The 258312-nt window shown below is 50.2% G+C and overlaps 8 protein-coding genes, 2 long non-coding RNA genes and 1 other non-coding gene across 27 annotated transcripts; 5 read left to right on the top strand and 6 right to left on the bottom strand.

Moving 5' to 3' along the window:
- Positions 1-2985: 2985 nt before the first annotated feature.
- On the top strand, positions 2986-3118 carry LOC131810689 (small nucleolar RNA SNORA70). The gene has a single exon (XR_009345668.1). It is a non-coding gene; the product is annotated as a small nucleolar RNA SNORA70 (small nucleolar RNA).
- A 27698-nt stretch (positions 3119-30816) lies between these two features.
- On the bottom strand, positions 30817-53588 carry FBLIM1 (filamin binding LIM protein 1). Of its 6 annotated transcripts, none has more exons than XM_059136661.1 (10): positions 53444-53588; positions 51857-51983; positions 47561-47616; positions 46863-47132; positions 41642-41811; positions 40995-41112; positions 38798-38967; positions 36448-36626; positions 35530-35647; positions 30817-32345 (listed from the first exon to the last, which is right to left on the bottom strand). In XM_059136661.1, the coding sequence occupies exons 4-10, from the start codon at positions 47110-47112 to the stop codon at positions 32232-32234; spliced, it is 1119 nt and encodes a 372-aa protein (XP_058992644.1). In that variant the 5' UTR covers positions 47113-47132; positions 47561-47616; positions 51857-51983; positions 53444-53588; the 3' UTR covers positions 30817-32231. The 6 variants fall into 6 exon arrangements, with proteins under 6 accessions (XP_058992644.1, XP_058992645.1, XP_058992648.1 ...); XM_059136662.1 differs by having other exon boundaries at positions 47561-47613; XM_059136665.1 differs by lacking the exon at positions 47561-47616.
- Positions 50403-59362, top strand: LOC131809512 (uncharacterized). Its single transcript, XR_009345216.1, has 3 exons — positions 50403-50705; positions 55177-55263; positions 57543-59362. It is a non-coding gene; the product is annotated as an uncharacterized LOC131809512 (long non-coding RNA).
- A 2738-nt stretch (positions 59363-62100) lies between these two features.
- On the bottom strand, positions 62101-66953 carry TMEM82 (transmembrane protein 82). Of its 2 annotated transcripts, none has more exons than XM_059135022.1 (7): positions 66508-66953; positions 65950-66077; positions 65722-65794; positions 65354-65528; positions 64255-64669; positions 62854-63035; positions 62101-62566 (listed from the first exon to the last, which is right to left on the bottom strand). In XM_059135022.1, the coding sequence occupies exons 2-7, from the start codon at positions 66035-66037 to the stop codon at positions 62453-62455; spliced, it is 1047 nt and encodes a 348-aa protein (XP_058991005.1). In that variant the 5' UTR covers positions 66038-66077; positions 66508-66953; the 3' UTR covers positions 62101-62452. The 2 variants fall into 2 exon arrangements, with proteins under 2 accessions (XP_058991005.1, XP_058991007.1); XM_059135024.1 differs by having other exon boundaries at positions 66552-66953.
- A 130-nt stretch (positions 66954-67083) lies between these two features.
- On the bottom strand, positions 67084-71594 carry SLC25A34 (solute carrier family 25 member 34). The gene is made up of 5 exons (XM_059135025.1): positions 70522-71594; positions 69868-69933; positions 69632-69784; positions 69118-69252; positions 67084-68533 (listed from the first exon to the last, which is right to left on the bottom strand). The coding sequence occupies exons 1-5, from the start codon at positions 70897-70899 to the stop codon at positions 68351-68353; spliced, it is 915 nt and encodes a 304-aa protein (XP_058991008.1). The 5' UTR covers positions 70900-71594; the 3' UTR covers positions 67084-68350.
- A 1702-nt stretch (positions 71595-73296) lies between these two features.
- PLEKHM2 (pleckstrin homology and RUN domain containing M2) lies at positions 73297-111478 on the bottom strand. Of its 2 annotated transcripts, XM_059135020.1 has the most exons (20): positions 110708-111478; positions 87645-87751; positions 87211-87320; positions 86622-86721; positions 86016-86103; positions 85013-85199; positions 83624-83683; positions 80300-80528; positions 78394-79239; positions 78043-78112; positions 77849-77939; positions 77485-77549; positions 77033-77121; positions 76309-76441; positions 75860-76050; positions 75415-75480; positions 74580-74739; positions 74074-74253; positions 73856-73972; positions 73297-73571 (listed from the first exon to the last, which is right to left on the bottom strand). In XM_059135020.1, the coding sequence occupies exons 1-20, from the start codon at positions 111461-111463 to the stop codon at positions 73437-73439; spliced, it is 3780 nt and encodes a 1259-aa protein (XP_058991003.1). In that variant the 5' UTR covers positions 111464-111478; the 3' UTR covers positions 73297-73436. The 2 variants fall into 2 exon arrangements, with proteins under 2 accessions (XP_058991003.1, XP_058991004.1); XM_059135021.1 differs by lacking the exon at positions 83624-83683.
- A 14324-nt stretch (positions 111479-125802) lies between these two features.
- Positions 125803-171137, bottom strand: DDI2 (DNA damage inducible 1 homolog 2). Of its 6 annotated transcripts, none has more exons than XM_059137639.1 (9): positions 170812-171135; positions 162885-163014; positions 159811-160041; positions 157758-157884; positions 153267-153394; positions 149719-149847; positions 141692-141795; positions 139558-139747; positions 125803-134327 (listed from the first exon to the last, which is right to left on the bottom strand). In XM_059137639.1, the coding sequence occupies exons 1-9, from the start codon at positions 170947-170949 to the stop codon at positions 132451-132453; spliced, it is 3054 nt and encodes a 1017-aa protein (XP_058993622.1). In that variant the 5' UTR covers positions 170950-171135; the 3' UTR covers positions 125803-132450. The 6 variants fall into 6 exon arrangements, with proteins under 6 accessions (XP_058993622.1, XP_058993623.1, XP_058993624.1 ...); XM_059137640.1 differs by lacking the exon at positions 170812-171135 and adding an exon at positions 161240-161357 and having other exon boundaries at positions 162885-163011; XM_059137644.1 differs by lacking the exon at positions 125803-134327 and adding an exon at positions 136814-136876 and having other exon boundaries at positions 170812-171137.
- On the top strand, positions 170805-190804 carry LOC131810055 (uncharacterized). Its single transcript, XR_009345386.1, has 3 exons — positions 170805-170938; positions 179058-179238; positions 190696-190804. It is a non-coding gene; the product is annotated as an uncharacterized LOC131810055 (long non-coding RNA).
- A 263-nt stretch (positions 190805-191067) lies between these two features.
- AGMAT (agmatinase) lies at positions 191068-201507 on the top strand. 2 transcript variants are annotated; one of them, XM_059137651.1, is made up of 7 exons: positions 191068-191447; positions 192967-193169; positions 196620-196668; positions 197862-198057; positions 198758-198937; positions 200273-200357; positions 201105-201507. In XM_059137651.1, the coding sequence occupies exons 1-7, from the start codon at positions 191176-191178 to the stop codon at positions 201143-201145; spliced, it is 1026 nt and encodes a 341-aa protein (XP_058993634.1). In that variant the 5' UTR covers positions 191068-191175; the 3' UTR covers positions 201146-201507. The 2 variants fall into 2 exon arrangements, with proteins under 2 accessions (XP_058993634.1, XP_058993633.1); XM_059137650.1 differs by having other exon boundaries at positions 191071-191447; positions 201121-201504.
- Positions 201508-202127: 620 nt separating this feature from the next.
- Positions 202128-235997, bottom strand: DNAJC16 (DnaJ heat shock protein family (Hsp40) member C16). Of its 3 annotated transcripts, none has more exons than XM_059137647.1 (15): positions 235896-235997; positions 233612-233796; positions 229834-229900; positions 228270-228609; positions 223190-223374; positions 221147-221251; positions 220301-220459; positions 211287-211417; positions 209734-209917; positions 208686-208868; positions 208463-208539; positions 207011-207091; positions 206807-206905; positions 206065-206235; positions 202128-205593 (listed from the first exon to the last, which is right to left on the bottom strand). In XM_059137647.1, exons 2-15 carry the CDS (start codon positions 233776-233778, stop codon positions 205194-205196), a joined length of 2349 nt encoding a protein of 782 aa, XP_058993630.1. In that variant the 5' UTR covers positions 233779-233796; positions 235896-235997; the 3' UTR covers positions 202128-205193. The 3 variants fall into 3 exon arrangements, with proteins under 3 accessions (XP_058993630.1, XP_058993631.1, XP_058993632.1); XM_059137648.1 differs by lacking the exon at positions 235896-235997 and adding an exon at positions 235736-235850; XM_059137649.1 differs by lacking the exons at positions 233612-233796; positions 235896-235997 and adding an exon at positions 235736-235843.
- Positions 235998-237835: 1838 nt separating this feature from the next.
- CASP9 (caspase 9) lies at positions 237836-257539 on the top strand. Of its 2 annotated transcripts, none has more exons than XM_059136679.1 (9): positions 237836-238063; positions 241261-241654; positions 244252-244286; positions 245187-245363; positions 245805-245894; positions 247063-247210; positions 252556-252735; positions 253363-253472; positions 254678-255030. In XM_059136679.1, the coding sequence occupies exons 1-9, from the start codon at positions 237932-237934 to the stop codon at positions 254723-254725; spliced, it is 1314 nt and encodes a 437-aa protein (XP_058992662.1). In that variant the 5' UTR covers positions 237836-237931; the 3' UTR covers positions 254726-255030. The 2 variants fall into 2 exon arrangements, with proteins under 2 accessions (XP_058992662.1, XP_058992661.1); XM_059136678.1 differs by lacking the exon at positions 254678-255030 and adding an exon at positions 255043-257539 and having other exon boundaries at positions 237838-238063.
- Positions 257540-258312: the final 773 nt, after the last annotated feature.

Raw genomic sequence — 258312 nt, 5'->3', positions numbered from 1 at the left:
GTTTTTATTATGTTCAGTTAGCCACTGTATAGTACCTTAGTTTTTTTTTTTTTTTTTTAAGTTTTTATTTATCTATTTGACAGAGATCACAAGTAGGCAGAGAGGCAGGCAGAGAGAGAGAGGTGGAAGCAGGCTCCCTGCTGAGCAGAGAGCCCGATGCTGGGCTCGATCCCAGGACCTTGAGACCATGACGTGAGCCAAAGGCAGAGGCTTAACCCACTGAGCCACCCAGGCACCCCATACTTAGTTTTTGATGTAGTGTTCAACTGATTCATTAGTTACATGTAACACCTAATGCTGATCACAGCACGTGCCCTCCTTAATGCCCATCACCCTGTTACCCTCTCCCCCCCACACCCCTCCCCTCTGAAACCCTCACTTTGTTTCCCAGGGTCCGCAGTCTCTCATGGTTCGTCTCTCTCTCTCTGATACACTCTGCAAATTCTGAACGTGGAGTTTAGTCGGTACTTGGAAGAATTTGGTCAGTAGGACAAAGAATGTAGCAGAGAGCTTTTCCTGGAATTTATATAACCATCAGTGCTCACAAGTAGTCTCAGGTGATTCAGCCAGTCATGCAATGCTTAGAGATGCAACAAAGCAGACTTTGCCCTGGTTTCTCAAGTGTATACCCCAATAATCCCTGATGACTCTGCAGATTTTGTTGGACTTCCTGTAAATGATGGCAAATTGGCTCTGTCACAGGAATGGTAATGTCTTAAGAGCGAACTGCCCTGGTGTTTCCTTTCAATAGGTTTCCCTGCACCTGTCTTCTCTGAATCTGCTCTAGTCACAGCAGTCCCCAGCGAATGACAGTTAACTAGACTGGCTGCTTTATTTGAAGACGTATTTATCATCCTGGGCTTGAGCTCCACTGTTAGAATCCTGTCCATGGATAAACATAGATCAGTTAAAAAAATTTTTTTTAAGATTTTATTCATTTACTTGACAGAGAGCAAGAAGGGAGAGCAGCAGGCAGAGGGAGAGGGAGAAGCAGGCTCCCGCTGAGCAAGGAGCCCAATGCGGGGCTCCATCCCAGGACCCTGGGATCAGAACCCAGGCCAAAAGCAGCGGCCTAACCAACTGAACCACACAGGTGCCCCAAATTTTTTATTTTCAATCACATTACCTTATTTCTTAGAGGCGCATGTGATAAAATACAGATATAAAGTATTATGTGTACTTTATTCTGAACTATTTATGCTGAATAGTCACTGAGACCATCTCTATTAGGAAGTATTTCTCAATTTGGGTGGCTCAGTTGGTTAAGCATCTGCCTTCGGCTCAGGTTCTCATCCCAGGGTCTTGGGACTAAGTCCCCAGATTGGGCTCCGTGATCGGCTAAGAGCCCAGAGCCTCTGCAGGCCCCCTTCCTTGAACTCTCTCTCTCTCTCTCTGTCAAATAAATAAAATCTTAAAATGGAAGTATTTTTTAATTTGGATGCAGCCTAGAATATCATACAGTTGTTTGTGTTTCCTAATACTCATGAAATGATGCACTGGCTAGCTTATGTAGTCTTAAACTGTTTTTCCCTTGTCCCAGAACACAATGTGCTTCTGTCAGTTACCCTGATTTTTTCTGTAGTGATTCATTTGGCGCCTGACATTCTCCCTACAGCAGAATGTCAGAATCCTAGGGCATTCTGGTACATCTACCTTGTGGAACTTTCTCACACCTCCTGAAACTCACTGATGTAGAACTTAAATATAGCTGAGGAACAAAAGGCCATTTCCTTCGAAAACCAGTTATTTGACGTGAGATTTATTTCCGGCGATATGAGGGCATCAGTAGCTGGCACAGAGGATATATCATGAATATTTGACTTCCTTCAGAGGTCCAAGAGTACTACATTTTTAAAAAGACATATCTCTTTTCTTCTTATTTATTTATTCTTTAGTAGGCTCTATGCCCCATGTGGGGCTTGAACTCATGACCCCAAGATCAAGAGTTACGTGCTCAACCATAGGGAGCCAGCCAGGCACCCCCATATCTCCTTTCTTATTTTGAAAAAGTGTAACATCTATTATATTGGAGATATTGAAATTATTTGCACAAATATCATGGTAGATGTTGTTTTGTTTTTTAAAGATTTCATTTGTTTATTAAAGAACGCACATGAGAGAGCATGAGCAGGGGAGGGGGAGGATGCAGAAGGGCAGAGGGAGAGGAAGATGCAGACTCCCCTTGGAGCAGGGAGCCCGATGTGGGACTCAACCCCAGGACCCTGGGATCATGACCTGAGCCGAAGGCAGAGGCTTTAACCCACTGAGCCACCCAGGCGCCCGTCATGCTGAATGTTTCTTTTTTTTTTTTTTTTTTTCTTTTTTTTTTTTTAAGATTTTATTTATTTATTTGACAGAGAGAGATCACAAGCAGGCAGAGAGGCAGGCAGAGAGAGAGGAGGAAGCAGGCTCCCCGCTGAGCAGAGAGCCCGACGTGGGACTCGATCCCAGCACCCTGAGATCATGACCTGAGCCGAAGGCAGCGGCTCAACCCACTGAGCCACCCAGGCGCCCATGCTGAATGTTTCTAACCATTGGTCATATTTCTACCTTTTGGAGAAAAACAGAACAAGTTTTTGGGTTTTTGTTTTTCTTGACAAATCCTCTGAATATTTGAACTTTTTATTAAAAAAAAAAAAGACTTTATTTCTTTATTTGGCACAGAGAAAGTGTGCACGAGCAGAGAGCAGCAGCCAGAGGGAAAGAGAGAAGCAGCCTCCCAGCTGAGCAGAGAGCCCAACATGGGGCTTGAACCCACGACCCTGAGATCATGACCTGGGCCAAAACCAAGAGTTGGACGCTTAACCAACTAAGCCACCAAGGCACTCCTACAATACCTTTTTATAACTCTGCTTATACAGTAGACAATTGATGTGGGCAGGAGAGTTTGACTGGATCTATGTTCTTAAGTAGGGGAGAAGGAATGCAGTGCCTGCATACAGGAAGGAACTGGCTTTGGATGAGCATATAAAATGGTTCATCTGTCTGCAGCCAATTAAGCCGAATGTGCTCTTTCCCCATGGGGCCCAGTGTGCAATGGCTGTAAACAGTGCCCTCCTTGGTAGTATGTGCAGCCTGTTGCCTGTATGAGTTGCTTCAAGGGACCTTGGAGACAGTGGACATTCGTATCTGACCTCATGCTCTCCCCCGTCCAGGCCCCAGACAGTAAAGCAGGTGCCTTTGGAAAGCCTTAGGGCACAGTGATCAGGGTCCACATCCACCAGGTCATCACGTCCATCCGTGTCAACCTGCAGAACAAGTGACTGAGCTACCAAGAGGCATGTGATTGAGGCTCTAACCAGGGCAAAGTTCAAATTCCCTGGCCACAGCAGGAAGAGCCACATCTTCAAGAAGTGGGGTTTTACTGGGTTTATTGTAAATGGATGTACAGACATGGTGGCTGAAAAGCCCATCCTGGGTGGCCGTGGAGTCAAATACACCACTAATGGTGGCCCCTCTGAATAAACGGCATGCCCTGAGCTCATGAGAACCTCGGCATCACCCCCTGCTTATTCATGCCCATCAATAAATCCTACTTCTGGTCCAAAAACAATAGATAGCTAGATCGCTAGGTAGAAAGAAATAGTTCACCCAGTGGAAGACCAGAAGCCAGGATACAGGCACGCAAATGCCACGAGCTATGGTTGAACGAGTGTGTCCAAGAGATGCCACTTAGGCTGAGATACCATCAGGAAACACAAGTGATCCACGCTACATTTTTCCAACTTAATAGGAGACTGATGACAGAGTACACCGGCCGAAAGGTTTGGATTTACTTCCTGTGTTCTTGGGCATGTCCTTTAAACGTTTTTGGCAGGATCTTGGTGTGGTTTATGTGCCACCAAATGGTCATTACCTAAAATAGTGCCTGGCAAACAGTAGTTGTTCAATAAACATTCACCAAATTGGTTTCAGGAACTATCTATCAAATATCCATACCGCACATGCCACATCTATCCCACAGGGCTGTTTTGAAGATCCCATAAAAGGAGAGAACCGATGTGAAAATGCTTTGTCATCTGAGGAAAGCTCTTCACATCGGATGTGTTTTTGTTTGGGAGAGTTAGGATAAAGTCCACAGAGGTTTTTTGTTTGTTTGTTTGTTTGTTTGACTCCTTAAACGAGAAATATATAAATGTGGAAACAGGGTCATTGTTACTTAGGACTTTTTTTTTTTTTCCTCAGCAAGTTATATCAAAACCTACAGGGTCTGTCAACTGACTTAAAACTCAAGGGCAGACACAACATTAATACAGAATAGGATTTGGCTTGTAACCCACATAACATCACAGAACTGACAAAGTAAAAAAACAAACAAAAAAAAACCCACCACCAACAACAAACCATGTAAGTCAGCTACCTTTATATGAATGTCATAAATTAAGTTCCAAGTTACATTTATTTATTTACATATTTTTATTCAAGTGATTGCTGCACCCCACATGGGACTTGAACTCACAACCCTGATGGGGCACCTGGGTGGCTCAGTTGGTTGAGCGTCTGCCTTAGGCTTGGGTCATGATCCCAGGAGCCTGGGATTGAGCCCTGTGTCAGGCTCTCTGCTCAGAGGGGAGCCTGATTTTCCCTCTCTCTCTACCTGCCGCTCCTCCTGCTTGTGCTCTTGTGCTCTCTTTCTCTGTGTCAGATAAATACATCTTAAAAAAACAAAAACAAACAAACAAAAAAACCACCTCATGACCCTGAGAGCAAGAGTTGCACGCTCTTCCCCCTGAGCCAGCCAGGCGCCCCTCCAGCTACAGTTGTAATACTGAGCACATAACTATTATATTATCTCTCCTTTTCTTTCCTTTTTTGCTTTGTTTTCTCGTGGATTATAATATCCAAAGCAAATACTGTATTGGAGATGTGGATTTACTTTGCTAGGTAACAATAAAACTTCAAACATATTGATTTTTTAAAAAGACTTTATTTATTTACTTGACACAGAGAGAGCGAGCACAAGCATGGGGAGCAGCAGAGGGAGACGGAGAAGCAGAGCAGGGAGCCTGAAGCAGCTCTTGATCTCAGGACTCCAGGATCATGACCCAAGCTGAAGGTAGATGCCTAAGAACTGAGCCACCCAGGCGCCCCCATATTGATGTTTTTCCTGAGAATTTCTTTCTTTTTTATTTTTTTTTAAGATTTTATTTATTTAGGGGCACCTGGGTGGCTCAGTTGTTAAGCATCTGCCTTTGGTTCAGGTCATGATCCCGGAGTCCTGGGATTGAGCCCTACATCAGGCTCCCTGCTCAGCGGGAAGGCTGCTTCTCCCTCTCCCACTACTCCTGATTGTGTTCCCTCTCTCACTGTCTCCCTCTCTCTTTTTTAAAAAAATATTTATTTATGTATTTGAGAAAGAGAGAGAGCGAGCTCGTGCGTATGGGGCAGGGGTTGGGGGTGGGGGGCAGAGGGAGAGGGAGAGAATCCCGAGCAGACTCGCTTTGATCAGAGTCCGACGCAGGACTCCATCTCACAACCCTAAGATCATGATCCAAGCAGAAATCGATTCTGTCTCTTAATCAACTGAGCCACCCAACTGCCCTTCCGCTGAGAATTTAACACACCTCAAGTACACCAGACTGTTTATTTTCTTGATAAATCTATATGATCTTCCCACACATTATAGGACTGATCTGGACAAAGTTTTAGCTGATAAGAATAAATAAGAAAAAAAAATCCCACTCAGTGCATTTCCCCTTACTTGCATTCCAGGGACTAGAGTAAGTAATACACTTGACCGTTGAAGTTTGAAAGCAATTTCCCATATGCTAAGATGTTTTTTGTTTTGTTTTGTTTTCTCTTGTTAAGTAAACTCTACCCCCCAACCTAGGGGTCAAACGCATGATCCTGAGATCAAGAGCCACATGCTCTAAACCAGCCAGGCATCCCAGGGAAGGTTTTACTAGGAGTTTTAGAAGGTTTTATTCCTAGAAGCCCTTATCTATGGTTCTGATGACATATCTACAAGGAGAAGTCAAACGACTCATGCCACCATTTTCCATTTTTCATCATTATCGTCAGTGACTCAATATTACATAATTAGCCAAGGTTATACAAGACAATTCAATGGAGCAATTTAGGATTAAATCTAGGAATTAGACATTAGGAACTCTCTGGGATTCCCCCAAGTGTTTTTAAGTATTGTAATGCGGGGAATGCTTAATTAGACTTCCAGTCTAGTTCCTGCTGTTACCCAGCACCGGGGGCCTTGTAGGATTATCTAGAAAAAAATCTTCAGTTCTCAGAAGCTCTCAGAAGTCAAGCTCAGGTTGAGGAAATGCCTGTGCTGAGTAATGTAGCCGAACCCCCTTCCTTGTAAAGCTGGAAGAGCCATCTGTGTTTCTCCAGCTAGCCCCACCACATTTCCTCCAGGCATGATTAGGTGTTGGGAAGCCACCCATTCCACCTCTGGGGATTTGCGCATTCTCCCTGAAATTTCTCTACGTCATCTGATGTGATAGCCTCCCTATACAGGTCTCCTGTTCTGGGTCACGGTGAAGGATTATGCCACATGGGCTTAACCTACTTAGTCCCCTTCTGTCTTAGTAAACAACAGTGGTGACACCCACAGAATGCATCTGCCCTCGACGTAACACCCGTCCATCTTGCACGTTGCACAGGGCACCTTTTAATCCCAGGATCCCCAAACCCGCAGCAAACATTAATTATACTTCATAAATCCCTCCCTGATACTAGGCTGCGAGCCTCACTAGCCCCATTTTATGACTAGCCTTCCTCAAATGAAGAGATGGAACCTCTTCTTCAGCCCACTCAGAACGAGGACAAATCTGGGTCATTAGCACAGCTCCACTCACCTACTTAAAACTGTCCCCAGGGCTGTAGGAGAACTAATTTCCTCTCCACGTTCCCCCAATACTCAGAAAAGTGTGTGTGTGTGTGTGTGTGTGTGTGTGTGTTTAATGTGTGGGAGTTTCGCTCTGAAATGCCTACCTTCTTTCGCTGCTGATTTTGCCTTCCTGTGCCTTCTGTTCTAGCCAGATGTGGGGATTTTTCTTGTGCTCGAATTCTCCTCTGGCAACTGGTTTAAAATAAAAGGAAACTCTCTTAAATTTCTACTCATATGTAAGTAGATCGTTATCAAAACCAATTCAGGCCCTTCTGACCCATTTTCTTTCTTTTGGGTGGGGGTTGAGGGACAGGACAATATAGTGATTGGATTTGAGGTTTTGGTTCTCTCGGATGAGACGGTGCACTTTGGAATGACCTTAGTTAGCCCGGGCTGCCCTCTTGAGGTCAAAGATGCAGCGGGCTCATTCTTAAAGCCTAGATCAGGCCTGTGTGTGAGAAAGCGCGGAGAGAAAAACCGTACAAAAGGACCAAGGACCCAGCGGTCATTGTCATGATAAACCGAGATGCTTCTTAGGCGCTTTGATATGGTAGTAGTTGAAAAGAGCCCTAACAGGGAACCAAAGGGTTCCCATCTGGCCCTTGGCAGACTGTGTGATCTCCAGGTGGTCATTTTCTCTCTCTGTGCCTCAATTCCCCATCAACAGAAGAGGAGCTGCTGGTCTTGTCCAGGGGTCAGCCAATTTCTTCTGTAAAAGGCCGGACCATACCATGTTGGACTGGATGGGCCACATCTTCTCTGGGGTGGCCACTCACCTGCCATTTTAGCTCAAAAGCAGCCACAGACAAAATGGAAGCTGATGAGCATGACGGTGTATCAATAAAACTTTATTATTACACTGCATTTTGAATTCGATGTAATATTCCCATATCATGAAGCATTACTCTTTCTTCAGTTATTTTTTAACTACGTAAATATATAAAAACCATTGTCAGCTCCCAGGTTGTCGAATAACACAGGCAGTGAGCCTGGTCTGTCCCAGGACCGAAGTTTGCTGTCTTCTAGACCACAGAATCTCAGAGAGCCCTTCTAGTTTAATCTTCCACAGTTTTTTTAATTATTTTTTTTTTTATTTTTTAAATATTTTATTTATTTATTTGACAAAGATCACAAGTAGGCAGAGAGGCCGGCAGAGAGAGAGAGGGAAGCAGGCTCCCCGCTGAGCAGAGAACCCAATGTGAGGCTCGATCCCAGGACCCTGGGATCATGACCTGAGCTGAAGGCAGAGGCTTTAACCCACTGAGCTACCCAAGCGCCCCTAATCTTTCACAGTTTTAAAAAAGTCAAGTTAACTATAGCTCGTTTTCATTTCTAGCTCTTGGACAGTACGTGCTCTTGGAGGGTACCGTGTGACGGCAGGGACATTAGAAGACACATTGCCCCCCCAAAAAAGATGTCTACTGTGGCGCCTGAGTAACTCAGTTGTGTGAGCATCAGACTCTTGGCTTTGGTTCAGGTCATGATCTCAGGGTCATGAGATCAAGCCCCACATTGTACTGTGCGCTCAGCCCAGAGCCTGCTTAAAATTCTCTCGCGCCCTCTGCCCATAGTGAACACTCTCTCGCTAGAAAAAGAAAAAGGATGTCTGCCAACTTCACACTGGTCAGCCTCAGACACTAGCAGTTCTCTATTTTTTTTTCTCTTTAAGTCATCTCTACATCCAGTATGGGGCTTGAACCTAAACCCTGAGATCAAGAGTCAGATGCTCCACTGCCTGACCCAGCCAGGCGCCCCTGAACGTTAGCAGTTCAACCCTGAGAGCTCTCCTGCGTGGTGCAGTGGCCACAAGTGGTATTATGCATTTGAAATGTGGCTAGTCCAGACTGGAATGCCCATTAAGTGTAAAATGCGTACCAGGTTTTGAAGACTTAGTTAAAAAAAAAATCTAAACTACATCATTACTATTTTATATGGATTATTTTTTTTTTAAGATTTTATTTATTTATCAGAGAGAGAGGGGGACAGAGAGCAAACACAGGCAGTCAGAATGGCAGGCAGAGGCAGAGGGAGAAGCAGGCTCCCTGCCGAGCAAGGAGCCCGATGTGGGACTCGATCCCAGGATGCTGGGATCATGACCTGAGCCGAAGGCAGCTGCTTAACCAACTGAGCCACCCAGGCGTCCCTATATGGATTATGTTTTAAACAATATTTTTATATGCTGAATAAAATATGTTAAAATGAGCCCTGTCCCCTTAAAAAAAAAAGATTGATTGATTGATTTTGAGAGAGCGCACAGATGCTCTGGGGTGGGGGAGGGGCCGAAGAGAGAGGGAGAGGGAGAATCCCAAGCAGATTCTGTGCTGAGTACAGAGCCGGACACTGGGCTCGATCTCATGACCCTGAGGTCATGACCTGAGCCAAAATCAAGAGTCAGACGCTTAAACGACTGAGTCACCCAGGCGCCCCAACCTTGTCCCTTTTTATGTTTTTCTTTTTTTAAAGATTTATTTATTTATTTGACAGACAGAAATCACAAGGAGGCAGAGAGGCAGACAGAGAGGAGGAAGCAGGCTCCCTGCTGAGCAGAGAGCCCGATGTGGGGCTCCATCCCAGGACCCTGGGATAATGACCTGAGCCGAAGGCAGAGGCTTTAACCCACTGAGCCACCCAGGCAGCCCCCTTTTTATGTTTTGAACGTGGCTACTAGGGAATTTTTAATTACATGTACGGTTCACATTACATTTCTTTGGACACTGCTGCTCCCCCAAAATTACTTGTGTCACTGATTTAAGATTTGTCCTCATGCAAATGCAATATTCTCACATTCGAAATAATACATTTAACTTTGTCATCAGTAATTTTTTTTTAGTAATTTTTTTTTTAAGATTTTATTCATCCATTTGACAGAGAGATACAAGTAGGCAGAGAGGCAGGCAGAGAGAGAGGAGGGGACACAGGCTCCCCACTGAGCAGAGAGCCCGATGCGGGGCTCGATCCCAGGACCCTGAGATCATGACCTGAGCCTAAGGCAGAGGCTTTAACCCACTGAGCCACCCAGGCGCCCCTATCATCAGTAAATATTAATGAGGATGTGAGAGAAAGTTGAACAGATTTGGAGAGGAATAGAGCCCCCAGAAATTGCATCTGGAAATGGAAATGGCATATTTATACTTTAAAATGCAAAGGTGGGCTGAGAGAAGAAAGGAGCAGGCTTCTTCCCACTCAATCGGCTTTTCAGAGTTCTGACCCCAGCATCTTGGGGTCCATGTGGCAATCTTGTTTAAGGAAGGAGCGCTTGATCAGGCATCGGGAGAACTGGGTCTCAGCCTAGCTTGTAGCTTACTGTGACACAGGTCATTTTTCCTTCCGCTTCCTCGCCATGGGATGATGCTGAAGACACCCACGCGGGTCACGCACATCTGAGAATGCGAGCGTGCCAGGGCCCGCGTTCCCGTGGGCCTCGTCAATGTCCAGAATGGAAGGAGAATTTGCCAGGTTGGATTAGCCACCTCCCATGGACCAGCAAACCCTACTCCTCCTTCCCTTAGGCTGCAATGTTGCTGCCCTAAAATCTGTGCATGTCGATTGGCAGTTACAGACCAAGGACCCACCCTTCCTTCAGGGACAGCTGGTCCAAATCCTCCAACTTGAGTTTTCCCCAGTCATGTAGGCTGACCTCTGAAGCCATGCCTATCCAATGGTCAGCTCCAAGGGAGTGCCTTGCTCGGTTAAACCCACATGCTTCACCTGGTTAAAAAAAAAAAAAAAAAGCCAGCATTGCTTGCAGTGCTCATTCAGATACACGATGCTTATTGCTGGCTCCTGGCTTTATCTCCACTGTTTCCTCTGCCTCTGCTGCTTTGCCTGGAGATCTGTGCATGGGAGCTCCCTGCACATCATCGGATCTCAGAAAGTACTTCCTAACCCAAACACAAGTGGGGGAATGGGAGAGGGAGAAGCAGGCTCTCCCGCTGAGCAGAGAGCCCGACATGGAGCTCAATCCCAGGACTCTGAGATCATGATCTGAGCAGAAGGCATATATTTAACTGACTGAACCACCCAGGTGCCCTCCCCTTTTTCTCAAAGTAAACACTACCCCAGTTCAAGTGGGGCTCAAACTCTCCACCCAGCGGTCAGGCGTCTCACGCTCTACCAACTGAGCCTGCCAGGTACCCCGAAATGGAAGTGGTTGTTATGTGGGTAATGGATCGCAAAAGGGTTGCGAGGGCTGGAGGAACAAATGGAGGAATGAGCCCAGAAGCCCACTCCTGTCCCAATGCCAGTGTGCCATCCTTGGGTCAGGGTTCCACCTTCTTCCAGTGGATCGCTGCCCTGAAACAGACAACCACCCACCGCGTTGCCACAGAACCAACCAGTTTCAGCTTGAAGAAGTAGTCATGTGACTGACACCAAGAGGTATTTCAGGATTTCTTCAGGACTGAAATTCCTATTTATGTTTGTATCTGCCTTGGAGATGTGCTAAGTTAAGTGGTGGTTGGATTGGATTCCAGCCTTGGCTAACATGGTCGGTGCCTCATCCCCAACTGTCTTCTCTCCTCCCTTTCTCCCTTCCCAGTCCTACGCCTGTGAGTCAAGATTCACCTCCAGGAATGCATCGCTCTCCAGTCCGCACTGATCTCGGAGGTCTCAGAGTCATTACTTCATTGTCACTCCCGTGGGCCTTTTATCTACACATACTCATGCACTTTTCCGCATCTAACTTCAGAGCTAGAAGGAATCTTGCTGTTAATCCCTTGGTACATCCTCTCGCTAATGCTGAATCACTTTATGACATCTCTGACTTCTGCTTTGGTCTCCTGAGGACCGCTAGTGCTGGGGCCCTCCTTACCTGAAGCATTCTGGCTCAATGTAGGACTATAGGAAAATGCTATATACGGGACACCTGGCAGGTTCGGTCGGAAGAGCGCTCAACTCTTAATCTCAGGGTCATGAGTTCAAGCCCCACGTTGGGTGTGGAGCTTACTTAAAATAAATAAATATACTTTTTAAAAAGGATGTTAAATACAGTGTTGTTGAATTCAAGCTACTTCTCCCTTAAGGCTGAGTCAGTCCTTGGCTGGGTGTGGGACACAGAAGAGGGAGAACATTGAGGAATGAACAATGTTTTGGCTAAAAATGTTGGGGAATGTTTCCAATAATTTTATGTCCAGGCTATAATTCATGTGCTGTGATTCAGCTCTTGCCCTGTGTTATTTAGGGTAAGTGAGTTACAAAATGTCAACTCAAATACCTCTTTTTTTCCTCTCCCTTAGGGGAGGCTGTGAGCAGAACTGTTCCGGTTGACTTTGCATTAGGGGCTAGACGAGCATCTTATCCATCCAGCTAACACTTGGCAGGAGCTGTGCGGCTTACAAGGCCTTTTCCAAGACTTCAGCTCATTAGAATTTTTTTTTTTTTAAGTATCAAAGTTTTATTTATTTATTTATTTTTAAAGATTTTATTTATTTATCAGAGAGAGAGAGGGAGAGAGAGTGAGCTCAGGCAGACAGAATGGCAGGCAGAGGCAGAGGGAGAAGCAGGCTCCCTGCTGAGCAAGGAGCCCGATGTGGGACTTGATCCCAGGACGCTGGGATCATGACCTGAGCAGAAGGCAGCTGCTTAACCAACTGAGCCACCCAGGCGTCCCTCAAAATTTTATTTATTTAAGTAATCTCTACATCCAACATGGGACTCAAACTCAGGACCCCAACATCAAGAGTCACACGTTCTTCAGACTAGAGGCCGCCAGGCGCCCCTTATTAGAACTTTTTGGTGGAGGCAGCATTACCCTAACTTTATAAAGGAGGAAACGGGAGACCTGAATTCAGTTCTGAGGGTGGCAGACAGAGCCAGTGCTCGAACCCTAGTCTTCACGGTCCAGAAAGTCTAGTGCTCTGTTTTCACTAATGTAGACCATCATTCATCTGAAAAAATCCTGACACTCTAATTAGAGTTTACTCTGTCTTCCTTTGGCCCTGGAAAAAGGATCAGGGTCAATGCCGAGGTATGGATGCCGATTTCTCTGATGCCAGAAAGCCCAGATAAGTGGCAGGGGCCAGCCAAATACTCTTCTAACCCTCCTCTCTCCAATATCCCCATCTGTCCCCTTGAGAAGGAAGCAAATTCCTCAAATTCCCCCTGCCCCAGTTCTGTGGAAATGTTTACCCGTGTGCTACGGTTGGCCTATGGGTCCAACAGGGGTTGCTTCGCGGATGTCGTGATGTCGGGGGGCTCCTGGACACTGCTGGCCTCCTCCCCCAGTGCACCCCACTCAATGGCTAGCTCAGCTGAAATGTCACTTGCGAGAGCTTCTCTCCTTTTGCTTGAAGTGTGACGCCTGTTAAATTCAGGACCATGTTGGGAGTGGTGTCATTTTAACACCATTAGCAATCACAGTTGTGGGTGAATGAGTTTCAGAGTCTTCCCTAAGAGTAGTAGGATTGGTTTGTTGGTGTTGTTTTTCATGGAAAAATGAATCAAATCACACCAGTCATAAATATTAATTGCAGAGAAGGAAGCCTACCGGACAGATCAGGAAAGAGTCCCAGGGCAGACCCACACCATGACGAATGGGTGGCAGTGCCGTCTGGCACAAAGGAGGGACTGGCCAGGGAATGGTCCTGGGATCCTCTGCTGCCCATTGGAAAGGCAACAGAGCTTATCTCACTATGCACATATGAAAATCCATCCAGATATTAAGTATGAAAGCAAAACTGTAAAAGTTTCAGAGCTCTTATGAGCTCAGAGTAAAGAGGGTTTCTTTCTTCCTATTTGTTTTTTTTTTAGGATTTTATTTATTGGGGGGGGGGGTGCTTGGGTGGCTCAGTCATTAGGTGTCTGCTTTCGGCTCAGGTCATGACCCAGAGTCCTGGGATCGAGTCCCACATCGGGCTCCTTGCTCAGCAGGGAGCCTGCTTCTCCCTCTCCCACTCTTCCTTGTTTTCCTTCTCTCGCTGTTTCTCTGTCAAATAAATAAATAAAACCATTTTTTTAAAAAAAAAGGTTTTATTTATTTATGAGAGAGAGAGAGAAAAAACACAAGCAGGGGGAGGGGCAGAGGGAGAGGGGGAAGCAGGCTCCCCACCAAGCAGGGAGCCTTAACCAACTGAGCCACCCAGCTCAGAAGCTTTGTAAAACTCCTAGTACCCCATCCCCTCTGGGAGTAGGTCCTGGGTACAACCTCACCCAGTTTGGGTGGCTCTAACTGGCCCTAACATTTGCAGGGCCTAGAGCAAGAGTACCAGTTGGTGGGGGTAGCGGGGATAGCCTGGCTGGCTCAGTCGGTAGAACATGTGACTCTTGATCTTGGGGTCATGAATTTGAGCCCCATGTTAGGAGTAGTGTTGAGTTTACTTTAAAAAAAAAAAAAGAGTACTAGCCAAGATTCACAGAGGTCTAAAATCCTTAACAACTACCAATCAAGCTAACAAACTGTTAAAAGAAATATTTTTCTATGGTCCCATCTTGACAAATATACCAAAAGAATTTGGGTACCTGGAGGGGCACTTGGGTGGCTTAAGTTAAGCTCCTTTCGCTCAGGTCATGATCTCGGGGCCCTGGGAGCCACTGCATGCCAGGTTCTCTCTCTCTCTCTGTCTCAAAAAATAAATAAATATAAATAAATAAATAAATAAAATCTTAAAAAAAATACAAAAACAATTTAGGTACCTGGAGTACTGTAAAGGAATAAGGCTATGCTTTGCGGCGGGGGGTGGTCACAGCCTTTTGGCCGTGTGGATCCCTTACCGAGCAGGGTCTTCTAAAGCAGAACCCAGGGCAGGGGTCCCTCCAACTCTGGTCTTAAAGTGGAACTGCCCAAACACCTGTGCATTTTTTGTTAACTTTTCACTGATGTTCATGCATACAGATACATGTTTAGAAAAGTAGACAGATTACAGGTATACAGCTTGATGAATTTTCACAATTATATTGACTAAGGATATATGTATTTATCGTAAAAAACTTTAAAAAAAAAGATTTTATTTATTTATTTGACAGACAGTGATCACAAGTAGGCAGAGAGGCAGGCAGAGAGAGAGAGAGGAGGAAGCAGGCTTCCTGCTGAGGAGAGAGTCCAATGTGGGGCTCAATCCCATGACCCTGGGATCATTTTCTGAGCTGAAGGCAGAGGCTTTAACCCACTGAGCCACCCAGGTATCCCTATCGTAAAAAACTTTTTAAAAAGTAATTTCTCTACTCAACATGGAGCTCAAACTCACAACTCTGAGATCAAGAGTCTCAAACTCTACAGACTCAGACAACCAGGTGCCCCTCAAAAATAATTTTTAAGGGCGGGACACCTAATGGCTCAGTCAGTTAAGCGTCTGCCTTCAGCTCCGAAAATGATCCTGGGGTCCTGGCATCGAGCCCCATGTCGGTCTCCCTGCTTGGTGGGGAGCCTACTTCTCTATCTCCCTCTGCCTCCTGCTCCCCCTCCTTGGGCTCACTCTCTCTCTGTCAAATGAATAAGTAAGATCTTATTAATTCATTTGACAGAGAGAGAGTTAGATAAAGAGAGAGCATAAGCAGCAGGGAGCATGCTTAACTGACTGAACCACCCAGGCACTGCTAAATAAAATCTTTAAAAAAAAATTTTTAAGGGAAATAGTAATAGAAAGGACTGTTAAATACAATTTAGGATAGTGGTTTCCTCTGGTTGGACCCAGGTGATGGGACAGAGAAAGACACATAATCAGTAACATTGTAACTCCTAAACTGGGCAGCAACTTCCCAGTTGATCATGTCTTCTAACTTAAATATGTTACATATATCCTTTTGTACATGATAAAGTCAACTCAAGGTTCTGTTGTCGTCTAGGGGCATTCAGCTTAAAGACAGGTGAATCCTGCATATTTCAAATGCTCCTGGGAGAATTACTACAACTAATTATCTTGGCTCATCCAAAAAACAAAACAGAACTTTCTACAAAGAAAGGAAGAAGGAGCATGTATAATAAAATTCAAAACAATTAAATGTAGGGGCGCCTGAGTGGCTCAGTTGGTTAGGCATGTGACCTCTGATTTTGGCTCAGGTCACGATCTCAGGGTCATGATCTCAGGGTCATGAGATGGAGCCCCACATCGGGCTCCTTGCTTAGTGGGGAGTCTGCTTCAGAGTCTCTCTCCATCTCCCTCTGCCCCGCCTCTCGCACTGAGCACATGCACAGTCTCTCTCTCTCAAATAAATAAATTAATAAATCCTTTAAAAAACCATACTCAGGGGCATCTGGGTGGCTCAGTGGGTTAAAGCCTTTGCCTTCGGCTCAGGTCATGATCCCAGGGTCCTGGGATTGAGCCCCACATTGGGCTCTCTGCTCATCGGGGAGCCTGTTCCCCTCCTCCTGCCTACTTGTGATCTCTGTCTGTCAAATAAATAAATAAAATCTTAAAAAAAAAAAAGATTTCAGTGGGCACCTGGGTGGCTCAGTCTTTAAGCATCAGCCTTTGGCTCAGACCATGATCCCAGGATCTTGAAGAGATGACATCAGGGTCCCCTCTCGGTGGGGAGTCTGCTTCTCCCTCTGCTCCCCTGTCCACTTACAGGCACCTGTGCACTTTCTCTCGTGCAAAAATAAATAAAATCTTTAAACAAATAAAAACTAAAAAATTAAAAAAACAATTCAATGTAAAGGTTAATTTTTTATCTTGTAAAAAAAAAACTGATTACAAATGAAATGCACAAAACAAAATTTGAGCACTATAAAAATACAAAGCGTGAGACATGAAATACCCTTAAAATGCTTTGCCTTGGAGAGTCAACACATGATTACTGACTTTTGCAAAAATGAGATCTTTCTACATAAATCCTTCTGAACCTCGTGGTGGTCTCTGGAACAGATTTTCCCCTCCTAATGCCACCCTCTAGAGAGATGAGCAGTTGGAGATGGAGAACATCTTCCCCTTTCTACGTACACACTCATCTCTGAAAACCCAGCCCAGTATCACAGCCATGAATCCATAGGATGACAGAGTCATGGGGACCCCGGTGATCTGCCCATCTGTCTCTCCCCCATGTTACCCATAGGGAAACCGAGCCTTGGGGAAGAGCGACATTTGGCTCAAGGTTACTGTGCAGAGAGCAGCTGAGCAGGGACGGGAGCCCTGGTGGAGGGCTCTGTGCTTGGCCCTACGAGCTGCTTCCCTGGGAACCATCACGCACTATTTCTTATCACGAAATTCCACTGCGTTGGTGTGTGCACCTGATCTCACATAAATGAGGATATCATACATGTACTCATGGAACCAACGTTTATGCAGCGTCCCCCATGTGCCAGACAGTGGGGACGTGGCCGGGGAGAAGGCTCCCCTCTCGTGGCACTTACATTCTAAAGGGGACATTCAGCCAATAAAGAGACAAGACGTTTTCTGGCGGGGCTAAACGGAGAGGTGAAAACAAAGCAGGTGTGTGCCGTGACACAGAATGAGCAGACGGGGGTCGGCACCAACCACCACACCTGGTGGCTCACTCACAGTCCCAGACCAGAGAGAGAGGACACACCCATCCAACAACTTTAGCTGTGTGTTCCCTAATGAGGCCACAAATATTTTTATAATTCCCATCTTCTCACTAGCATAATCACATTGTGATCAGTGTGGATCTTAAAAGGGTTAGGTTGCTAGGGTGCCTGGGTGGCTCAGTGGGTTAAGCCTCTGCCTTCGGCTCAGGTCGTGACCCCAGGGTCCTGGGGTCGAGCCCCCCCCCCCCCCCCGCATTGGACTCTCTGCTCAGCAGGGAGCCTGCTTCCTCCTCTGTCTCTGCCTGATGCGCTATCTACTTGTGATCTCTATCTGTCTGTCAAATAAGTAAGTAAAAATCTTTAAAAAAAAAAAGAAGAGGAAATTAAAAAAGGATCAGGTTGCTTAATGGAAACACTTAGAATGTTCTGTACTTTCTGTAAAGCTCTTTTAGCATTACTCGGTTTGGTAGCGTGCTGGGGGCACGCCCCATCCCACCCCCAGTGGAAGCATTCCAGGGTCCCCTTAGTCTCCATGGGACCCTAACTTGGAGGTACTTGTGTCTCCTGGACTTGTAAAGTGATACATTGTCAACTCCTTGAAGGCAGGAGGAAGTCCTAATGTTCCCACAGCTGCATTAATATTTGCTGGCAGATGGTTATCAAAGAGAACTGCACTGCGGTGACCTCTAGCCTGTGTGGGATAATGAGGCGGATAAATCACCCAACAGGCAGAGCTAGACCAGGGACTTAATTTCCCCACGATGCGCGGAAAACATACCCAGCTGTCTGTTTACCCTGTCCAGAGTGCTCCGTCAGTAGGAAGTCCGAGCCCCGGACAGAGACCCCAGCTTCCAGGGACAAGCCCGTGGTATCACTGGGGCTTCTGACCTGTCCCTAAGGAGACTGCAAAGATCAGAGGCCTTCGGTCTCTGAAGCAGATTGCCTATTTTCTGCTGCTGGTCCCCCTTGTCAGACACTGTTTCCACTGCTCATGTGGCACGTGGGAGAAGAAAACCCAGAATAGGCTTGGCCAGGTGCGGAGATACCTGGACCGTGGACCGGAGGGGGCCTCTGGCCGGCTGCTCTGGGTTATACTCCAGCGAGCCTACACGTCGCCCTCTTATCTGCTGTTTGTTTTCAGTTACACAAACACATGTTGGTCTTCGTCTGGGTTGCTGTAACAAAATACCATAGACCGGACGGCTTATAAGCAACAAGAATTTATTTTCTCCCAGTTCTGGACATTGCGAAGCATGAGACCAAGGCACCAGCAGATTCACTGTCTGCGGAGGACCCGCTTCCGAGTTCAGAGACAAGGTTTTTTTTTTTGTTTTTTTTTCTTTTATGCTATAACCTCACATGGCGGAAAGAGTAAGGGATCGCTCTCATATGGGCACACATTCCATCATGAGAACTCTGCCCTTGAGATCTGATCACCTCTAAAATGCCCCACCTCCACACGCTGTCACACGAGAGGTTGGGATTTCAACACATAAATTTGGTGGGGGTGAAGGGGGGATATAACCATTCAGTCCATTGCAATGTTCTTCGTAAAAAAATCAAAACAATTCATATTTTATTTTAATTTTTTAAAACAATGTAAATTTTAAAGTGGGCAAGTAATAATCTCCAATTTTTGCTATGATAAATAATGCTGGAATAAATGTCCTTATATTTCCACCCATCTGTATATACATACTAGAAAGAGGGGCACCTGGGTGGCTCAGTGGGTTAAAGCCTCTGCCTTCGGCTTGGGTCATGATCCCGGGGTCCTGGGATTGAGCCCCGCATCGGGCTCTCTGCTCAGCAGAGACCCTGCTTCCCCCCTCTCTCTGCCTGCCTCTCTGCCTACTTGTGATTTCTGTCAAATAAATAAATAAAATCTTTAATATATATATATATATATATATATATATATATATACATACTAGAAGTGTGGATGATTCTTTTGTTAAGGTTTTTTGTTTTTGTTTTTGTTTTGTTTTGTTTTTTGAGAGAGAGAGAGACAGTGCATGGGCTTATGGGGAGGGGCAGAGGGAGAGAGAATCCCAAACAAGCTCCATGCTCAGTAGAGCCCAACTCGGGACTCGATCCTATGACCCTGAGATCATGAAGTGAGCCAAAACCAAGAGTCGGATGCTTAACAGAGTGAGCCACCCAGGCATCCCAAGATTTGATTTGATTAATTTTTTAAAGATTTTTTATTTATTCATCTGAGAGAGAGAGAGAGAGGGAACACAAGCAGGGGGAGGGGTGAAGGGGAGCCCGATGTAGGGCTTGATCCCAGGAGCTGAAGACAGCTGCTTAACCATCTGAGCCACCCAGGTGCCCCCAAGACTTTATTTTTTAAGCAATCTCTACACCCAATTTGGGCCTCGAACCCCAATTCCAAGATCAAGAGTCACATGCTCCACCAACTGAGCCAGCCAGGTGCCCCCTGGATGATTATTCCTTAAAAAAAAAAAAAAACACTTTTTAGGGCACGTGGGTCGCTCAGTGGGTTAAGCCTCTGCCTTTGGCTCAGGTCATGATCCCAGGGTCCTGGGATCGAGCCCCGCATTGGGCTCTCTGCTCGGCAGGGAGCCTGCTTCCTCCTCTATCTCCGCCTGCCTCTCTGCCTACTTGTGATCTTTCACTGTCAAAAAAAATAAATTAAAAACTTAAAAAAAATTATTACTAAAGAAATTCATGCTCATATAAAAGAGAAAAGAATGAAACAATGGAAAATGAAAATCAGCCACACCGAAACCCCAGTTCCAATCCCTGAGATAATTAATACGCAGCCTTACAGATTGTTCTCTACTTGCGTTCAAACATTTTCTTAACAAAAACGGAGTTGTTCCCTGCATACCATTCTGCAATTTGCTTTTTTACCTGCTATCTCCAAATGTTTCAGTTTATTCATACAACCAATATTTATTGAGCTCCCACTGTGTGCCCAGAAGTTAGGGACCCAGCAATGTCCTTCCCTTCAACAAATTTCCATTCTAGTGGAAGGACAGACATAGAGAAGAAACAAATACACGAAAAGGAGGGATGAAACCCAAGAAAGAAACGGCAGGTAAGAAAAGCTCACAGGAAGTCAGTTTGTATGGTTTTAGGTCATCTTTTAGCAATTCCAGGGTGTAGACAGAAGGAAGAGGGGAGCTCCAGGGCAGCGGAGCCAGCGCCAGGTTTGGAGTCAGACTGGAGGACAAACCACAACTTGGCCATCTGCCTGCCCCTCTGTAACTCTGTAACCCCTGTGCGAAATGGGGATAATCTTCTGATCTCACAGGGTTATCACAAGGATTACATGACATCAATTTTCCCCACGTTCTTCCTCGAACAGGCATAAGCATTTTGTTCTTACGTCCATTGACTCATCAAACAGCGATCAGAATCCACCCAAACACATTCAAGGGGCGGGGGAGCACCTGGGTGGCTCAGTCGGTTAAGCTTCTGACTTGGGCTCAGGTCATGATCTCAGGGTCCTGAGATCCATCGCCCCTGACGCTTAGCGGGGAGTCGGCTTGTCCCTCTCCCTCTGCCCCCCCCTTCTCATGCTGTCTCTCTCTCAAATTAAGAAAGAAAAATATGTTTAATAGCGACTGAGTTCCCTAATGAATAAATGGAGAAATTTGTAAAGTGCTGTTTCCTTCCCATGCATAGGAGGGGTAGAGCCTGGGTATTTAAATTGTGATTCTGGGGCGCCCGGGTGGTTCAGTGGGTTAACCTTCTGCCTTGGGCTCAGGTCATGGTCTAAAGCGATGGAGCCTTGCGTTGGGCTCTCTGCTCAGCAGGGAGCCTGCTTCCCCCTCTGCCTACCTCTCTGCCTACTTGTGATCTCTGTCTCTCTGTCAAATAAACTAATAAAATCTTTAAAAAAAAAAAAAAAGTTGTGATTCTGGGACCAGCTGTGCTGACTTCACCTGGGAGCTTTAGAAGGACACAATCAATGGAGGTCCCGCTTCAGACCCCTTGGTTCAACATTTGCATTTTAATGAGATCCCCAGGATTTTGTAGGCACAATTTAGTTTAAGAAGCATTGGTTTAAAGTGGAAGATTAGGGCGCCTGGGTGGCTCAGTGGGTTAAGCCGCTGCCTTCGGCTCGGGTCGTGATCTCAGGGTCCTGGGATCGAGTCCCGCATCAGGCTCCCTGCTGGGAGCCTGCTTCCTCCTCTCTCTCTCTCTCTGCTTGCCTCTCTGCCTACATGTGATCTCTGTCAAATAAATAAATAAAATCTTTAAAAAAAAAATAAAGTGGAAGATTAAAGGGTGCCTGGGTGGCTCAGTGGGTTAAGGGTCTGACTACTTTGGCTCAGGTCATGATCCCAGGGTCTTGGGATTGAGCCCCATGTCGGGTTCCCTGCTCAGTAGAGAGTCTGCTTTGATCTCTGTTGCTATCTCTGTCTGTCTGTCTCTCTCAAATAAATAAATAAATAAATATTTAAATAAAATCTTAAAAAAAAAAAATAGGGGCACCTGGGTGGCTCAGTGGGTTAAGCATCTGCATTTGGTCAGATTATGATCCCAGGCTCCTGGGATTGAGTCCCTCGTCAGGCTCCCTGCTCAGCGGGGAGTCTGTTTCTCCCTCTCCCTGCCCTTCTCTCTGCTTGTGCTCTCTCTCTCTGTCAAATAAAAAATAAAAATAAATTAAATAAAAATAAAGTGGAAGATAAGTGGCAGATAGAGTTAGCTATCTGCTCACCTTTCAATTAGAGATTGGAAAGGGTGTGACTTAAAACATTCTGCTGGGTTGAATCTGGTCTTTATCTGGACCACCAATTTTAGGGCACTCATCCTTTTAGGAAGAGAACCCACAGATCATTTCCCTGATGTGGTTCTGGAACCGGGTGTGGGAACCTAGGCTGCCTTATGATCTTGAGCTGTCAGGGCAGAGAAGGGCTGGAGATGTCTTCATCCCTGCTCAGCTGCTGCCCCGCCCACCCCTGCCCCACCCCCATGTCCCCATGAGGCCCCAAGAAGGGTGATAATTTGCTCTCAGTTACATGTCCACCTGCTGGTGGCCTCAGTCCTGGCTCCCAGCCAGACCTTCCCTGTCTCAAAGTTTGGTCCACTATTTTTTTCCCTATGAATTCAGCTCATCTTCTTAGAAAAAATAAGTATTAATTAAAAAAATATATTTATATTAATATTAAAAATTAATTTAAAAGATTTTATAAAATTTGTTTGAGAGAGAGAGAGACAGAATCAGGACCTGAGCCAAAGGCAGATGCTTAAAGACTGAGCCACCTAGGCACCCAGTGAAAACTGATTTTTAAAATATTCATTTATTATAAAAGAAGTATGTGCTTATTGGGAAGAATTCAAGCGGCATAAAAATTGCCCCAATAACTCTGCTCACAGGTTTCCTTTCCCAAGAGAAAGGAAAACATGGGTCCCACCTGTACACGAATGTCCCCAGCAGCACTATTTGTGATAGCCAAAAAGGGAAATAACCCAAGGGTCCGCCAGCCCATGAATGGAGAAACAAAAGGGTGTACTCATACAATGAATATTTGCGAATACAAAAGCTCCGGCAGGGGTCCAAGGTGAAAACATGAGGAGGGCAAGAAGTCAGCCATAAAAGACCACATGGGATTCTATTTATAGAAACCTCCAGATTAGGTAAACACAACAAAACAGAAAGTAGATTACTGGTTGGGGACGGGGAGGCTGTGGGTGGGGGAAATGAGAAGTGACTGCTGGGGGGGTGCTATAGGGTTTCCTTTTGGGGGGGTGTTGGGTTTCCTTTTGGGGTGATTAAGATGTTCTGATATTAGACAGCGGGCATGGCTCTACAATTCTGTGAATACACCAAAAACTACTTGTGAAAAAAAAACCTTTAAAAGTGTGAATTTTATGGTATGTGAATTATATCTCAATCAAGCTGTTCTAAAAAAAAAAAAAAAGGTAGACGGAAGAAAGTAAGATACCCTTTAAGTCACCCTGCCCCAAGTAGCTAACTCACTCACGCCATCAGTAGTCACCTCACCGAGGGCCTGTTCCAGCAGCCTGAGAACTTGATGTGAAGGGAACCTCATTCTAAACCCTCATCATGGGCTGCCCCGACAGCCAGAGCCCCACGACCTGAGCACGTAACCGAGAAAGCCGTGGGGCTTTAGGTTCATGACATGGGTCCCCAGCCGGCCCTTGGTGCCGCCGGACACCACGGTCACGCATTGCCCAAGACTGTCGCACAGGCCGTCTGTAAAATGGGGACATGATGGGTCGGCCTCCCAGGGCTGTTGGCTGCATGAGCCCCTGACAGGTGGTAAGGCGCCCAGCCGGGGACGGCCCCCGGGGCGTACCGTCTCTGGTCTGCAGAGACCCTGTCTCTAAGGAGACCCCCCACTGGCTGAGCAGCCACAGGTCCTTCGACTCGTCCCATCAAGCCTCCCGGAAAGACGAGGGGGCAGCGAAACGCGTGGTCAAGCTCAGCAGGAGAAGGGAGGTCAGAGCTTCCGGCCGCCAACGTCCCACATGATGTGTCAAGCCTGAGTCACACCACGGGGCCAAGATGGAAACTGACCAGGGTGTGTGGAGGAGTTGGGGGTGCAGACAGCCGGCGCCCCAGTCCAGAGGGAGAAGGACGGCCGCCCCAGGAATCTGGGCTGCACCTCCCTCCGGGGAGCTGGATGGAAGCCCGGAGGAAGGAGGAAGTGTGAACATGGCTCCCCAGCGACTCACTTCACCCATCTGGGGCAAGTCGATTCTCACCCTTGCCGGAAGCCTGCTCCCGGGGATCATCCCCCTGGGTCTGGGTCAGCCCGTTTGAGACACTAACCCCAGTCCGCCCGTAGTCTTTGTCCATCTGCCGAGGTGTGGAGGTGTGGAGATGAATGCGGGTGCCTGCCTGGGTCCAAAAGGAGGTCTTGGCAGAAATAGAGGTGGGGGGAGCCGCGGGAAAAGCCTGCTCTAGAACTCAAGACACCTGGGGCTCTGCGGCTAACCAGGTGTGGGTCTCACAGCCTCTCTGGGCTCCAACCAGTCTCTGCTTCTTCGAGAACGGGAAGCTGGGCTCCACGTCCTACCTACCTGTCCCTTGGCTCTGGAATTCGGCCGAGGCTCGGGCTTCCTCCGTCCTCAAGGAAAAAGACCCACTGTCTCCACCAAACCAAGAGGCCCTTGCTGATTTGGTCCGACCCTTGGGCACCTCCTCCCCCCTCTCCCCAGGCCCCCAGCAACAGTCAGCTGTGCCCAGTGCAGAGAGCGAGCGCCTGGGAAGCTCTGGGCCCTGCACCCAGGGCTGGCTGACTCCCACTCAGCCTTTGGGATTTTGTGAATGAATGAATGAACTAATGAATGAAGTAGAAGCTCCAGGCAAGGAACCAGGAACCCTGGTTTGCCTCCTCCACCCAGGGCCTCTGGGAGGCCGCCCCAGAGCACGGCCCTGCCGAGGAGGGGTGCTGGTCGGAGGGGCTGCAGATTTTCGAGGGCGGTTCTAGCCGGGCTCGGGCCTTGGCAGAGCCCCAGGTGGCCTGACCCATGACTCAAAGGCTCCAGAGTTTTCTCAACCCTCCCCAGCCTTCTTTCTGATCAGGCCTTCAGGAATAATACTCCTCGGCATCTCTTCCCCGTAGACTTGTGACCTGCACTAGCTTTAAAGGACCAGCTCAAGAGTCCTTGGCTATATTAGGTTTTCCTGAGGAATTCTTGCTTTGTTTATAGAAAGGGCAGCATCTGCACCCACGCTGGCTAAAGGTCACCCTGATTTTCTGGGACCCCTCACTCCCACCCTCTCTTTGACATCTGTCTCCCAGTTGTGGGGGCAGAGGGGAGCCCCAGCACTTTCCCCACCCTACCCTTAGCACTAGGCTCTGGGGGCCTCCCAGGTTAGGGAATGCCAGCTCCAACGCACTTGCTTACACTGGCTGCCCGGCCCTACCCATCTGGGGCCACCTGTGGGGGGCGCAGGGTAGGCTCCAGTCCTGAGAACAACTGGGAATCCACATACTGGATTGTGTCCCCCGCCTCCCCTTCTCTGGCCAGTCCTCCAACAGTGAACGCCCTCTCCCAGCTTAGGACATGCCCCATTGCAGAGCATCTGATGGCCTTTCCGGTCCATCTTATCCGTGGTAGGCAGTGTCCAAGCCCCCTCCCCCAGAACTCACAGGCTCTCCCCCTTTTTTTCACTTACCTTGTCTAAGAAGAAACTTTTATTTCATGAATTAATTTATTTATTTTTAAGATTTTATTTATTGGATGCCTGGGTGGCTCAGTCGTTAAGCATCTGCCTTCAGCTCAGGTCATGATCCCAGGGTCCTGGGATCAAGGCCCGCATCAGGCTCCCTGCCCGGTGGGAAGCCTGCTTCTCCCTCTCCCACTCTCCCTGCTTGTGTTCCCTCTGTCACTGTGTCTCTCTCTGTCAAATAAATAAAAATCTTTTTAAAAAGGCATGTGGCAGAGCAGGGAGCCCAGTGTGGATCTCAATCCCAGGATGCTGGGATCATGACCTGACCCGAAGGCAGACGCTTAACGACTGAGCCCCCCAGGTTCCCCAAGAAGAAACTTTTAATCTGGGAACAGTTTTACATATACAGAAATGCCGCTAAGATCATACAGAGTTTCCTCAACACCTTTCATCAGGTTCTCTTCTGTTAACATCTTACAAAACCACTGCAGGTTTGCTACAGGGAGGAAACCAACCCGGGTTAGATGCTGTTCACCGAACTCCAGACTCGACTCGATTTCACCGGGGTTTCCACTAATGTGTTTTTTCCATCGCAGGATCCCATCCAGGGAACCCCCTCTGCATGTAGTCACGTGCTACTTAATCCCCTTAAAGGTGATGATGAAGGTAGAGTTATCTCCATCCGACAGATGAAGGAAAAAGAGATGGGGGCACTTGGGTGGCTCAGTCAGTTCATCGTCCGACTCTCGATTTCAGCGCAGGTCACGATCTCAGGGTGGTGGGATCGAGCCCAGCATGGGGCTCTGTGCTCAGCGTGGAGTCTGCTTGTCCCTCTCCCTCTGCTCCTCCCCTTGTCCCCTCCTCTCTCTTTCTCAAATAAATAAATAAAATTTTAAAACAAAACAAACAAAACCCCCAAATCTACAACACAGTTATTATTTTTTTTTAAGATTTTATTTATTTATTTGACAGAGAGAAATCACAAGTGGGCAGAGAGGCAGAGAGAGAGAGAGGAGGAAGCAGGCTCCCTGCTGAGCAGAGAGAGCCCGATGCGGGACTCGATCCCAGGACCCCGAGATCATGACCTGAGCCGAAGGCAGCGGCTTAACCCACTGAGCCACCCAGGCGCCCCCAACACAGTTATTATTAACACAAAACAAAACAAAACAACAAAACAAGAACAAAAAACAAAGAACAGAAGAGAAGAGAGTCTGGGGGACTCAGTCACAGAGCCCAGAGACCAATCCAGCGGCTAACAGGGGTTTAAGGCCAGAAGCCACCGGCAGTGAGGCCAGCCATGGGCCCCGTGTCTGGAGGATGGCTACTCACTCACTTGGAGGCAAGAGTGGGGATAGAATGAGATCATGTCTGCAGGCGTCTCCCTGCCCACAAAATGGGAGCTGTTGTTATTATGACCGTCAGCACCGTCATTACGACGGGGCCCAGATCTCCTCAAGAGTCCAGGTTCTCTGGTAAGGGTTATGTTTAGACGAGCTCCTGCCTCTCACCCTCTGGGCGCCTTTATTGGGGAAGAAGTCAGGCCTTCCAGAACTTGCTTTGACTCCACCCTTGAGATGAGCAGAAATCCCAGGGTGCAGCCCTCTGTGGCTGCTGGTTCTGTGACCTTGGACAAGTCATGACATCCCCCTGGGTCTCTGTTTCCTCACCTGTATGATGGGGACCGCAGAGAGGTCAGGAGGACACCATGGGACCGTGCCCGGGCAGCCAGTCATTTGTGCAGATGTCTGGCCCTGGAGGGTAAGGGGCAGGCAGATCACAGCCTGGAGCTCCCAGGCAGGCAGGCCCGGCTCCAGTTCAAGTCCACCTCTGTTCAGGTGTGGCCTGTAGGCCGGCTCCATGACCCCGCTGAACCCCAGCTTCCTGTCAGGGATAATCAATCATCCCAACCTCCCCCGCCTCACCCCAAGCAAGCGGTCAGGAAATAAGTCAGCTTCTACTCTGCCCTTCCTTACCCTCAGGCCTAAAGAGGTTGTGTCTCAAGGTCAAATAGCTGATTAGAGGCTTAGCCAGAGAGGAAGAGAGAGAGATGCTAAGACCTTGTCCCATTCCCCTGGGCAAAGCCCCTTTCTGGGATTCACTCGGAGACTGGAGAGGGCTCCTGGGGGGCGGACAGCTGCCTGTTTCGTCTGAACTCACCCAAGAGAGCTGCCCCCCCCAGCAACCCCCCCTCCCAGCGCCCCAGCCAAACATGCTGTCAGGAAACACCTGACGAAGGAAGTGCTACAGATAATTTTCTAAAAACGGTAAAACCGTGACTCCTGTGCCAATACAGAGTGAACCTGGGTCAGATGTTGTCACGGGCTCGAAGAAGCAACAGAACAGGCACGTTTATTTAGGCCAGGAATATCGAAGTAAATGGGCCCACGGAGGCAAAACCGGTTTTCCACGAGGGGGTGAAGGGGCCTCTGCCGTACAAGACAGAATGGGTCAGTTGCCTACAATTGACAGTTGTAAAAGAATAATGAAAGGCTAAGGGGCGCCTGACTGGCTCCGTCGGGAGAGCCTGCCACTCTTGGGGTGGTGAGTTCAAGCCCCATGTTGGGCGTGGAGCCTCATCCAAATTAAAAAAAAAAAAAAAAAAGAAAGGCTAGAATCGGATACCCCTGAAGGGTGTGCTGGGCGCAGACAGAGTTTTCCACTGAAGTACATGTTTTTTTTCCTGCAGAAGGAAGGCCATGACCAGGGTACGCTCCGTGGTCTCTAATCTGATGATCAGTCACGAGTGGAGTATGATTCACACCCTGCAAATGCAGGTCCTTTCTGAATGAGCTGGGGACGTCGCTTCTCACTTGCATGGGACAGGCTTGGAGCCTAAGAGGTGAGGGGCCCCAGACATTTATGGGTTGGTTTGTTTACGTATAGCTGACATACAAATTTTTCAGCTGGATTTTGGCATCTGTGTTACATCATGGGTTCTGGAACATTCTAGACGGTGGGTGTTTGTGATGTGGGTCTGCAGTTTCTGTGGGCCTGTGGTTTACGCTGGACCTGGTTTGGCACTGACTCTGCGGTGTAGCCCTGGGCAGTTACATGCCTCTCTGCTATGCAGCTTCCTTGTCTGTGAGCTGAGACGCTCCACACCCAAAGTGGGGCTTGAACTCAGGACCTTGAGATCCAGAGCTGCGCGCTCAGGATCCTCTGGGTGGCTTAGTCAGTGAAGCGTGTACCTTTGGCTCAGGTCATGATCCTGGGATCCTGGGATCGAGTCCCACATCAGGCTCCTGAGTCCAGACCCCCAGACATCGACTTGGAGGGGCGGCAGCGCGAGCTCCCAGGTGGGATTCTCCCTCCTTGCAGGTGTGAGTTTGGGCAGAAGAACTGTCTTCCAACGTGGGTCTCCCTCCAAGAGGCTGTGCAGTAATTCCACAGCCCTGTGGCTCACTCCCTACTTGCCCAAATCATTTTTCTCCTCTTCTCCGCACTGGTAGGCAGGGGTTATTCCCATCTTGCGTCTGGAGAGGCTGAGGCTGAGGACCCCGGTAGGGTGAACTGGTGCTCCAGTTCACTAGCCCATGCTGCCCTCTAGTGGCTGGGCCCTGCTCTCAGGACGTCCCCGTGGCTGAGTGGCAGATCCCACTGGGTTTGCAGAAAGCTACTGCCAGGCCTCCTGGGCACCCCCAACAGGAGGATGGTCTCTCAGGATTCCTACATCTTTTTAATCCCTTTGTCAGCCCCTCTCCCCATCTCTGAGCATTAAATATACTTATGTAGATATTTAATTGTAAAATATACATAACATTAAATGAATCCAAATCATTTGAAAGTGTGTCCAGTTCAGGGACTTTTTCATGGTTATTTTTTAAAAAAATCTATTTATTTATTTGATAGAGCGAGAGCTAGAGAGGGAACACAAGCAGGGGGAGTGGGAGAGGGAGAAGCAGGCTTCCCAGTGAGCAGGGAGCCTGATCATGACCTGAGCTGAAGGCAGATGCTTATCAACTGAGCCACCCAGGCACCCCCAGTGGCTTTTTTAAAGCACTTCCTCCAGTCATTTCCAGAACATGCTGTCTTGCAAACTGAAAGCTTGTACTCACCAAACGACTCTCCATTTCCCCCTCCCTCCAGCCCCTAACCAACCACCTTTCTACTTTCTGTCCTTGTGATTTGGGCTATGCCAAGTACCTCACAGAAGGGCAGTCAGAGTATTTGGGGTTTTGTGACGGGCTCATTTCCCATTGCAGAATGTTCCCCAGAAGTCTGTCCCCTTATGGAATGATTCCTACACATGCAGCCTGGAAGACAAAAGCATCCCCAGAATTTCATCCAGATACCATCCCTCCAAACACAACCAGCCAGAAACAGACTGGAACACAGGAATCCCAGCGCATGGTTACATATCCATGATAGGAAACGCCAAACCAAACTGAGTGTGGTGATTAAGAGAGCAAAGTGGCCCCTGGCAGCTGGGGACCAGCAGGGCTGAGTGACTCCGGGCCACCTGCAAAACTGGCCAGCATCCTCTGCCGTAAGCCACTGTTGCCTACCAAGCCTGCTGGATACAAATGCATCACGCCTCTCAGTCGGTCTCCCTGCTTCTTACAGCACATAGGACCAAACCCTCACCTCCCTAAATCCTCCCCCAAATCCCTCAATACCAGCCAGAATCCTGGAGTCCTGGGAGTCCCCACTAACACCCACGTAGGGAGACGCCCCGAGGTTCCCTGCGCCATGTGGCCGCCTGCGCCTCAGCAAGCATGGGACACCCAGGTCTGTCACTGCAGGCATGTCCCCAGCAGTCTCTGATGGGCGTCACAGGGCCAGTGATGAATGCTAAGAGCTGCCGGCCAGCCCTGGGAGTGAATCCTCACCAGCCTGATACTCCTTTCTTTTGGTCACAGCAACCTTCTGTGATAGAGGTCAGCATTATTCCCATTTTACCAATGAGGAAAATCAAGGCTCAGGACTGATCACTTGTCTACACTGTTAAGAGTGGACTAGAGCCAGGTCTGAGCACCCCCAAGGCCACTGCTCCACGCACCCTTCTCTCCAGAGCTACGCTCGCCAAGCGAGCCAGGCTGTCCCTGCGAGGGTGGAGGGGGACGTTCTGTTCGTGTGCAGACAGCACAACCCGCAGGCAGATGTTGACTCTGTGAAAGGATCTGCCGGCCCTGGAGGGCCCCCCAAAACAGAGGCCCCGCTCTGGGCACCCTGCAGCCACTCTTGCTGCTGGTGGCCTGTGTCTGGGAACGGTGCACCAGCATGCCTGGGGGTCAGCTGCTGCAGGCAAGTCTTCGTCACTGGGCAGGGAGAGGGACACGAGTCCCTCCATCTGCTGAGCTGAGCCCCTGTTTGGGGGAACGAGGAACAGGCGCTGTCTGGACACTCGTACCACAGTGAGAAGACAACCAACCCACATTTCTCCAGCTACTGCCGAAGGCCGGCCTTTCTCTAGAGATCTTAGTTGGAACACAGACAGACTTTGAATAGGTACGCGTTTATTTTCACGTGTAATAGGAAAAAACATAACTAGCACATAAGATGTGACGGCAGGATATATTGCTTAGCATGAGACTAAAGTTTGAAATAAGTAAAACAAAAAAAATATGTTGAGTCCAAGAAAATATTAAGGAAGAAGAGAACAGGAGGTTCTTGGTTACAAGAATTGTGGAAATGGTATGTGAACGCCCAGAGGTTGGGTCTCACTCTCCAAGCTTTGAGCCAGAAGCTGGGCTCCGTTCTGAGGCCCCTAAGGGGCTCCAGAAGGAGACCCTCCCAGTACTCGGAGCCCAGGGCATCCGCAGAGGAGAGCGTGGTGCACCCCGAACACTCCAGGGAGGAAAGTTCATTTGTTCATGCCCTACAAGCAGTCTCAGAAGTTACAAAGCATCAAAAGTGATTTTCCTTAAAAAGAAGAATCTTCTAGGTACGGCCTTGCGGAAGCAGTGGTCACAGGGCAGCCTGGGTTGGAGGGTCCGAGTGGGACACAGCGGGGGATAAACGGGTAGGCAGAAGGGACAGCCCAGTCCTGTCCCGTAAGAGTGTGTGCATGCGTTGGGGGTTGCCTACACAGCCCCGGTCAAGGCTGTTGGAAGGACACTCAGAGCTTCTGGACCCTGGTCCCAGCATACAACCGGCACTTAATGGAGAATCACTGTGGCACCGGGAGGTGCACCCGAAGGCAGGGCAGAGGGGTGGCCGGCGTCCCCGGTATGTCAGCCTACACCACCCTCTCCGCCTGCCCCTGCTGGGCGGTTCAGGTTCATACCTGGTCCCCACGTCAGCATGACATGTCCTCCAGGTGAGACGTCCAAGGCTCCCACCGCTAGGCCACATTCTTGTACATTTATGAGATTTTTCCTACCAAGATCCCTACCTCGCCCCAAGTCCAAAGAATGTTTCTCACTGTTTAAATCTCAAATTTGTTAAAAAAAAAAAAAGGGGTGGGGTGGGGCTTTTTAAGGGACCCTGGAGGTTTACCCAAACAGCTCAGTCCTGCAGGCCAGGGCTGGTCTTAGTATCCCCTACGGGGACAGCTAAAGTGTCATTGCTAGGGACATGGTGTGGCATCTAGAGAACTCATGCCGACTCACCCATGGAAGTGGGGGTCAAGGCCAGTGCTTGAGAGGGGCGAGAGCCTCGGAGATGGGAGCCCTGAAAGCCTTCCAGAGCCCAGAGGCTAGAGGAGGAGTGGAAAGTCTGAGAAGCACCGTCCGTCTGCCAACTGCCCACTTCTGAGCGGGGAGGGGGCTCAGCCTGGGGCGGTTCAGCCCCCATGTCCCCGACGAAGGGGGCAGAGCCGGTCCCTGTCCTGGCTCAGAAGGAGAGTGTGCAAGCGTGGGTCAGAAAGGCAAACTGAGTCAGGAGAGGCCCTCCCGCCCCGGCGGGTGCCCTCAGCAGCACCCCGCGGCGCTCCGCTTCACGTGGCACGGCTTACAGAAGAGGCGGTTGTTCAGCGGGTAGCAGCCTTGGTCCGTGGGCTCCACGGACAGGAGGATCCTGCAGTCCTGCGGGAAATAAGGCACGAGCGGATGGACCCCAGACCCGAGCAAGCGGCCCGGAGCCTGCACGGGGCAGACTCCCCCACCCGCGTTTGCTGATGAAATTAACTGACAAATGTACTTCCAGAGGGCCGGGAAGACGAGGCCCATGGGGGCTTCCATCCCCACGGAGGTGTGAGCGATGAGGGCGGAGTCAGCCAAGGGGAGAACTGAGGACACCGAGGGTCACGGACACTGAGGGATCTCAGGAAGAGCTAGAAGGGCCTTAGTGATCACCCAGCAGCAGCCCCTTTAGAACGCAAGCTCTGAGAGGCAGTGACCCCATTTCCTGCTAGATCCCGCCTAGGCCAGACTCTGGTACACCCACGAGCCCACGATAACCGTCTGCTGCGTGAATTACTGAATCGAGTCTCGTCCCATCACTTCACAGCTGGGGAAACTGAGGTCTGGGGAACGACAGGCTCGCCTCAGGCCGGGCAGCTGCTTCTAGACTGGGACAGGACAGGTCTCTAGCCTGAGCCCAGGCATCTTTTTTCTTGCTCCCCTGTCTGCACAGCTTCAACACTGGCACAAACCTCTGATTTTTCAAATCTCCAAAGGATTTCGGACCAAGGAGGTTGGGGATTCGGGGCCTGAAATTTGCCCACTTAACCGTTTTGCCCACACCTCACTGGGAGCCTCCCCTGGACACATGCTGGAGTGCAACAATGGGAACGACTGAATGTCCAGAGACCTGAATCAGGGCTCAGCTGGCAACCTCTGGAAGCTGCATGGCTCGGGCCAGAGCAGCTGGTCCCCACAGAGACAACTTTGGGGTCCCAGCGGCCATCCTAACCCAGCACAGCCAGAGGAGAAGGGCGCCCTCGTTTGTCTGTTCCCTGCAACTGCACCTCAAGTCGTGCAAGGTCACGGATCTGTACTCTTCCTAGAGGCTACTTGCTTGGCATTCCGCAGTATCAAGTGCCAAACCTCACGTCCCAAAAGGGTACATGTGACCTCTCCTCAATTAGAATCAAGGGAGAAAAGCCCTCATCTATGACGGAGTCACAGTCTGTGAGGGAGCTGTGGGATGGCCCAGAGCTGGCTAGAACTAGGTCTAATGGACCAGAGTTGGAGTCACTTTTTTCAGGCTGTTTTTCCCCCATTGTTCCTCATCTGAGATGGCACCTTGGAGCCCATTTCTCTGCCTGGGGAAACAGCACCCCGGATCAGTTCCGGGCCACGGTGTTTCAAGCCTTCCCCTCTAAAATGTAACTGCTAGAGCCAGAGCCCGGACTTAGAGCAGCAGCCTGGGTGATGCTTACAGCTGCCTTCGCCAAGCCGACTAGGGGTACGCAGGGAGGGTTTGTGTGCTCACCAGCCAGGCTCAGGGAAAAGCTAATCACTATGGGGCCTAATGAGGGCTAGGGTGGTGATAACAGCACTTAAATGACATCATTGTTCTGGCAAGATGTATTATCAGCTGGACCTTGAACCACAACCAACGCACAACGTAATATGGAGCAATGTGTCAACTTCTCCACCAAGCCTCCTTGTCACTTGAGCACAAACAGCCTCTTGGCTCCATGCATCTGTTTAAATATGGCAAAGTAAGGTAAATGTTTGGAGTTACTCACTGGCTGGCTAAGAGATGTCCTCTGGGACACCCCACTTAGGTGGCACCATAAAAGTTGCTACGTTGGGGGCGCCTGGGTGGCTCAGTGGGTTAAGCTGCTGCCTTCGGCTCAGGTCGTGATCCCGGGGTCCTGGGATCGAGCCCCGCATCGGGCTCTCTGCTCAGCAGGGAGCCTGCTTCCTCCTCTCTCTCTGCCTGCCTCTCTGCCTGCTTGTGATCTCTCTCTGTCAAATAAATAAATAAAATCTTAAAAAAAAAAAAAATTGCTACGTTGGGGCACCTGGGTGGCTCCGTCGTTAAGTGTCTGCCTTTGGCTCAGGTCATGATGCCGGGGTCCTGGGATCGAGCCCCACATTGGGGTCCTGGGATCAAGCCCCGCATTGGGCTCCTGCTCAGTAGGAAGCCTGCTTATCCCTCTCCCACTCCCCCTGCTTGTGTTCTCTCTCTTGCTGGGTCTCTATCAAATAAATAAAAATCTTAAAAAAAAAAAAAGGGTTGCTACCTTTGTCACCATCACCAGAGAAGACACATCAGCAACATGGGGGTGACAGAGGAAGAGGCAGGGAAGGACTCGGGAGTCTCCCTAGAAGGACTGACTACATAATTGCAGAGCCCAGAGCAAAGGGCAAAGTAGCACCCCTTGTTCGAAGAGGAAGAATTTCAAGACGGTGACAGCAGAGCTTTGAAGCAAGCAGGGGAAGCTGCTGGGGGGGCGGGGGAGGGATGGGGGATGGGTGGGTGCCCTATGCTGGGCAGCTTTTTCCGATCTTCGCTTCCCTACATTCTGCAGCATCCCCTTCTTCTTTCCCAGGCTCGTAGCAACTCCTCCTGTGTCCTGGGGACCTGCTTCCCTGGCCTCAGGGATTGTCCATCATAGCCCCCCGGCCAGTGATTGGCTCAGATTGGCTCATGTGACCCAAGCTGGGCCAATCAGAGGCCTTCTTGAGACTGGGCCAGTTTCCTTGATGGGGTTTCAAGGTTGGAAGGATGACCACGCCTGTATCCCTCTCCTCATAGAGGAGCTAGCCCCCAGGAAGAGAAAATGAAGCGAACATACAAAATGGGCAGAACTGAGAGACGGAGAGATGCCCTGATGATCTCATCAATGAGATTCCCTTTCTTGAGGAAAGCAGGATGAGCATTTTTTTTTTAAAGATTTTATTTATTTGACAGAGAGAGAGATCACAAGTAGGCAGAGAGGCAGGCAGAGAGAGAGGAGGAAGAAGGCTCCCTGCTGAGCAGAGAGCCCGACTCGGGGCTTGATCCCAGGACCCTGAGATCATGACTTGAGCCAAAGGCAGAGGCCTTAACCCACTGAGCCACCCAGGGGCCCTGAGCTTGGTTTTTATCATTAACTCAGAGCTCTGATTAATAGACTGCTTCTAATGATCTCCATTCTTATCTGTCTCTGCTACTGGGTGGTGAACACTTGGCAGCTGAGCCCCTACCCCAACTTGTCCCCATGTCCCGGCACCCAGCACAGTGTTGGCATCCCATGGGTTCTCGGCAGGGCTGGGTTGGGGGCAGCAGGGGGCCACCCGCAGCGTGATCCTGACTCCTGACCACCCCACTCACCTCACACCTGTAGCAGTTTTCATGGAAGTTCCTCCCCATGCACTCGATTTTGAAGGCATCCTTCCCGTCCCGAGGGATGATGGGGTTCTCACAGATGCTGCACACAGGGGCGAATTTCCTAGAGGGAAGGGAACCCACGCTTGAGGCGCTCTGGCCAGGACCGCAGAAATTAGCTGTGGGAGCCGGGGTGGCGCTAGTTCGGCTCCCGGAGCTATTTTGGACGCGTCGCCATGTGACTGCACCTGCAGCCACAGCCACAAAGCCTCTTTCTTCCTGGCAGGAGCGGATGGAGAGGCTGGTGTAATTAGACCCGGCTTCCCAGGGTATAATTAGCTCGAGGCAAGGAAGTGACTGGGGAACTTTTGAATTTTAGAAAGGCAAGAAATCTCATGTGTGTTCAGTGGGGCTGACCCCCCCTTTCGTTTATCTGGTACTGTGGGTCAACGCTTCTTCTTTTTCCCTGTCTTTTGAACAGACACAGCTGTCTCTCCCCTTGGGCAGTGCACAACCCCAGTGTAGGGACTTAGCCAGACAGGTGTCCTAGCTTCGGGCTACGGCTTCATAAGGCTCTAGCTCCAAAGGGAGCCTCTGCAGCCTCAGGGCTTGAATCGGAACTTCCATACCTGCTGCCTGCCTCAGTTTCCACATTTGGTAAAAGAGAATGCTTAATAGTACTTGCCTGACAGGCCAGGCTTGGGGATTAAAGGGCTTAACTCACGTGAAGTGCCTGCCACAGTGCAAGTACGTGGGGTTTCAGCTAGAAGCAGGTGTGTGGTCAAATATAGGGTGTGTGGACCAGGCAGACAGGTTTCTGTGAGCCCAGAGATTGCAGGAATGCTCTGTGCCAGCCCCTAGAGCTTGGGCCAGGCTCCTCTGTTCTGGCTGAGTCCTACCCAGCACGCAGACCCCCTCTCATACCTATAGAAGTCGTCCAGGCAGTACACTTCATCCTGGTTGTCCAGGGCAAAGCTCTCGTCCCCAATGCACCGGGCACAGGTAACGCATGTGAAACAGGCAGGATGGAAGGCCCGGCCCAGGGCTCTGATGATGTGCTCCTGGACCACCTCGCCACACTTGCCACACTTCTCCAGGGTGTCCTGGGACAGAGGGACACTGCCTCAGAGCCATCCCATGGCTGTGCCCGCTCCAAGCAGCAAGGGGTTTCTAGCTGGTAACCCACAGGGGCCTAGAAGCACAGGGCTAGAGAGAAGGGCTCCCGCTCATGCAACTGGCCCGTAACCACCACCCCAAAACCTCTACCATTGGTTAAAGTGAATCAAGCTTAGCATTCTGTCCTGGGCCTAGAGTGAGGAATCCTGCCAAGGAGCTATTACTGTATTTTTCATTACTAGGACCTGCTTATGGCCAGTGTCCACTAGGACCCATGGGGGAAATTTCTCTTAAACCTCACAGTCAGGAAACGGAATTCCAGGAAGAACTGGTGTGCTTTTGATCTTACAGACAATAAATTTCAAAACTCTTTCCCTTTTCCATTTGGCCACTGGGAAGCTCAGAGTCAAATTCTGTGTCCCACTTTAGCGAATGACTATAGGGGTCTTTTAGTCATATATTTTGGGGTACTAAGTTTCCCTATGGCTTCATCCCCCGTTTTACTTTAATTTTCCTCTCTTCTGATTTATCTATCTCTGAAATTTCATTATATGAGATCTATACTCTTAGCAAATTTTTAAGTGTACAACATTATTTACTATAGGTATTTGTGCATTCTTATAAGCTCCTCAGATCCCTTCTGGAATGAGGAGGATGGCGGGGGGGGGGGGTGAAAAGGGGAATGGGAAGGCGGGAGAAGGAAGGGAGGGAGCGGGGAGAGAGAGAGAGAGAGAGAGATTACTGACCCAGAGCAAAGACCTTCCAGCCTGTCCACCTTCTCTTCCAAACCGGTCCCCTCCCTTCCTAGCTGGGCTCCTGTTCATTTAACCTGATTTCATCCCGACAGAAAGGTGTGTTGGTCTCTGCTCCCCCTTGGTGGTAACCCCCTCTCTCCTTGTCCTGGGGGCAGCCCTTCCCTCCCTAGAACACAGCCTAGAGTCTTCCTCCTGCTGTTTCCAGCTGTCAGTACACCCTCGCCCCAGTTTCCCCTCAGTGCCTCACCCGTGCCTGGCTGTGAGCAGGTAAGAGGATAAGGTTATCTCCCCCTGTCATTTGAGGGGGTCAGAGGGATAGGGTGCGGATGGCCTGGCTCCTTGCTGCTCCCACGGTGCCTCCTGACTTTGGTGATGTCTTGAAACGGTCACCAGATTGTCTGGAGTTTACTAGCTAGTCCTCCAAATATTCTAACACTTGGAATCAGTCGCTTTCAAACTGCAGTGTGTGTATCAGAATCACCCGAGAGACCTGTTAAAAACACAGACCCCCAGGTGCTATCGACTCATGAGACCAAGGGGAGGTCCGCACACAGCCAGGGCACACGTCTGAGTGGGCTGCGCACCACACGCCATCAGAAGGTTGCAATTCTAACATCGTGGCAACCAAACCAGCTCTCCCAGATGGCCTCTGGTACTCGGAGGTGACACAGATTCCTCTGTGCACTCAAGCCTGTAGTTTCAGGCAAGAGGCAAGAGCACGGGCTCCAGAACTGGGTGGCACAGTGGGAGAAGCCCTGCTCCCCACCGTCCACCACCTTCCAGAGTGTGACGTGTGACAGGCTGCGTCCATGCCCCCAGGACATGCAGGTCCTAATCCCTGGAACCCATGACTACGGGCTCTAATGGCCAAAGAGCCTACAGATATGATTGAGTTCAGCGTCTCGACATGGGGAGAGGATCCTGGGTGGGCTCGAAGTGCCATCCCCAGTGTCCCCGTAAGAGGGAGGCAGCGGGAGAACTGACAGAGAGGAGGAAGCAGGACACCAAAGCAAGAAGCCACTGTGCTGACTTTGAAGGTGGACAAAGGAACCAAGGGACACAAAGGACGCAGCTACAGAAGCTGGAAAAGGTAAGGAAACATTCTCCCCTAGAGCCTCCAGAGGGGGTGCAGGTCTGCCCACGGACTTCCGACCTCCGGAACCGTAGGATAAATGGGTGCTGTGTGAGGTCATCAAGTTTGTGGGGATTTACCACAGCAGCCACAGAAAACTAATACACCTTGGCTGAGCTCCTTCCCCTCGCTGAGCCTCAATGTCCTCATCTGTGAAATGGGTCCCTGGGCCTGCCTCCCAGGATTACTGTGGGGAACGAAATAATGGGAGACCTTCCAAGGGCCCAGCACGGTGTCTGGTGCCCGGAGGCCACCCGCAGTGGGAGGTTACCTGGTAGCAGGGTTCGCAGAGGGGCCGCCCGTCCTTCTGGTAGAAGCTCTGCCCGGCCAGCTGGCGGCGGCAGGTGCGGCACGTGAAGCACCGGGCGTGGTATTGCCTCTTCATGGCTTCCACGGCCAGCTCTCGGGGGGACACGGCCTTGTGGCAGAAGGCACAGACATCTGGGGTGGAGGAGACACCAGCTGTCAGTCACCCGGCCTGGGAGAACTGCACCCAGGCACCGCCCAGGACAAGCCTAAAGTGCTAGGTCTCGAGCCCCAGGGCGGGGGTAGGGGGTGGGGGGGTGGGGAGGTGGGGGTTGGGAGTGTGGCCTCATTTTAGGAGCAATAAAAAGGAATGTGAAAAGTCCCTGAAAGCCTAAATCGGGGACAGGCGCCCGCCTGGCTCAGTCATTGGAGTGTGCAACTCTTGATCTCAGCGTTGTGGGTTTGAGCCCCCTGTTGGCTGTAGAAATTACTTAAAAATAAAATCTTAAAAAAAAAAAAAAAAAAAAGCCTAAATTAAAGGACACAGCATCGGGACGCATGGGTTACCATCTGTAAAAATTTAAATGAGGGGGTGCCTGGATGGCTCAGTGGGTTAAGCCGCTGCCTTCGGCTCAGGTCATGATCTCAGGGTCCTAGGATCGAGTCCTGCACCGGGCTCTCTGCTCAGCAGGGAGCCTGCTTCCCTTCCTCTCTCCCTGCCTGCCTCTCTGACTACTTGTGATCTCTCTCTGTCAAATAAATAAACAAAATCTTTAAAAAAAAAAAAAAATTTAAAGGAGGCTCCATGGTGACACCTTTATGCCCAGATAATTCCAAATGTATCAAAGATCTAAGTATGACAATTGAAACTATAAGACTAGAAGAAGCCAGAGAATTAGATCATAACTGTGGAGTAGAGAAGGCTTTTGGTGCCTGGTAAGCACTTAGCAGCTGCTAAGTAGATGGCTAAGACATGGGCCTGGGGAGGCGTGGGGGGGGTCATGCCTTCAGACACTGCTGGGGGGCGTGGTACAGATCGGGAGGACCAAATGCATGTACCCGTTGGCCTTGGTATTTTCTCTTCTAGAAATTTCTCTCACAAACTCGCACACAGGCAAAATGACCCACGTGAAAGACAGTTCGTCTCAGTCTTACTTGTTAGAGCAAGAAACCACCTAAGTGTCCATCCACAGGCAGCTGGCTACACATATACAGCAGGGCCCCAGTGGAATACTATACAGCTGTGAAAAAGGAGCCATGTTATGTTCGGGTGTGGTGTGAGCCCTAAGGTGTTTGAAGGAAAGAAAGCAAAGTGCAGAACAGCTGAGAGTTCGCTCCAGTTTGTGGAAAAATGGGCTGGGCCGGGGGGCAGCCCAGACACAGCTTGCATATGCATCAGATGTCTCTGGAAGGATACGGGAGATGTTAAAGAGGCTGCCCATCTGACAGGAAAGCGGGAGACACACAGATGACTTAAAGGGGAGACTTTGCACTGTCTGTCTTTCTGTTCTTTTTATCTTGTCTATGCAAGAACACTATGTGTTCAAAAAATTAAACAGTGAGGGGCACCTTGGTGGCTCAGTGGGTTAAGCCTCTGCCTTCCTCTCAGGTGATGATCTCAGGGTCCTGGGATGGAGTCCCGAATCGGGCTCTCTGCTCAGCAGGGAGCCTGCTTCCTCCTCTCTCTCTGCCTGCCTCTCTGCCTACTTGTGATCCCTCTCTCTGTGACAAATAAAATCTTAAAAAAAAATTAAACATGAAAAAATCCAAGGCATTTTGCTATCATAGCACATTTTGCTGATCGATATTTAAATGGGCTTCAGTTCAGGGCGCCGGGGGGCGCAGTCAGTGGAGCGAGCGTCCAACTCCTGACTTAGGCTCAGATCATGATCTCAGGGTCGTGAGATTGAGCCCTGCATCTGGCTCGGCACTCGGGGAGGAGTCTGCTTGAGATTCTTGCGCTCTGCCCCTCCCCTCCCCTCTCTCTCTCAAATAAAATATAAAAATATTTTAAAAATAGCATAAAAATGGATTTCAGTTACAAAGGGAAAAGATTAAGGTAATAAACATAAAACTGATGTACAGGAATGAGGCGCGTGGCTGAACCATGAGTGGGACAGACGCCGGGGGCCCCGCTTTTCTAGTTCCGGCTCGGAAGCTCCTGCGTGTCCAGTGAGGGCTCCTGGGGACCACCCAGAAGTCTTCCAGCCCCGAGCCCGTACCTGTGGACGCCTCCCTCTCGTGGAAGCCGACTGTTTCTTCTGGGGGAGGCGGCAGCTCGTCCTCCGCAGGCCTGGCGAGACCAGGCCGAGGCTGGGGCGGAGGTGCCTCGGTCAGGGACTGTGGGGTGACAAGGGGAGGGCAGGGGAGCTGTCACCCAGTGGGGACCCCACACAGCCCTCTCAGCTCTGCTCCTCCTCTGATGGCACCAAGCACAATTAGCCCCGCTCTCCAGAGGAGGAAACTGAGGCACAGAGAGGCAAGCGACCAAACGTCGCTCCGCTGGAAGGCTGACGGCAGTGGCTGGGGCCCAAAGCTACTTCCAGCCACTTCTGAAGAATCTTCTGGAATCGCTCTTGCCTGGCCTGGAATCCTGCCCGTTACTACGACGGCCTCTATGAAGGGCAGGGGATTAAAATTATCTTCTCAGAGCTGAAAGGGGGGTAACTGAGGGGGCAAAGGGTCTGGCACCCGTCCTCCAGGGACCTTGAAAAGCAGGATCAGCTTTTACCAGCTTAAAAGTATTGAAGAGGGACAACCCTCAGGCAGGAGCAACCTCCAAGCTTAAATCCCTGAAAGGCGCAGACTCTCCGTCCCCCTCCCCCTCCCTGGGGACCCTGGGGCTCCACAGGGATGGAGGGACCCATACCTGAGGTGGGGGCGGGGGCGGGGGCAGATGCAGCTGTTCTAAGTCTGAAATGAGTGATGCTCCCATCGAGGCAGGGAGCTGCTCATCAGGGGAGGGCGGTGGAGGAGGGAGGAGGTCCAGGTCGGGGAGTGTGTCCTCACCATCCAAGGGAGGAGGAGGGAGAGAACATCCTGCAACCAAAAGGGGAGAGAGGGGTTGGTCTGAGTCTCTGCAGGCGGACAGAAAAGGTGTGCACTTACCCAGAAGGCCATACAACATGGGGGTCAAGAGCTCAGGTCCAGGGCCCCCCAGGCCTGGGTCCCATTTCTGGCTCTGCTTTTGACTTGCTGTGTGTCCTTAGGCAAGACACTTAACCTCTCTGGGTCTGTTTACTCAGTGGAAACATGGGTATCAACCTTTCCGGGCTGAGAACAGGAAGGACTTGGCACGGGAGATGGCACGTGGTGTGGGCTCAGAAAACAGAAGCTGTCAGAACCTTCCATAACAGCCCTCCCTACCTGGACACTCGAGGGCCCCAAATCCTTGCTAGAAGGTCCCTGTTGAAGTACAAGCAAACTCAGCTCCTAAGGTTGCAGCTCTCAAAGTGTGGTTCCTGGCTCAGCAGCCACAGTGCCTGGAACTATGTCTAGGAATGCACCATCTGCGTCTGCCCTGGATCTGGAGAATCGGAACCTGCGGGGGGGGGGGGACGGACGCGGGGGGGTGTGCAGCCACTGACAGCAGGAGAAACCCTCCCAGTGACGATATGCCACTCAAGTGTGGGAGCCACCACCTGGGTTAAATAACGGATTCAGATAATGCCTATCGAGTGTTGAAAGCATCAGGTGAAAGGCAGATGGAGAACTTTCCAGAAAAGGGGTCAGACTGTCACCACCCGAATCCACGGATCAACCCCAGGCAGATACCAGGGATCTTCAGGTTCGTGTTAGGTTGTAGACAGGTAAGGGGACACCCATGGAATGTTCTGACCAGAACAAACCCCAAATATAAGCAAGAACCAAACCCAATCTCATCAGGTTTCTGGAATTAACTCCACTTAATGATAAATTTGGGAGAGGGGATGAGTTGAATAGGTGTGGGAGCCAAGGGAAAAACCAGAGACATTCTACAGAAACTGACCCTACTTTCTGCAAAAAGTCAACGGCATGTGAGAGAAAAAGAAAGGGGAAACTTCCCTGGAATTAAGAGACTTTAGGGACGTGTGGGTGACTCAGTCAGGTAAGCATCTGCCTTTGGCTTGGGTCATGATCCCAGGGTACTGGGATTGGGCCCCATATCAGGCTCCCTGCTTAGAAGAGAGTCTGCTTCTCCCTCTGCTTACTTTCCCTCTGCAAACAGGTCCCCCTGTTTGTGCTTTTTCTCTCTACGATGTAATATATAAGGCGCCTGGGTGGCTCAGTGGATTAAAGCCTCTGCCTTCGGCTCAGGTCACGATCTCAGGGTCCTGGGATCGAGCCCTGCATTGGGCTTTCTGCTCATCGGGGAGCCTGCTTCCTCCTCTCTCTCTGCCTGTCTCTCTGCCTACTTGTGATCTCCATCTCTCAAATAAATAAATAAAATCTTAGGGGGAAAAAAAAAAAAGAACCACCCAACAGCAAACACACGTACATACATAAGAAAAACACTCCCGCATGACATTATTTTCACGGTTAGTGCAAGAGAGCTTAACTTTTTTTTTTTTAAGGATTTATTTGAGAGAGAAAGAGAGCATGTGCCCAAGCAGTGGGGAGCAGCAGGCAGAGGGAGAGGGAGACGCAGACTCCCCGCTGTGCAGAGAGGGGATGCAGGGCTTGATCCCAGGACCCCGGGATCCTGACCTGAGCCACCTGAGACTCAGGCCTCTCCGGGCACCCCAGAAGAGCTTAATTCTTCGTGGGAAAGCTGCAGTCTACAGAGGTTCACAGAAGGGGAGGGGCCTGGATCCGGGGCTCCAGGGAGGACCGAGGGAGGAGGAGGGCTGAGGATCGCCCAGCTCTGGCCACAGCCCCAGGCTCTGCTCTGTCCAGGAACAGCTCCTTATATGCCGTAACTCCCACCCCTGTTCCAAGAAGGCACTGCCCAGCTCCCCCGGAGGAGGGGATTGGGGGTCAGGAGGGAAGCCGGCCTTGAAAAGCCTGATGGGGAACAGAGCTGTTAAAAGTGCCCCGGGGAGGGGCGCCTGGATGGCTCCGTCATTAAGCCTCTGCCTTGGGCTCAGATCAATGATCCCAAGGTCCTGGGATCCAGCTCCTGGCTCGGCGGGGAGCCTGCTTCCCCCTTTCTCACTCCTCCTGCTTGTGTCCCCTCGCTTGCTGTGTCTCTGCCAAATAAATAAAATCTTTTAAAAAAACATAGTGCCTTGGGGAGAAAGGACAGGGAGTCTGGTCTGAATCAGCCTTCGGCTCCCACCTGTCTCTGGGGCACACGGTAGGCCAAGCCTCACAAGGTAGGACTGCCTTAGACACCCCTGGAAAGCAGACCACAAGTGCCCAGGCCCTGCCCCCCCCCAACCCCAATGGGGCTCTGGTCCCATTCGCTGCTGAGTCACTGGGGCACCTCTCTGGGCTTAGAGCTTTCTCATCCATTCGACAAAGATAATGAGGATTATTCTAGACCTGTGAGTAAGCCACAGAATCCTCTGGTGCTGACGGTGGGCCCCACCCCCAGAGGACCTGACTCAGCGGGCTTGGGGGAAGTGCCTGGGAATTGACATTTTTGAAAAGTTCCCAGGTGAAGACGCCGCTGCTGGTTTAAAGACCACACTTGGAAAACGTTTCTTCTGCTCCCCAAGCTTCACTTGCTTAAAGCCTTTAGGCTAGAACAGCAGCTCCCTGACCAGGGTCCCCAGACCAGAGCATCAGCATTATCTGGAAATGCGTAAGAAAATGCACTTTCTCCGGGGTGGGGGGGGCACCACACTGCTGAATCAGAAGCACCCAGGGTGGGGCCTGGCCAGCCGGCTGTGTTTGAACAAGGCCCTCCCGAGGCCGGTGTGAGAACCTTGCTCCAGATGAGCTGAAGGTGAGTCAGGAACCGGATCGCGGAAAGGCAGCCAGAGCCCCCAGGCCTCTCCCAGGACCTGTCTTGAGTCCGGGCCTGGACAGGAACTCCAGCCGGGCAGCAGCAGCAGCGGGAGGCCCGCAGGCAGGGTGCAGAGGGGCCCCAGCTGAACCAGGATCCCCTGGCCAGGAGCAGGAGGAGGAAGCGCAGATTTCCCAAAGAGAAGCCAAGAGAAAAACTGACTTCTGAATACGAGCTGGTGAGGCTTTGTGCATGTGGGCTTCTAGAAGGGAGTGGGGATGGAGGGAGGGAAAGATGGGGATCTCTCTCAGGACGCAAGGGCCAAAAAAAAAAAAAAAAAAACCAACCTGTGTGTGGATTCCCAAGACAAGCACTGGCTGGGGTGTCAGATGACAGCCGGCAGCTGGCGTGGCCCCAGGGCCCGCTTTGTGCTGTGGTCAGACCAGACTCCTGACCAAGATGCTCGCCTAGAACTTGTCTCACTCAGGCGAGACTGAACCCCGAGATTCCCTGAGCTCTGCCCGTGCGCCCCACTGGCAAACAAAATGGCGGACCAGCAGACCAGCCACGGCGAGGTGCTCCCCCTCCCAGGGAAGGTCCACTTTTGTTACCACACTCCCAAGACTTTCTGGTATTCCAGCAATCCAGCAACCCATGAATACGTTGTGGAAATGTTGGCAATGGGGCATCTACACTATAGACTCTGGCTCCCTCTCCTACCCAAAAGGGACGTCATTTTTTTTCCCACTGGATCACACACCCTGCTGTGTGAATTCTGGTCATCGGGGTCTTGGTTCTATAGGAAAGCTCCTGGAGGAGGCCGTGTCCTTGGGATGTGTGGTTAGGAAGGAGAGATCAGTTTACGAGGTGGTGTCAGATGAAGAGGCATGTTACATGAGTGTCTTTGTCTCCTGCCCTTTTCTGGCCCCTGGAACTGGCAGTTCCTATTGGTCTTCAGGGTGTTTCTGTGGTGACGGATGCACGGGGCTACTCTAACTTTGCTCAGGGACAGCAGAACACCCTGGGGGAACTCCAGGAGCTCATCTTTGTCGTCTCTGTGCCTCCTTATTCCACCTGGTGTCCTGTAAGGAGAGCCATCCCCCTGCCCCAAGCCCCCGGGTTGTGCTCCTTCCTTGTTTCTACCCAACCAACAGCTAAGACTCCATGGAGTGGAGGCTCCAATGCTCTCTGGTGTCATGGCAGCAGAGCCGAGCACAAGGCAAAGGAACAGCCCCGTATGAACTATATCCATTCTGTGACAGATGCGTCATATACATGACCAAATTTCCACCTTCCAGAGGTTGAAATCAAGCAAACCAACTGCATGCCTAAGACCACACGGCAAGTGAATGGCAGAGTTCGAGAGAGAATAAAACCACCTTTGAGGTCCTTCAATGTGCACAATTCGTTCCTGCCTCAGGGCCTTTGCACTTGCTGTTCCCATTGGCCAGCTCTATCCTGTCATTCAGGTCTTAGCTAAGCTGAAATGTCACCTGCTGGGAGAAGCCATTCTAATTGTCCCAGAAAGAGTGGTACTTCCTGGGGCGCCTGGGTGGCTCAGTCAGTTAAACGTCTGCCTCCAGCTCAGGTCATGATCCCAGGATCCTGGGATCGAGTCCTGCTCAGGTGGGAGTTTGCTTCTCCCTCTATACCCTCTGCTCATGCTTTCTCTCTCTTGCAATTTCTCTCTCAAATAAATAAAATCTTCAAAAAAAAAAAAATTGGTACCTCCCACCTCCTCTCCGTGTTTTGCTCGTGTAGAGCCCTTGTGTCTCCCCAACATTATGTTTGTGGTCATCTGTTTTCCCACTAAGATTTAAGTTTCATGTAGGCTGAAAGACTGGTCTTTCTTCTCACGGCCCAAGTGTTTGACCCAGAAGAGTAACCGCAGGTAACACATTATTTAACACTTTCTACGTGACAGGCACAGACCCAAACATGTGTATTCATTCCCCTAATCCTTTGAGGAAGGTACTATTGTGATGCCTGTTTTATAGATTAGGAAACGGAGGAACAGAGAGGGTATGTGGCTTGCCAACCTCACACAGCCAAGTGGAAGAGCCAGGGTTCAAACCCGCGCGGGTGGGCTTGAGTCTGCCTGGCACACAGTAGGTGCTCGAGGAATGAATGGACGCCTGAAAGAGCCCAGAGCAGGTCCCTTCCTCCCCGCCTCCGTGTGGCCTCTGACACAGCCTCCTGCCCGGTCCCCTCACCTTCTTACCTCCGTTGGAGAGCTGAGGGGATACCGCTGGCCTGGTGGCTGCCGCCCTGGCAGGGGGGGTCCAGGGGCTGGACCTCCCTGCTGAGCCAGCCCCGGGCGCCTTCCCAGGAGCAGGGGCTTCCCAGGGGCGGCCCGGCCGGGCCTCACAAGCTGCCCGCTTCACTTCCTCGGCCACGGCCATGTTTCGCCGCGGGGGGGCCAGCGTGATAAAGACCGAAGAGGCGACCCTCTTCTCCGGCTTCGAGGCCATTGTCTCCGTTCCTGGTGGGGCTGGGGACAGAGTGTGGCTCAGGCTGGGGCAGGGCTTCAGGCCCAAGGCTGTGTTCCACCTAGACAGACAGACATCCCCAGGCCCGGAGCCTCCCTTCTCCTAATAGACAGGAGCGCCCACTCCCCTGGGCCGGCTCGGGCCCCAGTGGAGACAAAGAAGGGGCTGGGGATGTCCTGCGGGGGAGGGTAGGCGTCCACCAGGTGACTCGGGCCACAGGGAGGGGACCCACAGCAGTCCTGACTGTCCCTCCCCACAACCTGAGCACGGGGGCGGGGGGGGGGGGTTGCAAAGGGCAGCCCTGCCTTGCTCACCTCACAAATGATTAATTTTCCTCCTCCGAGAAGTGTGAGAAGGAGCAGCTCCTCCAGTCCCCACCCACCCACCCACCCACCCTGCCACCGGGCCACACCCCAGTTACCTCCCTCACCTGAGATCCAATTCTCCCCCGGGGGTCAAAGTCCCTGCGGGTCCAGGCCAGCTCTGCTGTGAGAGGGAAACAGCACAACCCGTCAGAGCATCAGGGCTGGGTTCCAGGAGGCGGAGAGGACAGAAGTTCAATCCGAGCTATGGTGGGTCAAAACCTACTATGCACCCACCGTCCTAAGCACTTGCAGCTCACTCACTTCCAAGTCCTCCCAGCCGCTGGGGGACAGGTGCTAGGACTATCCCAGCAGACGCCGAAACCAAGGTTCAGAGAGGTGAAGTCCCTTGTTCAGGGTCACACAGCAGCAGAGCTGGGATTTGAATCCACGCTCTTTCTTTTCTTTTCTTTTCCTTTTTTTTTTTTTTAAAGATTTTATTTATTTATTACAGGGATCAGAAGTAGGCAGGGAGGCAGGCAGAGACAGAGAAAGGGAAACAGGCTCCCTGCTGAGCAGAGAGCCCAATGTGGGGCTCGATCCCAGGACCCCGAGACCATGACCCGAGCCCCAGGTAGAGGCTTAACTCACTGAGCCACCCAGGTGCCCCTAAAAGTTTTTTTTAAAAAGATTTTACTTTGAAGGAATCTCTATGCCCAACATGAGGCTTGAACCCACAGTCCTGAGATCAAGAGTCGCACACTCTTCCAACTGAGCCAACCCGGTGCCCTTCGATTTCTTTTCTGACTACCCTGGACCTCTGCCCCTTTCCCAGCTTTTTCTCTTACCAGCCTTGGAGAGTTCCCCCCCTTGTTTTTCCTCCTCTGCCCCCACAGGGCGAATGTCCATTTTTTCTTAGAGGCCCAGCTTTTCCACGAAGCCTCCCGTGATTCCTGACCCCCTCCCGGGAGCAGCGTCTGCTTCCTCAGGTTGATGACAGCCCATCACGGGACATGTCGGCGCCCTGTCACCACGTCTGCCCCTACCTCCCCACAAGTGATTGCATGTGACTTCAGCTGTGCCTGTAATCTTTGTGACCCCAGTCCAACGTGGGCATCAGAGCACGGATCTGGAAGCCGGACAGCATTCCTGATGTCAAGGAGCCCATTTTCCATTCCCCAGGTGGTGACCCCAAACAGCTGCCTCCAAGGCCAAGGCTGAGGTGGGGGCCCTCAGGTCTCGGGGGAAGGCAAGTCAACCACATTCAGTCAAAGGTTTTCCCTGTGCTCCCAGGGCTGATGCCCCGTTTGAGCTGGGTCTCTAAGCTGGGTCTCCCCTCTTTCTAACCCACTCTCCAGCTAAACCATCTGGATGTAGCTCCGAAGGCGTGTGGAGAGAATAAATAGGAATCCAGTGAGTGATAATCAAGAAGTGGGGTCAGGTGCAGGCACCTGAGTAGCTCAGTCATTAGGTGTCTGCCTTCCGCTTGCGTTGTGATCCCAGCATCCTGGGATCGGAGTCCCGCATCGGGCTCTCTGTTCGGCAGGGAGCCTGCTTCCCCCCCTCTCTCTGCCTGCCTCTCTGCCTACCTGTGATCTCTGTCAAATAAATAAATAAAATCTTAAAAAAAAAAAAAAAAAAAACGAAAGAAAGAAAGAAAGAAAGAAATAAATCAACGTCCGAAGAAAGCTTTAAAAGTTATTTTCCAAAAAAAAAAAGTTATTTTCCAGGTCCTTTCCTTTTGTTTCTTCTTCAGGAAAGGGACATTTAGGAGTATATATGCTTCCTCGTCTCGGCCGCCCTGGTCATACGTCATCCAAAACTGTATGGTTTGACACTTTGGCTTTACACTTTGTTACCAGATTGAGAGTCTGTTGTGGTCAGCAGCTTTCAGAGAGTCACGTCCAAGAAACGACAGCAAGGGCACCGACTGACCAAGGGCCTGCTCTGTGCCAGGCACGGCGGCTCACGCTTTCTGAGCCTCTAAACACACCTTATTTGCAACACATCCCCTGACGTCCCCACTTTACAGGTGGTTCCATGGGATGCCCCGAGAGGTTAAGGGACTTTTCCAGGTCATCTTAGCAGCCTTGGCAGACTCAGAATTCTATCTGAGCATCATTTGACCCGGGTCCCGGAGGAGGGGGGAGTCCTTGGACCTGAGATGACACACTTTTCCTTCCCTGGATGGTACGGGCGCCTCCAAATCCTTGGGGCTGTTCTCATCCAAGAAAAGCCCAATCCAGATAGATTTTCTTGTGGCCAGTACATTCTGGGCTCATCCCCAGAGACTGCTGTGAATGCCCCCTCCACCTCCCTCCGACCCTGCTCTGACCCCCACTCCACCCCAGCCCACCCCTCCGGGAAGTCAGATCTGTGGTTTTCTCGGAAAACATCCAAGGCAAATGTCCTAGCTCTGACGCCAGATGTTCACAGCTGGCCAGCTTCACGCCCCCCCCCCCAATCCCTCCCTGCAGTTCCTTCAGGGACTTCAGGCCCCAGGGGACCCCCACCCCTGGGGATTTTCAAAGCCTGTCAGTCAGGCCCAGGGCTGCTAGGAGAGAGAGCCTCAGCCTCCTTCAGGTCCCACTGCCCCCAGGTCACCCCAGAGGGGGGTATGTGGGAGAAAGCTCCCTGAGAGGCTACCGGCCAGCCGCACCCCGGAGACCCTCTGCCCCCATCCTTCCTCCGGCAGAGGGGGAATCTGAGATCCAGTTGGGTAAGCAGAGAAAGTGGGAACAAAGGGAAAGAAAGTCATTTCCTGTCAAGAGGAAGGAAGGAGGCTGAGATCCAGCCAGCCAGCCACCCAGCCCAGCTTTAGGCAGCAGCCCGGGGCAGGGGACAGGCTGGCTGAGCTGGCGGTCCTCCCGGTAGTGCCCCCCCCTTCCCCTTCCTTCCTACTCCTTCTAACCCCCTCCAAAAACTTCTGGAAGCACCTGTAAGCTTTGTTCTCTAATACTTGGACAAAGCAATCTACGCTTGGTTCAGAATGACACTTCGCTGGAGGTAGGAGGGAGACCATGCAGACCCAGCAGAGGACCCTGCAGCCTTAGGTAGGGGTTCCCTTTCCCTCTCCCCTCAAGGAAGCCAAGGAAACACAGGGAGCTGCAGTCACACCCAGCCCCACCTCTTCCCTGCTGGGTGACCCACAGCAGGTTACTGGCCCTCTCTGGGCCTCAGTTTTTTCCTAAAGTGAGAATAAAAAAGTCTGTCCTGAAAGGTGGTTGGCTCAGAGGATCCAAGGAGAGAGAGCGCTCCAGATCTTGGTACTAGGTAGGTCCAAAGAGAAGGCAAGCTGGTTACCCAGCCCCTGATGGGGAGGAGCCCCCAGGGGCCAGGCTGGCCTGGGGGGGGGGGGGGGACCTGGGAGGACTCGACTTGGCTTCCGACATTAAGAGCAGGATTCTGGGAGCTGCCCGGGCTCTTCCCGGGGTCCCCAGAGTAGGGCTGGGTAGGATCCCCGCCAGATGCCCCACGGCACACCCCTTCCCAGCCCCCGACCGGGATTTAAGGCCCCAGAGAGGGGCGGCCCTGGGGCCCCTCCTTCCCCTCGCCTGACCCGGGCTGGGTGAAGGGGCCCGGAGCTCCCTGGAGCTCCGGAAACCCGGCGCCCTCCCGCAAGCAGCCCAGGCGGGCGGCTGGCCGGGTCACTGTGGGGCGCCGCCAGGGACTTTAATTCGATCCATGTGCGGGACGCTGTCCTCTTTGTGCGGGAGCTTCCGCCCTGCCCACCTCTTCCCCCGGCGATCCGCTCCGGGGCAGGGACACCAGCCCTACCCCCGCTCCAGGGACAGAGACCGGGGGCCGGGACCCAAGGCGGCACCCCCGCCCTCCCGCGGACCCCCTGCAGGAGCGCCGGAATTGGGGTCCCGGCGGGGGGGCGGGGAGGGGCTCCGGCCCGGGGCCGCCCGCGCTGTCACCTGTGTGTGGCCGGGGCTAGGACGGAAGGACGGCCGCCCCGCTCGCCCCGCGCCCCCCGCCCCGCGCCCCGCTTACCTGCGTCGCCCGCGCCCCCAGCGGCTCCGGTCGGACGCCCGAGCGAGCTGAGCCCCGAGCGGCGCGGAGCCTCCCGCCCCCTCCGCCCTCCCCGCCCCCTCGGCTCCCTCCGCCCCGCCGCCCGGGCCGCCTTACCATAAAAGGTGAAGCTTAGGGGGAGGGGGCCCGGGATTCCCGCCGGCGGAAGCGGCCCCTACCTGCCCCCCCCACCTGCCCGGCCGCACCCCGCGCCGCCCCCGGCGCCCGCCCTTTGTTCCCTGGACCCCTCCTCTCGTCCTCTGGGCCCGGGCCTGGGGTGGGAGGCCTCCCCGGCTGCCCACCCCCGGGGGCCTTTGTGTGCCCCGCGCGGTCCTTCCCCCTCCTTCCCTAGGTCTCCTGGGTTGGTGGCCCCACCTGCGCCGTCGGGTGTTGGGGGGGGGGGTACTTACACCTGAGTCTGGCCTGAGATCTCCCAGGGTCCTAGGTGTCAGGTGGACCCGAGTTCCTCGGGCCATTCACTAACAATTCCCTGACCCCGGGGCGGGCACTCCGCCTCCTGGAGTCTCAGGTTCTTATCTGTAAAATGGGGGTAAAGGCTGCTTACCGCTGGGGCTCAGCCGAGATAAAAGACGGCACTGACAGAGAGAAGAGCACTGGTGGTCAGTGGGCCTTCTTAGGGGGTGACCCTGCCTGGAGGTCTCAGATGCCCAGCGGAGTAGGTCATCTCTGCTTGCTGTCCTGACCTGCTATCACTGCCTGGGTGGACCCTTAAGCCCTCCGCAGTGGGGTCCCAGCCCCACCCCAGGGGAAGGAGGTTGCGGGGGCACAGGCTCCCAGGCAGCCTGGTAGACAGGGCCCAGCAGGCAGTCGGGTCACCTGCTTTGCCAACCCTGGTTCCAGTCTCTGCCTCCCTCCCACCTCCTGCACTCCCCGACCCAAGCCAGAGGAGAAGGGGGAGGAGGAAGCAGAGCCTGGGCCCTGGGACAGGAGATGGAGCCGGGATGGGCCGCCTGGGTCCCTGGAGGCCCGGGGAACATTGCTGGGAAAAGGAATCTGGGTCTGATTCAGAGGCAAACAGATTGTTCTTTTGATTAAAGCCTCTGCTGAGGCCAGAGGAGTGTGGGACCCAGCGCCATCTGGGGGCAGGCCAGGCAGGGTCGAGCTCTCCCCCGGGGCCAAAGCTGCAATCACCATGGCTCTGGGGCTGCTGCTCATGGAGGTCGTGAGGCGGGCACCTGGGTACCCCCCTCCTTCCCCCACCCCTCCTCCTCATCCCAACATTTCTCAATCCCTTGCCCACTTTCGAGCCTTTCGGGACTCCATAAGAACGACAACAGTAGCCCCAGGTAGAGGCTTCCCAGGTGGCAGGCCCCTGACCTATAGATCTCTCCATGGAATCTCCGGGACAGCCCTGTGTGGCAGGAATGGTCATGTCTGCTTCTCAGTTGAGGAAACTGAGGCCCAGAGAGGCACAAGGCCATACCCGAGGGCCAAGCCAGCCAGTGTCAGAGGAACCCTCCACCTACCCCCTCCTCCCCAATGTGGAAGCTGAGATGTAGAGCCCTGTGGGGCCCAGGAGACTCAGACCCCAGGCTGCCGGAGCCTTGATCAGGCTCCCTCCCCAGCCTGCACCACTGCTTGGAGCACTCTGCCCCAGGACTTCCCCAGGAAGAAGGAGGGGGCTGCTGACTGCCAGGGATGGGGGGGACCTTAAGGAGGAAGGTGTGATCCAGGGGTTTGCAAATACTCTAAGCTCTAGAACCCCCTTTTCAAGTGCTTGGTGACCCAGAAGCTTATTTAAAACAGATCAAAATGGAGCTGCCCTCCCTCGATGTCGTCATGATATCCCCTGAGCCACTCACCTCACTGCCCTGTAGATGGAACAGTGAGGCACCAAAAGTTGATCTGAGGCCTCATCCAAAGTCACCCTGACTCCCTCTAGGGCCCAGGCCTCCAGGCATCTGCTGGGAGCTAAGACTGGCTGGGAAGCGGGAAGATGGAAGGGCTCTGTGGGGGGTCCAGCTGTCACCACTCACCTGCTGTCCAGCACCCCTGGCTGCCTGTTCCACCTCTGTCGCTGAGCCTGGGTGGAGAGCAGCACTCTGGGAAGGCAGTCCCACACCCCACACCCACCCAGAGGGCGGAGGGGTGTCCGTGTCACCTTGGCAGGTGCCAAGCTTCCTGTAAGGGAAACCCAGGAAGTGCGCTGGATGGGAACACATGCCCTTTGTCTGCGGGCTCAGAGAGCCCCTGCTCCCTCCTCCTGTCCTGCCCGCCTTGGACCAGCTCTCTTCCAAGCAGCTGAGCAAAGTGGTTCAATCTTTTATTAGGGCTGTGGCCGCTGAGATCCGGGGTGGCAGGGAAGGGGTGGGGGGAGAAGTTCGGGGGACAGAACCAGGGTAGTGTGGATGTTTGCTGCTGCCCAGTCTGAGGGGAACATGCCCCTGCTGCCCACAGAAAGCTTAGATCCAGCAAACTTTGTTGAGCACCTCTGTGCTAAAACAAGTCAGGGAGCTCAAGGGAATCAGGTCAGACACAGTCCATCCTTGTCCCCACGGAACTTACGGAAAGGTGGGGGACATCAGCGTTAACACAAACTAATATAATAATGACCGCGTTATCACCGTGACCATAATATAATGGTGATGTGTGCTATGAACGAATGAATCAGGGGTCTACACAGAATAGGAGTTGCAGGGACAGTAGGACAGGCCTCTCCGTGGGGCGGAAAGCGGAGGAGCAGGGGAGGACATTCCAGGGCCAGGGACCCAGTACATAGGCTTTAAGGTCAGATTTCAGGTTAACTCCCAGCATTCTGGTGCTGGCTCTGACCTTGGACAAGCTCTTTCCCTCTCTGAGGCTCTGTTTTCTCACCTATAACATAAGGGAGGGGCACCTGGCTGGCTCAGTGCGGGGGGCATGCAGCTCTTGTTCTTGGGGTCATGGGTTCGAGTCCCACATTGGGTGCAAAGATTACTTAAGAGTAAATTCTTTCAAAAAACAAAAACAAGAACAGGGGGGTTGGATTAGATACCCTCCCCTGGAGACATGAATGCTTCCTTTTGCCAAATTGTTAGGGATGGAGGGGCTGAAAGGACCCCCAGGGCCTGACCCCTGGTCCTTGCCCACTAAGGGTACTGCCTGCTGTTTTCACGTCCCCCTCGCCTCTGTTCACACAGTCCATACGCTTTGCAACTAGACCCAGGAACAGGGACAAGTTTCCCAGAGCCACACAGCCCCCGCTGGCCCCGAGACCTTGAGGAAGGGAAGCATCTGTCTGCTCAGTGGTCCGTCCCCTTGACCCGCTCCGCGGGGGCCAGATCGGAGCCCCAGCCTTTGGTGGGGGTGGGGCCCAGATATAATGCTGCATGAAGTTGTACATCCGGGGTGGGGCTGCACGTCCACTTCTTAGCAAACAGCCTCAGAAGCTTCCCTGGGCCTCGCCGTCCTGGCTCTGTCCCTGCTCCTTCCTCCATCCTCTGCTCTGCCCGTTGGGAGTCAGATCAGCTCAACCCTTATTCCCTGAGCACCTACTGTGTGTCGGGCCAGGCAGGAGGGGGAGCAGTTCTGAGAAGCGGGAGCTCCTCAATACGGCGGCAGGACCAGTGGCCAGTCAAGCACAGATAGGCGTCAAATCAGGATCTGTGAGTCTGGCTCTGCCACTGGTCAGTCGCTTACCTTGGGCAAATCAGTTTCCTCTTGGGGCACCTGGGCTTCACTGTGAGGATTCGATGGACAAATGTGGCTAAATATGCCTGGTGTTTGGCAGGTGTTCGAAGAGGAGTTCCTTTCCTCTCCCCAGCAGGTAGAGGACAGAGGTCTGGGGAGATCCCGCGAGATGAACAAAGGGCAGAAGGTAAGGCAGAGACTTGGTTCCACTGGAGAATCCAAGGGACGTCATGGCTCCTGTCAGCCAGCATCACTTCCCCGGATTCTGGTCACAGTATCTAATTTCTGTTTGAGCAACCCCGCCCCCACTCTTTGTGCCTGGCTGGAACTATTTAAAAAGAGGCAGCATCTTTCCAGGCTACCAGAATGCAAGCTTGGCACCATTTTTTTATGAGCACTCGGACCAACACAGAGGGCAGGGGATAGAGGATCTCATCACTTAGGCTGCTGGATTCAGCTATGCCTGAAGTCTTCCCTCTGGACCTCTGGAGCCCATGAGTTCTCTTTTTTCTTGCCTTGTCTTCGACAAGTTAAAACTGTGTTTCTGTTGCTTAAAGCAAAGTCATGGTGAAGACTGGTGAGGCCCCATGGGGCTGGATCATCTCCACCTCCTCTTCCTGGCAAACTGCATCCCTGTCACCACTTTGGAGGAGCCTGTCCTGATTCCTCCAGACAGGCTTAGGAGTCATGTGCATCTCCTAGATGTAGCCCAAGACTGCTGGGATGCACCACTATGCTTTCCCCCATGACACTAGGAGCAGGGCTGTGTCTCATTGCTTTCTGGGTCTCCAGCACCCAGCATGATGCTTGGCGCATAGTAGGGACCTAGTAATTCCTATGAAACATACGAGTTGGAATTGGAGGTCTTAAGTAGCTTCATAGGCAAATCACATACAAGTAGTGATGGGTGCTGAGCTGTCAAGGGCTTGGGCTTTGGAATCAGACCTCCTCGAATTTGAATCTTGGCTCTCCCACTTATTAGCTCTGTGACCTTGAGCAAGTCATGTGATCTCTCTGTACCTAGGGTTTTCTCCTGAGGAGACAGAGAAAAGTCAACTCCTCCCAGGTTGCTCTGAAGGCTGGAGACAGGTGCATGAAAAAATCCATAGCACAGGGTTGTCATCCCTCCGTAGAGAAGAGTTGACATATTCACAGCTCCTTGCAAGTGAAATGCAAATGTGCTCCTCTAGTGGACAGGATGGGGGGGGAGGTCATCACACCCTTCCTCCCCTGAGATGGGTTCCTGCTTAGGCTGCCTGAATCAGCACTTCCTTCCCCACCACCTGACTCAGGGGCCGGGCTGGGACTGAGTTATCATTCCTTGGTGGGCCGGCAGGAGGGGAATGGAGCCCACAATCAGCCTCCGGGCTACGTGCCCGACCTTCACCATCTGCTCAGGGCACTCAACAAATGAGGAAACTGAGCACAGATGATAACTTGCTCAACGTCACAAGGTTAGTAAATGAACTTCATTCCAAGTGTGTAGGGAAATGTTTAAAAACCAAGGGGGAGGGGCGCCTGGGTGGCTCAGTGGGTTAAGCCTCCATCTTGGGCTCAGGTCATGATCTCAGGGTCCTGGGATCGAGCCGCATTGGGCTCTCTGCTCAGCGGGGAGCCTGCTTCCCCTCTCTCTCTGCCTGCCTCTCTGCCTACCTGTGATCTCTGTCAAATAAGTAAATAAAATCTTAAAAAACAAAACAAAAGCAACAAAGGGGGAGCAGACTGGGCCACATTATAGCCGCATAAATTCCCCTCCTCTCAGGCCCCAAGCCTGCATGCACTTGGGCCACACAGCCTCCCAGACCTGGTTGTGACAACATTGTCTGGGTCTTAATCCCTTCCTGGTCCGGGGGCCGAGCTGACCCTGTCTGGGCTGGTGTGTTCCCACGGTTTGCCATCGCTTAGCAAATCAACACCGGTTCCAGAGCGAGGGCTGGGTCATGGAGGGCTCCCAGTCTTAAAGGTCAGAGCTCCTTCTCAGACAGAGAGGGGGAAATCCTGGTGTCAGTCAGGTCCCTGAGGTCCCTGGGACTGCCCCAAGCCCTCGGCCTCTTGCCAAGGCTGAGCGCCTGGCCAAACACCTCAGCGACCCCGTCCCCCTGCTTGAACCCCCATCCCCACTGGGAGCCTTCATCCTTGGCTTCGTCTGTCTCAGCACCGCAGTCCCTGGGACTCCTCTTTACCCCCAACTGGCCTCCCTACTTCTCTCTTAGCCAAGGTGGGTTTACGGTGACTGCGTGGCCTCCTACTTGTAGGGCCCCTCTGAGGGTTGCTGGGAGTTCCAGAGTGTTCTGGGAGGGGAGGCGGCCAGATCACACTCAGGAAGCATTTTCCATTAAATGCTCCTGGCACACTGCCCAGGGAGATGTCAGAAGAAGGAACCCAGTCCGCAGGCCTCCAGCAATCTCTTACGTCTTCCTTTATCGTTCTATCACTAATACCGATTTTTTATTCTTTTTCCTAAAGGGGAACCTTTAAAGTTGGACTGGCCCTGCTCTCATTCCTTCACAACACATCTCCACTCTGATGGCCAGACCATCTCGCTAGAGAAAGCATGTGATCTTCCCGGGGCCCCCACACAGCCTCTCTGGGGCACCTGCTGCTTGTGGGGGGAACGCGCCAAGCCCTCCTGTGACATTGGGTGATCTGGCCATGGCCAGCCTCCGTGACAGCATCTCCCACTGCTGCGACCCTTGCCCCTCTGCTCAGCCACACGGACCTTTCTGGAGCCCCTCAGACGCCTCAGCGCCCGGGCTTCCCTACCACTCCCTTGGTCTGGGAACTCCCCCGGAAAGCTGAGGATTCAGGGTCAACAGCTCTTTGTCAGTGAGGCCCCTGGAGACCCAGACCTCATCATACACCATGATGCCGACGGTGCCTGCGTGAGAGGGTCCGGTTCTGCCCCCGATGCCTCCTACCTCATTCACCGGGTTCTTCAGGCTGAAAAGCTAAGAGCCCTGGATTCATGTCATTCTCTCAAAGTCACATCTAATTGATCAGGAAGTCCTACGAGCTCTTCACCGTACATCCATGTCCACGCATCCCATCCTCTCCAGCCACTTCCGGCTGCCTCCATGGCTACCATCTTGGTCCAAGCCCTGGGCTATTCCCAGGGTTATTATCATCTCACCTGGGTAATTCTAAATGCTCCTAAAGTGGTTTTCTGTTCCTGCACTATTCTACAAACAGCTAGGAGAGGACTCCTTTAAAAATGTAAGTCACAGGGCGCCTGGGTGGCTCAGTGGGTTAAGCTGCTGCCTTCGGCTCAGGTCATGATCTCAGGGTCCTGAGATCGAGTCCCGCATCGGGCTCTCTGCTCAGCAGGGAGCCTGCTTCCCTCTCTCTCTCTCTCTTTCTCTCTCTGCCTGCCTCTCCATCTACTTGTGATCTCTCTCTATCAAATAAATAAATAAAATCTTTAAAAAAAAATGTAAGTCACATTACATCACTCTCTTGTGCAAACTTTCTGCTGGTTAACCGTCACCACCCCACCTTGGAGTGACATGGTCCCTGCCCACCTCCACGACCTCATTCCTGACACTCCATTCTCTCTGAAGCTCCAGCCACACTAAATTTCCTGTTGTTTCTACAATACTCTCAGCTTGTTGCCACCTCAGGGCCTTTGCTCATGCTGTTCTCTCAGCCAGGCACGCTTTTCCCTCAGCATCTTGCTTAGCTTACTCCCTCTGTCGGTTCAGAGAAGCCCTCTGTGGAAGGCAGCTTTAACGATGGCCCTCAAGGTTCCACACCTTCTGCCCTTCCCGTGTGTAATCCCCTCCTCTCAAGGGTGGGCGAGACTCAGATACTTGCTTCTAATCCATAGAATACAACAAAAACAATGGGTGTTGCCTTTAACATTGGGCTACAAAAGGATTATCACGTCTGTCCTGCTGTCCTCTCTCTTTCTCTCTCCCTCCGTGGCTTGCTCTGAGGGAAGCCAGCTTCCATATTGTGAGCTGTCTGTGGGGAGGCCTTTGTGGCAAGGAACAAAGGACAGACACCTCCACCAACAGCCAGAGAGGAACAGAGACTCTCGGTCCAGTAGCCCACAAGAAACTGAACCCTGCCAACAACCATGTGAGTGAGCTTGGAATTAGATCCTACCTGGGTCAAACCTTAAGATGACACCAGAGCCTTGGGCAACATCCTGACTTGGTCTGTGAGGAGAACCTGAGCCAGAGGACCCTTCCAGGTTGTGGGACCCAACCCATAGAAAAAGATGGTAGGAGCACCTGGGTAGCTCAGATGGTTAAACATCTGACTCTTTTTTTTTTTTTTTTAAGATTTTATTTATTTGGGGCATCTGGGTGGCTCGGTGGGTTTAGCCTCTGCCTTCGGCTCAGGTCATGATCTCAGGATCCTGGGATCAAGTCCCACATTAGGCTCTCTGCTTGGCAGGGAGTCTGCTTCCTTCTCTCTCTCTCTCTCTCTCTCTCTGCCAACTTGTGATCTCAGTCAAATAAATAAATAAAATATTTTTTTTTAAAAAAAGATAAAAAAAGATTTTATTTATTTATTTGACACAGAAAGACACAGTGAGAGAGGGAACACAAGCAGAGAGAGCAGGAGAGGGAGAGGAGAAGCTCCCTGCTCACCTGGGGCTCCATCCCAGGACCCATGACTTGAGCTGAAGGCAGCTGCTTAACAACTGAGCCACCTAGGCGTCCCTAAACATCTGACTCTTGATTTCGGCTCAGGTCATGATCTCAGGGTTGTGAGATAGAGCACCGTGTTGGACTGGGTATGGAGCCTGCTTGAGATTCTCCCTCTCCCTCTCCACACTCCTCTTGCCCCCTACCCTGTTCAAGCACACACACTCTCTCTCTCAAAAAAAAAAAAAAAAAAAAAAAAAAAAAAAAAAAAAAACGAGGGAGACAATTAGTATCTGTTGTTTTAAGCTGCTTAATTTTGGGACTGCTTGTTATGCAGCTGTGGCTAACACACACACTCTCCTTAGCCCGCTCGCCCCAAGCTCCTGCCACTCTATCGCCTTACCCAGCTTTGTTTCTTGGTAGCATGGCTGTTACTTCTGCATCTTTTCTAGCCCAGAGCCTGGCCCCATGCAGATGTTCAGGAATTACTTGTGAATGAGCAAATACGGGAAGGCACACAGGAGGCCCAAAGGGGCAATGCCATAGCTCAGAAGAGCCAGAAGTAGGGGGCTCAGGAGGGAGGAGTCTGGCTCACCCCAATCCCAGCTGGAGGTTACCATTCTCTCTTAGTAGAGACTGGGGAGCCTGGTCTCGCACCTCCTCAGAAGGCTGCTGGTCTGGGCCCAGGATTCGGGAGCTCATGGTCTCTGGAGGAGAATGAGTCCCAGCTGCACACTCCACTCCAGACCAGACCTTCTGTATTTCCTCTGCTCTCTGGACTTCAGGCCTGTTTTTCTTTGTTTGGTATGGAGATTTCCTAAATGCCTCACTTAGAGTGATCTAATTTTTATACCCTTGTCAGACTTTTCACAAAAATAATTTAATAGATAAGAAAAGAATCCTATTCCAACCCACGTGGCTCAGTTTTTGTTTGGAAATGGTCCCTGTGTCCATAAAAAGGAAAGGACCGCCAAATCTAATCCCCTCCCAGCACTGTCCCCACAGGGTCTCTGGCTGCGTTGGGGGCCAGGAGGCCAGGGAACCTTCCAGCAAAAACACTGGGCCTGAGTCGGAACCCAGTGCCCAGTCTGGGTCTGGCAAGGGCTGGCCGTGTGCCCAGCTAACTGAGCCATTTCCTCCCAGACTGGGGCAAGTTTCCTGCCCAGAGGGAACTGAACATGCTCCCAGGCAGAGGGGGGCTCCCCTGGATTGGGGGAGGGGCAACCACAGGCATTTCCCCCCACCTCAGCTACTTTGCAGCTGAGAGGCCTTCCTGGGGGTAGAGCAGGGGGAGTAAGGGATCAGAGATTGGGTTTGAGGTGGCCATTTCTGGAGGAAGGAGCTGAAGCCACCTTGTCCAACTTTGGGGCCAGCCTGCCTCTGTATCCCAGGTGTGCCCCGGGGGGGGGGGGGGAGCAGAGAATCCTATACCAGATGCTGTCTGTCTGGAAGCAGTAACCTTTGGGTGACCATGGTGGCCTTTGCTGAGAAGCAAGGCTCGCCAGAACCTGGAATCCTCCAAGAACCTTCTCGCCTCACCTCCTCCCTGGGTGTCCTCTGTCACTCCCGGACAACCTGACCACCGTAGTCCCCCGGACACCCCCTAGCTAGGAGTCTTCTTTGCCCTGTGGGGCCCCTCCTCGGAAAGGACCCTCAATCCCTATAGCCTCAGGCTACTCTGCTCACAAGGTGACTGGAACCACATTCCAGAACCTTCCAGGAATGGATCGGCCATATTTTTTATGTGCACCTCTGTTGGTTTTCCCTGGCCCCAGTTCTTCAATGAGAAGAGGGTAGCAGGAAGCATGCAAAGCGCTTGCACTTTGCGGGGCAGGCCACCTGGGCTCCAATCCTGGCTTCACCACTAACTAGCTCTGTGACCTTGAGGAAGTTACATAACCTCTCTGGGCTTGTTTCTGAATCTGTTAAAAAGGGATAACAGTAATTGTCTCTTGGGGCTGATGTCAGAACGAAATGAGATTGTAAAAGTGCTTGGCACGTGGTAAGCACCCTACACGTGGCCATTTTTCTTATGATTGGCTCAGAGAGTGGCAGCGACCCACCCAAGGGCACACAGCAAGTAAGCAGAGGAGCTGGTACCCAACCTTTTCCCAGTTACTCTGTGGTCTCCTGGGCTGGGCCCTGCAGGAGAGACAGGGCTGAACGAGGCTGAGATGGCAAGGACCCTCGTGGTCTTGGACAGCCTAGGCTGAGACGGGACAGGGACACTGTCCATCACGACTGCAGGTGGGTGCTGGACCATGAGTCCTCCACTGGGTCCCCGTTGCTTCCTCAGACACATCAATATGGAACTCCTGAACCCCAGGGAACCCAGCCCGCATGTACCCCCGGAACCTGCCCCAGCCAGAAGGGCTGTGTGGCTTCAGAAAAGCCTCTTTCCCTCTCTGTATGTTCATGATTCTAAGCACAGGTTGAGAAAAATCATCTTTATTATTGTTCATGGAGGAGGTGAGGGAAGCCAGTAAAGGGGTCATTCTGAGGACGCAATTCTCCCTCATTCCCCAAACCCCTGGGGAAGGAGGGTCTCAGGGGGTTGTACCCATTGTCCATCCTGAGAAAAACGGGGCTTTACCCACTGGCCTCTGGTGCCCCCCTTCGGAGGCTGCTAACCCCAACCCTCCCTGCCAGGAGCCCCCAGGGCCCAACTCCAGCTCCAGGTGGGGGCCAGCCTTGTCCCTCTGCCTCGGGGCAGTGCCCTGGGGTCAACGCGTCCAGAAACGCCTGGTGGGCCTAAGACAGACTCCGAGTCCTGGCTAAGGCAGGTCAGGAGGGGGCTGGGCCTCGGGGCTGGGCGGCTGCTGAGGGCTGGGCAGCTGCTGAGGGCTGGGGCTGGGACTCCCTTGCAGCAGACACTGTCGGCCTCCGGGATGGAAAATCCTGAGGGAAGGTGTGTTGGGAAAGATGGAGGACACCACTCAGTTCCCCCATCCTCTGGTGGGGGACTTCAGGCCTTCCATTACCCAGGCCCTTCCTCCAACCCGGGACCTCTGAGCGGTCAAAGGTTAACACCAGGAGAAAGAGGGGATTTCAGCTCCTTCTGCCCCACCCCAAGAAAGGTCATCCCAGGTCTTCTTAAACTTGGGGCGTGCTGAGGCTCCTTGAGCTGTCTGGGGCAGGGCTCAGGGTCTGGGGGGGGGCGCTCGGGGAGGAGGGTCCATCTGTACCTGGCAAAGGTCCAGCAGAGTGCGGCTGCCCGCCAGGCACCAGAGCTCGCCCAGCAGGGACAGGACGACTCCCAGGAGGTCTAGCCAGCTGCCCACGGTCAGCAGCAGCACGAAGAGGCCGCCCATGCGCACCAGCAAGGTCTGGGCGTGACTCTGCAGGCCGGGGTGCTGCCGCTGCTCCTCTATGGGGGTGGGGGGAAGGGGGTGCTTGTCCCTGCCTGCCACCATACCTGGAGCCCCAACCTCAGGTCCAGCTGGAGCGGAGCCTGGACCTCCCAGCTCCCCACCCCACCCCCGCACCCCGCAACCCTCCCTCCCCCACCCCCACTCTCTGAGTACCCGCCTCCTAGGCTCATTGCTCACCCCCAAGCCTCCTGCTGTTTTGTGCTCTGCTTGCACTGGGGGTGGGGGAGCACTCCAGCTCCAAGCGGAGGAGTCCCCGGCACCACCACTGCACTCCCACATCTGATGCCTCGGTAAACCCTGGGGACACTTTCTGCTAAGTACATCCCCACCTGAGCCCACCTCCACGCTCCTGCTGCCCTGCCTAGTCCCAGCTCTGGCTTCTGTTTTTGACTTTGTAGGTCAGGTGTCTACTCCATGTCTGTTCAGCAGCTAGTGACCTTCTAAACGGATCAACAAGATGAAATCTCTCCTTTGCTTACATTCTTCCCAGGACTTTCCACTGCGTTGGGGGTAAGCTCCAAACTCCTTACCTTGCCGGTGAGGTCCTGCCTGATAGGATGCCGGCTCTCCAACCCCACCTCACCTCGCCTCTGACCTGCTCCTGTTCCTATCCCAGAGCCTTCCAGGTCTTCTTTTTGTTCAGCAAGCATACCAAGCTCACTCCCACCTCAGGGCCTTTGCACCTGCTGCTCTCTGCCTGACTGCACTTCCCTGTCCTGCCCCATCTCTCCCCTGCAGCCAATGGTGTTTCCTACAGCCCACATCTGACCAGATTGCTCTCCCCTACTGAAAACCTGTAGTGGTTTTTCAGCAGATGGCCAGCCAGGCTGATGAGGGCTCCCCATCAGGCCCCCATGCAGCTGGCCAGCCTCATCCTCTCCCCATTCCCTTGGGGTGACAGCCACACTCCATTTTTTCCAATTGTTTGACAGTGCCATGCCCTCTCTCACCTCTGGGGTTTGGCATGTCTGGTTCCCCCTGCTAGGACCTATACAAGCTCCATCTCCTCAGAGCTCCCACAGCACAACACACCCTTCCCCGAGTTGTTCCCTGTGGCTTCTGTTGCTAGACAGGCGCGCTGGGATGGCAGGGGTGGGGTCTAATCGTGGGTGGCCTCCCCGGGTCCCAGCATGGTGCTGCACCCAGGACAGACCACGGGATGTGAGTGCTGAGTGGCCCAGCTGCCCGCCCCAGGACCCGAGTGGCGGCCCCTACCCTGCATGTAGATGACCAGCAGGGCGTAGCAGATGACGAGCGGCGTCCAGAAGCGCACGGCATCCGAGGTGGTCGGGAAATCCCGGTTGATGAGGGCCACAGCTGCCAGGTCACCCACAGCAAAGGCCACAGCCAGGGCGCGGGCCAGCAGCCTGGGAAGGCCGTGAGCACCGGCCAGCAGGCCCAGGCAGACCCCGCAGTAGTGCTGGCTGCTGTGTAGCTCATACAACTGGCAGACGTGGCGGCAGAGGCGCCTGGCACCGGTGCCCAGCAGGGTGGCCAGCCAGAGGCCCAGCAGTAAGTTCAAGGTGCGGTGAGGGGCACCCTCCTGCAGGAAGCTCAGGCCGCAGGTCAGCCCACAGCCCAGGGAGTACTGGCTTACAAGGTACAGCTGCAGCCTCTCCCTCTCGGAGCCCTGCGCGGGGCGGAAGCAGAAGAGGGGCACAGTGGGGAGGGCTGGGGGTGCTCAGGCCTCCGGCTGCTTCTCACCAGGCACACAGACCACTCTGTAGGAGGCTAGAGCCAGAAGGAACCTTGGGAATCGTTCCCCAAGAAGGAATATTGCCTTCAAGTCAAGCCCTCCTGGGACCATTTCTTTCTGCTTGATTTCCCTCACGAATGTTACTTGGGACCCACTGAAGGTTGGTGGCTCAGAGACTTGAAGACCTGGGTTCAAAGCCTGACTCTACCTCTTGCTGGCTGACCTGGGACAAGTCGCTCACCCTCTCTGAGCCTTAGTCTCCCTACCTGTGAGATGCAGGTCACAGCAGAGCTTTACCCCCTAGGACTGTGAGGACACGCGAGATGACGCACCCAAAGTCGCTGGTGGGCGCCTGCCTGGCACATGGGGGGCGCCACAGCCGGGAGCTGCCACCGCTCTCTTCTTGGACTGGGGCTGCGGCCACTGAGGGCCACTGCGAGAGCGGGTGAGCAGGGGTCTGTGCTCCCAGTCCCAGGAGGCAATCTGTACTCTCCAGTCTCAGTCTTACAGAAAGGGGGTGGCGAGGAGACAGGGTGCTCCCGCTGCCCCCCCCACCCCGCTTCCGGTGAAAACTAGGGCCCAGGGCTCGGAGTGACTCATCACCGCCGGAAGTCTTACCTGGCCCAGGGAGAGCAGTGTGGACAGAGCTCGGAGGGAGAACTCAAGCACCACCAGGGCAGCCACCCGGGCCCCCAGGACGGTCAGGATCAAGGCCAGCCCAGCCAGGTGCACAGTCTCCAGGGAGGCCCACTGGGCCTGCAGCCGCTGCTTCTCCAGCTGCCGCTTGGGCTTGCTGTGGGGCAGAGCGGGCGTGGGCAGGGTCAGAACCATCAGCCTCGGCCCAGGCAGCGGCCCTGGGCCCCCAGAAACACTCTCTGGGGACGGAGTTCTCACCCCTCCAGTCCTCCCCACTGGAGGCCGGATTGGGCTGGGGGGTGGGCGCTCAGGGGAGGGGCCAGGAGTGGGCTGGATTGGCAGACACTCACTTGGCACAGTTCACAAAGAAGTAGACCTTCAGGAGGCTGTTCAGGACCGAGACTCCACTGGCCCCGATGAGGCCTGAGGGCAGGAGGGAGGGCAAGCGAGTTTGGCAGGGTGAGAGAGTTTGGCGGGGTGAGAGGCGGTGGGAGACCCACGTGGGGGGTCCACCCTGTGCTGCCCAAAGCAGGGGGGCCCAGGGGTGGCGCTGCGTGGGAGGAGGAGGCGGCGCTCACCTTGAAGGACAGAGTCGAGGAGGCCGGAGCCCCACTGGAGGGAGGGGAGGCTGGGGAGCCAGGAGGGGAGGGGTGGCAGGGAGAACATGGCCGCTGGGATCAGCCGCAGCCCCAGCCTCCGGCCAGATCTGCACCAGAGAGATCGACGTCATGGGGCAAAGGTGTCCATGGAGGGAAGGGTGGGGCGGGGAGGGGTCAGAACACGGGGAGGGGGGGAGGGGGAGGGTGGAGATGGGGGAGGGGAGCGGCCAGAAGTGGGGGATCAGAAGTCCGGGAAGAGTGGGGTCAGAAGTGGGAGGGGGGGGCGCCTGGGTGGCTCAGTGGGTTAAAGCCTCTGCCTTCGGCTCAGGTCATGGTCCCAGAGTCCTGGGATCGAGCCCCGCATCGGGCTCTCTGCTCGGCAGGGAGCCTGCTTCCTCCTCTCTCTCTCTCTGCCTGCCTCTCTGCCTACTTGTGATCTCTGCCTGTCAAATAAATAAATAAAATCTTTAAAAAAAAAAAAAAAGAAGTGGGAGGGGGGAAGAGGGGAGGAGAGGGGCGGGGAGGGGGGGCAGGGACCTCAGCCTTCAGGGCCCGAGGGTTGTGGGGCCTTGAGAGCCAACCGCTGCTCAGGGGCTCCACATCTGGGCAGCACGACGTGAGGACCGTCCCCAGCACTGGTCCTGGCCTCTGTCCCCGCTCAAGTTGGATGCCCACTGTTTCGCCTTCCTGAAGCCCCAGGTGTCATTGTTGCCCTGGCCCCCAGCCTTGCTTCTGGGCTCTGCCCCTCAGCCCCAGTTCTGGAAGGGGCCGTCGGTGTCCCCACAGTCCGAGGCTCGGCGCCCCTCCGCCTGTGGTCTGGAAGGTGGTCTGTCCCCCGCACAGCCTGAGGTCTGGAGGCAGGGCCCCTCCCACAGCCTGAGGCTGAGATCCCGGTGGGGGGCCCTCCTCTCCCTCAGCCACTGCACGTCCTTCCCCGACGGTCCTCTCCCTGGCCGCTAGGTGGCAGGCCTCCATCGGTTGGACGTGGTGGGGTGCGGCTGGCCTGCCCCAAGACTTCTGGATCCTCCTTCCCCAGATCGAGGAGAGAGAGCTAAGCGTGGGGGTTCAGGGGTGGGGGAGCCGGAGGCTGCCAGCAGAAGGGAGTCGTTGAAGTAAACAAAGTAGAAAACTTTATTGGTTTGGAGTGTGTGCTAGGGGTACCCCTGGGAAGAGCAGACATGGGGTGTGGCGGGGTAGGCGGTTCAGGCTGCTTGACCTGGGCCAATCCTGTCCCGTCCAGGGACTCGGTGTCCATCTCTGAAGCACAAAGGTCAGCGGGGCCCTGAGGAACACGCTCAGCGGCGGGAGTGTGGCTTCAGCTCAGGGAGAGGGCCCCAGATGAGGACACCTGGCTCTGCGACTCCCCTAAGCAAGTCACTTCCTTGCCCCGGGCCTCAGTCTCCTCACCTGAAGAATGGGCATCGCGAGAGCTCCCTTTCAGAACGGTCATGAGGATTTGTGCAAACGCCCACAGTGCTGGGCATCTAGGAGGCCCTCGTAAAAGCTCTCTGTGGATGTCACAGGCTGAATTATGCCTTCCCCTCCCCCACATTTGTACACTGAAGTTCTAACCCCCAGTCTGTGACTGTACTTGGAGATGAGGTCTCTGAAGAGGGAATTATGTTAAAAGGAGGACGTTAGGGCAGGAGCTAGTCCAGCACGACCAGTGTCCCTAGAAGAAGGGATTCGAACATAGACACAGAAGGTAGACCGTGTGAGGACCCTGGGCCGCCAGGGAGAGAGGCCTCAGAGACACCAACCCTGCTGACACCTTGACCTTGGACTTCCAGCCCCCAGAGTGTGGACAGCATCTGTTGTTTGAACCCCTGGCTTGAGGGGCTTTTTGATGGAAGCCTGAGGCATGTGCACAGTGACACGCAGGCTCTCCAGCCGCCATGGTCCTGGCTCTTGCCAGAGGCACCAGTCTGGGCTGGGCAGAGCTAAGTTCCAGTCCTGGTTCTGTCCCTTCAAAGCTGTGTGGCTTCCTACCTGGTGAGCCTCAGCGTCCCCTGCTAAGAGAGGATTTCACCATCTCGCACTGTTTGAGGACCAAGCAAGCCGATGCGTGCGAGTGACCCCACTCGGGGTAACGGTCACGACCCGGAGCGGTTATTATAGTCACGGGTAAGGCTACGGGATGAGGTAACCCAGGCAGAGGGAAGAGAACTTGCCAGAAAACAGAGCAGCTGGTGATCCAGAACAAGCAGCTCCGGCCCCGAGTGGGCCGTGGGTCTGGGTTGACCAGAGCTGCCCACACTCTCCTTGGTCGTGTGGCCGGGGCTGGGCCTGTGGCCTGCTCTGAGACGGCCATTCCCAGCCGGAGTGGGCCGTCGCTCCTGGGTCCCGGGCTGTGTTGGGAGATGGGGACAAGGGATGCCGCCTAGGTGCCCTGGTGCTGGCTCCGCGCGGCCAGTTTCCGGAGCTCATCCCAGAAGAGCATGCTGAGGATGGTGTGGGGACCCAGGCGCAGGTAGGCTGGGCCCAGACCCTTGTAGAGGGCCAGGGGGCCCTCCTGCCTCCAGATCTTCACCAGGCAGTCGGCGAGGCCACCGTACAGCTGGCCCTGGGGACAGAGGCAGGGTGGGGGTCACTGCAGGGGTCATGGGGTTTTGGCTGGTACAAGTGGGCGTGTGTCTGTGTGGAGGGGCCCCTGCCGTACATCAGCAGAGAGACTGTCCCCAAGCTGGCAACGTACATAAAGGTGACCCCTTAGGCTGTGACATTTAAGGTGAGACCTCTTCCTCCAGGTAGCCACAGCCCATGCCCGGCGCCCAAGATTTGGCTAGTGGCATGCGAGTGGAATTCGTCCCCTTCTCAGCCTTTGGAGGGCACCTTTGTGTTGAACACAACCTGCGTGACGGTACGTGGCGGCCGTGGGGTCAGGCCTAGTTGGGTGACCTCAGGCCCGTCACTAGATGGCCCCGATCTTCCGTTTCCTCAGCAGGAAAATGAAGGTGGTTGTGAGGGTAGAATAAAGTGCTTAGCCCGTGCCGGGGACGTGAGTGCTCAGCAAACCGGCCAAATCGGTGTGTCTGCGTGTATGTCACACATCTGCGCGTCCCTGGCTGTGTGTGTGTATGTGCGCGCGTGCACACTGGGGCATGCTCTCCAGCTCCCCGCATCCCCCCTGCACCCTCCCCTGCTCACTCGGCCAGTTCCGTCCACGGGCTGATTGTAGAGCCGCGTGCTGACCACGTCGAAGGGGGTCATGACCACGGCCACAGCGACACTGCTGATCATGCCTCCAGCCAAGGCCACCAGCCAGCTGTCTTCCGGGAGCCACTGTGGGGTTGGGACAGGCTCTGACCCCTGCAGCCGCTGCCATCTCCCCACCCCCCTGGCGCCCACCCTACCCTCCCATACTTGCGGGCTGGAAGAGTTGCGGGAAAGGGAGCAGACCAGGCCCCTCCAGCCACTCCCCCAGCCCAGCTCCTTCACGGCGTCAGGGCTCCGGCCCCCACCCCTGCTGGGCACAAGGGCAGAGCCGGGGTCCTCAGCTCTCTTCAGGGACCCTGTCTGCCCCCCCTCCCACTGGCCTTGCCTAGGTGGGCGTCCAGCTGGAGATGTTGGGATGGGATGAGAGCCCACACAGGGAGAACGGAGGCAGAGGGCCCGATTCTGTCGTGTCTGAGGGTGGGCACGGGTGTCCCTGGCTCCTTACCTGTTGCTTCTGCACCCAGGCCTTGGCAGAGGCGAAGGTGGCCAGCTGGGCGGCTGAGCCGACCATGACCCTGGGCACGGCCCCACCCACGCCCCGCCATAGCCCTGCCAGGCCCTGCTGCCGCCAGATGGTCTCCAAGGCACCCAAAACACTCTGTGGGGAGAAGGCACTGGGTCACTGGGCAGCCCCTGCCAGCCCACCCAGCCCAGGGGGCTCTGGGGAGGGACAGTCCCTACCTGGTGATGGTGTTGGTGCCCCACGGCCATCGCGGCCACTGTCTGGGCCTGCAGCTGCGTTTTGACCTGTGGGAACAGATGTGACAGAGGGACTGGACAAGCAGCGGCCCGACCTCCAGACCTCCACGAGCCCGCACCCACTGTGTAGGGGGCATGGGGAACAGGGTTTGGTGGGGAGGCTCTGCAGTCGGCCTGGGTCTACATCTTGGTGCGACCTGGGGCGAGTCACTTGACCTTCTCCCAGCCTGCCCGCTCCCACTGTTCCGAGGACCAAGTGGGATGGTGACTATTCAGCCTCTGGCCTAGTCCGCGGAGGCCCTGCTTATTCTGAACTTGCTGGGCCACATAGGAAGACGGGCGTCCACACTGGGTCTGAGCCCGCACCCGCCCTGTCACCCTCTATCCCCTCCCCTGACTCAGGCCCAGTGGGGCAGGGACCCCAGGAGAAGGAGCATGGGGCAAGGCTCCGGGGCTTTGCACCCAGGGACAGATTCCAACCCCCACGCAGGGATGTTCCTGGGAACGTCCCCACCCGGCCCGCCCCACCCCGCCTGGTACCAGAGCCAGCCTGGAAGGTTCCAGAGGCGCCCACCCTCCCTTCCCCACTGGAAAGCTGGGTCATGGGGTGGTGGAGGTTGGAGACAAGGCACTCACCAAGTAAGCAGGACTCCCCACGAAGGCTCCCAGTGCCCCAGCCACCGCGCCCGCGACCACCGTGCCACCAGGCTGCTGGGTGAGGCCAGCCTGGCCCGCCAGGCTGTAGCAGTAGAAGCGGACGCCGTTCATGAGGCCCTGGTAAAGGAGGCCAGCGGCCAGCCCCTTCTGCAGGCCACACAGCCCGTCTGCACGGACCACAGCTGCTACCGAGGCCAAAAAGCCCCTGTAGGGCCGTGGGTAGGTGCCGCGGGCCTGCAGCTCCCCCTGCAGCTGCAGTCTCGTCTTCACCACCTCCAGGGGGTTGGTAAAGACGCAGGCCAGGCAACAGGCCGAGGCGCCCAGCACCAGGTCCACAGCTGGTGCAACCGTCTCCATGGCCTCTGTTCCTGAGGCTGGCCGTGCCCAGGTCAGGGGCCTGGGCACAGGCCCTAGGGTGGGGGCGCTTAGGCTCTCTGCACCCCTGCCCCGCCACAGGGCTGGGGATCGAGGGGGCCTGGGGCCATGTCTGGTGGGCAGAGGTCCCAGTCGGTAGGCCCGGTGGCCCCTGGTCTATCTCGGGAGTCCACCTGCTCTGCTCCGCCACTGGGGCTGGCGGAGCCCCGGACACGCCCCCGCTGGCTCGGACCAATCCCAGCTCTCTCTGTTCTCCACACCTCCCAGCAGGGGTGTGCCTGGACCCTGGGATCTGGGGAAAAGGTCACCTGGGACAGGAGGCTGATTGGGGCGGGGGAGAGGGTGCCCGTCAGCAGGGACACCTCCTCCAGCTTTTCTTGTCCTCCTGCCCTTCCTCTGGCCCTGGGGCAAAGGGTACTTCTGGCCTAGTCCACCCTGCTGCAGCTCAGAGCCCAGGGCGGGACCCGGAGCCGCATGCCCGGGCAATGCAGCCACTACCCTCAACCCCCTGCACCGTCTTTGCGGCTGCCCTTCCCCAGCCTCAGTCTTCCAGCCCAGCTCCCAAGGTCTCTGGTTCCACTGTCAGGGAGAGCAGAGGCGGCAAAGGGCTTCTCGAGCCCTGTGGAACTGGTTCTGAATCCCAGGCTCCGCTGTCATGTGTGACCCTGGGCAATCACTCCCCCTGCTAGCTTCAGTCTATTTGTAACTTGGGAATATTAATATCTGTCTCAGAGGTTTTTTGGAGGGCTAGAGATGTATGAACAGCACACCTAGCACACCTAGCACAGGGCTCTTCCCGGTAAAGGATGGCTCGCATTCCCCCCCACTCGCCCCTCTCCCAACTTCTGGCTCCTTTCTCCCCATCCCTGCCTCAGATGACTTCAGGGCCGTTGAGCCGTGTGTCTCAAAGAGTGGCCCGAGGCTTTGGTCATCACCCCATGCGGACTTGCCCCCCAGTCCTGCCCCCCTTCTGGTGGGAGCCCCTTCTGGGCCGTAGGTGTCTGGAGGAGAGGCCCTGGTGTGGAAATGGCTCTGTGTCAGAAGGGACCTCACACCCCTGGAAGCCAGCACCACCCTGGTCTCTGTCCCCAGGGCATCCCTTCTGCCATGGACACCCCGCATCACCGAAGCCGCCATGCTCCACAGCCTCCATGCCCACCCTTCCCAGCACCCACTCCTTTTGTACCAGGGATGAGGGCTGGGGTGGGGTGGGCACTGCCAGGTGCTCGAGTGCCTCAGGCTCCCCTCTCCTCCCTTGCCTGCACCTGTTAAGCTTGGCAGCACCCTCTGGTCAGCCCCCAGGGCAGTAGCTCAACAAGCCGTCTGGGGGCAGCTTGGACTCTCGGGTTTATCCCGGCCCTCGCCCCCAGAGCTGGGGAGGCCGGCCGTGGAGACAGGCCCTGGGACTAGAGGAGTGTCCTCCCCTCCCCTGGGCACTGCAGGAAATAAGAGCAAAAGTCAGGCCAAGAACCCCTCAGGGCCTGAGCTCCAGAGAGCAGCACCGGGGCAGTGGGTGAGCGGGCGCCCAGCGTCAGCACACAGCAGCTGACGGAAGAAAATCAGGAATGAATGGCCGAGCGGCTTTAGACGGGGAGGGGAGAGGCAGCCGGTGGGGGCGGGGGGTGCAGAGATCTCCCACTCCCAGCCCGGTCACAAAGGGCCAGTGACAAGTCCTGGCAATATAACGTGTCTATTTTATTTAAAAAAAAAAAAAAAAAAACAAAACCCAAACCCAGACCATCTGACCCCTTCCCCAGGGGGTCTGGCTCCAGCCAAGCAGGGGACAGTCAGGAGGCACTCGCCGGGATGCCAGACTGGGGGGCTCTGCCCCACTCCGAGCCCTCCCCCCTCTCCTTTGCTCCCGGCAGGAGGAGAGAGCCTGACTCCTGGGTCCTCCTGGCACTGCAGTCTGGGGAGAATGGGTGCCTTGGACACACAGGGCCTCCGGGCAGCCAGGGAGGGGCTGCCCAGCCCCCCACCCCAGCCCCCAGCCGGGCGCCCTCCCTGGAAGACAGCAGGGCGGCTGGGGCGGTGTTAGCGAGGGAGCATGCATGGCGGCCCCAGCGTCCGACTTCCCTGCGCGGCCAGCTGAGTGTTCAAAAGTGAACGAGGATGGTCAGGCCTTGGCTGGGACCCCTGACCCAGGAGAGGAAGAGGGGACTCCTGCCCTCTCAGTCCTTCTGCTCCCCGCAGAGTCGGCCTGACTCTCATCGCCATCCTGGAGAGGCAGACGCATCTGTACATGCCGCGCGCGTACGCAGAGCCCATAGGGCTCAGACCCTCCGCCCCAGCGCTCTCCAGTCACCGCCGGCCGGGCGGGAAGCCCGAGAGTGTGGAGGACCCGTTCTGTATCCCTGCGAGGGCAGAGACCCTGGCTCGAGCCCCCGTCAGTGCTTCTGTCCCCCAGGGCGGGAGTGGGCCATGGAACACAGGGGCAACCCTGGCCCCAAGCCACACGAGGGGATAGTGGGTGCTGCTAGCAGGCCCCTCCTGGCCCCGGGATGCCGACTGGCTCCTCCTCAGCACCAGGGGTCCCGGGAGGCTCTGCCCCGGCATAGGCTGTCGCTCCGCTGCCAGGCGCTGTGGATGAGGCTCAGGGCGTCCTCGAACTTCTTGTTGGAGGCTTCCTGGATGGCCTTGTGGGGGAGGTCCACCTGTGGGGGTTCCGGGGTAATCTGAGGGCTTTGGTCCGGGACCCTACTTTTTCGGGCAGCTGTGGGAACCCCGGGTCCCCCTGCACTGTGGGAACAAGGTCAGCAGCGGCGTTTCCCAAGTTCAACTATGAGCTGTGGCCTCAGGGTCACGGGGGCCGGAGTCTGTCCCAGAGCTATGGATATGGTGCTGTCCCCAGGCCCAATTCCTGCCTCTGTACTGTGCGGGGCTCCCCTCCCCAGGGAGAGCCTCCACTCCCTCCTCGGGGCCCTGGGCAGCTAGGTACCTGGTAGATAGTTTTCCACCCAGAGCTCAGTGCAGACAGGAATCGGTCCAGTTCAGATGTGCAGCTCAAGTAGATGACCCAGGGTGGGAGGGCCTGCTGGCTGTCCTGGGAAAACTCCTGGGGCGAGCAGGTCCCCAGGTGAGCAGAAGCAGCGTCCCTTCTGCAGGGCCTGCCCCCCAGACCCCCTCCCCCACCCCTCCCCCATCCACCCAGCTCACCAAGACACAGTACTCCTTGCCCGGTTCCGTAGCAACAGCACTGACGTCGGCCAGCTTGGCTGTGCCCAGGGAACGGAAGAAGCTGGTCTGGCAGTCCTCGTGGCACGTGAAGAGGCGGTCGGCGGCGATCACTAGGCAGCAGGGGATGCAGGGGCTGGGAGTCACCCCCTGGGGGATGACCTGAAGGGCGTGGGCAGAGGGGAGGGGAGAGGCAAGCTGGAGCTCTTCCGGGCTGGCTGGCACCAGGACACCACACTCCGGCCCGGCCAGCCCTTCAGCCCCTCTGTCCAGGGGTCAGAAGGCTCTGCCCACCTCGGAAGCACAGGTGGGGACAGGGGAGGAGGTGGGGGTGTCCTGAGCTCTAGGGTCCGTTCCTGCGTTGTTCCCTGGATGTCCCCATCTTGGTTCCCAGGAGCTGCTCCCTGAGCGTGAGGGTTTGGGCCAGGGCCCTGGGGATGCCGCAGGGGGTCGGGAGGCCGGGGGACAGTGTAGGCAGGGTCGCTCACCCCTTTGGACACGGCCTGGCAGAGATGCTGCATCCAGTCGGCCATGTCGGCCTCGCTGTCAGCGCTCAGCTCCAGGCACGGCCGGTCGGCGAGGATGACCTGGAAGGCGTGGGGCCGATCCGTGGTGTTGGCTCTCCGACAGCCACCGCACTGCTCCCCCCTGGGCCAGACGAGGAGAGGTGAAAGGGGAGCAAGGAGGCAGGGGCGGCTCAGGGTGTGCGGACACGGCACGCCGGCCCCCGCGTCCCAGAGGTGGGGGAACCTGGGCGGGTGGTGCAGACCCCGGACTCTCAGGAGAGGCTGGTAGCTGCTGGCCAGGCCCACCCCTTTCTGTGGAATAACTTCTGCTTCCAGAATCACCAGGACCCTCCTAGCTATTGTGGCCTGGCCAGGAGAGGGGGGAGGATGGGCTCCAGGCTCTGGCCCTCCCTTTATCGGGGCACACGCACTCACACTCCCTCTTGGGTCCCCAGGCTGTCTCCAAGCCTGTGTGCGTCCGTCTTCCATCAGGTTGGGAACTTTCCTGGGGGAGTGACCCTTTCCTCTGCCTGACCAGATCCTTCCCTCCCTGAGAGGAAACCACCCCTCCTCCCCTGGCTCAGGATCCTGTAGCCCCTCAGAGATCAGCAGACCCCCGGCTACCGGTCAGGGCTGCCAGATGGGGTGTGGCTGAGTGGGGTGGGCTGAACTGACGGACAGGAGCGGGTACCAGCTCAAGCCAGGGAGGACAGGAGTGCTGGGCCACAAGCTTAGCCAGAGTCCTCACCCTGGGGCAGGGTGGGGGGGCGACAGGAGGCCCCACACCTGCCCAGCCCAGCATCGCCAGGGCACTCACCCCATGTTCACCGAGAGCAGCGGGGTGACATCAGTGCGGTCGGGGTACTGGTAGAGGATTCCATTGCTGCAGGGGCACCAAAGAGCAGGGGTGAGGCCTGGCCCTGGTACTGAGAGCCAAGTGGAGCCCAAATCCCAGAGACACCCTGCAAGCTGGGGACTGAAACGGAGGGTGAAGAAGGAACCAGAGGCACAGGAGGGCACACTACCCCCTCTGCAGCCCGGGACAGTGAGAGGCAACAGCCCAGCCCACATCTACACCTGATGCCCCAGGATTCCTTGGGCCCCGAAGATGTCAGCCTTTACACAGAAGCTCTAATATCCCAAGGCAGGTGGGCTCTAAAACCCTCGTGGGGGTGAAGGAGGTCCCCTCAGACTTCTCTCCTCAGCAGTCGGTCCCACAAGCTCCAGGCTGAGCCCGAGGCCGGTGCTGCAGGTGTGCCCACCTGAGTACCACGAAGCATGTCTTCCAGTGCTCTTTGCCCAAGTAGGAGGTGCCCGCCTTGTAATGCAGCATGCCTTCTTTGGTGATGACGCCCTCGGGGGGTGAGCAGTGGCAGGGGATGGGACCCAGGGACTCGTCCATGGGGTCCTCCCAGTGGACAAGCCCATAGAAGCGCACAGTGACAGCAGTGGCCTGGGAGGGGCAGCAGACAGAGCAGTGAGGCCTGGGCCTGGCTCACCGACGGCCCAGCACCAGGAAAGGCCACTGAGGAAGCAAGGGCACACCCCCAGCGGGGTGGGGGACAGGGCCCAGGGGTAGGAGAGCTCCTCCCCGGTGGGGGACAGAGAAAGGCTAAAGACCTCTATTTGCAGCACCTGACTTCATCCTGACACCAGAGTGGGCCTCTCGGGGACTCAGGGACGACCCCTCCCCTCTGCTCCTGGCACTCACCTCACACTTAGACTCCTGGGCCACAAATTTGGCCAGTGCCAGCTTCTCCATGGTGGCATCAGTCAGGACACTGGGGTAAGGTGGTTCCCGGCAGCCTTTGATCATGGCAGACTTTAAAGACGCCAAGAAGAACCTACACAGGGAGTGGGGTTTGCTGTCAGAGGCCTGGGGCGGGGGGCCCACCCCTCAACCAGACAGGATCCTGGCCTGGAGGGTTCCCAGAAACTTTGGGGAGGGAGTTGGCTGGCACCGGAGCTCAGGGCAGCGGGGGAAGGGGGGGGCAGTGACGCGCAGCAGTCTGCTGTCATCTGACAGGGACCTGGGGAAGGCCAAACCGCTCTCAGTGGCCCGGGGGGCCTGTGGTCTGCTGGCAGTGCAGGTGGGACCCGAGTCCATATAATGACGCCTGGTTATTACAAGTCATTTCTATAGGCACCCCGTGGCTCAGGCCCGGCCCAGACCTGTGGCCCAGTGGTGGGGCTCGTGTTTCTTTCCTGTTAGTAACTCACGCCAGCCCCCTTCCTCTCTGGTGGCCACCTCAGGTCTCAGGTCGCCCGAGCAGACGACACGTGTCGCTCAGGGTGTTTGCACACCCCCGCAGGTTCCAGAGGGAACACATTTGTCTGCCACGTCTGTGTGTCCTGCTGCTCCCCCGCCACCCCCAGGCCTCTCTCCAGTCCTACATACATAGGGAGATGGCAGGGGTCGGGGGCGTGTCACTCACTCGGCCAGGGCCACGTCGGCCGTGTCCAGCAGGAACTGCTTCCTGCGGTTGGTGCACACGAGCTTCACGGTCTGCTGGTCCAGGCCCACCTGCCAGAAACGAGACCTTCACATGCACACCGGGCTTGGCGGCTGCCTGGAGGAAGAGGCAGCCGTGGCCGGGCTAAGGTCTGGCTGGGGGGGAGGAAGCACACACCGAAGGTGCCACAGGGTAAAGCCCCAGAGGCCGGGGACCCTGGCATGAGTCGGGGAGGGACGGTCAGAAATGTGGGGGATGAAGGGGCGTCCTCCACTCGGTTCTCCTCCCCAGCACCACAGGCACAAGCTGCTCTAAGAGAAGCTGACGCCTGACGGTGAGGCCCGGCGGGGACAGGCCTCACTCTGCAGCTCTGCAGGTGGGTGGCCGAGGAGACCTGTTCCACGGTGTATGCCCACCGCCGAGCCCGCACTCACCGACACATAGTCAAGTTCGTTGTATGAAACGGCCTCTTCCACCAGGTATGGCTTTTCCGCAGCCCCTGAGAGAGAAGACCCCAAGGCCTGTGACCCACAGGGGTCTCTTTCCCCCTGCTGCCCCACCTTCTAAGACCCCGTCTCTCTCTGAGAGTGGCCCTGTCCTTGCCCTGCCATCCGACACGGAGGAGAGTGATGTGGGGTGTTCGGGTCTCACGGGGCCGCGGAGGTGGCTGGCGGCACAGCCGGGCAGGGTTCTGGCCACCGCACGCCAAGCGGCCGAGAGCCGGGGGCGGGGGCACTGGGAGAGGGCGGCCGGCAGGCCTCACGCTCAGCCTCGGCTGGGCCCAGGGGCGGCAGGCACCTTTCCGCAGCAGGTAGACGTAGCAGTCCGTGAGCAGCACGTAGAGCAGCTGCAGGTTGCCCTCCATGTGCCCTGTGCTCATCCGGATCATCTGCGGGGCCGTGACAGAGGAGGGTCAGGCCTCCCCAGCTCCCACCTGCTGCCCCACTCCGGGCCTGCGCTGTCCCACTAGCCCTGGAGTTCCCGGGACTGACCTTGAAGAGCTGCTCCTCGTTTTCTCGAAACACGTGGATCATCAGCAGAAGCAAGTGATTGTTGTCCACTCTGTGAGAGCGACAGGCGCAAGGGTGTCAGGCAGGGGCAGGGGCGGGAGGTGACACGACACACAGTGACACACAGTGACACACAGGCATGCAGAGGGAGCGTGGCTATCGTGGCGCTGGCTCTGCCCACGAGCCAGACTGTGTGGGGTCCTACACCCCATCCCGCCTCCCAGCCCAGGCTAGGCCTCCCAGGAGCTACACTTTGGAGGACAGACACCCCCGTCCTCAGCTTTCGAGGGTGGGAGCGTCCCTCAGGCCAGCGGCACGGAGAGTCCTGCGCACCTGAACTCTGCCGAGTGGCTCATGTCAGAGGGGCTGCCCTGCCCCTCATCCACCCCGGAGTCCTCTGCGCTGCTCAGACACGGGCTGGGCTGGTCTCGCTTGAGCTGGCACAGAGTCTCGTGGGTCCCAGGCTCCAGCTCCGGCTCAGGTCCCTCCCCGACCAGGGGCAGCTTGGCGTCCGGCTCCTGGGTCCCCGGCTCTGGGGCCTCCCTCGGGGGGGCGTCCTCTAGGGGCCCAGGCGTCTGCCCCTCTCTTCCTCCTCCTCCCTCTTCTTGGCCAGCAGTCGCAGGGCTACCAGGAACATGCAGCGGTTGGCCCGGCCCTGCAGAGTCATGGTTGCTGCCACCTGCCGTAAGAGTGCTTGGACTCTCAATGGTAAAGCGGTAGAAGTCCATTGGGGCTGGAAGCCCCTCACTAAAGTCGCAAAATGGCGGCTTCTCCGGGGCTTCCCCGGGGGAGCCGGTCCGAAAGGACTGGTCTGGGGACTGGACGTGGGAGCACCAGGTGCTGGGGTCCAGCTGCCCGTTGAGCTGGTCGATCACCTTGCTCAGGGGCTGCCCCAAGCGCTCCATGGAGGTGTCCTTCATCTCGGGGATAAGCAGGCCCATCTGGCCGGGCTCCGAGAGCTCGCTGCTCTCCGCCGTGCTGCCGGGCCCCTCTCCCTCCTCCTGGGGGGGCGTAATGGTGGCATCGGGGGAGGCCCGCCCCAGGCCTGGACTGCTGATCAGGCTGTCGCCGTCTCCCCGCCGGGCACCGGTGTCCTGGGTGGAGGCGGGGTGAAGTGGACTGGCTTCCTCATCCGACCTCGTCTTCTTCTTCTTGCCGGTTTTCTTCTTCTTGGTGACCCTGGGACAGTAGGGACAAGGAGAGATTAACCATCTGAGCGCCGCAGAACTGGCGGGGTCAAAGGCGGTGATCCTGGGCGTGTGACCTCCGAGGGCACAGGAGGGAGCTTCGGTGGTCCTGGGCAGTGCCGGGTGGGAGGCCCTAGGCCAGGGGGCAAGAGCAGCTCAGGCCCTGAGGTAGCCCCGCTGCCGGCAGAGGCAGGAACCCCTGAGCAAGGCCTACGAATTCTAGCTGCTGTCACAGCAGCGCGAGCTGCTCTGGAAACACACACAAGCCGTGGCCGGTCAGGATGATGGTGCCTCGAACCCTGCCCTTCCCTTGGGATGTGGCCAGTGGCCCCTGAGCTGACCTCACGTCCCATCAGGTATCACCGCGGATAATTCAACCAGAAACGCACTCGGAGTCTTCTGAGCTCAAACTTCCTTGGGGACAAGTTGGCTGGGATGGGCCCGGCAGGGTGACCCCAGGTCTGAGCCATTTAAGCAACTGAGGCCTTGAACCAGCTTACAGGGTGGGACCCGTCTCCTGCCTCAGGCCAGCAAGCCTTGGAGGGTACAACATGCACATCTGCTTCTTCGGCGCTGAGAGTCTCAGGGGTGGGAGCCGGGGCAGGTGGGGGAGCCCGGAAGGCTCTGGGCCAAGAGCTCCCCAGTCTGTCCTGCACCTCCTCCTTCCCTTCTAGGTAGGTCCCTGTCCCCCTGATGGTGCCACTTTCGAGAAGCCATGCTGAACTAGAATCAGTACACATCTCAGAAACTGTACAGGGACATCCAAGGACTGTTAGAATTCCAGTGTGAAGGGGTTTTCTGGTCCTGGATGAATTGGACAAATGTCCCCGCAGCCCACACGTGGCCCCAGCCACGGCTGTCGTCCGTGCCACACCACCTTCTGGGCTCAGGCCCTCTGTTTCCTCTTGCTCCAAGAACCACTGGAGAACCCCTTAGTCTACAGGAAGATCCCAGTCTGCCCCTGGGGGTGCGGCCCCGGTGCGCAAGGACCAAAACATGATGCTGAGAGCGGACGCGATGGACACCCGGATGTCCCCCCAATGCCCGCTGACCTAATGACTTCGAGCTCTGTGCAGGTGTCTGGCAGGTCGAGAGTGTGGGATTCGCCCTTCTCCTGAGAGGTGGTGTGCACTGGGGTGGTGTCAGAGGAGGACACGGTCTCTGCCGGGTCCTCGCTGAAGGGGTTGTGGCGCTGGGTGGGGCTCTTGGTGGAAGCTTTGCTGCTGGTCGGGTCCGAAGTAGTGGAGCGGGGGCCGCTGACGGTGTCTGTGAGGTCTCCATCTGGGAGAAAAGGAAACAGGAGACAGCCCGTCAGACACCATCTGGCGACCCCAGGCCCCCAAAGCATGCCTTAACTCATGAGGGAGGCAGGTGAGTCCCTCCCAGGGACATCTGATCAGGGTGGCCCTGTTTTAAGAGCAGAAGCCCCACACCAACTGCACACAGGACATGTGCTCTAAGAGTGACCTGGAGGGACGCCATCACCACTCCACTGGGAACCCCTAAGAGCTCAAAGCAATTTGGCTGAGTTCGAGGTAAGAGCCCCAAGGTTAAACAGTCTCCAGGAGGAAGCCCGTCAGGGACGGTGACCTTGATGCCTGGAGAGGACACAGGCCACGGACCTCTCAGGTTAATCTTACGGCCTCCTGTTAGAGGGAGCTGAGGTGGGAGGGGGGTATCCAGCAGGGCTGAGATACCCGAAGTCCTCTGAAGGGTGCCCACTCCGGCCCGCTCCAGAGGCAGATAAAAGCAACAAAGGGAGGGAGAACAGAGGGAGACCACGGGGGTCAGAGAACTTGCGGGGTGCAGAGTACGGTCAGGGGCTGAGAGACAGGGTGGGGAGCCCGGAGGATGAGGGAAAGGCCGTACAAGGGCCCAGAGCACAGTGGGAAGAATGACAGACCAGAGCAACAAGGAGATGCAAAGGCAGAGGAGAGGGGTCCTGAGTGGCTGCCCCCAACCGCTGCCTCCCAGGCCTTTTGGTGGCTGCTTCTCTACCTGACATCGGTACACTCCCAGAGTGGGGGGCGGGACCAGGCACCCCTTTAAGGCGCGAGCTGGGAACTGCATTTCACTCAAGTCTCTGGACCCTTCTGGGTCCCCCTCAGCCTTGGCTCCACCCTGGGGAGAAGGCAGGGCAGGGGGAGGGTGCTGCCTCTCCAGAGAGGGGCTGGTTTGACTGCTCCCCCTACCCCGACCACCCGGCCCAGGTCACCAGAACAGGAGCAGGGAAAGCACACGGGGCGTTTATCTGGTGGCAGATGGGAGCCGGCCCAGCAGAGAACTGAGGCCCAGCCGAGGGAAGAGGTCGGGGGAAGGTCAACGGCACGGGCACGGGAGGCTCACGCCCCATCTGCCAGTGCACACATCGTGTGGGCCATTATCTGCCCAGGGGAGACATGGCAAACATGTTCCTACCCTTGGCCTCCTCTGGAAGGGCCCAACGTGCCGGCCACTTCCTCATGGGTCCTGGAAACCAGCGGGCAACTGTCCACTGATACAGCACACCATCCTTTTTTTCTTTCTTTCTTTTTTTTTTTTTTATAAGTACAGTGTCTTTTAACATAAAAACAAAGGTAGGGGCCAAAGGCAATTGCCAGCCCTTCCAGAAAAACACCAGCAACACGTGAGATGTTCCTTCAGATGTCCTGGGCCCCCACAGCCTTAGTTCTCAGAGGTAGAAAACCTTGCCCTTCTGCCTCAAAGAAGGGTCCCTCGAAGTCGTCTGTTCTTGCTCCAGCCCCTAGAGATCCAGAAGGAGGCTGAGGAGTGAGTGGGCAGGCCCCAGGACGTGGTGGCTATCCAGGCTGCTGACCTGCCAGCTCTGTAATGAACCAAGGACCCCGGAAGGCCGCCTCAGCCCCAACCCCAAGGCCCCGAGTTTGGAGCTGCCCCCAAATCCTGCTTTCCTCCGGGGGAAGAAGACTGAGCTTCCCCAGGGAAGCTGCCTGAACAGGCTTGGGAACTCAGGAAAGCAGGAGATCCCGGTGGGATGAAGCTCACGTTGCCTGGGCACCCAGCCCCAGCCCAGCCCAGCCCAGCCCGAGCAAGCAGTGCGACCAGAGCTGTTAGTTCTCAGGCCACCGGGAGCTCCGAAGGGCTGTGGTGGGAGGTCAGGCCTGCCCGACCGGTGACTGCAGAGGGCAGTGAGGAGCTGGGTCACGAGGGGGTTAGTGGTTAGAATCGGAGGGGGAGAAAAATCAATGCCCAGCATATGCACTGCAAGAAGAGAGGTTCAGAGGATAAATGAGGTTACGATGGAATTCTGGATTTCGAGCTCATCTCAACTAACCTGTGGCACTCTTGAGTGCTACTCTCTTGGCCAGATGACATCATTTCCCCCAAGGCCCTGTCTTATTTCCCTGCAACTAAGCTATTTCATACATTAGTTGGAAAAAGATCAGCTGCCATCCATTACTCAGAGATCACGGCGCTAATAACGAAGCGGGCCGGTGCTCCAGAGCAGTGGAAAGGGCACCTCTGCCTCTGGCCCGATGAGGAGTCGGCACCTCCTTCCCCCGGGGCTGCCTGCCCCCACCCCCACCTGGCCCAGCCGCCCACAGGGCAGGAGGCTCTTTAATGAGGGGGTGGGGGTCATGGCCTCAGATCGACGGAGGAAGCAGTAACCCTCCCCAAAACATGCCCTGTGCTTTGAGTCATCACGGGAACAGGAGGAAGAGCCCCATGGGTTTCCAGAAGCCCGGAAGTGGCGGCATGGGCAGGAGAATGTCCAGGCACGGCTGCCCCCTAGTGGACAGGTGGGAGGGCGGACGGACTTTATTGAAATCTGCCTGAAAACCTCAAAGAGAATCTCCCCGTAGGAGGTTTCAGCTCTGCCTGAGCCATTCTGCCCACCGGGCCCTCAGGCTCTCTGCACGATTCACACCGGAGAGGAAGCCAAGACTGGGCCGCAGGAACCACCCTCCGCCTTTACTTCTTGACACTTCGACACAAGAGCCCACCTGACCTAAAGGAGCTCGCGATCCACAGGTTCAACCCACACTTTCCAGAACAAGCCTCCGCTCGCCGGGCCAGGCCACTAGTGCCCCATGAGCCGGTGGTTCCCTACGCACATCCTGGTGCTTCCACTGGCATTGGAATTGGGAAGGGTGAGCCACGTGTCCCTGAAACACAGTCACTTGGTGACTATGCGGCCACTGCACAAAGGCAGGAGTCCTGTACTAGGAGAAGGGGGTTTGCCTGGATCTAGAGGTCAAGTTCTCCTACTGCAGAATTCCATCTATTAGAATACCAAACTTGGCTTTATTATAATCATTGACATTATTATTATAAATAACGAGCTGATTTCGAATCATGCAGCAAGCTTGGCATGGAAACAGCAAAACAGAAGAGGGTAACAGCGGACTCTGTCCCACCTTCCCAGTCTGTGCTGGGTACAGACGGCACTGCTGGAAACACATCTCCAAAATCATAATCTATAAAAACGAGGGATAAAACTGAAGATTAGAAACAGGTAGTGGAGGGACAGGGAGGGTGGGGGCGGCAGGGGGGAGACAGGGGGAGCAAACAAGAGGAGAAGTTAAACTTCCTGCATTTTCTCTAACAGCCCGGGAATCTTACGATGCTTCTCAGCTCCCACACTGGCCCGGGAGCCTCCAGCCAGCTGGGAACAACCTCGGGGGGCAACCCTTTCCAACCCCAGGACCTGGTTCTGGCTGAGAAGAATGTGGGCACCCTCTACCTAGCCTTTTCCAACCCTCGTCTGCCTTGCCTCTGAACCCAGCATCGGAGGTGGGAGGGCTCAAGGGGACACCTCCGCCTGCAGGCGGCCTGGCTGCCCTCTCAGGACCCGGCCCTGGACTCCTCGGAGGCAGCCCATACGCCCAAGTCAAGGAAACTGAGCTGCCACCTTCCGCTTGTACAAGAGGCAATGCAAGTCTTGCTAACAAGGCTGGAAGTAACTGCCCTCGGGAGCCCTTGGCACAAGAAGACACAAAGAAAGAGGAAGGCCAAGGTCTCGACGCTAATGCACGTCCAGGGAGCCCGGGGGCCGCACTTGTGCTTGGAGTCCCCTTCCCTGGAGGTGAAGCCGGGTACAGTAACCGAAGAGATCTCCTTTCCCATGGGGGATGCACGAAGGCGGAGAATCGGCCAGTTTTATACACGAACACAGAAGCCTAAGGTTTGAAAGAAACCAGGCTGTTCAATCAGCTGTTGGATCCCAATGACAAAGTGAACTACAGACGCGACGACAACCTTTTCCAGTCTTGGTGTGGACAATCATGCTAACAGAGGAGCAAGTGCAGGAGGGACCCAGAAAACAGATGGGCTCCTAAGAATAGGGGGCATGTCTCGCCTCCTCTTCGGACGCTGCCGGCCCTCTCTCCTCTTTCCAGGAGCTGCTCAGTCTCTTTCTGCCTAGAATCAGAGTAGGACGAGCTCCCCAAGCAGGCGGCACTCACCCCTGCAGCGGCAGGAAGAGCTTCCTGGTCTCGCAGCTACTCCCTCGTCACTTAGAAAACCTCCAGCCCACCCCTGCCCCAGGTCTAGGGCCCTAGCCTTCTGGAAAAGGGTCTAACATTCGTAGGATCTCGTTTTGGGTTTTTGTCCCCAGAATCTGTGTTTTACCCACCATGGAGATGCTGAGGAAATGAATGGAGACCTGGGAAATGGTCGGCCCCGGTGAACTTCCAAATGCCCCGGTCAGATCACAACAAGCCCAGACAGACGTCACCCAGCCAGGCGTGAGTGTCCTCACCACCAGGGACACAGCAGAGGCGGGTCCCCAGGCACGGGGCGCTTACCCTCACTGGATGGGGCAATGGCGCTGTCATCCCACTCCAGGTTGGTGGAGGTGACGGAGTTGAAGGAGTTGAGGGACAGGCTGTCCGAGCCTTGCACGGAGCTGGGGAGGCGGTCTTCGAAGTCTAGCAGGTACTGCGGTTTGTAGTAGTCAGGCATGTAGGGGGCCAAGTCTAGGTACGGGGCGTCCTAAGATGAGAGAGCGGAGAGCAGGCTCGGCTGCGGGAGGCCCCGGAGGAGACCTGCCTCCATCAGGCCTCCCCTGCCAGCGCTCCTTCGGGCAGTCAGTGGGCTAAAGGCACAAAATTTGGAAAGAAGCTGCTAAAAGCAGTCATGTGAACGGCCATGGCTCTCAAAGCTCTGGGCTCGAGGCAGACAGAGGGCAGATCCCATCTCAGCCTGCCAAGCCCCCCTTTGACCTCTTCGGCCGTAGAAGTGGCTCATTTTTTCCAGTTCTGACTGCTTATTGGTAGACGGTCTGTGCTGCTGGCGTAGGGACCCAGGAAGGTGACTAGACTAAGACAGGGCAGCTGGGTGCTGGCGAACCCAAGTTCGAGAGACGCTCTGGACCCTCCTTAGCCCTTTCAGGGCCCACGTCCTGGTTCTCTAGGGCGTGACAACAAGGGATGCCAGAGAACAAGGAATTGAGGGCCCTTGTAGGATCCTAAGAGGCACAGGGATGAATGTGCTTTGTCTCTCTAAACACTCACGTCCTAAACACAAAGGAGGGTCCACTAGCCCTAAATACTCCAGGCTGTGTGGCTTGTTGCCCAGTTGGGACAGAGGCAGGAAGGAGTCGCCTGAACTAGGCCCTCTGGCTTAGGGAAGCCGAGAGGATCACGCGCTTCCATCCTGTTCTCCCGTTCTGACCCTGGACTAACAAGGTGCCGCTCAGGCTCCATCACACTGAACAGGCTCCCCGAGACGGACTAGGAGGGTCGGACATCACGTCCAGCCCGCCCAGCCTGCCGCCCCCCAGTGGCAGCGAGAGCGGCCGTGTCTCACCAGATCCAGGTCGAATCGAATGAACTCCAGCCCAGACACCAAGGTCAGGAAGAGAGTCAGGTGATCGTGACTGCAGACCAGGGCATTCCTGCGAGACACGAGGAGGGACGATGGTTACCGGCTTGGTCCCGACCTCCCTGGCAAGCTGTCTGTGTTGAAACTGGACATGGGACGTCCCCACCGTCTGGAGGGCACCCAGCTCGGGGCCGCCTTCAGCCACCCCTTTGCCGTTCTCCTCCTGGCTCTGAAACCGCACAGCACTTTCCGGCCACTGTCCTCAGACATGGGGTCTGCGGCACAAGGCTCATCTAGCTCTTAGCAGCTGCCCCTGACACTTTGTTCCTGCAGGAGCCCGGCCAAGGCAGAGCGCGCTAGTAAGGTCTGAGGCCCGGGGAGCGGACCGGGCAGAGGCGGAGCAGCGGGGGCGCCCGTACTCCTGGCAGGATCGTCAGAGGCAAGGTGCCAAGGGCCCTTCGGCCATCGCTGATGTGTCCACCACGCACCATGCCAGGCTGGGTCTCTGACGCGGCACACCATGGTGTCTGCTTATGACAAGAGTCTTTGGGACGAGGTTCAAGGGGAGCTCCGGGGCTGCGAGACACTCACTTGACATAGTACTTATGCAGGAGGCCCAGGTTCTCCTGGAACAGCCGCAGGTAGCTCTCCAGGGAGTTCTCGTTGAGCGCCAGGTACAGCCAGGCCCTGCCTGCACACGGGGGCGGGAGTTAACTGGAAGGAAGGTCAGGCTCTCTGGGCCGGGCGGCGGCAGGAAGGACAGCGAGAGTCCCTGAAGGGACCAAGCGCTCTGCTAGCCCCCTCCCCTGTAGGTAGGGCCGGGACCCCTGAAACCTGTGGTTTTCTAGTCAGATCAGAGCTGGTAGCAGCCCAGGGAACTGTGACAGAGAGCTCAGGTCATGACCTCCAGGGGGGCTGAAGCTTAAGGACTGGGCACCGAAGCTGCTGGTGCACAGCGATCCCAGCGCAGGGAGAGAAGCCAGGCTCCCCATTCCGGGCTCGGGTTCCCTTCAGCACCCCGCTCCCCTGCCCCCCCCTCGAAGCTCCAGTGACCTGTCGGGCACCGGCCCCTGAACGCCCCTCTGCCGTGGGACAGCACCAGGGGATCCACCTCCCGGGCCGGCCCTGAGGCCACGCCTGAGCCCCCGGCCCCCCGCGGCATCATCCCAGCGCCACTCACTGCGGCCCAGGTTGGTGGCCACATGCTGCAGCACCTCGATCTGTCGGACGGCCTCTCTCCGGGTGAAGTGCACCACGAGCACCCAGTAGCCCGACGAGAGGTCTTGCAGTCTGCGGAAACAGGACAGGGGCTGCCGGGACCGAAACGGGGCCACCCTGGGACGCTGCCGCCCGCCGGCCCAGTGGCCTGTGTGTCGGGCACGAGCTCCAGGCTGAGGGCGAGGGGCTCCCCGCGGGTCCCACAGGCAGGCACTGGGCCTTCCTACCAGCGGCCCGGCTGCCACTGATCCTGTCCACAGGCCGTGTCCGGGGTCGGCTACAGACAGCCTGCGGTCTCCCCGAGTGGGGCACATCTCTGTCTGCCGAGACAGAGGCTCCCTGAGGGCCGTGCCTAGGGGTGCCCTGGGGTCTGTCTGGGGGCTGCCTCTGCCTTACCCGTACAGCAGGGCATGGTCCAGGTGCTCACACAGACGCTGCAGGACCTTGTCGTGGTTCCGGATGGCGGGGGTCTCCTCCTCACAGGCCGCAAAGTAGCTCTGCAACTGGAAGGAAAAGGAATCCGCCCGAAGTGAGAAACAGATAAAGGGACGGGCTACAGCAGCCAGCTAAGACCCCCGGTCAAGGGATGCTGGGCCAGCTCTGTCCGCGGAGCACACGACGCTTGATCTCAGGGTTGTAGGTTCGAGCCCCATGCCGGATGTAGAGATTACTTAAAAATAAAATACTGGGGCGCCTGGGTGGCTCAGTGGGTTGAGTCTCTGCCTTCCGCTCAGGTCATGGGATGAGCCCCACATCGGGCTCTCTGCTCAGCGGGGAGCCTGCTTCCCCCACCCCCTGCCTGCCTCTTTGCCTACTTGTGATCTCTCTCTCTGTCATATAAATAAAAAAAATCTTTTTTTTTTTTTTTTTTTTTTTTAAGATTTTATTTATTTATTTGACAGAGAAATCACAAGTAGATGGAGAGGCAGGCAGAGAGAGAGAGAGGGAAGCAGGCTCCCCGCTGAGCAGAGAGCCCGATGCGGGACTCGATCCCAGGACCCTGAGATCATGACCTGAGCCGAAGGCAGCGGCCTAACCCACTGAGCCACCCAGGCGCCCTAAATAAAAAAAATCTTAAAAAAAATTAAAGAAAAAAGAAAGTATTAAAAAGAAAAAACAAATAAAAGACGACAACCAGTTCAATGACATCACCATGGTGACCACCAGCTCTCACCCTGCAGCCTCAGAGCCCAGGCCCCGGAGAGGCGGCCAGTTTGTGCTCTGCACAGTGACAGCCTGAGGCCGGGATCTGTGTGCAGGTCTCAGTTGACGAGGTATTATCTGTATAAATGGTCCCCCGCTCCAGAGCCCTACAACACGCCTGCTTGGAGCGCCCTCTGCACACACTAAGGGCTGACGGGGGACCCTGGATTTGCCCAAGGAGACGGACAAGGTTGGGTAGGGGTCGGGGTCCAAGCCAGGCTCTTGTCCAGCCCTACACCGAGGACACCTGTTTCCAGGCTGGACAGGTCACAGGGAGGGGGCGGCAGGCGAGCTGAACCGCAGCACGGAGCGAAGGCCGCGGAAGGAGAGAGCGGCTCTCTCTGGACAGCGCAGGCTGCGAGAGCAGGGGCCCTAGGAGACAAGTCTCTCCAACCTCGTTTTTGCCACACTCCGGTCGGCTGTTGCCCTTCTACTGGCCAGACAGGAGACAGACATACAAGAACACTCATCTCAGGTCTAAGCTTGGCACAGGACTGACGTGGTCTCAAGTGTTTTCTGGAGGCCGTGGTCGAGACAGCAGCAGCAGGCCGCATCAGCCGCACCAGCAAGCACGCGCTCCTGGCGGGAGGCCAGCCATTCAGGGCCCACAACAAAAATAGCCTCTCTTCCCCGTGGCCCCGGGTGAGCCCAGCAGCCCTGCTGGCCGGGGATAGACCCCAGTCCTGCGGGGTTGCCCTCCCTCCTGCGAGGCGGGCAAAACGGGCGTGGGAGGAGGGTTCCTAGAGGCAAAAGAAAGCCAGGAGCCCAGGCGAACGGCCCAAGTCCCTCCCAGAGATGGCAGGAGGTGGTCTTGCTCACTTCAGTACTGACAACACGGGTGTCTGGCATTTTCTTCTTCTTTCTGAAATCAGAGAGTCTTAGATGATAGAGCTGGCAGGATATTTCAAGATCTGGTGAACTCCCTTATTAAGAAAGCAAAATGGGGACGCCTGGGTGACTCAGTGGTTAAGCCTCTGCCTTCAGCTCAGGTCATGATCCCAGGATCCTGGGATCGAGCCCCGAGTCGGGCTCCCTGCTCAGTGGGGAGCCTGCTTCTCCCTCTCCCACTCCCCCTGCTTGTGTTCCCTCTCTTGCTGTGTCTCTCTGTCAGATAAATACATAAAATCTTAAAGAAAGAAAGAAAGAAATCTCACCCATTTTCTTGATTTTAAAAGTAGCCACACCTGCCACAATCCCCAAGAGACAGGGAAGAGCGATAAGACTGCACTGGTTTTGTTTAAATAGAGAAGGGGGTTAAAAACCAGTAGAGGTTAAGCTCCTCACTACGAAGGTCAGGGGGGGGCGAGACTTGGGGCTCAGACACCGTTCTCGACTCAAGAGACCTTTACAACAATCACTCCCAAAACAACATTTACTCACCACAGAAACTCAAGCAAGATAGAAGTGTGTGTGAAGTAGAAAGACCTCCTGCCCCCCGCTCCCCACTGTCAACAGCTCGAACGTGTGCCCTCCCAACACGCTTCCTGCATATGCAGACTTAAAATTTTAAAAAACCGAAACCGGGTCACCCTCTACTCATTGTTCCCAAACGTGCTTTTTCTTAACAACGTCTGAAGCATCTATTTCCGTAGCATTACATACCGAGCGACTGCATTTTTCCAGGGCCACACGGCACACTAAAATAGGATGCTGTTAGCTAACGGCTGCTGTTTCCACTTCTCTGATGCCGCACGATACCGCAGTGAACCCCCGTGGGTCCCCGTGTGGCTACGTCTGTGTGGTGAGTGCTTACAACAGACCTGCAGACCTTTTAAAATGCTGGATCGATCTGCACTCTCACGGTGTCGGCTAATCCTGGTATAATGAGTCTAATTCTTGGCAGTCCAACTGGTGAAAAACAGTACCTAATTGTGTGTATGTGTGTTTTTAAGATTTTATTTTAAGTACTCTCTATGCCTAACGCGGGGCTGGGAACTTACAAGCCTGAGATGTGGAGTCTCGTGCTCCTCCCACTGAGCCGGCCAGACGCCCTGGAACCTGATCATTTAAATTAGATTTCTCTCATCACCAGTGCAGCTGAGCATTCCTTTTTTTTTTTTTTTCTTTTAAGATGTATTTATTAGTAAGAGATAGAGAGCAGGGGAAGTGGTAGAGGGAGAAGCAGGCTTCCTGCAGAGCAGTGAGCGCAACTCGAGGCTGGACCTTGGGATCACAACGACCTGAGCCTAAGGCAGGTGCTTCCCTGACTGAGCCATCCAGCCATCCAGCCGAACATTCTTAGCCGTTCCTACCACCTGTTTCTTTTCCCGTGAGCTGCTGGTTCAATCCACTCCGTCTTCATCTACTCGCCTCTTTCCTGATGGTCTGCCAGAGCTCTTTGCTGGTGGAGGATTCAATCCCGTGTGTTGCCTTGAACTATGTATTATTCTTGCCCCGAGTCAACTAAATTTTGCTTTAAATTTTGCTTATAGTGTTTTTTTGTCCCACGGAGAAACGTCTGTGTTTTAGGTAGTCAGATCTGTCAGCCTGGCCTCTCCCGGCTTCCTATCGTCCCCAGGCCAACACTGCAAAAGTACTTCTATCCCTCTATCGCTTTTTCGGCATTTATTTAGATCTTCACTTTTCATGTGGCGTGAGGTCAGGATTGAGCCTTATTACTCTGTGGGTGGAGAACTCATTTCTACGTTTATTAATGGTCACTGATTGGTGCATCTGTCTGTCACCTATCAAGATTATTTTAGCCAGCCCACTGCCAATTCCTGAGGAAGTCTCTGGTTTTTAATTATTTTTACTTTATTCATCATTTTGATTGGGCAGAACAAATCCACCCCACCCCTCCCAACTACTGTTTTTCAAAACTGTTTTGACTATTCTGGCACAATCTTTTAGAATCAAATTTCAATACAGTTCCTTTTTGGATTTGGAGTAGAATTATACTGAGTCCAGAGAAGATCTGGGTGGCGGCGGGAGGGAGGCGGGACACAGTATCTTTACAACAATAAGTCTTCTCGACCAGGGACATGGAATTTTTCTGCATTTAAGCAGGTCTTCTTTTCTGTCATTTGGCAAGTTCCACAGCTCTCTTCCAGCAGGTCTCACACCTGACTGCAGGTGGGTTGCATTCATAGGAGTACACTACGATTTAGGGAACGGTCTGGCAACGAGGTGACCACTCTCGCAGAAAGTACAACAGAAAGAGCGTGTAACACGGTGGTGAGAAGTGGGGGCCGTGGGCATGACGTGGGGGTGCAAAGCTTGGTTCGGCTACAATGGAGTGGAGCGCCTTTGGCAAACTGCACAACTGTCCTAACTCTCATTTTTGCTCATCTGTAAAATGGGAGAGAGCTGAGCGGTCTAGGTTAGCAGCCGCTAGCTTCATGGGACTAGTTACATTTAAATTACTTAAAATTAGACACAATTAACAATTCAGTTCTTCAGTGGCACTAGCCACCTCTCGGATGTTCCATAGCCCCAGGTGGTTGAATGGCTACTGGACAGGACAGTGCAGCTGTAGAACATTCCCTCCTCGTGGAAGTCCTATTGAATGGTGCTATTTTGGGGAAAGGAATGATACAAAGCATGCAAAAGATTTACCATTACGTTCTGGTAAGCATCAAGCATTCAGTAAATATTAGCCAAGCTTATTAAGAATAATGAAACCATTTTTTAAAAAAGATTTATTTATTTAGCGGCGCCTGTGTAGCTCAGTTGACTAAGTATCTGCCTTCAGCACAGGTCATGATCCTGGGGTCCTGGGATAGAGTCTCGTGTTGGGCTCCCTGCTCAGTGGAGAGCCTGCTTCTCTCTCTCCCTCCGCCCCCACCCACCGCCTGCTCTCTCTCAAATAAATAAATAAAAATCTTAAAAAAAAAAAAAAGATTTATTTATTTGAGAGAGAGGGAGGGAGAGAGAGACCGTGAATGGGGGAGGCAAAGAGAATCTCAAGCAAACTCCCCACTGAGTGCGGAGCCTGACACAGGGCTCGATCCCAGGACCTTGAGATCATGACCTGAGCCAAAATCAAGAGTCTGACGCTCAACCGACCGAGCCACCCGGGTGCCCCAAACCCATATTCTTAGGGAACTAGTCACCAGTAACCAGTAACACAGCACTTGGCTGACCCTAACAGCAGAGGCAAGTAAGTGCTCTGCTCTCGGGAACGACCATTCTGTTCACTGGCTCGCTTGCGGGGATTCCAAAGCCTACTCTTTATTTATTTTATTTTTTTTTTAAAGATTTTATTTATTTATTTGACAGAGAGAGAGATCACAAGTAGGTGGAGAGTCAGGCAGAGAGAGAGAGAGAAGCAGGCTCCCGCTGAGCAAAGAGCCCGATGTGGGGCTCGATCCCAGGACACTGAGATCATGACCTGAGCCTAAGGCAGCGGCTTAATCCACTGAGCCACCCAGGCGCCCCCAAAGCCTACTCTTTAAACACCTTCTCACGGCAGCTTGATAAAGATTTGCCATGATCTGGAGCAGCCTGCGGGGGTTCAGTCATTAAGTGTCTGCCTTTGGCTCAGGGCATGATCCTGGGGTCCTGGGATTGAGCCCCGAGTCAGGCTCCCTGCTCAGCGGGAAGCCTGCTTCTCCCTCTCCCACTTCCCTTGCCTGTGTCCCCTCTCTCACTGTGTCTCTCTGTCAAATAAATAAATAAAACCTTAAAAAAAAGCTTTTGCCACGATCTCAGGGGAGAAGGTGTTCTTGATCAGTGCTGCGGCCCAGCTCGGCTCCTGAGAGGAGGAAGAAGGAGAGAGGGAAAGTCTATGAACCTAAGACGAAGAACTTCAGGAGCTGTGTCCACGGCTCAAGCTCAGACTTGGGGAGCTGGGTCAGCAGAACGCGACATAAAGGGGAACAGCGAGGAATTCTTCCTTCCCCGCGGAGAGGCCGTGGCCAGGAGCCCCTCACCGCGCCCTTAAGATCGGCAGGCTTGGGGGCGCCTGGGTGGCTCAGTGGGTTGAGCCGCTGCCTTCGGCTCAGGTCATGATCTCAGTGTCCTGGGATCGAGCCCCGCATCGGGCTCTTTGCTCAGCGGGAGCCTGCTTCTCTCTCTCTCTCTGCCTGACTCTCCACCTACTTGTGATCTCTCTCTCTGTCAAATAAATAAATAAAATCTTAAAAAAAAAAAAAAGATCGGCAGGCTTGGAAAGAACGGGGGAGTGGGAAGGAAGCCAACATCCCATCAACAAGGGCTCTGGGGCAACAGAATGTAGGGAATGAGGATAATGAACGTTTAGGTCGGCCTGAAGCAGTTTCCAACCTGTCTCCCCAAGGACTCCTCATCACGCGCGACACGTGCTGCTGGAGCTGACGCCAGGTAGGGTTAGCACCCGCTTTTATCAAGTGCTTATTACAGACACCGGGAAGCGCAGAGTGGGTAAGAGTATGGGTTCTGGGGTCAGACAACCTGGATCTGGGCGTGGGCTCTGCTGTTCACTCACCACGTAATGCTGGGCAAGTGCTTTCACCTTCCTAAACTCAGTGTCTGCATCTGTGAAATGGGCTTAGCAATGGTACCCTCCCTATAGGCTGCTGTAAGGGTCAGATGATATTTACACTGTTTTTATCCTGTGATGATGACACACTTTACCAACACTCTGCAATCATCACAGCAATTGCATAAAGTAGGTCACAGAGCTAGTAAGTGGCAGAGCCAGATTGCCTCAATCCAGGTCTTTCTACCCGGGCTCAAGATCCCTGAATGAATAATGTGTATAAAATGTCACCCCCCCCCAAAAAAAAAAGTCACGCTCTGATCTAATGTGCTGCGGGAGAACCCAAGAAAGAGCAGTGCGGTCTCTTTTTTTCAAGCCACAGAACTAAGCTTTTTCACCAGGGGGTGGAAATGAGCTCAGCGTCTTCTGCAGGAGCTCTTCTTCTTGGAAGATGGACTAAGGAGAAATGCCAGTGCAACCATTTTTAAGAAAAAAGCTTGCCTCTGACTCTCACCATGCTTTTGCTCCACACTGGCATCTTCCCAGCGGTGAGGAAGCGTGCTGTTTGGCTAACGCAAGCCGCAGTTGCTCCAAGAAGCGATCTTTCCCACTTCTGGGAAGAAATACATCCTGTTCATGAGATTCCCAAGTAGTTCTGAGTATTTCCTTTCTGTCTATGTAGATTTGGGAGAGAGGTGGAAAGCGTCAGAGCAGGGGCCACCAAACTATGGCCAGTGGGTCTGCCTCCTATTTTTATAAATAAAGTTTTATTGGAACACAACCATGTCATGTATTTCTGTATTATCTACAGCTGCCTTTTTTTTTTTTTTTCCCCTAAGTAATCTCTACACCCAACCAAGGGCTTGAACTCACGTCCTCGAGAGATCAAGAGTTACGTGCTCTTCCAGTTGAGCCAGCTTGGCACACAGACCTGCTTTTGTGCTACGCTGGTAGCATTGAGTAGATGCCAGAGACACTGTGTGGCCCAAGGAACCTAAAATGTTATCTGGCCCTTTACAAAAGAAGTTCGCTGACCTTTAGATCTAGAGCCTTGAGAAGAGGTGGCAAGGCGTGCACACCTGTGACGGGCTGGGCTGAGAGGTGTCTCTTGCCCAAAGCAGTTCAGCAGTGACCAGAGGGAAGGTCCAAGCCTTGACGATTCATGTATTTCAACAAGTATCTCCTGAGAACCTACTATGTGTGTATCAGATAATCATCTTACACAGAAGTCCCTGCCCTTGTAAAACTTACATTCTGGTGGCAGATGGAGATAACTATGTGCATATACATAACATCATGTTCAGGAGTAAAAATGTTATAAAAATAGGAAAATGAAAAAAAAATTTTTAAAGGAAAATGCAGGGTCTAGGGACTCTGTTATAAATATGGGGTCTGAGAAGATCTAGCTGAGGAAATGACTGGGGGAGGAGTTATTCTTGTTAGAGGGGCAGGAGGTGCAAAGGTCCTGAGGCAGGGGCAACAGTAAGGAGACAGGTGTGCCTGAAGCTCAGGACGTGATGATGTGAGTGGTTTAAGATGAGGTCAGAGGGCAGCCAAGGGCCACATCGTGTCATACGGGACATAATAAGAACTTCATATTTTATTACCAGTTTGACGGGAAGTTATGGGAGGCTGAAAACAGGGACTTACCATAGTTTAATATATATATTACAAGGCTGCTGTACCTTCCGTGCTGTGTATACACAGACTCTGGGAAGCCATGGTGGGGGCAGGGAGTCTGGCTGTAGATAGATAGTGGAGGCTTGGAGCTGGCTGTAGTGGCAGAAGTGGGAAAGGGTCAGGTTTAAGATCTCATGTGAAGGTGGTGCCCCAGAGATTTATTTATGGATTAGATGTGAGGTATGAGACAAAGGAAGGTGCCAGGACGATTCTAAGGTTTTCGGTCTGAGCAACTGCATGGGGGTGCCATTTCCAGGTCAGGGGGAGTTCTGCTCTGGACATAGTAAGTTCAAAACACGGCTCAGATGTCTACGTGGAGATGTCAAGCAGACGGCTGTGTAAATGGGTCTGGAGCTCAGGGAGAGGTATTTAAAGCCGTGGAATCGGACAAGGTCACCCCAGGAGTGCGGGAAGCACGGCTCCCGAGTGCCGAGCCAGGACACGCCAACGTAAGACCGGGGTCCTCACCCAGTCTGCAAAACAGAACCACTTGGAAAGAGGAGAAAAAGAATCATGCCCAGGCACCTTCCCAGATCAATTAAAGCAGGAACTTTGGAAGTGGAGCCCAGGGACCAGCATTTTTTAACGCTCTCCAGGTAATTCCAAGGTCCAGCCTGGCTTGAGGATCACTGCTTTAGACTGGGAAGGTACAGCCAAGATGCGGGTAGAAAATCTGGACTGTGTGTGCTCCAGAAGCCAAGTGAAGAAAGCTTCCCAAAGGAGGGAATGGTCTTTTTTTTTTTTTGAAGACTTTTGTTTTTTAAAAAATTCTTAAGTAATCTCCACACCCAACATGGGGCTTGAACTCACAACCCTGAGATCAAGAGTCCCATGCTCCTTCAACTGATCCAGCCAGATGCCCCAGGAATGATCCCTTCATCCGGGTCATAGTCCCATGAAAAGGGAGGTGCTGGGAACCCCGAGCAATGTGAATGGGGCGCCTGGGTGGCTCAGTAGGTTGAGCGTCTGACTCTTGGTTTTGGCTAGGGTCATGATCTGAGGGTGGTGACACTGAGTCCCACGCCCAGGGCAGACTGCTCGGGATCCTCTCCCCCTCCCTCTCCCTCCCTCTCTGCTCCTTCCAGGGCTTGCACGTGCATGCTCTCTAAAATAAATATATTTTTAAAAATTTTAAGGTGTGATAGTGGTATTAGGTTATGTGAGAAAAGAATCCTCACCTTTGAGCAATGTTTACAGAAAAATTCATGGATGCGTGGGATCTGCTTCAAAAATAACAGAGGGGGGCGCCTAGGTGGCTCAGTGGGTTAAAGCCTCTGCCTTGGGCTCAGGTCATGACTCCAGGGTCCTGGGATCGAGCCCCATATCGAGCTCTCTGCTCGGCAGGGAGCCTGCTTCCCCCCCACCCTCTCTCTGCCTGCCTCTTTGTCTACTTGTGATCTCTGTCAAATAAATAAATAAAATCTTTTTTAAAAAAGTAACACAGGGGTACAGTTGAGCTGTGGAGAGACTTCAGCTCACCTTACTGCCTACTATTAGTTGGAGGGAAGAACGAGCGGAGGACGAGAAAGGGTGGACGGACGGAGCGGAGGAGACGTTAATACAGAAAGCTCCTTTGACCAGTCTTGTCAAGAGCGGCCAGAAAATGGGAGCGGAGTGCAGGAGAGGAGTCCTCCAGCAGGAAAGACGGGATAGCAGTCACGGCCCCAGGGGAGGGCGGCAGGGATGGGAACCCAGATACAGGTGGGCTGGTGTGCTCGAAGGTGGCAGAATGAACTGTGCCCGTAAGAAGGAAATTTTAAAATAAGCAAGGTCCTTAACGATAGAGAACAAACTTAGGGTTGCCGGAGGGAGGCGGGTGGGGGAGGAGCGAGACGGCTGAAGAGCATTAGAGGAGGCGGTGATGACCACTGCGTGTTGTACAGAAGTGATGAATCACTGAATTCTACTCCTGAAACCAACATTGCCCTGTATGCTAACTAAACTTTAAATTAAAAAAATAAAAATAATAAAAACAAGCAAGGTCAGCTGAGAATGAAGAGAGGCTTGAAGATTTAGAGCAATTTTTTTAAAGCCACGGTCTCCCTAAAGTCCTCTAAGTCAGGCATGTTGCCAGACCACACCCCAGGTCGGCCACGCTGCTTGCCTTTCCCTGCTCCTGATTCTTGGGGTACACCCAGGCACCAGCACAGGGGAGTGCTGGGCTCAGCCCACCCACTCTCTCAAAGCCAGGGGGACGGCGGGCAGGCTGAGCACCCTGGGAAGACCGGCCATCACGAGGCCGTGCCAGCCCCCGTGACTGCTGGGAAATGTGGGTGGCGCACTCCAGCAAGCCAAGAAATGCCTGACTCAGGACATTTTAATTAGGGTTAGTCCCGTGCTCTGCTCTGAGCTGCAGCCGGCCTTCTGCGTCTTCTCTCTCTTACGGACCCATAACCGAGAGACGGTTTCTATTTCTGCGGCTGGTCCCGAGAAAGCCTTCCAGAACTGGTCCCTGATAGGTTAACTCAAAGATGGCTATGAAACATTATAAATGGCCCGAGGAAAATAAAGACGGTCACAGGGGTCCTTCCTCCTCTCTCCCTGGTCAGTCAACCCCAAGGGCGCCGTGATGCTGCCCAGCAGAGGGACGGGAGGTCCAGACTCTAGCAGCTACCTGCTCACAGGCTGCACTGGGCGGGGCGGGGGAAGGACTGCAGGAGGGTCCCCAGCCCTGTATTTACAAAGCAGGATAAACATGCCTGCCCCGACAACGGTAAGGGGGTCCACAGGGTAGGACAGACACAGTGAACTGCCCAACCGCTGCAGGCTCCCTCCCGGCTTAGCACAGAGCGTGCACACGGCTCAGGCGGGAGAGACCGGCCCCTCCGACCCCGGCCGGCCACCCTGCTCTCTGGGAGACAGTGGCAGCCCTGAGGGCTCCTTGGAGACCACGTATATTTAGATCAGGATGTTTAGAACAGCCTCGCACACCACGTCCGGGAGGGGGAAATCCAAAGGCAGGGAAACCCCACGGAACGAAGCGAGGGACTGCCACCTGTCCTCAAATCACCTCTTTTACAAATGAAATCCATCATGGCCCTGGGTTCAGGAGCTGAACTCGAACGCAGAGCCAGCCTGAGCTGCAAGACCCCGCAGGGCCCCCGAATCCTCCGGCTGCCTCTCTCTCTCCCCAGCTGCTGCTGCTGCCGCTGCCGGTGCACTCTCGGGGAGGGATGAGCCTTACAGAAAACGAGGGGGCCCTGCCTGCCTGGCCTTTGGGATTCTAGTCACAGTGAGTCCTGCGGGGTCACACTGGCCCTGGGGGCCTCACGGACATTCACTCTTTGTTCCAAAGCGGAAACTCGGAGCAGAGGCAGAGGTCAAGCCATGAGCAACCATGTATCGCCTTAGCTTTGGGGTTGGAATGGCCCTAAATCCTGATTCCTGAACTCCCCTGGGAGGGGACCCCACCGTGGCTCATCCATAGCAGAGACCGCTGGAAAGGGGTCGATGTGGTCAGAACTACTCAGATCCACCCAGGGAGCCCAGCATCACAGGTCCCCACCGGGACCCTGCGCTAGCAATCCGCACTGGCTTCAGGCACAGACTTGTGGATTTGAGAAGGCCCGTGCTCACCGTCCCTCCCCACAAAATAAACAAGTAAACAAATACACAAACGAGGCAGGCCAGCTGGAGTCTTAGGTCTTAGCAAAACTTCTTAAGAATAATAATGTCTGGGGCGCCTGGGTGGCTCAGTGGTTAAGCCGCTGCCTTCGGCTCAGGTCATGATCTCAGGGTCCTGGGGTCTAGTCCTGCATCGGGCTCTCTGCTCAGCAGGGAGCCTGCTTCCTCCTCTCTCTCTCTCTCTGCCTGCTCTCTCTGCCTACTTGTGATTTCTCTCTGTCAAATAAATAAATAAAAAATCTTAAAAAAAAAAAAAAAGAATAATAATGTCTGATCCAAGGACTAGAAGGTCTGGGCCAAGAGCATGTCTGCAGAGAGGCTCCGCTGGAATCACGACAAGGCTGGGACTGGCCGGGTGGAAGGATTCCAGAATCTAGGAGCAGAAGGACCCCTAGAAATCACCTGGGTACAAAGCGAAGTTTCCTGGGGTGCCCTGCATTGTTGGGGGGAGTCAGAGTGAGGCTAACAGTGAATGCAAGTTTGACTAAAAAAGCAAAAAGAAAGGGGGTACCGGGGGGGGGGGCTCAGTCAGTTAAGTATCTGCCTTTGGATCAGGTCATGATCCCAGGGTCCTGGGATCGAGTCCCGTGCCTCGCTCCTTGCTCAGCGGGGAGCCTGCTTCTGCCTCTGTCTGCCTCTACCTGCTGCTTATGCTTGCTCGCTCTCTGTGTCGAATACATAACTAAATAATTTTTTTAAAAAATTAAAATTAAAAAAAGAAAAAAAGAAAGAAAGTCAGGCTACTGAATGTGCTGAAGATCAGAAGAATGATCTGATCCTTACTTTGCTGGCAGGAGAACGGGGCCCAGGGTGGTGAAGGTGCTTCCTGCCTCTTTTGGCTTCGTGCGGTGGTCCTTGTGCCTTACTGTATCATCTGGGCCCGGAAGGAGCTGTTCTTGGAGCTCCTTCTGCTTCCATCGCCCCCGGGGGTAAGGCAATAGTCAGGGGTGCCTGCTGTAACCATCTGGGAAGTGCTCATCCCCGCGTCTTACTGAGAGGGGCCTTGGGCCATTTCCAGGGCTCTGCAGAAGGGGAGCTGGGGTTGGGGACAAGGGCAGGAACACCCTTGTTGCCTCCCTCCTAGACAACATGAGCGTGTCAGCAGAGGTTTGGGCCCACTGGGTGTCTGCTGCTCCAGCAACCCGGGGCCACCTGCAATGTTTCTGACTTACTCCTCTAACTTTATTTTATTTTATTTCATTCTTTTTTTAAGCAGGCTCCACACCCAGCGTGGAGCCCAACATGGGGGTTGAAATTATGACCCTGAGATCAAGACCCAAGCTGAGATCGAGAAGCTCAACCAACTGAGCCCCTCAGGCGCCCCATGACTTAACTGTCCTAATTTTATTTTATTTATTTAGTTTTTTTAAAAAGTTTATTTATTTATTTATTTGACGGAGACCACAAGTAGGCAGAGAGGCAGGCAGAGAGAGAGGGGGAAGCAGGCTCCCTGCTGAGCAAAGAGCCCGATGTAGGGCTCGATCCCAGGACCCTGGGATCATGACCTGAGCCAAAGGCAGAGGCTTTAACCCACTGAGCCACCCAGGCGCCCCTTAACTGTCCTAATTATAAAATCCCTTAGCCTGAAAAGCACTGCTTTCCCAATGACAATTACGGTAGATTATGGAGCCAGAAATCACTGCTACGTAAGAACCAGAGACACAGCAGCTCAGAAATGCTCGGCCTGGTTTCTTGGAAGGCATGAAAAACCCTGTCCATCTGTCAGCTCCTCTGCCCGGGAGAGGCTCGTGCCCAGGCTGGGTGGCATCCTAGGGCTGACTGGCCCCATCTGAGTCACCATGCGGGGTGTGCTGTTTGTTTACCATGAGCCTGCACTGCTTTGTAAGCAAAAGGAATGAAATCAATGCTTCTTAACCATTTATTTGCAACTAAATACACCCAATTAGAAGGGCTTTCTTTCCTACCGCCCAAATCGCTAACTCACGGCCCCTTTGCTGGAGAGTCGGCAAGCTCTCTGCTTTTTTGGCAGCTCTGTGGAAAGATATGGGCAGGAAGGGGGGGGTGCGGGGAGAAAAGGCTAAAAAAAGCAGGTACTTGCATTATCCCCGGATTTCATCTTTTGTGTGTGCTTTCTCTGTGTGTTGGAACAGTGAGAGCAGAAGGGGACAGGCCTGGCTGGGCAGGGAGCGCGGGGGTAATTTGATGGAATATGGTGTCCAAGAGTAGTTAAGTGCCTCCCCTTCCTGGAGAAGGAGTGTCCCAGCCACAAGGTACTGCAACTGTCCTGCTTCCCAACGCAGTAGGGGGCTCACCCTGTCACGGCGGGACTGAGAGTAGGGGTCCTTTCAAAGTGGGGACGAAAGTGGCAGGTGTCTCTGCTGAGGTGGCTAGGCAAACACCACAGCCCTAGAAGCCGGCCAACGGCCCGGGAGGACGTGGCCCATGCTCTGTGCCGCACTTCGGCCCCTGGGACAGAGGCAGGCCCTGTTGCGTCAGGGGCCGCGTTCCGTGGCATGTGTGGCCCTGACAGGAAGAGGAAGGGAGTTTCTCGAAGACTGGTTCGGTCTTTTAAAGCCTGGGAGCCTCACTGGTTTTGCCTTCAGCTTTCACTTCCCCTCTCCTCAGCTGTACCTGCAACAGGACCTCTCCAACGCGCCCCGCACCCGACGGCCATTTTGTTGCCCCAGAAAATGCCATCAGGTCACCGTCTAAATCACAATACTGGTGATTGTGCGACATGTCAGAGGTTCACGATGTAAATACAGGGTCAGGAAGCATGACAACAACTCCATGGGTTACACACTCATACTGGCCATTAACGGACACGGGGACAGCTGTGTAGACACCCAACCCACTGTGGGTCGCCGACTGTCTTCTCGGTGGGTCCTGCTCACTGCTGGTTCCCAGTGACTGGAGGAGTCACTCAGCCAACAGCTGTCCAATGAACACACGGTTTTAAGGAGGCCTGGCCTACACAACTGACCCGAGAGGATGGATTATCTGTTGTAATTTCAAGACAGACATCATGGGGACGGAAAAGGCCCAGAGTAATGGAAAGAGCAACAGCCAGAAATGTGGGGCAAATCCAGGTCTGCCCCCTTATGGGCATCAGAATCTGGGGCAAGTTTCCTCTCCAAACCTCATTCCACGCCGGTATTCGATCGGGCTCACGGCCTAGCCTGTGAGTGTGCCGCAAGCCGGGCGCGGGAAATGTGTGTAACCAGCAGGGGCTGAAGAAACTCAACGCAGGGATTCGTCGGGTGCTACTACCCTGCTACCTCTCGTGTACTTGGCCATTTCATGTCGCGGTGGTCTGTGACACCCAAAATAAAGAACCTAGGGACAAAGTGTGAACAGAGATTGACTACATACCAAAATTAACTTTAGAGATTTTTGCAGATGTCAAGGTTACACTAGTCCTTTCCTTGTTCTCAAATATCATTGCGTTTCTTAGAATCTCTTAATCCCAACTCTTAAGCACAGTTATCCAGGGAGGAGAGCTGATTCTAGGACCCTTCTTTCCTTCCTTCTTGATTCTTTCCTTCCTTCCTTCCTTCCTTCCTCCCTCCCCCATCACTTATTTCAGTGATCTCTACACCCAGTGTGGGGATGGAGCTCATGACCCAAAGATCAAGAGCTGCATCTCGTGTGACCGAGCCACCCAGGTGCCTCTAATACTTCCTGATGTTTTGGGGGGGGGTTGTTTTTTGAGAGAAAGCATGCATGTGTGCACACACGCACAAGCACTGAGGAGGGGCGGAGGGAGGGAGAGAATCTCAAGCGGACTCCTCACCTAGTGCAGAGCCTGATGCAGGGCTCAATCTCACAACCCTGAAATCATGCCCTGAGCCGAAATCGAGAGTCAGACACTTAATCGACTGAGCCAGCCAGGCGTCCCCTTCCTTATGTATTTCTATAATGCTTGTGAAGCATTCAAGAAAAGGGGGGAACAATAGGCTGCCAATATATAACACAGGGGACCATGGTTGTGTGGCAGGACCAGCTACTGTGCAAGATGGAGGACGTGCTCTCAGGACCCTGGATGGTCATGGTGAGCAACAGAACAATGACCCGAACTTCCAGCTCCTGCCAAAGGCACTCTCCCTGAAACTGCCCTTATTCTCCTGCCTCAAAGGGAAGTTCTAGAATGTTCCCACCTTAAGCAAGCAGCCAGAAGGACAGAGCTGGAGAGGAAAGTTCACCCAAACCAACGAGCCCTGCTGTCTCGTGTGGTCGCTCCCCCCGCACTGCAGGTCCCAAGCTCAGACACCTGCTGCTTGGTTTCTCAGCCAGGCCACCTGGGAGCAGAAACCCACTGCGTTCTCAGACCAAAGGGCCCCGCCAGCTTCAGTAAAGAGAGGGCCCAGGGTATGCCTCGATGGGATGGACGGACCCCCAGTGTCTCAAGGCTTCAAACAGAAACCTAATGTTAGAGAAGCACTTTGTAAAAGGAAAACCATGTCCTCAAACTGAACGGGCAGGCCTTGGGAAGGGCAGCGACCGCTTATTATCCCACGCTGGGCCTGGGCAGGATCACTCATGGGGTCGGGCGCACGTTCCCGGGCTTCCCTGCGGGGAGCCTTCGGTTCCCTCACTGGAAAGGCTCCATTCTGTGAGAGAGGAAAGGAGCACAGAACAGTCAGCGCCAACATTAGGACACAGGCAGGGGGAGAGGGATCGAGGAGAAGCAATCCTGACCCTTAGTACCGCGTGTGCAGGTGTTTTCTCTAGAGCTCGGCCCCGGTGAGTCAGGTCACTGGGGATTTTCAGAGCTCTTAAGACTTTTAAACTCTTCAGAGTTTTTCCATGAAGCCAGAGAGCACAAAACTATTGATTGAAACCCAATCATCAATATATTTCCCACATATACAGAAACACAAGAACCTGTCTAGAAATCACCTGCCCTCGCTAATCTGCAGTGAGCTCTCCAACCTAAGCTATCTGAGGGATGGGAAAATGGTGAGGCGCGCCCACCACCCCTGCCAGCCTCTTCGGCCGCACTCACAGGCCCAGTGGGACAACACAGCTGCGGCTTCTTCTCCAACGTGAGCCGAGCCCCACCAGGAGACCCAGCCTGAGCTGCTGGGGCAGCACGTGTGTGCTGGGCAGGAGACCCGGGTGAGGGGAAGGTCTCCTGACCTACGAACATTCGTTCCCTGGATGGCTACTTTACTAAAACCCAGGGGCGCCTGGAAGGCTCAGTCAGGTCATGATCGCAGGGTCCTGGATGGAGCTGTCAGGCTCCCTACTCAGTGGGTGTCTGTTTGTCCCTCTGCCCCTCCCCCACTCATGAGCTCTCCCTTTCTCAAAAAAATAAAACCTTAAAAAAAAAATCCACATATCTGCCTTATTTAGAGAGAGCCAAACCGGAGCCGAGGAGACAGAAAGCAGAGGTCATTTACTTTTTATTTTACACATTTCTGAGCTCTTTGTGTGCTTTTATTTGTTTATTTATTTTATTTATTAAAAGATTTTCTTTATTTGACAGAGAGGGCGAGAGAAGGAACACAAGCAGGGGGAGTGGGAGAGGGAGAAGCAGGCCTCCCGATGAGCAAGGGGGACTGATGTGGGGCTCCATCTCAGGACTCTGGGATCATGACCCCAGAGGAAGGCAGATGCTTAACTAACTGAGCCACCCAGGTACCCCTGTTTGTGTGCTTTTAAAAATAACTACTCGTATTTTTAAAAAAAGATTTATCTGTCACAGAGAGAGCATGAGGACGAGCAGGGGGAGCAGCAGGCAGAGGGAGAGGGAGACGCAGACTCCCCGCTGAGCAGGGAGCCCAATGTGGGCCTCCATCCCTGAGATTAGGACCCAACCCAAAGGCAGATGCTTCATGACAGAGCCCTCCAGGCTCCTCACAAGTACTCATTTTCTTAGAACACCATCTCATTCTCTTACCCTAGTCAGTGTCCTTTACTGGATGCCACATCACCTCCTTAGGCTGGTCGCCTCTGGTCACCTCCTCCATACAGCAGATCCCCCCTGCCAATTCTCTACCCCAGGAGCTGCCATTATAGTGCCTTCATACCACCAACCAGGATCTGAAATCATCTTTGTATGGTGTGTCTACTAACGCATCACAGCGTCTCTCCCTGAAACACCCGCGGCTCGAGGGCAGGGATCTGATTGGCCTTGCGAACTGCTACCCCTGCCCTCCTAGGGCCTAGGACCCTAGGAACAGATGGGGAGGGGGCAGCGCTCAGTAAATACTTTTGAAAAACAAAACACAAGGACTTGTGATGGGATTTACCAATGTCCATATTCATTCCACAAGCCTGATATGATACACAAAAACACAGCTGCCACAGAGATTTGATTACCTACAGGCCCATCTCACTGATTGCTTGGAAGGTGACCCATAGCCTATGCTGATGAGGATTTTTCTGCTTTTTTTTGTGTGTGTGTGTGTTTTAAAGATTTTATTTATTTATTTGACAGAGAGAAAGAGCACAAGCTGTGGGAGCAGCAGGCAGAGGCAGAGGCAGAAGCAGAAGCAGGCTCCCCATGAAGCAGGGAGCCTGATGCAGAGCTTGAACCCAGGATCCTGGGATCATGACCTGAGCTGAAGGGGGTTGGTTAACCAACTGGGCTGCCCCCGTGCCTCAATGAGACTTTTTACACTCGCTCTCGGGCACATATCCACAGTACAGCCCGCCGAATGCAGCCCGCTCCTGTCCATAAGGGCTTAGGGAACGTAGCCGCTCTCCTGTGTGGGGGAAGGTCTGTGGCTGCACCTGACTAGAAGAGTAGCACTGAGAGGCTGCAACAGAGACCAGGTTGGCTGAAAACCACCTGGATTTTATGGAAAAGTCTGGCAAAGCCTGAGCCCGAAGAAAATGAGAAGAGTCGTCTGAGGTTTTGACTGCAGGGCCCACACAGGCGCTGGCCTGGCAGTAGCTGGTGTCTCAGCCCGGGGGCACGCTTAAGACTGGTCTGTCACCTCAGAAGACCACCCGATGTCCCCACGTCCTCGGGGATGTTTCCGCTGGTCCTTCTATCCTCAATGGCTGCTTCTGCTCTTTCTCCGTAGAAACCAATCTGTCAAGACTCAGATAAGCCCTCCTTGTCTGGGGGTTTCTCCTTGCTCTAGTGATTTTTTTTTTTTTTTTAGATTTTATTTATTTATTTGGCAGAGAAAGAGAGACACAGAGAGAGGGAACACAAGCAGGGGGAGCCGCAGAGGGAGAAGGAGACTCCCCGTTGAGCAGGGAGCCCCATGCTAGGCTCGATCCCAAGACCCTGGGATCATGACCTGAGCCGAAGGCAGATGCTTAATGACTGAGCCACCCAGGCGCCCCACTCTAGCAATTAAAAAATATATATATATTTTATTTATCTATTTGAGAGAGAGAAAGGGAGAGGGAGAGAGAACACGCTTGCACTCAGAAGAGAGGGAGAGGGAGAAGCAGACTCCTGGCTGAGCAGGGAGCCCGATGCATGCCGGGCTCAATCCCAGGACCCTGAGATCATGACCTGAGCCAAAGGCAGATGTTTACCTGACTGAGCCATCCAGGCATCCTGCTCTACAGATTTTTAAAATTCTCCCTCCAACCATCACACAAACCGCTGGGGGACAGAGGCTGCTTCTTACTCATACTCCGCGTGTACGCCTCCAACACACTCCTCCAAAACAAAACAGAACTCTCGTAAAAACCACTGCCTTGGGGCGCCTGGGTGGCTCAGTCGGTTAAGTGTCTGCCTTCTGCTCAGGTCATGATGCCGGGGTCCTGGGATCGAGCCCCGCATGGGGCTCCCTGCTCAACGGGGAGTCTCCTCCCTCTGCCTCTGGCTCTACTTGTGCTCGCAAGGGCGCTCTTTCTCTCTTTCTGTCAAATAAATAAATAAAATCTTAAAAAACCATTGTCTTCCCTCCCCTGGAGAAGACGGTTTAGCAGAACCACATGCCAGCTCAAAATGCCAGCGCGGTCTTGGGCTCGGACAGCTCCCCGCACTGTTAACACGTCGGCAACCGCAGGCTTCGTTATCTGCGCCTGGGACGTTTCTGCCTCCTCTCCCGTTCCAGAACCTATGGAACCGGCTTTTCATTCAACTGTACTATTAAACTCTCCAATTCTCTCTAACCCCCTGAACCCTGCCTCCATATCAAAACACAGGTTCCCCTGGGCCCCGGCGGGCTAACAGCCCTGTCACCTCTCCTGGGTTAGAGCCCCTGCTCCTTATCACAAAACCTGTGAAGATGACTGAACTCAACAAGACTCCTTGGGGAGAGCGGCTACGCCTGGGGGTGTGGTTCCGGAGAGGAGGACAAGGGAAGCTTTTGGGTGACAGTGGCGTTCTGTTTTCCGATGGGCGCTGGGCGTGTACGTGTGTTCACCTGGTGAGAACTCATTCAGCTGCACACTTAGTGTAAATACATTCTATTTTCTGCAGGTATATTCTGCTTCAATAAAAAGTTCTAAAATACCCTTTGCCTGGGCACCTGGGTGGCTCAGTCGTTTACCTGTCTGACTCTTGGTTTAGGCTCAAGTCATGCTCTCAGGGTCAGGGTCATGGGATCAAGCCCCACGTGGGGCTCTGAACTGGGCATGGGACCTGATTGAGATTCTCTCTCCTTTCCTGCTGCCCCTCCCCCTGCTCTCTCTCTCTCTCTAAAAATAAATACATCTTTAAAATACCCTTGGCAAATATAGTAACACACAATGGATCTTTTCTGTTGCAGAAACATACAACTCATTTTCTGCAGGCAACATCTAAAAGGATGGGCAAGACCATTTTACTAGCAGCAGGGCGAATGGAAGAAAAAAAGACAAAGCACTATCCAGGAGCTAAATAACAAATTTCGGTGAGACTGGTGTTCAAGGACAAATGTGACCCCAAGGCCACCAGCCCTCACTGCCCTTGGCCTAAGCCTATCCCATTGGTCTTAGGAGCAGATACTCTGGTTCAGAAAACCAAATGCCCTTCATGATGCAAGAATACAAAACAGTTCCCTGAAACACAGCACACAAAGAAAGAGGGTACCAAGTCCAAATGATGTTGTATAACAGCCCTTAGGTGGTAAGGCACTTAGCCATCTTCAGAACCTTGTAGAAGGAACTGGCTCTCCCACAAACAGAAAAAGCTAGGGCTTGTGCTATGGACTGAATGTCTGTGTCCCTCCCCTCCAAATTCGTAGGCTGAAATCCTACCCTAGGGTGATGGTATTAGGAGGCGGGGCCTTTTGGAGGTGCTGAGGTCACGGGGGTGGAGCCCTAATCAAAGACATTGGGGCGGTCCCCTCTGCTTCCCCCAGGTGGGGTCGCAGGGGAAGTAAGCAGTCTGCAGAGGGAAGAGGGCCCTCATCAGAACCCAACCACGCCAGCCCCCTATTTGCAGACTTCCAGAATTCAGACCGGCCAGTGAACACCTGCTGTTTACAAGCCACTCAGTCCTTGGGAGCTTGTTACAGCAGCTGGAACAGACTCAGACAGCTCAACTAAGGCTGGGTCGAGCGCCCTGCTCAACATTCTATATACACTCTCGTTAAATTTTCACAGCCTTGATTTTATCCCTGCTTTTATAGATGAGAAAAATGAGGCATAGAGAGGTTCAGGAACCTAAGGTTAAAGGGCTGCTAATTGGCAGGACACGCAGCCACGCTCCAGAATCCCTGTTCTTAACCATGAAGCTAGAGTCTAGAGTCATGCCTTTGGTTGTGATTTACCCGGGGATGGCTTCCTGGTTGCTCCTGTGGGACTTCTAGCTTCAAGCGTGCATTACAGCTCAATAAAACGTGCTTAACTGACGCGCAGGATTACAAGAAACTTGACAAGCGCTCTCAACTCCTTCCTAAACGGCAGCCTGATCTACAGAGTGAATCTCTGTTTTGAAAAGATTCATGCTTACAAAAATGGCAGTGTCCGTGTCTACCCGCTTTCTACCAGAACTTTCCCCCATTTATTTGTTGGAAATCCAGAGACAAGACACTTGGCTCACCTGAAGCCTTTATCAGCCCAGATTAGATTAGAAGTGTCAGCAGTCTCCCTTTCTCCTCCATTATGAAAGATCTATCGCTTTTTTTTTTTTTAAGATTTCATTTATTTATTTGGCAGAGATCACAAGTAGGCAGAGAGGCAGGCGGGGGTGGGGGGAGCGGGGGGGGGGGGCGGGAAGCAGGCTCCCTGCTGAGCGGAGAGCCCAACTGGGACCCTGAGATCATGAGCTGAGCAGAAGGCAGAGGCTTTAACGCACTGAGCCGCCCAGATGCCCCAAGGTCTATGGCTTTCAAACAAAGCATTTGCTTAACCTGAACTCCTTAAGTTAGCAAAAACTCTACCCCAATTGCATCAGCAAAGCTCAGGAAAAGTAAATAAACAAAACTTTTGTCCCATGTCTGCAATGTTACTTTTAGTTATGCTTTTAAGAAGAACATTTTAGTAAGCTCATTTTGGATCTACTTTTCTTTTAAGCCACATCGATCTCAATGAAAGCTAAAACTGCCAGTCTATGTCGCTTTTGAGGAATTTACGTGTGTGGCGGGGCTATTTAAATATAATAGCTGATTTAATGAATCATCTTCATGTTGGTTTGTTGAGTTAAAATTATCTGATGACCCTTTCCTCCCCCCTCTAAATCATTCCCAGTTTCTAAAACTATCAGGTGAGAAGGAACTCAAATTGGGGACAGGGAGCAAGATAAATATTTTCATTCAACCGCCTTCCTCAAATAACTGTCAATTCTGGTTTGGTTTAAGAAAATAGGACCAGGGAGCCTGGGTGGCTCAGTGAGTCAAGCTGCCGCCTTCTGTTTGGGTCATGATCTCGGGGTCCTGGGATGGAGCCCCGCATCAGGCTGTCTGCTCAGCGGGGAGCCTGCTTCCCCCTGTCTCTCTGCCTACCTCTCTGCCTACTTGTGATCTCTGTCTGTCAAGTAAATAAAATCTTAAAAAAAGAAAAAAGACAACTGGACCTTTTCCAGATAAGCTGACTTCCTCACACCTACAGTGACACGCTGTTAATAAGCAGGGTTTTTTTCTACCTGGAATTGGGGCAATGATGTCTACTGCAGGAAGCCCCAGACAGCAGCAGAGTGTCTGTGTGCCACCAAGTTCCATGGGTCACCACCCAAACTGCAGTCCCCAGGCACTTGGGGTTCTCGGTCAAAGCCCTGAAACTGCCATCCTTGAGCAAGACCATGCAGGGAACTTCCCGGGGCCAGAGGCGGCGTCACCTAGAACCCCGAGAAGCGGCGGCTGCTCACGCCCCGCCGCCGCCGCGCCCCGAGGAGCCGGGGCCGCGGTGCGGGGACCGGCGGGTCGCGGCGCCACGGAGTGACGCAGGGCCCCCGCCAGCCCCGGGGGAGCTCCGCGGATGCTGACCTCAACTTTGCTCTTTACAAACAGCTCGGAGGCCGCCGCACTCACGTGAGCTGCCCCGCTTCCCCCGCAGCGGTCCCCCGGCCCCCCGAGGTCGCGGAGGCGAAGGGCGGTGTCCCCGAGTCCCGGGGACGCGAGGGACAACCCCCCCCCCCGCCGCCACCTCCCCGGCCCCGGCGAGCGACCCCCGGCGGGGGAAGGAGGGAGTAGGGGGCGCCGGATGTGGGCTCGGCAGGGGTGGGGGGCTCCGGCCGCGGGGCGCAGGCCGCGCTCACCTTCTTCACCGACAGCGAGATGTTCTCCAGGATCCGGTCCTTCACCTCCCGCGGCTCCATGGCGCCGCCGCTGCCGCCGCCGCCCCGCCGCCGCCGCTTCCCGCGCCGGGGGCCCGGGGCCGCCGCCAACCGCTGCCGCCGGCCGTGCGGGGGCTCCGTCGTGCCGGCCGCGGGGCCCGGCGCCCGCCGCCCCGCCCTCGCCTCGCCCGGGCCCTCGCTCCGCCGCGGCCCGGCGGCTCCGGAGCGCGGCCGGCGGGGAGGAGGCCGCGGGCTGTGCGCGGCGGCGGCGGCGGCGGCGGCGGCGGCGGCAGCGGCGGCGGCGGCGGCAGGAACTGATGTCAGGCGGGGCGGCGCCAAGGCCGGCGGTCGGGCTGGGGCGTCCGCGCCCGGAGACCCGCAGCACCTCCGGCTGCCGTCCCCGGGCCCCCCGGCGCCCGTCGGCCCCCAGCCCCTGCGGCCGGGGACCCCGGACTCCCCCACAGAGCCGGGGCCGCCGAGCCCCAGGCCTTGTCGGCTCACAGCCCCTCGGGCCGGGGGCCGCGGAGACCCCCGCAGCCCGCCGACCTCAGGGTCCGCCAGATCCCCGCAGACCTTGGGCCCCTTCGCCTGCTCTTGCCAACCCACAGACCCGGGTCTCCCGAGGCTCCTCCGCGACCCCGAGCCCCTCCACCCGCTCCGGCCGGGGACCTCGGAGGCCCCCACAGATCCCAGGGATCTGGAGAAGCCGCCGCCCCCGTCCCCGCCGGCCAGAGACATCCCCTCAGCCCACAGAGCCCACCTGTGCCTTCCCTTTCCTTGGAGCAGAGGCCCCTGCCATGCCCGGGATCCTGAGACCCCCCTCCCCCGTCAATGCACAGACACTGGCTCCCCTCACCCCCGAGACCCAGGGCCCCCGGCTTTTGGCAGCATAGAGACCCGGGTACCCCCAACCCCGACGGACCCAGAGACCCCAGCCCTCTGGCCCTCACTGGTTGCCCCGGCCCTCACCCGCCCAGAGAAGCCAGCCCCTCTCCTCAGCTCCTTACCCTCCCGGCCCAGTCTTAAACTTTGAGGCCATTTCAGGTCCATGGTGCTCCTCCCTACCTCCAAAACACACCCTCTGCACTTCCCCCTTCAATCGCAACACCCACTCTGACTCTTAGCCATACACAATTCTTCATGGGTCCACTGACCCTGGGGACCCCAACTCCCTCAGTCCTGAAACCCGCCATAACAATTTCCTGTTCCCACATATGCCCCTCTCCAAATTCCCCTAAAGCCCCCTACACTTAAGGAGTTCTGATTCTCCTACCTGGCTCACTTAGCTCATTTGGTCCCCAAATACATCCTGATACATCCATCAGTCCCTCTATTTTATTCTTAAAAATAAAAGGTCCGGGGACGTCTGGGTGGCTCAGTTGGTTAAACATCTGCCTTTGGCTCAGGTCATGACCCAAGGGTCCTGGGATCAAACCCCACGTCGGACTCCCTTCTCAGTGGAGATCCTGCTTCTCCCCCCCTCTCCCTCTGCTGCTCCCCCTGCTTGTGCATGCTCTCTCTCTGTTAAATAAAATCTAAGAAAAAAAAAGGCACTAAATATTTATTTTTTCACTTTATGAAACTTAGCTACATAACAGTTTCAGGTGCACAACATAATGATCCGATATTTATATATATCGTGAAATGATCAGTACTCTTTATTCTTTTTTTTTTTTAAGATTTTATTAATTTGACAGAGAAATCACAAGTAGATTGAGAGGCAGCCAGAGAGAGAGAGAGATAGGGAAGCAGGCTCCCTGCTGAGCAGAGAGCCGGATACAGGACTAGATCCTAGGACCCTGAGATCATGACCTGAGCCGAAGGCAGTGGCTTAACCCACTGAGCCACCCAGGCGCCCAGTACTCTTTATTCTTAAGACATGCCAATTCTCAGGTGCCTGGGTGGCTCGGTGGGTTAGGCCTCTGCCTTCGGCTCAGGTCATGATCTCAGGGTCCTGGGATCAAGCCCCACATCGGGCTCTCTGCTCAGTGGGGAGCCTACTTCCCTCTCTCTGTCTGCCTCTCTACCTGCTTGTGATCTCTCTGTCAAATAAATAAAATCTTAAAAAAAAAAATAAAAAACAAAAAAGACATGCCAATTCTCAACTTGAGCTTCCTATTTTCCCTCTTTTCTGCCCGGCTACCCCTCCCCCAGCCTCCCAGACCTGTCACCTCAGCACCCTTCAGAAACACTGACTCGGGCGCCTGGGTGGCTCAGTGGGTTAAGCCTCTGCCTTCAGCTCAGGTCATGATCTCAGGGTCCTGGGATTGAGCCCCGCATTGGACTCTCTGCTCAGCGGGGAGCCTGCTTCCCCCCCCCGCCCTTCTCTCTCTGCCTGCCTCTGCCTATTTGTGATCTCTATCAAATAAATACATTTTTTTAAAATCTTAAAAAAAAGAAAAAACACTGACTCTACAGCTTATCCTAGGTGAAGCCCACCCCACACACAAGCAAAAGGTCCTTCTCCATCCCTCAGTTCCCCAGCAGAGACCCAAGATGGTGGTAGTTATTTGTTTTGTTTGTTTACGATTTTATTTTAAGTAATCTGTACACCCAGCGTGGGGCTCGAACTTACAACCCCAAGATGAAGCGTCGCACACTCCACTGACTGAGGCAGCTGGGCGCATATTGTTTTGTTTTTATGTGACTGGATAGGTGGACAACATTGTGTGTCAATAAAAGGCAAGAGAACAACTTGAGAAACTGCATTTTATTGGCACTTCCGGATCTGGGTCAGGAGTTTTCGATGCTGATGATGATGGTGATGCTAAGTGTTGCGGACTGACCACGTGCCGGGCGCTGAACTAAGAGCTCTACGGACATTTGTCTCACGTATTGGCACCAGCAGTTCCTCTACAGACGATGGGAGCCGTTTGCATCCTGAGTCCAAGATTCCTTTACATTTCTTCACACTATTCTAGCAGGTGACCCCATAGAGGCTTGGGCTAACCCTTGAGGACAAGAAGCAAAGTCTCTAAACCGAGGGCATTTCCTACTAGTACTGAGGGCAGGAAAACAAGAGGTAATAGGCTCCGTGGCATCGGGCAAGGACAGAATGACAGGGGGGAAGAGGCTCCAGTCACTGGGCGGGGAGAGAAAAGTCTAAGAACAGAGGACGCGCTACGATGAATGAGGAAAGAAATAGTCACATGTCCAAGGGTGTTTGTGGCGAGGAGGAGGGAAGCTGCTCCTTCTGCGCTCCCTGCCCCACGGCACCCAGGCTAGGCTGCCTACAGGCCCTGACCTGTCGGATGCTACTCGGGCTCACGAGAATCCATTCGGCCCAGAGTGGAACCAACCAGCTTTGTGATTCTTCCTTGCTGTTAAACAGTAAGACATCTCCTGGGCAGCATCTCCCCTGGGTGCCACCTTCCTATAAATGGCCACTCCTGGCCTGGGCACATGACAGCTTCAGCGGACTGGATTGCTGGGCCGCATACCTGTGCTGTAAGGTGGTGGCATTTCTGTCATGCTGTTTTCATCTTCACACACTGGGGGACGGGCACAGCCAACTTTTTACAACATTCAGGAGGGACATACAGCCTTACTGCCTACTGGATTCCTCAGGTGAACGCCAGGGTGGCTGAGTGGGTTAAGCGTCTGCCTTTGGTTCAGTTCATGATCTCGGGGCCCTGGGATCGAGCCCTGCATCGGGCTCCCTGCCCAGTGGGAAGTCTGCTTCTCCCTCTCCCACTCCCCCTGCCCCTCAGCTCATGCTCTCTCTCTCTCTCAAACAAATAAACCTTTTTTAAAAATCCCTAAGGGGGCGGCTGGATGGCTCAGTGGGTTAAGCCACTGCCTTCGGCTCAGGTCCTGATCTCAGGGTCCTGGGATCGAGTCCCACATCGGGCTCTTTGCTCAGCGGGGAGCCTGCTTCCCTTCCTATCTCTCTGCCTGCCTCTCTGCCTACTTGTGATCTCTCTCTGAATAAATAAATAAAATCTTTAAAATAAATAAATAAATAATCCCTAAGGTTTGCGTGGGTAAATGGTTGGGAGAAGAGAGGCGTCACGAGACTTCCTGCAGGAAACAGGAGGGGGTCACTTGTGTGTTCATGTGCAGATAAATGCCCCATGCCCAGAGCTCAAATATGGAATTCATCCTTGCCTGCCAAAAACAAGGCAATTCAGGGGGCACCTGGTGGGCTCAGCTGATAGAGCATGTGACTCTTGATCTTGAGGTTGTGAGTTTGAGCTTCAGGTTGGGTGTAGAGATCACTTAAGAAAAAAAATAAATAAATAAGGAAGGGACACCTGGGCGGCTCAGTTAAGGAGCTGCCTTTGGCTCGGGCCGTGATCCCAGGGTCATGGGGTTGAGCCCTGCATGGGGCCTCCTGCTCAGCCGAGAGCCTGCTTCTCCCTCTCCCTCCTACTGCCACTCTGCCTGGTTGTGCACGCTCTCTCTCTGTCGAATAAATAAATAAAATCTTTTTTAAAAGAGGGGGGACAAACCAGAAAAGAACAAAACTAAGATGCCCCAGAATGCCTATCGGTCCAGTTACAGGGAGTCACCAAGGCTCAACCATTCATCTGTTGCACAAGACTTTGGGTCATGTGGCAAGTGCATGAGACTTTGAGGCATCAGGAGTCAAAAGCCTCAGTTGACTCATGCTACGGCCTCAGGCAAATCCCTGTCTTAGTTTCCAAATCAGTGATACAGGAAAAATGACTTCGCTCTTCTTCTTCCTTTAAATAGTATCTCGACCTGTCCCCCACCGCTCGACGCCATCAGGTGAGGGATGAGGTTGGGGACAAACCCATCACGGAGTCCACAGACCCCACCACCTACCAGGTCTTCTCACTCTTCCTTCCAAAGACGTGTGCTGCCTCAGAGAGAAAGGGGATAGGACAAAATTCTGGCACCTTTATCCTGCCACATCCTTAAAAGATCATTGGACAGGATCATTTTTTAAAAAGGGGGAGGGATGGGGCACCTGGGTGGCTCAGTTGGTTGGGCAACTGCCTTCGGCTCAGGTCATGATCCCAGGGTCGTGGGATCGGGCTCCTTGCTCAGTGGAGAGCCGGCTTCTCCCTCTCCCTTTGCCTGCCTGTGCGCTCTCTCTCTCTCTCTCTGTGTCAAATAAATAATAAAACCTTAAAAAAAAAAAAGGGTAAAAGGTGGAGGGAACAAGGGAATGGGTTAAATGGGTGATGGGTTAAGGAGGGCTTGTGATAAGCACTGGTGTTGAATGTAAGTGTTGGATCACTAAATTCTACACCTGAAACTAATATTACAGTCTGTTAACTAACTGGAATTTACATTAAAACTTGGTGGGGGGAAGGTGGAGGATAGTTTAAGAGACTGGTTCCTCCCTTGTCCCTTCATTCAAGGAACTCGAGGTAAATGCATTTGTGTTTCTAGAGGAGGGAGGAAATACTTCCTTGAACATCAGGCTTGTGAAGCTGAACCTCATCTGAGAAGGGGAGATAGCGGGTCTGGTTGTCCATCACAGCAGTGCTCGGGCTCCTATGGCCTCCGGCACCCACAAGTGCAGACAGTCTACAGCTCTAGGACTGGGTAAATCAAAGCAAGGCAGCTGTACTACTGGGTATTTACCCCAAAGATACAAATGTAGGGATCCAAAGGGGCAACTGTACCCCAGTGTTTACAGCAGCAGTGTCCACAACAGCCAAACAGTGGAAGGAGCCCAGATGTCCATCGACAGATGAATAGATAAAGAAAGTGTGGCATGTATATTTATATATTACTCAGCTATCAAAAAAAGAAATCTTCCCATTTACAACAACGTGAGCAACGTGGATGGAACTAGAAGTATTATGCTAAGCGAAATAAGTTGATCAGAGAGAACCAATTATCATATGATTTCCCTCATGTGTGGAATTTTTTTTTTAAAGATTTTATTTATTTATTTGACAGAGAGAGATAACAAGCAAGGAGAGAGGCAGGCAGAGAGAGAGAAACAGGCTCCCTGCTGAGCAGAGAGCCCGATGTGGGGCTCGATCCCAGGACCCTGAGACTATGACCTGAGCCGAAGGCAGAGGCTTTAACCCACTGAGCCACCGGGTGCCCTCATATGTGGAATTTAAGAAACAAAACAGAGTATCAGGGGTGCCAGGGTGGTGCAGTTGTTGGGCACTGCCTTTGGCTTGGGTCATGATCCCAGGGTCCTGGGATCAAGCCCCGCATGGGGCTCCCTGCTCGGTGGGAGGCCTGCTTCTCCCTCTCGCTCTGCTGCTCCCCCGGCTTTGCTCCCATTCTTTCTCTCTCTCTGTCAAAATTAATTAATTAATCAATTAATTAAATATTTAAACAAAACAAAACAAAATGAAACAGAAGATCATTGGTGAAGAGAGAGAAAAAATAAAACAAGGGGCGCCTGGGTGGCTCAGTGGGTTAAGCCGCTGCCTTCGGCTCAGGTCATGATCTCAGGGGCCAGGGATTGAGTCCCGCATCAGGCTCTCTGCTCAGCGGGGAGCCTGCTTCCTCCTCTCTCTCTCTCTCTCTCTGCCTGCCTCTCTGCCTATTTGTGATTTTTCTCTGTCAAATAAATAAATAAAATCTTTTAAAAAATTTAAAAAAAATAAAAAATAAAATAAAAAATAAAACAAGATGAAACCAGAGAGGGAGACAAAGCATAAGAGACTAAATCTTAGGGAAAAAACTGAGGGCTGCTGGAGGCAAGGGAGAGGGTGGGGCATGGGATAGATGATGGGCGTTGAGGAGGCCACGTGATATAATGAGCACTGGGTGTTACATAAGAAGGGTGAATCACTGACCTCTACCTCTGAAACCAGTGATACATTGTATCATTGTATGTTAATTCATTCAAAACATTCAAAACAAAAAATAAGGCAGCTTTAGTCAAGGTAATTTTACTTTATTATTATTTTTTAGAGATTTTTAAGTAATCTCCAACCCCAACATTGGGCTGGAACTCACAACTCCAAGCTCAAATTTGCGCTCTTCACTGACTAAGACATCCAGGTGTGCCTAAGTGATTTTATTTAAAAAAATGTTGAACATTCAGGGGCATCTGGATGGCTCAGTAAGAAGACCACATGCCTCTTGATTTCGGAGTTGTGAGTTCAAGCCCCATGTCGGGTGAAGAGATGACTTAAAAAATCATAATAAGCTATTTTTAAAAAATAGTTCCTTCCTCATGACTGTCCAGTCAGCAAGATGGGTTGGTGAAAATTGGGAAGTCGTTCAACCTTCTAGTTTAAAAGCCTCTGACATCTTTTTTTTTTTTTTTTTTAAGATTTTATTTATTTACTTGACAGACAGAGATCACAAGTAGGCAGAGAGAGAGGAGGAGGAGGCAGACTCCCTGCTGAGCAGAGAGCCCGATGCGGGACTCGATCCCAGGACCCTGGGATCATGACCTAGGCTGAAGGTAGAGGCTTTAACCCACTGAGCCACACAGGCGCTCCAGCCCCTGACAGCTTTGCATCGCAGCATTTGGAATAACATCCAGACTCTTCTCTGGCCTCCAAGGCCATAGCGGATCCGATCCAATCTCTCTCTCTGACTCATCTCCTGATCAGCCCCTCCAACCTTCCGTTTCTCAGACATGTTGGTGCGTTCACGTCTTGGCTGAGGCGCTCTTCCCTAGTGTGGCAGAGGCCCCCATCTGGTCACCCAAGTCTGCTCTCTCCACACTGACAGCATGATAGCCGGTCTCTGTGCAAGATGACGTCTCCCAGCCTCTGTGGTAGGCGTGGCTGCATCAAGCGCTCTCTAAGGGAACAGGAACAGAAACAGAGTGGTCCACTTCTGGGCTGGGCTTCGGAGCGAGTGGGGACTCCTTCTCCGTGCTGTTCCTTCGGATGAAGCCAGGGGATGTCCGACGGACAAGACGCAAAGAGCGTGGGTCCCCACGTCACTGCAGGGAGTAGAGCTGCCCATCAACCAGGAACACTTGTCTTGGACTGTAACATGATCAAGATGAAAAACTTCTTTTGTAACAAATTATTGGAATTTTTGGCCTCTTTTCCCCAGTCTAGCCTAATGTCATCTATCCCCAGCCCTCCCCTGGGAGGCCCCTTCTTGCCAATTAGGTCTCAGTTTATTTTTTTAATTTATTTTAAAAAATATTTATTTATTTATTTATTTGACAGGGAGAGAGGTCACACAAGTAGGCAAAGAGGCAGGCAGAGAGAGCGGGGGAAGCAGGCTCCCCACTGAGCAGAGAGCCCGATGCAGGGCTCGACCCCAGGACCCTGGGATCATGACCTGAGCCAAAGGCAGACACTTCACAGACTAAGCCACCCAGGCGCCCCACAACTACTAAATTTGTGTTGTAGAATTTATTACTACCTGTCATGTTGTTTGTGGTCATCTTCAAAGAGATTGCTACCGTGTGATCTCTCGAAAGGACATACGTTTTTCTCTGTTCATGATGTTGACGTGCTGTGTTCACAGTACCAACTCAGGGCCTGGCACATGATACTCAATGTTTGTTGAATCAATATCTTCTTCTTCTTCTTCTTCTTAAAGATTTTATTTATTTATTTGACAGAGAGAGAGAGAGAGTGAGACACAGAGCACAAGCAGGGGAGTGGCAGGCAGGCGGGAGAGGGGTAGGGAGAAGCAGGCTGTCCACTGAGCAAGGACTCGATTCCAGGACTCTGGGGTCATGACCCGAGCCGAAGGCAGACGCTTCACTGACTGAGCCACCCAAGTGCTCCTGAATCATTATCTTCTGATTAATTTTTAGTTCACTAGGGATGCAGAAAATCTTTGTAGCTGACCGTGGAAATAAAAGGACCGAAGAGAACTAGGACCCAATAGAAAGCTGCCTGCCTCTGTTTTTTTTAATTTTTAAAATTTTTCTTTATTTTTTTGACAGAGAGAGAGTGTAAGCAGGGGGAGAGCAGGCAGAGGGAGAGGGAGAAGGCAGCTGCCACCGAGCCAAGAGCCCAACGTGGGGCTCAATCCCATAACCTTGGGATCATGACCTGAGTGGAAGGCAGATGCTTAAGTGACTGAACCACCCAGGCGCCCCCAAAGCTGCCTCTCTTTACACCTGATTTGGGCCTTTCCATTCCGGAAGGTAAAGATTGAGGAAGTATAGTCAAAGTCCATATGACCATTAACTGAAGGGTGATGTTTGCCAACATCCCCAATTAATTGTATATGTGGGTATAATAAAAAGTACTACCTTGCAGGGAAGGCTGCAAACTTACTAACCCCAGAATATCATCTGTCTTTTAAAATCTTGGGTCCCCTGGGTGGCTCAGCGGGTTAAGCTTCTGCCTTCGGCTCAGGTCATAATCTCAGGGTCCTGGGATCAAGCCCCGCATTGGGCTCTCCGCTCAGGAGGGAGCCTGCTTCCCCTTCTCTCTCTGCCTACTTGTGATCTCTCTCTCTCCATTCAATAAATAAATAAAATCTTAAAAAAAAACCAAAAACTCTTTAAACTCGGGGCCCCTGGGTGGCTCAGAGGCTTAAGCATCTGCCTTCAGTTCAGGTCATGGTTCTAGGGTGCTGGGATCAAGCCCTGCACTGGGCTCCTTGCCCAGCGGGGAGCCTGCTTCTCCCCCTCCCTCTGCCGCTCCCACTGTTTGTACTTTCTCTGTGTCAAATAAATAGATAAAACCTTTTTTTTTTTTTTTTAGATTTTTTCTTTATTTATCTGACAGAGATCACAAGTAGGCAGAGAAGCAGACAGAGAGAGGAGGAAGCAGGCTCCCTGCTGAGCAGAGAGCCCGATGTGGGGCTCGATCCCAGGACCCTGGGATCATGGCCTGAGCCGAAGGCAGAGGCTTTAACCCACTGAGCCACCCAGGTGCCCCAATTTTTTTAAAAAGGTTTTATCTAGGGGCACCTGGGTGGCTCAGTGGGTTAAGCCTCTGCCTTCGGCTCAGGCCATGATCCCAGGGTCCTGGGATTGAGCCCCACATCGGGCTTTCTGCTCTGCAGGTAGCCTGCTTCCTCCTCTCTCTCTGCCTGCCTCTCTGCCTACTTGTGATCTCTGTCTGTCAAATAAATAAATAATCTTTAAAAAAAAAAAAAACCTTTAAAAAAAAATCTATGTTAAGCTCAAACTCAGTAGGCCTCCTGGGCTGGAATCCCTGAGTCTAGGAATCGACCTCAGGGACCTTATTGGATTTCAGACACAGTTCTGCTAGGTCATTCCACTTACAGAACAACCCCTTGGGGCCTTGGAGATGGAAACGGACGCAGCATGATAGTGTTGATGGGTTTACGGACTCCCAACAGTGACTGCTATGCACCAGGCAGAGTTCTAGGCGCTGAGAAGGACGGGCACAAATCCTACCCTCCTGGGGCTTACCTGCTGGCGTGGGGAGAAAGACCGTGAACAGAAGCGAATGCCGGTGCGCTGGGTAGTGCTCGGCGCTCCGGGGAGAGAGGAAGGGGAATGACGCAGAAGGGGTCGGAGGGTTTGAATTTTAGGTGGAGTCGCCAGGGAAGGCCTTTCCGGAGCTGGTATCTGCATACAAGGGACGTGAGAGAAAAAGCCAAGAAGGCGTCTGAGGACAGGGCCCTCCAGAGTAAGGAAATACCCAGGACGGAGGCCCCGCCCGGACTGCTTTTATTCGGACTGGGCTGGGGACCCCGTTGAAGGATGTTAAGGAGAGGTGTGGCCTGCTTCCACAGAATCCTGCTGGCGGTTGTGCTACGGAAGAGCAGAATGGAGGTAGAGGCGCCTGGGTGACAGGCAGTCGGTTGAGTGACCGACTCTTGACTTTCGGCTCAGGTGGTGATCTCAGGGTCCTGGGATCGAGCCCTATGTGGGGGCCCGTGCTCAGCAGGGAGTCCGCTTGATGAGTCTCCCTCTTCCTCTGCCCCTCTCCCCTCAAATAAATAAATCTTTAAAAAAAAAACCAAAGGGACTGTAGGTAGGCAGGAGCAGGAGTCGGGAGACCCAGGGAAGAGATGATGGGCCTGGGAACAGGGCCCTAGAAATGATTGAATTTTTAAAAATTGAATTTTATTCATTTATTTGAGAGAGAGAGAGAGAGAGCGAGCACGGGCAAGGAAGGAGCACAGGGAGAGGGACAAGCAGACTCCGCACAAAGCATGGGGCCTGATTCCTCCGCCCCAAGATCACGACTCCAGTCCAAAGATTTGGAGGCTTAACTGACTGAGGTGCCCCCCCCGGAATGATGGGGTTTTGAATCTCTTTCAAAGTGCAGCTAGTGAGCTTTCGGATGGACGTCCCGCAGGTGGTGAAGGATGAGTCAAGGTGTTAGAGCAGCAGGAAGGATGGGGCCGCCAGCTGCCACTGATTTCTCAGGGAGGTTGGAGAGGAGCAGGTTTTGGGGGCCGGGGGAGGGGGGGCAGTTCTGTTTCAGGCTCTGCAATTTCAGACACCTGGAGTCCAACAGGGAAAATGTTGACTTTGTGTAATTTTCTAGGAGGAAACAAACCACCCTCTCATTTTTTTTAAGGACAAAATCCATGGGTAAGAATTGGTATAGTTGGTTAATCCCATTAGTAACACTAATGGCCCTGAACAAGGAAGCAGGATCTCGTGACAATTTAGCCCTTTTATGTAAGATGGCAATAAGCTCTACTTACCATGTATTTTGAAATTTAGAACTATGTTCTATTTTTTTTTTTTTAAGAATTTTACTTATTTATTTGGTAGAGAGACAACGAGAGAGGGAACACAAGCAGGAGGAGTGGGAGAGGGGGAAGCAGGGTTCCCAGCAGTGCAGGGAGTCTGATGTGGGGCTCGATCCCAGGACCCTGGGATCATGACCCAAGCTGAAGGCAGATGCTTAACGATTGAGCCACCCAGGCGCCCCTAGAACTATGTTCTTTTTTAAATTCTTATTTTTCTTCTATTTCTTTGTATTTCTACTTTTAAATGAATATCCTACCCTTTTTTAACATGTTCCTCCCTCAAGCTATAGAGTACTGTCATAAACTCACAATGCATTTACTTCCCTGATACTTTTTTTTTAAGTTTAATTTTTCTTAGTAATCTCTCCATCCAACATGGGGCTTGAACCCATAATCCCAAGATCGAGAATCACAGACTCTTCCAACTGAGCCAGGCAGACACCCCAATTCCCTGATACTTTCAAAGTTTTGCTTTGTTCTGTTTTTAATAAAAATGCAATGAATTCCCCTTTCTTTGTGTCAAGGACCCATAATTCTCTCCACTAATGATTCTCTCCACTAATGAATGTCTCACAATTTCCATCACTCTATCAAGTACTAGGATTTCATTTCAAATGAAATGATTACCAAAGGATTGAGATCTGGAAAAGGGCAACATAACTCCTGCCTCCAGCTAGACGTAGCCTCTGCTCTCATCATTCTTATTAGATAGGCAAGGGACCCTAACAGAACAAGGGGCGATATGTCTAAGGTCCTCCTATATATGCCAGCTTTTCCAGGTACACTGAAGTCTTCTCAAGTAAATCCCCTCCAATATAAACCACACACAAGGCAATGACTCCACATTGTAACGCCTAAGGTGTTTCCAACTTACTCATTAATCTCAAAATGGTTAATTTTAAGTCACTTAAAATTTTTTTAAGCTTAAGATTTAGAGAGAGAGCGAGAGAGCATGTGCTCAGAGGCAGAGGGAGAGGGAGGAGAGAAGCAGATGCCCTGCTGAGCTTGGAGCCCAACATGGAGCTCCATCCCATGAGATCATGACCTGACCCGAAATCAAGAGTCAGACACTCAAAAGACTGAGCCACCCAGGTGCTCCAAGTCACTTAAATTTAAAAAAAAAAAAAAAAAAAAAAAAAAAAAAAATTTTTTAAAATGGAACACAGTATTTCCAAGCTTTAGGATAGAAAAGAGATAGTCTTGCTACCCTCAACAAGAAACCCACTCTCAAGAGTTCAGAACGAGGGGTCTCAATTTGTGAACAGGTATGAACTGGGAGTCAACACAAGGCTCCGTCTCCACTAGACATTAGAAAACAGACATTTTGTCTCTTTCTGAGACAAAAACTGGGTTACTTGATCTCCTCTTACTGAGCACAGAGCTAGTCTACATTTCTCGGCCTCTCCTTTGGCTAGGTGTGGCCCATTGTTCTGATTTTCATTGATTTTATGTGGGAAGTGAAAGGTACTATTTCCAGGTCTGGCCTGTAAGAACCCCTTGAGTTTGATTCTCTCTTCCATTGTTTTCTAGTTGAATGTTGAAGGCCAGAGCAAGTTTGGAAGCCGGGGAAGAATGACAGGGCTGTATCCAAGCCTGTTTCCTGAATGACAGACCAAACAGGCCTCCTACCTCCACGGACTTGGACACACAGCAGGCTGTTAAGAGAAGGAGAACTAAGGTTCTGTTAAGCAAACCTCAAAGAAGGCCCTGTCTTGGTGGTCAGGAGGGGAACTGGTATGTAGAGGCTGGAAAAATGGAGGTGCCTCTCACCCAGGGGTACGAACTCTCCTGTGGCTCCTTGCATCTTTGACTACATTAACTACATAGCCTAAAACTCGGGTCTACAAGGAAAGCCTGAAAAGTCAGGTTAGTGTGTTGACTTTCACATTATGAGAAAGACCCAAGATTAGGAAGGAACTGGCTTGTTCCAAGCAGAAGTGAAAAGGAATGGGGCCAAGGAACTTGGGGCTTTGAGTTTGGGGTTGTTCAAGTAAAGTTCCTTGTTCTGCACTTCAGATAGTGAGAGCTAAGCTTGAAATAGGCTTTGAATACCAAGGCCCAGTAAGAATCAGCCCGGTAGTAAAAGCCATACTAAGTTTTTCTCATTCAAACCTATGTCAGAGAAACTGTAGATGCCCCCAGGGCAGACCGGGAGTGGGAAAGCGAGCAATGAATCATGCTCGAGGACTGTGTACATGAGGGAACTCGAGAGCGGTTACTGGCAGCAAATAATCAGAAGCCCCTTAAGTGTTAAGCAAATTGTTTTGCCAGAGAAACTACAAAGCCAGAGTTCAAACGCCTTTCCACACCTTTAGACAACCCCCAGTTCTCAGACCTGTGCCAGCGACAAGTTAAGAGAGCTGCGCGACTCCCAAAGAAGGCACACGCAACACCTGCTTCAGCCGTGGACCCAGTTCTTCCACAGAAGGTGATTAGGATTTTAAGCAGAGGAACTTCCCAACCCCTTCACAATGGTGGCATTTCCCCACTCTTTTTGTGGATGGGATTTGCTGTTGTGGCTATTTTCCCCGCGTCGACCCCGTGTATGGGACAGGAGCACAGAACTGATCTCTGTGAAGAGCCACAACCAAGACCTGAAGGACAGGGCATCCCAGGAGCTTCTGGACTGGTCGGCCGAGTGCCGGGATGGGGTATGGGGCCATCTCCTTGGGCGGGGGCGGCTGAAGCACTGCTAGGTGACACGTCACTGCACCACTCACCCCGAGCACACAGGGAGACGAGGTTTCCCAGCCTCCCTTGCACTTCGGTCTGGCCGTGTGATTGAGTGCAGCCAGGGGAACGTGGGTAGGAAAGCGACATACACCACTTCCAGGCCTGGTAGAGAAACTTCCAGGAACAGCCCTCATTCCCTTCGGGTATGTCAATGGGATGCTGGTGTCCAGGGTCATGTTGGAAGCCCCGTGTGGAAGCAAGTAGAGCCCTGGCAGCCTAGGACCCCGAATGACTGCACGGGGCAGAGTCATATCTGACGGCCAGGACTGCCCAACTTCCAGAACAACCGCATTCGGCATTCTCAAATCCTTTGCGTGTCAACGATGATACTAAAGTCTAATGAGCACCTAGCATGGTGCCAGGTACTGTGCTAAACACTTTCCATGTATTAGCTTGTTAACTGACATCCCTACAACCAGCCAGACGGTCCCCATTTTGTAGGTGAGACGGAGGCCCAGAAAGGTTAGGAAACTTACCCAGTCACATAGCCAGCAAGTGGCAAAGCGGCCCACCTCCATAGGCTGGTCTAACCACAACACCCAACCACAACGTCTGTCACTGGGCACCAGCTGCCCACACGGTCACGGACGCGCATCTCTGACAGGAGCAGGTGGCCATGCCCCTGCATCGGTCGTCTGGATGTCAACTTTCATGGCTTAGAGATACCCATTTCTCGTGAGGTGCAGGCAGATGATGACAGATCACGGTGCCTGGGTACAGGTGACTTAAAGGGGCAGGAAGACAGCCAAGGACTAAAGTAACCATCTCAAAAGAAACTGATCAAACGAGAGTCTTATGATAAAAACTTTATTGTCTTAAATATCAAATGTTTTACACATCACTTTTTTCTTCAGAAAGTTCCTATTAAAAAAAGAAAAATAAAGTGTTTCGATTATTTAGGGCTGACTTAACATTTCAGTATGTGACAAAAACTCAAACCCAAATGCATCTAGTTCACTCAGCTGCACACAGGTCCTATGTCCGGCGCCTAAACCAAGGGCACAGTGCAGCCAACAGTGGGATTCCTGAGTTTGGTTCTCTTAAGTTCTCAGAGTTTTCCCAACTCTCAAAACCAAAGCACTATGGGAGTGACTAAGCTACTGGCAAGCCTATTTTGCCAATCTGCCTAGTTTCTTAAAGATGCAGTAGTCTCAAAGCTTAAAGAAAAGTCAGAAAAGCAATACATGAGCAATTCCAAGAACAAAGGGGGGAAAAGAAAGGTTTCTATTTGCTAAGATTTGCCAAATATGGCTACAAAACTGGTAAACAAACCTTACTCGAGAGCGAAGGTCATTAGCCCAACTTGCCAGGACGACGAGATTTTGAATAAAAATGAGCAAATCAATGTTCATTGCAGGTACGCAGTGAAGAAAGCAGTATGATCGGTACGCTGAACTGCTCTGAGTGCATCACTATTTCAAAAGGATGATGGAGAGAACAGAGAACGGAATATAGGCGTTCAGAGAGACCGAGATCTCAGACAGGAGGCAGAAACTCAGAAAGCTGCGGGGCCTTCGGGGAAAAGAAAAGAAGTCCGGACAGCATCAGGTCATCTCAGGCTGAAGGAATCTGGAAACCAACGGGCTGATCTGCCTGCCTGGGGTAGGAGAGTGAGAGAGGTCTCCTCCTTTAAGCCACAGACGCATTCCCTCAAGGTTGTGTGTAAAGCAAGCCCCTGGTAAATACGATCTTTTCCCAACAGACAACGATTTTCCCAGGGGAAAAAACATCCAGCACACCCCTTCCCCAAGTCGGCTAATGAAAACCTTCGTCCGGCACACATTTAAAGAAACACGGTTCTGCAGAAGTTCTAATTTTGTGTTCTACACACACACACCCCTCGCCCCGCCTTCTGTCATCTGCCTTTTTTCGGTAAAAGAAACATTCTCTAACTCCTACACCCTTGAACCATTTTCTCCATAGATTTCATTCCTTAAGATTGTGCCCTGAAGCTTACCAGCTAGATCCCTCTCGCCTTTTACAGCCCGCAGGGTCTAGATTACCAATCACCAATATGGAGCTGATAAACTTGTGCGTTCTCTAATTGTAAGCCTCAGAAGTCACTAGTAGGCAGGCCCAGAACTTCTACCTGTATGCCTCAAGATTACGACATATGTGGTGACATTTTAAATAATGGGTTGAAGAACATCCTTTTAATGGAGCTAGCCTGTCGAAGATTCAGTCGAGCCTGGAATCCTCTTGTCAACAATCCTGCCCACCCTCAGGTCCTACCGCTCACTACATCTTCTGCTCTGGATTCCTACCGCCACACCTTGCACTCAGCTGCTTTAAAACAGCAAATCCTACAGGATCCTCTGCTAAGTTCTGTTGGTCCAGATGGTCAGCATCCCAGGGCAGCCGTGCTCAAAGGGGGAGCGGGGATTCTGCATTTCTAGCCTGCGTGGAAGGATGTCCTGACGGGAAGAAAAGCTGACTGTCAAGGTGCGTACTTGGGGATCACCTCCCATTTACTTGCACATGTCTCCTAACCCTGTCCCCCCGCAGCATTTATGCTCATCTCTTCCAATATTTCTATCAAACGTTAGAACATTTTTTGGTTGGATTCTGATATTAATAAAAAATAATAATAATAAATTTTAGAGCAGTTTTAGGATCACAGCATCTAATTCCATTTTGAGCCCGATTTTCCCAATCTCTGACTTTGAACCCAATCACTTTAATATGACTTTGAAAATAGGCAAAAACATGCTAATAGGCAAAAACAGATCTTGCTCTTAGAGCTAAAATTTGTTTCGTGTCTCCTTACTACACATAGCTTCACGAGGGCAGGCTTCCAATCGGACTCAGTCACCCCTGTATCCCCATGCTCCCCAGTACTGGGCACACAGGCACTTAATGTTTGATGAATAATCAATATACTTTTTTTTTTTTTTTTTTAATGTAAACTCTACCCCCAACATGGGGCTCAAACTCACAATTCCAAGATCAAGAGTTGCATGTTCTAACGAATGAGCCAGCCAGGCACCCCATGAATCAATGAAGTCGTATTCAAAGACTGATACTGTATAGCCTTCAAGAGTACCAGCTAGATTTTCTCGAACTCTGTCTTAACCACCCCAAAACAGACAGTGCAACAAAGAACATGATAAACATCTAGAAACCATTTTTTGGTACTCCCGATGCAAAAAAGCCCTATTATCATTCTTCTATATAGGGAAGTCTGTAAAGATTTGGTGCAGGGTAATTCTGAATTAACAATGAGGGTGAATCTTAGGACCCCTCCATGCATGGCCTCTACCTCTAGGAAGGCCATTTGCAAATGTTCCCCCCAATACTTTCACTTTTACTTCCCACCAAAATGTGATGCTTCTGCTATTTGGAGAAACTAAGGCACAAGAGAAAATCAAGTACATCAAAGGCTTACCCCTAAATTGTTTATTCACTGAACTCCTAGGAACACCAAACACTGAGAGGCCTCTAATGTATAGAACTGAAGCCATGATTTTACATTTCTAGTTCTCAAGGACACACTTCGAATTTACTTTGTTGTTAAAGAGGAACTGGAGTTTTTAATTCTTTCAGGAAAAAAAGCTATTTTTATTTTATGGAACACCTAACACAAAAGGTTAACATTCCATCTTCTGGGAAGGGAAACTCCTAATAACTTGTTTCTTTCTAGTTCAGCCGCAGACTATACTAAGTCACCAAATTCAAAGGAGAAATTTGGCTTTTTGGTATTTGTGCTAAGAGAATGGAAGAATGCATAATCTAATCAGCTTTTCTTAGAGTAAGTCACCAGTGATAAGTTTGAAATACACTGCAGTTCAATTATCCTGCTTGCGCTCATTAAAAGTGGCAAACAGGTAGGAAAAAGAAGTCAGAATGCACTGTAACTTTCCTGGCCAGTTATTTGCAAGGCTGTTTTTATATACATGGTGGGATAAAAGCCACCGTAAGTGGAAAACAGAGCTGCAGATACAAAAATTGTTTGCTTTTCAGTCTATGTAAAATTAACTGTAGAATATTTGTCAGTCACACATATCTATATACACATGAGCTGCTGGTTAAACCAACCAAGTTTTTATGGCTTTAACTAGAGATAGAAAGCTGTGCTAAGGAGGAACAGGCAGGTTCCATTTTAACTAGTTATCATAAAATCGGTGACACAGAGTCTCATGTACCTTTCCATTTTTACGCAACCTTCTCTTGCTGGAGACAGGCTTTGGGGGAAAAAACACATGGGTTGTGTCTTCCTTTAGTACATATGGAGACAAGGAGCTCTGGGAGGTTTCAGAGGCTCCGAGGCAGAGCCATTTTAACACCCACCCGCCCACCATCTATCCAGTTCTCTTTGCCAAGCAACTGGTTATCTTTTTACATTAATGGCTAAGGCCCTACATGTAGGATGAAGGCAACTGGCTGATGTCAGGAGGCCTACACAGGTACAAGTTTGGAAATCATTTTCATCAGCTCCAGTGGGCAAAACCTACAAGCTAGCCATTAGCTGTCTGGTTACCAAGCACACTGCTACACGCCCGAATCAACGGAGGGTAAACCACAGAAAGTCATAAAGGACAATCATCTTCTCTCTTTGGTGAATAAACAGAGACCACCGTTGAAGGTGAGCGCTGACCACAGAAGCGTCCATGACTGGTCATGGCAAAGCAGCTGTCCAGTAAAGTGGCCCATTACTGTCTAGGGCTGACCAGTATCAGTTTTGTTGGCAACCAGAGGAGCTCACGATGATTTTATCTTATTTTAAGAGAAGTTAATCTTGAATTTATTCACTTTTTAAAATAAGTCTAACTTTTTTTTTTTTTTTTTAAAGTCATCTCTACACCCAACGTGAGGCTCTAAGTCACGACCGTGAGATCGAGAGTTGCACATTCTTCCGACCGAGCCAGCCGGGCACCCTGAATTTCTGCACTTTCAGTAAATCTGACCATGAAGGTTTACTAGTGTCATGTTCCTTAATTCCCTTTGTGTTTTAAGAACTGCAAAATTTAAAAATGATTCAAAATCCTAACAATGTCGATGACTTCACTTTCACACAAATGATGGAGCAGGAAATACGGTCTTGAAAAATCAAAAGCAATTATACGTCGAAAAACAAACGATGACAAAGGACAAGGATATTTGGCAAGTGGGTTCAGCTCATTCATTCAAAGGACTCCTAGCAAGAATACGTGTACAGCTATAGGCCTATTCAATTTTCTCCTAAAAATAAATACACATATGTAAAAAGCTATTCTAATAAAACCTTTTCTGGGCTGATATTCTATATCCCACCCAAATCTCTGCACTGTAAAAACGGAGTGGCCTTACCTCTGAGCAGCGCGCCACTGCCCAGACAGAAGACTAGGAGGCCCAGCTTCACGTAGAGGCCTTTTAGGAGTCTGTTGTCACCGAGAACTTCTCCGACCTCTCACCAATCCCACTTAAAGATTTATAAGCTTAGAGTAAATTCCCAATTTCCACCCATAAAGCAAATACAGGGGCTGTTGCATTGCTACTAGATTTTGCTTCAATCATAGCACCAACTCCTTAATTACAATCACAGCTCTAAGAGTCGGTTGACAGAAATCCTATATGCGGTTTCCTAGTGCATCTTAAGTCTTTGGTGTGGGGCAGGCAAAAGGGTCTGCAACATGTAATTGTCTACAAGAACACGTCAAGACCACCTGGCTGACCCCTTGTTCTAAGCGCCCTCTGGAAAACAGTAAAACCACAACTCCTTCTGTCAACCATCTCAACTCAGAGGGTCATGATGAATCTGCGTGACTTTCCCTCACATCACTCAAGTCTCCTCACACACACACACACATTGCAGCAAAGGAAAAGAAGAGGGAATGGGGTAGGAGAGAAACGTCTCTAAGCGCCCCCCCCAAATGAACATGTCAAAAACTCCTGAGATATGAGCCTCCACTCTGATTGTGCTCAATGACTCGAATTTTGAGGGAAAGAATAAACTTCCAGAGAGAGTAAGACTTTAGACAAAATCATTTAACACTGAGTTCACGAATCACCCTTTCAAAACACCTGTTTTGAACACATTACGAACTACAACTTGGAATCGGGAGTCGTTCTCAAAGTTCTTTTCAGTAAAACCAAGATTTCAGATTCCTGCTAGGTACATAAAAGAGTTTATTTTCCAGGAAAAACTACCTAAAATCTATCCAGTAGGATTATTGCACAGTGGGGCCCACAGGACAATGGTTTCCGAGGGCTAGTCCTCATATAAAAAAAGGCCACAATAAATACATCTATATACTATGCCCCACTCTACCTTGACATGGTAAACACAAATATGACACGTCTTGCTTTAAAAAAGAAACTCCTGAGGAAAGAAAGGGATGGAAATCTCTACCAAGGCCACTTCAGTCAGAAACTGCAGTTGCTATTTCCGGTGCCATGAAGGACATTAACACAGAGACTGACCATTCCAAGCACCAAGGTGAACCAGTGACAAGGTTATCCCGCTTCGCAACAGTCCATTCAGATCACAGCTCAACCTGAGCTTTAGAAGAAGTTCCTAGTTAGATGAGCTTCGAAAGGAAATCAACTGCTGGCGATCAACCCACTAGTGATCTTTAAGTTCATCATCATCACTAAGGGTTGAGGGGTGATCAGTAACATGCTAACAAACCCTCCCTCTCGTCAATTCCAGTGTTTCTCGGCCATTTTTCACTCGTGATTCTTGAAGCCTCACCAAGACATTAGCAAATGGAATTACAGACTCTTCCCTTTCCTGTCTGGGTAGCACCATGTTTCACTCCGATGCGGACTTCCCCACCCCCCGCAGAGTCCCACCCCGAACACTTGGCAATCCATGCAGCAGCCTATGATGCACAAAGCAGCCCAAGCTCCAAACCCTCCCACGTCATTCCATAAAAAGGTCAAATCCTAATCACACGAATAAAAACATACCACTCTAGGAAATATCATTCCATTATCCCTCAATTTCCTGTCGTAACTGATGAATCAATACACAGAGCACTAAGTGTAATTCCAAACACCAAACCGTGTGATCCAGTTTGGAAATGGACAACTGAGACAAGCCATACCTTTCCTACAGCACAGACACAGCCAAAATGGGAAGTTGATCTGCTTTTAGCTGCACGGGTGGTGGGATTTCTCATGGCTTCTGCTTTTTAAAGCATTCACTCTCATTCTAAAATGGTATGCTATACACAAAACCCATCAATTTTATTCCAGAATACATCATCTTAATGATAATAAAAAGCTTTTGTATGCACATACTGCCAATACATTTAAAAAGGCCCAAATTTTAACAAAGAGAATAGACAAATTCATCAGACAAGAGATAAGTTACTTTGGCCGAAAAAAATCTTTAAAAAAAATCTGGCTCAACATTCTGCTTGCAGGTTTCTACATATACTGTATATGTGGCGAGAGTGTACGTGTGTGTATAGCCTTTTTGAAGGGAATGGAGTACGGTCTAGCCTCCTGCTCCATGGTTATGTAGGAACTACAATGTTCTTTGCTAGCAAAACAAGAAGTGCAAGGTCTGCATTTCCACCAACTCGATGCAAAGCCCCAAGAGCTTCCTGCAAAGTGAAGCCGGCACGGAGAATGCGGTCAATGTCTGCGGTGGGAAAAGTTAATGGTGAAAGAGCGGAGGGACTTGCTGACAGCTGGCCGGGAGGTGGTTCGAATTCAAGACGTGGCTCTGCAGCTTCGGGACAGACATCTTCTCTGGTCTCTGGCCTGTCTGGCACTGGCTTCTGTGTGCCCTGACCCAAATCTTCAACCAGTATGAAACTGGTTTCATACTTCGTTTGCTCGCAAGTGTGACTGACTGCATCCTCCTCGCCTGCTACAAGTTTGGGGGGAATGTCCACACCTAAGGTGCAGCATGACTGATCAGACGTTTTAGTGGAGGCCAGAGTGGCAGAGCTGCTCTCTATTCTGGATTCCCTAGACTCGGGGTCACGTTCCTTACCGGTTACTAGGCCATCGGCCGGATCCCCAACGGTACTACTTTCAACTGCATCTACTCCAGCACCATCTGAAGCATCTGGTAACTTCTCTGCCCTCACCGATACAGATATGGTCTGATGAAAGGTGACTTGTGAACTCTCTTCATTCTGGGTAACTGTAAGATGCTCACTTTGGGTCCATCTTTCAGAAAGGTCCTTAATAACTGTTTGGCCCTCGGTTACCATTTCAGACTGACAGATAACTTCCCCAGATGTATTTTCTGAAGCTGGTTTATTACTAATGACCAGAAGTTCATGGAGTTCCTTCAAGGCTACTGTTAGAGATGAGCAGGGTCCCTCCGCGGACTCCACAGAGGGCTGACAACTGCCACAGAGACTTAAAGAGGGGGAGCAATCCCCATCTTCTTTACCTGTTCCAGACATTTCAGTGTTACTGTCTGGGAGCTGTAAATCCTGAGTGCAAATGGAATTACTCAAAATTTCAGACGAAGGGTTACATTTTGATGGTTCCACTTCCATCAAGGGATTATCTAAGCTGAGAGCAGATGCCCCGATGTCCCTGACACTGGCCTGCTGACCGTGTGCGGAATTACACAGAGCAACGAGGGATTCTTCAACCGTATCTACTTCCATAAGTGTTTCTGAATTCGAGCAGCCAAAGCACCCTGAAGGTAGAGTATTTTCTTCTGTTCTCGGAAGGTCCACATTCTGTTGTAGCCCGTCTCCTTCCACTGCTGTTTCCAAATCAACACTTCTTTGCTGATTCTGTTGCCTTTCTCCAACAAGCTCAGAGTCCTCTGTGTTACAGAGATGCTCTTGGTCATTTAGAGCATTCTGTTGTCCAGCCCCGTGCTGTTCATTCCCTGGTTCCTTGTGCCGCCGAAGGCCACTCACCTGAGGCAGGTTCTGATTTTCTGGATGCCGACCCTTCCCACCTAGAAGCCCCCGTGGTTCTTGCACCCTAGTGGTTGTGACAGGTACACTACCTTGCTGTCTTGTGTGGAGATGAGATCTCGGGCCCTGGGTGCTTCTTTCAGCAGATTTCTCTGTGTTATCAGCAACGATGGCTTCTTCGGAGGAATTCTGCAAAGGCAGGGCTGGACTGTGGTCTGCTGAAGAAGCACTATCAGGAAGATCCTGGAGAGGAAGATGTTCTTTCTTTTCAGAGGTTATCTGGAATTCAGCTGAAGCCTTCAAAGCCTTCACAGCTTTAGGTTCGATGCTGTCGGGGTCACTGGGCTTGATAGGGCAGACTGAAGCAGAGACAGAGTGAGCAAGACTCATAGGATTACCAATCTCAGGACTCTGTCCTAAAGGATGGGCTGGATGGTTGCATCCATCTGAAGTTGGTAATGATGACATTCCCAGTGAGGTAGTTTCTTTACCGCTTTTCTCTATATGGAACAAAAAGGAAAGGAGATGAATCAGCCAGTTACAAAGGCCACTGAATTATCGGATGATACAAATCTAAACAGGACAGAACAAAATCAGGTCCTTAAAGCTGGGTCTGCCTTATATTCACAGACTTATACAAAAATCATTCTCACTGCGGTAGACAATTGAACATCACAGCATCAGAGTAAGAGGTAGGTACGTTTTTAATAAAACGTGCACTTGAATTCAGTATTTTTCTTTAAGTACCATTAATAAACGTTCACATAGTAGCTGGGTTAGTGCAAGACTGAGGGATATTGATACGTCTTTATTCTTGGAGAGTTCAGAACTCTAGAACTTCTAGAGTTTTTCCAAGTGTGTTCTATCACTTGCCCTGGAATCACCTGGGCAGTCTGCTAAGTGTGCACATTCTGGGGTACCCATCCTTGCGAGTAAACCCAAGGTTTACTGCATTCTCATGAATCTGCATTTTCAATAAGCTTCTCAGGTGATTCTTAAGCATATTATGAATTTTGAGGATCTCTACACTGGGACGATTCTCATGTCAATGCACTTCCGGTGTTCCCAATATGAATAGGAAGGTTCTAAATGACAAGTCTAAGTCCAGGTGTATCTGGAACAGAGCAGGAATTGTAACGAGAAAGGAGAATATGCTTGGGAATCTCCAAAAGAAAGAGGAACATTCTATTTAATTCATTTCTATCCAAACTTCCTGAAAATCAGGTACAACTATGTCAGCGTGGAGGCAAAGAACAAAAATAAAACTAAAGTCAAACATACGAAGTCCGATCATCACCTTACCAAATAGGGCAACTTTAGAAAGGATGATCAGTTACTTTGTCAGGTTAGCAAAGTACAACTAAGTGAGAACATGTAAGTAGTTTAAGGGCATGGTAGGGGTGGGCCTGGCAGCAGAGGGAGATAGTTGGGAACAGCTTTTCACCATTTTCACCAGGCAAGGACAATTTAGACAGACTGCAACGGACCGAGTGCTCCCAGGAAGGCAGGCACCTCATGACACCGTTAATCATGAACTCTAACCGCCTTCGCCACCAATCCAGTTAAACATCGACCTCCACGCAATTACTGTAAGATCTTTAATTAAATGTGAGAGGTTGGTAACGAAAATTACTTCCACAATATAATCTATCAAGGCAGATGTGACTCAAATGCTTCATGCTGATTAACATCCAATGTGGGGGGGCCTGATCTTCGGAGGTCATGAAGCAATCCAGTTAGGATTCGAAAAGCTCTCAATCATGACAATGGTTCACAGCACGAGCAGATAAAACACTCACTATGTCAGAAGTTACTGACTTCTTGCAAAACAATCTTCTAGCTTAAAGGTGAATGGCGATTAGTTTTCTTTCTCAATCTCTAAGGCTGACTGAAGGAGGTTCAACTGTGAATTAATGCTGACAGAGAAGATGCGTTACCGCCCAGAGTCCGTGTGAGTGGCCTGGGGGATATGATACCAGCCTCCGGGCACCGGCATGCCACTGAGGACAACTGCACGAGGTCAGGAGAACGTGGCCTCCAGGTGTCTGGTACTCACTAGGAAAGCAGCACACGGTCCTCCTGTAGCCGAGATGGTCGGTCTCACTGGCCTAAGTCCTAACTGTAGGGCAGCACTGGGTCAGTGCTCAAGGGCAGAAGGGGAGGAGGAGAATGGGTATCAAGACGAATTCAAACCGTGCCTACTTTACCCCACCTTTGTAAGGAAAAAGGAAAAAAAAGAAGAAACCGAGTGCTAGGTATCTAATTACAACCAGCCTGCAAAGCCCTATGAAGTCCCAGGTTGGGAGTTTAAAGAAAGACTGTCTTTCTTCCTCTTGAGAAATCAGCCGGGGTGCCCAGGCTGCCGCCTCCCAGATTTACTCTCCAGGGAGATGGGGGGGCGCAGCGCCTCCGGGAGAGAATCTGTCAGGCTAGGGAAAGAAAGAAGAGCCAAATGTCAGCTCTTCTTTCTGGGAGAATAAAACCTCAATCCTGCCCGCATCAGTGGACTTGTGTCGCTAGACAAGTCAGCTGGTCTAGGCTTCCATTTCTTCCACAGTGGACTGGCAGTTTCTACCTGTCTCTACCTCTAGGTGGCCGTGTGCAGTGCTAGGAAAAAAGAACTTTTCAGGTTTTCCCAAGACACGGACTCACGAAACCCGATGGTGTAGTCATCCCCAATGACAATATGCTACGGTGTTGACATTCTTGATCTGATATATTCACCATGGCCAGATGGGCCCTGTTTTTCCTGGGATCTCCCTCCCCTCCCTGGGCTGTTCCAATGGCTGAGAAGACTTTGCATAGGAAATTGTGCTCAGATATGTACGTGTGCCAACACACAGATGCATATACAGGCTAGTTGTAACCAGATTAAACAAGGTGAAATGGATGGCAGAAGCTAAATTCCAAAACTGCTGCAGATACAGAGACTTTCAGACCACAGACGATAACTGGATGGAAGGCTTAACGTGGTGTCTATAAATACCTGGTCTGGGGCCCACTCCAGCTGCAGTACACACACACTACATGCATCATGGCTTCTGACGCTCTGTTTGAATTAGGAAACAGACAAGCAAACTTGGGTTAACAATGCAAACCACACAGCATGCAGGGTTTTGTCTCCATTCCTCTGCCACCTTTACAATCAGGAACTGGTAGAGTCAAGCTTGGGGAAGGTTTCCGTAGTCTGGCTGGTTTAATTCTCTCACAATACATAAAGCAATGTGTCAACTTCAACAGATTTTTCAATAGAACTTGGAAAGAAATGAACTTCACACACCCACACACATGGAATTCATGGGTAGACATGTGGGACGGGGGGAGCACACACTCCGAGACGGGATCACACGGCATGGAAACCTCCAAAGGTGAGCGAACATGTGTAACTGTCACTTCCCAAATTTCCTTCTCAGATGAGATTTTTAGAAGAAAAACAACTCAAAATGGATTATCCTGGGCTCTCTTGCAGCCAGTTTTTAGAAGATGTATTAGATACAGCTCCTATCCAGGTTTATTGCCCCATTGATAGAAAAGATAAAGACACTCTGGTGTAAGTACCCACGAAAGAAATAGTTTTTAACAAAAATACTTTCACCTACTATGTCCAGAGTTTTGATTTTGAGGATACTGGCAAGTCGGTGTTCTAAACAAACAGGATCTGATGTACAATTATTTCACTATTTAAACATTACAAAAATTAGGACGAGCCACATATCGTAACAAAAACAGCACACGGGCACAAAACCCATTTTTAAAATCCTTTTAAAAAATGTTTTTATTTTTTAATTTTGCTTTTAATATCCTTAAAGTAATCTCTAAGCCCAACATGGGTCTCAAACTCATGACCCCGAGATCAGGAATTTCACAGTCTACTGACTGAGCCAGCCAGGCGCTCCTCCTTTTAGTCTCTTCAGTTGGCACATTCCCTTCACTATGCCTGAAAATACCCATGGTTTTTATTTTAATTTCCTAAACTTTTTATTTTAAGAAGTAATTACCCAAAGAGGGTAACTGTTAGTAGGTTAGAAAGCATCGCTATCATAAGCTAGTGCTTCTCAAATAGAAACACCAAACTGTGGGGGAAAAACAGAGATTTCACAATATGATAATACACCTTCATTTTATGAATACCCAGTATTATGACTAAGCTGACAAGTTACTGGAACAGGTAAAACCTTCTAAGTGGGTATGTCAAACTCAGTCAAGCTTGCCTTGCAGGGAAGACTGAAACTATTAATTTAGTCTCTGTCTTGTTCACAATTCTCCCCTTCCTGCAAAAGTTAAGTCACAACCAGAGCTGTACTTTACATATAAAACTCAAAGGTGCCAGAAGGTGTAGTGGAGTGTATGTATTAAGAACAAGGCCAGCTTGGAAAACTGTCTGCAAGCCACACCCATTTTAAAGAGGCTCAGGTCTAGACCCCTGGGTGTTCTCTAAGTGAAAACACTGGCAAAATCTGGTTGTTTATTTTGTAAAGATCCTATCTTTGTTGTTGTTAGAGGAGAGCTATTTCCCCGACTTGTAGCTCTAACATACCAGAAAACACGGCACATGGTATTAGTCACTGATGAATGATTACAGCTCAAGACTTTAAAATAACCCCACCTTGAAAGTTAATTCTCTTCAGCTTCTAGAAAATGTATTCCAGAGTCACTGTTTTATAACAGATGGGGAACAATTATGCCATGAAGGTAGATTTCAGCAAAAATGTGTTCTTCCATTTAGCGCAGAAAACTTGACTTGGTCTTTAGATTTAAACAAGCCACGACAATTGAGACTTATGAAAACATGATTAGGTATCCCCCCCCATGTCAACAGCTGACCCACTGTTCTAATTTGGCCCAAGAACGCACTATGCAATCTCATTAATGGTATAAACACTGTAGTTTGATTAGTGCTCAATTATGCGTCTTTGTCGTCAGTTCCTCTATGGTGGCAGCACTTTCAGTAGATATTAAAGAGGTCAGGACTGCTCAGTCACCACGACAATGCTACAGTTCAAAGGACATGGGCCCAAGAAAAGGAAAAATAATTTTCAGGGAAACTGTAAAACTCGAAAGGAAATGTCTGATTACTGTATTTTTTTTCTTTTTTAAAGTAGACTCCATACCCAGCATGAAGCCCAATGTGGGGCTTGAACTCACAACCCTGAGATCAAGACTTGCACTGAGATCAAGAGTCAGACGTTCAACTGACTGAGCCAGCCAGGCGCCCCTGCAGTAATTTTTGTCAGGAAAAAACAAACAAGGGGCGCCAGGGTGGCTCAGTTGTTAAGTGTCTGCCTTCGGCTCAGGGCACGATCCCAGGGTCCTGAGATTGAGCCCCGCATCGAGCTCCCTGCACAGGGGGAAGCCTGCTTCTCCCTCTCTTACTCCCCGCTGCTTGTGTTTCCTCTTCTGCTGTGTCTCTATCACATAAATAAAATCTTAAAAAAAAAAAAAAAAAGAAACAAGATTTTTTAGGAAGCCTACCAAAATGTGCCTAAACAAGTAACTCCCTGATGCACCTACCTAGTGACATAGCAATGGGTCTGTCTAAACACCGAGGTTTCCTTTCCTGGATTCAGAGATAGGAGGAGGTGGTGAGAGAACAAGGAACACATCCATGACAGCATGATGACACGGATTAGAAACGGGAAAGGCCCCCATCCCTCTGAAGCTCCACCCTCCCCTGCCCACAGACCAGTAGTAACAAGAAAAGCCATTCAAGAGCTTGGCCGCTGCAGATACCTGCGTCCTCTACGGACTTTTGAAGAGCTTCTGCTAGTTCCTGGTCTGCAATCTCCTCCGGCCGCACGTCCTCTCGCCCAGCCCCGTATGCCAACCGGGCACACTCCGGTAACTCTCCCTCGGGGAGGAAGGTGGTCTGAGAGCCAGTGGTGCCGATCACGAGCACATTTTTCTTGAGGTCAATGGAACACTTAGAAGGAAGAAACCAAAGACTGAGGACAGTGGATAAAATGCCATGCAGAAAAAATTTTCACGAATTTAAAAAAAATTTTTTTTTTTTAAAGATTTTATTTATTTGACAGAGAGAAATCACAAGTAGATGAAGAGGCAGGCAGAGAGAGAGGGGGAAGCAGGCTCCCTGCTGAGCAGAGAGCCCAATGCGGGACTCGATCCCAAGACCCTGAGATCATGACCCGAGCCAAAGGCAGCGGCTTAACCCACTGAGCCACCCAGGCGCCACACGAATTTAAATATTCAAGTTTTATTTCATCTTGAAATATTTTAAGCATTTAAAAGTTTATAGCAGAATCCTCTTCATAGAACACAGTTTACTTACTCATTTAACCCGAGCTCTATTCATTTCTGAACTTAAATGTAATACATGTTCATTGTAAAAATTTGGAAACATGCCAGGCATAATCAGCAGCCCCACTTCTTAGAAACACGTAAGTGATTTTCTTATAAAACTGAGACATACTATTTATACATTCACATTTACATTACTATTTACATTTTGCTTACTGCATAAAGTACAACTTATATTTAAACTCTACACCAATGGTATCAAAAGTGGTATACGGGCAAAGCCATCTCTACAAAAGTCTTCTTTTTATTTTTTAAAGATTATTTATTTATTTATTTGACAGACAGAGATCACAAGTAAATGGAGAGGCAGGCAGAGAGAGAGGTGGAAACAGGCCTCCTGCTGAGCAGAGACCCTGATGCGGGGCTCGATCCCAGGACCCTGAGATCATGACCTGAGCCAAAGGCAGAGGCTTTAACCCACTGAGCCACCCAAGTGCCCCAAGTGTTCTTTATTTCATACTTATGCTACCCTTTTTTTTTTTTGGTCTGTATATCTGTGTATTTGACATAGCACAGTACACAATACATGTTTTATATCTATCAAGTTGGAGAATACTGGTCTACACCATGACTAACAAGCAGACAAGAACAGTGACAAGTTAAAAAACTGGGTTTTATTAATACATGCATTCACTCATCCCTTCCACTTAAAATTCTGCACCTTTATTAGACTATTAATGCAATGTTTTATAGGAATTTAGTAATAAAATTTTTTTTAAAGAGTATTAGTGACATAAAAATATTGACTAGATGGGAAATCCTGCTGTGAAAAATCTTATTACCCAGTGGACACTAACTGCATCTTCAATCAGAAGAGGTTATGTTCAAACAAATTATTAGGCTTTAGAGTGGAAACACAAGTATCACTGCAAGCTAATGTATTTACACATCATTCTCCCTGTACTAAATAAGCATTTCCATTCCCAACATCTCACGTACACCTTCCTCAATCCCACAGCTCTTCTGCCTAGTGAGTAGGGACTAAATGTATATTTGCAGCAGAAACATCACCATCATGGTAGACTTTGTGGCTCAGTGAGTTAAGTGTCTCACTCTTGACTTTGGCTCAGGTCATGATCTCAGGGCTGTGAGATTAAGCCCTGCATCAGGCTCTGTGCTGGGCATCGGGTCGGCTTGAGTCCCTCCTCTTGTCCTTTGGCCCCTCCCCCACCGCTCAAAAAAAATTAACATCATATGTTGTCCAGATCCCTACAAACCCATCAAAAATTACCTGAGTTCCTATCAGAAACTAAAAATAACACACAAGAATAAAGTTGCCCAAATAATCTCAAACAGATGGCAAGATTAAAAAGATTCAGAGGGAAAAAAAAAAAAAAGATTCAGAGAGATTTCACAAGAAGATATTCTATTTCCTCTGATACATAATTTCAAACCACGCATGATGACATCCTCCACTCAGGACCTTTCCAGGTTGGAGAAGCCATGGCTTTTCAGTTTTCCAGGATACACAACCGAGGCAGACAATGCACTGATAACCACGTAACACACGAAATGCCGACCCCAAGACAAAAGCAAAGCCCTTGATTACCTGATGCCGTTTTAGCATGTCCAGACCCAGAAGCATGTCCATGGGCTGCTCCTCAAGTATAGAGAACGAACACGCCAGGAAATCACCTTCAATCTGAACCTGAGCTAAAGCACATTAAGAAAAGAGATTATGGATTTTTATTTTAATCTTACTTACTTATTTATTGTCACTGATTTTTGCTTCAAAAGCCTCACACAAGCTTTTGGAAATGTATCTACCATTCTGGGCCTTGTGTCCTGTAATCAGTCACAGTCAAGGCAAAGCATGAAACAGGTGAGTTAAGTATGAAGATCCAGTAAGTGCAACCATCAGTTTGAAAGCCAATGAAAGCACCAGCTTGTAAAGTGGATAGAGTGGAACCACCCGGAACATCTGGCTTGATAAAGGATACCATCAGGACACGTGTTCAGTTGGTAAGGAGAGCTGGCATTAAGGATGGTGATGGGAATCAGTTCTTCCAATACTAACCGCTTGCTTCCTACACACTTACAAAAGGCTTTCTAAAAGGGAAATAAGGGGCGCCTGGGTGGCTCAGTGGGTTAAGCCTCTGCCTTCAGTTCATGTCATGATCTCAGGGTCCCGGGATGGAGCCCCAAGTCGAGAATCCCTGCTCAGCGGGGAGTCTGTCTCCCCCTCCCTCTCTCTGCCTGCCTCTCTGCCTACTTGTGATCTCTGTCTGTCAAATAAATAAATTAAAAAAAAAAAAAAAGAATTAAAAGGGAAATAAAATCTGTACACAAGTTAACCTCCAAAAAGTAAAAGGTTTATTACTGCCTGTTATAATAAAGTCTATATTTGCAAAAGTTGAGACAAACCAATGCCTGTCTTTGCCTGGAGTCTCTTGCTTTTGCCTCTTTCCTTTATTAGTCCTCTTACTTTATATACAAATATATACAAATATATATATATATATATATAATTACTTTGTTATTAAGTGTATCTTTTTTATTTTATTTTATTTTTTTTTTTAAGATTTTATTTATTTATTTGACAGACAGAGATTACAAGTAAGCAGAGAGAGAGGAGGAAGCAGGCTCCCTGCTGAGCAGACAGCCCGATGTGGGGCTCGATCCCAGGACACTGGGATCATGACCTGAGCTGAAGGCAGAGGCTTTAACCCACTGAGCCACCCAGGCGCCCCAAGTGTATCTTTTTTAAAAAGAAGGTCTATTGGGGCGCCTGGGTGGCTCAGTGGGTTGGGCCTCTGCCTTCGGCTCGGGTCGTGATCCCAGGGTGCTGGGATTGAGCCCCATGTCAGGCTCTCTGCTCAGCGGGGAGCCTGCTTCCTCCTCTCTCTCTGCCTACTTGTGATCCCTCTGTCCAATAAATAAATAAAAAAAAAAAAAAAAAAAAAAAAAAGAAGGTCTATTTATTTTTTGAGAGAGAGCGTGCCAGTATACATGCTGGGGGAGGGACAGAGGGAGAAGGAGGCACTCCACTGAGCAGGGAGCCAACTCAGGACTCGAACCTAGCACCTTGGGATCACCCTCGCAAACTCTCAACTGACTGAGCCATCCATGTGCCCTTGTTCTTTTTTTTTTTTTTTTTTTTTTTTTTAAAGATTTATTTATTTGACAGAGAGAGAGAGATCACAAGCAGGAAGAGAGGCAGGCAGAGAGAGAGAGAAGGAAGCAGGCTCCCAGCTGAGCAGAGAGCCCAATGCAGGGCTTGATCCCAGGACTCTGGGATCATGACCTGAGCCAAAGGCAGCGGCTTAACCCACTGAGCCACCCAGGCGCCCCTATGTGCCCTTGTTCTTAAGTGTATCTTACAAACAGAAGAGTATACGAAATGTGTCTAGTATAAAGCATAATAGAACAAAGATCGATGCATTTATTTCCCAGGTTAGGAAGCAGAAAGAGCAGAAGTCCCCTATATCTTCCACTGACACAACTAAGTGACTTCTCCAACCTTCACTACTATCCTGGTTTTTGTTTTCCTCATTCCCAGCTTTTTAAATAATCCTTACCAAGAAGGTATTTGCAAACGACCTATCAGATGAAGGGCTAGTATCCCAAATCTATAAAGAACTTATCAAACAAAACACCCAAAGAACAAATAATCCAATCAAGAAAAGGGCAGAGGACATGAACAGACATTTCTGCAAAGAAGACATCCAGATGGCCAACAGACACATGAAAAAATGCTCCACATCACTCAGCATCGGGGAAATACAAATCAAAACCACAATGAGATATCACCTCACACCAGTCAGAATGGCTAAAATCAACAAGTCAGGAAATGACAGATGCTGGCGAGGATGCGGAGAAAGGGGAACCCTCCTACACTGTTGGTGGGAATGCAAGCTGGTACAGCCTCTCTGGAAAAGAGCATGGAGGTTCCTCAAAAAGTTGAAAATAGAGCTATCCTACGACCCAGCAATCGCACTACTGGGTATTTAGATACAAATGTAGTGATCCGAAGGGGCACATGCACCCGAATATTTAGAGCAGCAATGTCCACAATAGCCAAACTACGGAAAGAGCCTAGATGCCCATCAACAAATGAATGGATAAAGAAGATGTGGTGTATATATACAATGGAATACTATGCAACCATCAAAAGAAATGAAATATTGCCATTTGCAATGATACAGATCGAACTAGAATTATGCTGAGCGAAATAAGTCGATCAGAGAAAGACAATTATCATCTGATCTCCCTGATATGAGGAATCTGAGAGGCAACATAGGGGGTTTGGAGGGGTGGGGAAGGAAAAAATGAAATAAGATGGGATCGGGAGGGAGACAAACAGTAAGAGACGCTTAATCTCACAAAACAAACTGGGGGTTGATGGGTGGAGGGTAGGGAGAGGGTGGCTGGGTTATGGACATTGGGGAGGGCACGTGCTATGGTGAGTGCTGTGAAGTGTGTAAGCCTGACGATTCCCAGACCTGTACCCTAATACTACTAATAATACATTATATGTTAATAAAAAATTAAATGATAAATAAATAATCCTTACCAGTTCTGTATGATTTCTAAGCAGCATTACTGTTTAACTTTGTGTTTTTGAACTACTACTTGCTTCTTTACTCAGAAAGTATTTTGAGATCTATCCCTGTACATGTTGACTCTGTTTCTTTCTCTACAAATCACCCCTTCGAGTACTATAATGTCTAACAGACCACAACTGATTTATTGATTCTATTGCTCTGGGACTTTCTGGGTTGCTTTCAGGTTTATGCTGTGATAAGCAATGTCCCCTGAATATTCTGGTCCTTGTCTCCTGGTGTGTATTCAGTTTCTCTGCCAGTACATATACGTATCAAAGAAAATGGAATCAGAGAATTCTAGGGGACATTAGGCTCAACTTCGCTGGGTGATGCTGAATTATTTTCTACAATGTTTTTAGCAGTGTATGAAACTTCCACTGCCCCACATTCTTACCAACATTTGGTATTATCAAATTTAAAATCTTGCTAATCTGACAAGTAATTTTCTATTTCCCTGATTAATAATGAACAAATTTTCATATATTTAACCACTTGGGTTTCCTGTTCAATAGCGCCTGGGGCATCTGGGTGGCTCAGTCAGTTAAGCATCTGACTTTGACTCAGGTCATGATCCCAGGGTCCTCACATGGAGTCCCACAGCAGGCTCTGGCTTGGTGCGGAAGTCTGCTTCTCCCTCTGCCCCTCCCCTCGCTCCTGTTCACTTTCTAATTAGGAAAGAAAAAAAAAGTAGCGCCTGTTCGGTCCTTTCTGTAATTTTTTTGCAAACTTTTCTTTTTCTTTTTTCTTTTTTTTTTTAAGTGGGATCCATGCCTAGTGTGAAGCCCAAAGCAGGGCTTAAACTCACAACCCTGAGATAAGACCGGAGTTGAGATCAAGAGTTGGACACTTATAAATGAGCCACCCAGGCACCCCATACTGTCTTTTTCACTGAGATGAAGGACAGACAACACACACAGAATGTATATATTCTGAATCTAAATCCTTTATTAGTCCTATGTGCTATAAAAATTCTTTCCTACTTTATGTCTGTTCACTTTCTTTATGCCTTTTGATGAAAGTTCTTAATCTTAATATGGCCAAATCTGTCAATAATTTCCTTCTTAACCTTTAAGGAACCCCTTCCCCATGCAAGATATTCTCTTATATTTTCTTCTAAAAGCTCTGACTTTGCCTTTCACATCAAGGTCTTTCACCAACCCTGAACTGACATTTGTGTGTGAGAGAGACAGGGTCCAAGTTCCAATTCATTTTTTGCACATGGATACCCAGCTGTCTTAGCACCTTTCCTGAAAACTTCCCTCTGCTCTGTAAGACTGCCTCTCTCATTTATCAAGGTTCATGTAAACGTGGGTCTGTTTCTGTTCTAGTACTGTGGTCTTGACATCTAGAAGAGGAAATTACTCCAGAGTATCTCGCCTATTCCTACAATAAACAGTCCATAAAAAATTTTAAGTTAGCATCATGTCTCACAAAAAAACAAAAACACCTGCTGAGATCTTAAGGGTATTACAATGACTCTGCTCTTGACGAATGTGGGAGAATTACCACTTTGGACATCCTGAGTCCTCTTATCTGTGACATAGCCCCCCTTCACTTAGATTTCCTTTATAATTGTAGGCTTTCTTCCGATCACAGGCACAGCTTGCCCGTCCACAAGGAAGGAGGACACAAGGGACTGGTACTTACTGTACTTCCTCCTATCATCTTCCTACTTAAAACCACAGAAATTCTGAGAATTCAGACTTGGAAGCAACCATTGTGTGACAGTACAGGTCCACCGTGTGTAGGGAAGTATATGCAAGGAAGGTGTTTAAACTTTTCTTAGTCTATATAAATCAACAAAAGAAAACACAGAAACTCTAATAGACAAATACATTACAAAAGAGAGAAATGGGCAGAAACTACCACTTGCAATAAAAGAAAAGAAACTTACAATGAAAAAAAACCCAGCCTTTTTTAATCTTTACAGTAAGGGAGTAAAAACTAAGAATCCCTGATTATGTAAGCACCTCAAGATAAACACTGATTCAGCACTGGGAAAGCCACTCTGGTACGAGTTAGAAATATATCAAGGGCCTTTAAGGATTCATAACCTTTGATTCAACAGCTTCACTTACGGGAATCTTGACTAAGAAAAAATTAAAATGTGCATAAAACTACCACTGCCATATTACAATAATAAAATATTGGGGGAAAATTTTATCCTAAAAGTTGACCATTAAACCCATAGAAGAGGGGCGCCTGGGTGGCTCAGTGGGTTAAGCCGCTGCCTTCGGCTCAGGTCATGATCTCAGAGTCCTGGGATCGAGTCCCGCATCGGGCTCTCTGCTCGGCGGAGAGCCTGCTTCCCTCTCTCTCTCTGCCTGCCTCTCCATCTACTTGTGATTTCTCTCTGTCAAATAAATAAATAAAATCTTTAAAAAAAAAAAAAAAATAAAAAATAAACCCATAGAAGAGAATGCTATGTATCTGAATGATGCTTATGAAATACACAGTAATAGTGAGAAAATGTTATTTTTTCATAAAATGGTTTAAGTTTCTATGTTATATGACCACTTTTTTTTTTTTAAAGATTTTTTTAATTTATTTGTCAGAGAGAGAGGGAGAGAGAGCGAGTATAGGCGGACAGAATGGCAGGCAGAGGCAGAGGGAGAAGCAGGCTCCCTGCTGAGCAAGGAGCCCGATGAGGGACTTGATCCCAGGATGCTGGGATCATGACCTGAGCTGAAGGCAGCTGCTTAACCAACTGAGCCACCCAGGCGTCCCGATCACTTCTTTTTTTTAAATGAACTCTTTTCTCAGCACAACTGTTATTGTAAGCTGAACTTTTTTTTTAAAGATTTTTATTTATCCATTTGACAGAGAGACAGAGATCATAAGTAGGCAGAGAGAAGGGCGGGAGGGGGAGAAGCAGGCTCCCTGTTGAACAGAGAGCCCGATGCAGGGCTCCATCCCAAGACCGAGATCATGACATGAGCCGAAAGCAGAGGCTTAAACCATTGAGCCACCCAGGTGCCCCATACGGCCACTTTTTTTTTTTTTTTTTTAAGATTTTTTATTTATTTGACATAGAGAGATTTCAAGTAGGCAAAGCAGCAGGCAGAGAGAGAGGGGGGAAGCAGGCTCCTCACTGAGCAGGGAGCCTGATGCGGGGCTGGATCCCAGGACCCTGAGATCATGACCCGAGCTGAAGGCAGAGGTTTTAAACCCACTGAGCCACCCACGTGCCCCATATATGACCACTTTTTTTGCAAGAACAAAATGCATGGAAAATAGGCCAGAAGGAGATTAAGTCCAAATGGTACCTAGTAGTTGAGTCTCACTCAAAAGGATTTAAAGTATTAAGAAAAAGAACAATTTTGGTTAGAGATGAAGGACTGAACCCATGGATTTACCTCCTTTACTCCTTAAAAATTTACAATAAAATTGTTTTTTTAAGGTATAAATCACTAAGGACAAAAATCATGGACACAAAACTGAAACATAATTTTGTAACAGAAAGCAGAGGACAGTAAGGAAAACAGGGAAGCAAGCCAGTTCGTGTCTCAGCACTCCCCAGAGGCGATGGTCCTGTGCAAACAGGGGTAGAGGTGGGTGCAGAGCAGGAAGACTGGTCAAAGTCTCTAGGGGAGGCACAGTTAGATCTCGGGGTTCTCTCTGCTCAGTCAGGCGACTTCCTTTCACCCCCACAGCAGACCAGGGGTTTATTTTCTCAAGAGGGCAATACAGAGGTGGGCACAGAACGAGACAGAGACACAGCAAGCAGGTAACTGAAACCCAGGGGGAGGAAGTATAAGTTTACTGAGCTCTACCCCTCTTCTCCCTTTCAACTTCCAGATCCTCCACAACCGCCATGACTGCCCACCCAAGTCATCTTCCAAATAGCCTTCTGGTGTCCCAGTTTCAATATGAGCAGATGCCAAGGATCACCAGACGTTTGAGAAAAGCATCTAACACAGAAGTCAAATAAATGCAAAACGTAACAGAAAGGTGGGAAGGCAAGTTTGAGGAAATCTGGCAAACAATGAACACACCCGGGACGCATGAGGAGAGAGAGAGGAAAGACAGGAAGCGAGAAGACCAGCCCCGGAGAGACGGGTCACTCCACCCGAGCAACAGGCATCCAGGAGGTGGGAGCGTGCAGGGAGTGAGAAGGACGCAGCACAGCACGAGACAGATCTACAGCTGAGCACAGCCCTGCGAAATTTCAAAACGCCGAGGTCACAGAAGAGTCTGCAAGCTTCAGAAATGGAAAGAAATCTTTCACATAAAGGATCAAGAATTGGGACAGCAGCCAGCTTCTCTACAGCAACACTGACAAAAACTGTGGAAAACAAAGATGATTTCCAACTTAGCCAGACTGGTAGAATACAAGGACAAAAAGACAAGCTCTGACATTTAAGGACTCAGTTTCCTCCCTTACTTTCTCTCGGGCAGCTACTGGATGCTGTCCTCTAACAGGCCGAGGAGCAAGAGTACAAAGAGTAGAGAAGGGACGCGCGTGCTCCGATCTAACGGCAAGGGGAAAGCGGCCTTGGAGACCCAGGAAGGGAACTTCTGTGACAGCAGCTGTGGCGCAGTTCTGGACACCGTCCAGTCTCCAGAAGAACCGTCAACAGGAAGAAATGCATAAGGAAGATTTACACAACTAGGTAAGTGTTTGGGGATGGAGTAACACATAGAATCCCAAATGACTGAAACAAAAGAATTATTACAAGAAACATAATACTAGACACAAACGGAAAAACAATCCCTTTCAATTAGATGGCTCAGCTCTCTACAGTATTTACGTATCAGTAATAGCACAACACACACGTTATTTTGAAATATGGATGCAGGCACCAAAAGAAATGAGCTCAAATAGTTGAAAAGGATTCTAAGGAGCAGGAACACGGAAGTACACAGTGACTGATCTTTTTATAACCAGCTAGAACATGTACATGTGTAATACAGACAGAACAGAGGATTTAACATTTCTGGGGATTAGGCTTGCCAGATCAGATAAACCTCTGAAGAATAAATTTTTAAGACTCTGCTACTCTGAAAAGACTCCCGCAGCGCCTCTGCTCACCGAGATGCACCCTTCCAATAATCTTCTGGGTGCCCACTCCCTTGGCGATCCCTGCCCACCGACGGTCCACCAGCCTCATTATGTTACACCTTTCTGCACAAGCTTGGCTCATAATAGTCATCTGGGCACCTGGAGGTGGAGGGAAACATCAGAGAATAAAAACAAAGCCCACACTTGTGTTAAGATTAAAACATGCAGCCTGAGAACAGGGCAGAGAGCAAATACACCCCCACGCTTTTGTCTGAGTACAATGACTCACACCGAGCTTAAGCTAGCCCTTAGCTGTTCCCACCACACTGAATTCAACTTTCAGTTCCTCGCTGGAATCTGAAACAGTGTAGAAACCTGGCAGGGAACGAAAGAATACTTTGTTGAAATGTAATAATTGGATGACATTTTAAAATGTTACAGACAGAAAGCAAAACCACCTGGAGGGGAACCTGTGTCTACAGATAGGGAACGCCAAGGTAAGCACCACTTCACACTCAGCTCCGTCTTCACCAAGTATCTCCAAACATCTTACTAGATTATTTTTACTTCAGACTCTGGGACAGTGTAATTTACCAGGTGAAACCTGCAGTCTCTCCAACAAGGAAGAGCTGAACTCCCCATCTCTGCACCAACAAGCATGCCCCAGGACAAGAGGGCAGTCAGGGTCCTTTCCTGCGTGTGTTCACCTGTACGGCCAGAGGGGCCTGGGCAGGAGACGGTCTCTGTTTCCCCTACATGTGGTCCTAGTCTCCCATGGACTCTAGTCTATCGCCGTGTTCTGGACATTTCCTTCTCGAAGCCAACAGGTATAAAGCCCTTTCTCCCCCAAGTAGTGCTCACCTCGGATTTCTCTTACCCATGAAATTACTTTCCTGCAACATAAAACTCGGCACTGTTCACGCGTGACTCCCTGTCTTTCAGCCTTCCCCCCACTCTCAGACTCTGCTCCAACCCTGTGAGTAAGTTTTATGCAATTTCTATTTCTGACCTACCTTCCTTCTAACTATAGCAACCAGTGTGGCTCACCCCCTATTTCCCTCACTAGTGGACAAGTTCTCTGGTTTCCAAACCACTCTGCAGAGGTATAATTTAAAGCAAGGGAAATAGTTCTGACTCTGACCCTGAGGGATACAGAATTTTCCAGATCTGTCACTGTTTTCAGTCTTAAAACATCCTCCACGGCTCCTCCTCTTTGTAAGATCAGCCTCACACCCCCTCGCCACAGCTGCACAGTCCACCTCACCCCGGCCGAAGTGCTTCCGGCTGCTACAGACCGATGTCTGTGTCCCCCCCAAAACTCCTACGTTGAAACCACCACGTTCCTAATGTGGCTGCATCAGCAGGTGGGGCGTGTGGGAGGGATCAGGTCATGGAGGTGAAACTCTTCGGAACGGGATGAGTGTTCTTGTACAAGAGACCCCAGAGAGCGCCCTCACTCTTTCTGCCATGTGAGGACACAGCGGGAAGACGAACGTCTGCGACCTTGAAGTGGGTCCTCAGAAGACACTGAACCTGCATGTACCTTGGTCCAGAACTCCCCAGCCTCCAGAACTAGGAGAAGGAAATCTGTTGTGTATGAGCCCCCCCGCCTCCGGTTGATGGTCTTCTTTTATAGCAGCCCGAACAGATGCAGCTATCAGCCTTTCACTCTGTTCTAAACCCCTCACTTCGACAGGAGCCAGTTGTTCCCTCTGCCTCTCACTCCCGCTGACCCTCCTGCAGAGAGAGTGCCCCCCCTTCTCTGAATCCCCCTCGTGCTCAAGGCCCAGGTCAAACCGCGCCTCCTCTGCAGCTGACTGGCCTTGCCCAGGGCTCTCCCCTCTCATTCAATCCCATCACTGCCCATTCACTTTACTCACGAGGCACCTGACATTTTATGGGCACTAAAAGCTCTTGGCATTTAAGGAAGGTTAGAGTCAAGAAGGTCCAGCGAAAAGGAAGGGAAAAAAAAAAAAACCGGAGAAGGCGATCTCTCTTTTCTTCCTCTCTCCCATTTCTACTGCACAAAAGCTACTTATTGTTTTTTGTTTTTTTTTTTAAAGATTTTATTTATTTATTTGACAGAGAGAAATCACAAGTAGATGGAGAGGCAGACAGAGAGAGAGAGGGAAGCAGGCTCTCCGCTGAGCAGAGAGCCCGATGCGGGACTCGATCCCAGGACTCTGAGATCATGACCTGAGCCGAAGGCAGCGGCTTAACCCACTGAGCCACCCAGGCGCCCAAAAGCTACTTATTGTTGTAAAGTAAGCGAGCCCAAGACAAGAAGGCCCCCTTTCAACACTCTCCCGCCTTTTCTCAAGACTCGGCTCCATGCCCCTTCCTCTGCCCGTGGAGACAGGGCAGTTCCGATGCCCGCTCTGGGGAGGAAGCCACGCCCGAGCAGCCCAGTCGGAGGAAGAATGTGGTCTCCACGGCTAGCCAACATGCATCTGATTTTTGCGGTCACTGAGCTGTGGTATCAAACAGATCTGGAGCTGAATCCGAAGTCCACGACTCATGGGCTCTGTCTACCTGAAGAGTGACATCACCTAAGTTTTCTCATCTACAAAACAGGGTTAATAGCTGAACACAGCTCCCTGGGGTAACCTGAAGGTTAAGTGAAATTAAGATGATCTATTTTAAGCACCGAGTGTGCTGCCTGGCATACAGTAAGGGCTCAGTAAACGTTGAATGTTACCCTTAGGGTCTCTTATGTACACTTCTGTCTCTCTCACTGATACGAGCCCCATGAAGCTCCAGTCGGTGAGTCTTCCTCCCAAACACTCCGTGCAAGTGCCCCGCCTACGGCATTCAACACACACTTTTTAAAAACTGACTATCAGCAAATGTGCTTCTCTCAGGAACGTATGTATCTCAAGACACAAACACTGAGCATGAGCTCAGATAGCTGTGGATGAACGAATGCAGGAAAGTCATACTTCAACAGGGCCTTTCACTACTCCAGGAGCTCATCCCACCATCTCACAGGCTGAGCGAGCTACCCAGGATTAAGACACACGAGACCAATGAGCCACACCCACACGGTGCTCTGTATGGTCTGACTGAAAAGCAGTTACTACTGCGAGAAAAGGTACCAGCTGGTATAGGCACTATTCACAATCTCAGGTGGGGAACTCCCTGTCTACTGACCTGGCGGTCAAGTTCTTTCAGGGCAAGAGCCCTGATTCATACATGCTTCGACTTCTCGCAGCTCCCGGCAAAGGGCTGCCATACAGACCATGATGAGGTAGTGGTCTGACCTACACCCCACACTGCTGCCTCTCATGGCTCCTTCTTCTAAACCCATGTACTCGCAAACTTCTTACAGAGGTATCCTAAAAATTCAGGCTCCCCAATCAGGGGGGTAGGAAGATAAAGGACATACTGCATGATACAAAACCAATGAAGAAACGATTAAGAAATAAACCTGTTACAAACAAAAGGTGGGCAAGTGAAGTGACTCCCAGGTTCGTTAGCAGTCCAGGCTTCTGCCCGCTTTCACGGGCATCAGGCCCCCCCTTCTCCCCGTGTCAGGTCGGAATGTCCGACAGACAGAGAGACAAAGACCAAGACGTCACCTGAGTCAACGAAAGCTTTCACAGGGTGTCCGTTCACTTTGCAGTTAATATAAAGCATCACTACTTGGCCAAAACTTTCAGGAGCCTCTTCCATAGCTATCGTCATGTTTTCCTCAATGTTCTGTTGCCTGTAACACACCAAAACCAAGCACAGTAAGATCATTATTTCCAGGAAGGGGAATCTAATTCAAAGTCACAACATTCAAAACAGACTTGGCTTTCTCTTCAGCGAGCTGCTGAGTAGCAGACACAGAGATGCTGATCTTCGAGAAGACCCTGATGGGCAAGACCATCACTCTAGAGGTTGAGCCTAGTGATACCAGTGAGAGCATCAAAGCCAAAATCCAAGTCAATGGGAGCATCCCACCTGAGAGCAGGGTCTGATGTTGCGGGCAAAGCACTGACAGACGGACGCTCTGACGACAGCAGCCGCAGAGTCCAGCCTGCACCTGGTGTTCTGTCTGCGGGGAGGTGCCATCGAGCCGTCCCCCCGCCAGCTGGCCCGGACACACACCCGCGGCAAGATCATCGGCCACCAGAGCTTTGCCTGCCCACACCCCCACGCTGTCCACCGCCCCAAGAACTGTAGCCACACCAGCCCGTGTGTCCCAAGAAGGAGGTCAAATAAGGCCACTCTACCAGCTCTTCCTTTGCCTGCAGTGCAGCCTCCTGCCCGAGCCCCAAGGCCTTGGAACCTCCACAGTTTTCCTTTCACTTAACTGACTGGGGGAAAAACCAACCCAACATCTGTACACCTCTTGTGCCCCTATTACAGTAGCTGAGTCATGGAAATGGGAACCGGTGCTCTCTCCTGGAACAGGTGAGGTGGTGAGACGCAGTTGGCAGCAAATCTGCAAATCTGAAGGCCTGCACATGGCTTTCTCCCGCAAAACAGTTCTGCTTCCTTTATGAGCTCAGAAACAGGAATAAACCTCCGGAGTATAAGGGTCACGACATTTTAATTCTGTAGAATGTGAGAATTTCACGAATGCTTCAATTTTAACAGAGGATTTACTAGACATCTGGTACATTTCCTATGTCTGGTGCGTTAGAAATAGTTGGCAAATATAATATATGGGTGTTAATGGTCTGCACTGTGTCTCTGCTTAATCCCCGAGACTGGGTTTTCTACCTTTAAGTGAGTGTAGCAGCTCCGATTATAGTGTGGCTAAGAGGTGGAGAGCATCTAGAACACAGTGTTGACAGAAGAGCAGATGCTCAGCAAATGCTGAGCAATGTCTCTCTAGTTACCTGCTATCGCTCAGAAAAACACACACACACACACACAGTTCACTTGTCTGTCAAACCATTCCTCCAAACACCAGACATATTCTATTCCCACATATGAAAAGGATCTAAAAGGGGGTTCTAGCTTTCTCCAACCTCCTGTACCTTCATTCCCAACCTCCTTTTAAAAACACCAAACACTACCAACATTAATGGGAACGAGGGCAGGGCTGGGCAACGTAATTAAAGACTGATGCACAAACAGGAGGGGGCCCCAGACTGGGGATAAGTTATACCAGTTTGGACCACCATCCGTTTGTGTGAACAAACGCCCATGGGACGGGATGCCTGGCTGGCTCAGCAGGTTAGGCCGCTGCCTTCAGCTCAGGTCAGGATCCCAGGGTCCTGGGATCGAGCCCCGCATCCAGCTCCCTGCTCAGCAGGAAGCCTGCTTCTCCCTCTCCCTCCACCTGTTGCTCTGTCTACTTGTACTCTCTCTCTGTCAAATAAATAAAAACCTTTAAAAAAAAGAAAAGAAAAAAACAAAACACCCCCACAGGAGAGCAGCTGCACTGCCGGTCTCCAAGAGGTCGTATCAGGTAGGTCCACGCTGGCACCGCACTGGCACAAATGAGCCCTTGCGACAGAGACAGCAGGGCCTGCAAACCCTACAGTATTTACTGCCTGGCGATCCATGGGAAGCTTGCCAACCCCTGCTCTAACCTGCAGTGCCTGTCCTTTTCACAGTAATACTCCCCCTCAACTGAACTAATAATTTTATCAGCCATTCTGTAATAATACACGAAATTTTTCAGGAAATCGAAGGCACGTTTATTTAATCTAGGGAAATACGCAAGCTCGCATACCCCAGTGCAGTTGTGCCCTGGGTAATCACTGTGCAGCATACCAAAGCAAACTGCAGGAAGCGATTGACAGAATTACACGGCTCTTCTCTTATGCCACATTCTTAAATTTAGAAATGAACTAAAATTAGTTGTATACTCCTGACCTTGCATTGACTCCACCAAGTTAAGTTTCAGCAAAATCAGATTCTGAGATAATACCAGTCATTTTGGCTATTCTGGGCTCTATATGTGGAGAATCTCTTGAGAAGCACAAGGTATTCTTTAAAAGAGTGTACACGGGGCGCCTGGGTGGCTCAGTGGGCTAAGCCTCTGCCTTCAGCTCAGGTCATGATCTCAGGGTCCTGGGATTGAGTCCCGCATTGGGCTCTCTGCTCGGCAGGGAGCCTGCTTCCTCCTCTCTCTCTCTCTCTGCCTGCCTCTCTGCCTACTTGTGATCTCTCTGTCAAATAAATAAATCTTAAAAAAAAATAAAATAAAAGACTGTACACATTGGGGCACCTGGGTGGCTCAGTGGGTTAAGGCGTCTGTCTTCAGCTCAGGTCATGATCTCAGGGTTCTGGGAACAAGCCTTACATTGGGCTCTCTGCTCAGCAGGGAGCCTGCTTCCCCACACCCCCACCTCTCTGCCTACTTGTGATCTCTGTCAAATAAATAAATAAAATTTTTTTAAAAAAAGAAAAAAAAGAGTGTACACATTACCCCAGTTCCTTAACCTCCCCCACCTCCTGCAAGACACACAAACATGCCCCCTCTAACTGCTACTCTGCCGACAGGGCAGTGTTAGGGTTTGGCTCTGATGCCTCCCCACTTTCCTTCCCACTGCTCCTGCTTCCTGGATTGAACATGTCTGTTCTTCAGAATTATGTCAAGTTCCCTTAGAGCTGCAATGGAGTCTAGTTCAGAGAACACAAATGTCTTTTTCTATTTCTCTGGGTAGATTTAACTAGTGAGATTTTTTTTTCAAAGATATTCATATACTAATATACTGATGCAATTAATGTGGGCACTTCATCAAAAAGAACAAGAACGGCTGGGGGCTGTCAACTGATTCGGACAAATAACTTAAATTTCCCTGATTTCAGATGTAGTCAGAGAAACAAAAAATAAAATAACCATTATTTGACTTCCAAGCTGACATTATAATGTAATGACCAAGTTGGGCTTCATTCAAGTAACAAAAGACTATGACTGCAAAGAACATAGTTCTTCCTATACGGCAAGGGATAGAGTCCATGACCCCCAGTGGACACCCGAAATCACAAAGAGTACCAAATCCTACACATATACTATATTTCTTCCTGTGTACGTATACCTAAGATAAAGCTTCATTTATCAGTGACGTACAGTGAGAAGCAACAATAATAATAAAATAGAAAAACTGTAATATTCTGTAGTAAACATTCTATGAATGCGTCTCTCTCAAAATACCTTACTGTACTGTACTCACGCTTCTCACGATGATGTGGGATGATAAAATGCCTACGTGGTAAGAAGAAGTGAGATGAATGGCATAGGTTTTGCGACATGGTATGAAGCGACTACTGATCTTCTGACCTATCTGCTTGGAGACTATAGTTAGCCACAGAAAACCAAGAACACGGAAAAGACAGGGAAGACTATACTAAGGCCTTCACCATTTGCAACAAAAACGGAATGGGGGTGGGGGGGCGGTTGTCCTTCCATTCTAAGGGGCTGAAGAGCATCTAGCTCGTGACAGTAATGTGACCAAGGCTGTCATCAGCATCACTGTACCTGCTCTGGCCCTACCTCTGAAGATTCTGATCCATCAGATTTGAGGGGAGAGCACAAGCACCTACAGTTTTAAAGCCTCTTATGTGATTTTAATGTAGCCCCAGGTGAGGACCACAGCATTAGGGAAGCTAGAGCTGTCCACTGAGGCCAGTGCAAGAGCTGCAGGAGGCAAACAGCCCTAGGACCACAGAGTTCCATCTGTCCAGAGATCGCTCTCTGATCCAAGATTGCACCCAAGCCTGGGTTTAATTTAACTAGGGCTCACGCATTATGTCTACGGACGGAGACTGCAATCAGGCAGCCTGTGGAGCTGCCCGAACAGTCTCACCAAGCAGGGGCCGCTGCTCAGTCCTGTAGTCACCTACCTGCAGCTGCTCTGCTGATGCACTGTGGGCCAGTCCCGGAATCTTCACTCAACTTTTAGAAGAGAACGTCATTAAGTTAGATACTTGTGCCACTGTCATACGTTGAATCAACGTGTGAGGAAAACGGAAGAGGAAAGAAGACCTAAAAGGCGGAACTGCTCTCTCAAATACAAAAACAAGGAGGCTGCTTCAGAGCAGATGCCCGACTGACACAGGGTCACCTGTCATTTGGGAACTCTGGATTCTCTATAAAGTTCGCTCTTTAGGAAAAGGGTCATTACCTTATATCTTCTTCTATTTTTGCCTGAGCTTCAAGATCAAAAGGGTCAGCAGAAAAGAGACGAATCCTTTCTTGCTCTCTCCGGGCTCGGTCCTGCTGCTGCTCCACCAGGACCCTAGAAAATTTCTCTACAAAAATAAGGGAGAAAATCTTGAGTACCGCTCTATTTCCATTCTTCATTAGTACTCTTCCAGATCAAACAGGTTCTCAAGGTACAACTGTAAAGAGATGCAGAAAGGATGCCTAAGAATTATTTTAAATGAACTTCTGGAGTGAGAAAAACGTTCTATATCTTGACTAGGGTGGTCACATTGAGTTTGCCAAAACTCAATGAAAGTATACTTACTTGCTATTTTCTGAGGCAAGACTACGTACGTCACCTAAATTTAATATGAAGAAATTAAGTCTTTGCAAAAATCATTTCTTCCTGTAAGAAGTTATCCATTGTAGTGTCTTTACCCAGAGATAACAATATTTCAATTGAAATGAATGGAAATGACTATCTGTGTGGCAGATAATGGCTGCGCTGCTTTCCTCCCTGGCCGCCCTTATGAACCTATTACCTAGAGATAAAACAGCATGACAACAGGGGATCTTGTCCGTGGTATGGTAATAGTGTTTGTGTGGTGACAAGCAGTGTGTCTGCAGTGAGCACAACGTAAGGCACAGACCTGATGAATCACGGTGTTTGTTGTACACGTGAACTACGGTAACGTTGTGTGTCAACTATATTTCAATTAAAAAACAAAAAACCCACCAACGTCACCACCACCACTGAAAACCATGCACCACAACCCTGTTTTTCCTCTAGTTTCATTCCCTTTATAACAGCCTCTCCCTTAAGCCAGGTAAGTTAAGTGCAAACTACTGTTAGCCTACCTATCTGACCTGGTGAATAACAGGCAGGAAAATGAGTGAAAAGGAAATATTGCTTGCTAGAAAATGTGTTACAAGAACCACCTTAATTTTGCTATTTCTTAAATGAGGATGAATAAAAATGTATAAACTTCAACTTGCCATCCCCGTGGTCTTTGGTGACTAGATCTGCTACATAAGAAATCAAAGACACCAGAATAATGGTCATATGAACTATTAACACACACAACATGAATGAATCTGAAACACATTAAGCTGAGCAAAAGAAGTCTGCCATGAGAGAGGACACAGTGTACGATTCCATTTACATGAAGATCGAAACCACAATTATCAGAATGGCAGCAGCCCATCAGGGGAGGAAACTGACTTGCCGCAGAGAATATACTGGAACTTCTGGAGTGAGAAAAACGTTCTAGATCTTGACTAGGGTGGTCACATTGAGTTTGCCAAAACTCAATGAAAGTATACTTAAAAAAAAAATCTGTGCGTTTCTGTTAGGTAAGTATTACCTCGATTTAAAAGATGGTCAACTGAAGAATGAGCTATTAAGTGTCTGTCATGTTTTAAAATTTAATCAGTACCGTTTCATAAGCCCAAGAATAAAACTAGAGAAATTTACAGAGAAAAACTTTATTCATGAAGCTAACTAAAAATAAATGTTCTATTTAATATAAGAATGGATCAAATACAGCTCCAAACAAGCTGTTGGCAACAACCCTGCTCCCATTAAACTTGGGGCGGGAGAAAATAAAAGGGTTCATTCCATTTTACCATACAGGCTGATGGCACCAGACATGTTTTCTGTAACTAAAAGCATTTCACCTGGCAGCAAGCTGGGTTACTGGTGTGCTCTCAAACTGAGGGTCTAACTGAACAGGTTAAAATAGGAGTACCCAGATTATGCGCTGTGAAAACAATCTGAAAAAAAGGTCAATGGAGGAGGCTGGTCAAGCTGGATTTCAAAACTCCATGCAGATGTAGAATTCTCTCGCTACTGCCAGTAAACTCAGCCCTTGACACTAGCCCGGATCTACCTCTCAGAGAGCACCTGGTAGGTTCAAGCAATCGCATGATGCGGAGGCTCGAACACACCAGCTGCCTGAGTTTCTCCACACATGCTGCGATGGAACCACTTCCCCTCGGGTCAGCTTGCCAGTCTTCCATATGCGTAAGCTTACCAAGGTCTCCACTGAGCAGAGCATCTGCCAAGGGCGGGTTGCGTTCCTTCAGCAAGGACAGCTCATGGGGGTTGGCCAGCAACATGTCTCGGAGCAAGGCCGGATTGTCCAAGCCCTGAGGAGATGAAGCTATGTCTCCAGATGAGTGGGAATGCTGTGCTGGTGGCTGGCGCTGCCGGGAGCCTGACGTGCCGGGCACGGCTATACTACGGAAGTCTATGCGGGGTAAGTCTGTTGGGGAAAATCGGTTCAAAGTTTACTTCCAGTGACTCCATCAAAACAAGCATTTGAAGGGAACAGCACTTGCTGGTACATGGCATGTCGTAAATGGTTAACTGTAGACATCTGACCTTGGCCCTGCTCCCACTCTCAACTAACCGCAGTCTGGGTGAACCCACAGGCAAGAATAGAAAAGGGGGTGCCGACAGTGGTAGTAACCCTAGATTTTTGGCTTATACAGTATCCCAGGAGAGATGACAAGTTTTTACTTATTTGTGCTTTTAAAACATTAAAGCTAGTCTCAATAAATATAACCACATAATTCTGAATGTAATTCTTGAGAAAAATCCCAGTCCGCTTTGACATGTTTCAAAGAGCCTGCACACCCTGGGGAAAGAATACTATACAATCCAAGGGACCTGAATCCATTTTAGATGTAAAATTCTACAAGTTTCTGCTGAACACATTCGTCGTCGGAATTTATGCTTTCATCTGTGCATCACTGCTAACTCTTATGCCCTGGGGAGCTAGCAGGTAGAACTGTTCTACAGGAGAGACAAACAGAAGAAAAAGGAACATGTTCAGGTTCTCTCCCAGTGCTTAGGTCACCAAAAGATAGAACCGAGTTAAAGGATACAATTCCCAGGTTCTAAAATGCAGGCTGGGCTGACCCTATTAAAATGAAAGGAAAATAAAAGGGAGTCTTACACAAAGGACCCACATATTATATGATTCCATTTATATGAAATGTCCAGAATAGGAAAATACACAGAGACGGAAGGTAGACTGATGGTTGCCCGGGGCCAGGAGGCTTGGAGGCAGATGGGGAATGACTGCTAATGGGTACAGTTTATTTTTAAGGTGATGAGAATGTGCTACAGTTGATTGTAGTGACGGCTGCACAACTTGGAATATACTCAAAATCAATGAACTGTACCCTTTTTTTTTTAAGATTTTATTTATTTATTTGACAGAAATCACAAGTAGGTGGAGAGGCAGGCAGAGAGAGAGGGGGAAGCAGGCTCCCCGCTGAGCAGAGAGCCTGATGTGGGGCTCGATCCCAGGACCCTGAGATCATGACCTGAGCTGAAGGCAGAGGCTTTAACCCACTGAGCCACCCAGGCGCCCCAAACTGTACCCTTTAAATGAGTGAACTTATGGTATATGAATGGCATCTCAATATAGCTGTTACTTAAAAAGGAGTTTTTACCTTAGCAAAGAAAAAGCAGAGCAGAGCGAGAATGGGGCGCTAGAACTGAATGGAGCTGCATCTCCTCAATCCCAAAAATGTATCTGAGGGTCACTCCTGTCCCAAGTCTGAGGCCGTCCTGAAGCGTACGGGACATCAACAGAAGGAGGGAATCCTTAAATTCCAGCGTCAGTTTCTGCCTCTTAGCACGGGTTCAACTAGACACTTTCTCCAAACAGACCTCAGCGGGCAGCTAGTAAATGTTTATGTGTGCGTGTACACGTTTGAGGGAGTTAATCTATACCAACAGGCAAAACACAGGGGCGGGCCTTCTCTGTGGGTCGAGAAATTTTATCTCTAACCCTGTTACACTTATCTTGAGAGTCCATTCACTTCAAAGTAATTCTGAGAAACCTGTTTACCTGATAGACCAAGATCCCCTCGCCACCCCCACCTACTGGCTGTCTGGTCCACATGGGACAGTGCCGGGGGGGGGGGGGGGACAAAAAACAAAAACCAGTCACTTTCTAGAACTAACCATCTCACCAAATTAACCAAAGGCAGACTTGGTTTTTGTTGACTGGCATGTTCGAATCCCAGCTCTTTCTAAAGTTTAACAGTAGCCCTGAGGGACTGCTGTAACCCCGATCCGGGAGAACAGTGCATCATGGTCACAGCCCCAGTTTCAGGCTGAATGGAAGCACTGTGTTCCGAGCTAGGGTTTGTCATCGTCACCCAGACACCCATCAGCTGTTACCACAAACCATAAAACCAGCCATCCTAATGACTAAACACTGTGGAAAGAAATCTATCCAAAGATAACAGGAAACGGAAAACACTATTACATTTCATCAAACAGTTCCCTCTCAAAACCCTGTCAACTTTCTACAGATCAGGAACCCCTCTGAGCATCTGAGGAAAGCTACAGACTCTTTCTCCATCAAATGCACACATGTGCGAAGCCACCCAATTCTGTGATTCTTTCAAGGACACAGAATCACTCTAAATCCCAATGCACAGATTCCAGATTATAAACCCCTAATCTGGACGGAACATCAAGACAGACAACAGCTGCCTTTCACAGGATTAACATGGCTGGCAGGGAAGGAACAGAATTTGGTGGTCTGGCGGCTTAATGCTCTTAAAGGTCAGTATAACGGGAAAAAATACCACATTTTGTTCCCATGTCTTCATTTATTAGCTACATAACACTGAAGACATTACTTAAAATCAGAGCTTCATCTATTAGTGATAACAAATTATAAAGAGGAATCTCTTCCCCCACAACAGTGATGAGACCACGTAACGGAGGGGCACGTGCCTGGCTGACTACCAGCAGCAGGCCAGGCACAAAGTAGCAAAAGTCAGTCAGGAATCACAGGCAGCGGTGGCCTCCTAAGTCCTTCCCAAGGATAAAGTTATTATTGATAACAGTAGAAGCAAACGTTTATCGCGGACACGCTGTGTGCCAGAGGTTGCGAGTGCACTATTCTCACAGCCTATCTCACAGCTGGTGATGAAACGGACGTAGGAAAGTTAACACATCCGAGGTTACACGGCAACCAACGGGCAGTCAGAGCCTGTACCCTGCACTCTGAACCCGCAGGCAGTCCACTGCTCCGGCCCACGTTACACTCTCCTGATGCTGGTGTCAGGGATGTCTTACTTGGGAACTGCACTGGAGGTCGAGGGTCGGCGTTCTCCTTCTGTCGTAAAATCACAACGTCCCCATCTTTCAAGCCGTAGGAAGCCAGCGATCTGTGGTTGTCTGTGAGAGGTCTTTCAGCATAGACAATCTATGACCAGAAAAGATTGTACAGTAGAAAGCACTGAGAAGTAACATGGCACAAAGCAGGAAGACTACGTCCAGCGTCCCTTTTCATCAGACGTCAGTCCCTGCTCAAAACCCCCCAGTGGTTTCCAATCACACCTGGAACAAAAAGCCCAAGTCCTTCCCGTTACGAAATAGGCCCAAACCATTTGGGTCCCTGGCTCTCCTTCTGACTTCATCTCATACTGTAATTGCTGTTCCCAAATAACATGATCAATTTCCCTCTGGGACTGTTTCTCTTGCTCTTCTACCTAAGGAATGTTCTTTTCCCAGTCATCTACTTTTAGAAGTAGGCTCTATGCCCAATGTGGAAATTGAACTCACGACCCTGAGATCAAGAGTTGCATGCTCTGCTGACTGAGCCAGCCAGGTGCTCCCCAGTCATTCTCTCTTAAGGTCTCTGATCAAACATTACCTTTTCAGACCCCTTCATTCATCAGTCTATTTAAAAAGTACCCTCAGAGTGCCTGGGTGGCTCAGTGGTTAAGCCTTTGCCTTTGGCACAGGTCAAGATCTCAGGATCCTGGGACTGAGCCCCACATCAGGCTCTCCACTCGGTGGGGATCCTGCTTCCCCCCACCTCTGCCTACTTGTCATCTCTGTAAAATAAATAAATAAAATCTAAAAAAATAAAAATAAAATAAAATGTACCCTCACCTCTCATACTATAAATCTATTTCTTAAAGATTATTTATTTATTTATTTATTTGACAGAGATCCACAAGCAGGAAGAGAGGCAGGCAGAGAGAGAGGAAGGGAAGCAGGGTCCCCGCTGAGCAGAGAGCCCGATGCGGGGCTCAATCCCAAGACCCTGGAACCATGACCTGAGCCGAAGGCAGAGGCTTTAACCCAGTGAGCCACCCAGGCGCCCCTATAAATCTATTTATTGTCTTTCTGCCCCCACTAAAACGTAAGCTACTTGAGGGCAGGATTTTGTTTTGCTCGCCATATCTCAAATGCCGGATGTGTGTGTGCGTGCGCGCGCGTGTGACATGAGAATTTCAAACATGGACTCTCCTAGCAGCTTTCAAGTACATGATACAGCACTGTTAATTACAGTCACCAAGCTGGACATGACACCCAGTGTGTCCACTTCTAAATGATCCTGCACACCAGCACGTCTGCGAGTTTTCCAAACACCACCTGCTCTGCATCCCTCCTACCATTCCCAAAGCTCGGTCACACTTACGACTGGAAGATGAAAGGGGAAGAAATTCAGAAAAGAACAACTAAACACAGATGGCAAAAAGGATCAGGGATGTACTACTAATAAAAACATTTTTACGAGGTGCGACCAACACTGAAGAAAACCTGAGAGCAGAAACGCAGACAAAGCACCGCGCTGCACGAAGCACGGGGTAGGAGGACACAGGGTGCTTTTACCACGAAGGCACACGAAACCTACCCCACACTGTCACATGCCCCCGAGGGGCATTCAGAGCAAACTCTGGCTTTGAAAGGCTTTCTCCCTAACGACTGGCTCTGCACCAGGCCACAGGCCAACGGAGGAGCCCAAGTCCTGTCCTGGCTCTGAGAGGGGCCACGTCCCTCAGCTGGTCCAGGCTTCACAGTCCCCATTTGTCAAGCAAGCAGGTGGGGCTCGAGAATCACTACAGCTGTCCCTTCCAGGTCTTTCTGCCCCACTACCATTTTACAGCATTTCCTCTTGTGTCCTCAAAGCTTTCACAGTCAGACTGCCTGACACAGAACCTGAAAAGTACAGGATCTGTACAGGGAAAAACGAGCTGTCCTATCTGCTCGCAGAATTTGCACTGACGTGAGGAACAGGACGAACAGGAAACCGAATTTCCAAAACCGAATACTTCTGAGGATGCACAAGAAACTGATTTCAGAGTTTGTAGGGATGCCGATACTTTATAAATTCTATACATGACTAGAAAAAGTAATGTTTGTTCTTACCCTCAACCTACAGAGTTCAAACATGTTACAAGAGACTGCAGGCATCATTCCATCAATCTGGTCACACTCTGCTTCTCCCTTATTTAAGCGCCACACAGTAAAGGTACAACAGAATCAACACAGACTGTTTGCAATACGACCTGAAAGTCCTACAGCAACGTGTGGGATTGCTGGGAAAACTACCGGAAATCGAAAGGGACAAGTGTCACAGGTCGGCGTATGCAGCAAGAAGAGGCTTGTCAAGAGAAACGCCACGCAGGCAGCTCTTACAAGGTGGCAGCAACACGGTGAAGCCACCACAAGGAAGGGACCAAGTGGTCCACAGCCCACTCCTTAATTTTCCGGGTACAGAAACTTAACTATCAGTATATTCAGAGATAGTCAGTGGACACATTCTAACTGGACTTATAAAAGAACATTTATCAACAACAGGAAATCAAACTCAGCAGCATCAGAATGCTCCGGGCCACTAGGTCACTGGCATCTCTTCAGCCTGAGGAGCCACAATCAAATACCACTGCCATGTGCACTTCTATCAGAATGGCTTCTTGAGGTCTCCCACTTCCCAACGTCCTCTCATGAAAGTGTCAATCATTTTATGAGGTGGGCCTTATTGTTCCCATTTTATGCACAGGGAAACGGATACAGAGTTCAGTGACCTGAGACTACACAGCTCTTAAGAAGAGAACTAGGAGTGGAACCATGTCTGCCTGACTACAGAGCCCATAATCTTCCCTAAGGACCACATACAGCTTCCCCAAACCTAAGTCCAAAGTGGCCTGGGGCATCACCGGGTGACCTGAACAAGAGCTAGCAAGCCATCCACTAAGGGCCTATCCTCACCAAAGGGATCTAAACCCTGTCCACTGCTCACTGCATCCCCTGCCCTGGATGCAAGAAGAACGCTCGCAACTGCTCCCTCTGGTCTCCCACCTTGTAGACAGCGTACATCACTCCACAGTGTTCCTTTAACACAGTCTTTGCTCCGCAGACAATGTAATTTTTTTGCAAAGTAAGACAGCCTCATCTAACAATAAGATCCAGGTAATAACCAGCACCAAACACATATAGGAAGTGTGGAATATTGCTATCTGCCCCACTTCCTAAAAATACTCGACTGGAGAATGTGGCTGAGGAGCAAAGACCCTTCACACTGACAGAGCAGCAGGCGTACTCCATTTGAGTCAAGGACACACATGAGATAAACAAAAGCTTAGCTAAAATTGTAACAAAGAACGGATTTCTTTTTGTTAAGACAGGTTTAAAAGTCTAAGAAAGACAATCTTTTTATAGCTTAAGTCCTAGAATAAGTCTGAATGATCTTCTAGCTTAACAGAATATCAGACCAATGGTTTCAAATTTCTACCAGTCAAAACAAACTGAGTGTCAGTAATGGCACTGGTGATGCTTCCTACCCAAACACTCAACTCAAAGGCCACAAAGCTAAAAATTCTAGTTTTGCCAGCGATGAGAACATCAAACAGGAAAACTGATCCTGCTGCGAGTCTCTAGCTGTGGAAGTGGCCCACCTGCGAGGACTTACTCCAGAGGGGTCACCCTCGAGATGGAATTCTCCTCTCAAAGAACATTCAACAGTATGATTAAAACAACTCCAGGACCTGTAAGCATGGTATCAAACATTTCCCGGTCTCTGAATGAGAGCCTTCAATCAGCAGAAATCGCAATATGTTTCTAGCAGTAAGGACCAGACACTGGCCACAAAATCTTTGGACTCACATCTGAATGGCTACATAATAGTATCTACCAGTAACAGAAAGCCCATTGTATGTCAAGTGGTCTACATGAACTATTTCATGCAACAGCTTGACTTTTACAGCTCTGCTGGAAAACAATTTGGCAACAGTTACCAAGAGCCTTTCAAAAGACCTGGCAATTCCGTATCTAAGAATATATCCTGAGAAAATAATCAGAAATGGGGACAAAGGCTTAGGTATATAGATATCCATGAAAATGATACTCATAACTGATTCCAATTTTCCCCAACTCAAATGCTCAGCAATAAGGAAATTGTTAAATAAATTGTAGTACATCGATAGGATGGTATATGATATAGCCATTAAAATGATAAATTTGAAGAATGTGATATGTAATGGGAAAATGGTGACAATGTAGTGTTGAGGAACAAAGAAAGTTGAAACTGTTAGTGTAGTTCAGGCCATCGTGTTTAAAAGAAACATATGTAAAAGGAAGTAAGCACAGAAAAAAAAATCCACTAAAAAATAAACTGCAGGGGTGCCCAGGTGGCTCAGAGGGTAAACCCTCTGCCTTCAGCTCAGGTCATGATCCCAGGGTCCTGGGACTGAGTCCCATGTTGGGCTCTCTGCTCAGTGGACAGCTTGTTTCACCCTTTCCCCCATGTTCGTGGTCTCTCTCGCTCCCTCTCTCTCAAATAAATAAAATCTTAAGCAAACTGCAATTATTCGGGAGTTATGAGGTAGTAACTTACTGTCCTTATCTTTTCCTGTAAGTTACATTGTTCATTCTCAACAATGAATATGTAGTATTTATGGGGGGGGGGGGGGACATTACCTACGAACAAAAAAATTACCTGCGAAAATAAACATGTCTAAACCAGCTACAACAGAAGATTTCAGTTTCCACGGATTTAAAACAGTGCTTTACAAACCACAAGTCATGCTGTGTACAGAGCTGCTTTTCCAGGATCATACACTCACTGCTATTATTTGGTATTTAAATATGCCTTTCATTTCAGAGTCCTTACACATTCTGCACACGTCTTTATCACATGCCACCTACAGGGGTAAATTATAATGATGTTTCAAAAATACAAAGACGTTAATTTAAAGTGAAGCTAAGTTCTGATAATTCTTTGAAGTTTGCCCAGCCAAGTCTGCATCAAAGTATCAAACAGAGCCATGACGGGCTTCCAAGCCCACACTTGTATTAAGAGATGGAACATGCCCAGCTTTAATCACATGTACAAGCAGAGATAGTTTCTAGTCTAAATTTGTTATCGTCACATTATAACTACTATAATCAGACCAGAGCTGTTAAAAATTAACACCTTTTCCAAGTGCATACTTAGGCACTACTGAGGCTGATGTGGAAGACTGAATTCAAAACTAGTGATCCTCAATGCAGGGAAGGCATGCAAAGCAATTCTTTAAATATGAAGGAACAGAACAGTATTGGAATTTTCATTTCCATTTATTTGAGTTCATCCTTCCTTAAATTCTATCTTATGGTTGTTCATAATGGACACAAGGTATTCCTTCATGTGTATTACATAACTGATGTTTCCAGTTATATACATATATGTGCAAATATATATACAATGTGTATCACATTTGTTCATAATGTTCGTAACTTTTTATATATCACAAAGATGTATGTTCCCAAACATTTTACTCAGAGGGATACATAACCAAAAAAGTTTGGACATCAGTGGTGGAGATCTTGATGGGAAAGAATAGTCAGGAACATTAAAAAGAAAAAAAATCCCTTTAAAAATGGAGGAGAAGGGGGCGCCTGGGTGGCTCAGTGGGTTAAAGCCTCTGCCTTCGGCTCAGGTCATGATCCCAGGGTCCTGGGATCGAGTCCCGCATCGGGCTCTCTGCTCAGCAGGGAGCTTGCTTCCCTTCCTCTCCCTCTGCCTCTCTCTCTGCCTACTTGTGATCTCTGTCTTTCAAATAAATAAATAAAATCTTTAAAAAAAAAAAAAATGGAGGAGAAGGAATGAGAATGGAGAAGGTAACTAAGAGGAGAGAGGTCAAGAGACCAAGAGAACTGTGAAAGGAAGAAAGGGAAAATGAGTAATAGGGGAGAATCTGGGAGGTAAAGGGGTGGGAGCGGGGCCTCGCGTAAGCGACATTTTTGTAGGTAAGAACTCTAACGATGCTTACTATTATGATTTGGTGAAGGGAAATGACTCAAGTGTCTGGGGTGGATCCTGTTCCTGCCCGATGGGCAAACAACTGAAAAGACAACCGACCACCAGACATCTTAAAATAGATCTGTGTTAGGTTACAATGGAGCCAACAGGAACGAACTTGAAACACAGGAGCTGTTTACCGCTCTGTAATACAAGGTTCACAGTACCGGGAGCCCAGGTTTGCATATGCTAATCTGGCTTGGGAAGGAAGTAAATGCCCAAAGGTGACCTAAGGAATAAGAAAGAAATCTGGAGTCAGCCTGACTGTTCAGTGACTGAGGTACTCCTCACACCCTGCGCTGTGCCAATCTGACACACTCTTCACTCAAAACCGGCAGGATCTGAGGCAGTGCCAACCTTCATCTTCTTCCAAGTCCTAATAACAACAAAATCAACTTACATCTTAATTTTTTATTTCCCCCACCAGCTGGTGAGTGTAACCAGCATAAGAGAAAAGCCACCTTCAAATATTTTAAGAGTTGAGCGTCCCTCCCTAATTAAGCTGTCCTTTCCTAGCTCTCCACTTGAGGGATTCACTAACAGGAACTGGTTCCTCAGTTTTTGTGGATTAGCTGTTTACAGAAAAAGGCTCAAAGAATCCCTTTTACCAAGTTCTTTGTAACTTTCATCAGTTGACCTATTTGAGTGACACTTTGCACCTTGAAACAAAATCTTTGATATTCAGCTTTATGCCAAGGTTCCAAAGTTCACATACTGTAAAGGAATCATACTCGCTTCTGAACAAAATATTGACGCATCTGTTTACTATAACACAGGGCAGAACACGCTGTAGTTAGGCAATAGTTTTTGGAACTATTTCATAACTGCAGTAGGAAATCAAGATTTATATTCTGGGGCCTTGCAGGACTTCTATAATTTTCTTAATGTTCAGACCATGTCCTCCAAGGTCCACTTATCAAGTTAAGATTTAAATGTTTTAGCGTGAAGGCCAGAGTTATCGTCACCAATTCTGTTTGGGGGCAGCCTCAAGGCATTTTGAGAATAAATTACTTTGCTTATTTGAAATGTTAGAGCAGCTGAACTTCCTTCCAGCTGGGTAGGGAAATGAAACAGGCGAATCACACCCAGAATATACTAGGCCGTTTTCACAAAAATATCCTCATAAAGCAACGAACTTTGAACCCAGCCAAACTGAATTATGGCCTGAAATAAAGAGAGATTCTGGCCTGCTCCCAGCGAAGAAACCAGAGCAACAAACAACTTGAATTGAACTAATAACTGCCCTCCCTTTGGTGGGGGGAAGGGGGGAAATTGCCCTTTCTTTTTTCTTTTTTTTTTTTTAAAGAATTTAACCAGAAATGCCATGTGGTAGGGCAAAGGGAACAGGGCATTTCCAAATGCCTCAAAACAAGGTAATGGAAGTCTCAAAACTTTTTCCATCACTTAGAGTGCAAACCTCTACATTTAAAGGTAAATTACGTTTGCTTAAGCAGGAGCCCGCTCCAAAAAAGCAGATGCACAACAACCTACCACAGTGATCCAAACTGGTATTTCTGGTTGGGGAAGCAGGATGTACGAATTCCTGCAAACCTCGAGCTGCTGCTTCTATTCTACGGCTGCTCATAATGTACGTAGGTCCACACCACCCCAAACGAGGGATTATTAGGGGAGAAAGGGCCAGAGAGCCAGAAGGTGGGGCGGGCCGCCCAACTGTCCACGCGCCCCTCCGGCTGCAGTGGGTGCGTCTGCGGTCAGGTTCTCCGCTCCCTCCCATGGCACCCCACCCCACGCTCGGCGTGTGTGGGGGCAGCCAGCGTTTCCAGCTCCTTCCCGGACGCGGGGGCGGGCTGGGAGAGGCCATCCTGCTCCCGCCACCCCCAAATTCTCACCCATAGCAAAGGGAGGGCGTGAGACCCGGAGGCAGGAGGGTTAGCCCCGGAGGGAGACTCCGCTCGCTGCCCGGCATACCTGGCTCTCCGCGGCGGGGATGCCGGACTCGAGCTCGCACAGCGCGCGGAAGTTGTGCAGCTCGAAGTCTGCGTCGACCTGGAGGGAAAAGGTCACCTCGGAGAGGTCCCTCCGCACACAGTACACGGTGAGCAGCATGGCCCGGGCCCGACCCAGCTCGGCTCGGCCCGGCCTCGGCGCTGGGCTGCGGGGCGGCGGCGGGGCCTGGCTGGTGCTGCGGGCGAACGGCGCGAGCTGCTCGCTCGCCCGCTTGCTCCTTCCCTCCCTCACACACGCTCAGTGACTCACTCCCTCCCGCCCTCACTACCAAGCACGGCCGCCGCCACCCGCCTGCGACTCCGTCTGCCTGCTTGCCGGCCTGCCTCCCACCGCTGCCGCCAAGCGCGCCAGCCGCCGGCGCCCCGCCCCGCCGCAACGCGGCTGCCGTAAAGCCCGCCTCGCCCTCTCTGCCTTCGCGACGCAGAGAAGGGGCGGGCCGGGAAGAGGAAGCGGGAAGCTAGGAGAGGATTGGAGGGGAGGGAAGGCTTGGGAAACCAGCGAAAGGAAGGGCGAGAAAAGGGGCGGGAAGGAAGGGCAGGAGGGAAACCGGAGAGAGACTGAAGAGCTGAGGTCGGTGGTGGGGTCCGCGATCTCATTCACCCACATGAGACATTTATTTTTATTTTTTTTTAAGATTTTTTATTTATTTATCAGAGAGAGAGAGGGGGAGAGAGCAAGCACAGGCAGACAGAATGGCAGGCAGAGGCAGAGGGAGAAGCAGGCTCCCTGCCGAGCAAGGAGCCCGATGTGGGACTCGACCCCAGGACGCTGGGATCATGACCTGAGCCGAAGGCAGCTGCTTAACCAACTGAGCCACCCAGGTGTCCCACCACATGAGACATTTATTAAGCGCCGACCAGGTGGATACAAAAATGGGTAAAAACACCGGTGTTTCTTTGCCCTTGTGGAACTCTCACGCCACTAAGCAGAGTTCTAAAATGTATTTGTCCAAGTAGACATTGAGGCTTAGAAAGATTAATTTACTTCCTGTCCCAATGATTTAGAGTTAAAACCGAAATCATGACCCTGTCTAGTGTACACACCCGAGCTTACTCTGGCCCCTGCCTTCTTCTCCAGACCTGCCTCCTGAGTCCTTCCTGCACTCAGCCACACGGGGACCCTTGGTTCCTCCAAGGCTCCATTCCCCTATCTTGCAAAGTTTTCTCTCTACTCGGGACTGTCTCCTTCCTACACCTAGCACACACCACCCCACCCCACCCCAGCGCCAACTGCAGAGCCTTTATTGGGCACAGGTCAGAATCTACTTGATAAAGTATTTGCTACTTTACTGGCCTGTTCATGGCCACATGGCTGATGACTGGGTAGAGGCCCAGAACATGAGGATAAGGTCACAAACACCGATCCAACAGTGGCATCTCCCTACGTAACACCGCCCAATTCCCTATCTGTGAAGTAGGGACCCCTCTTCTGTTGTAACAGGAGGGAAGATGGAAACAGGATGGCTGTGGATGCAGGTTAAGTAGGTAGGTTTGGTGGCAAGAAAGTCAATGACCATCGGAAGACTTCCCTCTGTGAAGGATGGAGGTTCATCTGTGGAGAATAAAGAGAAAAACTGGAGGGGCAGGAGGTGAAGAGTGGTTGTATCAGCCACAGAAAGCCTATCAGTGATTTAAGCAAATCAAGGTTTATTTTTCTCACAGGATAGGAAGCCAGGAGGTAGAAAACAGCATCTGTTCAGTGACACAATAATATTGGGGCCTCTATTTCTGTAAATATTTTGGCCTTTCCTGGAGCGTCATGATATGGCTGGCTGCCTCCACTCCATGCAGCATTTTCTTGTTTAAGGCAAGAACTTGGCCAGAAGTCCTGCAGCAAGTTTCTGCTTACACCTCACTGGCCACCATTATGCCACATAGATGCAAGCAAGGGTAGGAAAGTAGGTGTTTAGCTTCTCTCACCTCTTTAAAGGACATGGACAGGAGAAAAAAGTTTTCAGAACATGTGTTAGGTGACACCTACATAGTCTACTACTATCTATATAGACCTATGGCAGAGGATATTTGAAATATCCATTGCAAATTGGAGCAAGTTGAACAGAGAAATGATGTAGGATTGTCAGGTGGTATCAAGGATCCAACTGATGTTTTATTAATTTTTCCGTGTTACATCTTTTTTCTAGTGGTGCTCAGGTGCCTGGGTGTGACAGATTTTATTTTCCAAAGACGGCAACGATAATATCTCCCATCTTACATGTTCTTCTTACAATGTGACCATAACATTCCTCCTATTAAGAGATGGGGGGTATGTTCCTCCATTTGAATCATGGCTGACTGACTCTGGTATAAATGTCATCGTGTGCCTTCTGAGGCTAGGTTATAAATGGCAATATAGCTCTTGCCTGGTTCTCTGGGAACACTTGGTCTTAGAAACCAACAACCATGCTGTGAGGAAACCCAAACCACATGGAGAGAACATGTGTGGATGTTCCAGGCAACAACCCAGCTGAGATCAAAGTCAATTCCTAGGAAAACCACCAAAGACACTTGCAGCTGGTTTCAACCAGACATTGAGCCATCTCCAGCATGTGGGTCTTTCCAGCAGAGGTCTCAGATGCCATGGGGCCATCTCCACTGTACTCTTTTTGAATCCCTGACCCACAAATCTGTGAGCATAATACAATGATTATTTTGCTTGACTAAGTTTGAGGTGGTTTGTTACAAAGCAACAATAAATGGTACACTGAATACACCTCTCTTTATATATATATATAAACATATATGTATACACACAAGTATATGTACACACACACACACACATACCTGCCACATCTTCTTTATCCATTCATCTATCAATGGACACGTGGACTGCTTCCATAGTTTGGTTGTTATTTTTTTTAAAGATTTTATTTATGAGAAAGAGAGAGAGCATAAGCAGGAGGGGCAGGGGAAGAGGGAGAGCATCTCAAACAGATTCCCACTGAGTTTGGAGTCCACCATGGGGCTTGATCCCAGGAAATCATGACCTGCGATCATGACCTAAGCTAAAACCAAGAGTTAGTTGCTTAAGCGACTGTGCCACCCAAGTGCCCTCATAGTTTGGCTATTGTAAATAATGCTGCAACAAACACAGGGGTGTGTGTAGCCCTTTGAACTAGTGTTTTCGTATTTTGGGGGTAAACACCCAAGTGTGTGATTACTGGATTGTAGGGTTGTTCTTATTTTTCTTTTTGAGGAACCTTCTCACCATTTTCCACAGTGGCTGCACTGGTTTGCATTCCCACCAACAGTGCAAGGAGCTTCCTTTTTCTTCACATCCTTACTAACCCTTGTTTCTTGGGTTTTTGTTTCTAGCCATTCTGACAAGTATGAAGTTGTATCTCATTGTAGCTTTGATTTGTAATTCCTCAATGATGAACGACATTGAGCCTCTTTTCATGTGTCTTATTGGCCATGTGTATGTCTTCTTTGGAGACTTGCTTTCTGCTCATTTTTTAACTGGGTTATTTGTTTTTTGAGTGTTGAGCTGTATCAGTCCTTTATATATTTTGGATACTAACCCTTTATCAGATATGTCATTTGCAGACATTACTTACATAAATTAAAAAAAAAAAGTGGTAAGAGAGAGGGGTGCCTGGGTGGCTCAGTTGGTTAAGTGTCTGCCTTCGGCTCAGGTTATAGTCTCCAGGTCCTGGGATCGGGACCCGAGTCAGGCTCCCTGCTCAGCAAGGATCCTGCTTCTCGCTCTCCCTCCACATGCATTCTCTCAAATAAATAAATACATTACAAAAAAAGATTTCATTTATTTATTGGACACAGAGAGAGAGAGAGAGATCATAAGTAGGCAGAGAGGCAGGTGGGGGGCAGGGGAAGCAGGCTCCCTGCTGAGCAGAGAGCCCAATGCTGGGCTCGATCCCAGGACCCTGGGATCATGACCTGAGCCAAAGGCAGAGGCTTAACGCACTAAGCCACCCAGGCGCCCCTAAATAAATAAAATCTTAAGGAAAAAAAGTGGTGAGAGTGGACATCCTTGTTTCGTTACTGACCTTAGGGGGAAAGCTCTTGGCTTTTCACCACTGAGTATGATGTTTGCTATAGGTTTTTCATATACAACTCTTATTATGTCAAGGTATGGGCCTTACCCCTCTTGGACTCTGCTCAAATGCTTCTTGAGATCTGGTTCAGAGTGTGGACTCTCACTTCTCTCATCACTCTATGAGGTAGACTTTGCATCTCCAACATGCAAGTAGTAAATGGCCGTTCTAGGATTCAAACCAGGCAATCTGACTTGAGTCCCCACTTTTTTTAAGTTTACTTATTTATTTAAGTAATCTGTACACCCATCATGGGGCTCAAACTCATGACCCAGAGATGGAAGGTTGCATGCTCTTCTCGCTAAGCCAGCCAGGGACCCCACAAGTCCACAATCTTAACCACTACTTTACATGGCTACATGTAAGACCTCATTTCATGCTTCTAAAAGCCCACAGAGATAGGAACTTCAGGTTTCCCTTGCTATCTGAAAGTAGATGGCTCCTATGAAACCTTTTGTAAATTGAAATGGTGCAAAACAAAGAAGTGACTACCACTTTCAAATCAAATATCCTCTTTAGATTTCTTTTGGTTAGTGAAAACAAGTACTAATGAAGGTCTTTCATGAAACTGAAGTTTCATGAGCCAAACTTTTGGATGGCAGGGGAATCCTGTATTGTATTCATACCCATTTCATGCAAAAGGAAATTGAGGTGTGGGAATTTTAACCAACTTGCCCAGGTTCACACAGCTAATGAATAGAAGGTTCTCCAAGTTGTAAAAAAAAACACAAAACCACCAAAAAACCAAAAACCAAAAACCAAAAAAAAAACAAAAAACCCCAAACCTTTAAGAACAAAAAACATCTATTTTCAACCTTTAACTAGAGCACCAGCATTCTGCTGGCACAGTACACTTGAAGACACCTGGCTGTGTTCCAAAACCCTTTCAACACCATATGGTCACCACCAGCAAAGTTTCTGCCTACTTCTAGGTTCTTGCCTAATTCTTCTCTACTAGGAAGAACAGATTGGTTAAAGGCATTTACCCTATTTGATTTTTAAAACTCCTACAGTTGGTGGGTGCCTGGGTGTTTCAGTTAGTTAGGTGTCTGCCTTTGGCTTGGGTCGTGATCCCAGGGTCCTGGAATTGAGTCCCACGTTGGGCTCCCTGCTCAGCAGGGAATCTGCTTCTTCCTCTGCTCCTCCCTGCCCTTCTCATGCTCACTCTCTCTCTCACACATGCAAAAATGAATAAATAAAATCTTAAAAAAAAAAAAAACTTCTATAATAGGGACTAAATCCCCAAACACTCTAAGTACTCATTTTTCTTTTCTTTCCTTTTTTTAAGCAGGTGGATATTGTTCTTTGAATTTTTCCCTTATCATCAGTTCGCGGTTGCTCAAAGAAGTCTCTCTTACCTTGCTGTTCCTGGCATGTCAACTGATAGCAGACAGTGCTCCATTTTGCTCATTTTACCTTAACACAAAAACGTTGGTTTCCTATTTCTTAGGCCAGGATCATGTGCAGATATATAATGCAATGCCTCTTCCCTTTCCTGCTTATCATTCCTAAAGTCTGGTAGCATTTCAGTTCCACTAAATTCTAGGTCAATTCCTCCTCTTCATTTCCAGTGTACCGTGTACTCATTGGGTTATCAAAATATTGCAGGTAATTACGGTTGTAATTTCAAGCACCATAATTTGCCTACTCAGAAGTCTGTAGCTAGAGATCAAAATGTACCTTGATTACCAGAGTCAGCCTGGGCAAAAGTGCAAAACAGGCCAAAGTTTGTCCTTGGCAAACTCAATGTGATGCTCCTTCTTTGGCTCCCTTTCTCTCCACCTGTTCCTCTTCATTCTCATGGGTCCTACTTTCTTCACTTGCCTTTTTAAAACCTGCTCTCAAGAAAGGAGCTGGACCAACTCACACTAAGGTACTAATGACTGCTGAAACTCTGTCTGGTCTCTCTTTAGGTAGTTGCATGTTAATAGGGATAAAGGTATCAATCATCAGCTACAGATTTCTAGGCTTCAGCAGAGAATTTGGTAGGGAAGGCAAATTTTCCCAAGAACCTCTGGATTGACACAAGTCTAGTTCACTCTTCTGTTGACATCTCACCAGGATTTTATTGATCTACCCCTGATATACCTGGTTTAATACCCAACTTGATAGTTAAATTGCTTTCCTATTTTTTCCCTTCAGGAAGCTCCTGTTGTTTTTTGTTTTTTTTGTTTTTTCCATGAAAAACGTGCGTCTTTCTTCTTGAAACACCACATCATAGTTGTGGAGAAATCTCAGGTATCATGGCTGAGAGTACAGAGCCAGCTTTTAAGATATAAAATGGAAACAAAACATTCTCATTGGGCACTGCCAACGTGAGTATCATTACAATAGCAGGGATATGTTCAAAGTCTTTTAGCCTCTTGGAACAACTTTGGTCCACCCGCCATAATCAGAAATAGAACCATATTGGACATAGACCATTCATTAATTTCTTCAACCATTCTTTTTTTTTTTTAAGATTTTATTTATTTATTTGACAGAGAGAGATCACAGGTAGGTAGAGAGACTGGCAGAGAGAGAGAGAGCGGGAAGCAGGCTCCCTGCTGAGCAGAGAGCCTGATGTGGGTCTCGATCCCAGGACCCTGAGATCATGACCTGAGCCGAAGGCAGCGGCTTAACCCACTGAGCCACCCAGGTGCCCCTCTTCAACCATTCTTAACATCTACTGAATGCCAGACATTGTTCTAGGCACAGCAGGGAACAAGACAAAAAGACTATCCACACTTGGCTTACATTCTAGTAAGAGCTTACATTCTAGTCAGGGGTCACAGAGAACATACAAAATTTGTCAGGGGGTGATAAATGCTTGACAGGGGAAAAGAGCAAGCAGATGACAGGGAGTGTTGGGAGAAGGGTGAGGAATTTGGGCATGCAGTGGTTGTTACTTCGCAGAGGGTGGTCAGGAAAAGTCTGTCTTATAAGGTGACATCTGAGCAGGATGAAGCAGAACAAAGGAGTAAATCATGCGGACATCCATGAATACTCAGCACAGGTAACAGCAGGTCCATAGACCTAAATATGGAACTATACCTGCCTTGTTCCAGAAACACAATGAAGAACAGCATTTCCAGAAATCAGTGAATGAGGAGGACAGTAGTTAGGAACCCATGGGACAAGTGATCCTAAGGACTTGGCTTTCACTGACTGAAATAGGAAGCCACTGGAGAATTTTGAGCAGAGAAGTGACATGATGTAACCTGTGTGTCAATAGATCACTTTGGCTGGGGCACCTGGCTGGCAGGGCCGGCGGAGCATGTGACAGTTAATCTCGGTGTTTTGAGTTCCAGACCCAGGTTGGGTGCAGAACTTACTGAAAAGAAAAACAAAATCACTTTGGCTGACTTGCAGAGGAAGGCGTTGGTGGGCTAGTTAGAACCAGCAATAGAACAAGCAATAACCCACAGTGACAGACCTTGGGGAATCTGACCAGGGTGCAGGTAGTGAGAAGCTGTCAGATTCTGAATTCATTTTGAAGACAGAATTTACATGACTTGCTGACGCACTGAACACAAGGTGTGGAAAGAAAGAGGAATCAAGGATGGCCACGGGTGTGTATGTGTCAATATTCCAGAGTATACATAATATTTTTTTTTAGATCTTTTTTTTAAATTTATTTGACAGAGAGAGATCACAAGTAGGCAGAGAGGCAGGCAGAGAGAGAGAGAGAGAGAGAGAGGAGGAAGCAGGCTCCCTGCTGAGCAGAGAGCCCGATGCGGGGCTAGATCCCAGGACCCTGGGACCATGACCCGAGCTGAAGGCAGAAGCTTTAACCCACTGAGCCACCCAGGTGCCCCTCAAATCCCTTTCATCTGGGACATTTTTTCGGTCAGGGCTCACAGGCTTGTCGCGGGATCCCCCGAACCCTGGCCTGCACGCGGGGACCTAGGATTTAAGAACTGACAGGGGGGTAACCAGGCTCTGAGAACCTGCTCAATTCTCTGAACTCACGGTGAGGTTGTACCTTTCCAATAACTACCTCGGAGAGACACTACCCCCGACCCCCCGAAGTGATGCCTCTTACCCGAGACGCTGGATCTCTCTTCTAGCCAGTGCTCAGCATGACAGCCTTAAATAATAAATAGTGAATATAATAACCTTAATATCCCTAAATCTCACCCCTTATTACATATCTCAACTTCTTCTGTGCCCACAGGAGGCAGACCTCAGCATCTGACGAGTGTTATGCTCAGGAAAGGCTCCTGCACGACCAGCAAAGCCTCACGACCGCCTCTGGAACCGTTTTATCACTTCACTGTCACTAGTGCGGAAAAGCCCCAGCTGCCCCTTTGGTCACCCTCTGACCACCCCATCTGAGGCCGCGGCCGAAACCCCAGGTACACAGCGCTCTGGCCGCGCCACCTCCGCGGTCCCACAGCCGGGCGGAAACGCGCCTGCGCCGTATCACGTGACGGTAGCGTCACCCTCTAGGGAGCGGGGGCGTCTAGCCACGTGACGCAGCCAGGCCAATGCCTGGCGTCCGCTCTCTGGGCTCCTGGTTGCTAGACGACCCCTGCCCAGCTCCCGCGACCTGGATTTATCGCGGCGGGAACGTCGGACGCCGCGGGCAGGTCCGGGCGTTCGGGAGTGCTGCAGGCTGCGGGGGCGTTTCGCGGCTTCCGCCTTCTCTGGGGCGGAAGGCCGGCTGGCGGTGTCCACTCCCGTGCGCCGTTCGGGGCTCCAGCCCGAGTGTCCCCGCGTCCGCGGTCCTCTGGGCCGGAGCCGGCAGCCGAGGGGCCGCAGGGCCGCGCGGACTAAGCCCGGTCCACTCGCAGGCTGCCCGCCTCGGCCTGCTCCGCCCCGGAGAACCGGCTCAGCCTCCAGCTGGGGCGGAGGTGTGCTTGAGGCAGTGGCGTTGGGAGAAACCGGTGCCTGGTGGAAGTCCCAGGCGTGGGTGGCCTCTGAGGCTTGTCCTGGACCAGAGAAAGGAAATGGGCGGTGGACTCTGTGCACTACTGATGCGTCTTGACCGAAAAGATGGTGCCTTGAATAGTGGTAGACCGGAGGATAACAGATTTCCATTAAAAAGAAAAAAAAAAAAATCGCAAAAGAGCCAAATACTTATTTAAGAAAAGTTTGTGGGGCCCCTGCCTGGCTCGGTCGGGGGAGCAAGCAACTCTTGATCTTGGGTGGGTCCTGACTTCCAGCCCCACACTGGGTGTAGAAATTACTTTTTATAAAAAGAAAAGTTTATACATTTGCCTCTCTTTTAAAAGCTTTGTCTTTGAGATTTCTAAGAACAGTGGCAGTCTTTCGCTGTTGAGCATTTTCAGTCCAGAGATAACTTGTGGTGGGCTTGGAAATTGTATATGGCTCGGTTCTAAAAGTTTTAAGTGTAATCTTTTCTGTATTGCCCATGACGCTACTCAATATTTTAAACATAGAGAATACAGTTATATAATCGTTTTAATGTCTTTGCTAATTCTCCCATCTGTGTCACTTCTGGGTCTGTTTGTACTGGTTGATGTGTGTCCTCCTGGGTTCCATTTACCTGTCTCTCTACTCGCCTGGTAATTTTATTTTATTTTTTAAAGGAAGAGTATTTTATTTGTTTATTTATTTACTTAGATTTTATTTATTTATTTCACACACAGAGATCACAAGGAGGCAGAGAGAGAGGAAGGGAAGCAGGCTCCCTGCTGAGCAAAGAGCCTGATTCGGGGCTTGATCCTAGGACCCTGAGACCATGACCCCAGCGGAAGGCAGAATTGCCTGGTAATTTTATGATGGGATGCCAGATATTATGACTTTTACCTTGTTTTAGTGCTGGATATTTTTGTGCTTCTGTAAATCTGGAACTTGGTTCTGGGGTGCAATAAGTTACTTGGAAATAGTTTGGGTCTTTGGGGTCTTGCTTTTAAGATTTGATAGGGCCACAGCTGTGCCAGCTATAGGGCTCATTATTCCCCCTGAGGCAAGACCTTTATGAACTTTATTCCCAATGCCCCATAAATTATGAGCTTTTCTAATCTGGCTAGTGAAACTAGGCACTATGCCCAGCCTGGCGGGGTGCATGAAGCACCTTTCCCTCTAATGCTTTCAAGTGGTTCTTTTTCCCAGGCTCAGGTAGTTTTCTTACTTGAATGCCCTATCCAGGACTTGGTAAATAGCAGAATAGGGCCCTCTACAGGTCTCTGGGGTTTTCTGTCTCCGTGTGTGTGTGTGTGTGTGTGTGTGTGTGTGTGTGTGTTCGTGTGTTCGTTCGTGTGTTCTCTCTGATACTCTGGCCTGTAAACTCTAGCCGCCTTGGTGACTCTGGACTCTCTTCACGACTCAAGGACTCTGCTGAGCTCTGCCTCAGCTTTCCTTCCCTGCACTGTAGCCTGTAAGCTCAAGGTAGTAAACCAGGGCAAGTATTAGGGCTCACCCTGTTTATTGTCCTTTATTGGGGATTATTATCCATTGTGGCTTTATGTCCAGTGTATTGAAAGCCATTGTTTCATATTTTTTGTCCTTTTTTGGCTGTTTAAGGTGGGAAAGGAAATCTGGTTGCTGTTTCTTTATCATGATTTCTGGAAGTTGAAGTCCAAATATCACACCCATCTGGAAAACGTTTGTGTCTCAAAACCATTGAATCTTGGGATGCCTGGGTGGCTCAGTGGGTTAAGCCTCTGCCTTCGGCTCAGGTCATGATCTCAGGGCCCTGGGATCAAGCCCCGAGTTGGGCTCTCTCCTCAGCGGGAGCCTGCTTCCCACCCCCTCCTCTGCCTGCCTCTCTGCCTACTTGTGATCTTTGTCTGTCAAATAAATAAATAAATTCTTTAAAACAAAACAAAAAAAACTATTGAATCTTGAAACTCTTAGGTTGCATACTGTTGGGCTCACAATCAATTTATTCCAGAAGACCGCTATTATCTATCTTGCTATCCCTACAGACTTAACCAATAGCCTCTACTTGGCTGACACTCAGTAGAAGCTGGAGTGCTTGAATAAACTATTTTGAGCAAACAGCTGTCGGTCAGCTTATGGTATTTTCTTCCAACATTTGTTGATGGGCTTTTGCAATTTTCTTCTTGCCTGCCAGCAGCAAGTGAAAGCTAGGCAGGATGGAAATTTCTGGGACTTGTTATTCATGACTGTAATTACCCACAAAAATGCACCTTTTAAAAAAGTTAATTTGCAGGCATGAGGAAACTTTTAGGTATGAGGAATATGTTCTAAAACGGTTGTGGTGATGGTTTCACAAGTTGACAAAAAGTCATTGGATTGTACACTTAAAAATAGGTGAATTTTATGGTAAATAAATTACACCTAAACAAGGCAGTTTTTAAAAAACACTATTTTTATTTTTTTAAAGATTATTTTAGGGAAAGAGAGAGTGTGAGCGTGCACGTTTGCAAGCAGGGGGAGGGGCAGGAGAGGGAAAAGGAAAGAAGCAGACTTCCCCTGAGGGCAGAGCCAGACTCAGGGCTCAATCTCATGATCCTGAGATCATGACCTGAGCTGAAATCAAGAGTCACATGCTAAACTCACTGAGCCACCCAGGTACCCCTAAATCAGTTTTTATTTTTTTATTTTTTTTTAAAGATTTTATTTATCAGAGAGAGGGGGGGGGGAGAGCAAGCACAGGCAGACAGAATGGCAGGCAGAGGCAGAGGCCGAGCAAGGAGCCCGATGCGGGACTCGATCCCAGGACGCCCGGGATCATGACCTGAGCCGAAGGCAGCTGCTTAACCAACTGAGCCACCCATGCGTCCCTCTAAATCAGTTTTTAAAAAAGCTTATCTTGAAGATTTCCAAGGCATTTTTAATTGTTTAATTTTTATTTATTTATTTAAGATTCTATTTATTTATTTGACAGAGAGAGAAATCACAAGTAGGTAGAGGCGGGGGCGGGGGTGGGGAAGCAGGCTCCCCGCTGAGCAGAGACCCCCCAATGCGGGGCTTGTTTCCAGGACCCTGAGATCATGACCCGAGCTGAAGGCAGAGACTTATTTGATAGAAAGAGACACAGCAAGAGAGGGAACACAAGCAGAGGGAGTGGGAAAGGGAGAAGCAAGCTTCCTGCTGAGCAGGGAGCCCGATGCGGGGCTCGATCCCAGAACCCTGGGATTATGACCTGAGCCAAAGGCAAACGCTTAACGACTGAGCCACCCAGGCGCCCCGAAGGCAGAGACTTAAACCACTGAGTGATCCAGGTGCCCCAAGGCATTTTTTAAATATATATTTTTTATTTTTAAATAAACATATAATGTATTATTAGCCCCAGGGGTACAGGTCTGTGAATCGCCAGGTTTACACACTTCGCAGCACTCACCATAGCACATACCCTCCCCCAATGTCCATAACCTCCCCTGCCCCCCACCGCAACCCTCAGTTTGTGAGATTAAGAGTTTCCTATGGTTTGTCTATTTCCAAGGCATTTTAAGGTGAAAAAGAAAGTTGCCAACCACTTTATATAAGCTAAACTGAGTTTTGATTTTTTTCAAAAGCCTTCTATGCATTGAAATACAACCTTGATTAGGTGGGGTTATACAAAGATGGACTGTCACTTTGTACAATACACATGTATCACTTTTGTAATCAGAAAAAAACTAAAGATTTTAAAAAGAAGATCAAAATTTAAAAGAGAAAATCAAGTCAAGGGTGACTCCAAGAGAAAAAAGGTCGATTTGACCCATCCACAAGGCAGTGAACAGGATATTCAATTAGAAATCAGAAGGTCTGAATTCTGTTCTCATTCTGGTCTTTGAACTCTGAGCGAAGACAAATTATATAGCTGCTAGCTATCTTTCCAGAAACCATGTTCGAGTAATGAAGTGAATATTTGAAATGTGGATCATAAGTGTCAAGAGTGGAAGTCTGAAACCATTTTGATAGCAGCTATAGGAAGGATGTCAATTTGGGAGGATTTTTAAAAAATTCTCTTTACTGTCCAATAAATGATGAGACTCACTCTCTTCCTACCACTCTGACTGAAACCTTTAACAGGTAAGACCATCTCTCATCCTGGATCCTGGGGAGGAAGTGGCCTTGCAATATACATTGACATTACTGGCTTAACACTCCAGTTTCCTTATCAAATATAAATGTTTTATTTAAAGGATAATTGAAAAGACAAATGAAGTAAAATACATCAAGTGTTGAATATAGGAAAAAATTGGGATGGAAAAGTAAGTCATAATGAAACAGAACAAATACTTCATCATCCCATTGACTTCATGATACTGCAGGAAACATTGTATCATACCTGCTTTATTGTATGAGAACTTTCTCTGTACTTCAAGCATTGGTCCTTACCCTCCAAGCATGTATAACGATGTTCTCTTGGTTTGAATTGCCTAGGGTGAGTTGGCTTGCAGATGGCTTTGTCTAAACAGCATTTCCCCACATGTCCCTGAGCTTTGTGTCAGTCTGGAACCTTGGTTTTTGGCTAGTTGCTTCGGTCCTCAATTACTGAGTATTCAGTCTCACTCATAATGAGTCAGATCTATTACCCAGAGTATATAGTTTACAGTTAATAATTGGACCCCGCATTTATCTAATGCCGTTCCCACCAAGGACCGGGTTGACCATGTGCTTTTAGCTCTGCGTCATCACCAGGAAGTCAGGGGAGGTTAGCTCCTCCAGCCTCTGCTCTGCAGGCGAAGGAGAGCTACTCAGAAGCACCTGACTTCCTGAGGGAGGCAAAGAGGACTGCCATCTAAAAGAAACACAGGGCAAAACTGGCTCGGGCTTGAAGAAGTCTCATCATTTTCTTCAAGAAAGAATTAAATGGTGCAAAGATCACATGAAGCTAGCCTACTGTATAATAAAATTGTGGCTTTGGACGTGTAGGTGGCTCAATTGGTTGAGCGTCCAACTCTTGATTTCAGCTCAGATCATGGTCTTGAGATTGTGAGATCCAGCCCCGAGACCAGCTGTGTGCTCACTGCAGAGTCTGCTGGAGGTTCTCTCTCCCTCTGCCTCTGCCCCTCCCCTACGCTTGTGCTCTCTCTAAATTAAAAAAAAAAAATTGTTGTGGTCTGATTGAAATCAGGCCGACTAAATGACTGTGCCTGTCATCTGATGGAAGAGTGGAGTGCTCTGTCCATTTCCTGAAGTTCCTCTTATTAGACAATCAGGCAGAAGTTTTCTGAGCCCTCTCCTGGCTTGACTTGGAAACTGCATGATGGTGATCTTTAAACTTCATTGGGTGGGTCTTTCCTTACATAAATTCATGTTCTCCCCTCCCTTTCTCTTGCCCCAGGAGGCTTATTCGAACCAGGGAGAGGCCCAGCCGGCCACTTATTTGGCATCCAGATAAGGCTCCAGATGTCCATCCAAAAGGCAAATAAACCACCAAACAACCAATCTCATCATGTTCAAATAGTACATATTATTTTCGAGGTTCAAAAAATGATGCCATGGGGTGTCTGGGTAGCTCAGTCGGTTAAGCGTCTGCCTTTGGCTTGGGTTATGATCCCAGGGTCCTGAGATCTTGTCCTGCATCAGGTTCCCTGCTAGGTGGGGAGCCTTCTTCTCCCTCTTCCTCTGCCTGCTGCTCCCCTTGCTTGTGCTCTCTCTCTCTCTCTCTCTCTCTCTGTGTCAAATAAATAAATACATAAACAATTTCAAAAGGAAATGATACCATTAATGGAAGTAACTCCATGTGAGTGTGTGAAGTATTCTCAGAACCATTGTTGAGTGTGTAACTTTGTAGGTAAAATAAAGAGTGGGGAGTCTGACAAACTTGGGAGAAAGTATTCTGAACCTGCTAAAAAATATCTATTTTTCTTTAAGGCCAGGGGACAAGGAAGTGTAACAGTGTAACTGTGTGACAGTGAGTAGAGTGTCCCCGAAAGCCCCTGGCCAGGTGTCTCAGGGAGGCTGGAGTTGAAGCAGGATCATTTCTAAGCGTCTGCAAGCACAGACTAGTTTGTTGACTCCTTCTGTGGAACCCTTATACTGTTCTTTAGGCCAAAGGGAATCCATGCAGACAGCCGAAATGTACACAATGTCTTCCCCATGTTCTCTGGCTGTCGCAGTTTTTGGCTGAAACAGCAATCAGCCTAGAGCTGCCCTCTACAGCTTCCAGAAGATCCACTCACTCACCCACCAAACATTTATTCTGCTACTTGTTTTCTGAGGCACAGCGATTAGAGGCTGGCCAAAAGCACAAAGCACATGTTGGAACTTAGAGTTTACTAGAATGGTGTTTTGGAATCCTTTTCCTGTCAGGGCCCACACAGAGAAATCGTACAATTTGTATGTCGCATTGAGGTAAACGTTGATGGTGGGGAGTGGATTTAGGGATCTGTATGGGATTTGGTAAAAAAAAAAAAAAAATATATATATATATATATATATATATATATATATATATAATGTAATTATGACTTGGAAAATAAAATGAAAGTATTAGCATTAAATGTTGAACTTACATAAAATTTCCAAATAAAATATTTTCACATTTTAGCTTTCTCTGTGAATGTGACTTTTTATTATCAGGTTTTTTTTTTTAAAGATTTTATTTGTTTATTTGAGAGAGAGACAGTGAGAGAGAACATGAGCGAGGAGAAGGTCAGAGAGAGAAGCAGACTCCCCGCAGAGCTGGGAGCCCGATGCGGGACTCGATCCCAGGACTCCGGGATCATGACCTGAGCCAAAGGCAGTCGTCCAACCAACCGAGCCACCCAGGCGTCCCTATTATCAGGTTTTATGTTTGAATTGGCTTGATGCAATAACTACCAAGACTTTTCCCAAGAAGGATCCCTTCAGCGGCACCTGGGTGACTCAGCAGGTTAAAGCCTCTGCCTTCAGCTCAGGTCATGATTGATCCCTGCATCAAGCTCTCTGCTCCGCGGGGAGCCTGCTTCCTCCTCTCTCTGCCTGCCTCTCTGCCTACTTGTGATCTCTGTCTGTCAAATAAATAAATAAAATCTTTGAAAAAAAAAAAAAAAGGATTCCTTCAAGGGGCACCTGCGGGGCTCAGTCAGTAAAACATGCAACTCTTGATTTCTGCTTGGGTCATGATCTTCGGGTCATGAGATTGAGCCTTGGCGGACCTGTTGCTGGCAGGGAGTTTCCTTGAGAGTCTCTCCGTCTCCTTCTGCCCGTCCCCTCACTCGTGTGCTCTCTCTCTCTAAAAGTAAATAAATCTTTATTTTTTATTTTTAAAGATTTTTTTTTTAAGATTTTATTTATTTATTTGACAGAGAGAAATCACAAGTAGATGGAGAGGCAGGCAGAGAGAGAGAGAGGGAAGCAGGCTCTCTGCTGAGCAGAGAGCCCAATGCGGGACTCGATCCCAGGACTCTGAGATCATGACCTGAGCCGAAGGCAGCGGCTTAACCCACTGAGCCACCCAGGCGCCCTATTTTTAAAGATTTTATTTATTTATTTGAGTGAGAGAGAGCACGAGCTGGGGGACAGAGGGAGGGGGAGAAGCAGACTCCCCACTGAGCAGGGAGCTTGACACAGGGGCTCGATCCCAGGACCCCGGGATCATGACCGGAGCCGCAGGCAGACACTTAACTGACTGAGCCACCCAGCCGCCCCAATAAATAAATTAAAAAAAAAAAAAAAAAAAGGATCTCTTCAAGTTCTTGATAGCTATGAACAATTGGAAGCTCAAGTAAGTAATAAAAATTTTAAATTTTAATATTAAACGTTTATAAAATTTAGATTTATAGAAGCATCTTATTTTTCTCTCATTAGCAGTTGTACAATTGAAATTTATTGCAATAACAACCAGTTTTTAATCCGATCAAATGCTTTCCAGGCAAGCATTTCAAACGAATGACAGCTCTGATTTAAAGCACATTCCTTCAGAATAAATACTTAAAATACCCACCTGGTATGAGCTGGCATGTGTTATTTGTGGCTAGCTGGCCTCTGTTCTGATTGGTCGATGCCTGTGCCATCTCAGAGGTTAAATATTTTTAATACCACGCCGCCATCAGCAGTGTTCAAGCAGTTGCTCCGAAGTTAGCTTGGACCCTGTTTGGACAACAGCCAAAACTGGACAGAGGTCTAATGTTAGGTAAAGACGGATCTGGGTCAGCTGTCTGGGGCTGCTCTGGCCCAAAGCTCCCAGCATTGCTGCTCGTCCTCTTCGGGTCCTTCACACCCACCTCCTCTAGCAGGGCTGTGAGCCCTCCTCCGCAAGGGACAGCAGTGCACTCTGCAGCTGGCCTCAGAGGTCGATGCCCAGGTAATGCCCGGCAAGCGGCAAATGCTGCTGATCCTGCTGTCTCCTTGCGGGGGTCACAGAGCAGGACGTCAGACTCCAAGGGGCTCTGCTGTGGCCTGCATGTACCCAGAGGTGACTGGCCTTGCTGGTGGGCCCAAGGACCATGGGATCTTTATGTTATGTACACCTCCCCCCCCATCTGCCCATAACCCCTATGAACATTAGTGCCCTATGACCACTAGTTAGGAAACTCAGCAGTAGAAAAAAATAAAACATACAATGATGACACGACCTGGTATTTACCAACTGTTGGTTTCACAGAGCTCTTCACAGTGGACCTCGTTCAGTCCTGATCAGAACAATCAGAAAGGTTTATCATTCCATTTGGCAGAATAGGAAATGGGTTCAGAAGGGTGAACTGCTCAGGTTGACATGCTAACTTCATGCTTCCCTGACCGGATACCTCAGGGATTGTACACATGGGTGTGCCGGTTTCAATAATGTCAGTTATTGGAGTGACAGCTTCACTTAAAAATGTGGGGGGAGCAGGGACACCTGGGGGGCTCAGAGCCTCTGCCTTCGGCTCAGGTCATGATCCCAGGGTCCTGGGATTGAGGTCTGCATGGGGGGTAGGGTTCAATGCTCAGCAGGGAGCCTGCTTCCCCCCCCCCGCCCCACCTGCCTCTCTGCCTACTTGTGATCTCTGTCTGTCAAATACATAAATAAATAAAAATCGTAAAAAAAAAAAAATTGGAGAAGGGAGTAAACTGGTAAACAAGATCAAATGTTTTTATACTAATATAAATGTGTGTTATGAAACAGAACGAAATGTCACAAATTTGTAAGTCAGGCATGAAACATCAAAGTGGCTGGGTGCGGAGCCACTCTGAGCTGTTGCCCCAAACCCACAGCGGTTTTCTCCTGTTATATGTCATTGAGATACACGGAGGGTGGAGCTCGGATTTAACTTTTTATTCTGATCCCAATTCCTCTACTTGTTCCCCAATGAAAACAGTGAGAATTTTAAGTTTTAAGAGTTCCAGAGAGAGCAGTTTGAACCTGGGCTTCAGCAGAACATGGGGAAGGTGGAGGTGGGGGTCGTGGGAGAGAGAACATTCCAGGCGAGGAGACGGTAGAAGCAAAGGACAGGAGGCAAGAAAGGGAGGGTTGTGTAAGGTGAATGATGGCTCAAGGGACAATCACACGCAAAGGTATGATGGGAAGCCGGATTAGAAACATGGATTGGCTTCAGGAAGCATTATCGGTCTGATGGGAGAGTGGAAAAACCAGGTGGAAAGCTAGAGGTGGGAGACTGGGACCACAGTAACAGTAGAGAGAGCGAGCAGGGGGCTTGCCTGCAGGAAACCACGGGGACTCACAGAGAGCAGGATCAACAGAAGGAGGTGGAACTTCGCCTGCTGAGCCACAGGCCACCTGAGCTGCTGTCAGAGTATCTGGGTGGGGAGTTAGAAAATGAGCACCTGGGGAGGGGGTGCCTGGGTGGCTCAGTCGTTAAGTGGCTGCCTTCAGCTCAGGTCATGATCCCAGGGTCCTGGGATGGAGCCCCGCATTGGGCTCCCTGCTCAGTGGGAAACCTGCTTCTCCCTCTCCCTCTGCCTGCGCTTATGTTTCCTCTCTCGCTGTCTGTCAAATAAATAAATAAATAAAATCTTAAAAAAAAAAAAAAAAAGACAAAAAGAAGGCAACTGGAGTCTGTGGCTGGGATTTGGTCTGTGAATTACCTGTGTCCAGGTCAAAAATGTCACCTTGATATTGAAAGAGACTGACGTCAGAGACGGAGCCGTCCAGAGAGCAGGAGGGCACACCTGATGGGAGGTTTAACGGAAGGACGAGTTCAGCCGTAGGGAAAGATGGCACCGGGTTGGTGTTATTATCACACAGTCCGGCTCGCAGAAGACACTCAAATATTTGTGAAAAGAATGAAAGAATAAACCAGGAGCGAGAAAATGATACATCCAGGACAAACCATATGAAAGAAATGGTGATAGAATCTGCCCCTAGGGCTGTTAAGGGATTGTTGCTTCTTTTTTTTCCGGGAAAATACTCTTCGGGCTCTTTCAACACTGGCTCTTAGAAAACTTTGCCCCCAGCCTAGGTGGTGTGGGGTTTAAGGTGCGACTTTGGTATGAAGTTGGCAATTTAAAGCCAACTCAGGCCTTTTTCCATTCAATCTCAGCTTCCAGAGACTGAAAATGTGTAGTTCCACAGCCTGGCTCACGCGACTTCATTATAAATCATTATTTCCTTTCCCTGGTGGTTTCTTCCCCTTTCCCCTTAGAAATAAAGAGGATTGCAGATTAGGGACTTCCTGGTAGTGTGACCTTCACTAGCGGGGTTGGGGGGGTGGGGGTGGGTGGGTGGGGAGTCTCTAAGTCCAAGAAGATTTTTTTTTAAAAGATTTTATTTATTTGTTTTACAGACAGAGATCACAAGTAGGCAGAGAGGCAGGCAGAGAGAGAGAGAGACAGGAGGACAAAGAGCCTGAAGGCAGAGGCTTTAATCCACTGAGCCACCCAGGCGCCCCACTCCAAGAAGATTATTTAGAAAGACTCCACTTCCTAAGAATCTTACCCAACATTCCTTAATAAATTATTTAAAAAAAATGCATTTCCAGGGGTGCCTGGTGGCAGTCCCTTAATTCTCCTACTCTTGATTTCAGCTCAGGTCCTGTTACGTTCTCAGGGTCGTGAGATCGATCCCCGCTATGGGCTCCGGGCTCAACGCAGAGGCCGCTTCTCTCTCCTTCTGTCCCTCCTCCCTCGTTGGCGCCCTCGCTCTTTCTAAAATAAATAAATCTTTTAAAAAGTGCATCGCCTATTTCTCTTCTTTAGAAAAAAAGTCCCCCCGCCTTTAAATCTTTTCACTTTTTAAAAACATTACTCTGATAGGGAGAAGCAGGGACCAAGGGCCAGTTTTGGGGTGGGGGGCACAGACACCGGGGCGGTGCCGTGGCCGGGAGTGGGGAGGCGGGGGCCTGGCTTTGTTTACCGAGCGAGCCAGAGGCCAGAGTCCAGAGAGGGGGTGGGGAGAGAGCGGCCCCTCGCCCGCCCAGTTCCCCAGGCCGCAGGCTCATTGAGCGCGCGCAGCTCGGCGCCGGCACAGCCCGCGGGCCTGGCGCTGTGCGGACCGGGCGGGAGGCATGCTTCGGTGGATTGCCTCCCGGGGCGCCCGGGGTCTGGGGGTCGGCGGGGGCGCGCATCCTGCCGTGGGGCTCTGCCGCCCGGGCCGCAGCTCCAGCAGCCGGTCCTCCGATGCGCCCCGGAACCAGCCCCCCAGCTCCGAGTTCGTGGCCCGGACGGTGGGCGTCTGCTCCATGATGCGGCTGCCAGTGCAGGCCTCTCCCGAGGGGCTGGACGCCGCCTTCGTCGGGGTGCCGCTGGACATTGGGACCTCCAACCGGCCCGGGGCGAGGTGAGGTCCGAAGGATTGGGGGACAGGTGGCTGGACCGTCCGATGGCCACTGGGCGCGCAAGACAAAGGGACGGGCTCCTCCGCTCACCCAGGGTGGGGTTGGAAGCTGGTGCTGCCTCCGGAGGCTCCCAATCTCGTTGTTGGAAAGACCTTTGATTTCCCTCCTCCCGCATCGAGCAATGGTGAGGGCTGGTCACGGGTGTCATCTGTTGGTGACCCGAGCCTTCTCCACACACTGATTCCTGAGCCTTGCTGGGTGGCTGTGGGGCTGGGGGTTCGGGTGCGGGGGGGGGGGGGGAAGCAGGCGACATTATTTCTAAGAAGAGGGAAAACTGGATGCCCCTTCCCCAAACCTCTAGATGTCACCTGATCAAGAATTGCTCAAATACAAGGATTTTAAAAAAAAAAAATACATTTGACTATTTAAAAATTTTTTCCATTTTATTATTTTAAAAGATTTTATTTATTTGACAGTGATCACAAGTAAGCAGAGAGACAGGCAGAGAGAGAAGGGGGGAAGCAGGCTCTCTCCTGAGCAGGTAGCCGGATGCGGGGCTCCATCCCAGGACCCTGAGATCATGACCTGAGCTGAAGGCAGAGGCTTAACCCACTGAGCCACCCAGGCGCCCCTCATTTTATTATTTTTAATCTGTATACACAGTGTGTGGCTGGAATTTGAAACCCCGAGATCAAGAGTCCCACCCTACCTCCATCAGTTGAGCCAGTCAGGGACCCCAAGGCATTTTTTCTAAGATGGAGGCAGTGGAAGTAAAATCTGTTTTCCTAGTGACTGAGCATCAGCTAATTTCTGCTCAGCTCGCCCGCTTACCGCAAACATGGATCCTGCCATTTATTAAATGTCTCCCAAATGCAAGGCCCTTTGCAGAGATGACCTTGCTCCATTCCTCGAACAACACAGTACATGATTTTACAGATTAGGAAATTGAGGCTCATGGAGATTAAGAAATTATTTAATGTCATTTAGTAAATTGTTGATGGGTGGGTCCCTAAATTCGTGCCTTTGATGTCTTCAAGTATGCAGTCTGGGGGGCGCCTGAGTGACTCAGTCCTTAAGCATTTATCTTAGGCTCAGGTCATGATCCCAGGGTCCTGAGATTGAGTCCCTCATCGGGCTCCCTGCTCAGCGGGAAGCCTGCTTTTCTCTCTCCCACTCCCTCTGCTTGTGTTCCCTCTCTTGGTTCTTCTCTCTGTCAAATAAATAAAATCTTAAAAAAAAAAAAGAGTATATAGCCTGGATCAGTGGTTCTCAACCAGGGGTGATTTTGCCCCCAGGGGACATTTGGTAGTGTCTGGAGGCCTTTTTGGTTATCCCACTTGCTCCTGGCATCTAGTGGGTTACAGATCAGAGGAGACATCCTACAAGGATTGGTTGCCCCCCACTCACACCAAAGACTCATGCAGCCCCAAATGTCAGCAGTGTAGAGGTTAAGAAATCCTGGTGGAGGCAGGACCTCTGACCTTTCTGGGGTGGTTCACAGGGTGATTTTTCCTTCTCCAGATTTGGACCCCGGCGGATCCGGGAAGAATCAGTGATGCTTCGGACAGTCAACCCTAGCACGGGGGCCCTCCCCTTCCAGTCCCTCATGGTTGCAGACCTAGGCGATGTGAACGTCAATCTTTACAACCTTCAGGATAGCTGCCGTTTAATTCGAGAGGCCTATCAGAAAATTGTAACAGCTGGCTGTATTCCCCTGACCTTGGGTAATGGCGTTTGTGGGGACAAGTGCAGCTCTCTGGGCTGGAGTTCATTTATCTCAGGCTTGGGTGTAGCTACTCCTTCAGGGGAAGCCACTGTGAATATGGAGACAGCTGGAAGGGAATGTTTTTTTGTTTTTTAATTTTCTTTTTTTAAAAGATTTTATTTATTTATTTGACAGACAGAGATCACAAGTAGGCAGAGAGACAGGCAGAGAGAGAGAAGGAAGCAGGCTTGCCGCCGAGCAGAGAGCCCGATGCGGGGCTTGATTCCAGGACCCTGGGATCATGACCTGAGCTGAAGGCAGAGGCTTTAACCCACTGAGCCACCCAGGTGCCCCAGAAAGAGAATATTTTTGATTCATGTGTTTTAACCCCTGGGGAGAGGCCGTTTACATTTTTGGACTCATGGCCGACAGGGATGGACTAGGGTGAGGCAAGTGAGGCATTCACCTTGGGGTGTTGGCAAAAAGTCAACAATAGATATGATTGGCTTCGCCCTTTTGAGGCTCCAGTATGGTTCAGAATAGCACTGTTACTGATCCTGTCTTCTAAAAAAATTTTTTTATTTTATTTTTTTTGAGATTTTCTTTTTTTTTAATTTGACAGAGAGAGATCACAAGTAGGCAGAGAGGGAGGCAGAGAGAGGGGTGGGGAGCCTGATGTGGGGCTCCATCTTAGGACCCTGAGACCATGACCTGAGCCAAAGGCAGAGGCCTTCACCCACTGAGCCACTCAGGCGCCCCTTAAACATTTAACATGGAGGGGCACCTGGGGGGCTCGGTCGGTTGGGCGTCCGACTCTCGGTTTCTGTTCAGGTCATGATCTCAGGGTCCTGGGACTGAGCCCCGTGTCTGGCTCTGGGCTCAGTGCAAAGTCTGCTTGTCCCTCTTCCTCTGCTCCTTCCCCTCTCCATCTGTGCTCTCTCTCAAATAAATAAATAAATCTAAAAAAAAATTCTTATCCTAGATTTTTTTTTTGGCCTTGACCTTGATTTATAAAAATCAAAATAGCTACATCAAAAAATTACATCAAAATAGCATTTATCTTAATGACTCAGTTTTTTGGTGTCCCTTAAATTTTGCATTCCAGCAAGTTCCTCTCCCCACCTCAGCTTTGTCCTATCCATGATTCCAGGCCTCGGGAAGGCTCACAACAGAACCTCACTCAGCTGTGGCTTTTTTAACCATTTCAAGGGCATGCTTTTCTTTTTCCTTTCTTTTTCTTTCTTCCTTTCTTTCTCTCTCTCTCTCTCTCTTTCCTTCTTTCTTTGAAAGAGAGAGGAGAGCACGATAGAGTGCGCACGCCCCTGCGCAGGGGTAGGGGTGGAAGGAGCAGAGGGGAACAAGAGAGACTCTTCGGTGGGCTCTACACTGAGCACAGACCCCACTCAGGGCTGATCTCACAGCCCTGAGATCGCAACCTGAGCTGAAATCAAGAGCGGGCGCCGACCCAACGGAGCCACCCCAGGCCCCTCTCAGGGACATACTTTTTTTTTTAAGATTTAATTTATTTATTTGACAGAGAGAGAGAGAGACAGTGAGAGAGGGACCACAAGCAGGGGGAGTGGGAGAGGAAGAAGCAGGCATCCCGCTGAGCAGGGAGCCTGATGCGGGGCTCGATCCCAGGACGCTGGGATCGCGACCTGAGCCAAAGGCAGCCGCTTAACGACTGGCCACCCTGGCACCCCTCAGGGACATACTTTTAATGACTTTATTTGAGAGAATGCTGCTAGGGGGTATTTCTTTCTCATCAGGGTCTCTGTCCGCCTATAAAGCATCTTTCCCTCTGCTCCCACTTACGTTTCTTTCTCCTCCAGTTCACAAGTCGTTAAATGATACAGACCTTTTTCTAAATCTCCAAATGTATTTTTGCCCAACAAGAGGGCTGAGCCTGCAGAACCTGGTGGTGCGGAGTGCGGTTTCTGGATGGCTCGGTTTGAAAATCTCAGCTCACCTCTCACCGGCTATTTATGCTTCATTTCCTCACTTGTAAAACGGGAATATAACATTACCAGCATCTCCTCATTGTTTAGCACGAGGGGCATATACTGAAAGTGGCTACAACGTGTCCAGCATCGTGACTGGCGTATTTTAAGCTTCAATAAATGTTAGCTATTGTTATTAGTGGTGGTCCATGGTGATGCTTTTCTAGGCCTGAGCTGTCCTGTACAGCAGCCACTAGCCACAGATGGTTATTCAACTTACAGTTGATTATAATGAGATAAAATAGGAAATGCGGATCCTTCCAGCATGAGCTGTATTCCAGGAGGCCTGTGTGGTTAGTGACCGTCCTGTCCAGTGTCCAGTGCAGACAGAGAACATGGCCGTCACTTCAGAGTTCTATCGGACAGACCTGTTCTAGGCATTGTACCTGTATGCTTTCATCTGTTCCCTCTTTTATTCTATTTATTTATTTAAAAGATTTTATTTAGGGCGCCTGGGTGGCTCAGTGGGTTAAGCCGCTGCCTTCGGCTCAGGTCATGATCTCAGGGTCCTGGGATCGAGTCCCGCATCGGGCTCTCTGCTCCGCAGGGAGCCTGCTTCCCTCTCTCTCTCTCTGTCTGCCTCTCCATCTACTTGTGATTTCTCTGTCAAATAAATAAATAAAATCTTTAAAAAAAAAAAAAAAAAAAAAAAAATAAAAGATTTTATTTATTTGCCAGAGACACAGCGAGACAGGGAACACACGCAGGGGGAGTGGGAGAGGGAGAAGCAGGCTTTCCACCAAGTAGGGAGCCCGATACGGGGCTCGATCCCAGACGCTGGCATCACGACCTGAGCCGAAGGCAGATACTTAATAACTGAACTGCCCAGGTGCCCATTATTTTATTTTTTAATTAATTAATTAAATTTTAAAGATTTTGCTTGTTTATTTGACACAGAGAGAGAGAGAGAGAGAGAGAGAGCGCATAAGTAAGCAGAGTGACAGGGGGAAGCAGGCTCCCCGCTGAAAATGGAGCCCGGCATGGGGCTCGATCCCAGGACCCTGGGATCATGAATGGAGCAGAAGGCAGACATCTAACGGACTGAGCCACCCAGGCTCTCCGTTTCCTCCTTTTTTTTTTTATTGAAGATTTTATTTATTTGACAGAGAACACAAGTAGATAGAGGCAGGCAGATAGAGAGGAAGGGAAGCAGGCTCCCTGCTGAGCAGAGAGCCCGATGCGGGACTCGATCCCAGGACCCTGAGATCATGACCTGAGCCGAAGGCAGCGGCTTAACCCACTGAGCCACCCAGGCGCCCTCTCCGTTTCCTCTTTGAAAGGACTATGTAATCCCAAACATCCAGTGGCCATCTTCCCACCACTGAATAAGATCTCACGTTAGCTGAGGTTATAGCTCTTTGGCCTAATCAAAAGAGTGGCACAACCGGACAGTCGGGAGACTGCCGTCAGTGATGCATGGTCCTCTCCTCTTACCCACGTTCCAGATGCTTTCTTCTTCCTCTTTGCAGGTGGAGATCACACAATCACATATCCGATTCTGCAAGCGATGGCAAAAAAGTAAGTCCCGAGCATCTGGACGTGCACAAGGGTTTCGAGATTCAGGAGCTGGGGAATGAGTGGTTTGCCGCTAGACGGTATCACGTGACCTCTGCTGGCTCAGGTTATTTGGGGTGATGGGAAATTCCCGACTGAGTTGCTTCTGTGGATCAAAATGAAGGTCGAGCTCCCGGTGTCTCTGTCAGTCACCAGCTGGGAGCCAGTAATAATAAATAATAATTTATTATTATTTATAATAATATTATTATTTATTTATAATGATATATAATTATATAATACAATAATATTTATTTATAATAATATTATTATTTATAATTTATTTATTATTATTATAAATAATAATTTATTATAATAATACATAACAATTTATTATTAACACTTGTGGCTACCCTTGCTCGCCCTAGATCTGCTCTGGTGCACGTGCTCAGTGTGTGTCTCTGTCTTTGGAAGATGGGCCCCTTGTGAAATACACAAACCCTGTTAACTTCACTTTCTGTTTGGCTTTAAGGCCCAATACACAGGGGTATTGCTTTTTGAGGAGAGGCCCTTCCCCAGAGAATGAGAAAATGGATTTTCCGGTCCTGCAGGTCTACCAGGGACGAACTAACTTGGGTTAATTAGTTTGAAAAAGAGGCAGAAGGGCCAAAGCGGCACAGCTCCAGAATTCATACACGGGAAGGATACGTGGGTAGCATCTTCATCGGTGGTAGGCGGGTGCAAGTCTTTTCTGGAAGCTCTGCTTGCCTGGCATTGATTTAGGTTGTATGTTGCTTTCCGGTGGCTGGCGGGGCTGTTGGAGATGATGGAGAGAGGGTTGGGTTGAAGCTGCTTCTTGGTGCCAAGGTTGGAGAAAGGGTGGCTCTGAGGAGCTCTGCCAAGCTCCCCTGAGCCTCCATCCTTCATTCTTATCCTTCTGGGCCTCTGCGGCTCTAAGTGAAGAACATTCTGGGTGATAGGTAGGTAGTTGGTTGCAGCTGAAGCAGTGTACGTGTCTGTCTTCTGCCGGACTTCTCTGAGCTGATTATTCTGAGCCGCTAAGTGATTTAAAGACAGGAACCAGCTGCAAGGCTGGTCATTGATGCCAGGTCGCCCGTGGCTAAGAAAGGCCAAGTGTGGAAGTGTGGGGAGCCTGGAGGGGGCGGTGCTCAGGCCCCAGAAGGAGGCCTGGCCTCTGAGCTGCCCGTTGTCAGCAGGCATGGCCCCGTGGGGCTGCTGCACGTGGACGCTCACATGGACACGGCTGACACGGCCCTCGGAGAGAAGCTCTACCACGGGTCGCCCTTCCGCCGCTGCGTGGACGAGGGGCTCCTGGACTGTAAGCGCGTGGTGCAGATCGGCATCCGGGGCTCCGCCATGACCTTGGATCCTTTCAGATACAGCCGGAGCCAGGTGACAAACCAAATGCCCCTGCCTCTGCCCCCAGCCTGCAGAGCACATTGCTCTGTGGTGCCCATTTGGTGGTGGCTCTGGACGGCACAGGGGTTTTAATAACCCAGTTCAGAAAAGCAGGAAGGAAGGCCAAGTTTGCGCCAAGAGGGGCGCGTGGGACAGAGAGGAGAGAGGATGTGAGTGCACGAGGCACAGGGGGCCTCTCATCGCCCGGCTGGTGAGGGAACAGACACACCAACCTCGGTGCTGTGGCTGGCTTCAGAGAGAGCGGAGGAGGTCTGAACCCAAGGCCAGGGGCCATCTTTCTAGTTCTCATCCTCCCCCGGCCCCTGGCCAGAGGTAAACACGAATGACAAAGGGCCAACAGGAAAGACCCTAGTCGCCTGCTTTTAGAGGGCGAAAGGGCCCTTTTCCTGGACAGAGCCCTTCGGGGGTGCTAAGTTCCTCCCTCACTGAAGCTGGAGCCCAGCCTCTCTGTGATCCCATCTCCCCAGGTCCGCTGTGACTTCCTTCCTGCTTCTTCAGGGCCGTCGCTCTTCCCTTACTCACCAGGGAAGTGGGGATGGCAGTTCCCTCTTCGTGAAGACTGGGGGTCCCATGTCGTGTGTGCAGAAGCGCTTAGCGTGGGGCTGGCGCCTACGAAATGCTCAATAAACAACGCCCTGCGGGAGGCTTGACGTCCTGCTCTTGACTTCCTCAGGGTTTCCGGGTGGTCCCCGCCGAAGACTGTTGGATGAAGTCCCTGGTTCCTCTGATGGGGGAGGTGAGGCAGCAGATGGGAGGCAAACCCATCTATATCAGCTTTGACATTGACAGTTTGGACCCCGCCTATGCCCCGGGGACAGGCACCCCTGAGATTGCTGGTCTCACCCCGAGTCAGGTAAGCAGCTTCCACCAGGGACAGTGTCTGGGGGGCAGGGTTCTTAACTCCCCACTTCCCTGGGACTTGCGGGGGGTGAGTCTTCGGGGTCAGGACAGGATTTTAAAAGCTGAGGGGTTAGACCTTTGTTCTCAGGGCTGCTTGAAGGTTGGACCCTCTTGTTGAGTGAGGAGTGGACCGACTTTGGGATTGGATAGTCTGTCCCTTGAGCCTTCTGCCTCTGATCCATGTATGGTTGGCTCAGGGGGACATATGCCAGTATCCCCGCTTAAAAATGCTAAGTTTCTCTTTCTGGGGTTCCATTTAAAAAGTGCTCACGGTGGGATTAACCGCCGATCGTGGATGTTCAGACGTTTTAGAAACACTCAAATAAAGCTCTGACCGTGGGCTGAGTGTCAGGAAATGGAGGCAGAATCGGAGTGTGGTTTTAATTAGGAGGTGAGCTCCAGGAGGATTGGGCTCTTGCCACATGTGCTCCCCTGTCCTTGGAGTCTAGAACGGTGCCTGACATAAAGAGGAGGCACTCATAGATATCTGGGCACCGGAGGGAAGACCACTCACACCCGAGCCGTGACCTTATCTCCTCTAAGAAAGGGGGCCTGTGGGCAACTACCTCTCAAAGCCATTCTCCATCAGTTCCCCACAGAGATCTCTAAAACACAACCCTCATTCCTCAGCTTCTCATTCTGGGCTTTTCACCGGCAGAATGGAAACTCTTTTAGACAAAGTGACCTCTTCCCACCATTGCCCTCACTTATCCTGTCTGCTGGCCATATCTAACTACTGGTATTTCTTTCCATCTCCGTGTCTTTGCATGTGTCTTTCAGTCTGGGCCGCACTGCTCCTACCTAGCTGCTTGGCCAATTCCTTGCGCTAAGTGCTTCCACTGCTGGGGATGCCTTACCCCAGCTCTTGGGGCGGTTTCGTGTGACACTTTCCTATGCTTGCTTTTTTTTTTAACGATTTAATTTTTTAAAGTAATCTCTATGCCTAATTCGGGGCTCGAACTCTCAACCCCAAGATCAAGGGTTGCATGCTCTACTGACTCAGCCTGCCACGGGTCCCTACGCCTGGCTTTTCTTGAAGCCTTTAATGCATGACATTGAAGTGATTGGTCTGCTTGTGTGGACCCCTTGGGAGCGGGGGATGTATCTTGGCCATTTGTGTCTCTGTGATGCCCACCAGTGTGCCTGGCCGTCGATAGATGCTTATTGTGAGAGATAGTTCCAAGTCAAAGGGTGGGCGTGCGTTGGGAGAGAGGCACTGGGGCCTCTGTGGTTGCTTTTCGTTGTGAGCGGTTACTGCTGTGGACAACTCAGGCTTGGTCTTGGACAGGCGCTGGAGATCATCCGGGGTTGTCAAGGCCTGAACGTGGTGGGTTGTGATCTTGTGGAAGTTTCGCCGCCCTATGATCCTTTTGGTGAGTAAGCGAGAATACTGTGATCTGTAGGCAGCTGCTGCTTTACATGATATTAATGTACTTGATAAGTAGAAGATGGATGGGCCCTTTTGTGTAATTCGAGAACCTGCTGAGTATGTTTTGCAGCGAAGAAAATAAACCTATTTCTGCACACCTTACAAACAGGAGCTAATTAACAAAACCCCTGGGAGGTGGCTATTACTGGCCCGGACAGCAGAAGAGAAAGCAACTAGCTGGTGGTTTATTAATAGGGTGGCACCGTTCTACCTTTCTTTGATAGTTCATTGAGAAGCGAATTGTCAAGGCCTAAGTAATATTTATTAATATTAAAGAAGTGGGAGGTTGGGTGGCTTAGGAGAGAAATTCAAAGCAGATGCCATCCCAATAATTTCGACTTAGAGAAGCTTCCAGACTTAGGCCTGTTAGCCTCAGAGGGTAGGTGATAAATACAATAGACACCATTATTGCAGGTTTTCCTTTGGCGGCCGGGTGGGGTGGGGGCTGGAGGGAGGCGGTGGCGGGATTCTGTTCTCAGGGTAAACGACAAACCGTGTGAATTTCAGAAGGCTCTTTCTGAATGATGCTTGATGGAGCCGAGTACCAGGGGAAGCCTGTCCACAGGGTGGCTGGGCAGCCCGGAGAAGAGCGTGGAAGAGGGGGCGAATCCGGAAAGGCAGCGCAAAGGGAAAAGGGTTGAGTACCGAGAGGCTCGGCCGCGGGAGTGGCCTGCCTCGTGTTCACCTTCAGTTCTGTCTCTTTGTAGGCAACACGGCCCTGGTGGCGGCTAACCTGCTCTTTGAGATGCTGTGTGCTCTCCCCAAAGTGACGGTCGCCTGAACCTTGTGCTCCTCAAGATACAGCGGTTGTGCTGATGACCGTTCTTAAGAATTTATGCGCAAGGGATCTGAGTACTGGAGAGTCCATACCACTAGAACTTTGTCCCTGGGGCGCCTGGGCGGCTCAGTGGGTTAAAGCCGTTGCCTTTGGCTGGAGTCATGGTCTCAGGGTCCTGGGATCAAGTCCCACATCGGGCTCCTGCTCAGTGGGGAGCCTGCTTCCCCACCCCCTTCCTGCCTCTCTGCCTACCTGTGATCTTTGTCTGTCAAATAAATAAATAAAAATCTTAAAAAACAAACAAACAAACAACTTTGTCCCTGGAGGCTATAAAATCAGGGCATTCAGTAGAGGCTTCATCCAACAGCTACTATTTCTGTGGAGTTTGAACAACTAAAACTAGAGAAGCACTGTACTGTTTTGATGAAAGATGTTGGAGGATTAAGGGGAAAAGGGAGCCAAAGAGCCTCTGGTTCAAGATGATCTAAAAATTGCATAAGTGAAATAAAAAATGCCCTAGGACAGAATACTGTACACAACCCTGTATTTCTCCAGTTTCTTCCCTTACATGGTGGCTCCTCCTGAGGGACTCAGGGCTGTATCTGGGTTTTAGGACCACCGTGAACATAAACAAGAAGTTTGAATGAAAGTAACATGCAGATCCTAATAAAGAAACTTCCTGCTCAAAAGCCCACAGGATGCATGGGATGTCTTTTCAGCCAGACATCGGGTGGCTTCCAGAGAGCCCTTGGGAGCATTTCCTTAATTCTCTCCCTGCCTCAGTTTTGCGTTATCTACTCTTGGAGCTGATGCGCCGTGACAGTAACTCCCGAAATTGGCCACGAAGATTCATGCGTGGGTTGAGTTACGTGTAAATTCGGTTCGCATCGCTAATGTGTCCGCGAGCAGATCGTCTCCCAGTGCAAGAGCAGCAAGTAAGCATCACACGTGAAAATAGTTTATTTCTGTTTTCCAGTCTGTAATATTCTCAAAACAAAAATAACATCAGCTTCAGTGCCTGTTCACAATACAAAACAAAAACAACATAAAGAAAAGACACCATTTGCCAAATAAGTTATTTGTTCCTAAGAGTATCAAAAGTGCAAAATATTCACCTTGTTTTCGGATCGGTCTCTAAAGTTCCATCCTCCTTGACAAACGGAACAGACAGATCCAGCAGCTGCCACACTGCATCTGTTTCCAAGGGGTAGGGGCAGGCATATGGATGGGAGCGATATTGCATCTGCAAAGATACTCTGCATCAGCTTTTTAAAGAATTTTGCTTCGGAAAAACGTTTGACTGTTTTGCTTCTAATCTCTTTTTCCCAAACAGAGTAAATCACTTAAAAAAATTCATATTTCATTTCTTTTTAAATCAGGAAAGCGTTCATGTACGGACTGAGGAGGAAATCAACCTACTGATTTGAAAACTACGACCAAATTTTCACGGTCAGTAGGTGATGGCAAAGAGAGAGAGAGAAACCATGGTGCCCAGCAGAAGTCAGGGCAGTCCTGTTCACTGAAATGCTGCTGACTCCGAGCTGACAATCTCTTACACAAATTATACCACCTGCACCTGAATGATTAAAAAAAAATTGTTAAGTAGGTGTACATTCTACAAAGACTTGTTTTAGGTCAGTTTCACCCCCAGCTGCCAAACATGATACATAGGTTATATCAACCAGAAAAGCCGACTTCTAAAAATAAAACAATGTTGTCAGTCTCAAGATATTCAAAGACCAAGAAATGAACTTAAAACCAAAATTACGTCTGTGTGATTACACACGAGAGAAGGAGAAATGGTGGCATTGGCGGAGCGTGACAGCGGCTCATACATTTGACACAGAAGTGAACAAATTCATGGAAACGTTCGTGAGGAAAGGCCTGGGTGGTCAAGGGCAGAGTTCACTTTAAAGTAGAACCTTCCTAGCATCCTCTGGGGGGGACGTTATCTTCCAACCCCAAACAGACCTGTGAGATGATTTTTGGACTGAAAAATTCACCGGGAATGTTTTGAATCCTCTCTGTTCTCACTTTCCTTCCTTCATACAAATGGAGGGTGCAGCTTTCTGTCTAAAGGTGCTTTTTATTTTAATGAGAAACATTTTTAAAAGGAACAAATCTGGGGAGGTTTTGGTTTTCAGAAATTAAGGTCACGGATTCCTCCCATTGGTACCAGAAATTAAAAACCCACCACTGAACCAGAACACAACTCACACCAGCCACTTGGCCATAAAAGACCCAGAAAATAAATTTTGAGGCTGGTGCATCAAGGAACCAAATGAATCCCTTAATCACGCCTGCCTGGGCCAGGTGCCAGGAGACACAGCGACCAGAGTAAGCATCTGATTTTAAGAGGATCATGTTGGGGGGCGGGGGGGAAGAAGCCTGGCAGTGATTTTTTTTTTTTCTTTTTTTAAAATAAAGCTATAGACTCCATGGAAACGACAGGAATTCCTGGGCTTCAGTAATTTATTACTTGCTACTGTAGCTCAGTGTTCGAATTATTCAGGATCCAAATGGCTTAGTTTAAATTAGCACTGATGATTAAAGAAATACTAACTGAGTCAAAGTCCCATCACTGATTCTGATACTTCGCTTTACAAAAGGGCAATTTGCTTTGACATCTGAACTGGTCGCTCTCTAAGGCTGTTCAAACTCCACTGGCGGTTTTGGCACCCTACCCGCCCCTCCCCAAATGCAAACTCTCTAACTGGCGGGTGTGGTCCACTGCACACTGGGGCTCTGGAAGCCGGGGTGCTGGCAGGAGGGCGCACCCTGTTACTGGTGAAGCAGTTGTGAGTTAAGGGTGAAAGCAACTGAGAAACCACAATATAGGCCAGAAGCTCAAAGGAAGCCTTTTGCCAAAAAGGATTCTAGAACAAGTCTTTGCTCACTTGTCACAAAAGAGGGCTCAAAGTTACAGGACTTTTGGGGGTAACAGTGTTCAAAATACATTGTTGAGAAATCTTTAAGTTCCTTGATACAAAGACATGTCTGGTATTTTACTAAAGAGACACCCCGGAGGGAAGAGGTTTCTGGAGCCTGACGCCTGTCAGGCGGGCATAAGGTAGGTGTCTTGAGTTTAACATCTACTGGCTTATAGCAGCTTATCTCTACGTCCAGAGAACGAGACTAAAAATTATGGCTCCTAAGATTCATACCCTAAAACTGACAGAGGCAGAAAGGCTTGTGAGACAGACACGGAAATGGCTCAAAGTCATTACAGTACTTCTTGCCGTGCGGATCCCTCCCTGGCTAGGCTGAGCGCCGGGGAGGCGGCCGATGGGGACACCCCAAGGGGTCACTTCTGTCACTGCTCAGCCCTCCCTTCTCCTGTCTCGGGAAGAAAACCAAACTCACATGCAGGACCCCCAATTGCCCCTAGCCTTGTAAAACCATGGCTGACAAGCTGCTGCAGGGGGATACCCCCCAAATACACTTTTAGCCACTGACTACCGGAAAAAGGACCAAATGTGAGATTGCTTGGAATCAGGCCTCTTTCAGGATGCAGGGCCTAGAAGCTGCTGTGTGGGCTGTCGGTCCCACCGATACCAGCATGCGCCAGGGCGGAAGCACAGCGGGGGTGGGGGAGTAGGGGACCCGACCAGCGCTGCAGGCTCGAGGGGTTCCATCAGGCCCTGCTGCTGCCTGGAGCCCTGTGCTTCTCCCCCAGCACAGAGACAGGACAGGGGAGGGCGGTGTGAGCATAGGACAGGGATGACAAAGGAAGGGGAGATGAGCAGTCTACTTTAAATAGTGCGGCATTCAAATGAAGGGGAAAAAAACCCAAAGCAAAATATTTTGATCTAGGGGATTTAACTTGAGGTGTTTTTCACTCCTAGGTTAGAACAGGACAAAGGAAAGATTCTTCTAGCCATTGTTCCGGAAGAATAATCTAGAATCTATTCTCTGTCCGTGGTGGTAGGTGGAGTCCTGAAAAGACCTGTTCCCAAGGGCCTATTAAAAAGCCCGAAGAGTTAAAGTCTCTCTTGAGCTCCCTCAGTCTAGCTCAGGCCATGATGGGATATAAAACCTCTGTAAGGAGCCTTCAAGCAGGCGCTCCATCCATAAGGACAACTTGCTCAATTTCCCTTTGATGGGCCTGGGTCCAAGGCCACAGGAAGATTTCCCTCGAGATTCGCCCAGGTGGAGGGAAGAGTCAAGGTCGCTGCAGGACCCCATGGCCTCCTCCTCTTCCACTGCTTTCTGGGGCTTGAAGAGGCAGAAGTACTTCTTGTGGCCGTTCAGAGCCAGCACGTAACCCGTGTAGTCGCGCTCCATGAAATGCTTGTCGTACTGGTTGGGGATCGGGGCTGCGTCCTGTGCAAACTCGAGCAAGTACTCCAGCCACTCTCTGTGTTTATCCAGACTCAGGAAGGAGAAGTGCAGGCAGCTGCTCCTGGTGGAAGGACACAGCACATTGAGTGCACAGCCCGGCACCCTGAACCGCGGGGAACACGAAGATCTTTTCAGATCTCGAATACTAGGAGGGACGCTGTGTGTCGGACGGAGCCCCAATTCGGGAAGAATGGAGGACTCCTGTGGGACGTGAGGGGGTCTGCGACGGCTGTCAGAGTCCGCTCCGGGCCCCGTGCTGGGTGCCACCGCAGGACTCTCAGTACCTGGCTTCAGGAAAACACACGAGAGCTAGAGGACAGAGTTCCCTGAAATGCTCAGGGAAGAAGGCAACCTCCTTTGTTCGGAAGCATCAGGACAGAAGTCGAGGGGAGAAGACCCCTCGCGATGGCTTAGGTTTCTGGGCTCGAAAGGTCACGGCTGACATCTCATCGCATGCACGAAGCCCCTCATGGTCAAAGAGGAAAGGGCGACCGTGTGTGTCCTCGGTCCCCTCCTTCCCACAAGCGCTTACCCAGTGAACGTGTAGACCTCCAAAGCGAATTTCTGCAGGAGGCTGGTCTTGGTGGAATTGGACAGGATGAGGACCACGTTCATGTGGCCTGGCCTCAGGCGGACCAGGTTACTGGTGTAGGTTACATCCGTGAGCTCAGTTACCTCCACGAAGCCTTTTTTAGGAATCTTGCTGTGGAGAAATAGCAAGGAATTAAGACGGTCTCAGGATAGGGGAATGCCATTACTTTGAAAAGAAACAAGAGGAAGAAAATGCTACGTTCCCACCAGACTAGGGATGTCATTTAATGTTCTGGAGCCTGACACATCGGCAGGATGGGGACGGTCCCCGCTTGGTGGTGCTGGGCCTACAGAGGGCCGTTCAGATGCTGCGGTGCGGCTGGCGGAGAAGTGGCTTTAGGACAGGGCGAAGGGGAGCTGCATGGTTACGGTGACACAGGCTTCCCTGCTTCTGGGTCATCTAGCAACTCGGACCTGCTTTGCTTCCTGTCCCCATTATCATGTTTGAGACTGAGGGCCTGGAGGCATGGAGTAGCATCAAAGTAGGTCCTGTGTCTAAAGGCCTCGGGGGTTTCAGTAAACACTACCCAGCAGCTGATTCTTCCCGAAATTCCCATCTCACACACGAGTGGGGGGACCCAGAGAGCCGACAGACACTAGGTACTCGAACACCGCGCTCTCGGACTGCGGCCTGTGGCTCTCCTGCCTGGCAGGGGTGGGTTTGGTGTCCTGTTCAGAGAAACCTGCTGTTTTCTTTGGTGAAGCTTGGCTCGGTCTTCCTGGCCTTCTCGTGGGCCTCCTCTTTGTCTGGAGGGTTGGATTCTCGCTCATCGTTTGAGTCACTAAAGTAAGAAACAAGGAGTTTTAGGAAAGAAACAGTACACACAACCCCGAGGTTTGGGGCTCACCCTTGAGAAATCGGGCTGGGAAGCCACGGAGCCATTTACCTGAAAGCCTGAACGATGACGGTGCCGAAGAGGATGAAGAGGGCAGAGAAGACCAGGGACAGGAGAGGCATCATTTCCCGCCTGAAATGGAGTTAACAAACTCTGCTCTGCCCATGAATGATACTGGGTTTCTTTTCCGTGGCTCAGGAAAAAAAAAACCCAAACCAAAAGGCTTTCATATCAATAAACACGTTATGGTTTCGTACAAGTAAGGTTTTTTTTGGGGGGGGAGGGTGAGCATGGGGGTGGGGAAAACGAGATTTTCCCTCACCGTTTTAGTTCAGATTGCTTATTCTAAGAGTCTGATTATCTTGTCTCAATAGAATAAGGTGTGTGCTTGGTAAGTTCCGCAGAAGGAAGTGACAGGATTTATGCTGTGAACGTGGAAGAACATTCTGATATCGAGGGTGGTGACTAAAAAGTCTGTGGAAATGTTTCCCTTACTTTGATTATTATTTTTTTTTTCCCCCGGCTGGAATAATTCAGCCGTGGCCCAGAGGGGTGGAGGAAGAAGAAAATGTTGACCTTTCACGACGTTCCCTAGGACGTGCTCTAAAATTTTATGCACCCACAAACACTCCTCAAAGGCCTGCCATTTTTCACGAGCTGTGCCAGGTGCCAGGAATCACAAACATGAATGAGGTGCGGTTCTGCCCTTCAGGGGCTCACGGTATTATTGGGGGTGGGAGAGCCCTTCCTTCTCTGGTTAACTCACTGACTGGCTTGTACATCTCTACACAGGCCTCCATGTGTGTTGGGCCCTGGGCTGGGCACCAGGGGTGCACCGATGTAGAGGACAGGCCCAGTGGTTAAGGGGCAATCAGCAAACACACACAAAAAATAAGAGGGGGCAATCAGCAAATACGTATCCCTCTGCTTGCTGCTCTCTGTCAAATGAATAAATGAAATCTTTATTTATCTTTTTTTTTTTTTAAGATTTTATTTATTTAACAGACAGAGATCACAAGTAAGCAGAGGGAGACAGAGAGAGGGGGGAAGCAGGCTCCCTGCTGAGCAGAGAGCCCGATGTGGGGCTTGATGCCAGGACTCTGGGATCATGACCTGAGCCAAAGGCAGAGGCTTTAGCCCACTGAGCCACCCAGGAGCCCCAAAATCTTTATTTATCTTTAAAAAGACTTTATTTTAGTTTGACAGAGAGAGAGAACATTATCAAGGGGAGTGGGAGCCAGATATGGGACTCAATCCCAGGACTCTGGGATCATGATGAGAGCCGAAGGCAGAGGCTTAATAACTGAGCCCCCCAGGTGCCCCGATAAATAAAATCTTAAAAAAAAAAAAAAGATAAAGGGAACAGTCGTTGAAAACATGTAAAGATTCTTCCACTTGCCTGTATTGAGTATACACTGGAATCAAAGAAAGACAGATTCAAGAGAAAAACAGTGGTTCTGCTATCGATGGAGAAAAAGAACTTTCATCTAGCAATACTCCTACCAGTTGTTGTGAAATATGCTGTCCCAGCAGTCTGAGATGTAGTCAGAAGCAAAGTAGACCCACCGGAGGAGAAAGATCTAAGGACAGAGAAAATGTGGGATGGTAAGGACTGAGCCCCCGAGCCTGGGGCAGAGAGGTCCTCACCCAACACAGCGTGCAGCCTGCCTCTGCTCTGGCTCTGGGAGCCCTGCCCGGTGCCCCCTCTCCTGGGCTACATGCTTACAGGCGCAAGTTCGTCCGTCAGGTCCGGGAGTACAGCTTCGGAGGACAGCAGAGCCGGGTCTCTGCGCAGCTGGTCGAGGTAGCCCAAGAGTGTGAACTTATCACTCTCACTCCCTGTCCAGGGAGCCTCCAGCGTTTTATACACCACCCTTCCTCCCGTGGTGCGTCTCTCCAAGATAGACACCTAGGGGAAAAGGCCGGAAACCATTACAAGTCTTCAAGGCTTTTTTTTTTCTCAAGGAGGACGGTAAAAAGGATCCAGTGAAGGCAGCGATAAGCTTGAACAGGAATATGGATGGGTATAAAGTACGTGCACAAGATTTAAGTTCTTTCTGACAAAGGACACCATGTTTATGGTGACTTTCCAAAGTTTCTGCTGAAAGTTAAAGCTCTTTCTTATGAGTAGACTTTTTCCTGTAACTTCTGACTTAAAAGTGTAATAAGGAACTTTGAGTTTTTTAGAACGATTTTCCATTATTACCAAAACGATGACAAAGACAGGGAAGAATTTACTGCTTCTGTAGAGTGATGACAAAGGAGGGGAAGGGAAGAGAGATCAATTAAAATGAAGTGAGAGAGGCAGAAGGAGGGAGATTTTACTGCCTAAGGAAGCCTAAGGAAGATTTTACAAACTAGGTATTCTATTTTTTTTTCCCAAGTAGTGGACGTGGACCCCAACACAGGGCTTGAACTCAAGACCCCGAGATCAAGAGTTGGACACTTAACCAACTGAGATTCCCAGGTGTCCCTTACAAACTAGGTATTCTAAGACTACACCTGTCATGGGGAAAAAAAAATTATTGAAAAGAACTGATTGCTCTTGAACCTTTACTCATAAGAAAGACGTTTTCTGGGAAGATCTAATGCTGAAAATCTAGGAGGTGAAATCACTAGGGTAAAAGATTGTTTCAAGAGTAGGCTTTCAAAACAGGTTCAGAGGTTTCTGGATTTCTTGCAATCTGTATTCAAAACTGTCAAAGAAGGGAGAAAGAGGTCAGGTGCCACAAGTGTGTCAAGAGCTCAGACTACGAAGAGAATCCATGACTCACCGCTGATTTTCCTTGAAACATATCACTGTCTGGTAGTAAGGTGTTGGCAAACTCCTGCTGCCGATTGCTGTAGACGTGCACGAATCTCACTGTGTCTTGTGTGTTTGCCAAGGCAAAGGACAGGAAAGCCTCAAAGGGTTTACTCAGCTTGGTAGCCTCGGGGGTCAGTAAAACCACACAGTACCTGCACAACGACAGAAGAGAAGACTTTATAATCCATCTCCAAGGCTGAGGCTAGAACAAGAGAAGAAGAAGAGGCTCGCTCGTTTTACAGAAGCGAATACATTTTACTAATGGACGCTGTACGTCAGAAGTCTCTAATGAGAGACAATTTCCAAGTCATCAGTGACCTGCTTCTCTTCTAGACTGGTGACAGCTTCCCCAAACCAAACGTTATCACACTTGGGAATTTGTTTTGTGGCAAAGGCCTCTGAATCCTTTCAGAAGCTGGCCGTTCAAGTGTCTCCACAACAGGCAGAGCTGGTCAGATCTGTCTTGGGCCATTAGCCGGATTGCACAGGAACACGTCACCTCTCAGAGGTGAGCAAAGACCCGAACGGGCTGAGCCATATGGTGAAAAAGGGGTCAGGGCATTCCAGGCAGAGAGAACCTCAAGTGCAAAGACCCCTGGATGGGGAGAGACTGGACCCAGCACACAGTTCCAGGAAGACCACTGGCTGCTGTGTGGAGAACCGCCTGGACGGCACAAGAGGGGAAGAGAACGGAAGGGAAGCAGAGCCTGGCTTGGAGGCTAGCATGGGGGTCTCCAGAGGTGGCGGTGGTAAAAAAGGTGAGAAGTGAACGGATCTGGGATCGTTTCTGAAAGCCGCGTACACAATCTTTGAGTCCATGAAATTCTTCTTTCTATCGAATTCAAGTCTTTCTTCTCCCTTAGTCTTATAAAGGAATCAGAAATATCTGGAAACATAGGTAAGTTCTCCCATTTTAAACAATATTGGCGTTGTATTTTCAAACATGATGACTAGAATGTTTTCCTTCCTTCCATACCTAGACACGTTGCATGATGAAAAAGTCCTACATTTAAAGCCACTAACTGATTAATCTGAAAGGGGTCTAATAAATATTTCCTTTGTGTTTCTAGACTTTTTAGATACTCTGTATGAATAAGTATGCCTCAGCCTTCCCATTCCCAGCTAATTCTCTCAACATTTCCTCAGTGTCCTTCACTTTCCGAAAGTTAGTGTTTTCCCAGCCCCCTACCCAAGGCCTCCCAAGGCGCACTCTGCATGGAACCTTCTATTGGAAACAGCGACATGTTCATATCCAGACTTCTTCAGAGGGACCCAGGCTCTCCCTGACAGCTGGCTAAAGTCTACTCACCCTTCTGGCCTTAGCTAAAGGGTTATGAATGAGGGAGATCTTCTCTGACGCCCCCTGGGGCCTGGCTGGCACCCTGGATACTTGTATACCCCACTACTAACATAAAGAGTTAAGTTCTGACATCACAGGCAGAGGTTTAACTGCCCGGTAGAGAAGTGTGACATGTCCCCTCTCCTGCGGCGACAAGCAGAGGCAGAGCCTGGCATCCTTACTTCCTCTGTCGGTGAGACCGCTTCACGGGGCAGAGCTCATGGAAGAACTTCTGGCTGGTGAGCCTGGCTGCCAGCAGATACTTGTTTTGGGTGATGAAGTCGTCGATGACCTGTTTCTTCATACCTCGGGCCTGCAGAAAAACCAAGAAACAGTTGATTTTTATACCCCTTTCGCACTGCAAATGGGCTTTACTCAAAGCTTAAAAAAAATGTGGCTGACCCATGATACTTTAACAGCGGTGTATGGTGACAGATGGTAGCCACACTCGTGGTGAGCACAGCATACAGAGAAGCTGAATCACTTTCTTGTATACGTGAAACTAATGTCACACTGTATGTAAACTATACTCAAGGAAAAAAATTATTAAAAAAAGAAAAAGACCTGGAAAAAGAACTGACCCGGGCTAAATTATACATCAAACAAGACAGAGCTGTGTGAGTAAATAAACACTGGTGATCTATTTCAACAGTTCAGGGCTGGAAACAACGACAGAGCTATTTCAGGTCAAGGGAAAATCAAGTGCCCTTTCCAATGAAGTATTTTTGTATATGGTTATATGCTGGCAGATTTAAAGAGCCCCCCCCCCCCTTTTGTTTAATTTGACAGAGAACACAAGTAGGCAGAGAGGCAGGCAGAGAGAGAGAGAAGGAAGCAGGCTCCCTGCTGAGCAGAGAGCCCAATGCGGGGCTCGATCCCAGGACCCTGAGATCATGACCTGAGCTGAAGGCAGAGGCTTTAACCCACTGAGCCACCCAGTCGCCCCTTTTAAAAAGATTTTTAAATAGGCTCCACACTCAATGTTTGGACTCATAGCCCTAAGACTCAGAGTCACACACTCTACCAACTCAGCCAGCCACGTGCCCCTAACAGGTCATTCTGAATTCCAGGCAAACTGATTTTGCTTTAAGATGGAGAACAAACTGAACAATTAAAAATAAACTCCAAAGTGACAAAGTATAAAAGGCAGACTATAAAACTATATCATGGTCACTTTGTTATCACTAATTTTTGTGCATTTTGGAGGACTGAAATGATACATCCAGCAGGTTGTCTGACCACAACCTAGAAATCCATATAAAATGTCAACAAGAATATCTATCTCTACATGTTAAGGAACGTACTCAAATCACCTTCTTATCTAAGAAGAGCCTACCAGATATTAGGAAAATACTCTGAATTTTTTAAATAAGTATTTATTTATTTGAGAGAGAGAGGGAGAGAAACAGAATGAGTGGGAGGGGCAGAAAGAGAGAGAGAGAGACTCTCAAGCAGATTCCCCACTGAGCGTGGAGCCTGATGCAGGCCTCAATCTCATGACCCTGAGATCATGAGCTGAGCCAAAATCAAGAGTCGGACACTTAACCAACTGTGCCACCCAGATGCCCCGTGAATCTGAATGACTCAGGAAAGTACTGTTTATAAACCCTGGGGTGCAGATAAAGCCATACTTAGAGGGTAATGTTACAACGAATAAAACAGAAAAGAAATTAATGACCTAGATGCCCAATTAAGAAGTTAAAAAAAAAAAAAAAAAAAAGGAACAGCAAAAAATATGAAAGGGAAAAGAAGGACATAATAAAGATAAAAACAGAGATCCACGGGGTGCCTGGATGGCTCAGTGGGTTAAAGCCTCTGCCTTCAGCTCGGGTCATGATCCTGGGGTCCTGGAACTGAGACCCGCATTAGGCTCTCTGCTCAGCAGGGAGCCTGCTTCCTCCTCTCCCTCTGCCTGCCTCTCTGCCTACTTGGGATCTGTCAAATAAATAAATAAAATCTTAAAAAAAAAATAGAGATCCACAAAGCAAAACAAACATAGAAAAAGGAAAAGAAGTAAAGAATTAACAAAGCCAAAGCTGGTTCTTTGGAAGAGCTAATAAAATGGACAAACCTCTGGTAAAACCCATCACGCAAATGAGGAAGCACAAAAAACCACTACTAAGGGTGACAAGGAGGAATCACCAGCTATGTTGTAAAAGTTAAAAGAAAAAGTCACTTAAATTCAAAAATTTAGAGGAGACAGAAAATTTTCTAGAAAAATACAGCAGTATCTGAAAAAATAGAAAGCTTAAACAGTTGCGTAACCGTTAAAGAAGGTGAACCGGCGGCAGTCAGAGATCCTTCCTTAAACACCAACTCAAGGCCCAGATGGTGTCACAGATGGCTTTGATGAAACTTTCAAGAGGACAATCCAATCTTACATAAAGTCTTCCTGAGAATAGAAAAAGGGACAACGCTCCCACCTCACTTCAGGAAGCAAAGCCTCACACAGGCATCAGGAGAAAGAAAAGTCAGAAGTCAACCTCATTTCTGAACACAAAGGCAAAAATCCTCAAGAAGATATTAGCAAACTGAACCCAGCAATACGTTGAAAGCATAATACAAATCGTGATCTTGTTGGACTTATCTTGATGAACTCAGGTTTAACTTTAGAAAATGAATTAATGTATTTAGCACATTTTAGAAGAGGAAAGAATAAAGAAAGAAGAAAAATCAGGATAATCTCAATGGCTGGAAATGGAAATGAAAAAATGGAAATGGGGGCGCCTGGATGGCTCAGTGGGTTAAGCCGCTGCCTTCGGCTCAGGTCGTGATCTCAGGGTCCTGGGATCGAGTCCCGCGTCGCGCTCTCTGCTCAGCAGGGAGCCTGTTTCCCTCTCTCTCTCTGCCTGCCTGTCCATCTACTTGTGATTTCTCTCTGTCAAATAAATAAATAAAATCTTAAAAAAAAAAAAGAAAAAATGGAAATGGAAAAATCCATCTGATAAGCACTAATACCGTTCAGGTCAGCAGTAAATAGAAGGGAACTTCCGTGACCTGATGAGGGTGGCTACAGAAAGCCTTCTGCAAGCACCATACTGGGGACATGGAGATCAAGAACAGGGATGCCCTCATCACTACATTTCCCCTTTTTTTTTAAGATTCTATTTGTTGGTTGGTTGGTTGATTGGTTGGTTGATTTATTTATTCGGGTGAGGGGAGAGAACGTGCATGCTCGCACATGATGGGGAAGGGGAATAAAAGGAGAGGGAGAGAGAGACTCTCCAGCACACTCCCTGCCGAGCGTGGAGCCTGACACGGGGCTGGATCCCAGGACCCTGGGATCATGACCTGAGCCAAAATCAAGAGTCAGATGCTCAACCGACTGAGCTACCCAGGCCCTCCCTCCATCACTACATTTCTTTCCTCCTTTTCTTTCTCTCTCTCTCTCTTTCATTTTTTCTTTCTTTCAAGATTTTACTTATTTGAGAGAGAGAACGAGAGAGAGCACAGAGGGAGAGGCAGAGGGAGAGGCAGAGCGAGAAGCAGACTCCCCCTGAGCACAGAGACTGATGCGGGGCTGGATCCCAGGCACCGGGGATGATGACCTGAGCCGAAGGCAGGCACCTTTTTTTTTTTTTTTTTTAAGAGATTTTATTTATTTATTTGACATACAGAGATCACAAGCAGGCAGAGAGAGAGGAGAAAGCAGGCTTTCCGAGGAGCAGAGAGCCGGATGTGGGGCTCGATCCCAGGACCCTGGGATCATGACCTGAGCTGAAGGCAGAGGCTTTAACCCACTGAGCCACCCAGGCGCCCCCGAAGGCAGACGCTTAACTGACTGAGCCACCCAGGCGCCTTTCTATTCCATGTCACACCAGAGGTCACCAATAAAGTAAGAGAAAGAAAGAAATAAGGGCTGAATAAAAAAGAAATAAAACTGCCATTAATCTCATATGATATGACTGTATATTTAAAAGCAAGCCCAAAAGATGGTACAGATAAATTATTTCAATCAGGAAGAGAGTTTAGCAAGGTTGTTGGACACAAAGTCAGTGTTTAAAAATCAGTTGTCCTGGGGTTCCTGGGTAGCTCAGTTGGTTGAGCATCTGACAATTGGTTTCAGCCCAGGCCATGATCTCAGGGTTGTAGGTTCCAGCCTGTAGGACTCTGTGCTCAGCCACAAGTCTGCTGGTGATTTCCTCCCTCTCCCCCTGCCCCTCCCCCCACTCATAAGCACACTCTAAAAATAAATCTTTAAAAAATCAATTGTATGGGGCGCCTGGGTGGCTCAGTGGTTAAGCCTCTGCTTTCAGCTCAGGTCACAGTCTCAGGGTCCTGGGATCAAGACCCGCATCGGGCTCTCTGCTCAGCAGGGAGCCTGCTTCCCTCTCTCTCTCTCTGCCTGCCTCTCTGTCTACTTGTGATCTTTGTCTGTCAAATAAAAAATAAAATAAAATAAATCCCTGTTACTGCCTCATCAAGGGCATTAAGCGGTAAGTTACAGGTTTTGTTTTTTTTTTTTAAGACTGATTTATTTATTTGACAGAGATCACAAGTAGGCAGGGGGTGGGGGAAGCAGGCTCCCTGCTGAGCAGAGAGCCCGGTGTAGGGCTCGATCTCAGGACTCTTGAGACCCTGACCTGAGCTGAAAGCAGAGGCTTAACCCACTGAGCCACCCAGGCATCCCTTTCTGTTTGTTTTTATGGTGAGTGCTTAGGAGTGAAAAACAGCTGCTTAATAGTGGTCTGGGTCCCATGCCTGGGTTTACGCACTGGGCTGTGACTTGGCTGGTGCACTGGGCTGCGCACAAGGCCGCACATGGGGCCGCGCTCTGGCAATTTCACCCACTATGGCTCTCGTACCATCAGCGTAAGTATCAACACAGAGCAAAAGGACAAATTACATCTTTATGTTATTATGAAGACTGTTCTGATCTCACAGACTTTTCACCCTCACCCCAGGGGCTGTGAACCTGTGCAAACTGCTGTCCTAGAGAAACCCAGATAGACTGAGATACACATGTTCATGGAAACATGGCTCCTAAAGCCCCCAAATGCCCATCGAGGGAAGAAAGAATCAAGAAATTAGCACGTGGCCATAAATCCTGCAGACCCAACACAACACATTCAGCAGCGCGCCACAAAACAAGTGGGACCGCCAGCGTCACCTACTATATGACCTGCCATGGGGCGGCGCCGATTTCAGACCCACAGGAGCAAACTGGAAAAGCATCCATTGTGCCAGTGATTTTTTTTTTAGAGAGCAAGAGAGCGAGCCTGTGTGTGTGCACAGGAGGACGGAGGCACAGAGGGCTACAGAGAATCTTCAACAGGCTCTACCCACAGCACCGAGATGGGTGCGGGGCTCGATCTCACAACCCTGAGATCATGACCTGAGGCGAAATCAAGAGTCAGATGCTTAACCGACTGAGCCCCCCAGGCACCCCGTGCCAGTAATTCTGTAAATGTATCTGAGTTACAACTTCCCCCAAGGGACCAATGAATCATTCTCAAGAGGAAAAGCTATTCCTGAAAAGCAATTTCGGAAGTCTTCATAGATAAATCCTGAATTGAGAAGTTCTTTTCCTTTCTTCATTGCCGGCATGTTTTCTTCCTGACTCTCTCAGCTCCTCGGCGGCCACGGGGCAGGGCAACGCCTTTTTAACTGCCTGAGGTTGCCCAGAAATCTGTTCTTGGCCCCCTCCTCCTCTTACTGACTACCAATGCCTGGCAGGTGGCTTCCCACTGGGGACTTCTGCCTCTCACCACTTGCTGAGGAGCTACAGACCTCCCTCCCCAGCCCACTAAGACCTGGATCCCTACACCCCACTGTCCGGGGGACACCATCCCTCAGACTTCCTGTAGGCTGCTCACGTTCTGTACCTCCACAGCTGAATCCATTACCTTCTTCTAAACCTGCCCTTCTCTCCTCACTGGCCCCTTACCCCATCTGGTTCTGCCTCACGCCAGGTCCTTCCCCGGAGTCCCAGCCTCAAGGGCCCTTGCCCTATGTTCACATCAGAGTGAGTCACCCAGGCTGGTGGATGGAAATTGCCTCCAGGCCTCTCTCCTCCGATGGAGTCGTGAGGACAGAGACTAACTCTGGATGTCAGAGCTCCTCTGTATTCCCTCCACAACAGGCAGGCAACAAAATGTTTAAGGAGTGAATGAAATAAGCGATTTTTTAGAACTTCTCATTCTAGCTTCCTTTAAGAGAGGATGAGTCAGAGGCTTCCTACTGCTTTAAAAAAAAATTATATGCATATATATATATATATATATATATATATATATTTGGCTGGCTCAGTTGGTAGAGTATGCTGACTCCTGATCTGAGGGTAGCAGGTTCAAGCCCCATGTTTGGTGTAGAGATTATGTGGAAAAAAAATTTTAGGAAAAAAAAAAATTAAAAATAACATTAAAGAAATAAAGTAATACATGTCCACAAAAGGGATTTTTGAAAACCCAAGTATTAGGATAATATGTAATTTTGCCATCAAGAGATGCATTTATTTCCAGCTTTTTCCTACGTGCACGCACGCGCACGCACGCGCACGCACATGCACACACAAGTCACAAAATCGAGATCAGTGTTTAGGCGTGTCTAGAATTGACATCTACTGAGATCCTTCAGTCTGTGCTACGTCTACTTCAAGTTTCATTCTCTTACAGACCTCATCTAAGTGATTCTGTCTGCGTTATTAGTTCACTACTGTGGAACTCGGGTCTGAGATGACCAGGGAGAGGGTTCAGACCTGCTACAGACTTGTGCCTCAATTTTGTCTCCTGTTTGCCCCTTTCAACCTTATGTGATGAAAACTGTCCCCATCAGTAAGTGTTCTAGAACTGCCGTTTTTTTTTTTTTTTTAAGATTTTTTATTTATTTATCTGACAGACAGAGATCACAAGTAGACAGAGAGGCAGGCAGAGAGAGAGGAAGAAGCAGGCTCCCCACTGAGCAGAGAGCCTGATACGAGGCTCGATCCCAGGACCCCGGGATCATGACCTGAGCCGAAAGCAGAGGCTTTAACCCACTGAGCCACCCAGGCGCCCCTAGAACTGCCGTTTTAATAGCTCAACGGCTATATAGTAGTCCGTTTGGTGTATACCAATAATTAGCCTACTGTTGGATACTTCTATTTTTCCCCCCAGTGAAACTGGTTACAAATGATAATGTCTCTATAATTTTGGCCTGAATTCCTTTTCCCCGAGGACAGATTCCTAAAAAGTAATCTCATCTCCCTTAGGTCTTTATGGAAGCCGCCTCTTAGTGAGGCCTTTCTCGGTCATTCTGCTTTAAAATATGGGAACCTGCTCTCCCAACTCCCCACTCCCTTCTCCTGCTTTGTTTTTCCTCTTGGTGCTTCTCCCCTTACGACAGGCCACCATGGAGTAATGTTATGCCCATTTTCTGTCGTACAGCTAGAACAGAGGGTAGACCTTGGAACAAGGAATTGAGGTGACTTTGTTCAGGGCTTTGTCCCCAGCGCAGGGCAGTATTTGGCCCATACGAGGTACTCAGGAGTACTCTTTTGGTGAATGAATCCAGGCAATTGGCCTATTATCACCTAATTGCTTTTCTGAAAACTTCTGAAGCTTCCTCCAGCTCCGCAAAAGGCTGCCTGTTCAACTATATTCTCTTTGAAAATCTTTAACATGTTGGGAGAAGAAAATGTTAAACTGGCTTTTATTAGTCAGATTTAATTTTTAAAAGTGATTATTAGTCACCTGAGTCTCTTCTCAGAATTTTATTCATATTCTCAGCCTACCCTGCTTGGGAAATTTTATTAAAATTTTTTAAAATTGAGGTGAAATTCACATAACATAAAATTAACTATTTAAAATATCACTCCGTGGCATTTTGTACATTCACAGTGTTGTGTAACAATCACCTCTCTCTAGTTCCAAACATTTCCATCACCCCGAAAGAAAACTCTATACCCATTAAGCAATCACTTTTGGGAAGTATTGTGTTGATCTCTTTGATTAGAAGAAGCTCATGAGAAATTAAAGATAATCTTTTTTAGATCGGTTGTAAGTATTTCCCTTAGCTTATTGTTTAACTTAAAATTTTTGAAGTATTTACATATAAATTTTAAACTTACACACAAATTAAGATTTTCCAACAAGATTTTCAGCCCTTATCTTTTTTATTTTTAAAGATTTCATTTATTTATTTGACAGAGAGACAGCGACAGAGGGAACACAAGCAGGGGGCGTGGGAGGGGGAGAAGCAGGCTCCCCGCTGAGCAGGGAGCCCGATGTGAGGCTCCACTCCAGGACCCTGGGACCACGGCCTGAGCCTAAGGACTGAGACACCCAGGTGCCCTGAACCCTTCTTTACCTTAAGATCAGATATTCACTTATATGTTCTCTGAGTTAGTTTACTATGGTTTTCTTTCATTCCTTTTTGTTGTTTTATATTTAATTTTTAAATTTATTTTTGTAATTTATTTTAGAATAAGATTATTGATTCTCTGACAGGATCACTTTAGAGATAAAAGGTGATGACTGTTTCTTATTTTATTGAAAAAAGTTTTTTAAAGATTTTATTTATTCCTTTGACAGAGTGAGACGAAGCGAGAGAGGGAGCACAGCAGGGGGAGCGGGAGAGGGAGAAGCAGGCTCTGCACGGAGCAGGGAGCCCGACGCGGGGCTTGATCTCAGGACTCCAGAATCATGACCTGAGCCAAAGGCAGACGTTTAACGACGGAGCCACCCAGCCACCCCTAAAGATTTAACTAATCTTTATACCTAATGTGGGTCTTGAACCTACAACCCCGAGACAGAGGAGAGTCACATGCTCTATGTCTAAGTCAACTGGGTGCCCCTCTTATTATTTTACTTTTGTGGCAAAATATACAATAAGAATGGACCATTTTAACCCTTTCCAAGTGCGTAATTCTGTGGCATTTAGTACATTCACACTGTTGCGAGCTGTCACAGCCATCCACCTTCCGAATCTTTTTATCTTCCCAAGTGGAAACTGTCTTCATGAAACACTAACTCCCCTATCTTCTTCCCTCAGCCCGGGGCACCAACACCGTCTTATTTTCTGCCCAGAGATTATTTTTTGAGTAAAACAGACCCAAATTGGATAAAAACCAAATTTGTTTTTAAATTTCATGCCTCTGAAGGAAGAAATGAAAAACGAATTTCTCCTTCTCACTGGCTCTGTTCAGTGTTGCTGTTTATTTCTAAAGGCCCAAGACACAATGTGAGTGCGGCCGCAAGCCAGGGCGACTCCCACGTACCTGGATAACGTCTGCAGGCTTGTTTATGTGTTCTTTAAAGATCAAGATGGTGGGGGCATAGACGTTGACATTGTACTGTCTTGTCATCTCTTCGGCCCCTCTCAGACCGACGTGTACATATCCAAATGACAAATAATCTTTGTATGCAAAAGCAGTCAACTGTTTGGGTGTAAGAGAGAGGAAGAAACTAAATTGGTGGCAGGATCACACAAACCAAGACAGACCCGTTCACACCACGGGTGGAGACGATTCCTAACTTGTACAGCCCCACTCGGGCTGCTAGTGCCCTTGAAGGAATTCTAGAGCATTTCACGCCTGAAAACTGTACCCAGAAAGCTAAACACAGTGAATTTTATTTTTTTTTCACCTATGGAGAAAAATATTCAGTTTCCTGAGATAGACACTGGGTTGGAGGAGGCATGGAGTGTTGGAGGAATTACCTCGATTATGGAAGACGGTGGGGAGGGTGAGAACAGTTAGGCGGGACACTTTGCTCTCCCATCTCATGTCACAGGGCTAATGGGGGCGGGGGGAGGAGCCAGAAGTGCTGTGGAGGGTCACCGTGGGCACAGGTTATACAACCTCTCAGAGCTTCGGTATCTTGGGTCTATAAAACAGGGATGCTGTTTATACCCCTGGGCTCTTCCGAAGATCCTAGGCTAGTGTGTGTGTGGAACGCACTTGCACGGTAATGGCATCAGGACATGCTCAGTGCACGGTGGTTAAGGCAAATTTCTGGTCTTCACACATTTCTCTTTGGGTAAGCTCTTCCTCACAAAAAGGAAAAGCAGCCCACAAGTCCTTCCACCAAAAAAAGGGCAAACCTTCCCCCAGCACCTAATATACCTTGTACAGCAGCGGTACGCCGGGCATCTGGTCAAACAGAAGCACGTGAGGCTTATTCTCTTGCTGCCAGCCAGAGAGGAATCGGACGTAATTTTTATTTGTAACCTTAAATGGAAGAGAGGAAGTTGGTTTCAGTAGTCAGTTCCCAACAAGTGCATTATATAGTCAAGAGGTAATGAAACAAAATCAATTAAGTGTAAGACCCTGTTTCATAAGAAATAAAAAATGCAGGGGCGCCTGGGTGGCTCAGTGGGTTAAAGCCTCTGCCTCAGCTCAGGTTATAGTCTCAGGGTCCTAGGATCGAGCCCCGCACTGGGCTCTCTGCTCAGCGGGGAGCCTGCTTCCCCCCTACCTGCCTGCCTCTCTGTCTACTTGTGATCTCTATCAAATAAATAAATAAAATCTTAAAAAAAAAAAGAAATAGAAAATGCAGACTACTATCTTTTTGTCTTTGTTTGACTAAAATGGTTTAAAAAGAATAGTTACTGATTTCATCTTTTCATGTTCCCAGTCCTACAGACTGAAATCAACAATCTTTTCTGGAATAATTACTGGGTATGTTATTAAAAAAATCAAGCTTCTGAATTATAGACATGTTTCTTAATCTGTTACAGACTGTCTTTATTCATCTGTTAACCTGTGGAAGAGAATGCCGTTGATTCCTCTTTTAAAACGACTTAAAAGAATAAGGGGACCCACTCAGTCTATACGTTACACGATTTCATCTATTACCCCGTGAATTGGTACTGTCATGCTTCCTTGTTTATGGCTGAAATAATCCTACTGAGAATATAAAAAACATGGATAAATAAAAATTTTTCCTAGAAATTTTTCCAAGTTAAAGAAGGTTTATCTTTCCATTCCGCTTCCACAATGATCTCCAGTAAACCTCAATCTGGTCGTTTCACTCTCAGCTCAGCCCCCTCCAGTGGTGCCAGCACCTGCAAACGACGCCCGAGTTCCTGACCAGGGCGGCTGGGCTCTCAGAGGCCCTGGCAGGGAGATGCCAGTAAATCCGCTCCTGCTCACTGGTGACTACCTCACACAGAGCTGTTTCATGTCCTGGACCTCTGTCTGCCTGCAACTCATTCCCTTTCTCTGCTCACCTGGCGAACTTCGTGCTGGGACTGTTTCTGCCAAGAAGCCTTTCCCAGCTCTCTTGGGCAGCCTCTCGGCAGATCAGATGGAAATAATCACCAACTAGACTGGGAGCTCCTTGAAGAGTCCTCAACATTAGAGTGACTGGCAGAGAACAGGTATTTCATAAATGTTTGAGGACCCATTCAGACAACCTGTGATGGTTCTGGGAGCCTCCAACAAGTATTTCTTCTGTGGATAATAATCCTGGCGGGACAGTCTATGCATAGTGCATGTGGAAATAAGATGGAATTATTGATATGTTCGCTCTCTCTGGTATAGTTAAAGGAATGAATTGCTAAAACAAACAAGAATTCTGTTCTAGCTCCTTTGATCCCTAATCTAAGATCCTGGAGGAAAAATGCTTCTTAAGTATAAAGATAAACTAGTGTGTGCTCTTTGTGCCCGGTTTCTTTAGTGCAATTCTTGTTTGTGAAATTGACTCAACCTTGCCTTACGCTAAGTTCTGAAAAGTTGCAAAAATGTTTGACTTCGTGAAATCTTGTGTTTTCCACAGATGTGACTGTTAAATATACAATCAAATGTAACCTAATTCGAATCCTTTCATAAGACAAATACCTTCAAATGAAAAAACACACGAGTCAGAAAGAAATCTTTCATCCCATGTTGCTGATCTAATTTTTGGTTTAGAAAATGAGAGTCACTGTCACTTCAGCTCAGATCCCCACCACTGTCAAAGTGTGTCCAGTGGTTACTAACAGGAACGGAGTCTCTCTGTCTTTCACTCTATTTCAATTTTCAGTCTCCTACAGATTTTGTTGAGATGATTTCGGCTGAGTGATTAACACACGACCTTGCCCTCGGGTCTGAGATGACCACAGACAGAGGTCAGGGCCGCCAGCGGTCCCAGGCACCTGGTAATCTACTGTTCCGCCAGGTACTTACTTTCTCCACCAAGTTCCCTGGAAGAAGATTCTCTACAAACTGTCGCAGGTTCTCGCGGACGACCGCGTTATGGAAGAAGGAGATTTTCCCATTTATGATTCCCAGGATGGAGGGAGTGCTGTGTGCTCCCAGGTGATGGGCCAGGCGTCTCTCGTACCCAGCATGGACCACGCCGATTCCTACACCTGCAAAGTGTGGAAGACCTATATGAGGCTTGTTTATGCCCCCGTGGTAGATGAAGGAACGCTGCTAAGTGATGTTTTTGGTGTGCAGTTGAAATCTTGACCTAGGAGGGGAGGATATCTTTCCCAGTAGACCGATGAGCATTTTTTTTTTTTCATTGCTGATATTCTAAATCGGTTCAGTTGTATTACTGCAGAATAATCTGGCAATATTTAAGAGCTACAAATCTTTGTATCCTTCAGTCCTGTTATTTCAAATTTTTGGAGATTGTGAGAAAATACTTCAAAAGAAAAGAAAGCCGTCTGCTCACAGTGCTTCTATTCACAAGGAAAAAGACCTGTAAACAATCCAAGGGTTCAACAACTTGGCAATGGTTGGAAAAATAACTATGATTTATCAAGAGAAGTCAGTCTTCTCACTCTTCAGATAAATTTTCCATTTTATATAAATTAATTTGTAGAGACAGATATTAGAAAGTATACATTCTCAAAAAGAGAAAGAAATTAAGTTAAAATCACTCAGAAGTCAAATCCCATATAATACTGTTAATAATCTGGTATCTATCTGTACCTTTTCTTACATAAACACATGTGTGGACACACAACTTATATAAAAAACAAAACAGGGGCATCTGATACTCATTTCACTTAATGCTCGAGTAACTTCCTTGTTCCTTCCTCCAACCACGGTATCTGGCAAGCCAGGTCCTCTGCCAGACACCAAGGTATATGAAATATTCTTAGCCAGCAAAGGACGAGTCCTCTCTTGGATGCCCAACAGACTTCTCAAGCTTAACATTTCCCAAACCCCACTCCGGCTCTCCTCCCCCAGGCCCATCCCACGCAGGCCTCCCCTGGTCACCCACAGGGCTCCTTCCCTCCTATCCCTTGCACGGAAGACCCGAGTCATCTTCTACCTCTCGCGGCTCACACCCCACGTCCAATCTGTCAGCAAGTGCTGTTGGCTTCGTTTCCAAAACGCGCCAGGAATCTGTTTGTCTCCACTTCCTTTAGGTTCTTCTCTGAGTCACCATCTCTCTTCCCTGGTTGTGCAACACCCACCCAATGTTACTGTCTCTCCTGGTCTCCCCATGGCCTGTTCTCAACATATTAAGCACACTGTCTCCTCTAACACATAAACACAGATCATGGCACGCCTCTGTCCAAACCCTGCAAAGACTTCCCGTTTCACTCAGAGTAAAGGCTGATCTACATGAAGGGCAACAGGCCCTTTATTATTTGGTCCCTGGTCCCCTTCTGACCTCGCTTTCCTCCTCCTCCTCCTCATTTACACTGCTTCAGCACCCAGCATCCTTCTCTTCCGTAAACATGCTGCCATGTTCCTGCCTCAGGGCCCTGGCACTGGCTGTTCCTTCCGCCTGGACTGCGTGCCTCCCCGACTTCTCTTGAACTGGGTCCCTCCTTTGCTAACTCCAAGCCCTTCTCCATGAGGCCCACCGGGCTACCATGTCTGAAGTTCCCCCCACCACACACGGGATCACCCTCAACCCGATCACTTTCCTTTTCCACAGCACTTCCCATCTTCTAACAACTCACACACTTTGCTTTTTTCTGTCATTTGCTTGTTGTCTGTCTGCCCCTGCTAGGACATAAGGCAGGGAGCCTGGTTCGGTTCACGGATGTATCCCAAGCACCAGGCCAGAGTGTGGCACGCAGCGGGAGCTCACGGAAACCGCTCCATCAGTCTGTCTGAATACTGAAGTTGCTTTTGGCTTTCACTATTACAAGGAATATTTTAATGGGTATCCTTGAATACCTTTGTGTACAAATCTTTGTGCACATTATCTTTGTGCACATGTGTGACTTCCTAATTAAATTCCAAACATAGGGGTGCCTGGGTGGCTCAGTGGGTTAAAGCCTCTGCCTTCGGCTCAGGGTCGTGAGATTGAGCTCCATATCGGGATCCACGCTCAGTGAGGCGTCTGCGTGAGGCTCTCTCTCCCTCTTCCCCTGTTCACACTCACACTCTCTCTCTCTCTAAAATAAATAAATAAATCTTTACAAAAAAATCAGTGAGAGAGGCGCCTGCGTGGCTCAGTGGCTTAAGCCTCTGCCTTCGGCTCAGGTCATGATCTCAGGGTCCTAGGATCAAGCCCCGAATCGGACTCTCTGCTCAGCAGGGAGCCTACTTCCCCTTCTTTCTCTGCCTGCCTCTCTGCCTGCCTCTCTGCCTACTTGTGATCTCTCTCTCTCTGTAAAATAAATAAATAAAATCTTAAAAAAAAAAAAATCAATGAGAAGTCATGGTGAATGAGCTGCAGGGTTCTTCAAACTGGGTTGCCCTAAAATGGTATTTGATTTTTTTAAGACTTGCAACCTCCTTGACACCCTGGTCGCTGTCTGCACCCCTCCCAGTGAGCACACAGAGCACTGCGATGATTCGCCTGTGTCTCCCACCCGAGTGTGCTGGTGCAAGGGCCACATTTTACTGATTTCTGAAGCCGTGCAGGCATGGTGGTTAACCGTGGCCCCTAGAGTCGTGCTCTTGGGACTGTATCCCAGCACGCCTACTTGTGGATAGTGTGGCCTTGATTAGTTCCTTAACCTTCCTGGGCCTCGGTTTGCTCATCTGGAAAACAGGGATAGTAACAGTCTCTCCTGCACTGAGTTGCTCTGGGGATATAGACAATCCTCACGATGCACCTAGCACAATGCCAAACAACTGAAGCTCAATAAAAACTACATAAGTTATACATTAACGGCCAACACTGTACTTGGTCCATCAGGAAGAGAGTGTACAATGAGAACATGCATTCTTTCTCATCCCCCACTCACTCCGGCAGCACTCCATTGTTCTGTAATTGCAAATGTGATTCTGTACTCGCAAAAGCCAAGTGTGCATTCTCTGGGGACAGATTTTCTCTTCAGCTAGACAGTAAACTCCTCGAGGTGGAAGGCAGCACTGACTACTCTGGTCCTCCTCCCCAGGATGGCTGTCCAGACACGTGGGCTATGTCTGCAGACTAGCCTTTACCACGCTGTGTGGCCGTGGATTCCCCCTAACTAGCTGCCACGTTTCCCCCGGGGTAGAACTGTTCTATTTCATCCATCCATGGCAATCCAGGCACTTTACGTTGTTCTGGGAGAAGGTCCGAGCTTCCCCTGACCCCTCCGCTGATATTTAAGATGGTCTGTTCTCTCTCTTTTTTTTTTTTTGAAAGATTTTATTTTAAAGTCATCTCTAAACAAAACATGGGACTCCAACTCATATCCTGGAGATCAAGAGTCACCCACTCTACCGACTGGGCCCATCAGGTGCCCTAGTCTGCTCTTCCTATTAACTCAGAGTAGGAATATTTTTGGCAGGGGATGGCTCAGTTGGCGAAGCATTGGACTCTCGGTTTTGGCTCAGGTCATGATCTCAGGGTCCTGGGATCGAGTCCTACATCGGGCTCTCTGCTCAGCGGGGAGCCTGCTTCCCCCTCTCTCTCTATGGCTGCCTCTCTGCCTACTTGTGATCTCCGTCTGTCAAATAAATGAATAAAATCTTAGGAAAAAAAAAAAAAAAAGAACATTGGCTCTGACCTGAGTTTGGTGTAGGCACACTGCCGTCCTAACTTACGCACTGGTTTAACGTTTCTATTCTGCTCCTGGGTCTGAATGTCGGCGCCTAGACGAACGAGGTTAAAGAGGTTTCAGTATACCACCTAGTGTGGCATAAAACACCATTACACTGTTCAACCCAGGGGCTTCCAGCTCATCTCAGCCTCTTGTTCTCTCATTACGCACCAGCAGCAGCATCTGCTGACTGCCCCCCATGTGCGTGACACTGTGCTAAACTTATTTCCTCATCTTCTTCCAAGAACCTCTTTACTCAATCTCATGAAAGCATTTTGGCAAACTGGAGTGCTTCTGAACCACAGGCTGAAAATTTCTGTTTTAGGATAAACGAACTGATGGTTTTCATGGGTACATTCTCTCCAGAGACATCCGGGCCCTTGGTCCCTATGATTGAGTTTGGCCTTTCTTAGCTACTCAAGAAGAGGTCTCCTAATGCCTGTAACATACACACACACACACACACACACACACACTCTTCCATAATTCCAACTTTTAAGAGTCGTTAAAATAAATACCTGGCCTGGATCGCTGGCATTTTCCTGGCACAGGCGGTAACTATGAACACAGGAAGGGCTAATCTGTGATCCCGAATGGTAATGCATGACCATTACTGTCATGGATGGAACTGTGACTCTTTGCCCAAATCCATCTGTTGAAGTCCTAACCCCCAGTACTGTGTTTATGTGACTGTATTTAGAGATAGGGCCTTTAAGGAAGTAATTAAGTTAAAATGAGTTAGTCAGCTTGGGCCCTGATCCAGTATGACTGGTGTCTTTGTAAGAAGAGATGAGGACACAGGAAGAGAGAGAGAGACACCGGAGACGTGCACAGAGAGACATGAGCCCACGAGCAGGCAGGGAGAAGGTGGCCACCCACAAGCCATGGAGAGAGGCCTCAGAAAAAACCAAACCTGCCAACACCTTGATCTTGGACTTCTAACCTTGAGAACTGTGAGAAAATACATTTCTGTTGGTTCGTGGTATTTTGTTATGACAGCTCTAGCAACTCCAAGCATCAATGAGGGCTGCTTTGTTCAACCAATAATTTTTAAACTTCTCCTATATATTAGGCTCCCCCAACTAGATATTAGGAAATTGTACAGAGGCTTCAAGGCTAGGTCAAGGCTTCAAATTAGTAGTGCAAAATGAGAATGGCGGACACATTTCTTTCTCTGAAAATGTGTCCTTGGAAAAACCCCCAGTCATGTGAACTTCTGAAGAGAAATCTCACTGTTCCTTCTTCCCAGGAGCCCATACAATTCAAGATATGTTACCTTCTTCTGTACAGACACCTTCCAGCCAATAAAATGATCTTACCCAATCCTTCCAATTCTTGAACTACCTCTTTCCAAACAGGCTCGATGTGGATACAGCTGAAGCACCAGTCTGAGGTGATCTTGATGAGGTAAGGTTTCCTGAAGCTGTCTGGAACCACTTCATTCACGTAGTGCGAGAAGTGCAATAAATACTTCTCGTCTATGGAGTCCCGCCGCTCAGAATTAAAAGGGAAATGAAAAAAGGATTCATCGAAGTAAAAATTCTCATGGAAATGGCGGAAGCGATACTCTCGCTGTTGCTGCTGCTTCTGGTAGCCCTGGTTCTCTCCGGCATCTCCATAGTGATCATAGTTGGACCTCTTTTCTTCATTGGAAAGAATCTATAAGGAAAGGAAAAAAAAAAAAAAGGAAATCTATGAAACGGAAAAATTTTCACCCAAAGGACTGTCCTGTGAGCAGCACGGAAGACACGGGAAGAAAAGAAACGTAAAGCTATAGCACGGTTAGACTTTCCGAGAGCAGTCGCCAACATACCAGGAAACTTTTCTCTCAGTAGAAACATCCAGTTATTTCAAGACCAGAAGACTTCAGTCCTTGTGTTCATCTTGGCTTTAGAGATTTTGTGTTATCACAGTACTCGGCACGTAAGTAAAGCAAATAAAACTTAACATAATGTTGACCATAAAAAAATGGGACTAGGTCATGCCACTAAAGTTGGAGTAACTCAAACCAGGACAGGACAAGCTGCGAACACCAAAATGTTGCCACAGCACCGAGTGCAGGGTCTGGCACGTGAGCTTTGTTTTACTTAGAAACAACTCCGAAGTCTAAAATTCGAGAAGCTGTTTCAGGATGAGGTTCTATTCTATGAGCCAAGCGCTGTATCTCGAAGAGTATCACCCGACACAAATCACGGGAGCCGCGGACTTCTCTTTTGTGCACATTCCAGACCAAGCTACTTAAGCGGATGTGTTGGAAAATTGTTGAAAATCTTGTGTTTCCATGTACTTGTAAGCTTGTGCCACTTTAATAAATACGGGCCCATCCATCTTTCTTTAATATAAACTCTAGTACATATGCTGCTGAGATGAGCATGTGATAAAAAAGTTTCGGGGTGCCTGTGTTGCTCAGTGGGTTAAAGCCTCTGCCTTCGGCTCAGGGCATGATCTCAGGGGTCCTGGGATTGAGCCCTGCATCCGGCTCTCTGCTCAGCAGGGAGCCTGCTTCCTCCTCTCTCTGCCTGCTGCTCTGCCTACTTGTGATCTCTGTCTGTCAAATAAATAAAACCTAAAAAATAAAAAAAAGTTTCGACAAAGGAAGTAGAGACCTACATTGAGGAATTCTGAGAATTCTGCAATTCCAATTAAAGCCTTTAAAATAGGCCACTTTTTTTTTTTTTTTTTTTTTTTTTAAGAGCTGAAAAAGTATTCAGGCACCGATTTCAACATATTGGATGTGTCTAAATAGGCTTTCTTTACCATCATCTAGAAACTAGGTCAAGGACACTGGGGGTGTGTGCCCTCTCTGAGAGGTCGTTACAAAACTGGCCAGTTAAAGAGTATTTTATCAAAGCTAATGGATGCATCACAAGTTTGACACGATACCTCATAAGCCTTGCTAATTTGGATGAACTTGTCTTCTGCTCCAGGATTTTTGTTTTTGTCAGGATGCCTGAAACAAAAACGGGCAGGCAGTGAGCGTGGATTCAGTGTTTTACATACAATTAATATCCTGTACACACAGTTCACTACATCAGAGGCGAATGCAAGGCCATTTTGTTAGGACAGTTTCTTAAAAATAAATGGTAGAAGCAATCAGTTGCTTCCCATGACCATCATGATTAAGTGAAAATTTGAAACCGGCTGTTTCTACCCAAAACGCTTCAGCAGGGCACAATTTCAAAGTGCCAGGGAGTTCGGCAGCGTCCCTCGGAGGAAAGGTGTGCTGTGGGCATGTCTTTACCTGGTTCCTACACACTGCTGAAGCTGGCTCCAGGCTAATGTCACTGAGCCCTAAGAGCTGACTTCTCTTCCTAGGATGGGGGCAGTTCATCCCAACGTTAGAATGTCATCTAAAGGGATTTCTTCTGATCAGTCAGGGAGACATAGGAAACAGCTTTTCTGGCACACCGTGAACTTGCTTAGTGACAACCATGTTCCAAATAACATTTGGCTCCTGATGTTCAAATGAGAGTGTTTCAGTTTGATTATTGCCCTGCTTGTCCCTTTTTGCCTAAGGTGGCCTTTTGCCTATAAATGGATAATCATTTCCAGGCCCCATGTTTTAAGAGGTGAGAAAAATCTGCACTTTATGCAAAGTGATTTAAATTTCTGTTAGAAATAATGTTTGCTATTTTCCATAGCCGGCAATCAACTGTATCCATTTGCAGTCATTGATTATTCTGTTATTCTGTAATATACTCGTGTTTATGCCAATTTCAGTTTTAGAGATTTCTAAAGTCCTGAAACTAGGGGCTAGGTTTTACTTCCTTAGGATCCCTCAAGACCTAAGTCAGCGTTTTATACCAACTGATTTTTCAATGTTCTTTTTGTTAAGAGACTTTAATACAGAGTGTATTCTTTATGTAATCACTCTGGCTAACTTTTAGTAAATTTCCTCTAGCAAAGGTTCAGGAAAGAGAAACCATCCACCGGGAAGCAAATGACTACTAAAAACAGCACCAAGTACATTGGAATAAAGAAAACTTATAACTTGATCAACTTATTCTGGCAGGAACATATTTGAATGAATTAAACCACATATTCTGATTTCTCTAAAAATAAACTGCAAATGGCTGGCTGTTGAATTTAGAGATCATTCCTCTCTTAACTATCTAGTTCTTATTATGGATATTAGTGGGAAAAAAAGGTCAGCTGGGTATAATGAAAATAGTATGACTTAAAGAAACAAGATGGTGGTTCCAAAGCATGTTTCTGGATGATAAAAAAAAAAAATGTTTTAGATATTCAGACTTAGGCTGAAGGCTGAAAAGAGAAAAATGATGCAATCACACAAACGAAGATTGAACATACAGAATGTGGTAGGGGAAGGATTGGAAGGGGCTTTTGAGGAGACCAAACCAAGGAGAGGGCTATGAGGGCGGCTCGGTTAGAATCACAGATCCTGACGCAGACAAAACCAAGGCCAGAGAACAGGGAGGAAACCACAAGACAGTTTCAGGTTATAAGGAATATTTTCCTAATTGCAGGACACTACCACAAGGTGGCAAACATGTAGGGAAGGATAAATCCGGCTCTAGCAAAGAACTGCCCAATACTATTTTCAGTATGTAGGAAACATGTCACCAACCGCAATATGATACCCGTTCCTTAAACCTGGGAGTGAAGAAAATACTGTAGTTGGTATCTACTGGCTGTAGAAAAAGTAATACAGAAAAGTCGTAGACAAATCGTTTTACTGTTCCAGTGACTGACCATGTTAATACTCATTTGCTTCCGATCAAACTTTAGGACGCCTTTTTCCTGGGGTGTGAGGGGCCAGTGTAGATGATAAGAGGGAAAGCATCTATGTGAAAGCTTAATTATTAGGAGAGAAGCATAGTTCTTCTGAGAGGAAAAAGTGACTTGAAATGATTTCACCAAGGAAGGGGAAATGGTTCATTTCAGTGCCCATGAAGCCGTCATGAAATGAAACCAATGGTTATAGGGATAAAATGTGCCGTTGCCAAAACAGCAACAAGGAGTAACACAGTGAAAATACAAGGTGAAGTAAAAGTCTAGACTTTCCCTGGATGATACTCCCTATACTTCTGAGGTGACGAATGACTCCTAGAGAGAATGTAATTAAGGAAGAGAAGCATATGACTCCTTTAATTAATAGCATAACACCCTTTTCAGCTCTGGAAGACAGAAAAGTCAAAGTTGTACATTTTAATAAATCCCACATCCTCAAGCGATCATTTCTGCTTTTAAAATGTTGCCAAAGGCCCGTACCCTGTCCAAAAGAATGTGGCTACCTTTCGAACTCATTGCAGATTTAGGTATTTTGCTTTAAATATAAAGAGGCGAGAGTCTGAAACAATGTGGAAAGCAATTCTGTTGTAAAGAGAATCCTTGGAAAGAGGCCACACATAATCAGACTGTGTTTTTAGTACTGAATTCTGGATTCTCTGTGATTGGAGTTTGGTTTAAAATATTTACGTATTCAAAACACTGAATTTTAAACTATATTTTACCTTTATCGCAACCCGTTTAAAACTAAGCTCCTTCTTTCACTGAAGAATAATGGTGTCAGGCAGAGGCACACACAGAATGCAATGTCATCTGCACGTGGCCGCTTTGCTCCCACATAACTTCCTGCCCGCCCCAACACTAACCCACTCACTCTTCCGTCTACTCAGATGGGTAAGGGATTAAAAAGTTGAAAAAGCAATCAAAAAGTAAAAAAAAAAGCAATTAAAAAGTAAAAAAAAACTATTGGCGCAGAAGGTCAAGCTATAGGGCCCAGAGGTAATAAAGCCTAGATTTACCCCCAGGTAAGAGGGACAGCATACCTCTCTCATAGGGTAATTATAAGGTATAAATAAGATAAATAACATAGAACCGGGAGCCTAGCATGCAGTAGGTATGCGATGATCGTTCCCATCCCAAACCTGCTTTTATGTCTGTGACTGGCGCCCCAGCTTCTAGTCACCTGTGCCCTTCCCAACCTCTCCCCTCCTGCTGTTCCCCTCCAGCTACACAATCCAGATGCTTCTACTCCTTTGGCACATCCAAAGCATTGGTGGAAAAAACTGCTGACATCTGTCTGTAGGTTTTAAATTTATTGCTATCCTGCTAATTCACATATACTCTTTAGCAAATACAAAAACTATCTAGGCAAAATGATGATTTTTCTACATTTCTACAAAATGATGATTTTTAAGAGTAATGTATTCAGTTCCTGAACATTGTAAAACTGAGGGCAAAAAGCTCTTACTCTAAATTTTCTTGAAAGCTTAAAATAAATAGTTTAGACAACAGGATTGGAGGATGTTCCCTTCAGCAATGACACTTACAAAGAGTTACTTTGTGAATAACACAGCGTGGGGATGGTTACCTGACCTATGGTTGATTACATATATATTTTAAAACTAAAGCTCTCTTTTACATTAACATTCAATATGCTAGCAGCATCTAGGGTAATCTTTTACACCAAAGAATTTTTAAAAAGGGGTTTCTCAGCAACACAAGCTTTGGATCTCATCACTAAAAATTATAGAATAACATGAACATTAGTTCTCTCCAGTAAAATATTTTAGACAGATGTATATTTACTGAACATAGAAACAGAGACAAATAAAAGCTAACCATAATTTAGGCTTCATTCCCCTGCTAAAACTGCTTAGTTTATATTAAACTGCTATTTCTTTGTTTCACCTACCATTCCCGGGCGAGCTTCTTATAAGCCTTTTTAATATCAGCCTGACTGGCTGTTCGGCTGACCCCTAGGACTCTGTATGGGTCAAAATCCAACGCAGACAGAATTTGCAGGATCAGAACCAGAACTATCAAGAACTGCCAGGAAATGCTCAACTTTTTCACTTCCATTTCTCTTCCTTTCCAGAGCTGAAATGATCGAAGAGGCAATAAGTTTCAGTGGTAGAAACCTGGACAGTCTTACTTTTTTAGGTAAAAGGATAAGATATATAGATGAAAAACAAAACAAACAAAAGCTCTTCGGCAGGAAAAGTGTCAATCTGTTTGACCAGGGCTTTTAAAATCAACCATCTTGCTGCTATTTTTGAATATACCACACATAAGAACTATTATAGATGAAAAGATGAGCAGTAAGAATTAACAGCAACTTTCCAGACTCCTTGGGTTAGAAAAGCTTTAGAAATGACTGGAAATGAATGAGATGAAGAAATGATAAGCCCATGTGGGAAAACATACATAGGAAAATCAAGGCAACTACATCTCAAACACACTGTTTCACTTAGTCTGACAATAATACTTTAAATTTAAAAAATAAGCGGCTTAAGAACACTTCGCTGAGTACATGCTATATAAATTCATGAGACTGTAAGATCTGCCAGGTGCAAAACTATGAAACTCAATAGCTGTGACATTCTTGGGGTTAAATAAGTACAAGTAGGAAAGAGAGATACTCTTAAAAAAAAAAAAAGATGGTTATGACATTGTGTACCCCAAATCTATTCTTTCTCACCACACCCACTGGACCAAAAAAACAAAACAAAACAAAAAACCCAGGGAGGATACTCTTTAAGTATATAAGGATACTTAAGTATCTTTATATCCTTTAAGGATATTCTTTAAGTATAAGCAATACAGTTGTCATAAATAGAGACCAAAGATGAGGAAAAGCTGGTGAGAAAAAATTTAGTTTTCCATGTGAAGGGAGGTTAATGCAAAAGCTGTAGACCAGGCAGGGTCTTCAAATGTTAAAGATCCATGTCTGGGGAGTGCCATAACTGAATTCACTGTGGGTTCAGAAAGAATCCTGGTTGGTTAATGAACAAGGTAGTGCTGTGTTGCACAGACATTTACAGTCCAGAAGTATGATCTTTGTTCTATCATACGTTGAGTTTTCAAGGGTCATATTTATCTTGACTTCTCATGAATTACTCAAGTTTTATGGTTCAAGTGTCTAATGTGACACCTGACTTAAGGAAGGCAAAGCTGTTAACAGCGGTGCATTTTGACAAGCGGAAGTCTCAATAGTGCCTGGGAGTGCTCACAAAATTGACCCATTTGATGGCCAATTTTTAGGACTGCATGCGTAACTGAGCAAAAATCCTAAACCAAATCAGTCTCTTTCTTCTTAAGGCAACCTATAACCGATTCTGTCCTATAAAACCCCGCACAGAGCGCTGAAACTCGGGAAGGTGAGGTAGCTGTTGGTTAAGCACACAGGCTCTGGAACAGACTCATATTGGGATCTGTCCTCCAACACTTTATGACCTTGGGCAATTTCCTTAAACTTGCAAAGCCTCAGTGTCACTAATAAATGGAGGTGAATTAGTACCACCAGTACCACCTTGAAAGGATCAACAAGGGAGTTAAATGTATGTAAAGGATTTACTGAACATAGGGTCAACAGTCAGAAAGTGATACTTATTATTTTTCCTATCACGCAGTGCAATCGCTGCCTTATTCCACCTTGTCAGTCGCCTCCAGTGAGCAGCCCCAGAGGCGGGGGGCTGTGAAGTTCTTTGGCTGGCAGTCTCGAGCTCGACTGTGCCCGCCTCGGGGCAGGAAACCACCTGCCCAACAGGTAGGCTACCGCCCGAGGCAGTATCCCCCGCTCCAGGTAGCGGCTCCAGGAGGCACGCTCCAGGTCTGAGCTCCCGCCGGAGGTCGCAACCCTCCAGGAGACGGCCGCCTCCCTCGCCGCCCACCGAGAGCCCTGGGCAGGGCCCTGTCGGCTCCCAGTTTCCCCCGGGCCCGGGGGAACCGGGAACGAGGAGGAACTGACGGGAGATCCCCGAGCCTGCCCGGCCCCGCCGCGTCCGCGGCTCCGCGCGTCACGCCGGGAAGGAGTTACCGGGAAAGGGCACCGGCCCAACCGGCTGCGGCGTCGGTGCTCCAGTTAGTCCGCCGGGCCGGGAGCCTCCGGTCCGCACCAGCGCTGGCCGGGACCTGGGGAGGGGAGGGGGGCGGGAACGAGCGGGAGGGGTCACGTGACACTTAAAGGCTCGGCTCACCGAAGGCGCGGACTGAACGGGTCGACGACTTCTACTTTGCGAATGTGTTTTGACCCTTGCTACCCGCCGTCTGCGCGTGGACCTGGCGCGGTTGCCATAGGAACGAGGCGCGCTCTTTGGCTGGATCCAAAGGGATGATCGTGACCAAAGAGGCCAAAACGTGCCTCCTAGAGAGGCGAAGTCGCGATGCATGATGGGATGCCCCCAAAGACCTCCCCGATTCAGGGAGGAGTTTCCCCTTCTACCAGGAGATGGCCCTCGTCTGGCAACAGTTGCCAGGGTGGGGAAGCAATAGCTGGTCCCTGTTCTCTTTAACCCTATTCATAGAATCCTAGAGCGTCAGAGTTGGTCGGGACCTTGGGGAGCCCTTCTAGTCCGACTCCTCCTTATACTTGATGGGGAGACTGAGGCCCAGAGAGAGGCAGGGACTTGCCCAACGCCTAGAACCCAAAGTTACCTACCAAAGCGAGCTCCGCCTTAGAATGTGCCAGGGACTGGCCTCAGCACGGGAAAGGGATGTGTGTGTGTGTGTGTGGGGGGGGGAACTCACAGGTGAATTAGGTACACTTTCATTGAGCCAATGATATAGGTTCCTGGGGGATATAAAGATAGAGATTTCATATCCCCCCCGCCCCGTTTCTGTTATTTAAAAACATTTTTCTTGGGACGCCTGGGTGGCTCAGTTGGTTGAGCAGCTGCCTTCGGCTCAGGTCATGATCCCGGCGTCCTGGGATCGAGTCCCACATCGGGCTTCTTGCTCGGCGGGGAGCCTGCTTTTCCCTCTGCCTCTGCTGCCACTCTGTCTGCCTGTGCTCGCTCTCTCCCTCTCTCTCTCTGACAAATAAATAAAATCTTTAAAAAAATAAAAATAAAAAAAAATAAAAACATTTTTCTTTGTGTTTATCACAATACACTATTTTTTATTTCTTTATATTATCTTTTTCTATGTCTTATATTTGTTCATATTATCATCGTCTGTCTCCTCCCACTGGAATGTAAGCTTCTAAGGGTAGGGCCCTTTATTGTGTTCACCTAGATCTTCTCGGTGCCTGCGTAGACCTCAGCACAGGCAGGATCTTCACAAATATTTGTGGAATAAACGAATGAATGGGGCTGGGGTTTCGAGACTCAGAGAATGGATTCTAAGGTGGACTTGAGTCGGGTTCAGGTCTAAATTTTGACTGCCTTGTGCCTCTTACTACCTCTGGGATCTTGGACGAGACCACTTCCCTGAGCCCCGTCTGTAAGATGGGTGAAAGGAACACTTTTTGGTATATTCCTTTCGTAGGACTGTAGTCAAGGGAGATAACGCAACGTCAAGTGACTACCACAGTGGTTGAGACTTAGCAAATGCTCAATAAACAGGAGCAATTATTTTTGAAATGTGGACGTGAGCTGTACAAACTGCGAGTTCAGAGAGTAGATTTCTGCCAGTTTTGGATGTTTTCTCTCTCTCTTTTTTTTTTTTCTTTGTAGGCGGTACTAGGGTGGGAGGGAGGGCAGAGGGGGAATTTAAGACCTTGGCCGGATGAGACAGGCGAGTTTGGAACAGTAAACGACGACATCTGGGCACGGGCCTGGGGCAGGAAAATTAGTTTTATCACGGGTGGGAAGGGGGCTAGAGGACACCGTACCCGCGAGGGGCTTGAATGGGGCGGGACAGACCGTGGCTCCAGGTATGGGTGTCCCACTTACCAGCAGTGTGACCGCAGCCCGAGTTTTTGTAAAAGCCTTCTGGCTGGGGGTGGGCGGCGCGGACTGCAGAAGGGCTGGGGGGGCGGGGCAGAGAAGCGGGGTACGCCCTCGGGGCGGGGCGGCGGCACGGGGGTGTGTCCTGTGGGCGGGGCGCGGAGGCTGGGGCGGAGGTGGTGCGGTGGCGGGGCCTGGGGGCGGGACCCACGGGGCCCAGGGGGAATGCGGGGGCGGGGCTCAACGCGGGGGCCGGTCCCAAGGCGGGTCCTGGGTGGTGGGCGGAGCGCAGCGGCCGAGGCCCGGAAGCGGACCGAGGCCGCCCGGGTTCCCGCTATCTGGCTGCCATGGACGAGGCGGACCGGCAGATCCTGCGGCGGTGCCGGGTGCAGCTGGTCAACGAGCTGCAGGTGGCCCCGCTTTGGGACGTTCTGCTGACCCGCCAGCTCTTTACGCCCGCCATGATCGAGGACATTCAGGTGCGCCCAGTTTCCCGCTCCGCGCGCAGACTTCACGTCCCAGCTGGGGTCAGGGGGGCCGCGCGGAGAGGGTTGCTGAAGCCTCAGGATGACTTTAAGGCCGAGCTCCCGCTCTTTCCTTCCGATCTGTGCCCCCAGTACCCATCCCCTTCGGGGAATCATCCTGTGGGAACCCCCTTTTACCTCGCGGCGTTGAGCCCACTGGTTCGTCCAGCGGAACCGTGCCATCCCAAACGCCTTTTCCAGGGTTGGAGAGAGTGATTCCCCGCCCCGCCCCGCCAGCAGGCCCTGTTGGCTGCAGCAGCAGTGTGTTTATGCCCGGGAAGGAGGCCTGTGTTGTTCCTTTTAGCGTGGAGATTCAGGGCACTCATCTGGAGGGGATGGGTCACACTCCCTGGGACTGTGTCCCTGGCTAAGCCACTGATCGTCTTTGAACATTAATTTCCTGGACTCTGAACTGGGTTACAACGGTAGTAGCGTGCGAACCAAATGAGCTAATGGATGTGGAACTCTAAGGGCAGGTGCAGAGCCAGGGCCTACCTGCCTGTGCCCTGCCCACTTTGGCCATCCTCTCCTGTGCTAAGTTTATGTTTCCTAAGGGGTTTTGGAGGTGATGGGCCTGATGCAGGGAATGGAGAAAATAAATATGCGAGGTTCTTTTTTAAAGCAGGGGGTGTCCAGGAGGTATTTCCTACCCCGAGGTGTGAGTGGCTTTCCGGAGGCCCCTGCCCTGGGGGCTGCTTGCAGACCGAGTGTCTGTTTCCTCCATCATCCAGGAGCTTGACCTGACCTAGTGAGGAAGTCTTTAATAGGATAAGGTCATATGAAAAATTATCAGTGAATAATAATAAATTTAAAGAAGTCTAATGGGCATCTGCTCTGTGGCCTGTACTAAAGAGTGGAAATGGTTGAAGGCCATCGCTGTGCCTTCAGATACAAATGCAGATGCCCAGAGAGGCCCAATGGGTGGACATTGCAGTGGGCAGCCCCCCAGCTCCGGCTCAGTATGGTCATTCCAGAATGCTGGCCCTGTGTTGCCAGGTGTTTTTTTTTTTTTTTTTTTTTAAAGATTTTATTTATTTATTTGACAGACAGAGATCACAAGTAGGCAGAGAGGCAGGCAGAGAGAGAGGAGGAAACAGGCTCCCCACTGGGCAGAGAGCCTGATGCGGGGCTCCATCCCAGGACCCTGGGATCATGACCTGAGCTGAAGGCAGAGGCTTTAACCCACTGAGCCATCCAGGCGCCCCTGTTGCCAGGTTTTTAAAGAGAAGCTGAAAATTCTGATTTTGATGTTAAATTCCCTGATTTTAAATGTTAGTGACAAATTCAGCTTTTTATTTTATTTTTTTACTTATTTTTAAAAGATTTTATTTATTTGACAGAGAGAGAAATCACAAGTAGGCAGAGAAGCAGGCAGAGAGAGAGGGAAGCAGACTCCCTGCTGAGCAGAGAGCCTGATGCAGGCCTCGATCCCAGGATCCTGAGATCATGACCTGAGCCGAAGGCAGAGGCTTAACCCACTGAGCCACCCAGGTGCCCTAAATTCAGATTTTTAAAAGAACATCACGTGAATGACAAGGCCACCATTTTGCCACACCTGGTTTGGCTGAGCCACATGGATCTAGGTCCTCATCCTGGCTTTGTTACATATTAGCAAGTTGCAGTGCCTTTCTGGGACTCAGTTTCCCTCATCCTTAAAGTGGGGATAATTGTAATTTTACCCCTTAAGGTTGTTGAGGGAGACTAGATGAAATGATGCATTTAACGCAGCATCTGTCTTACTGTGAGTGTTCTGTAAAATGTTGAGAGAAAGGCCCGTAGCTATCTGTTTTGTTAGTGAGGATTATCTTTTCAGTGACATTATCGGTCTGTGCTGTTCAGTATAGTAGCCGTTAGCCACTATGTGGCTATTTAAGTGTAAGTCTGAAGTAATTAATACTAAATAGAATAGAAAATTCTGTTCCTCAGTTGTTGGACCCCAGTGCTCAGGAGCCATGTTGGTTAATGCCGGCCATCTTGGTCAGCACAGGTGAAGAATATTTCCATCATCATAGAAAGTTCCCTTGGACAGTGCTGCTGTAGGACATTGGAGCCCAGGGTGGGTCTCATTCCTGTAGATCCTGAGGAACTTGGCCAGAGCTGGGTCTCAAAGACAATGAGCAGACAAGCTTGTTCCTTCTTTTCCGTGTCAGTGACCAGCCCCCGCATCCTGACACCCATTAACCTCAACCCTTCCTGCACCTTACGATCCACCTGGTGAGTGCCCACATCCTGTGCTTTCTCCTTCTTGATTTTTCTGTTCTGTCCACTCACTTCCCCATTCCTGCGGCACCATCTTTGCCACTACCTGACCTGGCTGTGGCTCATTCCCTTCAGTTGTCCACCCTGCCCCTGGAGTAATTTTTCTAAAAGGCAGATCTGACTCTGTCACTTTCTTTCTCTCTCTCTCTCTTTTTTAAAAAATATTTTATTTATTTATTTCTTTGACAGAGAGAGCGAGATCACAAGTAGGCAGAGAGGCAGGCAGAGAGAGAGGGGAAAACAGACTCCCTGCGAGCAGAGAGCCCGATGCGGGGCTTGATCCCAAGACCCTGAGATCATGACCTGAGCCGAAGGTAGAGGCTCAACCTACTGAGCCACCAGAAGCTCCTCACAGCTGTCTTGGTGTGCGCACACAAAGGCCTCACCCCACACCACTGTCTCCCATTCCAGCTTACATTTCTCATTTCTCTGAATTCACTCTTCACTTCCTAATGTTCTCTGGGGTCTCAGCAAAGCTTTACATCCCCTGCTGGAGGCCTCCCTGGCTTCCCAAATCTGAGTTGGATTCCCCTGGACCCTCTTAGGCTCATGTGCTTTCCTACCTGACACTTCTCTCTTTGCTGTGTCACTGTTGATTCATGTGTTTGCAACCCCCGCTAGATAACTGCTTCTTGAGGATTGATACTGGCCACTGCTGTATTTTCAGCACTTAGCACAATGTTGGACTCATCAGAGATGCCTCCAAAATACTGAATGAATAGATAAGCAAAGGCTGGCATGTGGCACACACTCAGTGTAACTGCATGCAGAAGTTTTGTGCACATGCCAGATTGTTTAGACTTATGCTAGATGGGAAATGGGGGTGGGGGGGACAAAGTGAGAGTCACAGGACATTGTGTGGATAATAGTGCCATGTCTTTCTTTCCAAACAGCATGCAGGCTCAGGGTCTCGGAGCGATCAGGCCAGGCAGCTCGTCATAGATCTAGAGACCCGAGGGAGTCAGGCCCTTCCTTTGTTCATCTCCTGCTTAGAGGACACAGACCAGAACAAACTGGCTTCAGTCCTGAGAGCGCTTCGGCAAGCGGAAAAGCAGAATCCAGAGGTCATCAGACCACAGGACCCCATGCCTGTGGTGGTTAGAGCATTGGGCCTCACACCAGAGGATCTCAGAGGGAAGCAAGGTCCATCAAAGGCGACTCCCGGAAAACTTGCTCCAGTGGTGCTGGGGCCTGAGCAGCTCTGGCCAGCCAAGCTCAGGCCAGAGGTTCTCAGACCAGAGATGCCCAGGCCAGTGGACAGTGGCTCTGGACGATTCAGTGATGTATGTGAGTACCAAGAGAGTGGTTGGTGGGTAGTTGGACCTATGAGGTTAGTGAGCTTGGATATCCAGATCTCTCCCCAGGTGTGGGAAGTTCTCAGCCATTATTTTTCTAAATAAGCTTGCTGCCCCTTTCTCCCTCTCTTCCTTCTTCTGGGACCCCGATACTGCATAGACGTTTCTTTTCAAGATAACCCATAGTTCATGTAGGCTTTCTTCATCTTTTTTGTTCTTTTCTCTTTGTTCTCTGATGACAATTTCAAAAGACTTGTCTTCTACATCGCAGATTCTTTTTTCTGCAGGATCGGGTCTGATACTGATGCTCTGTTGCATTTTTAATTTGATTCATGGCATCCTTCGGCTCTAGAATTTCTGTTCGGTTCTTTTTTTTTTTTTTTTTAAGATTTTTTATTTATTTATTTGACAGAGAGAAATCACAAGTAGATGGAGAGGCAGGCAGAGAGAGAGAGGGAAACAGGCTCCCTGCTGAGCAGAGAGCCCGATGCAGGACTCGATCCCAGGACCCTGAGATCATGACCTGAGCCGAAGGCAGCGGCTTAACCCACTGAGCCACCCAGGCGCCCCTGTTTGGTTCTTTTTTAATGATTTCTATCTCTTTTGTTCATGTGTTATTTTCCTGATGATGTTGAATTGTCTTTGTGTGTACTCTTGTAGCTTACTGAGCTTCCTCAAGACTGTGATTTTGAATTCTTTGTCAGGCACATTGCAGGTTTCTATTCTCAGGGGACAGTTTCTGGAAAATTATTGTACTCCTTTGGTGGTGTCCTATTTCCTTGATTTCTCATGTTTCTTGAAGTCATGTGTTGGCTTTGCATTTGAAGGAGGAATCATTTGAAGGAGTCGCAGCCTCCGGGCAACCTGGTTGAAGACGGGTCCTCCCCTGTGTCTCCTGGACTTTAGCTTCCTCGTCCAGACAGCAGGAAGGGGATCCCCTCCTCGGGTCACTGTGAGGAGTGAATGAGCCGTGCCCGAGCCCAGCACCTTATTGCCAGGAACGGTGGCTCTTGTGACTGTCAGGGTGGTCCTTATGGCAGTGTTGGCCACGGGATCAGGGGAAGTGCTCTGCCCAGGTGGACGTGAATGCTTTTCTGGCATGGCTTTAGAACTCTTGAGAGAATAGTTCCCAGCGAGGGGCCCCAGCCCTCTGTGAGCAATGAATGGCACAACTGTGGGATCACGCGAATAGGCTCCAGGACCTCTCACCTTGCACAGCAACTCAGAGATAGCCACCAAGTTCTCTTTGTTTAAGAAGAAGAAAAATCTGGGGCACCTGGGTGGCTCAGTAGGTTAAAGCCTCTGCCTTCGGCTCAGGTCATGATCCCAGGATCCTGGGATCGAGCCCCGCATCAGGCTCTCTGGTCAGCGGGGAGCCTGCTTCCTCCTCTCTCTCTCTGCCTGCCTCTCTGCCTACTTGTGATCTCTGTCTGTCAAATAAATAAATAAAATCTTAGAAAAAAAAGAAGAAGAAGAAGAAGTAGAAAAACCCTACTACCTTACAGGCTGGTGGTCAGTGCTCTTCTTGCTAATCAAAATGAAAACTCATTTGACACTGAAGGAAAAATCATCACCTTTACTCATATATTCATTCTGTAAATACTTGCTGAGGACTTTCTGGGTGCTGGGCTCCATGGGTTCTACAGAAGGAAGTGTCCACTCTCCTAGAGCTTTCCCTATGCCTTTCTGTTTTAGAATCTCATGTGAATGGAATCACGTCATGTGTACTCGTCTGTCTCCTTTCCTTGGCTTAACAACACAGCGTTGTACGTGTCTGTACCTTGTTCCTTTTAGGCTGTGGAGCATTCCCATGTATGGCTTTTTTCCTAAATTGTTTATCCATCAACTTGTTGAGGAACATTTGTATTGTTTCTAGTTCTGGGCATTAAGACTACAGGGCTTTAGGGGCGCCTGGGTGGCTCACTTGGTTAAACATCTGCCTTCAGCTCAGGTCATGATTCCAGAGTCCTGGGATCAAATTTTGCACTGGGCTTTCTCCTCAGTGGGGAGCCTGCATCTCCCTCTCCCTCTGCTTGCCTCTCTGCCTACTTGTGATCCCTCTCTCTCTCTCTGTCAAATAAATAAAATCTTAAAAAAAAAAAAGTAATGCTTCAGTGGGGTTGCCTGGGTGGCTCCGTCGGTTAAGCATCTTACTTCAGCTTCGATCATGATCTTGGGGTTCTGGGATCGAGCCCTGCATTGGGCTCTGCACTCGGCGGGGAGTCTGCTCCTCCCTTTCCCTCTCCCACTGTTCCTCCTCCCCGCTGTGCACGCGTGCCCTCTGTCTCTCCAATAAATAAATAGAATGTTTAAGGAAAAAAAGGAATGAGGCTTCAGTGATCATCCACAGCCCAGTTGTTTTCTGCTCACGCACTCATTTCTCTTGTGACCTGGGAATGGAATTGCTGGTCAGAGGGTAGGTGTGTGTTCAACCTCCCTGGAGACTTCTGAGCTGTTCTGCAAGGTGGCCATGCCCCTGGTCTCCCACTAGCACTGCCTGATGTTCCCCCAATTCTTGCTCTTTTATACTCAGAGACCCTTGCCCCGCCCCTGTTGGGCCAGCCATTCATGTCTTCTCTCTTTCTCCAGGTGCTCCGGAGATTTCCAAGCAAAATGCTGATTTGGTGAGTCTTCTTGTGACCTGGAGCCAGCTGCCTTGGCTTTGGGCTCTTCTGCTCTACACATCCCAGGTCCTTCCCTCTGCAGCTGTTCCAGGAGCCCAGGGAACCAAGCTCAGCTGGCGGGAGGGTCCCAGGTCCTCTACAGCTTCCCGACGCTGGCACAGCTCTTCCCGGAGCCGACTGTCCAAGCCTCCCTGCTCTTCCCTTGACTGTGAAGTCGGGGGCTCAGACCGCACGTGAGGCGGCTCTCAGAATCGGCTGTGCGACCGAGTCACTCTCACTCACAGCACTTGTTGTGTGAGTCCTGCGTGCCGGTCCTGGGCTCCATGCCGCGATCCTGGGAGTGGACCCCTTGTGTTTCTAGTCCTTGTGCTAGACCGTCAGCCTAGCAGAGGCCACGTACACAAAGAAATAACCTCAGTCTAAATGGTGTTAAGGACTGTGACAAAAAGGACGGGCTGCTGTGAGGGAGGATTCCTGGGGCCCCGGGGAGCCTGGCTGGGAAGTGGTGTCCGTCCTGAGGGCTGGCCGGGCCACGGGTCTGTCTGCTGCAGGGGCCACCCACGCGGTTCTCGGGGGCTCCCCTGGATGGACAGTCTGTCCGATCCTTTTAGGGAGAATGCCTCTGGGTGTTGGATTTCTTAGCTGAGTGCTGCTGTGGGAACTGTCTTCTCTCCCAGGTTCGCTCTCGTGTGCCCTCCCGCACACGCTCATGCCTGTCTGGGTTGCAGTCTGTGTGCTTTTGCCCCAGAATGCCCAGTGTAGACGCTGCTGCCCTGTTAGAGGGCGGGCAGACCCCTCTCCCGTCCCCTCTCTCCAGAATACATGAAAACCAGGGGCTCGCCTTCTCTCCTGACGGGGGCAGCGAGTGCCCTGCTGATACTGGTCCCTGTGCTTGGGCAGGCCTACGCCCTGAACGCTGACCCCTGCGGCCACTGCCTGATCATCAACAATGTGAACTTCTGCCTGGAGTCGAGGCTCACGGCCCGCACCGGCTCCAACATCGACTGTGAGAAGCTGCGTCAACGCTTCCACTTGCTGCATTTCATGGTGGAGGTGAAGTGCGACCTGACGGCCAAGGTAGGGTCGAGGTCCACGGGGAGAGGAGGGGCAGGGTGGGGCAGGGTCCCGAGACCCACCCGATGAAGCCCAGCGACTCCCCGAGATGAGCCCTGAAGACTGGAGCACCCAGCAGGGGCAGCGTGGCTCCGGGGGCTCCCAGGTCAGGTCGCAGCCTCCGGGCGACCTGGTTGAAGATGGGTCCTCCCCTGTGTCTCCTGGACTTTAGCTTCCTCGTCCAGACAGCAGGAAGGGGATCCCCTCCTCGGGTCACTGTGAGGAGTGAATGAGCTGTGCCGGAGCCCAGTACCTTATCGCCAGGAACGGTGGCTCTTGTGACTGTCAGGGTGGTCCTTACGGCAGTGTTGGCCACGGGAGCAGGGGAAGTGCTCTGCCCAGGTGGGCCCAGCATGGGGACCCGATCCGTCCGTGTTCTGCCTTATCTGCCACCTTCTCTTGTAGCAAATGGTCCAGGCTTTGGTGGAGCTGGCGCGGCGGGACCACAGCGCCCTGGACTGCTGCGTGGTGGTCGTCCTCTCCCACGGCTGTCAGGTAGAGGTGCTGGCTCCTTGGGCAGTGACCCCCGAATTGCTGAGCTGAGAGGCCATGACAGAGCCCCGGTCTTTCCTGGGTCCCGGCTTTGTGGGAAGAGCTACGGGGCCCTGTCTTTCCCCTGTTGGCTTCCTGGGAGCCATCTGGCCTTCTGAGGAGTTGAAATCTCGTCTGGGAGGGTGCTGTGTTCCTGGGAGAAGCCATCTGGGAGAGAGGGGGAAGGAGGTTCTGCTCACCAGAGCTCCCACCCTGGATTTCGTTCAGGGCTGGGCATAGCACACAGGAGCTCCCAGCTCCTCCCTCCGTCCTGCTCGCCGTGGTCCCAGGTCCTTTGCTGGATGTCCGGACGCTGGGATCCACTCTGGGCTTGGCCATTAATGTGCTGGGTCATTGTGGCCCTGCCCCTCTCCGTGCCTGGGCCTCAGGTCCCTCACTCATCTTTTCATGTGAGGGTTGGACAGATCAGAAAGGAGGCCTGTGGTCCCGCAGAGGGTTGCATCGTGTTTTCAAAATTGGGAACTTTGTCATAGAGAGAGGAAAACCACAGTGGTCTGGCCTTACTAGGCCACATCCTCACAGAGCGAAACTCCGGCCTGTAGCTGGGCAGGGACTGCCCCCTTTTCATTCGTGGTGTGAGCCCCAGACCAACAGCACGGTCTTCACCAGGAACTCAAGAGAAATTAGACTCTCAGGCCTGGCCCAGACCTCTTCATGGAGAGCCTGCACTTTGACAGGACCCCACATGCAGAAAGTCTGAGAAGAACAGAACAGTGGTTCTCAGTGCTCAGCTGCATCAGAGGCTCCTGAAAGACCATATTGCTGGTCCACACCACCAACGTTTTGAGTTTGGTCTGGGGGAGCCCAGGACTCAGGAAGCCTTATGGGTTCCTGGGTGATGCTGATGCCACTGGTCCAGGGACCACAGTTTGAGGAACACCGATCTAGAAGAAGCTGGCTGCACTCTCCAGTTAGGCGGTTTTAGGCACGTGAGTCAGAGACCTCCGGAAGGTAGATTGGCTGGACCCATCCAGAACCATCCTCTGTCTGAGTCAGGCTTGTGCCCCTTGCTGGGACCTTCTAAACGCTTGGCCCCACAAAGCCACTGGAGAGTGTGTTGGATTCTTACCCCGGCTCTTTGGTTTTGTAACCAGGATTCTTGGTCTCCTAGGCCAGCCACCTCCAGTTCCCAGGGGCTGTTTATGGCACGGACGGATGTCCTGTGGCCATCGAGAGAATTGTGAACATCTTCAATGGAGCCGGCTGCCCCAGCTTGGGAGGGAAGCCCAAGCTCTTCTTCATCCAGGCCTGCGGTGGGGGTAAGCAGGTCCTCAGTCTCCCCGCGGATGACTCCAGTGGGAGGAGCCGCCCCCGCCGATGCCCAAGGGGTCCGACCGGGCAGTCAGAGGGTCCCAGACATGGCCCCTGTGGTCAGAGGGTCCCAGACATGGCCCCTTTGCCCGAACGGCAGCTCCTGCCTTTGTCTCAATGAGGCCTCAGCTTTGTCTGGCCTGTGGAAGTTAGAGCCTCTGAGCTTCAACTCCAGAGATTTGGCAATGACAAAGCAGCGGAGAGAAAAAAAACCTCTTTCATTTTCCTTATCATTCCTTCAACCTGCCTCAACTAGACCCTCTTTCTACTGTCCCAGAGAAAGGGAGGCCAGAGCCAAATGACTAGAATTCCCAAGGGCCCAGGTATTGGAGATTTCAGTAATATTATGTGTGTGTGTGTGTGTATATATATACACATATGTATGTGTATATATTTATATAAACATATATACAAACATATGTATATATATATATATTTTTTTCTTTTTTAAGAAAGAGAGCACATGAACAGGGGGTGGGGAGGGGCGGAGGGAGAGGGAGACAAGGAAACTCCCCGCTGAGTGGGGAGCTGGACGTGGGGCTCGATCCCAGGGCCCTGAGAGCACAACCTGAGCCGAAACCTAGAGATGGACGCTTGCTTAGCTCGCGGAGCCCCCGGGCGCCCCAGCAGCATATTCTTCTGAATGTGTTCATCTGTCCCATATTGTTCCACGTTGGTGGGGTCAGGTGAGGGGGCGTGGGTTGTCTAGGAGAGTAGGCTCTGTCACATGACATCTGATAAGTGTTTATTGAGTAAAAATTACTGGGAGCTGTGATACCCGGCTGTGCGTTAGGTGCTAGGGAGACAGTGTCTCTGACCCCTGGAATTTATAATCTGACTGGAATTGCATCAGGTCACGGTCGTGACCCATGCTCGTAACTTGACCGTGAGTGACTCGGAATGCCAGGTTCCGTCTTGGTGGTTCCTTGCTTCCTACACAATCATGGGCTGGTTCATCTCTAGAAGCCTTGGCAAGTGGGGATAAGAACAGAGCCTCCTAGCGTCGCTATGAAATATCTTGCATATTACAGCACTTAACACGGTGCCTGGTTCATTCTTGTAGCTGCAGACCTGGACTCTCCCCGTCCCCCTGGCCCCAGAGGACCCCGTGTCGCCTAGGAGCCCCCTGCCCCCCGTCCCCAGCACAGTTACCTCAGAGTTATGGTAAGAGGAAGGTGGAAAGGCTGCTGCTCTTGGGGTTGTAGAAATCTGCTCCCACTCATCGTTTTTATTATGGTCCCCAAGGTAGTCAGCCGATGTTCTTGCTCTGAAGCAAATGATTCTTCCTTCTTTTTTTTAAAGAATTTTTCTTTAAAAGATTTTATTTATTTATTTGACAGACAGAGATCACAAGTAGGCAGAGAGGCAGGCAGAGAGAGAGGAAGGGAAGCAGGCTCCCCGCTGAGCAGAGATCCCGACGTGGGGCTCAATCCCAGGACCCCGGGATCAGGACCCGAGCCGAAGGCAGAGGCTTTAACCCACTGAGCCACCCAGGTGCCCCTGGTTCTTCCTTCTTGTGTGAAGAGAGGGAAAGTTGAGGTGGGCAAGGGAACCATGGTCAAGGCTGAGCTGGGACACAGCTTGCTGGGAAGGTCACAGGTAGCTCGTCTCCCGGCTCGTTGCCTCATTGTCCCCTCTCAACAGCAGGGTCACTCTCCGGACTCCTTAGCTGGCCCACGAGGTCCGCAGCCTCTGTTCTGCCCTCACAGCGCTTTGTCCTTGTACTGAGATGGCCTCGCCCCCCGGTCAGCTCTTCTGGGGGCAGGACCAGGCCTGTCTGCCCCTCAGCCAGGTCCCCCCAGCCTGGCATAAAGCCCACAGCATGGTTGCATCTTCTGTGGATCCTATCAAATGATTTTGAAATAGCAAATTTTTGAGCAAAATTTTAAATAATATTGATTCCCTTCACTAAAAACAAACCCCCCCAAAACAAAAGAAAACCCAACTCCGTGGAAACAGCAAGTTTTCAGAGCTGGAATGCGTGATTGCGAGGCTGCCTTTGGAACTGCGGTGCCTGCTCTGCCCCAGGCGGCCGTGGACCTTGTGTGCAACGCGGTGGCCACATGGGGGCGGTAGGGAGACCAAGAACAGAAACGCTGACCTGCCCACAATTTGGGTCCTTGGCCCTCCGAGTGTCCTCTTGTTTACAGGTGTTTGAACATCTGCCCTGGATTTTGGTGAATCTTGGGTTGCTTTTGCAAAATTCACTGTTGTTACAATTTCAAAGAGTTTTTAAATCCTTTGACAAGTCCTGTGTCCCTTCCATCAGAGGTAGGGCACGCCCCAAGGCAGGGACACACGTCTCGAAGTTGGTGGTGCTGGTGTGGCCTTTCGTGAGGGGGTAGCGTGATGTAGCATGACCCGGCCCCATGCACTTAGCCGGAGCCAAGCGGCGTCTGCCTGGCCAAGCTGTTCGTTTTGGCGCCGCCCCTCTTCAGACTTCCAGGGCTCATGCTGAGAAGGCAGAAGGGAGCAGTGTGCTGTGGGTTGTGGATTTTCCGTGTGGAGGGTTCAGCTCCTCCTCCCGCTGTGTTTATTCCTTTTTATTTATTTATTTATTTATTTATTTGAGATTTTATCTATTTATTTGACAGAGATCACAAGCAGGCAGAGAGGCAGGCAGAGGGAGAGGGAGAAGCAGGTTCCCCGCTGAGCAGAGAGCCCGATGCGGGGCTCGATCCCAGGACCCTGAGACCATGACCTGAGCCGAAGGCAGAGACTTAATCCGCTGAGCCAGCCAGGTGCCCCTGTGTATGTATTCTTAGGGGGAAGTGAGGGGAGTGAGTTTGCCTTAACTCTGACTCCTCCTCTGTCTCTCTCTTGTATTCCCCATTCAGATCCCACTGTGTCTTCTCCACTTTCCCCAGGCAGTCCCGCTGCCCCGCTCTGTCTCCTTGGGCTATTCCTACAGCTTCCCCCGCCGCAATGTCCCCGACCCCCGCCACCCCCATCTCAGGTCCCAGCCCCAGTTCCACTTCACGACATTCCCAGACACCCAGGGCACATTCCAGGATCTCGGCCAAGGAAACAACCCGAAGCAGGGACCTGAGGAAGCTGGAGACCAGCCCAGCTCTCACAGGTCTCAGAAGCCCTGGCTTTGCAGACTTGGGGGTCTCCATGGCAGAGGCAACATGTGTAGAGCAGAATCCTGGCCCCTGAAGGTCGGTTGTGAGAACAAAGACAGATTACCAGGTTTCTGAGTCAGATGCATGGGGCCAGAGGTCAGTAGATGTTGGGGCTATAACACGGGGTTGCCAGAACCATCTTTGTCCCGTCTCTGCCCCCTGCAGATGGGACCCCTGCTTCCCTGGGTGAACTGGGACTTCCTTCCCTCTTTGCTGTTTCCCATCACAGATCCAGCCACACAAACCCACCTGCTGTCCTGCCCAGGGTCTGCCTGTCCCTCTGCTTCCCCAACTAGGACCGTTCCCTCTCCCATCGGAGCCTGGGTCACAGTCACCTGCCCCAGAAACCATTCCCTAAGAGACCCTCTGGGCCACTCTGCTCTCTGTCTGCTTTTGCAGCTGCTTTCTCTCTGGCATAGCCCACTGTGCCCTGCAGGGATTCCCTGGAGCTTATCCCGGGAGACCTCCCACGTGTCACCACCCCGATGGCTCTGCTCTGGATTTGTATGTGGCCGGAGTCCTGCCCTCACCGCTCTGGTTTCCAGGTCTGCCACAGCTTTGGGGGGAATGCAGATTTTGAAACCGAGAAGAGAGAAAATGTGAGTGCAGCAGTCGTCCAGGATCTCGTGAGCCTGACACAGCAGTCTCGTTTCTGCCTCTTGCCCATGGATGGTGGCCCGTGGGCACAGTCTGCTTCTTCTCATTGTGCATTAGCCCATGAGCATTTCTTCACATCGTCACGGTCCTCATCACCGCTAGTTCAGATGGCTCCGTAACGTGCCGTTTTAGTGATCTGCGGTCACTAATCCATTCCCCTAATGCCAGCCGTTGAGGGGATATCCAATTTTTGGCTCCCGTGACCACAAATGTCTTTGCATAGAGGGTCTTGACATCACTTGGATTCTTTCCTGGGGAAAGTACAGGGTCAGAGGGTGGAAACAGTTTCCCAGATCCCGTGACCTATGGTTTGCTGCCTTTTCTGATTCCCTGCAAGGATCCGAGATAGCTTCGCAAGCACAAGTATTATAGTAGAACAAAATAACGAGGGTCGAAGCGGAGGCTCAAAGACTGGAGAAGAGTAAGACCCATTCAGCAGACGCGTGATGGACAGGAGGTGAGAGATGTCTGGAAGGAAATACGCCAATTGTTAACAGAGGCCGCCCCCCCTCCGGCCCGGAGAACAAGACCGAATAGTGCCACTTGTTTTTTAATGACATGAAGCCAATCATTTTAACCATTTCAGAGTATACAGTACAGTGAGTATACAGTGAGTTCTTGAGCACCCATCCCCAACCACATTCTAGAACTTTCTCATCGCTCTGAGTAGAAGCTACATACCCATCAGCACTCAGCTCCCACGCCCGCCTCCTCTCAGCCGCTGGCAGCGACTTGCCTGCTTGCTTCGCTGTGGGTTTGCCCGTTCTGGGCCTTTCCCATACACGGAACCAGCTGGCCTTTGGCATCTGCTTCTTGTGCTGGGCCAGTTTCCAGTGCCCATCCATGGTGCACCAGCGGCCAGCACTTCGTTCTTTTCCAAGCCAGAATGAAATCCCCCTGGATGTGTACAGCCCATTCTGTTTGTCTGTTCGCCTATTGTGGACACAGCTTTTCTCCACTGTTCGCCTGTTGTGAATAATGCAGTTGCTGTGCAAGGTTTTGTTGGAACACCGTTTTCAGTTCTCTTGGGTATAACTCTTGTAACTTGTTTTTACAGCTTTTTAAAAAAAATACTGCGCCCTGCCCTCCCCCCCCCCCCCCGCCCCTGCATTTTACCTAATGAATGTGTACAATGTTTGTCATAGTAAAAAGTAAAGGTTCAGGGGCCCCCGGGGGGCCCAGTTGGTTAAGCATCTGACTCTCGATTTTGGCTCAGGTCGTGATCTCAGGGTCGAGAGATGAAGCCCCGCATCAGGCTCCACGCTCAGTGGGGAGTCTGCTCGAGATTCTCTCCAGTTCCCTCTGCCCGTCCCCTGCTCGCCCCCACCTGTTAAATTAAAAGAAAGGCAAAGCTTCGGTTTCTGTTTCTTGTTGAAGTTTGCTCAGCCCTGGAACCCTGGCTGCAGAGGGAATCTGGTGGTCTCGGGCTGGGGCAGGCCGGCTGTCAGGAGCAGGAGCTTTGGCCTGTGGATGTCAGTGATGAGTGGTGTTTCTGTCTTTGGTTCCTGCAGAGCAGAAAGACCATGGGTTTGAGGTGGCCTCCGCTTCCCCCGAAGACAGGACCCCAGGCAGTGACCCCGAGTCAGACGCTGTCCCGTTCCAGGAAGGCCCAGGCCCCTGTGACCAGCCGGACGCCGTGTCTAGTTTGCCCACACCCAGTGACATTTTTGTGTCCTACTCCACCTTCCCAGGTGAGTGCGTCAGGAGAGCTCCTCCTCCCAGCCGGCGGGTCCCCTGCTCTGCTCTCCAAGCTGCTGCGCTATGAAGGAAAGACGTGGGTGTGGGTCTTGCCTCTCCCTCTTGCTGAGGGACCCTAAGCAAGTTCCTTGGCCTCTCCAAGCCTCAGCTCGGTGGACACAGGCGAGGTGCTGAGGAGGCAGAATTTAAGGGGGCACCTGCTCTTGGATTTGTAGGCCTCACTTGTCTCTCTTGTCTTGGCCCTGTCTCGGTCTTCTCATCTTTAAAATGGGGATAGCAGTCGCCCTCCAAGGGGCGTCCTGGGGATTCTCGAGGTGGGTAGTGCCTCGCTGAGATGGTGACTGGCACGTAGCAGGTGGGAACACGTTAGTCTCAGCCCTTGGGTGAGTCATTTGACTTCTCCGAGCCTTCTTCTCCTTGCTGGGAAAGCAGGAATCACGACCGGAGTCCCAAGGTGGCGGTGAGGGTGAGGTTAGGTCCTGACCGGGACAGCGGGCACAGATGTGGGCCGCTCCCGCGGGCCGTGTGAATGGGCCCAAGTCCAGAGGCGGCTCCAGCCTGCACATGGCGGGGGGTTGGGTAGGGCTCCCCAGTAAAGCTCAGCCTGTCTGCTTCTGCAGGCTTTGTTTCCTGGAGGGATACCAAGAGCGGCTCCTGGTACGTGGAGACCTTGGATGGTGTTTTTGAGCAGTGGGCTCACTCTGAAGATTTGCAGACCCTCCTGCTCAGGGTGAGTGTGGCCTCCATCGGGGGGAGGAGAGGGAAGGCTGCTGGGAGGGGCGCGCGTCGTGCTCGGGGGAAGGCGGGAGGGTCCAGCAGGGCCCCGGGCCCACACCAGAGGGTCCTCGTGCACCTTGGCTTGCCGGGAGAGTTGGTGCTTCTGCTTCTCTGAATTGCAAGGTGTTACTGTTACAGTGACGTTGGCCCATTCAGAGGGGGGCCTTCCTAGCTGCTCTGAGGTCCCAGACTGATGCTGGGATCTCTGCTGGCAGGGCCAGTCCTCAGGGCAGGGCAGGATGGAGCAGCGGCCAGAGCATGGCGTTCCTGAAGGCGGTCATGGGGCCTGCACCCTTCGCCCCACCGTGTACTCTTTCAGGCTTGATGCTCGAGAATTATGATTTCCTCAGTATATGCCCTTCTCAGGGCAGGGGGCCCGGTGAGAGAGCAGGGAACATGGCCTCATGCGTCCCCAGCCTCTCTCTGTGGAAGCCTGCTCAGAGCAGCTGCCTCCTCCACGGGTCTCAGAGTTCACATGGGCCTCTCCCACTTGCTCAGCTGTGCCATGAGAAGGGTCTAGAAGGGCTGGGACCATGCCTTCCTCCTGGGGAGGCTCTGGCTCTGTGCTTTGCAGAGCAGAGCCGAGGACAAAGGAAAAGCAAGTGAAGGACTTGAGGGGGCCCCGTGTGCCGTGGCTCTGGCCCGGTGACCTCAGAGGCAGTGGGGGGCTGTGTGGGGTTGGCCTGGGAGTCCATCAGGGCCTGATCCCTTCTCTGAACTTGTCCTTAAGCGAACCCCTCAATCTGATTGGAACTATGTGAATTTTTGAAGTTTGAAATTTTGAATTTTGAGTTTTCTAAACTTACACTGGAGATATTTTTCTTTAAACACTCTCCCTCCCAACTTGAGGAGACTGCAGGGTTGTGAGTAGTTCTTAAGCTTTTATGCATAGACGTATGTATTTATTGAAGTGTCGTCGACACACGTAGCATTCTGTGAGCTTCAGGCGAACAACACAGGAGCTGGCCATTCTGTACGTCACGCCGTGCTTACCACGATAAGTGTAGTTGCCCTCTGTCATCGTACAAAGTTATTACAGTATTATCGATATATTCTCTATGCTGTACTTTTCATGCCCGGAAGTTTCTACCTCTTAATCCCCTTCGCCTATTTTGCCCACCCCCCTACTGCCCGGCCCTGGAACATGGTTTACAACAGCTGAGATACGGAAGCAGCCCAAGCGTCCATCCACAGATGCGTGGATAAAGAAGATGAGGTATAGATACACATCGGAATATTACTCAGCCGTAAAAAAGGATGAACACTCTCTGTTTGGGACAGCATGGATGGAGCTAGAGGGTTATCAGGCCCCCAATATGAAATAAATTAGAGAAAGACAAACACAGTGTGGTTTCACTCATGTATAGAATCTAAAAGACAAAACCAACAGAGAGAAACAGACTCCTAGACACACAGTACAAGCTGGCACTGAGACGGGGCTGGGTCAGGGGCCATTCCGCACTCCCGCCCGTCTTCCTTCCATCGAGAGCGCTCACAGACCTCCCATGCTCATGTCTTCACAGGTCGCTAATGCTGTTTCGCAGAAAGGGATTTACAAACAGATCCCCGGGTGTTTCAATTTCCTCCGGAAAAAACTCTTTTTTAAAGTGTGATGAGGGCCAGGGCCCCTCCCCTGTTCACCTTGCTTTACTGTTCACTCCAAAACCTTCCTGCCCACGGAGGAGGAAGTGGCCTGGGCCCACAGCAGCTGAGGCCCCGTCTGTCCTACAGCCGTGGCTGTCATTCTTTAAAGGAGTTTGTGGCCCGTTGTGGGTCTACTCTTTCCTCACTGGAGGCCGACGGGCTCTTAGCAGCTTCCACGTTGGAGACGAATGACGGAAGACAGAGGAGGAGGTGCGGAAGACGGACAAGGACATCACAGGGTTCTTCCCAGCGGTCCTTTCTCCAGCCGGTGGCTGGGGCCTGTCATTCCACTGTCGTCACTAGAGAACGGCTTCTCAGCTTCAGTACTGTTGACATTTGGGGCCAGATAATCCTCTGTTGTGGGGCCATCCTGGGCGCCGGAGGGAGTTTAGTGGTGTCCCTGGTCTCTGCCAACAGACGCCTGTACATCTCTCCCTGAGTCATGACAACCAAAAATGTCTTCAGACATTGCCAGGTGTCCCCTGGTGGGACCCTGCTTGAGAACCACTGATTTGTAGGAAATTTCGGCTACAAACAAACGAGCATCTGTCTTAGCTCAGCAAGTTTGGGGCTACTGGAGTCTGGACAGCTGGAGTCTGTGAATCCTAAATGAAGTTCTAAGTTACCAATTTTTCTTATGTTCCAGTATTCTTAAAAAAAATTTTTAGGTGAATATGGACACTTTTTTTTTTTTTTTTTGGCCTATTGCCCCCCTCATTTTGTTCCAACTGTTTGTTTTTCCTTATAAAGGAGTTTTTTGCCTTTTTCTTTCTTTCTTTCTTTTTTTTTTTTAAAGATTTATTTGAGTGAGAGAGAGAGAGGGGGGAAGGGCAGACGGAGAGAAAGTCCCCAACAGACTCCACCCTGAGTGCGGAGCCCAACTCCAGGCTCAATCCTGTGACCCTGAGATCACGAGCCGAAACCAGGAGTCAGATTCTCAACTGACTGTGCCACCCAGGTGCCCCAGATTTTGGCTTTTTAAAAAAACGTCTCCCGGGGCGCCTGGGTGGCTCAGTGGATTAAGCTTCCACCTTCGGCTCAGGTCATGATCTCAGGGTCCTGGGATCGAGCTCTGCATCGGGCTCTCTGCTCAGCAGGGACCCTGCTCCCCAGCCCCCACACCGCCTGCCTGTCTGCCTACTTGTGATCTCTCTCTCTGTCATATAAATAAAATCTTAAAAAAAAAAGTCTCCCCATCTCTTACTTTATTTGAACCCCACCCCATCTCAGGAAGGTGCCTGGGCTGGGAGCTGTGTCCTCGGGACAGTGAGGTCACAGGTCAGGCCCCATCCCTGAGGTCTTGCCAGCTCTCCAGACCATGGCCAGTTTGGAGCTCTCAGGACGTGGGTGTGAGTCTTGTTTGCTGAAAACTCACCGAGATAGGGATTCATGGAGTTGCCATCTCATTATTATTTTCCTCCTGTGATCCTTCCAAGTCTCTCTAGTCGCTGGGACTTGTGGTGGTTTGTTATTTGGTCACCTGCGGGCCACGTCCAAATAAATAACCCGGTTGACCCAGCAGAGCAGAGCGAGGCTTGGCAGTTTCTGGCTTTCTCCCTCCTGAAATTCAGGCAAATCAGGTGGCCCTCTCTTGGGGATCCCTGGTGACCTTCAGCGGCACGGGATGTTACCACAGCTCTTCATGGACCTGCTGGGGGTTCTTAGCCTGAGGTGCTGTTTGGGGCTCAGGGCCATGGGCCTACAAACACCCAAACACCAGGAGCCGAATGTGTGCATGGGCAGGTGTTTCGATTTCATTTGTTTCTCAGGGGGATCAAGAGCCCCGAAAGGGTTAAGCCAGCGGTGGCGTATTTGCAAGGCACTGTGCTGCGTTGCTTTCAGAGGCCGGTTAGCGGTGTCCATGGAACCCTTCACCAGGCCAGCCCTGCCTCTCAGTGAGGCTGCTGGAGCTCCACAGACAGCGCAGGGGCTCAGCTCTCGTTGCGAGTGTGTGTGTCCGGCGGGTTCATGGCAGCCACGGGAGAGGGGGCGATAGGGGACGGATGACAATGTCACTCGTTATGGTCGTAATAAGGAATATTACTGAGCTGTCCCAAAGGATGACCTAGAGGGATGGACTGAGACATGAAATGTGATACCGTGCTCAGTGACGGCGTGAGAGTGAGATGCTATTTTTGGCTAGAAGATATTCTGTATGAACGTACACAGGTATATGATACAGGCATGTACGTAAAGTCCGGAAGACCATCCACCATGCTCTTAACAGTGACCATCTCTGGAAGGTGGGATCGGAGACGTAAAATGAGGGGGACTTTCCTGTTTTACTGGATACACTCCCATATTCTAATATTCTGACAAAGACTGTGTGTTACCTTCTCAAATAAAAATAAACATTCAGCTGGTGGCTGCTGAGAATGTGAGTGTTGCTGTCATTCCACAAACATTTGTTGAAAGGATGAAGGCCCTTGGCCACCTGTCCCCTGTCCCCACCCTGCTCGTGCGTGGCAGGTGCTCCCGGCTGCACACGGCACACCCCAGGCTGGGAGCACGGCAAGGTTTCAGCGGGGCCTCTGCAGCTGCTGGGGCAGCTTCCACCAGAAGACAGCTGCCTGCTTGGTTGTGCCAGTCCTGGAGCCCATTCCTGGGCACGTGTACCTGCTCTGGCTGCTGTCCCGAGAGCTGCGGGGGCGGGGGGGCCTCTGCCCAGCCTCCCCAAGCTTGCCTTCCCCGTTGATCTCTGACATCTGGCCATGCTTTCGGCTGTGGCCTGCTCTGTGGTGCCTCTGTCTGGCTCAGGACAGCTGATGCTGGGTTAAAAAGGACAGTTGACCCCAGCCCCCAGCCCCTTCTTTGGGTCCCCAAGGTGCTGCCAGGATCAGCTGCTCGCTGGTGACTCACGCAGCAGCTGTGCTGGAAAGGGCCCCGGGGTTTGGCTGGGGAAGCATCCCTAAGCTCACCTTCCTGCCAGGCGGTCTTGGGCCGGGCTCCTTTGAAATCCTGGTGGAAGCCTGCAGTCCAGGGCTTGAATTTTGCTTTGCCCCAAGGGAATCACGACTCCTGCACCCTGTAACCCCCCCCAACCCCCCACCCCCCGAACTGAGCAGACACAAACCACAGTGAATTTAACAGCCACACCCTTCTTTTTTTCACGTTTTTCTCCAGCAATCTTCTCTGGAATCCCCGGTGCC

Source organism: Mustela lutreola, chromosome 10 (assembly GCF_030435805.1).
Source record: "Mustela lutreola isolate mMusLut2 chromosome 10, mMusLut2.pri, whole genome shotgun sequence".
NCBI classification, from domain to species: domain Eukaryota; kingdom Metazoa; phylum Chordata; class Mammalia; order Carnivora; family Mustelidae; genus Mustela; species Mustela lutreola.
This window is presented reverse-complemented; position numbering and strand designations above follow the sequence as displayed.

Excerpts from the sequence above, each read along its gene's own strand:
- FBLIM1 (XM_059136661.1), bottom strand. The coding sequence starts at position 47,112 with ATGGCCTCGAAGCCGGAGAAGAGGGTCGCCTCTTCGGTCTTTATCACG. Across the intron at positions 41,812-46,862 it reads CCCTCAGCTCTCCAACGGAG|GATGTTCTCTCCCTCCTCCT; the intron begins GTAAGAAGGTGA and ends TTTTGGTTGCAG. Across the intron at positions 35,648-36,447 it reads TGCCTGGACGACTTCTATAG|GAAATTCGCCCCTGTGTGCA; the intron begins GTATGAGAGGGG and ends CCTTCCCTCTAG.
- TMEM82 (XM_059135022.1), bottom strand. The coding sequence starts at position 66,037 with ATGTTCTCCCTGCCACCCCTCCCCTCCTGGCTCCCCAGCCTCCCCTCC. Across the intron at positions 65,529-65,721 it reads TTCTTTGTGAACTGTGCCAA|CAAGCCCAAGCGGCAGCTGG; the intron begins GTGAGTGTCTGC and ends TCTGCCCCACAG. Across the intron at positions 63,036-64,254 it reads GCTGGTCATCTACATGCAGG|AGGAGCAGCGGCAGCACCCC; the intron begins GTAGGGGCCGCC and ends CCACCCCCATAG.
- SLC25A34 (XM_059135025.1), bottom strand. The coding sequence starts at position 70,899 with ATGGAGACGGTTGCACCAGCTGTGGACCTGGTGCTGGGCGCCTCGGCC. Across the intron at positions 69,253-69,631 it reads CCTGGGTGCAGAAGCAACAG|TGGCTCCCGGAAGACAGCTG; the intron begins GTAAGGAGCCAG and ends CCAACCCCACAG. Across the intron at positions 68,534-69,117 it reads CCGTGGACGGAACTGGCCGA|GGCCAGCTGTACGGTGGCCT; the intron begins GTGAGCAGGGGA and ends CTCTGTCCCCAG.
- PLEKHM2 (XM_059135020.1), bottom strand. The coding sequence starts at position 111,463 with ATGTCTCTGGCCGGCGGGGACGGGGGCGGCGGCTTCTCCAGATCCCTG. Across the intron at positions 78,113-78,393 it reads AGCCACTCGGCAGAGTTCAG|AGTGGACAACAATCACTTGC; the intron begins GTGCGCAGGACT and ends TCGCTCTCACAG. Across the intron at positions 77,550-77,848 it reads CGTCTACCTGCTGCGGAAAG|GGGCTGCGGAAAAGCCATAC; the intron begins GTGCCTGCCGCC and ends CTTCTCTCTCAG.
- DDI2 (XM_059137639.1), bottom strand. The coding sequence starts at position 170,949 with ATGCTGCTCACCGTGTACTGTGTGCGGAGGGACCTCTCCGAGGTGACC. Across the intron at positions 141,796-149,718 it reads TATTGGAAGGGTGCATCTCG|CTCAGGTTCAGATTGAAGGT; the intron begins GTGAGCAGAGGC and ends AATGTGCTTTAG. Across the intron at positions 134,328-139,557 it reads AAAGTCCGTAGAGGACGCAG|AGAAAAGCGGTAAAGAAACT; the intron begins GTATCTGCAGCG and ends TGTTCCATATAG.
- AGMAT (XM_059137650.1), top strand. The coding sequence starts at position 191,176 with ATGCTTCGGTGGATTGCCTCCCGGGGCGCCCGGGGTCTGGGGGTCGGC. Across the intron at positions 198,938-200,272 it reads CTGGTCTCACCCCGAGTCAG|GCGCTGGAGATCATCCGGGG; the intron begins GTAAGCAGCTTC and ends GGTCTTGGACAG. Across the intron at positions 200,358-201,120 it reads GCCGCCCTATGATCCTTTTG|GCAACACGGCCCTGGTGGCG; the intron begins GTGAGTAAGCGA and ends GTCTCTTTGTAG.
- DNAJC16 (XM_059137647.1), bottom strand. The coding sequence starts at position 233,778 with ATGGAAGTGAAAAAGTTGAGCATTTCCTGGCAGTTCTTGATAGTTCTG. Across the intron at positions 206,906-207,010 it reads GTCATCGTTCAGGCTTTCAG|TGACTCAAACGATGAGCGAG; the intron begins GTAAATGGCTCC and ends TTCTTACTTTAG. Across the intron at positions 206,236-206,806 it reads TTCACCAAAGAAAACAGCAG|CAAGATTCCTAAAAAAGGCT; the intron begins GTTTCTCTGAAC and ends ATTTCTCCACAG.
- CASP9 (XM_059136678.1), top strand. The coding sequence starts at position 237,932 with ATGGACGAGGCGGACCGGCAGATCCTGCGGCGGTGCCGGGTGCAGCTG. Across the intron at positions 238,064-241,260 it reads CCATGATCGAGGACATTCAG|CATGCAGGCTCAGGGTCTCG; the intron begins GTGCGCCCAGTT and ends CTTTCCAAACAG. Across the intron at positions 252,736-253,362 it reads GTCCTACTCCACCTTCCCAG|GCTTTGTTTCCTGGAGGGAT; the intron begins GTGAGTGCGTCA and ends CTGCTTCTGCAG.